This window comes from Mustelus asterias, chromosome 8 (genome assembly GCF_964213995.1).
Source record: "Mustelus asterias chromosome 8, sMusAst1.hap1.1, whole genome shotgun sequence".
NCBI classification, from domain to species: Eukaryota; Metazoa; Chordata; class Chondrichthyes; order Carcharhiniformes; family Triakidae; genus Mustelus; species Mustelus asterias.
Window position 1 is genome coordinate 18938066 of NC_135808.1, and position 288358 is coordinate 19226423.

Consider the following 288358-nt stretch of genomic DNA (forward strand, 5'->3'; position numbering starts at 1 on the left):
TCCTGAAGGGGGAGGGAGAGGAGCCGAAGGTCGTGATGCATATAGGTACTGCTGACATAGGTAGGAAGAGGGAAGGGGTCATGAAAAGAGAATATAGGGAGTTAGGTAGACAGCTGAGAAAGAGGAATGCAAAGGTAGTAATCTCGGGATTGCTGCCTGTGCCGCGGGAGAGTGAGAACAGGAATCGGTGGAGAATGAATGCGTGGCTGAGGGACTGGAGCAAGGGACAAGGATTTGGGTACTTGGATCATTGGGACGTCTTTTGGGGCAGGTGTGACCTGTTTAAAAAAGACGGGTGGCACTTGAATCCCAGGGGGACCAATATCCTGGCGGGAAGGTTGGCTAAGGCTACTGGAGAGACTTTAAACTAGAAAGGTTGGGGGGAGGGAATCGAAATGAGGGGACTGAGAGCGAGGAGGTTAGCTCGCAAATAGATAAGGAATGTAAACAGGGTAAGAGGGAGGTTAGACGAGTGATGGAGAAGGGAAGTGCTCAGGCTGAAGGTCTGAGATGTGTCTATTTTAATGCCAGGAGTGTAGTGAATAAAGTGGATGAGCTTAGAGCGTGGATTGCTGCTTCGAATTGTGATGTGGTGGCCATTACGGAGACTTGGATGTCTCAGGGACAGGACTGGGTGCTTCAGGTGCCGGGTTTTAGATGTTTCAGGAAGGACAGGGAGGGAGGCAAGAGAGGGGGGGTGTGGCACTGTTGATCAGGGATAGTGTCACGGCTGTAGAGAAGGTGGACGCCGTGGAGGGATTGACAACGGAGTCTCTGTGGGTGGAGGTTAGGAACAGGAAGGGGTCGGTAACGTTGCTGGGTGTTTTCTATAGGCCGCCCAATAGTAACAGAGATGTTGAGGAGCAGATGGGGAAACAGATCCTGGAGAGATGGAGGAATAACAGAGTTGTCGTGATGGGAGATTTTAATTTCCCAAACATAGATTGGAATATCCCAAGGGCTAGGGGTTTGGATGGAGAGGAGTTTGTTAGGTGTGTCCAGGAGAGTTTCCTGACACAGTATGTGGATAAGCCTACTAGAGGAGAGGCTGTACTTGATCTGGTGCTGGCTAATGAACCTGGACAGGTGGAGGATCTCTCGGTGGGTGAGCATCTTGGGGATAGCGATCATAATTCTATCTCCTTCATGATAGCATTGGAAAGAGATAGGATCAGGCAGGCTAGGAAAGTGTTTCTCTGGAGTAAAGGGAAATACAGTGTCATCAGGGAGGAAATTAGACGGGTAAATTGGAAGGAGGCATTCTTGGGGAAAAGTACCAAAGGAAAGTGGAGGATTTTCAAGGAATGTTTGTCTGGAGCTCTGCATGACAACGTTCCGATGAGACAGGGGGGTGTTGGTAGGGTACGGGAACCGTGGTGCACGAAGGTTGTGATGAACCTGGTGAATAAGAAAAGAGAGGCGTACAGAAGGTTCAGAGAGCTAGGAGGTGTTAAGGATTTAGAGGAGTATACGGGATGTAGGAAGGAGCTTAAGAAGGAAATTAGGAGAGCGAGAAGGGGTCATGAGAAGGCCTTGGCGGGTAAGATTAAGGAGAACCCCAAGGCTTTCTACAAATATGTCAAGAGTAAAAGGATGAGATGTGAAGGCATAGGACCCTTAAAAGGTGAAGGGGGAAAAGTTTGTGCGGAACCGTTAGAAATGGCGGAGCTGCTTAATGAATACTTTACCTCGGTATTCACGGTGGAAAGGGATCTGGGTGGTTGTACTGCTGGTTTGCGGTGGACAGAAAGGATCGAGCATGTGGACATAAAGAAAGAGGATGTGTTGGAACTATTGAATGGCATCAAGGTTGGTAAGTCGCCGGGACCGGATGGGATGTACCCCAGGTTACTGTGGGAGGCGAGGGAGGAGATTGCGGAGCCTTTGGCGATGATCTTTGCATCGTCGATGGAGACGGGAGAGGTTCCGGAGGATTGGAGGATTGCAGATGTGGTCCCTATATTCAAGAAAGGGAACAGGGACAGCCCGGGAAATTACCGACCGGTGAGTCTAACCTCAGTGGTTGGTAAGTTGATGGAGAGGATCCTGAGAGACAGGATTTATGATCATCTAGAGAAGTTTAGTATGATCAAAAGTAGTCAGCACGGCTTTGTCAAGGGCAGGTCGTGCCTTACGAGCCTGGTTGAGTTCTTTGAAAATGTGACCAAACACATTGACGAAGGAAGAGCGGTGGATGTGGTCTATATGGACTTCAGCAAGGCGTTCGATAAGGTCCCCCATGCAAGACTTCTTGAGAAAGTGAGAGGGCATGGGATCCAAGGGGCTGTTGCCTTGTGGATCCAGAACTGGCTTGCCTGCAGAAGGCAGAGAGTGGCTGTGGAGGGGTCTTTCTCTGCATGGCGGTCAGTGACCAGTGGAGTGCCCCAGGGATCTGTTCTGGGACCCTTGCTGTTTGTCATTTTCATAAATGACCTGGATGAGGAAGTGGAGGGATGGGTTGGTAAGTTTGCTGACGACACCAAGGTAGGTGGTGTTGTGGATAGTTTGGAGGGATGTCAGAAGTTGCAGCGAGACATAGATAGAATGCAAGACTGGGCGGAGAAGTGGCAGATGGACTTCAACCCGGATAAGTGTGTGGTGATCCATTTTGGCAGATCCAATGGGATGAAGCAGCAATATAATATGAAGGGTACCATTCTTAGCAGTGTAGAGGATCAGAAGGACCTTGGGGTCCGGGTCCATAGGACTCTTAAATCGGCCTCGCAGGTGGAGGATGCGGTCAAGAAGGCGTACGGCGTACTGGCCTTCATTAATCGAGGGATTGAGTTGAGGAGTCGGGAGATAATGCTGCAGCTTTATAGGACCCTGGTTAGACCCCACTTGGAGTACTGCGCGCAGTTCTGGTCACCTCATTACAGGAAAGATGTTGAAGCCATTGAAAGGGTGCAGAGGAGATTTACAAGGATGTTGCCTGGATTGGGGGGCATGCCTTATGAGGATAGGTTGAGGGAGCTTGGTCTCTTCTCCCTGGAGAGACGAAGGATGAGAGGTGACCTGATAGAGGTTTACAAGATGTTGAGAGGTCTGGATAGGGTAGACTCTCAGAGGCTATTTCCAAGGGCTGAAATGGTTGCTACGAGAGGACACAGGTTTAAGGTGCTGGGGGGTAGGTACAGAGGAGATGTCAGGGGTACGTTTTTCACTCAGAGGGTGGTGGGTGAGTGGAATCGGCTGACGTCGGTGGTGGTGGAGGCAAACTCGTTGGGGTCTTTTAAGAGACTTCTGGATGAGTACATGGGATTTAATGGGATTGAGGGCTATAGATAGGCCTAGAGGTGGGGATGTGATCGGCGCAACCTGTGGGCCGAAGGGCCTGTTTGTGCTGTGGCTTTCTATGTTCTATGTTCTATGTTCACCTTGAGTGTGACCATGCCTCTGTAACTCCTGTCTATGCAGGCGGCTTTCCACCACCTGCATGCTCCCGACTGCATCCAACTGTTGCTCCAACCGAACCACGCGGTCTGTGAGGAGCTGCCATTGGATGCACTTCCTACAGATGTAGCCATCCGCAATGCTGGGAGCGTCAGGGACCTCCCACATCTCACAGTTAAAGCACTGCACCCCACTGACTGACAGTTCTAGTGTTAATTCATGAATCACTTCAAAATAAAGTTATTACATTTAGCACTAATTAAGCCCTTCTTTCCTTCTCCTCGTCCAACCAATTCCAGCCCTTACTGATTTAAACTACAAGATGTCGTTTCAGACTATATACAGTGGTAAAAATTGGAAAGACTTACCGACCTGACCCTCTACTTACCAGTCAGCACTCTCCCTTGCAGCCTCTGCTGCCTGTTTCACCTCACTCCCTGTATGCACCCAACTGCAAAAGCACTCTCACTGAGCCACGCAGCACTCACAGTGCTCAATAATAATATTGACAATAATAAATCAAATCAAACTAAAGACCTCCTGATGAATCTCTGCCTTTCATCAACACCCCCGAGTTTGTGAAAATTGAAATCTTTCCTCCCTGAACAAAGTCAGATAGAAAAAGGCTTTTCTTTCCAGAATGTGGTCCCTGTGTTTGAAGGACAAGCTTCGGAAGGTGGTTCATTTCCTTTTAAGGACAATATGCTAATAGATCTGGTGGCACTATTTCAACGTTTCTGTGACGAGTGGGGAGCATTGAAGCATTCGTGAGAATGATATGGAAGGATTGAAGGACCTTGATGCAGGACATTGGAAGCAAAGGGACAATCTGGTGTTTGAAACTCAGTAAGTATGAGTGTGAGATGTAATGTTTGATGGCGGGTGGAAGCGTTTGGGACTTTTCAGGCATACTTACCTGGCAGGAGTGAAACCATGATCATGAAGGTGGTTCGCCCAGGACGAGGCTAGCCCATTGCACTGCGGGTGTGCTGACGCCTGCGATATACCCAAATGCGGGATACTCGACTGCAAAATTTGTGGTAGTGGGGGACTGCGTTCGCGCTCTCCCCTCATTTCATCATCAAAGATAGAAGCTGGCTTTTCTCTTGTTGCTCAACGGGGCGCTGCTTCGTTCAGTCGCTGCAGCGTCTCTTTCCTTCCTTCGCAAGATCCTTCAAACCTGCAGTCGTTTGCTTTCATGTTAATATTCAACGACTTCAAAAATCTGCCTTCTGCACTCTGGCATTTTTCATTCAATTTCATTTATTCTTGTCACCTTCACATGTGGCTCAGTGGCACAGTGGTTTGCACTGCTGTGACCCACAGCACCAGAGTCCCGGGTTTGAAACCCGACTTGGGTCACTATCTGTGTGGAGTTTGCACATTCTCCCCGTGTCTGTCTGTGTGGGTTTCCTCCAGGGGCTCCAGTTTCCTCCCACATACCAAAGATGTGCAGGTTCGGTGGATCGGCCATGCTAAATTGCCCCTTTGTGACAGGGGGACTAGCGAGGGTAAATGCACGGGGATAGGGGCTGGGTGGGATTGTGGTCCGTGCAGACTCGATGGGCCAAATGACCTCCTTCTGCATTGCAGGATTCTATGATTCTGTGATTAGTATACAATCAAAAGTATTGTTTCTTTCACAAACAGACAAACAAATACCACACATAGGGAAGGAAAGAAGAGAGTGCAGTGTTACAGTCATAGCTAGGGTGTAGGGAAAGATCAACTTGATGAATATTTCACATCTATCTTCACCCATGAGAATGAGGAGGAAGTTATGGAACTTGGGGAGAGAGACTGTGAGGTCAAGAGCAAATTCTCATCGGGAGTGACAAGGTATTGGAGGTATTGGCGGGCTTAAAAGCGGACAAATCTCAAGGTCCGGATGAATTGTGCCCCAGATTGTTGTGGGAGGTGAGGGAGGAAACTGCAGAGGCTCTGACCCACATTTTTAATTCCTCCCTGGCCACTGGGGAGGTGCCAGAGGACTGGAGAACAGCTACTGTGGTCCCACTATTTAAGAAAGATTGGAGAGGCGTGCTAGGAAACTACAGACCACTGAGTCTCACGTCTGTGGTAGCCAAACTATTGGAAAAGATTCTGAACGAGCGAATCTATCTCCATTTGGAGAGGCAATTAACTGTGTCCCTATTCTGCTAACAGTTGAACTAGTTTAAACTCTTCCCAACAGCACTCGCACATCAATAGCAAGGATGTTAGTTCCACTCTGGTTCAGATGTAGACCGTCCTGTTTGTACAGGTCCCACTTTTCCCAAAAGCGGTCCCAGTGATCCAGGGGGGAATCTAAAACCCTCCCTCCAGCACCAAGTCTTAAGCAGCGCATTTCTCTGTGCTATTCTCCTATTTCTGTACTCAGTGCTTGTGGCATTGGGAGTAATCCAGAGCTTACAATCCGAGAGGTCCTGCTCCTTAGTCATAGAAATCATAGAAACCCTACAGTGCAGAAGGAGGCCATTCGGCCCATCGAGTCTGCACCGACCACAATCCCACCCAGGCCCTACCCCCACAAATTTACCCGCTAATCCCTCTAACCTACGCATCTCAGGACTCTAAGGGGCAATTTTTAACCTGGCCAATCAACCTAACCTGCACATCTTTGGACTGTGGGAGGAAACCGGAGCACCCGGAGGAAACCCACGCAGACACGAGGAGAACGTGCAAACTCCACACAGACAGTGACCCAAGCCGGGAATCAAACCCGGGTCCCTGGAGCTGTGAAGCAGCAGTGCTATCCACTGTGCTACCGTGCCGCCCAATAGTCGATTGCCTAACTCCCTGAATCCTTGGTGCAAGACCTCATCCCTCTTTCTACCTGTGTCATTGGGACCAATATGTACCATGACCTCTGCCTTATCACCCTGCCCCTTCAGGATGCCCTGCAGCCATTCAGAGGCATCGCAGGTCCTGGCACCAGGGAGGCAACACACCATCCTGGAGTCTCTTTCACGACCACAGAAGCGCCTATCTGTGTCTCTGACTATGGAGTCACCTGCGACTAATGCTCTTCTGTGCTTTGACCCTCCCTGCTGAACAACAGGGCCAGCCGTGGTGACACTGCACTGGCCACTGCTGTTTACCCCCGATACCCCAACAGTATCCAAAGCGGTATACCTGTTAGAGTGGGGGACAGCCACGGGGGATTCCTGCAATGACTTCCTGCTCTTTCTGGCGGTCATCCATCTATCCGCCTGCACCTTGAGTGTGACCATGCCTCTGTAACTCCTGTCTATGCAGGCGGCTTTCCACCACCTGCATGCTCCCGACTGCATCCAACTGTTGCTCCAACCGAACCACGCGGTCTGTGAGGAGCTGCCATTGGATGCACTTCCTACAGATGTAGCCATCCGCAATGCTGGGAGCGTCAGGGACCTCCCACATCTCACAGTTAAAGCACTGCACCCCACTGACTGACAGTTCTAGTGTTAATTCATGAATCACTTCAAAATAAAGTTATTACATTTAGCACTAATTAAGCCCTTCTTTCCTTCTCCTCGTCCAACCAATTCCAGCCCTTACTGATTTAAACTACAAGATGTCGTTTCAGACTATATACAGTGGTAAAAATTGGAAAGACTTACCGACCTGACCCTCTACTTACCAGTCAGCACTCTCCCTTGCAGCCTCTGCTGCCTGTTTCACCTCACTCCCTGTATGCACCCAACTGCAAAAGCACTCTCACTGAGCCACGCAGCACTCACAGTGCTCAATAATAATATTGACAATAATAAATCAAATCAAACTAAAGACCTCCTGATGAATCTCTGCCTTTCATCAACACCCCCGAGTTTGTGAAAATTGAAATCTTTCCTCCCTGAACAAAGTCAGATAGAAAAAGGCTTTTCTTTCCGGAATGTGGTCCCTGTGTTTGAAGGACAAGCTTCGGAAGGTGGTTCATTTCCTTTTAAGGACAATATGCTAATAGATCTGGTGGCACTATTTCAACGTTTCTGTGACTAGTGGGGAGCATTGAAGCATTCGTGAGAATGATATGGAAGGATTGAAGGACCTTGATGCAGGACATTGGAAGCAAAGGGACAATCTGGTGTTTGAAACTCAGTAAGTATGAGTGTGAGATGTAATGTTTGATGGCGGGTGGAAGCGTTTGGGACTTTTCTGGCATACTTACCTGGCAGGAGTGAAACCATGATCATGAAGGTGGTTCGCCCAGGACGAGGCTAGCCCATTGCACTGCGGGTGTGCTGACGCCTGCGATGTCCCCAAATGCGGGATACTCGACTGCAAAATTTGTGGTAGTGGGGGACTGCGTTCGCGCTCTCCCCTCATTTCATCATCAAAGATAGAAGCTGGCTTTTCTCTTGTTGCTCAACGGGGCGCTGCTTCGTTCAGTAGCTGCAGCGTCTCTTTCCTTCCTTCGCAACATCCTTCAAACCTGCAGTCGTTTGCTTTCATGTTAATATACAACGACTTCAAAAATCTGCCTTCTGCACTCTGGCATTTTTCATTCAATTTGATTTATTCTTGTCACCTTCACATGTGGCTCAGTGGCACAGTGGTTTGCACTGCTGTGACCCACAGCACCAGAGTCCCGGGTTTGAAACCCGACTTGGGTCACTATCTGTGTGGAGTTTGCACATTCTCCCCGTGTCTGTCTGTGTGGGTTTCCTCCAGGGGCTCCAGTTTCCTCCCACATACCAAAGATGTGCAGGTTCGGTGGATCGGCCATGCTAAATTGCCCCTTTGTGACAGGGGGACTAGCGAGGGTAAATGCACGGGGATAGGGGCTGGGTGGGATTGTGGTCCGTGCAGACTCGATGGGCCAAATGACCTCCTTCTGCATTGCAGGATTCCATGATTCTGTGATTAGTATACAATCAAAAGTATTGTTTCTTTCACAAACAGACAAACAAATACCACACATAGGGAAGGAAAGAAGAGAGTGCAGTGTTACAGTCATAGCTAGGGTGTAGGGAAAGATCAACTTGATGAATATTTCACATCTATCTTCACCCATGAGAATGAGGAGGGAGTTATGGAACTTGGGGAGAGAGACTGTGAGGTCAAGAGCAAATTCTCATCGGGAGTGACAAGGTATTGGAGGTATTGGCGGGCTTAAAAGCGGACAAATCTCAAGGTCCGGATGAATTGTGCCCCAGATTGTTGTGGGAGGTGAGGGAGGAAACTGCAGAGGCTCTGACCCACATTTTTAATTCCTCCCTGGCCACTGGGGAGGTGCCAGAGGACTGGAGAACAGCTACTGTGGTCCCACTATTTAAGAAAGATTGGAGAGGCGTGCTAGGAAACTACAGACCACTGAGTCTCACGTCTGTGGTAGCCAAACTATTGGAAAACATTCTGAACGAGCGAATCTATCTCCATTTGGAGAGGCAATTAACTGTGTCCCTATTCTGCTAACAGCTGAACTAGTTTAAACTCTTCCCAACAGCACTCGCACATCAATAGCAAGGATGTTAGTTCCACTCTGGTTCAGATGTAGACCGTCCTGTTTGTACAGGTCCCACTTTTCCCAAAAGCGGTCCCAGTGATCCAGGGGGGAATCTAAAACCCTCCCTCCAGCACCAAGTCTTAAGCAGCGCATTTCTCTGTGCTATTCTCCTATTTCTGTACTCAGTGCTTGTGGCATTGGGAGTAATCCAGAGCTTACAATCCGAGAGGTCCTGCTCCTTAGTCATAGAAATCATAGAAACCCTACAGTGCAGAAGGAGGCCATTCGGCCCATCGAGTCTGCACCGACCACAATCCCACCCAGGCCCTACCCCCACAAATTTACCCGCTAATCCCTCTAACCTACGCATCTCAGGACTCTAAGGGGCAATTTTTAACCTGGCCAATCAACCTAACCTGCACATCTTTGGACTGTGGGAGGAAACCGGAGCACCCGGAGGAAACCCACGCAGACACGAGGAGAACGTGCAAACTCCACACAGACAGTGACCCAAGCCGGGAATCAAACCCGGGTCCCTGGAGCTGTGAAGCAGCAGTGCTATCCACTGTGCTACCGTGCCGCCCAATAGTCGATTGCCTAACTCCCTGAATCCTTGGTGCAAGACCTCATCCCTCTTTCTACCTGTGTCATTGGGACCAATATGTACCATGACCTCTGCCTTATCACCCTGCCCCTTCAGGATGCCCTGCAGCCATTCAGAGGCATCGCAGGTCCTGGCACCAGGGAGGCAACACACCATCCTGGAGTCTCTTTCACGACCACAGAAGCGCCTATCTGTGTCTCTGACTATGGAGTCACCTGCGACTAATGCTCTTCTGTGCTTTGACCCTCCCTGCTGAACAACAGGGCCAGCCGTGGTGACACTGCACTGGCCACTGCTGTTTACCCCCGATACCCCAACAGTATCCAAAGCGGTATACCTGTTAGAGTGGGGGACAGCCACGGGGGATTCCTGCAATGACTTCCTGCTCTTTCTGGCGGTCATCCATCTATCCGCCTGCACCTTGAGTGTGACCATGCCTCTGTAACTCCTGTCTATGCAGGCGGCTTTCCACCACCTGCATGCTCCCGACTGCATCCAACTGTTGCTCCAACCGAACCACGCGGTCTGTGAGGAGCTGCCATTGGATGCACTTCCTACAGATGTAGCCATCCGCAATGCTGGGAGCGTCAGGGACCTCCCACATCTCACAGTTAAAGCACTGCACCCCACTGACTGACAGTTCTAGTGTTAATTCATGAATCACTTCAAAATAAAGTTATTACATTTAGCACTAATTAAGCCCTTCTTTCCTTCTCCTCGTCCAACCAATTCCAGCCCTTACTGATTTAAACTACAAGATGTCGTTTCAGACTATATACAGTGGTAAAAATTGGAAAGACTTACCGACCTGACCCTCTCCTTACCAGTCAGCACTCTCCCTTGCAGCCTCTGCTGCCTGTTTCACCTCACTCCCTGTATGCACCCAACTGCAAAAGCACTCTCACTGAGCCAGGCAGCACTCACAGTGCTCAATAATAATATTGACAATAATAAATCAAATCAAACTAAAGACCTCCTGATGAATCTCTGCCTTTCATCAACACCCCCGAGTTTGTGAAAATTGAAATCTTTCCTCCCTGAACAAAGTCAGATAGAAAAAGGCTTTTCTTTCCGGAATGTGGTCCCTGTGTTTGAAGGACAAGCTTCGGAAGGTGGTTCATTTCCTTTTAAGGACAATATGCTAATAGATCTGGTGGCACTATTTCAACGTTTCTGTGACTAGTGGGGAGCATTGAAGCATTCGTGAGAATGATATGGAAGGATTGAAGGACCTTGATGCAGGACATTGGAAGCAAAGGGACAATCTGGTGTTTGAAACTCAGTAAGTATGAGTGTGAGATGTAATGTTTGATGGCGGGTGGAAGCGTTTGGGACTTTTCAGGCATACTTACCTGGCAGGAGTGAAACCATGATCATGAAGGTGGTTCGCCCCGGACGAGGCTAGCCCATTGCACTGCGGGTGTGCTGACGCCTGCGATGTCCCCAAATGCGGGATACTCGACTGCAAAATTTGTGGTAGTGGGGGACTGCGTTCGCCCTCTCCCCTCATTTCATCATCAAAGAGAGAAGCTGGCTTTTCTCTTGTTGCTCAACGGGGCGCTGCTTCGTTCAGTAGCCATGATGTGGAGATGCCGGCGTTGGACTGGGGTAAACACAGTAAGAAGTTTAACAACACCAGGTTAAAGTCCAACAGGTTTATTTGGTAGCAAAAGCCACACAAGCTTTCGAGGCTCTGAGCCCCTTCTTCAGGTGAGTGGGAATTCTGTTCACAAACAGAACTTATAAGACACAGACTCAATTTACATGAATAATGGTTGGAATGCGAATACTTACAACTAATCCAGTCTTTAAGAAACAAAACAATGGGAGTGGAGAGAGCATCAAGACAGGCTAAAAAGATGTGTATTGTCTCCAGACAAGACAGCCAGTGAAACTCTGCAGGTCCACGCAACTGTGGGAGTTACAAATAGTGTGACATAAATTCTGATTCTAGGATCGCATGATAAAGACTCAGGAGGAAAAAAGCAGAAATATTTATGTGAAATAGGATGAATGAACACCGCTCGACAATCACCAGGCAAGACTGTTCTCTTCCTGTTGGGGAGCACTTCAGCGGTCACGGGCATTCGGCCTCTGATATTCGGGTAAGCGTTCTCCAAGGCGGCCTTCGCGACACACGACAGCGCAGAGTCGCGGAGCAGAAACTGATAGCCAGGTTCCGCACACACAAGGACGGCCTCAACCGGGATATTGGGTTTATGTCACACTATTTCACATAAATATTTCTGCTTTTTTCCTCCTGAGTCTTTATCATGCGATCCTAGAATCAGAATTTATGTCACACTATTTGTAACTCCCACAGTTGCGTGGACCTGCAGAGTTTCACTGGCTGTCTTGTCTGGAGACAATACACATCTTTTTAGCCTGTCTTGATGCTCTCTCCACTCCCATTGTTTTGTTTCTTAAAGACTGGATTAGTTGTAAGTATTCGCATTCCAACCATTATTCATGTAAATTGAGTCTGTGTCTTATAAGTTCTGTTTGTGAACAGAATTCCCACTCACCTGAAGAAGGGGCTCAGAGCCTCGAAAGCTTGTGTGGCTTTTGCTACCAAATAAACCTGTTGGACTTTAACCTGGTGTTGTTAAACTTCGTTCAGTAGCTGCAGCGTCTCTTTCCTTCCTTCGCAAGATCCTTCAAACCTGCAGTCGTTTCCTTTCATGTTAATGTTCAACGACTTCAAAAATCTGCCTTCTGAACTCTGGCATTTTTCAGTCAATTTGATTTATTCTTGTCACCTTCACATGTGGCTCAGTGGCACAGTGGTTTGCACTGCTGTGACCCACAGCACCAGAGTCCCGGGTTTGAAACCCGACTTGGGTCACTATCTGTGTGGAGTTTGCACATTCTCCCCGTGTCTGTCTGTGTGGGTTTCCTCCAGGGGCTCCAGTTTCCTCCCACATACCAAAGATGTGCAGGTTCGGTGGATCGGCCATGCTAAATTGCCCCTTTGTGACAGGGGGACTAGCGAGGGTAAATGCACGGGGATAGGGGCTGGGTGGGATTGTGGTCCGTGCAGACTCGATGGGCCAAATGACCTCCTTCTGCATTGCAGGATTCTATGATTCTGTGATTAGTATACAATCAAAAGTATTGTTTCTTTCACAAACAGACAAACAAATACCACACATAGGGAAGGAAAGAAGAGAGTGCAGTGTTACAGTCATAGCTAGGGTGTAGGGAAAGATCAACTTGATGAATATTTCACATCTATCTTCACCCATGAGAATGAGGGGGGAGTTATGGAACTTGGGGAGAGAGACTGTGAGGTCAAGAGCAAATTCTCATCGGGAGTGACAAGGTATTGGAGGTATTGGCGGGCTTAAAAGCGGACAAATCTCAAGGTCCGGATGAATTGTGCCCCAGATTGTTGTGGGAGGTGAGGGAGGAAACTGCAGAGGCTCTGACCCACATTTTTAATTCCTCCCTGGCCACTGGGGAGGTGCCAGAGGACTGGAGAACAGCTACTGTGGTCCCACTATTTAAGAAAGATTGGAGAGACGTGCTAGGAAACTACAGACCACTGAGTCTCACGTCTGTGGTAGCCAAACTATTGGAAAAGATTCTGAACGAGCGAATCTATCTCCATTTGGAGAGACATTTAACTGTGTCCCTATTCTGCTAACAGTTGAACTAGTTTAAACTCTTCCCAACAGCACTCGCACATCAATAGCAAGGATGTTAGTTCCACTCTGGTTCAGATGTAGACCGTCCTGTTTGTACAGGTCCCACTTTTCCCAAAAGCGGTCCCAGTGATCCAGGGGGGAATCTAAAACCCTCCCTCCAGCACCAAGTCTTAAGCAGCGCATTTCTCTGTGCTATTCTCCTATTTCTGTACTCAGTGCTTGTGGCATTGGGAGTAATCCAGAGATTACAATCCGAGAGGTCCTGCTCCTTAGTCATAGAAATCATAGAAACCCTACAGTGCAGAAGGAGGCCATTCGGCCCATCGAGTCTGCACCGACCACAATCCCACCCAGGCCCTACCCCCACAAATTTACCCGCTAATCCCTCTAACCTACGCATCTCAGGACTCTAAGGGGCAATTTTTAACCTGGCCAATCAACCTAACCTGCACATCTTTGGACTGTGGGAGGAAACCGGAGCACCCGGAGGAAACCCACGCAGACACGAGGAGAACGTGCAAACTCCACACAGACAGTGACCCAAGCCGGGAATCAAACCCGGGTCCCTGGAGCTGTGAAGCAGCAGTGCTATCCACTGTGCTACCGTGCCGCCCAATAGTCGATTGCCTAACTCCCTGAATCCTTGGTGCAAGACCTCATCCCTCTTTCTACCTGTGTCATTGGGACCAATATGTACCATGACCTCTGCCTTTTCACCCTGCCCCTTCAGGATGCCCTGCAGCCATTCAGAGGCATCGCAGGTCCTGGCACCAGGGAGGCAACACACCATCCTGGAGTCTCTTTCACGACCACAGAAGCGCCTATCTGTGTCTCTGACTATGGAGTCACCTGCGACTAATGCTCTTCTTGTGCTTTGACCCTCCCTGCTGAACAACAGGGCCAGCCGTGGTGACACTGCACTGGCCACTGCTGTTTACCCCCGATACCCCAACAGTATCCAAAGCGGTATACCTGTTAGAGTGGGGGACAGCCACGGGGGATTCCTGCAATGACTTCCTGCTCTTTCTGGCGGTCATCCATCTATCCGCCTGCACCTTGAGTGTGACCATGCCTCTGTAACTCCTGTCTATGCAGGCGGCTTTCCACCACCTGCATGCTCCCGACTGCATCCAACTGTTGCTCCAACCGAACCACGCGGTCTGTGAGGAGCTGCCATTGGATGCACTTCCTACAGATGTAGCCATCCGCAATGCTGGGAGCGTCAGGGACCTCCCACATCTCACAGTTAAAGCACTGCACCCCACTGACTGACAGTTCTAGTGTTAATTCATGAATCACTTCAAAATAAATAGTTATGACATTTAGCTCTAGTTACGCCCTTCTTGCACCCAACTGCAAAAGCACTCTCACTGAGCCAGGCAGCACTCACAGTGCTCAATAATAATATTGACAATAATAAATCAAATCAAACTAAAGACCTCCTGATGAATCTCTGCCTTTCATCAACACCCCGAGTTTGTGAAAATTGAAATCTTTCCTCCCTGAGCAAAGTCAGATAGAAAAAGGCTTTTCTTTCCGGAATGTGGTCCCTGTGTTTGAAGGACAAGCTTCGGAAGGTGGTTCATTTCCTTTTAAGGACAATATGCTCATAGATCTGGTGGCACTATTTCAACGTTTCTGTGACTAGAGGGGAGCATTGAAGCATTCGTGAGAATGATCTGGAAGGATTGAAGGACCTTGATGCAGGACATTGGAAGCAAAGTGACAATCTGGTGTTTGAAACTCAGTAAGTATGAGTGTGAGATGTAATGTTTGATGGCGGGTGGAAGTGTTTGGGACTTTTGAGGCATACTTACCTGGCAGCGGTGAAGCTATGATCCAGCAGGTGGTTCGCCCAGGACGAGGCTAGCCCATTGCACTTCGGGTGTGCTGACGCCTGCGATGTCCTCAAATGCTGGATACTCGACTGCAAAATTTGTGGTAGTGGGGGACTGCGTTCGCGCTCTCCCCTCATTTCATCATCAAAAATAGAAGTTGTCTTTTTTATTTTTGCAGTCGCGGGCGCTGCTTTGTTGAGTTGCCCCATGTCCTTTTAGTTGTTTCGCAAGATCCTTCAAACCTGCAGTAGTTTCCTTTTATCTTAATATTCAATTACTTTAAAAATATGTATTTTGCACTCGGTCATTTTTCGTTCAATTTCATCTATTCTTGTCACCTTCATATTGTCACATGCAGCACAGTGATACAGTGCTTAGCACTGCTGACTCACAGCACCAGAGTCCCAGGTTTGAATCCCGGCTCGGTCACTGTCTGTTTCGAGTTTGCACCTTTTCCCCGTGTCTGTGTGAATCATAGAATCATAGAATCATAGAAACCCTACAGTGCAGAAGGAGGCCATTCGGCCCATCGAGTCTGCACCGACCACAATCCCACCCAGGCCCTACCCCCACATATTTACCTGCTAATCCCTCTAACCTACGCATCCCAGGACTCTAAGGGGCAATTTTTAACCTGGCCAATCAACCTAACCCGCACATCTTTGGACTGTGGGAGGAAACCGGAGCACCCGGAGGAAACCCACGCAGACACGAGGAGAATGTGCAAACTCCACACAGACAGTGACCCGAGCCGGGAATCGAACCCGGGACCCTGGAGCTGTGAAGCAGCAGTGCTAACCACTGTGCTACCGTGCTCCGGGTGCTCGTCTTTCCTCCCACAGTCCAAAGATGTGCAGGTTAAGTGGATTGGCCATGCTAAATTGCCCCTTAGTGTCAGGGGGACTGGCTCGGTAAATACATGGGGTTATGGGGATAGGGCCTGGGTGGGATTGTGGTTGGTGCAGCCTCCAAGGGCCGAATGATCTCCTTCTGCACTGTTGGATTCTATGATTCTATGAATAGTATACAATGAAAAGTATTGTTTCTTGCGCAAACTGACAGAAAATACTGTACGTAGGGAAGGAAAGAAGAGAGGGCAGAATGCAGTGTTAGTCAGAGCTAGGGTAGAGAGAAAGATCAATTTAACGCGAGGTTGGTCCATTCAAAAGTCTGATGGCAGCAGGGAAGAAGCTGCTTTTGAGCCCGTTGGTACGTGACCTCAGACTTTTGTATCTTTTCCCGATGGAAAGAGAGAATGTCCGGGATGCATGGGGTCCTTGATTATTCTGGCTGCTTTTCCGAGGCAGCAGGAAGTGTAGACAGAGTCAATGGATGGGAGGCTAGTTTGAGTGATGGTCTGGCTTCGTTCACGACCCTTTGTAGTTTATTGAGTTGTTGGTCAGAGCAGGAGCCATACCAAGCTGTGATACAACAAGAAAGAATGCTTCCTATGGCACATCTGTAAAGGTTGGTGTGACTTGTAGAGGACATACCAAATTTCCATAGCCTTCTGAGAAAGTAGAGGCATTGGTGGGATTTTTTAACTATAGCATCTGCATGGAGGGACCAGAACAGGTTATTGGTGATCTGGACACCTAAGAACCTGAAGCTCTCGGCCATTTCTACATCATCCCCATTGATGTAGACAGGGGCATGTTCTCCACTATGCTTCCTGAAGTCGATGACTAACTCCTTCATTTTGTTGACACTGAGGGAGAGATTATTGTCGCTGCACCAGTTCACCAGATTCACAGAATTACTGAATCACAGAATGCTACAATGCAGAAGAGGCCCTTCAGCCCATTGAGTCGACACCAATGCATGAAATGCCCTGACCCACCCACCTAATCCCACTTGCCAGCATTTGGCCCACAGCCTTGAATAATAAGGTGTGCCAAGTACTCATCCAGGTACTTTTTAAAGGATGTGAAGCATCCCGCCTCCATCACCCTCCCAGAGAGTGCATTCCAGACCTTCACAGCCCTCTGAGTAAAAAAAGCTTTTCCTCAAATCCCCCCTAAACTTCCCACCCCTCACTTTTAACTTATGTCCCCTCGTAACTGACCCTTCAACTAAGGGGAACAGCTGCTCCCTATCCATCCTGTCCATGCCCCTCATAATTTTGAACACCTCGATCAGTTCACCCCCTCAGTCTTCTCTGCTCCAATGAAAACAACCCAAGCATCTCCAACCTCTCTTTATAACTTAAATGTACCATCCTTGGCAGCATCCTGGTGAAACTCCTCTGCATCCCTTCCAGTGCAATCACATCCTTCCTATAATGTGGTGACCAGAACTGCACACAGTATTCCAGTTTTGGCCTCGCCAAAGTTCTCTACAACTCCATCATGACCTCTCTGCTTTTGTAATGTGACAATGTCAGCCAAGACCAGGAGAAGGCGTTTGACATGATGGATGTGCTCTCCAAAATGGGCTTTGGGGAGGGAATCCGCAATTGGATCCAACTGCTCTACACAGACATCAGTAGCGCAGTTTCAATCAATGGGTGGCAATCAGATAGGTTTCAGATCAGGTCTGGAGTCGGGCAGAGCTGCCCTCTCTCCTCCGTCTTTTTGTGTGTTGCATTGAACCCTTTGCCGAGTGTGGTGAACCACTGTTACTACATGTATATGCCTGGACACATCCATGCTGCACCTGGCCCGAGACTTCTCCCTTTCCACCTGAGACTCTTCCCTTTCCACCCAGAGTGGGGTATAAAGATGGGTCCTCCTCCTCGCCTCAGTCTAGCCCAGGTCAGCTACAAGTGTGTGCTCCTGTTCTCTGTGAATAAAATTGATGCACTATCAATTACGACACAAAGACTCCAGTGAGTGAGGGAAACTAATAGGCTTTTATTCACAGAGAACAGGAGCACACCCTTGTAGCTGACCTGGTGTAGACTGAGGTGAGGAGGAGGACCTGCATCACCGAGGCCCTCAGAAGCGACCCAGGCATCAAAGGGGTCACAATCCCAGGCAGCGGAGGCACGAAGGTCAAAGCCTCCCTGTACATGGATGATGTGGCTGTCTTCTGCTCAGACCCCTCGTCTGTTCGCAGACTCCTCCAAGTCTGTGAGCAGTTTGAGCTGGCTTCGGGAGCCAAAGTCAACCAGGGTAAGAGCGAGGCTATGTTCCTTGGGAACTGGGCTGACAGATCCTTTGTCCCCTTTACCATCAGGGCAGACTACCTTCAGGTGCTGGGGATATGGTTTGGAGCGGCGGGGGCATACGCCAAAAACTGGGAAGAGTGCATCGCCAAAGCCAGACAAAAATTGGGCTTGTGGGAGCAACGCTCCCTCTCTATCACCGGAAAAAACCTGGTGATCCGGTGCGAGGTACTGTCTGTGTTGTTGTACGTGGCGCAGGTCTGGCCCATCCCCAAATCCTGCGCAGCGGCAGTGACCCAGGCCATCTTCAAATTTATCTGGAGATCAAAGATGGATCGTGTCCAGAGGGAAGCGATGCACAAATCTCCAGAGAACGGAGGGAAAAATGTTCCCAACGCCGCCCTCATCCTGATGGCCACCTTTGTGTGCGGCTGCATCAAGCTGTGTGTAGATCCTCGGTACGCTAACACCAAGTGCCACTACTTTTTGAGGTTCTACCTGTCCCAAGTGTTGCGGAGGATGGGTCTGGCCACACTGCCGCGGAACGCTCCAAGTAGTTGGACCGTACTGCAGCACCTGTCCTTCGTGGAGAAATGTTTCCGTAAACAGACCTTTGACCACATGGCGATCAAGCAGTGGTCAGCACGTAATGTCCTTGAAGCCCTGAGAGAAAAGGAGATGGCGGATCCTGTCGGATGGTTCCCTGAGGAGACTGTCAGTATTATCAGGCAGAATGCCTCATCACCAGAACTCACAAACAAGCACCAAGACCTGGCTTGGCTGGTGGTGAGAAGGGCACTCCCCGTCACATCCTTCCTGCACGCTCGAGGTCTCAACAGCACTGTGCGCTGCCCTCGAAGCGGCTGCGGGGCTGATGAGACGGTCGCACACCTCCTTGTGGAATGTGCCTTTGCAAAGAAGGTCTGGAGTGAGATGCAGTGGTATTTGTCACGGTTCGTCCCGGGCAGCTCGGTGATGCAGGACTCTGTGCTCTACCGGCTGTTTCCGGGGACGCACACCGAGACAAATATCAACTGCTGCTGGAGGGTCATCAACTCGGTGAAGGATGCACTAAGGGCCCCCCGAAACATGCTGATCTTCCAGTTGAAAAATTTGTCCTCGACCGAGTGTTGCAGACTGGCACATTCCAAGGTCGAGGACTACGTACTGAGGGACACGCTCAAGCTTGGGGCAGCCGCCGCAAAGGCACAATGGGGAAAGGCCAATGGGGAAAGGCCTTTCAACCGAGGCAGACCGAGGGCCGGGTAACTGCAGAATACCCACCGGCCTGCGTAGCTGTGTGCCAATCTGAAAAACAAAAAGCACACTGAAAAATCTGATATATGTATATAGTTTAAGTACTGAAATGTAATGAATGTAATGTCGTGTAAATGAGCAAAGTATTGTACTGTAAAAATGATTCTTTTTTTGCACTGTTTGTAATTTTTGGAGTTTTTCTCCATTATTCATTTGGGCATGCCACAGTGGCACAGAGACTCGGTTTCAATTCTGGTCACTGTCTGTGCCGAGTCTGCAGTAACTTAATTGCAGTGTTAATGTAAGCCTTCCTTGTGACTAATAAATTAACTTAATTTAACCATCAACCACTCTATGGCCAGGCTGCCATTCGTGCCTTTCCTGTGGCTAAGTCTCCCCTCTCTCTATTTCACACAGGCACGCTATTGCAACGCCAGTGAAGGGACACAGAGAGAATCACCCCACAGACCCTCCCACTGAAAACACAAAGTACGATGCAACATACTCAGCACTTCTCACAGTTAATTAAGCAACACGGCACAAACAATGGACATTCAAATAAAAGCAAATTACTGCGGATGCTCGAATCTGAAACCAAAAGAGAAAATGCTGGAGAAACTCAGCAGGTCTGACAGCTGAGCTGGCCTTTGGAGAGAGAATATTTAGTTTCGAGTCTGGATAACCCTTGGTCAGAGGGACCCCTCTGTCTAGACTCGAAACGTTGGCTCCATTATCTCTCCACACGTGCTGTCAGACCCGGGGTTTCTCCAGCATTTTCTGTTTTTGTTTCAGATTCCAGCGTCCACAGCATTTTGCCTTTATCTTAATTACAATTGCACTAATAAGCATTTCAAATTGTTTCTAATGTTCTTTCAGATGTTTAATGAATGATTTGATTTATTGTCACATGTATTAGTACACAGTGAGTTATACAGACAAAACATACTGTTCATAGAGTACATAGGGGCGAAGGAAAGGAGAGGGTGCAGAAAATAGTGTTACTGCCAGAGCTAGGATGTAGATAAAGATCAACTTAATATATTTGAACAACTGACATAGAAAGATAGAAACATAGAAACCCTACAGTGCAGAAGGAGGCCATTCGGCCCATCGAGTCTGCACCGACCACAATCCCACCCAGGCCCTATCCCCACATATTTACCCGCTAATCCCTCTAACCTACGCATCCCAGGACTCTAAGGGGCAATTTTTAACCTGGCCAATCAACCTAACCCGCACATCTTTGGACCCATGGACTGTGGCAGCAGATTCTGATCAGAACTACATTGTGATTATTAAAACTGGGTTTTTTAAATGTGTTTTTTAATTGATTCTATTTGTTGATCTTTTATCCTCCCTCCCTCCCCCCCTCCCCCCGCCCCACGCCACCCACCCACCCACCGATACATTTCCATTCTCTTGTGCAATAGAGGCCATGTACCAGCAGAGGGTGGCCTTGTATCACTTTGATAATAAGCTAGAGTAACTGGATTTGTGCTGTCCCCTGATTCACACATAAAGAACACAATCATACCACTGTGCCAGCTCAGTGCTACACATATTTTACACCCATCCTGCATTCCGTAATGGGCGAATCTGTGGGATTCACTTCCCCAGAGTGCGGTGGATGCCAGGACATTGAGTAAATTTAAGAAGGATAAAAGCAAAATACCACAGATGCTGGAATCTGAAACAGAAAGTGTTGGAAAATCTCAGCAGGTCTGACAGTAGCCTGTGGAGAGAGAATAGAGCTACTTCAATCCCAGGGCTTAAACCTGCTTGAAACTCCAGGGCACCGGTCCAAGATGAACGAATTAACCAGAGCCAACAAAAAACAGGATCCCAGAGAGGGAATTAAATCTCGGGGTATGAAACAGACACAAACTTGCCTGGGCCCATGGAGGCGCAGCCTTGGAAAAGGTCTCAATCTGCCCCCTCTGGTCAGGAGTCCTGATCCCAAACTCTCCCTTACCCCGCCCCCCCATCATTGAAACTTCACCTTGCAGGTGTCAACATTCCTTGCCGTTGAGAGAATAAGTCTGATCAAATGAGAAAACAAGAACATTTTTAAACAACACAATAGCCAATGATTCACTCTCAGTTACGCTGTCTCTCAGCAGCGTCCAAATACCAACAAGTCAGATTTATGAACCAGATTGAGACAGAGGGAACACACATTGAACCAGAGTGGGGACTGTGGCCACTCTCTGGAGGCACTTTTGGGATTGGGTTCCTAGCGAGATCTATCCTGTATAAACAGTTTGCAGACTCCACCCAAGTCTCTGACATGTTAGGATGCCTTTCAATCTGATCGCCTGTCGTCCATTGATATGTTAATCTGGGGACTGGAGGACACCTTTCTCATTCTTCCTGTCCAGTTTAAAGTTTATTTATTAGTGTCACAAGTTGGCTTACATTAACACTGCAATGAAGTCACTGTGAAAATCCCCCAGTCGCCACACTCCGCCGCCTGTTCGGGTACACTGAGGGAGAATTTAGCATGGCCAATGCACCTAACCAGCACGTCTTTCGGACTGTGGGAGGAAACCGGAGCGCCCGGAGGAAACCCACGCAGACACGGGGAGAACGTACAGACTCCACACAGACAGTGACCAAGCCGGGAATCGAACCCGGGCCCCTGGTGCTGTGAGGCAGCAGTGCTAACCACTATGCCACCGTGCTGCCCACCATGTCCATTGTGATGACACTGTGCCTCGAAGAAAGGTATTTGTCATGTTCGTGCATGATCTGTAGTCGCAGTTTGTTTTCATTATCGGAACCATTTTGTCTGGTTCCAGAAGGATTGTATCATTACTGCAGCAGCATAATTGATCCTAATTAATGAATGGTGGTTTTGATCTGATTTATTTTGCAATTTCCCCTGGGATATTGCAGAGTGGGGCTTGATTAGGTTGATTGACAGGTAAGGTCATATGACTGGGCACAGCTAGGCTTTCACAGAGAACTCAAAACAGTCTGCTTTTTGGGATCTTTAAAGAGAGAGATTGCTTTCTCTGTACCTCTTACTCTGTATGAAGTGGAGACTGGAATCTGCCAAGAAATAAGTCTTTCTCCTCTGAGATGTTACTATTTGAGAATGGAGCTTTCTCTGGAAGATTCTGTATGAGAATTAAAAGACAGGTTTCTGTCTGGATCACTTTCCGGAAGTGCCAAGGGCTGGGAATCTAGTACCTATGAAAGCATCTTTGGTTTCTGTCCAAACTGATTCTAAAAAAGGAAGTGATGCATTTTGGTAGAGCTAATGTAGGGGGGAGCTATACGATAAATGGCAGAACCATAAAGGGTGTAGATACGCAGAGGGACCTGGGTGTGCAAGTCCACAGATCCTTGAAGGTGACATCACAGGTGGAGAAGGTAGTGAATAAGGCATATGGCATGCTTGCCTTTATAGGACGGGGCATAGAGTATAAAAGTTGGGGTCTGATGTTGCAGTTGTATAGAACGTTGGTTCGGCCGCATTTGGAATACTGCGCCCAGTTCTGGTCGCCACACTACCAGAAGGACGTGGAGACTTTAGAGAGAGTGCAGAGGAGGTTTACCAGGATGTTGCCTGGTATGGAAGGGCTTAGTTATGAGGAGAGATTGGGTAAACTGGGGTTGTTCTCACTGGAAAGACGGAGGATGAGGGGGTGACCTAATAGAGGTGCATAAAATTATGAAAGGCATAGATAGGTGAACGGTGGGAAGCTTTTTCCCAGGTCGGTGGTGACGTTCATGAGGGATCATAGGTTCAAAGTGAGGGGGGGGGGGGAGGTTTAACACGGATATCAGAAGGATGTATTTTACACAGAGGGTGGTGGGGGCCTGGAATGCGCTGCCGGGCAAGGTGGTGGAGGCGGACACACTGGGAACGTTTAAGACTTATCTAGATAGCCACATGAACGGAGTGGGAATGGAGGGATACAAAAGAATGGTCTAGTTTGGACCAGGGAGCGGCGCGGGCTTGGAGGGCCGAAGAGCCTGTTCCTGTGCTGTATTGTTCTTTGTTCTTTGAATTAATGTCTATGGAGAATACTGCTAAATTGGAACAATAGAGATAGGTGGCTGTTAACAATTGTATTTTGAGTATAGGAATTGGAAAATCATGTTGCAGCTCTATAAGACTTTGGTTCGGTCACATTTGGAGTATTGCGTACAATTCTGGTCACCACACTACCGGAAGGATGTTGCTACATTGTAAAGGGTGCAGAAGAGATTTACCAGGATGTTGCCTGGTTTGGAGGATATGAATTATGAGGAAAGATTGAACAAACTTGGATTTTAAGTATTTTAATTGGAAAAAATTATGTTTCTTTTAAGTCTACAAGGAGTTCTCCCCGACTGAGTGTTGCAGACTGGCACATTCCAAAGCCCAGGTGCTGAGGGACGCACTAAAGCTTGGGGAGCAGCTGCTGCAGAGGCTCAGTGGGGAAGGTCGCTGTCTAAGACAAAGAACAAAGAACAGTACAGCCCAGGAACAGGCCCTTTGGCCCACCAAGTCTGTGCCGACACAGATGCCCCTCTAATCTAATATTTTCTTGCCTCTGGGTGGTTCATATCGCTCTATTCCCTGCCTATTCATGTATCTATCCAGATGCTTCTTGAACGTTGTTATAGAATCTGCTTCCACCACCTCCTCCAGCCGCACGTTCCAGGCATTCACCACTCGCTGTGTGAAAAACTTGCCCCTGACATCTCTTTTGAACTCTCACTTTCAACCTATGCCCCCGAGTAATTGACCCTTTGACCCCCGGGAAAAAGACTCTGACTGTCCACTCTATCCAAGCCTGTCATAATCTTGTAAACCTCTATCAGGTCTCTCCCTCATCCTCCATCGCTCCAATGAAAACAATCCAAGTTTGTTCAATCTTTCCTCATAGTTCATATCCTCCAAACCAGGCAACATCCTGGTAAATATCTTCTGCACCCTTTACAATGTAGCAACATCCTTCCGGTAGTGTGGCAACCAGAATTGTACGCAATACTCCAAATGCGACCAAACCAAAGTCTTATAGAGCTGCAACATGATTTTCCAATTCCTATACTCAACGCCCTGACCGATGAAGGCCAGTATGCCATACGCCTTCTTGACCACCTTGTCCACCTGAATTGGCACCTTCGGGGAACTGTGGATCTGCACGCCTATCTTTCACCCACAGTGAGCTGAAGGGAGCAGAACCTCCTCGGGCCAAATGGTTCACTGAATGCATACAGCAAATATTGCATGTATCTCAGTTGTACTGAAGCACTTTGGAGTGCAACCTTTTCTATGTAGACAACCTTTAAAATAACTTTGCAATATTTGTAAAAAAGCTTTGTGTGGCTCCTCCTCTATCCAAGACCGCAAGAAACTACAAAGGATCGTGACTGAAGCCCAGTCCATCGCGCAAACCAGCCTCCCATCCATTGACACTGTGCACACTTCCTGCTGCCTCGGAAAAGCAGCAAGCATAACTAAGGTCCCCATGCACCCCAGACAGCCTCTCTTCCGCCTTCTTCCATCAAGAGAAAGATACAAAAGTCTGAGGACAGGAACCAACCGACTCAAGAACAGCTTCTTCCCTGCTGCCATTAGAATTTTGAATGGACCTACCTCGAATTAAGTTGTTCGTTCTCTACACCCTAGCTATGACTGTAACAGTACATTCTGCACTCTCTCATTCTCTTCTCTGTGAACGGTATGTTTTGTCTGTATAGCGCACAAGAAATAATACTTTTCACTGTATAGTAATACATGTGACAATAATAAATCAATAGACCTTTGCTGAATGTCTGAAACGTTTCATAGAATCCCTAGAGAACAGAAAGAGGCCATTCGGCCCATTGAGCCAGCACCCACCCAGGCCCTATCCCTGTAACCCCAGGTATTTACCCTGCTAATCTCCCTGACACTAATGATCAATTTAGCATGGCCAATCAACCTAACCTGCACATCTTTGGACTGTGGGAGGAAACCCGAGCACCCGGAGGAAACCCACGCAGACACGTGGAGAACGTGCAGACTCCACACAGACAGTGACCCAAGGCTGGGAATTGAACCCGGGTCCCTAACGCTGTGAGGCAGCTGTGCTAACAATTATGCCACTGCGTTGTGTTCCATTGTTTTTTTGAAGCATCTCAGAATGTTACTTGATGTATGTAAAGAACCTGAATATTATTGCTTTTTATTTGATGGTCATCACATGATTGTAATGTTCTTGCAGATATATATGGGCAGCATGGTGGCTCAGTGGTTAGCACTGCTGCCTCACAGCGCCAGGGACTTGGGTTCAATTCTGGCTTTGGGTGACTGTTAGTGTGGAGTTTGCACATTCTCCCTGTGTCTGTGTGGGTTTCCTCCCACACTCCAAAGGTGGTTAGGTTTGATTTGATTTATTATTGTCACATGGATTAGTATACAGTGAAAAGTATTGTATCTTGCATACTATACAGACAAAGCATGATTGGCCATGCTAAATTGACCCCAGTGTCAGGGAGATTAGCAGGGTAAATGTTTGGGGTGACAGGAAAAGGGCCTGGGTGGGATTGTGGTCGGTGCAGGTTTGATGGGCCGAATGGCCTCCTTCTGCATTGTAGGGATTCTACGAAAGAAGTATATTTTTGGGGAAAAAGAGGTGTATCTGTAACGATATTTGTGTCTTTTTTCTGTACCTGCCCCTATGAATTAAGCAAATTGATATGAGTTGTGTGTGTCTCTGTTTTATGTGTGACTGTGTGTGTGTCTCAGTACTGGCCCCATAATGTACCGCAGCATCCCCTAGCAAACCTTGTTCCCTCGTACCCCGCACCTCCCGGCTTTTCCGCTCCAAATACTTACACTAAATTAATCAACTGTGGGATGAGATGCAGATCAATGGCGGTCGGATGATGCAATAAATATTTGATCAAATCCGGGATAATTTTTCACAGTTGCTGACAGATTCAGAACATCTGCAAAACATTTGAAATGAATGCAATTATTCCAACGTCTGCAAGAGAGCGTTTCCTGCCTCCGCACATTAAACTGGTTCATAGAGTAAATAAAGCCAGTATGTTTCATACCCTTTTGTCCCACGACATTCATTCAAACACTTAGCGTGCATGCTTGAGAAATATCCAGCAGCAGCGACTCCTGATGGCAGAGTTTAAAGTAGGAAGTGGAATCCGTGAAATATTTATTGCATTTGCTCTGGAGCTCAAAGGAAAACAGCGAAACTGAAAGTGGGGTTAAAATCAGGAAGTGGCTGGGGTGTGAACATGTCCTCCACACAGGTGCCTGAGAGCTGGACCGAAGATGTAAATTGCTCCGTTTGTCTGGACTTCTTCACCGACCCAGTCTCCCTGGAGTGTGGGCATAACTTCTGCCGCTCCTGTATCACAGGGTGTGGGGGAAACTCCTGCCCGGAATGCAGGCAGGAATTTCCCAAAGGAAAGCTGACGATCAACAGGAATTTGGCCAGATTGGCGGAGAAAGCTAGGAAATGGACCCTGAATCCGGGAGAGGAGGGAAGTAAACCTCACTGCCAGGAACATGAGGAAGAAATGAAACTCTTCTGTCAAACTGACAAGAAATTGATCTGTTTGATTTGTAGAGATTCCCGGGAACACAAATCCCACAACTTCATCCCCATTAAAGAAGCTGTTGAAATCTACAAGGTGAGATGGGACTGGGTTTCATCACCAGATTATTTTGATCACATTGTTTCGGAGTCTGACACTTTCATTCTGTGATCTCCTCTCCCTATCCCAGGATCAACTGAAATCAACTTTCAAATCTCTCTCAGAGAAGAAATCGATGTTTCTGGAAAGTGAACTGAAACAGATCAGAAAGATTTCTGAAGTCAGGGTAAGTTTCTCCCTGTGCTGATTTCCTGGGATCCGGGTGAGTTTTGTTCCCCTGTATCGCGTGAAAGTCCAACAGGTTTATTTGGAATCACGAGCTTTCGGAGCACTGCTCCTTCATCAGCTGAGTGGATGTAGATATTTGCCGTGTTTGTGAACCTACCTCCACTCACCTGAGGAAGGAGCAGCACTCCGAAAGCTCGTGATTCCAAATAAACTTGTTGGACTTTAACCTGGTGTTGTGAGACTTCTTACTGTGCCCACCCCAGTCCAACGCCGGCATCTCCACATCACTTCTATCGCGGGACATGATTCTTATATATTGAATCATAGAATCCCTACAGTGCGGAAGAAAGCCATTCGGCCTATCGAGTCTGCACTGACTACAATCCCACCCAGGTCCTATCCCCATAACCCCATGCATTTACCCTAGCTAGTCCCCCTGACACAAAGGGTCAATTTAACATGGGCAATCCATCTGCACATCTCTGGAGTGTGGGAGGAAACCGGAGCACCCGGAGGAAACCCACGCAGACGCGAGGAGAACATGTAAACTCCACACAGACAGTGACCCAAGCCAGGAATTGAACCCGGGTCCCTGGCGCTGCGAGGCAGCAGTTCTAACCACTGAGCCACCATGCCACCCTATATAAATAAATAAATATTTATTTTCCACATTTCATTCGTTAAGGAGCAGTCCAGCAGTCTGCAGACACACATCACATCCGAGTTCACTAAAATGCACCAGATTCTCACCGAGAAAGAACAGCGTTTACTCCGAGAGCTCAGGAGAGACAAGGAGAGGATTCTGGACACAATGGAGAAAAACCTGCAGAAAATCCAGGAGAATTTATATTCCATTGCTGAGGAACTCTCAAAGTTGCAGCAACAGATGGAGCAGCAAGACAGAGTGAAATTTATGAAGGTGAGGACTATGTTGCTCATTAATTCCACGGAATGTGGCAATTGAAAAATAATCAATGGTAACTTTGAAATAATTTCTGTGGTGCAACTGTAAAAATTGGTGAGAGTCTTGGCAGACATACCAAATTTCCTTCGCCTTCTGAAAAAGTAGAGGCGTTGGTGGCCTTTTTTAACCATCGCATTTGCTTGGAGGGTCCAGGACAGGTTGTCGGTGATCTGGACACCTAGAAACTTGAAGCTCTCGACCATTTCCACTTCATCTCTGTTGATGTAGACAGGGGCATGTTCTCCACCACGCTTCCTGAAGTCGATGACAATCTCCTTCATTTTGTTGACATCGAGGGAGAGATTATTGTTGCCGCACCAGTTCACCAGATTCTTTATCTCTTTCCCATACTCCGTATCATTGTTTGAGATCCGACCCACTACAGTAGTGTCATCAGCAAACTTGAAAAAGGAGTTTGATGGAGACAAAATTCCGCCCCCCCCCCCCCCCCCCCCCTCTCCCCTGACTGCCACCAAATCATTTATGCCCAGGCCTCCTAGTGCCACACTCCCGAATGTCTGAATTCCTGTCTCAATCCACCAGGTTTGCAATCCCCACAAGGCCTTTCATTATGCCTCTTGCTCCTACTTCCTCAAACTATCATGTTCCCCCTGAATTATAGGATCCCTGCAGTACAGAAGGAGGCCATTCAGCCCATTGAGTCTGCACCGACTCCCGACAGGGCATCCTACCCAAGCCCTATCTCCGTAACTCCATGTATTTCCCCACTACTTCCCCCAACACATTTTGGAAAACTAAACAGCAATTTATCATGGCCAATCTATCTAACCTTCACATCTTTGGATTGTGGGAGGAAACCGGAGCATTCGGGGAAGTCCACACAGACACAGGGAGAACATGCAAACTCCACACAGATAGTGACCCAAGCCGGGAATTGAACTCAGGCTCCTGGCACTGTGAGGTAGCAGTGCTAACCACTGTGCCATCGGGCTGCCCCAACCACCAAAGGCTCCCCAAAGTGTCCACTGATTGGAAGTCATATCTGGCGCAAAGGAAGATGGTTGTGGTTGTTAGAAGCCAATCATCACAGGCCCAGGGCATCACTGCAGAAGTTCTTTAGGGTCTTGGCTCAAACATCTTCAACTGCCTCAATGTTGTGTTTATTTGTCCATGGCATGTGGGTGGGTATCACTAGCTAGGGGTGGCACGGTGACACAGTGGTTAGCACTGCTGCCTCACAGCCCCAGGGACCCGAGTTCGATTCCCGGCTTGGGTCACTGTCTATGTGAATTCTACACGTTCTCCCCGTGTCTGCATGGGTTTCCTCTGGTTTCCTCCCACAGTCCAAAGCTGTGCAGGTTAGATGGATTGGCCATACTAAATTGACTCTTTGTGTCGGGGGATTAGCTCGGGTAAATGGGGTTATGGGGATAGGGCCTGGGTGGGATTGTGGTCAGTGCAGATTTGATGGGCTGAATAGCCTCCTTCTGCACATTCTATGATTCTAGAGGCCAGTATTCGTTGCCCATCCCTAATTTCCCTTGGGAAGGTGATGCTGATCTGCCACCTTGAAGCGCTGCAGTCCATGCGGTGTAGGTACACCCACTGTGCTGTTAGGAAGGGAGTTCCATCAATGACCTTCCCTCCATGATAAGGGTGAGCAGACTATTAGATTCTATCCATCTAACTGACACCACTCTCTTCCTCCACTCCTATCTGCTGCTCAGGGTAAATTAAAATACTCCCTCTAGGTCTCTGATTGAGACTTGTACCGACCTCTGATAGCAGCATCCTGGTAAATCTCCTCTGCACTCTTTCCAGCGCTTCCACATCCTTCTTATAGTGAGGTGACCAGAACTGCACACAATATTCCAAATGTGGTCTCACCAAGGTCCTGTACAGTTGCAGCATAACCCCACGGCTCTTAAACTCCAACCCCCTGTTAATAAAAGCTAACACACTATAGGCCTTCTTCACAGCTCTATCCACTTGAGTGGCAACCTTTAGAGATCTGTGGATATGAACCCGTAAATTAAAATACTCCCTCTAGGTCTCTGATTGAGACTTGTACCGACCTCTGATAGCGAGCATCAAAATCAATCATTTCAGCTGCAATGAAATTCTAGCTTGCAACAACACAGGCAGCAGCTATCTGCCTCATAACATGAACAGACGAATGAGAAGCAGGAGGCCACTCGGCCCCTCGAACCTGCTCCACCATTAGATTAGATCATGGCTCATCTGATTGTAACCTCGTCCACATTCCCATCTAACCCTGATAACCTTTCACTCATGGTCTTTTCCCCAGGGAAGGGGAATTGAAAACTAAGGTGAGAGATTGAAGGTGAGAGGGGAAAGATTTAAAAGGAAACCTGAGGGCCAACGTTTTCACGCAGAGGGTGGTGCGTGTATGGAATGAGCTGCCAGAGAAAGTGGTTGCGGCAGGTTCAATAGCAACATTTGGATCAGTACATGGAGGGGAAAGGATTAAAGGGATATGGGCCAAAGGCGGGCAACTGGGACTAGCTGGGAGGGCACCATGGTCAGTATAGAGCAATTGGGCCGAAGGGCCTGTTTCCGTGTTGTATTCCTCTGTGACTCTACGGTCGGAATTTTACCACCTCGCCCGCCCTGGAATCGTGGCGGGCAAGGCTCGCAGAACGGCATTTTCCGTTGGCCTTGGGCAGGATCTTACGAGCCTCGGGCGGGCGAGGCGGTAGAATTCTGGCATGTGTGGTTTATTCTGCCTTGTGTCTGCCCATTTCAACAGTCTATATCCTCCTGAACTCTGTCTATATCCTCCTCATTGCCTACAACATGTCCAATTTCAAGTCATTTTTAAATGACGCTGCCACCAGCTCCCCCACCCAAACCCAAGGGCAAGTTATTGATTCAGTTTGGAAGTAGCACTTATATCCTCTGTTGGACCCAGCAGTGAGAATGCTAATTCCTAGTAAATTGTAACCTTGAGTTTGATGTCTGCTGCCTGATTGTGGATGGTCAATTTTTCATGAACACGTTTCTGTATTTTGTTTATTTTAGGAAGAAGTCTGTCAGAAGAGGAGGTAGGACATTCTCTTCACTGACATTCTGTTTAACCTAGAAGCGAGCCAGCAATGTGTGCGGTCAATTTATTGCATTGCTTGTTTAATTTTTACAGAACCGGTGAGAACTATAAAGTACCGTCCGTAGCAGATACCGCCTTGTCTATTGGAAAGTTCAAAGGCCCTTTACAGTACATAGCGTGGAGGGAAATGATGGACACCATTAACCCTGGTATAACTCTTAGATTCTTTTTGGTGATAAATGCACTCAGATGTAAAGAGCATAACCAGATTCCCTGACCACAGGTTAAATGTGCACAATGTCAGTGGTTACTCCAGAGGTCCCCCTTGAATCTCATAGAATCAAAGCATGGAATCACAGAATGGTTCCTATGCAGAAGGAGGCCATTTGACCCATTGCATCTGTGCTAGCCCTCTGAAGGAGTGATTCATCTAGTGCCACTCCTCTGTCTTCTCCTCGGAGCCCGGCGCACTCAATCCTTTTCAGATAATTCAATTCCCTCTCCGAATGCCTCGATTGAACCTGTTTCCACCACACACACCACACAGGGTGGCACGGTGGCACAATGGTTAGCACTGCTTCCTCACAGCGCCAGGGACCTGGGTTCGATTTCCGGCTTGGGTCACTGTCTGTGCGGAGTCTGCACGTTCTCCCCGTGTCTGCGTGGGTTTCCTTCGGGTGCTCCGGTTTCCTCCCACAGTCCGAAAGACGAGCTGGTTAGGTGCATTGGACCGTGCTAAATTCTCCCTCAGTGTACCCGAACAGGCACCTAAGTGTGGCAAACTGGGGATTTTCACAGTAACTTCATTGCAGTGGTAACGTAAGCCTACTTGTGACACTAATAAATAAATTTAAACCTAAACTTTCAGGCAGTGCATTCCAGAATCTAACTACTCACTGTGTGAAAAAGATTTTCCCCGTGTCCCCATCGTTTCTTGTGCTAGTTACCTTAAACCTACACTCTCTGGTTCTCAATCTTACCACCAATGGGAACTCCTGATCTACTCTGCCCCCTACTTTGCTTTCTTCTGCATTCCTCTGGCTAACTGTGTGAAGCAACCCGCAATGTCTGCTGAATCTACAAAAAATCCGCGCCGTAACCACTCAACATGGATTCCGTAAGGGAATGTCATGCCTGACGAACTTGGATTGAATCTGTGAGGAGATATCAAGGACACATGATGAGCGTAGTGCACTTCATGTAGTCTGTATGGATTTTATCCAGGCTTCTGACAAGTCCCACCAAACAAACTGGTCACTAAAGGTAAAAGGCCCAAGGGATTCAGGAGCAAGGTGGATCCAAAAGTTGGTTCAGACCCGGGAAGCAAAGGGCAATGGTCAATGGCTATTTTTGCAACTGGCAGAGTGGGGATATGATGTGGAGATGCCGGCGTTGGACTGGGGTAAACACAGTAAGGAGTCTAACAACACCAGGTTAAAGTCCAACAGGTTTATTTGGTAGCAAATGCCATTAGCTTTCAGAGCGCTGCTCCTTCGGACGAAGGAGCAGCGCTCCGAAAGCTAGTGGCATTTGCTACCAAATAAACCTGTTGGACTTTAACCTGGTGTTAGACTCCTTAGAGTGGGGATACACAGGGCATTTTCAAGTTGCCAGTCAGTAACTAGTGGGAGTGCCACAAGAACAGGTACTGGGGCCTCTGCCATTCACAACCTGTATGAATGAACTTAGATGAAGAGACGGAGAGTAATGTATCTGAGTTTTTTTTTATTTGTTCATGGGATGTGGGTGTCGTTGGCTGGGCCAGCATTTGTTGCCCATTCCTAAGGGCAGTTAAGAGTCAACCTCATTGCTGTGGGTCTGGAATCGCATGTAGGCCAGACCAGGTAAGGATGGCAGATTTCCTTCCCTGAAGGGCATTAGTGAACCAGATGGGTTTTTACAACAATCAACAATGGTTTTGTGGTCATCATTAGACTTTTAATTCCAGATTTTTAAATAAATTCAAATTTCACCATCTGCAATGGTGGGATTTGAACCCAGGTCCCCAGAGCATTACTGTGGATCACTGGATTGCTAGTCCAGCAACGATACTGCTACACCACTGCTGACGAAACAAAGCTAAATGGGAATGTAGGCTGTGAGGAGCCAGGAGGCTGAAAAGAGATTTAGACAGGTCCGCAACAAGATGACAGATGGAGTACAATGGGTAAGTTATTCCCTTTGGTTCTAAGAATGGAAAAGCAGAACATTTTTAGAAGGTGTGATACTTGTGAATGTTAATGTTCGGAGGGGCTAAGTGCACACATGCAAGGAATGCAGAAAGTTAGCATGCAGGTGCAGCAAGCAATTAGAAAGGCAACTGGCATGTTGGCCTATACTGCAGGGGGACTGGAGTATAGAATTGTAGAGTCCCTACAGTGCAGAAGGAGGCCATTCAGCCCATCGAGTCTGCACCAACATTCCAACAGAGCAACTTACCCAGGCTCTATCCCTGTAACCCCGTGCATTTACCCCACTAATCCCCCTAACCTACACATCTTGGGACACTAAGGGGCAATTTAGCATAGCCAATCCACCTAACCTGCACATCTTTGGAGTGTGGGAGGAAATCAGAGCACCCGGAGGAAACCCACGAAGACACAGAGAGAAAGTGCAAACTCCACACAGTCACCCAAGGCCAGGAATCAAACCCGGGTTCCTGGCACTGTGAGCCAGCAGTGCTAACCACTGTGCCACTGTGGCAGTCAGCATTGGAACCAGCCAGTGGGGAGCTCATTCTGTACATTCATATCAATGCCATCGGTAGAAAGAGAGGTATGGTTTTTGCACAGGCAAATCTTAGAAGTCTAGGGAAAAAAGGCAGCAAGTGATAGTAATCAAAGATTACCCATTGTACCACATATTGGTCATAGAGAAAATGGAGGATATAGGAGATAAATGTGTGTCTGGGGAGATGGAGGGGGCTATAGATTCATGGGATATTGGGATTGCTTATGGGAGAGGTGGGTCCTGTACAAGCTGGACGGATTGCACCTCAGCAGAGCTGGGACCAATGTCCTCATAAGGCGATTTGCTAATGAAGTTTGAACCAATCTGGCTCGGAGATGGGAAGCAGCCCGTAGCATTAGAAAGTAGGGAAAAGGTGCATCAAGAATTGGGAGAGACAGAGCACCAGAGTAGGGGACAGTAAGGTATTAGATGGGGTCAGAGTAAGATGGAATGGAATGGATTAGAATCTAAATTAGGCTGCTGTGCCCACTTGGTGAGCCGTAGGTGCAGATAACCAAGTGGGAAGATGATATTGTGACGATAATGGAGACCTTGTTCCAAAAAAGGGCAGGATTTGATGCTAAATGTTGCTGGACACAAAGTGTTCAGGAAAGACAAGAAAAGAAAGCAAGGGAGGGACTTGATTTAATTTGATTTATTATTGTCACATAGAATCATAGAATCCCTACAGTGCAGAAGGAGGCCATTCAGCCCATCGAGTCTGCAGTGACCACAACCCTACCCAGCAGCCCCACATATTTACCCTGCTAATCTCCCTGACACGAAGGGGCAATTTAGCATGGCCAATCAACCTAACCCGCACATCTTTAGAGTGTGGGAGGAAATCGGAGCACCCGGAGGTAACCCACGCAGATATGGGGAAAACATGCAAACTCCACACGGACAGTGACCCAAGACAGGAATCGAACCTGGGTCTCTGCTGCTGTAAGACAGCAGTGCTAACCACTGTGCCACTGTGCCGCCCCATGTATTGGGATACAGTGAAAAGTATTGTTTCTTGCGCGCTATACAGACAAGACATACCATTCATAGAGTTCATAGAGGAGAAGGAAAGGAGAGGGTGCAGAATGTAGCATTTGAATAAAATACAGCCAGAAATTAAATTTTTCATTGTGTTAACTGTAAATTGCCCACAGGTCCAACCTCTGTGACTTTGGATCCGGATACAGCCCATCCCCGGCTCATCGTGTCTGAGGACCGGAGCAGTGTGAGTCTCGGAGACAAAAAGCAACTGCCCTCTGACACCCCGGAGAGGTTTGATCACTGTGCCTTCGTGCTGGGATCGGAGGGATTCACATCGGAGAGACATTACTGGGAGGTGGAGCTGGGCGAGAAGACTGAGTGGTTCATGGGGTTGGCCCAAGAATCTGCCAACAGGAAAGGTGACATCAGCCTCAGGCCTGAGACCGGATACTGGGCTGTGTGGCTGCTGCCTGATTGCGACTATGTTGCCGGTACATCCCCCTCACGGATCCGACTCTTCCCGAGAGCAAACGCCACAAAGGTGGGGCTGTACCTGGACTATGAGGGGGGGCAGGTGTCATTTTACAATGCGGACGACATGTCCCATCTCCACACGTTCACCCACACTTTCACGGAGAAACTCTTTCCCCTCTTCTCTCCGGGACTGAAGCATGGTGGGATAAACTCAGCACCACTGACAATCTGTGGGGTTAAACTTCACTGACAGCACAATCCCATCATTCTACATCACCTACAACCCCTCTTGTCAGTTTCTGTCTGTCACCGGTGGTACAGATAGTCCAAATGCCATCCGAGAGGGCATAGCGGGCACAAGCAAAGTGACAATGTTAGTGATCGTTGCCATGGAACAAACTCTGAAACAACATACAAATCTTAGAGTCCCTACAAAAGGAGGCCATTCAGCCCATCAAATCTGCAATGACTCTTCAAGAGCATCTTACCAGGCCCCACCCATCCGTCCTATGCCCGTAACCCTGCACGTTTACCATGGCTAATCCAGCTAACCTGCACACGTTTGGAAACAAAGGGACAATTTAGCATGGTCAATCCACCTAATGTGCACATCTTTGGAGTAGCCAATTCCACCCCTCGAGCCTGCTCCGCCATTCAATTCGATCATGGCTGATTTCATCTCGGCCTCACCTCCACCTTCCTGCCCGCTCCCCATAACCCTTCATCCCGTTACTAATTAAAAACCTATCTATCTCCTCCTTACATCTGTTTAGTGTTCCGGTGTTCACTGCACTCTGGGGTAGAGAATTCACAATGTACAAACCTCTAGATAAAGGGGGAAAAAGCATGTCCAACATTGCCCTACTCCCGATGGCCATTTCTGTGTGTGGCTGCCTCAAGCTGTGCGTAGATCCTCGGCACGCAAACACCACAAGACACTCTGTGGTCTGCCCGAAACCTGTTGGTCCTCCAGTACAAGGAGTTGTCCCCGTCTGAGTGTTGTAGTCGGGCACATTCCAAAGCCCAGGACTACGTGCTGAGGGACGCACCAAAGCTTGGGGCAGTTGCTGCGGAGGCGCAGTGGGGAATGTCGCTGTCTAAGACCTTTCAACCACCATGAACTGAGGGGAGCAGAACCTACTGGGGCCAAATGAATAACTGAATGCATACAGTAAATATTGCATATACTGAAGCACCTCGGAGTGCAACTTTTTCCATGTGGACAACCTTTAAAATAGCTGCAACATTTCAAAGACCATTGTGAAATGTCTGAAGCGTTTCCTTTAATGTATTGAAACATCTCAGAATATTACTTGATGTATGTAAAGAACCTGAATATTATTGCTTTTTGTGTGATGATCATTTTGGAATTATTGTAATGTTCTTGCGGATATTTTATGGATAAAGTGTATTTTTTGAGGAAAAAAAAGGTGTCCCCCAAATGCAGGATACTTGACTACAAAATTTGTGGTAGTGGGGGACTGCATTCGCGCTCTCCCCTGGCACGGTGACACAGTGGGTAATACTGCTGCTTCACAGCGCCAGGGATCTGGGTTTGATTCCGGCCTCGGGTCACTGTCTGTGCGGAGTTTGACGTTCTCCCCGTGTCTGCGTTTCCTCCGGGAACTCCGGTTTCCTCCCACAGATAGACGTGCGGGTTAGGTGCATTGGCCGTGCTAAATTCTCCCTCAGTGTACCTGAACAGGCACCGGAGTGTGGTGACTAGGGGATTTTCACAGTAACTTCATTGCAGTGTTAATGTAAACTTACTTGTGACACTAATAAATAAACTTAAAAAACTTAAACTTAAAAATAGGAGATAATTGCTTATTAGTCACTTTACCAGCGGAAAGTGCTGGATCATTTTTATACCCATTGCATTTGTATACAATAGCACTTCCTCAATGTACATGGTACATTGGCGAGACCATGTAGACGCTATGACAAATGATTAACTGACATCACGCGACAATCACCAGGCAGGAGTGTTCCCTTCCAGTCGGGGAACACTTCAGCAGTCAAGGGCATTCAGTCTCCGATCTTTGGGTAAGCGTTCTCCAAGGCGGCCTTCAAGACACACGACAACACAGAATCGCCGAGCAGAAACTGATAGCCACGTTCTACACACATGAGGACGGCCTAAACCGGGATCTTGGGTTCATGTCACACTATCTGTGACCCCCAACATTTGGCCTGGGTTTTCACACCTCTTTGACCTGAGATTATCCCTCTCTCCACTCACACGGTCTGTACCTGTAAAGACTTGATTACCTGTAAAGACTCGCATTCCAACCATTCTTAACATTCCAATCTGCAATTATCTTGCATTTGAGTCTGTGCCTATGTATGCCGTGTTTGTGAACCTACCTCTCCACTCACCTGATGAAGGGGCAGCGCTCCAAAAGCTCGTGATTCCAAATAAACCTGTTGTACTTTAACCTGGTGTTGTGAGACTTCTTACTGTGCCCACCCCAGTCTAACGCTGGCATCTCCACAGCATGAAGATTCACCAGCGGGAATGCCTTGTCCACTGAGAGTCCCATATCGAGGAGCAGTGTGCTTGAACCTCAGGAGGCACACAGCTTTTTAAAACTTCTTTTTAATTTAAAAATGTTATTCCTTTCTTAAAGTTACAAAGACAAGGTGCGGAGTGGACAGGGCAAGCCTTTAATCCATCTCCCCGCTTGCTCCAAAAAACAATTCATATTGAATCCACTTCATGGTCCCCAGAAGAGAGATAAAAGATCCTTGCAATCCATATCTTGGGCTTGATCTTAGGCAAAAGACTGAGAAATGCCCAGCCTTCCTGTACACAATAGAAGCGGTGACAATGCCAACATTCTAGTCATGGCCTTCACACACACACACACACACACACACACATACCTCTATTATTATGGTGAGCATCTTGTCCTTTTGCAATCAGTCAAACTTTTTGATATTGGAATCGTGTAGGTTAGATGGGTTTTAGATTGGTTTCACAGGTCGGCGCAACATCGAGGGCCGAAGGGCCTGTACTGCGCTGTAATGTTCTATCTATAACTCTGGGTTTTTCAAGGTGGGTGTTGCAGGGATGTTGAATATGGGTCATTGGGTATCCTGTTTAAAACATTGCGATATGTTCTGTGATCCTGTTTAAAATATCATGAGGTGAACAAGCCTCCCTCTTCACAACGGAGGCTTCCAAGGTGTATTTTCAACATCGTAGAGTCCCTACAATACAGAAGGCGGCCATTCAGCCCATCGAGTCGCTACCAACCACAATCCCACCCAGGCCCTATCCCCATAACCCCACACATTTACCCTGCTAATCCCTCTGACACTCGGGTCAATTTAGCACGGCCAATCAACCTAACCCGCACATCTTTGGACTGTGGGAAGAAACCGGAGCACCCGGAGGAAACCCACGCAGATACGGGGAGAATGTGCAAACTCCATACAGACAGTGAATCCCCAAGCTGGGACTCGAACCCAGGTCCCTGGCACTGTGAGGCAGCAATGCTAACCACTGTGCCACCGTGTAGACTGTCCCAAACAGATCTCAGCATCTTACATGAGCTTTAAATGATGCAGATTGTTAGTTTTGGAATGGCCATTGTGATTTTTTTAGATTTTTAAAAATTCACTCATGGGACATGGGCGTCACTGGCTGGCCAGCATTTATTGCCCATCCCTAGTTGTCCAAGGGCAATTGAGAGTCAACCACATTGCTATGGCTCTGGAGTCACATGTAGGCCAGACCGGATAAGGACGGCAGATTTCCTTTCCTAAAGGACCTTGTGAACCAGATGGGTTTTTCCGACAATCGACAATGGTTTCATGGTCATCAGTAGATTCTTAATTCCAGATATCTTTTTATTGAATTCAAATTCCACCATCTGCCGTGGCGGGATTCGAACCCAGGTCCCAGAACATGAGCTGAGTTTCTGGATTAATCGTCTAGTGATAATACCACTAGGCCGTCACCTCCCCATCGGAAGAATTTCCAGCACTTTGAATACCATAAAAGCAACTGGATCGGATTACATCACATCAAATCAAATCAATTGCCCCTTAGTGTCCAAAGATGTGTCGGTTAGATGAATTAGCCATGGTAATTGTATGGGGCTACTCTGTCAGACAGCTGGCTGAATGGCCTCCTTCTGCGCTGTAGGGATTCTATGAATTTTGTTTTTAAAAAGTTAACAGCACAACTTGCATTATTAACACAGTTCATGGTAATAAAGGCTTCACGAGCGACTTTGCAGGGGAATTGTCAAACGAGGTTTGACACTGGGTTACAGAAGGAGATTTTAGGGTGAGATGTTCAAAATCTGGGTGAAGAGGGTAAATTTTAATAAGCGTCTGAAAGGAGGAGAGAGAGGTAGAGGGTCAGAGGGATGTAGGGAGGGAATTCCAGAGCTTGCGGCCGAGGTAGTAAAAGGGAAAACAGAAACTCTGAGTATAAATGTCAAAGTGACTCAAACAACTTGCTGAGAAATAATTTCCCATCCAGTTTTGCTGCGTCCAGCGAGTTGTGCTGGCCTCGGATGTAACACTGTCTAACCGACCTCAAATATAACCATTTCCAAGTGGGTACAGGAAGAAACCAGCCATGCTTCACCTCAAGGTTGGTGAATGACTTTTCAAAAGAAACAATCCTGATAACATATTCCAATGGTATTAGGTCATTCCTGGTTTAACCTTGAGTCACACACTTGTTGCAAAGTCGGAGAATTCCTACAGTGCAGAAGGAGGCCATTCGGCCCATCAAGTCTGCACCAACTACAATCCCACCCAGGCCCTATCCCCGTAACCCCACGTATTTACCCTGCTAGTCCCCCTGACACTAAGGGTCAATTTAGCATGGTCAATCATCCTAACCCGCACATCTTTTGGACAGTGGAAAGAAACCAGATCACCTGGAGGAAACCCGCGCAGATACGAGGAGAATGTGCAAACTCCACACAGACAGTGACCCAAGCCGGGAATTGAACCCGGGTCCCTGGCGCTGTGAGGCAGCTGTGCTAACCACTGTGCCACTGTGCCGCCCAGGGTGCCTAGCATGATAATGAACCGGTAAGATTTCCCCCCCGCCCCCCGCCCTCCCCCACCACCCTTCCCCCTCCACCCCCTCAGTTTTGGGAAGCGATGAGTGAGTGGAGAGGATTGTGCAAACTTTGTCCATAGCTCCGAGGGGGTGGAGTGGGGAGGTCATTGTTGGCAGGAATCAGATATGGCCTTAATTTAAATGATGGAGATATTATCATATTGATCTCTTTAGAAATAGTTAAGGTGGTGGTGGGGGAGGGGGGGGAATGGTGATGGTGGGGGTGAAGAGGGATAGGATTCCCCATCATAATTCAGTGGCCTGGGCTGATCATATTCTGAGTAAATGAGTTCAAATCCCACCTAATGGACTTAATGCAATTAATAATGTCCAGAATTGAAAAGCTCAGAATTAGTGACCATGAAACTACCATCGATTGTCATTAAAAAAAACCCCATCTTGTTCACTAATGACCCCTTTAGGGAAAGAAATCTGCCGTCCTGACCCGGTCTGGCCTACATGTGACTCTAGACCCTCAGCAAGGTGGCTGACTCTCAACTGCCCCTCTGTTCAAAGGTCATAAGGGATGGGTAACAAATGCTCCAGAGACTCCCACATCCTGTAAATGAATGAAGGAATTCAGCTGCGGGGCAGGGGAGGGGGGCGGGCAGAGCCCTGGGCCGGGATTTTATGACCTTGCTCGGGTGAGGCTCATAAAATCCCGCCCGAGGCCAACAGAGAATTCCATTCTGCGAGCCTCGCTCACCCCGATTCCGGGGCGAGGCTCGCAGAATGGAATTCTCCGTTGGCCGGTAAAATTCCGGTGCTGATGTCTATTTAAGGCTGAGATAGATAGGTGTTTGATCAGTAAGGGAATCAAGGGCTATGGGGAAAGGGCAGGAAAGTGGAAGGAATGTCAAATCAGCCATGATCCTATTGCATGGTGGAGCAGGCTCGAGGGGCCGAATGGCCTACTCCTGTTCTTATTTCCTCATTGTCTTATGGCCTTATCGAGCTACCTGTTAGAGAAAATCATTTGGCACTCACTGGGTGGGATTTTCTGGCCGTGCTCCCCCCAAATCCGGAAAACCCAGCCTTTGCATGGTCCCCTCTCCCAGGAATGTAGATTGGAGGCAGATGTTTGAGGGAAAATCAACATCTGGCATGTGGGAGGCTTTCAAGTGTAAGTTGATAGGGATTCAGGACCGACACATTCCTGTAAGGATGAAGGATAAGTATGGCACGTTTTGGGAACCTTGGATAACGAGAGATATTGTGAGCCTAGTCAAAGAGAAAAAGGAAGCATTTGTCAAAGCTAGGAGGCTGGGAACACACGAAGCAAGTGTGGAATACAAGGAAAGTAGAAAAAAACTTAAGCAAGGAGTAAGGCGGGCTAAAATGGGCCATGAAAAATCATTGGCCAGCAGGATTAAGGCTTTTTATACATATATAAAGAGCAAGAGGGTAGCCAGGGAGAGGGTTGGCCCACTCGAGGACAAGGGAGGGAATATATGCGTGGAGCCAGAGGAAATGGGTGAGGTATTAAATGAGTACTTTGTGTCAGTATTCACCAAAGAGAAGGGCTTGGTGGATGATGAGTCTGGGAAAGGATGTGTAGATAGTTTGAGTCATGTTGAGATCAAAAAGGAGAAGGTATTGGGGTTCTTGAGAAACACTAAGGTAGACAAGTCCCCAGGGCCTGATGGGATATACCCCAGAATACTGAGAGAGGCAAGGAAGGAAATTTCTGGGGCCTTGAGAGAAATCTTTGTATCCTCACTCACTACAGGGGAGGTCCCAGAGGATTGGAGAATAGCCAATGTTGTTCCTTTGTTTAAGAAGGACAGCAAGAATAATCCAGGTAATTACAGGCCGGTGAGCCTTACATCAGTGGTAGGGAAATTATTGGAGAGGATTCTTCGAGACAGGATTTATTCCCACTTGGAAATAAGTGGACGTATTAGTGAGAGACAACATGGTTTTGTGAAGGGGAGGTCGTGTCTCACGAACTTGATTGAGTTTTTCGAGAAAGTGACGAAGATGAATGATGAGGGTAGGGCAGTGGATGTTTTGTTTACATGGACCTCAGTAAGGCCTTTGACAAGGTCCCTCATGGCAGACTGGTGCAGAAGGTGAAGTCGCATGGCAAGGTGGATACAAAACTGGCTCGGTCAAAGAAGACAGAGGGTAGCAGTAGAGGGGTGCGTTTCTGAATTGAGGGCTGTGACAAGTTGCATTCCTCAGGGATCAGTGCTGGGACCTTTGCTGTTTGTAATATATATAAATGATTTGGAGGAAAATGTAACTGGTTTGATTGGTAAGTTTGGGGCAACACAAAGGTTGGTGGATTTGCGGATAGCGATGAGGACCATCAGAGAATACAGCAGGATATAGATCAGTTGGAGACTAGGGCGGAGAGAAGGCAGATGGAGTTTAATCCGGACAAATGTGAGGTAATGCATTTTGGAAGGTCTAATACAGATAGGAAATATACAATAAATGGCAGAACTCTTAGCAGTATTGATAGGCAAAGGGAAATGGGTGTACAGGTACACAGATTACTGAAAGTGGCAATACAGGTGGAGAAGGTAGTCAAGGAGGTATACGGAATGCTTGCCTTCATCAGCCAGGATATTGAGTTTAAAAATTGGCAAGTCATGTTGCAGCTTTATAGAACCTTAGTTAGGCTGCACTTGGAATATAGTGTTCAATTCTGGTCGCCACACTACCAGAAGGATGTGGAGGCTTTGGAGAGGGTACAGAAGGGTACAGAGGGTACAGAAAAGATTTACCAGGATGTTGCCTGGGATGGAGGGCATTAGCTATGAGGAGAGGTTGGTGAAATTTGATTTGTTCTCACTGGAACAACGGAGGTTGAGGGGCGACCTGATAGAAGTCTACAAGATTATGAAAGGCATGGACAGAGTGGATAGTCAGAAGCTTTTTCCCAGGGTGGGTGCCTGGAACTCGTTGCCGGGGGAGGTAGTGGAAGCGGATATGGTAGTGACTTTTAAGGGGCGTCTTGACAAATACATGAGTAGGATGGGAATAGAGGAATACGGTCCCCGAAAGTGTGGGGGGTTTTAGTTCAGTCGGGCAGCATAGTCGGTGCAGGCTTAGAGGGCCGAAGGGCCTGTTCCTGTGCTGTAATTTTCTTCATTCTTTGTTCCCCGGCCCACTATGATTCCTGTAAAATTCCCCCCATTATCTTCATGGTGATTAACGATTATTACACATGACAGGTGCCTTATTGATATAGCTGGAAGATTTACTGGTTGAGAAATGATGACAGAGCCATGAAAATGACCTCCAAGAGAGGACATTCTTGTTGGATTCACATTGTGGCAACAATCCTTTCTCTTCCGATCGAGAGAGAGAGAGAGGGAGCAGCAACAAAGAGCAACTTTGCACTTTCGTCAGCAGATTGTGTAACAATGTGGGAATTGACATTTTCTTTCTATTCCTTTCAGGCTAAAAGCACAGCAACGGGCTCCTGCCGAGGGTGTTCCATCCAGCTGGCCGAACTGATATCGCCATGGCAGACGATCCAACAAAATTTTCCGTCCTGACTACCAAGGGCCCTTTGATAAAAGGTAAGACCAGGACATTGTCCTTCCGCCAGTTAATAGATACCCTGCTTTGATCTATCGGGAAAACAAAAGCAAAAAAGGCTTTGGAGGAGGCTTGGGTTGTTGCTAAAGGTAACAACAACATCATTGGTGACCTGGCCTTCAGCTGCTCAGCTCCAGGTTTTCTTGTCTCACACCTCTCCACCTCTCCCTCCTATAAGGACATCCTTTAAGGCAAGCTCTCTGACCAGTTTTTTGTGGCCATCTGATCCAGTCTCTCCCCAGGTTGCTGGTTGGCTCATATGTCACATGTATAACGCGAAGCCGTCTTTTATTGCCGATGGCACAATGGTTAGCACTGCTGCCTCACAGCGCCAAGGACTCTGGTTCGGATCCCGGTCTCGGATGACTATCTGAGCAGAGTCTGCACATTCTCCCTGTATCTGCGTGGGTTTCCTCCGGGTGCTCCGGTTTCCTCCCACAGTCCAAAGATGTGCGGGTTAGGTGGATCGGCCTTGCTAAATTGATCCTGAATGTCCTAAGATGTGTGGGTTAAGGGATTAGGCATGGTAAATGCGCAAGGTTATGGGGGAGGAGGGGTGGTAAGGCGGATGGGGAGGGATGGGTGGGATGCTCTTTCGGACAGTCTTTGCAAGTTCAATTAGCCGAATGGCCTCTTTCTGCACTGGAGGGATCCTACGGTTCTAAAGGTGCTATTTACATAGAAATTAAGGCAGTTAAATAGACCTTGCTCCTCTATATACTCCATGTGACAACAAGTTCTCCAGTCCGGGTTAAAAAAATTAATTAACCTGATTAATCCTATTGGATGTAAGCAGCGATGGATTTGACTGAAGATGCAGATCCATCCTTGATTGATTTGAATGACACGGTGGCCCAGTGGTTAGCACTGCTGTCCCACAGTGCGAGGAACCCGGGTTCGATTCCCGGCTTGGGTCACTGTCTGTGTGGAGTCTGCACGTTCTCCCTAGATCACTATCTGTGCGGATTTCCTCCGGGTGCTCCAGTTTCCTCCCATAGTCCGAAAGACGTGCAGGTTAGGTGCATTGGCCATGCTAAATTCTCCCTCAGTGTACCCGAACAGGGACGGAGTGTGGCGACTAGGGGGTTTGCACAGTAACTTCATTGCGGTGTTAATGTAAACCTACTTGTGACAATGATAAATCAAATTTAGAACAAGTGCAGGGAAAAGGAATGTCCTTATTTATTCTCATTTCCCGGGCCAGCGTGATGCGCTATCAATAAGGCGAAAGACTACCGATATGCCAATATAAGTGTAGGCTTTTATTCACAACAGAATCAGGAGCAGATCCCAACAATTAACAGACCTGGACTGAACAAGGGGGAGGAGACAGCCACCTTTATACTAGGTGCTGAGGGGAGGAACCAAACTGGAAGGGGATGTGTCCAGGTATGACAAACACACACAACGGTGGTCCATATAGGACAAAGGCACAACTGAGGTCCACCACATTCACCCCTTCCTTTTAAAAAACAACACGGGGGTGAAGCGGAAACAATATCACAAGTCCAGACGAACCGGTGGCTTGATCCGTCGTCGCGATCGTCGTAGTGCAGGTCGCAGAGTCGACCGAGCCGGGAGCGATGTCGGCCCAGGCTCCGTACAGTGAGCGTCGAGAGAAGGCGCTGGGTGGTGTGAAGCGGACCGATCCGTCGTCCCGTCCAGTCGTCGGGTACTGCGTGGCGACGGCTCCGGCGACTCAAGCGAGCTGTACACAGGGGCGAGAGGAATGAGCAGTGGCCCTGGTGGCGTATGGGGAACAGTGGGAACTGGAGCTGGGGGGTGGGGGGCTGCAACAGGCTCTGGGCGCAGTACATTGGGGACAAGGACTGAGGGAGGAAGAGGCGCAGCAGTCTCCGAGTGGACGACACCAGGGACCGTGGGGCGGAAGGACGTGGTGACCTCCGGGGCACCCGCGGGTGCCAAGTCACGGACAGAAACCGTGTCCTCCCGCCCATCAGGGTACGCTACATAAGCATATTGGGGATTAGCATGGAGCAATTGGACCTCCTCGACCAAGGGATCTGCCTTATGGGTCCGGACATGCTTCCGAAGCAGGACGGGTCCCGGGGACATCAGCCAATCCGGGAGCGAAGTACCCGAGGAGGACTTCCTGGGAAATGAAAACATCCGCTCGTGAGGGGTCGTATTGGTCGCTGTGCACAAGAGTGACCTAATGGAATGTAATGCGTCCGGAAGGACGTCTTGCCAACGGCTGACTGGAAGGCCCCTAGACCGTAACGCTAATAGAACGGCCTTCCAGACGGTTGCGTTCTCCCGCTCTACTTGACCATTGCCCCTGGGGTTATAGCTAGTGGTGCGGCTGGAGGCAACGCCTTTGGCGAGCAGGTACTGCCTCAGCTCGTCACTCATGAAAGAGGACCCACGGTCGCTATGAATATAGGCTGGGAAGCCGAACAGGGTGAAGAGCTTGTTCAGGGTCCGAATCACTGTAGCCGTGGTCATGTCCGAGCAGGGGAAGGCAAAAGGGAAACGTGAGTATTCGTCAATGATATTCAGGAAATAAACATTGCGGTTAGAGGAGGGGAGGGGGCCTTTAAAATCTACGCTAAGGCGCTCGAACGCGCGAGTGGCCTTTACAAGGTGCGCCCTACCTGGCCGGTAGAACTGCGGTTTGCACTCAGCGCAGACCCTGCATTGCCTGGTAATCGTCCGGACTTCCTCAAGGGAGAAGGGCAGGTTACGGGACTTGACAAAATGGAAAAATCTGGTGACACCCGGGTGACAGAGGTCCTTATGGAGGGACTGTAGCTGGTCTAGTTGGGCACTGGCACATGATCCACGGGACAGGGCGTCTGGGGGCTCATTGAGCTTCCCAGGCCGGTACATGATGTCATATCTGTAGGTGGAGAGCTCAATCCTCCACCGCAAGATCTTGTCATTCTTAATCTTGCCCTTTTGCCTGGTGTTAAACAGGAAGGCAACTGACCGCTGGTCCGTAATTAAGGTGAATCGTTGGCCCGCGAGATAATGGCGCCAGTGCCGGACGGCTTCCACGATGGCCTGGGCCTCCTTCTCGACCGAGGAGTGTCGAATCTCAGGGCCTTGTAAGGTCCGGGAAAAGAAGGCCACCGGACGGCCCCTCTGGTTAAGGGTGGCAGCGAGGGCAAAGTCAGACGCATCACTTTCCACTTGGAATGGGATGGATTCGTCCACAGCGTGCATCGCGGCCTTCGCGATGTCCGCTTTGATGTCATCGAAGGCCCGACAGGCCTCCTCCGCCAGGGGAAAAGAGGTCGATTTTAGGAGCGGACGGGCTTTATCTGCGTAACGGGGAACCCACTGGGCATAATAGGAGAAGAAGCCCAGGCATCTCCTCAGTGCTTTGAGGGTAGTAGGGAGGGGAAGCTGCATAAGGGGACGCATACGGGCTGGGTCGGGGCCAAGGACACCATTTTCTATCACGTACCCAAGGATGGCGAGGCGGCGTGTCCGGAAAACACACTTCGCCTCATTGTATGTGAGGTTCAGGAGAGTGGCCGTACGAAGGAATTTTTGTAGGTTGGCATCATGGTCCTGCAGGTCATGGCCGCAGATGGTGACGTTATCCAGATACGGGAAAGTGGCCCGTAGTCCGTGCTGGTCCACCATTTGATCCATGGCCCGTTGGAAGACTGAGACCCCATTGGTGACACCAAAGGGGACTCGGAGGAACTGGTAGAGGCGGCCATCCGCCTCAAAGGCAGTGTATGGGCGATCCTCCGAGCGGATAGGGAGCTGGTGGTAAGCCGATTTCAAATCGATCGTTGAGAAAACCCTATAGTGCGCGATGTGGTTGACTATGTCCGCGATACGGGGAAGAGGATATGCATCTAGTTGGGTATACCTGTTTATGGTCTGGCTGTAGTCAATCACCATGCGGTGTTTCTCCCCCGATTTAACTACGACCACTTGCGCCCTCCAGGGGCTGGTGCTGGCCTGGATAATCCCTTCCTGGAGCAAACGTTGTACCTCGGACCGAATGAAGGCCCGGTCATCCGCACTATAGCGCCTACTCTTGGTGGCTATAGGCCTACAATCCGGGGTGAGGTTATCAAATAACGGGGGGGGGGTGATCTTGAGGGTCGAGAGACTGCAGGTGGTGCGCGAGGGGCGCTGCCGTGACGACGCCTTGCAGACGGAGAGCGGGGGATAAGGGCCATCGTACTGCAGGATGACGCTTCTATGATGGCTGAGGAAATCTAACCCCAGCAGTACAGCTGCGCAGAGTCGCGGCAGCACGAGGAGCCGAAAACGCTCGTAGACTGTGCCCTGTACCGTCAGCGTCACCAAGCAGCACCCGAGGACCTCCACTGAGTGAGAATTCGAGGCCATGGAGATGGTCTGGCTCCAGGGTCGCACGGGAAGGGCATATTGACGCACTGTGCGAGGGTGTATAAAACTTTCCGTGCTCCCACAGTCAAACAGGCAGTTTTCTGCATAACCATTTACCTTGATCTCCATTATGGACTTGGAGAGTTGATGTGGCTGCGACTGGTCCAGGCAAATCGATGCCACTGTTGAATTAAAGAAGAATCCATCTTCGTCGCCGTCTGATGACGTCACGGTTGAAGCTTCCTGCTCAGCTTGCCTTGATGCCAGTTCCAAAGATGGCGACTCCCGCACTTCCGGTGACCGCATCAAAGATGGCGATTCCCGCACTTCCGGTGACCGCATCCAAGATGGCGATTCGCGCGCAGCCGCCGCCTGCATCAAAGATGGCCGCGCCCTCGGAGCACACATGGCTCCACGAGTCTTCAGAAGCGGCTTTGCTCTGCAGACTTTAACAAAGTGGCCTAGCTTACCGCATCCGGAGCAAATCGCGTCCTTTGCCGGGCAGTGACGCCGAGGGTGCTTAGGGAGGCCACAAAAGTAACATTTGGGCCCTGCTGGAGCAGCCGTCGCAGTGGAGCCGTCGGTGGAACGGGATCCAAGGTAAGACCCGAGATTATGGGAGGCTGCTTCTAACGTTTCAGCCATCGTGGCCGTTTTCCGGAGGTCTAGGTCATCTTGTTCCAGCAGACGCTGCTGGATGTATGTAGACTCAATGCCCGCAACGTAGGCGTCGCGGATCAGATCCTCCGTGTTCTGAGCTGCTGAAACAGCCTTACAGTCGCATGCTCGGGCGAGGACTCGCAGGGCACGCAGAAATTGGGCGCACGATTCTCCTGGCTGCTGTTTGCGGGTAGTTAGGAGGTGTCTGGCGTAAACCACGTTAGGGCTCTTTCGGAACTGCCCTTTTAGGAGTTCGATAGCGTCCGCGTAAGTAGCAGCGTCCCGGAAGATTCCATAGACAGTTTCGCTTACCCGGGCGCGGAGCACGTGGAGTTTAGCAGCGTCGGTGTCGATGGCCGTAGCGGTGTCGACGAATGCTTCGAAGCAGTCCAACCAATGATCAAATTTATCAGAGGCTCCAACCTCTTGAGGGTCTAATGCTAACTTGTCGGGTTTTAGAAACTGCTCCATACTAGTAACTGTTGCGAATAAAATTGATGCGCTATCAATAAGGCGAAAGACTACCGATATGCCAATATAAGTGTAGGCTTTTATTCACAACAGAATCAGGAGCAGATCCCAACAATTAACAGACCTGGACTGAACAAGGGGGAGGAGACAGCCACCTTTATACTAGGTGCTGAGGGGAGGAACCAAACTGGAAGGGGATGTGTCCAGGTATGACAAACACACACAACGGTGGTCCATATAGGACAAAGGCACAACTGAGGTCCACCACACAGCGTGGCAATAACAACCATCTGAAATATTCTCTGACTGTCACAATGCCGTGTGATTAACATTCCTCTCCTTCTTCTCCCCCCCTCACCTCCCACAGGGCCTTTGGTGGATCTCAGCAATATCGGAAGCATGTTGGCTGATCACTCGAAAGGTAATTTAATACCATCCCCCCCATCATCCCAGAAGGAACACATCTACTGGGGAAAGCTTTGGGTGGTGTCCTCGTAACATCATTTGTGTGTCATTCCTGTGTGCTGTGTAGGTAAGTCTCAGTTGCTGGGATACGGTGAAAGAGTGGGAATGGAAGGGGGGGGGGTGGAACTGAGATTAATTGAGTAGCCCTGTGATGGAACGAATGGCCTCCTCCCCCTTCCCAATGCTGGATTTCAACCCCCCCCCACAACCCTCCCGGGATAGAAATTGGACTTGGGATGCATGGTATAAAAGGACGGCGCGGTGGCACAGTGGTTAGCACTGCTGCCTCACAGCGCCAGGGACCCAGGTTCGATTCCCGCCCTTGGGTCACTGTCTGTGTGGAGTCTGCACGTTCTCCCCGTGTCTGCGTGGGTTTCCTCCGGGTGCTCCGGTTTCCTCCCACAGTCCAAAATACATGCTGGTTAAGTGCATTGGCCATGCTAAATTCTCCCTCAGTGTTACCCGAACAGGCGCCAGAGTGCGGCGACTAGGGGATTTTCACAGTAACTTCATTGCAGTGTTAATGTAAGCCTACTCATGACACTAATCAATAAACTTAAAAAAATTTACATAGAGGTTGCACGTAGTGACTTAGCCTGAATAGTATTGCACTTTGTGTGATGGCCAATTTGAAATGTGTGATGGGGGTGGCAGGGGAGTATAAATTTAACCTAACCCACAGTGAGTGGACAGCAGATTCAGGCCCCCATGTTGCTATTAATCCCCATCCCCTCTGCTGAAATGTGCGGGTTAGCTGAATTGGCCATCCTAAATTGCCCCTTAGTGTCAGGGGGATTAGCTAGTAAATGTTTGAGGTTATGGGGATAGGGCCTGGGTGGGATTGTGGTCTGTGCAGACCCGATGGGCGGAATAGCTTCCTTCTGTTCTGTAGGATTCTATGATTCAAATGACAAAATAAGTCTTTTATTTTGCAAAAATACATTTTATTGGTAAAACATCTGAAAGAACATCACACATTTCAAATTGGCCATCACACAAAGTGCAATAATATTCAGGCTCTCTCCCCACACACATCATGTTACACTCTGAGATACTTCAGTACAGTCAAAGGAGAATCACAGACATTTCAAAATGGCCGTTACAAATGGTGCAAAGGTATTTAAGTTGTCCACATAGACCTCATTGTGCTCTGAGGTGTTTCCACACCATTGTGATAAATGCAATATTCACTGTACACATTCACTGTGAGTCATGTAGCCTGAGAGGGTTCTGTACAATTCCCCAATTGGTGACTGTTGCTGGGTGGCACGGTGGTTAGCATTGCTGCCTCACAATACCAGGGACACGGGTTCGAGTCCCGTCTTGGGTCACTGTCTGTGTGGAGGTTGTATATTCTTCCCGTGTCTGCGTGGGTTTCCTCCGGGTGCTCCGGCTTCCTCCCACAGTCCGAAAGACGTGCTGGTTCGGTGCATCGGCCATGCTAAATTCTCCCTCAGTGTACCTGAACAGGTGACGGAGTGTGGCGATTGGGGGATTTTCATAGTAACTTCATTGCAGTGTTAATGTTAGGCTACTTACTAATATAAATAAACTTTTAATAAGCTGAGTGAGTCCATTTCCAATTATGAGGATTGGCCAGTTGTTTTTACTGAGAATTTGGAAAGTGGCTGGCGGAGTCTTGGGGCACAACCCGTCCCCCTGCTCTTCCGGATTTACCCTGGTGTCATTTTTCTCCCGAATCCCTTCTCCTGTGAGGGGGGCTCCCGGTGCTAAAATGTGGGGGAGCACCGCTCCAAGTGTCTAAACGTGTAACTTTCTAATATGGGGCTGGGGAGGGTAACAGGGATGGAGAGAGGGTTGAAAAAAATCACATCATTTGACAGGACAGCTCTCAGTTATATTCTCAGTGTCTGTGGCAATGTCACAATTGTGCTATTCCATCTGTTGTTTTTTCCTCCTCTCCAATTCAGAGCCCAAGTCACTCCATGATATGCGTGAGTTTTTAAAAATTAATTCATGGGGACATGGGTGGGCCAGCATTTATTGCCCATCCCTAATTGCCCCTTAAGTTAGATCAATCCATTTCAGAGGGCAGTGAACTGGATGGGTTTTATGACAATTATCACCATTTTGAATGGACTTCTTAATTCCAGTTTTTTAACTGAACTCCAATTTCACCATCTGCCTTGGGTGGGATTCGAGACCCAGAGTCTGGGTCTCTGGATTACTAAGTCCTGTGACAACACCACTATACCACTGCCTCCCCCGATGAGTTACCCATCGATGGAGAAGGTGGAGGGGGCGGGGGGGGGGTGACTCGAGTACAGGCTCTTAAAGCCACGACAGGGTTTGATTAAGTTTTCAGGAGAGATGATTGAGATTACGGTTGCGGGTGAGATTGGGATGAGGGGACCCTAACTGGAGAGAGTAGACAGGGAACAACTGTTTCCCTTCGTCAAAGGCCCAGGTACTGGAGGGCAGGGGTTTAAAAGTGATTGTTGTTGTTTAAAAAAAGGGAAAGCAAAATTAATCTGAGCAAAAATTTTTCTTTTAGCGCAGTGAGAGGCTGGAGCTAGGAAGGCTATTGATGAAGCGTCATCCATACTTGAAACATTGTTTCTATTCTCTCTCCACAGATGCTGTCAGACCTGCTGAGATTTTCCAGCATTTTGCTGCTTTTGATAGGAAGGCTATGCCTGAGAGTGTGGAGAAGCAAACGTCAACTGAAGCATTCAAAGGGGAATTAGACTGTTGTCTGGTTTTGATTTGATTTGATTTATTATTGTCACATGTATTGGGATACAGTAAAAACTATTGCTTCTTGCGCGCTATACAGACAACGCATACTCTTCATGGAGAAGGAAAAGTGAGAGAGCAGAATGTAGTGTTACAGTCATAGCTAGCATGTAGAGAAAGATCAACTTAATGCGAGGTAAGTTCATTCAAAAGTCTGATGGCAGCAGAGAAGGACATGTTCTTGAGTCGGTTGGTATGTGATCTCAGACTTTTGTATCTTTTTCCCAACAGAGGAAGGTGGAAGAGAGAATGTCCGGCATGCGTGGGGTCCTTAATTATGCTGGCTGCTTTTCCGAGGCAGTGGGAAGTGTAGACAGAGTCAATGAATGGGAGGCTGGTTTGAGTGATGAACTGGGCTTTATTCATGACCCTTTGTAGTTTCTTGCAGTCTTGGGCAGTGCCGGAGCCATACCAAGCTGTGATACACCCAGAAAGAATGCTTTCTATGGTGCATCTGGCAAAGTTAGTAAGAGTCAAAATGGCCACCTTTCCTTCGACTTCTGAGAAAGTAGAGGCATTGGTGGGCTTTCTTAATTATAGTGTCCGCATGGAGGGACTAGGACATGTTGCTGATGATCTGGACACCTAAAAACTTGAAGCTCTTGACCCTTTCTACTTTGTCCCCATTGATGTAGACAGGGGCATGTACTCCTCGATGCTTCCTGAAGTCGATGTCTACCTATTCATTTTGTTGACATTGAGGGAGAGATTATTATTGTCACACCAGTTCCACAGATTCTCTTTTCTGTACTCTGTCTCATCATTGTTTGAGATCCGACCCACTACGGTGGTGTCGTCAGCAAACTTGAAAATCGAATTGGAGTTACCTGAGCTGGGAGAATGTGTTGGATTGCAGGGAAAGGAATGTGTGTGTGTGTGTGTGTGAGGGGGGGGGGGGGCGGTCAGTTGCTCATTTGGAAAGCCATGAGCCAAATGGCTTTCTCCTGCGCTGTCACATGTCTGTAATCCTATAAGACATGTATTAGTATACAGTGAAAAGTATTGTTTCTTGTGCATTATACAGACAAAGCATACCGTACATAGAGAAGGAAAGGAGAGGATGCAGAATGTAGTGTTACAGTCATAGCTAGGGTGTAGAGAAAGATCAACTTAATGTGAGGTAGGTCCATTCAAAAGTCTGACAGCAGCAGGGAAGAAGCTGTTCTTGAGTCGGTTGGTAGGTGATCTCAGGTTTTTGTATCTTTTTCCCGACTAAAGAAGGAGGAAGGGAGAATGTCTGGGGTGCGTGGGGTCCTTAATTATGCTGGCTGTTTTACCAAGGCAGTGGAAAGTGTAGACAGAATCAATGGAGGGAGGCTGTGTTACTGGGTTAGAAATCCAGAGGCCAGACTAATGCTCTTGGGACAGGGGTTCAGCAGCAGCTGATGGAATTTAAATTCAATCCAGTCGTTAAAGCCAGTCTCAGCGATGGTGACCGTGGAACTGTTATCAATTGCTCTGAAAATCCATCTGGTTCACTAATGCCCTTTCAGGGAAAGGTGATCTGCCATCCTTATCTGACCTGGTCTGGCTTACATGTGACTCCAGACTCACCACAAGGGCGGCACGATGGCACAGTGGTTAGCACTGCTGCCTCACAGTGCCAGGTACCTGGGTTCAATTCCAGCCTCGGGTCACTGTCTGTGTGGAATTTGCACATTCTCCCCATGTCTGCGTGGCTTTCCTCCAGGTTTTCCGGTTTCCTCCCATAGTCCAAAGATGTGCAAGTTAGGTTGATTGGCCAAGTTAATTGCCCCTTAGTGTCAGTGGTTTTGCAGGGTAAATATGTGGGGTTCTGGGAATAGAACCGGGGAGGGATTGTTGTCAGTGCAGACTCAATGGGCTAAATGCCCTCCCCCTGCACTGGAGGGATTCTATGATATGGGTTGACTCCTATCTGGCAGATTCAGTTCAAGGGCAATTCGGGGTGGGAAAAAAATGCTGGTCCTTGCCAGTGACATTCACAGCCCATAAAAGATAAAAGGGGGGAAGTCACTAATAAATCCAATCAGGAATATTTGGATAGCTCTTTCATGAAGCCAGTACAGACAAAATGGACCAGATAACCTCCATCTGTGCATTATGATCCTGTGCCTTTAGGTTAAGGAGACTGCTTCATTGTACTCTTAGGTTCTGTGATTAACACAAGCTTTTACTTAACCTGAAAATCTTACCTTAACGTTGTTGGCAGGTTTTTTTAATGCCCTCTCACCCTTTTCAGAATCGAGAAGAGCAATAGATTTCAGAACCTATTTCAGAGGACTCCCAAGAATACAATTGTACAAGAAATGCACTGTTCCATCCTACTTGGATTTACAATTATTAGAAGTGAACTGCACAGAGATTTTGCAGTCTGGGGGAATATATCATCATTATTTTTAATAAACAGCAAGTTGCAATTTTGTATTCATAAAACAAATTATCAATTGATGAAATATTAGCTTAAGCGAATTTACTGAACGGACTGTCACGTTTGGAAAGTTACTAAAATCCACATTTGATTGCCATTAATGTATCATTCTTGCTCATTGAATTCATTTTAGATTTGAAGACACTCAGTGATATATTTGGTAAGTAATGGACACGAGAGATATTGGATTTCAAAAGATTATCGAAACTGTTGATTGTTGCGAGGGAGTTGGTGAGGGCCCAGTTTAGGTCTCCTGACCTAAGAAAGGGTATAAATGTGTTGGAAGCAGATCAGAGAGGGTTCACTCAACTGATCCCAAGGGGTTGAAAGTTAGGGAGGGGTTGGGGAGGTTGGGAGGAGTGCGGTTAGTGTCGCTCATCTGATGAAGATTGCATTAGACAGGCTATCCAGCAGAGATTTAGAGGAATGAGAGGTGATCTTATCATAGAGTCATAGAATTCCTACAGTGCAGAAGGAGGCCTTTCAGCCCATTGAGTCTGCACCAACCACAATCCCACCCAGGCCCTTTCCCCATAACCCCATGCATTTACCCTGACACTAAGGGGAATTTAGCAGGGCCAATCAACTTAACCCACACATCTTTGGACTGTGGGAGGAAACCGGAGCACCAAGAGTAAACCCACGCAGACACGGGGAGAACATACAAACTGCACACAGTGACCCGAGGCTGGAAATGAACCCGGGTCCCTGGCACTGTGAGGCAGCAGTGCTAACCACTGTGCAACCGTGCCGCCCCAAACATTATTGAAACATATGAGATCCTGAGGGAACTTGACAGGGTCAATGTTGCATGGACATTTTCCTTTGTGGAGGGACTAGATCAAGAGGACACAGTTTAGAAATAAATAGTCGCCCATTTAAGACGGAGATGAGGAAGAAATTTCTTTCTCCGAGGGTCCTCTCTGCCCCAGAAAACGGGGCAGGCAGAGCCAATGAATATTTTCAAGGCGGAGATGGATTCGCTGCCTTGTTGGTCAGGAATCTGAGGTGACTGGGGATAGGCAGAATGTGCAGTCGAGGTTCATAACTTAATTCTACGGACAAGCAGGGTCGAGGGACCGAATAGCCTACTCTGGCTTCGAATTAGTGATATGGGCGGCACAGTGATACAGTGGTTAGTGCTGCTGCCTCACAGCTCCAGAGACCCCGGGTTCAATTCCCAGCTTGGGTGATTGCCTGCGTGGAGTTTGCATGTTCTCCCCGTGTCTGCGTGGGTTTCCTGCGGGTGCTCCGGTTTCCTCCCATATTCCAAAGATGTTAGGTGCATTGGCTATGCTAAATTGACTCTAGCGTCCCAGGATGTGTAGGTTAGTGGGATTAGCGGGGTAAATATGTGGGGTTATGGGGACCGGGCCTGGGAGGGATTGCGGTCGGTGCAGACTCGATGGGCCGAATGGTCTCCTTCTGCACTGTAGGGATTCTATGGATTCTATCTGGACTTCATGAGTCCATTGAGCAGGTGATAACTCCATAGACAGGGCGACCAAAATAATATGACTGCCTTCGAAAATTGATAAGAAAGAAAGATCTGAGGCGGGATTCTCTGGCTGCCCTTGTCTGAAAACCGGAGATTCCCTCCTGGCTTCAGTGGACCTTATCATGTCACCCACCCGCCCGCTAGAATTCCAGTGGCGGGCAGGATGGGAGAATTCCGGCTCTGGCATGTGGTTGCACATGTTGTTGCCTGGGCTGGAGTGTTTCAGCTATGAAGAGAGGCTGGTTAGGCTGGGTTGTTCCTAGAGCAGAGAAGGCTGAGGGGGGACCTGATCGAGGTGCACAAAATTATGAGGGACTTAGATATGATAGAGGGACCAATAACCAGGGCCCCAACGCTGGGGTAAGGGGCAGGAGATTTAGAGGGGATTTGAGGAAAAACATTTCCACCCAGAGGGTGGTGGAAATCTGGATCTCGCTGCCTGAAAGGGTGGTAGAGGCCGGAACCCTCACAACAGTTCAGAAGAATTTAGATGAGTACTTGATACACAGGAGCATACAAGGCTCTGGAGGGAAAATGGGATTAGAACAGAATAGGTGCTTGATGGCCGGCACAGACATGATGGGCCAAAGGGCCTCTTTCTGTGCTCTAAAACAAAATTTTACCGCCCCGCCCACCACAGGAATCAGAGTGGGCGAGGGGCGGAGCATGGAAAGATCTGTTGACCTTGGGTGGGATTTTAGTTTTGGGATGAACGAGGCCATAAAACCCTATCCTACGACTCTATGACACTTAAATTGCCCACCAGGGTGGGAAGGTGAGCTGTGAGGAGGTTGCAGAGATCCTTTGGTGTGATTTGGACAAGTTGAGTGAGTGGGAAAATGTATGGCAGCTGCAGTAGAATTTGGATAAATGTGAGGTCATCCATTTGGGTCGCAAAAACGGGAAGGCAGGTTGCTACCTGAATGGCCATAAATTCAGTGAGGGGAATGTGCAAAGAGACCTGGGTGTCCTCTAAAGGTCACTGAAGGTAAGTGTGCAGGTGCAGCAAGCGGTAAAGAAGGCAAATGGCCTTCATAGCGAGAGGATTTGAGTACAGGAGCAGGGATGCCTTGCTGCAATTATACAGAGCCTTGGTGAGGCCACAGCTGGAATATTGTATGCAGTTTTGGTCTCCTTAACTGAGGGAGGATGTTCTTGTTCTAGAGCAGGCGCAGAGAGGTTTACCAGACTGAATCCTGGGATGGCAGGACCGATATATGAGGAGACATACGAGTCGGTTAGGATTGTATTCGCTGGAGTTCAGAAGAATGAGGGCATCTCATAGAAACCTATAAAATTCGACAGGACTAGACAGGGTAGATGCAGGAAGGATGTCCCCGGTGGTGGGGGTGTCCAGAAGCAAGGATCACTCTGAGAATATGAGGGTAAACCTTTTAGGATTGAGATTCAGAGAAATTTCTTCACCCAGAGAGTGGTCAGCCTGTGGAGGGCTGAAGGGTTTCCTCCTCTTCCTATTTCTTATGGTCGAATATAACTTTTATTCCCACTTTTTTGTCTTGCAGAATCTATAAAGCCTGACCTTGAGCAAGGTACAATACCCATAAACATGTCACTTTGATGGGAGTCGTGGGTGGGGAGACTTATGTAAATGGCACTGTTGTGGGAAATGTACCACTGAGTCAGGCTTGAAGGTTTCAAGAATACAGTTTTATTTTAACGAAGCTTCATGGAGAAAAGGCACTAACAAGCAGCAAACCTTCTCTCAGTGAGACAATAGGAGCGGTCCATCGTTATACCCTTTACACAATAGATGGACCGGACATCTAGCCATTATCACATCGTTGTAATCATGTAGGTGATCGATTGTTAACACATCGTTATAGACAAATACAGACAGATACAGCCATAAGCACGTTAACATCGCATTGTTCTATGAATGGATACATTTCCTTCGTCAGTGACCATCAATGGTTTTAGTTTTAGTCTATTCAGATAGTAATTTACAGTAATTGGTTTTCCTGCAGTTATGTATTCCCGATCCCACCTGTAGCTAATCTCATTATCCAACCCTACTGTCCTTATCCTAAAGAGTGCCTCAAGCCCTGGCTGGCTTCCTGTAGGATTTGATTCCTGCATGTTTAAATTTGAATAGCTGCCTGTCCTTTATGTTTTAATCTCAGGTGGCTGTCTGTACTGCAAGTCCGTGCCTGTTTAATGTCTCTTTCCCAGGTGACTGTTTATGTGCCAGGCAAGCATTTTATGTGTACCCATCTGTATATTTTTCCCACTTCAGTACCCATTAAAGCAAAGAGTTGTGCGGAACCAGTTTGGAAGTAGCTTTGCAGTTACTGTGTGAAACCATCCAGGTCCTTCAGATGCTCCAACACACTGCACGGCCAAGGGGATCCTCCTTGATAGTACGGGCCAACATGGCAGCCATGTTGCACACAGCAATTGAGATCATGGTCTGACTGTGGACTCAACTCCACATTCCTCCTACCTCTCGTTAGTCAAGGATCCATTTACCTTTGCTTTAAAATATCCAGTGAGCCTGTCTCCACCGTTCTGGGGGGTGGTGGTGGTGGGGGGAGGGGGGGAGGGCTCCAAACGCTCACCACACTCCGAGATTGGGAAGAAAAGAAACCTTTTAATCTCCTTCTTAAATGGGAGATCCCTTATTTTTAAACCATGTCCCAAAAAGATGAGGAGAATTCTCTGTCTTTCTCTCACCCACTCAGCTCCTGTTGAAAGAGCATTGAGAAACTGAATTGAAGTCAGTTTGGCACAGATCTTAGGTGGCGATGGTTTTTAGCCTTGGGTGGCCAGTTTATAACATTCCCCTCCCATTGGGTTAAGCACCAACTGGACAGCAGCTGAGTGTTACTCTTTATCAATCCTGAGTTTGGGGTCATAGGGTCATAGAGCAATACAGAGGGAAACAGGCCCTTCAGCCCATCTGGTCCATGCCGAACATGGTGCCCTCCCAGCTAGTCCCAAAATTGCCCACAATTTGGCCTAAATCCCTCTAATCCTTTCCCATCCATGTACTTATCCAAATGCTTTTTAAAATATTGCTATTGAACCTGCCTCAACCATTTTCTCTGGCAGCTCATTCCATACACGCACCACCCTCTGCATGAAGAAGTTGCCCCTCAGGTCCCTTAAATCTACGCCCGCTAATTTTCAATTCCCCTTCCCTGGGGAAAAGATTCTGGGCAGGATTCTCCGCCACGCTGGCCTAAAAACCGGAGATTTCGGCCCGAATTTAATGGACCTTTACATGGTTCCCCCGCCCCCCTGCCTGCTAGAATTCCAGTGTGCTAGCGGGATGGGAGAATTTCGGCCTATGTGCGTTCATCCTATCTCTGCCCCTCACGATTTTATACACCTCAATAAGGTCACCCTCTCATTCTCCTACATTCCAAGGAATAAAGCATGATCTTGATCAATGTACAATGCCCATAAACATGTCACTTTGCTGGGGGTTGTAGGTGGGGTGATTTATTTGGTTCACACTGCCTACCGAGCCTTATAAATGGATGGAAATGATGGTGCTATTTGTAACAACTTTAATCAGGCAATTGAAGTTGGCCTGTTAGTATGTGAATTCCCTGATTAAGGGCCAAATTGATGGGCCAGTCAGGGAGCCTCTTGCTTTGTATTTAACCAGGCGTGTCAGTTCCTCTGGGACTCCTCGTGTAGACTGTTAACTGAAAGCACTCTGTATGCTGCTGTCAGACTTGTAGATAAGGGGATTTTGGGGTGCAATCTGGGGTTCATGAAAAGGGCACTAGAAAGTTCTTTCTGTTAAAAGATTATTTTTTTTTTAGGATTTTAACAGGATGTTTTCCTCACCCATGACTATTTTAACCAATATTATGTTGCATTGAGTTAATTTGGTATGTTTGTTGGTTAACAGTTTATAAAAGCAATACCACCACGTGAAATGTGTTTGGAAAATTTCATAGAATCTCTACAGTACAGAGGAAGGCCATTCGGCCCATCGAGCCCACACCGACAACAATCCTACCCAAGCCCTATTCCCGTAACCCTAGGTATTTACCCTACTGATCCCCCTTGACATGAAGGGGCGATTTGGCATGGCCAATCAACCTGTGGGAGTATGGGAGGAAACCGGAGCACCCGGAGGAAACGCACGCAGACATGGAGAGAACATGCAGACTCCGCACAGACAGTCACCCAAGTCCAGAATCGAACCCGGGTCCCGGGTCAGTGCTAACCATTGTACCGCCTCATAAAACATTCTGGTGAAAATTACATGATTAAATAACGTGGGGAGACGGTACGTGGCAAAATGGTGATGTTGCTGGACGAGTAATCCAGTGGTTAATGCTCTGGGAGGGACGTGGGTTCAAATCCCACCACATCAACTGGTCAAATTTAAATTAAATCAGTAAAAATCAGAAATTAATCAATCAATCTCAGTAACAGTGACCGTGAAACTATCATCGATTGTTGTTAAAACAAAACTACAAAGAGTCATGAATGTAGCCCAGGCCATCACACAAACCAGCCTCCCATCCATTGACTCTGTCTACACTTCCTGCTGCCTCGGAAAAGTAGCCAGCATAATTAAGGACCCCACGCACCCCAGACATTCTCTCTTCCACCTTCTTCCGTCGGGAAAAAGATACAAAAGTCTGAGGACATGTACCAACCAACTCAAGAACAGCTTCTTCCCTGCTGCTGTCAGACTTTTGAATGGACCTACCTTGATCTTTCTCTACACCCTAGCTCTGACTGTAACACTACATTCTGCATTCTCTTCTTTCCTTCTCTATGAACGGTATGCTTTGTCTGCATAGCTCACAAGAAACAATACTTTTCACTGTATAGTAATACATGTGACAATAATAAATCAAATCAAACCAATGCTGTCATCCCTCCTAATTCTGACCTGGAAAGTGACCCTAGGGTCCCCAGCCAAGTCGTAAAGGGCTGAGCAAGCCTCTCAGTTCAAGGGGTAATTAGGGATGGTCTACCAATGCTGGTCCTGCCAACGACGCGCACATCCCCATAAGAGAAAAATAACCGTATAGTATCTTCTTAATAGGTAAAATAAATAAAATTTTCCCAAATTTCCCATGGGTTAACAAATGGAAGTCCTTGTTGTAAGATGCATTGTGAATGTGTAGATACTAAATCTAATTGTTTCTCCACAGCGGGAAAGCCGGGACTTACAGAACAAGGTAGATTTAATCTCTAATTTCCAATCTCCTTCTCAGCCATTACTGAGAGTCACGAGGCAGCCAGACCCTCACAGCTCCCAGTTAGGCACCACTCAATACATGCACCAGTCCAGATATTGTGTGATTTGGTTTACAGCTGCGATGTAACCATAGAATCAGAGAATCCCTACAATGCAGAAGGGGGCCACTCAGCCCATCGAGTCTGCACCAACTCCCCAAAGAACCCAGGTTCACCCCTCCCACTCTATACCTGTAACACTGCGCATTCACTATGGCTAATTCTGCCCAACCTATACATCTTGGGAAAGTAAGGGGCAATTTAGCATGGCCAATCCACCTAACCTACCTATCTTTGGAGCACCTGGAGGAAACCCACGCAGACATGGGGAGGCACGGTAGCACAGTGGTTAGCACTGCTGCTTCACAGCTCCAGGGACCTGGGTTCGATTCCCGGCTTGGGTCACTGTCTGTGTGGAGTTTGCACATTCTCCTCATGTCTGCGTGGGTTTCCTCCGGGTGCTCCGGTTTTCTCCCACAGTCCAAAGATATGCAGGTTAGGTTGATTGGCCATGTTAAAATTGCCCCTTAGTGTCCTGGGATGCGTAGATTAGAGGGATGTGGGGGTAGGGCCTGGGTGGGATTGTGGTCGGTGCAGACTCGATGGGCCGAGTGGCCTCTTTCTGTACTGTAGGGTTTCTATGATCTCTATGATTTCTATGAACGTGCAAACCCGGCACAGACAGTGACCCAAGCTGGGAATTGAACCATGGCACTGTGAGGCAGCAGTGCTAACCACTGTGCCACCATGCCTCCCAATAGTGATACGACTATTCCTGGGCAGAGTAGAGATACCTGGAGCTGCCCACGTTTGGATCAATGCACATTGTTTGTATGTAATTATCATCTGCATTTCAAAGGAGAGATCACCCTTGCTCTTAATGGGGAGATAGAATCAGAGAATCCCTACAGCGCAGAAGGAGGCCATCCGGCCCATCGAGTCTGCACCGACAACAATCCCACCCAGGCCCTATCCCCATAACACCATGTATTAACCCTAGCTAGTCCCCCGACATGAAGGATCAATTTAGCATGGCCAATCCACCTCACCCGTACATCTTTGGAGTGTAGGAGGAAATCAGAGCACCCGGAGGAAACTCACGTAAACACAGGGAGATCGTGCAAACTCCACAGTTAGCTGAGGCCGGAATTGAACCCAGGTCCCCGGCGTTGTGAGGCAGCAGTGCTAACCACTGTGCCACCGTGCCGCCCCATGTCTGCCGATGTCGCAGCAGTTTCAGTCATGAGTTCAGCTTGTTGTCGGCTCCTTCCAAAGAGGGTGCGTTGGCCCAAGTGCCATCTTTAAGTCAACTCTTCTCAGTCAATACACTTTTACTGTTAAATAGACTGTGCGAGTTCCACTGTCCCACCTCCCTCCATCTCCTTCACCAACAACATGGTGTCAATGGACCCCATCTCTTTTCAACATGGGAGGATAATGTGGAGCCTGGGCTCACTCCATCCATGAACGCAGAGTCAATGGTGGCTTTATTCCCCACCCACCCTGAGAATAGACTGGTCTTCCCTTTACCAGTCCAGCCACTCCAATGTCCAGGCTCGCATGGAGTCCCATCGATGGGCATTGGTTCAGTTTGACCAACCCGGCACAGGTTAGATAAACATTGAGGGTTTGTCCGTCCGAGTTGTGCCAGAACCAATGGAAAGCCTCACCTTTGTTTTTTGTAAAATCCTTTTCAGAGCTTCAGGATCTGTTGACAAAAGGAGGTGGGTGACCAAGAGAATCCGGATGGGGAATGTTTGATGGGATAGATGTTTCCGCTTATGGGGGCAGTCCCAGACCCAGGGGCCTTTAAGACAGAAGAATCCCCAATTAATCAAGTCGGGAATTCTGTTGGGGATTCTTTCCCCAGCGTGCAGGTGTGGTGAGAATGTGGAGCTTGCAACTCCACAAGGGTATTTGAGGAAAATGGCACGGATATGTTTGAGTAGGGAGTGGGGGGGGGGGGGGGGGGAGGGGTTGGAGAGCTGAAAAAGTAGGTGAGGAAGAAAAGAACTGAAGAATAGGCTGAGAGGAGGAGATTGTGCAGAATGCACACACACTCCGGCACAGAGCAGTTGGGCCGAATGGCCTGTGTCTGTGCTATCTGTAGTATTAGCGGAAGAATGCCATATCCTTGAATATTCCTTTTATGAGCCCGTTCCCCACAGGAAACTTGGTGTATCAGAGAGAGAGAACTGAGGGTGTGCTGCACTATCAGAGGGTCAGTGCTGAGGGAGTGCTGCACTGTCAGAGGGTCAGTGCTGAGGGAGTGCTGCACTGTCAGAGGGTCAGTACTGAGGGAGTGCTGCACTGTCGGAGGGTCAGTGCTGAGGGAGTGCTGCACTGTCAGAGGGTCAGTACTGAGGGAGTGCTGCACTGTCAGAGGGTCAGTACTGAGGGAGTGCTGCACTGTCAGAAGGTCAGTACTGAGGGAGTGCCGCACTGTCAGAGGGTCAGTGCTGAGGGAGTGCCGCACTGTCAGAGGGTCAGTGCTGAGGGAGTGCTGCACTGTCAGAGGGTCAGTACTGAGGGAGTGCCGCACTGTCAGAAGGTCAGTGCTGAGGGAGTGCTGCACTGTCAGAGGGTCAGTGCTGAGGGAGTGCTGCACTGTCGGACGGTCAGTGCTGAGGGAGTCCTGCACTGTCAGAGGGTCAGTACTAAGTGAGTGCCGCACTGTCAGAGGGTCACTACTGAGGGAGTGCTGCACTGTCAGAGGGTCAGTACTGAGGGAGTGCTGCACTGTCAGAGGGTCAGTGCTGAGGGAGTGCCGCACTGTCAGAGGGTCAGTACTGAGGGAGTGCTGCACTGTCAGAGCATCAGTACTGAGGGAGTGCTGCACTGTCAGAGCGTCAGTGCTGAGGGAGTGCTGCACTGTCAGAGGGTCAGTGCTGAGGGAGTGCCGCACTGTCAGAGGGTCAGTGCTGAGGGAGTGCCGCACTGTCAGAGGGTCAGTACTGAGGGAGTGCTGCACTGTCAGAGCATCAGTACTGAGGGAGTGCTGCACTGTCAGAGCGTCAGTGCTGAGGGAGTGCTGCACTGTCAGAGGGTCAGTGCTGAGGGAGTGCCGCACTGTCAGAGGGTCAGTGCTGAGGGAGTGCTGCACTGTCAGAGGGTCAGTGCTGAGGGAGTGCTGTACGATGTCTCTATTTTCTCTTCTTTGTCTTTTGCCTTGCAGAACAGAAATGGAAGAACATGGACCTTGGTAAAAAGCTTCACTGAGTTGAAGGCATTCTGGTTGGGGATCCGCTTCGGGAGTGGTATAAACCACAACCCACTCTCTCTCCATCATCATTTTGCGTGCTACTTGTATCATACATGGACATGGACACATCTCTCTCCTCCACACACATGGCGAACGGCTGGTTGGAGATACACCTTGAGCAGCAGAGCGGAACAGGCAGGTTTGCCCGAACCGTCTGTTATATTCACGGCCCAATATTCCGATCCAGTGCCGTAGAACGGGCTGTCCTTGACATCCCATATCCCATCCCATCCTGAGCCAGCCCTCTCCCAGAATTCCAATCAGAATAAAATAAAGAGGGTTTTCTAAATCCGTACACATAAAGGCTGGAACTTTACCTTCCCGCCCGTTACGGGAATCGGAGTGGGCGAGGGACGGACCATGGAAAAGTCCGTTGACCTCAGGCGGGATTTTTCGGTTTCAGGATGAGCCCATAAAGTTTATTTATTATTGTCACAAGCAGGCTTATATTAACACTGCAATGAAGTTACTGTGAAAATCCCCTAGTTGCCACAGTCCAGCGCTGAACGTGCAAACTCCACACAGACAGTGACCCCAGCCGGGAATCAAACACGGGTCCCTGGCGCTGTGAGATAGCAGTGCTAACCACTGTGCCACCGTGCCACACTATTATTGTCACAAGTATTGTTTCTTGTGCACTATACAGACAAAGCATACTGTGGTAAACCAAAGTTAAGCTTATTGCCTGTGTGTGTGTGTGTGACATGCCTGTGCATGCCCCTGCCGGCCCTGCCTGAGACTCCTCCCCCACTGGTCCAGGTATAAAGGTGACTGCTCCCAACCCCCCCTACCTCAGTCGCCGGACCAGTTCATCAGCATGGGTGTGCTCCAAGTCTTTTGTGAATAAAAGCCTATTTGTTCTTGCATACAAACTAGTCTTTGCTTGATTGATAGTGCATCACATACCGTACATGGAGTACGTAGGGGAGAAGGTGCAGAATATAGTGTTACAGTCATAGCTTGGATGTAGAAAAGTAGAGCATTGTTAGAGAGTTTAAAAGAGTAAGAGTAGAGTTTTAAGAGCAGAGAATGAGAGTAAAAGATAGAATTAGAGGGCATGCTGGGGTACCGCTCGCAAGAGGTCGCCACACTCCGCCGCCATCTTGCTTTTTAAGCCTGTAACTTTATCCAGTGCAGCGTTGTAGGCCCTGAGGTGAAGACTACCTGTCGGCCACACGGGAGAGGCTTATTACTTTGGTTCACAGTAAAAGATATTGGTAGTGGGAAAATGGCATTTAGCTAAGTTACTATGGCCACCTTCTGTGTCATCTTGCCTCAGTGACTCAATGTGCTTCCCTTAACAGTGACAAGGTTGTACCAAGCAGAGGCAGGTGAGAGCATCGTAACATTCAAACCTCCTGAGGTGTAAGCTCACATTATCACCAAGTAAGATCATTCTTGAGGTGTTTTTTTCCCTTTGGTTGTTTCCGTCACATGGGCCAACACATCTCGGATGATAGAGTTTTCTTACCCGCTTTTCGACGAGTCAGTGGCATGGGGGCGGGCGGGGGGAATGTTTCCCCGCCCGTACTGCCACTCCAGGGCTGGAGGACGGACATTCAGCCCCTCGCTCAGGAGGAAGTCCCGCTTTCGTGAGCCTGATTGGCCAGAGGCTCTCTAATTCCCCGCAGTGCCCAAAGCAGCAGTGGACAGGACTGGGACTGCAAGCAGGCCCCTGAGTAAAAGGACCGGAGGTCGAGAGCCAGGGTTGAGGGGGCTTTAGCTACAAGGTCGGATTGGAAGAGGCTGGGGTTATTCTCCTTAGGAGATGGAGGGGAGGGTACACAATTTGGGAGTTTAAGGGCCCAGAGGCGAGGTGAGGCCTGTGGAGGCAGACAAAAGTGGTAGGGCAGAGGCGGGGGGGGAGTGGGGGATGGGGGGGGTGTCGGTGGAGAAGCACGGAGAGGAGGGGAGGTGGGGATCCCTGCAGGGCTCAGACCTTTTGGGGTAGTGGGCTGACATTAAAAGGAGGCTGCTGATGGAGGCACTCCCCACGCCCACTCCCCCCTTCCCACCCAAGGCCGAACAGGGTTGATTTTCAGACTCGCGACTCTTCCTGTCTACCTGAAAATCAAGGCTAGGTGGCAAATGGCCCTCGAGCAGTTGGCCCCTTAAGAACCTCCACTGAGACAAGGCTGAGCTGGCTGCCTAGGCCTCATCCCACCCAGAGTAAAATTGCAGGGAATGGTCAGGGCGGCCGGGACCCTGGTGGGGAGGGTCTCCAAGAAAACTAACAGTCACACCACCCCCCCCCGCAACCACCCGTCCCCCCCCACCCCTGCCTCCCCCTCACCCTCCCCTCCCATCTACAGACCCGCTGGCAGGGGAATGTAAAAGCAATGCCACCAAGGTGACCTTTAGAATGAGGAGCGATTTTACAGTTTAAATTACTGGATGTTGGTTCGTGTTTGCAAAACTCATTTCCCTGTTGCCTAAGAGCCTCTTGTTTGACGGACAGATTATCTCACAATTCTAATCTATTTAACTGTTCCCCCGCACCGACTGCTTTGCTTCAAGGCAGAGAAAGTTCCAGATTTCTACCCTTTTGTGTGAGGAAGTGTTTCCTGATTTTAACCCTCCAAGGTCTTGTTCTAATTTTAAGGGTTATGCCCCCTTACTCTGGGCACCACCTCCCACCTCTCTCCCCCTCCCCCCCCCCCCCCCCCAACCGCCCCCCCACCTCGCCACCATTCCCCGATCCCACTATTGGAATAGATCCCCTCCACTTACTCCTTTTATTAGAAGTTGGGACCAATGAAGCCATTGTTTGTGGTTCACGCTCCAAACCCCATTCCCTAACTACTTGGCTCCATTCTGGTGGAATTCAATAATAAAAATAACTGGAATTGAGAATCTACTGATGACTGTGAAACCATTGTCGATTCTCGGAAAAACCCATCTGATTCACTAATGTCCCTTTAGGGAAGGAAATCTGCCGTCCTTACCCGGTCTGGCCTACATGTGACTCCAGATCCACAGCGATGTGGTTGACTCTTGACTGCCCTCAGGCAACCAGGGATGGACAATAAATGCTGGCCAGCCAGCGCCGCCCATGTCCCACGAATGAATCTCCCCTTTTGCTGTTCTTTCTCTTTCCGCACCTAATGATGCACAGGGACAGACTTTCATCTGTTTCCCTTAGCCGGTCACTAGAGGTCACTCCACATCAAGTATGCCTGATCAGGAGTCTCTCCCACTCTTACCACTTGTGTGTCAGAAGGCTTTTACAGACTGACACTCAACCTGTTTGACCGCATCATGATCACACCTTCCTTGGCCACCAAGTCCTGGGGTGGAACTTGAACCCGGAGCTTCTGGCTCAGAGCCAGGGACGCTAATCCACAGCGAAACAAGACCTCTTATGGCTCCTTTTGTTGTTACCACCTCAATTAGATCACCCCTTTTCTATTCAAAGGAGTTTAAGCTCTTCGATGAGATCTGTCCCTGCAGTTTAACCCCAGTAGCATTCTGAAGTGATGAGCAGAAAGGCAGAAGGCCTCCTGTGTTTGAAACCCAATAATTTGGGGGTAAACTTCCACCCATGTTGTTGAGTTTTCTCTGGTAAACAGTTGCAAGAATAAACTAATCATTCCTTGGTTCTGCAGCACTGAAAGCACTCCTGGAATATCACCTAGAGAGGGGTGAGAATTCAAAGCATTTACATTCTTCCCCCTTGAGACAGTTGTGTGTGTTTCTAAAATACATCTGGAAGGCCGTGTCAATGTTCCTGGCATGTTCTCTCAGAGTCTTTGTGTGCCGTTCAAGGGCTCTAAACATGTTCAAAGATGTACAGGTTAGGTGGATTGGCCATGCTAAATTGACCCTTGATGTCAGGGGGATTAGCTAGGGTAAATACATGGGGTTACAGAGAAAGGGCCTGAGCGGGATTGTGGTCAGTGCAGGTTCGATGGGCCGAATGGCCCTCCTTTCGGCACTGTAGGGATTCTATGATTCGATGTTCAAATTATTCGGAGTGGTGGGAGGTGGCGTGGTGAGGTTCCACAAGGATCCGTGCCTTTTGGGTGGAGGGGGTGGAGTGAGTTGGTGGGGGACCTCCACTGTTCACAGCTTAATGATTTGGAATCAGAAACAGCACTTTCTAAATGTGTGGACGGCACTGATGTGGGGGTTCGGTGGGGGGGCCGGGGGGGGAGGAGGGGAGGCAGGGGGGGAGGTGCACGATGGGAGATAGTCAATACTGAGGAGAACCGCAACAAATTGCAGGAGGACGTGAATAAACTTGCACAACGGGCAGATAATTGGCAAATGGTGTTCTTCATGGAGAGATGAGAGGTGTTGGTGGGAAGGATAGAGAGGTCGCTTATTACTCGGGGTGGGATAGAGAGACAGTGGGATCTCGGAGTACAAATACACCAATGGCCTCCTTCTGCACTGTAGAGATTCTATGATTCTAATTACTAAACAGAGCACCGCCGATTAACAAGGCCAACCGAGCGCCAGGCTTCTTTTCCAGAGGGATAGAATTGAACAGTAGGGAAGTTAGGTTAAACCTGTATCCAACCTCGGTTAGACCACATTTGTAGTATACGTGCCGATCTGGACACCATGTTCTAAAAAGGGTAGAGGCACTGGAGAGAGCGCAGAGAAGATTTACAAGGCTTTACAACATTGCCTGGGTGTCTCAGGCATCGGGCAGCATGGTGGTTATAAGATCAAGCGTCAGATCAAGTCCAAGATGAGGTGCAATGCCTTATCTTGTCAGCTTGGATCTTGCTTGTCTCCCTTGCGGGGGCCTTGAGTTGGATTCAATTGGAATTTGGTTTTTGGAGCAAGCGAGGAATAGATTTGAGTTTGCCGGGTCCATTCTGAGCATTGGCTTTGTAACATTAAGGATGGAGTAAAAAATTTTTTTTTAGAAGTGGCGCAGAGGCACAGTGGTTAGCATTACGGCCTCACAGCTCCAGGGACCCGGGTTCAATTCCGGCTTTGGGTCACTGGCTGTGTGGAGTCAGCATGTTCTCCCCGTGTCTGCGCGGGTTTCCTCCGGGTGCTCCGGTTTCCTCCCACAGTCCGAAAGATGTGCTGATTAGGTGCATTGACCATGCTAAGTTCTCACTCAGTGTCCCGAACAGGCGCCGGAGTGTGGCGACTGGGGGATTTTCACAGTAACTCCATTGCAGTGTCGAAAGATCTGTAGGCTAAATGGATTGGCCATGGTAAATGCATGGGATTACGCAGTTATGGCAGTGGAGGGAGGAGGGAGGGGGCAACGGTCCTGGGTAAGATGCTCTTTCGGAGAGTCGGTGCAGACTCGATGGGCCGAATGCACTGCAGTTGGAGTTGACAGCTGGTGTTTACAGTTGGAGTTCACAGTTGGAAATGACAGCTGGGGTTGACAGCTGGAGTTAACAGCTGGAGTTGACAAGATTTCTTATTGCTGACCTATGAATATAGTTAATCTTCCCAAATAAACATCCTGTTTGTTAATCTGATTTGTGGTTTGTCGATTCCTCGTGGTTAATACAGTTTGTGAAGCCACTAAATCCAGTAAAAGCAGTGGGGAAGGCAACCCTTCTCCACCTTGTTTATGACAAGGAAGTATTTCTGACATGGTAACACATACCCCACAGAGGAATTTCCCACTCTGTACTCTTGAGTTCTTGCCTTTCATTCTTAGAATCGTAGAATGATGCAAAGGCAAGGCCTGAAGGTGGCAGAGCAGGTGAGTCGGATAATTAGGAAGACATATGGGCCACTTACTTTTATCAGTCATGGTATAGAGTTTAAGAGCAAGGAGGTTATGTTGGAGTTGTACAGAGCATTGGTTAGGCCACAGCTAGAGTACTATCTGCAGTTCTGGTCACTCACTATAGGAAGGATGTGATTGCACAAGATAGAGTGCAGAGGAGATTCACCAGGATGTTGCCTGGATGAAGCATTTAAGCCACAGAGACTGGATAATCTTGGATTACTTTCTCTTGGACTGGGGTAAACACAGTAAAAAGTCTCACAAAACCAGGTTAAAGTCCAACAGGTTTATTTGGTAGCACAAGCCACTAGCTTTCGGAGCGCTGCCCCTTCATCAGGTGAGTGGGAGTTCTGTTCACAAACAGGGCACAGAGACACAAACTCAATTTACAAAATAATGGTTGGAATGCGAGTCTTTACAGGTAATCAAGTCTTAAAGGTACAGACAATGTGAGTGGAGAGAGGGTTAAGCACAGGTTAAAGAGATGTGTATTGTCTCCAGACAGGACAGTTAGTGAGCTTTTGCAAGCCCAGGCAAGTCGTGGGGATTATAGGTAGTGTGACATGAACCCAAGATCCGGTTGAGGCCGTCCTCATGTGTGCGGAACTTGGCTATCAGTCTCTGCTCAGTGACTCTGCATTGTCGTGTGTCGTGAAGCGTATCAGGTAGACAACGTTGGCCGAGTTGCAAGTGTATGTATCGTGTACCTAGTGGATGGTGTTCTCACGTGAGATGATGCATCCGTGTCGATGATCCGGCACGTCTTGCAGAGGTTGCTGTGGCAGGGTTGTGTGGTGTCATGGTCACTGTTCTCCTGAAGACTGGGTAGTTTGCTGCGGACAATGGTCTGTTTGAGGTTGTGCGGTTGTTTGAAGGCAAGAAGTGGGGGTGTGGGGATGGGCTTGGCGAGATGTTCGTCTTCATCAATGACATGTTGAAGGTATGTTCACGACACACGACAACACAGAGTCGCTGACTATTACATCATTCTGTAATTGGTTCCATGGTTTACTGGGTCAGCTGACTCTTACAGCTTGTTACCATTGGTCACATTACATCCGATACAAAGTTGTCACCGGTTACATTCTAACACTGTACACCATTAAAATACTGGTGTACCCCACCAGTTCCACACAGAAGGTTATTTAGAATCAGAAATTCCTGGATAGAGGCTTGGTGCAAGGGCAGCTGGCCTCCATAGGCCTCGCCTGCCACATAGAACCATTGAGTTCCGACAGTGCCGAAGGAAACCATTCAGCCCATCAAGTCTGCACTGACTCTCCAAAACAACATCTTAAGCAAGCCATTCCCCCCCGCCCTATCTCCGCAACCCTGCATATTTACAATGGCTAATCCACCTAACCTACACATCTTTGGACACTAAGGGGCAATTTATCATGGCCAATCTACCTAACCTACACATCTTTGGACACTAAGGGGCAATTTATCATGGCCAATCTACTTAACCTGCACATCTTTGGCCACTAAGGGGCAATTTAGCATGGCCAATTCACCTAAACTGTACATCTTTGGACACTAAGGGGCAATTTAGCATGGCCAATTCACCTAACCTGCACATCTTTGGACACTAAGGGGCAATTTAGCATGGCCAATCCACCTAACCTGAACATCTGTGGACTGCTGGAGGAAACCCATGCAGACATGGGGAGAATGTGCAAATTCCACACAGTCACCCGAGGCCGGAATTGAACCCAGGACCCTGGTGCTGACAGGCGGCAGTGCTAACCACAGATTGGGGCCAGGAAACAGGACAGCCCATGGTTCACTTTGCTCAGCTGGGCCGTGTATGCAATAAGACTTTGTTTCCATTTTCCAGAGTTAGAAGGTTGCATGGGGAAATCAGGTGAGTATTGGACCGCGCCGAGATGTCCATCGAAAGAAACTCAAAGCGTTTTTGATGGAAAGGCCAGGGGAGTGGGAAGAGAGGACCTGGGAGAAGGGGAAGGATTGTGGCAGGGGTGCCCAACATGCTAAGGGGGCCAGCGAGGTAGGACCTCACTCCATTTCCTGCCTCAGGTGCAAGAGGGTGACCTGTTGGTCTCCTCTAGATTGTTGACACAAAATTTGAGGCCAGGCAAGAAATGGCCCTCAAATGGCCATTAATTGGTCATTTAAGGACCTCAATTGGCACAAGAGTTGGCCATCCTGGGCCTAGTGTGCTCACAGATTGGGACCAGGCAGGAGGTTAACAGGAAGGTCACTGGAGAATTTTACAGGCTTCCCTTTCTTCTGAAAACCTACTGACGGACCCCGTGAAATTCTACTCATGGTCACCATTAATGATACCAACCCTTTAATCCAGATTTATGGAACTCATTAAATTTGAAGTTTCCAGTTACTGTGGTGAAATGTGAACTCCAGTCTCCGAATCACTAATCTAGGCCTTTGGATGACTAGTCTAATGACACAATCCCTGGTGTTACCGTTCCAATTTTGCTTCACAATCATGGCCTTTAACTTTGATTCTTCTTGATGGAGTTTTGATTGACTATTTCATTTCTTCTTTAAACAGGAAGTGCCCTCCCCACCGGTCAGTAAATATTTACACACTCACTGTACCGTTAATCTGACTTCTCAAATCCACACATTGTAGCTGAACTAAAAGGAACAAAATAATGCTGGAAACGCTCGACAGGTCGAGCAGCATCTGTTATTATGAAACTATTTAAGGGAGATTATCTGATGCTGGATTTTGTGCGTGAGCTTTTATATTTGTGTTTCCATGTGTGTGTATCTGTGTCCGTGTGCGTGTGTGTGTTTGTGTGCATGTCTGCATATGTCTGTGTTCATGTGTGCGTGTGAGAGAGAGACTGCACACGGGTGTCTGTGTGTGTGCGTGCGCCTGTGTGTACATGCACCTGTTGTGTGTGTGCCTTTGATTGTGTGTGCGCGCCTGTGTGTTTTCAGGTGTATGTGTGTTCTTATGTGTGTGTTCATGTGTTTGTGTGTCTGTGCCTGTGTATGTGTCTCCGATTCTGTATGTATGTGAAATTGCATATGTGTGATTGTGTGTGTGTGTCTACGCGTGTGTGTGTATATGTGCAAAACTGTATGTGTGCGTGCGTATGTGTGTGCGTGTGTGCGTGCATATGTGTGTGCATGTGTGTGTGTGTGTGTGTGTGTGTGTGTGTGTGTGGGCCTCGTAAAAGGTCCCATGCCTACTATTTTGAAGAGAGGTAGGGGCTGGTTGTCCCTGGTTTCTTGGGAATTAGATATCCCTCAACCAACATCACTATTTAAAAGCGATGATCCAGTCATTATCCCATTGCTGACTGTGGGGTAAAGTCTTGGAATTATAGAATATTAACAGCACAGAGAGGGACATCTTTGCAAGAACAACTCAACTAATTCCATTCTTTTGTCCTTTCCCTGCTGCCCTGCAAGTGTTCCAACTTTGTAGGCTTATCCGATTCCCTTTAGAAAAAGCCATGATTGAAGCTGAAACATGACCTCTTGCTGCCTGATCTGCCCACAGATTTTCTCTCCTCCCACAATCACATCACCTAAGACTGTGATCATGATTTTAGAAACATAGAAACATAGAAAAAAATACAGCACAAACAGGCTCTTCAGCCCACAAGTTGCGCCGGTCATGTCCCTACCTACCTAGGCTTATATATAGGCTTACCTATAACCCTCAATCCTATTAAGTCCCATGTACTCATCCAGAAGTATCTTAAAAGACCCTATCAAGTTTGCCTCCATCATCACTGACGGCAGCCGATTCCACTCACCCACCACCTTCTGAGTGAAAAACTTACCCCTTACATCTCCTCTGTACCTACTCCCCAGCACCTTAAACCTGCGTCCTCTCGTAGCAGCCATTTCAGCCCTGGGAAAAAGCCTCCGAGAATCCACCCGATCTATACCTCTCAACATCTTGTACACCTCTATCAGGTCACCTCTCATCCTTCGTCTCTCCAAGGAGAAAAGACCGAGCTCCCTCAGCCTATCCTCATAAGGCATGCCACCCAATCCGGGCAACATCCTTGTAAATCTTCTCTGCACCCTTTCAATCATTTCCACATCCCTCCTGTAATGAGGCGACCAGAACTGAGCACAGTACTCCAAGTGGGGTCTGACGAGGGTCTTATAAAGCTGCATCATTATCTCCCGACTCCTAAACTCAATCCCTCGATTGATGAAGGCCAGCACACCATACGCCTTCTTAACCACCTCCTCCACCTGCGAGGCCGATTTAAGAGTCCTATGGACCCGGACCCCAAGGTCCTTCTGATCCTCTACACTGCTAAGAGTCTTACCCTTGATATTACACTCCTTCATCCCATTTGACCTGCCAAAATGGACCACTACACATTTATCCGGGTTGAAGCCCATCTGCCACATTTTTTGAAATAATCTTTATTAAAGGGACACCAACGTCACACTTGCGTTACTCCAGCTTCCCCTTTGAATATATCGACACTAGTGCCCATAATATCAACACGGTGGCACAGTGGTTAGCACTGCTGCCTCACAGCGCCAGGGACCAGGGTTCCACTCCAGCCAAGGGTGACTGCTTGTGTGGAGTTTGCACGTTCTCCCCATGTCCGTGTGGGTTTCCTCTAGGTGCTCTGGTTTCCTCCCATAGTCCAAGGATGTGCGGGTTAGGTTGATTGGCCATGCTAAATTGTCCCTTATTGTCAGGGGGATTAGCAGGGTAAGTATGTGGGGTTGCAGGAATAGGGCCTGGGTGGGATGGTTGTTGGTGCAGACTCAATGGGCCAAATGGCCTGCTTCTGCGCTGTAGGGATTCTACTCCATGTGAGAGCAAGATCGACAACCTCACCGCCCTCTGGGTAATGAAGCTTCACCCAGAAACCCATGCAGACACAGGGAGAGTGTGCAAACTCCGTACAGTCACCCAAAGCCAGAATCAAACCCTGACACTGTGAGGCAGCAATGCTGACCACTGTGCCACCTTGGCAACCATGATCTACTTAAATGGTTGGACAGGCTCGAGAGATTGAATGGCCTCCTCCTGTTCCTATGCATCCTTCCCTTCCCCCTCCACCGCCACCCCACCCCCGGCGGGAGAGTAGCTGAAGTGAACAGCTCAGAATCATTTAAAGGAAAGCTGTGTGATTGATACTGGAGGGAGTGATAGGATAGAAAATCATGCTGATGGGATGAGAGGAAACAGGGCGGGAGGAGGCCCTTGGGGAAGTTAAGGGATATGGGGAGTGGGGGGAAGAGGAGTCAAAGCCACAGATCAGCTATGTTGGTATTGAATGACAGGGCAAGCTGGATGGGCTGAATGGTCTGTTCCTGCACCTACTTGTGGTGTTAATGTGGAGTAAAGAGAGACAGAGCGGTTGGGGTGATTGGAGTGTTCCTCTGCTGTTGATTTCATGCACTGTCGCGGGCTGATGAATTACGTTGGCTGTCGTTTCTGTATTATTGTGATCCTTGCTGGCTTTTTTGGCTGTAGCTATTCCCTGCTGCATCTGTGCATTCTGGAGGGAGGTTTCAACAACTTTCGATAGAAGTAGCCCACTGGGAAAACCAGGACAATTCCTTCAATCTCAGTGAGATTCCCCGACTTGTGGTGCTCATTCAGTTGGATCTATCTTCATTTCAGATGTTAAACAATTGCAGAATGCTCTCAAGGAGGCAGGTGAGATGAGAAAGAGACCAGGATGGATTGCGCTGGGCTTGGTTTCCAATGACACAATGAACGCCCTCACCTCCATCTGGAAGGTGTGGCCCTTTTCTCTTTACTTACCTCCTCTTGGCCAACTCGCGCCGCATCCACTGTTACGTTGGCTTGGGGGTGGCAGGAGTTCCACCTGGATGGGCTGAGGAGGGAGGAAGGAATGGGATAGGCTGATGGGGTGAGATGAAGTGGGCTTGGGAGGAGGTTCCTGTGGGGCATGAACACTCTTCATGGAACTGTTGGGTGCACCAAACTGTTTCTGTATTGACTCAATGGACCAAATGGCCTACTTCTGTACTGTAGGGATTCTATGATTTTATGATTTATTAGAATGATTCCAAGAAGGAGAGAAACTGCTAATTGGATAGACCGGAGAAGCTGGGATCATTCTTTTTCCAGCAGGAAAGGTTAAGGGAAGATTCGCTAAAGTGTTTAAAATCAGATAGAGGGAATGAAGAAAACTTATCTCCATTAGGGGCGGCACGGTAGCACAGTGGATAGCACTGCTGCTTCACAGCTCCAGGGTCCTGGGTTCGATTCCCGGCTCGGGTCACTGTCTGTGTGGAGTTTGCACATTCTCCTCGTGTCTGCGTGGGTTTCCTCCGGGTGCTCCGGTTTCCTCCCACAGTCCAAAGATGTGCGGGTTAGGTTGATTGGCCAGGTTAAAAATTACCCCTTAGAGTCCTGAGATGCGTAGGTTAGTGGGATTAGCGGGTAAATATGTGGGGGTAGGGCCTGGGTGGGATTGTGGTCGGTGCAGACTCGATGGGCCGAATGGCCTCCTTCTGTACTGGAGATTTCTATGATTTCTATGGTTGATGACTCAATAACCAGAGTCATCGATTTAATGTGATTGGGCAAAGAACCAGAGGCGGCATGAGGTTAAAGCTTTGGATGCAGCAAGGGCTTCGAAAAAGCCAGTGCAGACTCGCTGGGCTGAATGGCCTACTTCTGGACAGTATGAGTCTAAGAATCAATAAGCCTCCTCTGCTGATATAAAACCCTTTGAAAAATGAGCAAGTTCACCTCCTCTGTGAATTCTGGGGGGTTTTTGTAAAGCCGGGCTTATCGCGATTGCAAATCAGAGGCCTGTTTCTAAATATTCTTACCCACTCCACACACATAAAGTTAAAGGAAATTGTAAAGGATAGATGGAATTATCTAAAACATGCATCATTGTTTAGTTTGTAACTTGAGGCAAGTCGGCAGCAATGTGAATAAAGATATTTTGCGATGTCAACTTAAAAGATCTGAAGGAGTCGATTTATTCTGCTGCCTGTTAATTGTGCCCTCTCTGCTGGGTTCTTTGACAGAAGAGAAATTGAAAGCAAAAGAAAAAGGTGAAACCTCTTACTCTGTCACATCCTGGTTTGCGGCTGGTGACCGACCGCCGGTGGCATTGCTCACGGATAGAGCGGGACTTGCAGTCTGCTTTCAGACCCTTCTCATGAATATTCCCCTAACGTACCAGGTGGGAATTTCCTGGGATTGGAGACAGTTACACTCAGCCCAATGTCGCTCTCCATTGACTTCAATGGAAATTGAGATCAGGCTGGGTGTAATCCGGCACTGCATCCCATTCCATCAATTTCCTGATGGCCCGGATACGCTAAAATTACCCCCTATTTGTGCTGTTTCACTGAGGTCCAAAAAGTTTAAGTGTGAATCAAATGACTGTAATGTGTGGAAAATTTCACTTGGAAAACTTGCTTGAAGTAAGCAAATTGAGAATTTCAATGCTGAAATTGATAGATTTTTCTTGTTAATCCAGGGTAATAATGGCGTTAAGGCGGGTAAAGATTCAGACCAACTTTCTAAAAATACTCTTTCTTGGGATGTGGGCATCACGAGCTGGGCAAGCATTTGTTGCCCATCCCTAATTGCCCTTCAACTGAGTGACTTGCCAAGCGATTTCAGAGTCAACCACATAGCTGGAGTCACGTAGAAACCAGACCAGGTAAGGCTGGCAGATTCCCTTCCCGAAAGGTCATCAGCAAACCAGATGTGTTTTTACAACAGTTGTTTTCTGGTACACTTTTAATTCCACATCCTTTTTTAATGGAATTTAAATGTCACCATCGGCCGTGGTGGGATTTGGACCAGGAACCCCTGGGGATTGCCCCAGGTCTCTGTATCACATGTCCCACGACAATGCCACCATGCCACCGTCTCCCTGCTGCAATGTGTTATGATGTTGGCACAATGGTTAGCACTGCTGCCTCACAGTGCCAGGGACCCAATTCAATTCCAGCCTTCGATGACTCTCTGTGGAGTTTGCACATTCTCCCCTGGCGCTGAGGCAGCAATGCTAACCACTGTGCCACCGTGCTGCCCTAATAATGGATTGGCCATGTGAGATGTCCCTTAGTGTTCCAAGATGTGTAGGTTAGGTGGATTAGCCATGGTAAATGGGTTACGGGAATAGGGCGGGATAGTCAGAAGCTTTTTCCGAGGGTGAAAGAACCAATTACTGGGGGCATAGGTTTAAGATGCAAGGGGCAATGTTTGAAGGAGATGTACAAGGCAAATGTTTTACACAGAGGGTGGTGGGTGCCTGGAATTCGCTGCCGGGGAAGGTCGTGGAAGCAGATATGATAGTGACTTTTAAGGGGCGTCTTGAGAAATACATGAATGGTGCGGCAATGGAGGGATATGGTCCCCAGAAGGGTAGGGGGTTTTAGTTAAGTCGGGCAGCATGGTCGTGCAGGCTTGGAGGGCCGAAGGGCCTGTTCCTGTGCTGTAATTCTCTTTGTTTTTGGTGGTGGGCCTGGGTAAGATGCTCTGCCAGACAGTTGCTGCAGTCTCGATGGTCTGAATGGCCTCCTTCTGCACTGTAGGGATTTCTATGATTTACAATGAGTCGAGGTGCTCTGTCATGTGGCCTTTGCCTGTTGCTCCACCTTAACTTCTACGACTGGAACCGTAAGAAAACAAAACGAGCCATAAACTTTGTTTATGACATCTCCTCTTTCTATTGGCGAGTGATCTATGGGTCTCCACACCATTCCATTCAGGTTTCCCTGTGGGCAGTGTAGTGGATGTTGAGGTCGGGGTGGGGGGGGTGCTGTTTAGGGGGACGGAACTAGCGACTTGCAGCAAATTGTATAGCACCGCCCTGAGGTCAGAGCCTTGTCCTTTGAGGATACATATTCACTGGGGCTTAGAAAAAGAATGAGAGGGGTGATTAAATTGAAACGTATAAAATGACTTGTGGATTTGACAGGGTAGCTGCTGAGACATTGTTGGAAAGTCTAGAAGTCTTAGACTCAGGATGAGGGACGGATCATTTTAAAGTTAAAGTTTATTTATTAGTCATAAATAGGCTTACATTAACACTGCAATGGAGTTACCATAGTCGCCACACTCCGATGCCTGTTCGGGTACACTGAGGGAGAATTTAGCTTGGCCAACGCACTTATCCAGCACGTCTTTCGGACTGTGGGAGGAAACCGGAGAACCCAGAGGAAACCCACACAGACATGGGGAGAATGTGCAAACTCCGTACAGACAGTGACCTGAGATCAGAATCGAACCCAGGTCCCTGGCACTGTGAGGAAGCAGTGCTAACCACTGTGCCACCATGCCGCCCCTTCGGACTGAGGTGAGGAGGCTTTTATTCAGTCAATGAGTTGTGAATCTTGGAAAGTCTCCAACCCAGAGGGCTGTGGATGACCAGTCACTGAGCAGATTGAAAACTGAGCTCGATGGTTATTGGAATTCCGGGATTAGGTGGGAATGCTAAATTGATGCAATTGTGAATAATGCTGAGGCAGGTTTGAGGGGTTACGTGGCCTCTCCTGTTCCTGTTGCTTATGATCTCAGGTTCGAGGCAAATAGGCTGTTTTGAAAGTCATACCCTTCTTTGGGAATACTGATTGGGATCTCAGACCAGGTTGTACAAGTGTCCTCTCTGTCAAGCCAGTGGGAGGACAAGCAGGGTAGAGAGAGTGGAATCCATCAATCACAAAAACCTAGCAGGCAGGTCCAACAGGTAATTAAGAAGGCAAACGACATTTTGGCCTTTGTTGCAAAGGTGTTAGAGTTTAAAAATGGGGAGGTTTTCTTGCATTTGTACAGGGTGTTGGTGATGCCTCACCTGGAATATTACGTACAGTTTTGGTCCCCTTATGTAAAAAGGGATACAGTAACATTGGAGGCTATCCAAAGGAGATTCACCAGGCTAATTCCTGGGATGAGAGGATTGTCCTATCAAGAGAGACTGAATAGTCTGGGTCTGTATTTCTTGGAGTTTAGAAGAGCGAGGGGTGACTTTATTCAAACATACGAGATTCTGAGGGGGCTTGACAGGGTGGATGGTGAGATGTTCTCACTAGTGAAGAGTCTTAAACAAGGGCCCAGAGCTATGAGATAAAGGGCTGGACATTTAAAACTGAGGTGCGGAGAAATGTCTTCTCACAGAGGGTGGAAATTCTTTGCCCCACAGGGTGGTGGAGGATGGATTATTAGAAGTATTTAAAGTGGAGGTGGATAAATACTTGATGCATTGAGGAATAGAGGGTTATGGGGAAATGGCACTGAAAAGGAGTTGAGGCCGGTATAGATCAGCCATGATCGTATTAAATGGCAGGGCAGGCTGGAAGGGCCTGCTCCTGCTTCTATTTCTTATGTTATAGAAATCATAGAAACCCTACAGTACAGAAAGAGGCCATTTGGCCCATCGAGGCTGCACCGACCACAATTGTAAGTAGTTGGAATGGCACTGGACTGGTAGTCCAGATAGAATCATAGAATCATAGAATCCTACAGTGCAGAAGGAGGCCATTCGGCCCATCGCGTCTGCACCGACCACAATCCCACTCAGACCCTATTTCCGTAACCCCATGCATTTACCCTAGCTAGCCCCCCCGAAACTAAAGATGTTCAGGCTAACGCTCTGGGGACATTAGTTCAAATCCCCCAACAGCAACTGGTGGAATTTAAATTCAGTTAATAAAACCTGAAACAGAAAAGTTAGTCTCAGCTATTGTGACCCTGGCAGCCATTATCCATTGCTGTAAAAACCCACCTGGTTCGGAGAATCATAGAATCCTACAGTGCAGGAGACCATTCGGCCCATTGAGTCTGCACCGGCCACAATCCCTCTCAGGCTCTATCCCCATAACCCCATGCGCTTACCCTGCTAGTCCCCCTGGCATGGCCAATCCACCTAACCCGCATATCTTTGGACCATGGGAGGAAACCGGAGCACCCGGAGGAAACCCACGCAGACACGGGGAGAATGTGCAAACTCCACACAGTCAGTGATCCAAGCTGGGAATCTAACCCGGGTCCCTGGCTCTGTGAGGCAACAGTGTTAACTACCATGCCACCGTCACTAACATCCTTTCGGGAAAATCTGCTGTCCTAACCTGGTCTGGCCTACATGTGACTCCAGGGACATGTAGTTGATTCTTAATTGCCCCTCTGAAATGACCCCAGCAAGCCACTCAGCTCAAGGACAAATGTAGATGGGTAGCAAATGTTGAGCTTGCCAGTGACACCCACATCCCATGATGGAATAAATAAAATGAAGCAGGTTTAAAATGTGCAAAAAGGGCTGGGGGTGGATGGTGTAGAGGGATGGATGTTAGCGGGAATTTTAACCTAACTCGCCAGGCAAGAATCAAGGATAGTTTTACACTACCTGGTATTCATCTCCACTGACTTCAATGCAGGGGAGATGGGGGTAACGTTCTTGGGGCGGTTTGGGGGTAAAGTCAGCAAGGTACACGATAAGATAAAAATTGCCCCTGAAGGTTGATAATTAACCATTATTCAATCACATCTATACATTTACTATTTCCTTCATTTCAGAATGCTCTATGTCAAGTCACGATATCACAGCTCTAAGTAAGGCAGAATGGAATGATAAAAAACGTCTCCTTTTTCCATGACAGATTTTGTTAGTGTGTATTTATAAATTGTATTTATTGTATTTATAATTGTATTTATAAATGGCTGCCATTAGCTTCAGCATCCATTTTCTGCCAGCGTTTCAAGACCTTGCTGTGTGCTGCTCGCCTAAGTCGAATTTCAACCCCTGTAGCCTTGTCAGTGAAGGAGGCAGCTGGTGAGAGAGGCGGAGGCCACTGCTGGCTGAACTACCCATGCAGTTCTGGCCGCCACATTGTAGGGAAGATGTGATGGCACTGGAGGGAGTGCAGAGGAGATTCACCACGACGCTGCCATTCTTCCTCGGCAAATCAAATAAACTAAATCAAATAAACTGAGGGGCAAATTAAAAGGGCAGCCCCCAAAAAGAAGGGAACCGCCCGAAACAAAAGACAAAACAGAAAGGAAACTTGAAATGTTAAATCAAAACATGGTTGAAGAGGTCAATAATACACACCAGCCCCCTGCGGTGCCCAACGGGCATGGAAGGCCTCGACGGTTCTCTCAGACACCGCATGCTGCCTTTTCAGAGACTCCCAGCCACGAATGAAGCGTAGAGGGGCAGACAGTCGGGTTGGACGGCCCCCTCAGTCGCCCGCTGCCTGGACCTGTTAATAGTTCATTTGGCTAGGCCCAGGAGTAGGTTCACAAGGTGGTCCCTGCACCCCTCCGCACCGGGTGCCCGTAGATCAGGAACGTGGGACTAAAGTGCCAACAAAACATCAATAAAAGATAACTAAAAAGGGATTGCAGTCTATAACATTGAACGTGGATGTGGTCCACGGACTCCACAAGATCGCAGGATTCTTGGGATCCCGTGACCAGGATGCTGCCTGGGTTGGAGGGTTTTTGATTTGATTTGATTTATTATCACATGTACTGGGATACAGTGAAAAGCATTGTTTCTTGCACGCTATACAGTCAAAAACATACCGTTCATAGAGGACACAGGGGAGAAGGAAAGGAGAGGGTGCAGAGTGTAATGCTGCAGTCATAGGTAGGGTGTAGAGAAAGATCAGCTTAATGTAAGGTAGGTAGGTCCATTCAAACATCTGATGGCAGCAGGGAAGAAGTTGTTCTTGAGTCGACCCTCGAAGCTGCACCCTGGAGTATTGTGCATAGTTCTGGCCCCCATACGATAGAAAGGACATTGAAGCATGCGACAATGCAAAACAGAAATGATTTACAAGAATCATATCAGAACTGAAAGATTGCAACTGTCAGGAAACGTGGAATAGTGCCAAACATTCTTTCTTTAGGAAAATGAAGAAACGACCTAAAAAAGGTCTTTAAAAATGACGAATGGGATGGGCAGGGTCGATGTGGAGAGAAGGTTGACTCTTAAATCATAGAATCCCTACAGTGCAGAAGGAGGCCATTCAGCCCATTGAGTCTGCACCAACCACAATCCCACCCAACTCCTATCCCCATAACCCTACATTTTTACCCTGCTAATTCCTGTTGACACCATGGGGCAATTTAGCACGGCCAATCCACCTAACCCGCACATCTTTGGACTGTGGGAGGAAACCGGAGCACCCGGAGGAAACCCATGCAGGCACGGGGCGAACGTGCAGGCTCCGCACAATCACCCGAGGCTAGAATTGAACCCCGGTCCCAGGCGCTGTGAGGCAGCAATGCTAACCACTGTGCCACCGTGCCGCCCCGATTCTTGTGTATGAGAATCCAAAACTAAGAACCGTAAGTGCAAGGTAGTTATTGATAAATCTCAATCGGGGAATAAGAAGAAATGTCAGAGCATCTAGAATGTGAAACACGCGGATACAGGAAGCGGCAGCTCTCGAAAGACAACTAGATGAGTAACAGGAGAAAAGGGGAGTAGGGTGAAAGGGTTATGTCCAATTTTTCTGCATTTGATTATGTGGGTCTGTTTACTATTGATGCTCCCAGTGCTTGATTGGTCAAGCCTGGGTACGGACTCAGAGTAAAGGAAACGGACTGTAGGAGGGACTGGAAGAAAGAGCTGAAACATGGAGTAGACATTTCAAAGCACCGTGAATAAAGCCTGTTACACACCTGGAAACCATCACTGGATAGATCTGAGAATTAAAATATGCTGCAATGTAGATGGGATAGGGGGACAAACACCAGTACTATCTAAATGGGTTGAAGGGCCTGTTTCTGTGCTGTATATACAATGTTATATCATATTTAATGGCTTCAATACATTTGAATATCGGGAAATGCTTACAACAAGTGGTCCCTGTGGTACCTGCCTAAGTCAATTTCCACCCCATCCATTGCCTATAAACCAGATAAAAATGTGTAAAGTATGTTCTCCACTGCCCTTGTTTCCCCCACCGTGAACCAACTAGATGGATGCTGCCAATGTAGGTCTGAGAGAGTGCCACAATTGGAACGTGCCAACCTTGGAAAGACATGAGGTGGAGGTGCCGGCGTTGGACTGGGGTGGGCACAACCTGTTTTTGTGAGACTTCCTACTGAACCTTGGGAAGAGGCATTAAAGAGAGGCCCAGTTAAACCAAAGCACTTGTTTTCCCTTTCATTTATGGGTAAGACAGAGCCCATTTTAAAAAAGAGCAGAGGGAACCCTCCCTAACGTCATAGCTAGGCGGCACGGCGGCACAGCGGTTAGCACTGCTGCCTCACAGCGCCAGGGACCCGGGTTCAATTCCAGCCTTGGGTCACTGTCTGTGTGCACGTTCTCCCCGTGTCTGCGTGGGCTTCCTCCGGGTACTCCAGTTTCCTCCCAAAAATGTGCAGGTTAGATGGATTGGCCATGATTAAATTGTTCTTTAGTATGTCCCAAGATGTGTGGGTTAGGGGGATTAACGGATAAATATGTGGGGTTACGAGTATGGGGCTAGGGTAAGATAAAAAGGTATGTCAGTGTAGACTTGATGGGCTGAATGGCATCCTTCTGCACTGTAGGGATTCTATAGACGTATTTATATCTCAAAAAAAGCCCAAAAGACAGATCATCTTGGTCATTATCACATTGCTGTTTGTGTGAGCTGGCTGTAGCCTACGGTACCACCGTGGCATCCTCAGGTCTAGAAAAGTGCGATATTGGCACACTTTTTAAATATATTTTGCCGTTTGGTTTTGTTTCACTCAATAATCCATTTCTCTCCCTTCTTCCTGAAAAAAAAACCAGAGCTTCAACTACAGCAAGGTAAAGGGAAGGCAATGGCCTAGTGTTATTATTGCTAGACTATTAATCCAGAAACTCAGTTAATGTTCTGGGGAACCAGGTTCAAATCCCTTCCAAATGGTGGAAGTTGAATTCAATCAAAATAACAGTATCTAGAATTAAGAATCTACTGATGGCCATGAAATCATTGTCAATGTTCAGAAAAACCCATCTGGTTCAGTAATGTCCTTTAGGGAAGGAAATCTGCCATCCTTACCCGGTCTGGCCTACATGTGACTCCAGAGCCACAGCAATGTGGCTAACCTTCGGGCAACTAGGGATGGGCAATAAATATTGGGCATCCAGCGATGCCCATGTCTCATGAATGATCAAAAAAAATGGCAAGAGCATTTCTTTCCATCTTCCTTTGCTGCGTCTCTCTAAATGTAAAATCCAACAAGGAAATGCTTTTGAGGGAAGTGCTGGCAACAGAAGCACAGTCTGACACACCCAAGAGCATGCCTGGCCACCCATGTAATGAATGATGAATAACTTGTGGTAATTTATGCAAAATAAGACATAATCAACAACCCCACCTCACTCCCTCTCTTTTTCAGAACTCGATGAACTTCGCAAAAATTTCAGTAAGGATTTAGCCTGAAATTGGCTTCACTTCGGTTATATAAAACTGTGACTGGAATTAAAATGCAATCTGTACCTGCCCATGAGTAAAACAGTCCCAACTTGAGGATGACACTGATCGATGCTCCTTCCCAATGCTTCTCTCTTTCTTACTTCAACAGTTAAGACCTGCCAACAGTTGCAAGGTAAGAGAGACGCTGAGCCAGAAAGAAGGACTTGGGTTGCAATAACTGTGGACTAGCAACAATAGAGGTTCATCGATAATACTCAAAAGCTTTTGATTTGATTTATTATTGTCACATGTACTGGGACACAGCGAAAAGTATTGTTTCTTGCGCGCTATACAGACAAAGCATACCGTTCATAGAGTACACAGGGGAGAAGAAAAGGAGAGAGTGCAGAATGTAGTGTTACAGTCATAGCTGGGGTGTAGAGAAAGATCAACTTAATATAAGGTAGGTCCGTTCAAAAGTCTGACAGCAGCAGGGACGATGCTGTTCTGGAGTTGGTTGATCTCAAATCTTTTTCCCAATGGAAGAAGGTGGAAGAGAGTATGTCCGGGTACGTGGGGTCCTTGATAATGCTGGCTGCTTTTCCAAGGTAGCGGGAAATGTAGACGGAGTCGATGGATGGGAGGCTGCTCCTACATGCTGTGTGTCTGCATCACCTCCCTCCCCCCCCCCACCCCACCCTCTCCCCACCCCCCCACCCCACCCCAACAAGCCCAGGGGAGAGCTCTCATGCTCCCAACACGTGACCCCCTTTGGTACCTGCGTCATCACAGCATCCATGTGACCCCCCCCCCCCCATATACTCAACTGGTGAAAAAGAGTGTCATTTTAACCTATCTTTCTGGGCAGGAATCCCACATGATGGGGGCAGAGGGAGTGCTGCTTTGCCCAGATATTACTCTGCTGTTTTCACTCAGCGTGCAACCTCTCCACTTTTGCCCAATGAGCAGGTTTAGTTAAATTGTCCTTGAAATATTTGACCGGTGCCTTTATTGCACAAAACTCACCAAACCTCCTTCAACACACCCGTGATCTCCACCATCCAGAAGGACAAGAGTGGCAGATACCTGGGAACACCACCACCATCCAAGGCGCTCACTACCCTGATTTGGAAAAATATCAGTCATTCCTTCACTGTTGCTGGGTCAAAATCCTAGGATTCCCTCCCTAACAGCACTGTGGGTGTACCTACACCCCAGGCACTGCAGCAGTTCAAGATCATAGAAACTCTACAGTGCAGAAGGAGGCCATTTGGCCCATCGAGTCTGCACCGACAACAATCCCACTCAGGCCCACCCCGCAACTCCACATATTTACCCCGCTAATCCCTCTAACCAACGCATCCTGAGACACTAAGTGGCAATTGAGCATGACCAATCCACCTAACCTGCACATCACTGGACTGTGGGAGGAAACCGGAGCACCCGGAGGAAACCCACACAGACATGGGAAGAACGCGAACTCCACACAGACAGTGACCCGAGGCTGGAATTGAACCCAGGTCCCTGGGGCTGTGATGCAGCAATGCTAAGCACTGTGCCACCGTGCCGCCAACTCACCACCTCCTTCTCAAGGGGCAATTAGGGGATGGGCAATAAATGTCAGGGCGAGCTAGCGACACCCACATCCTGTCAAAGAATTAAAAGAGATCACCCTATGTCAAAGTATTGAAGACATGATGTGCATAGAGACCTGAGAAACTGCGACACCTTGCATGTAAATTAATGTGCCTCATTATTGTGCTCTTCACAGATCTCCAGGCCGGTTTCAGTGCGTTTGGTAGGACTGAATGTATAATACAAATCTCTCTGAAGCATGTGATGTGGGCTGTGTGAGGACGGAAAGCCAGATAGTAAGAGATCTGCTGTCCTATTTGTTTCACTTCATTGGGGGAACAATCATAGAAATATTGAATCCCTGCAGTGCATGAGGCCATTCGGCCCATCGAGCTTGCACCCACAACACACCCACCCAGGCCCTATCCCCCTAACCCCTCGTATGTAGATTGCTAATCTCCCTGACACTAAGGGGCAATTAAGCATGGCCAATCCACCTAACCCGCACATCATTGTGGCAAAGGTGCGATGGATGGGTTATGGTCAGCCTGATGGCTTGACCAATATTGAATTTTCCCTTCATGGCACCATTTTACCTGATGCCATGATGGGTTGCCTTGGTGACTGCCAAGTGAAAGCGGGCGAGACGGAGCCCCAGTGAATTGAGATTTCATTCAATGGGAAATATCAAGCAAGGTACGGATCGGAAAGCCACTTCCTTCAACCGCTGAGTGTCCAGCGAGATCCATTTCAGCATCCGCCGTTTCTACAGTGGAGGTTTTGTGGCACAGTGGGCAGCGTCCCTGCCTCCCCAAGTCAGAAGGCCCAGGTTCAAATCCCACCCCAAGATCTTGTGGCCAAGAAGGGTGGGTTCGCAATGCCATTGAACGACAAGGAGAGATGGATAGATGGGATTGATGGACAGCAACCTGCAAAAAGCATCCACCAGATGCCAATAACAGGCCCAAGAGGGCTGGGGAGTGGAGGGGGTGAGATTCCTGGCCAGCCATGTGACGGTAGGGAATTGGAGCCTCCAGCATCACTAACCATGGCTCCAGGCTACCATATGCATGTAAACGTTACACAGCAAAGCAGGCTTCCTGAGTGATCTCTAATACCGTCACCAATTGAAGTAACAACTCTTTATAACTGTGTGAAAAACATAGCAAGATTAGATGGATAACTCCCTGTGAGAATCCCACAGGATCAGGTGGGACCCTGGTATCACACCACCCTGTTCAAGAGTAAAAACTATGTCGGTTGGCATTATATTCACTGGAGTTTAGAAGAGTGAGAGGGGATCTCATAGAAATTTATAAAATTCTAACAGGGTTAGACAGGGTAGATTCAGAAAGAATGTTCCCAATGGTGGGGGAATCCAGAACTAGGGGTCAGAGTTTGAGGATAAGGGGCAAACCTTTTAGAACTGAAGTGAGGAGAAATTTCTTCACCCAGAGGGTGGTGAATATGTGGAACTCACTCCCACAGAAAGTCGCTGAGGCCAAAATATTGCGTGATTTCAAGAAAAAATTAGATATAGGCCGGAATTTTACCGGCACACTCGCCCCGATTCCGGGGACAGGCTCGGCTCGGAGAACAGCGTTCTCTGTTGGCCTTGGGCGGGATCTCAGACAGACGTACTGGTAAAATTCCACCCATAGCTCTTGGGGCTAAAGGGATCAAGGGATATGTGGGGAAGGCAGGATCAGGATATTGAATTTGATGGTCAGCCATGAAGGGGCAGGCTCGATGGGCCAAATGGCCTACTCTTGCTCCTAGTTTCTATGTTTCTATGTAAATGGGTGGTTTTGCTAAAACCAATGTCACCCCCCACCCTCCCATTGCATTCCCACAATAGTCTAAAACCGTCCCAGGAAAGAATTCCACAACACCAAACTGTAGCCTGACTGTGACGCCACTGCAGAACCTCCTTCTCTTGGAGGTGATGATGGTTGATAAGGTATCAATGGGGTGTGCTTGTAAAGGGCTGAGTGTTAATGGCAGAAAAGGGGCGGCATGAAACAAAGTGTTTCACAAGAACACCGTAGGGGCCGTGTTTTACCAAGTGTTCACTCGTTAACTATTCACCGGGGTTCAGTCTGGCGCACGGCTCTTTCCTTCGATGTGCTTAACTCTCTCCAAACAAATGTCCTCATTGTCTACAAACAGGGCAGTCGGCAGGTCAGTATTCATAAGTTCAGAACAGATCGGTCTTTCTGAACGATTTATTCTCACCCATTTTGTCATTTCATGCAGCAAAGAAATTGAATTCATAAACCTTAAGGTAAGTGGAAACTTTGTCTTATTTACATTCATCCGAACTTTGTGGTAAAACCCAAACCCCGAAACCTTCCCGACCACCTCCCCACCTTCCCAGGACAAAAAGGGGAATGTTCACTAAGGATTACAGAGAGTTCAAGTTCCGACCCCTCAGATACTGAAGGAGTTACATGGACAACAGTGAGACTTGGGATCATAGAATCCCTACACTGTCGAAGGAGGCCATTCAGCCCATTGAGCCTGCACCAGCCACAGTCCCAACCAGGCCCTATCCCCGTAACCCCACATATTTATCCTGCTAATCCCCCTGACACTAGGGTCAATTTAGCGTGGCCAATCGACCTAACCCGCACATCTTTGGAATGTGGGACGAAACCGGAGCATCCGGAGGAAACCCATGCAGACACGAGGAGAACATGCAAACTCCAGTGACCTGAGGCCCGAATTGAACCCGGGTCCCTGGTGCTATGAGGCAGCAGTGCTAACCACTGTGCCACCGTGTCAGCATGATCAGTGACAAGTGATTTGTGCCAAACAAGTGCCAGGTAATGACCATCTCAACAAGGAAGAATCTACCCATCTCCTCTTGCCATTCAAAGGCATTACCATCGTCAATTTCCCTCACCATTAACATCCATCCAGATAAGATCGGAAAAATAATAATAAGAGCAAGGCCATTCAGCCCATCGAGCCCGCTCCGCCATATGATTAGATCATTGCTGTGTCCTTAATCCCACTTCGCTGTCTGCCCCCATAATCCTCACCCCGCTTGTTAATCAGATGTCAGTCAAACTCGGCCTTGAACATATTTAAAGACCTAGCCTGCAACTCTGTAGAAGAAAATTTTAAGTTTTTTCAAAGTTTTTAAGTTTATTTATTAGTGTCACAAGTAGGCTTACATTAACACTGCAATGGAGTTACTGTGAAAATCCCCTAGTCGCCACACACCGGCGCCTGTTCAGGTACATGGAGGGAGAACGTAGCATGGACAATGCACTTAACCAGCACATCTTTCGGACTGTGGGAGGAAACCGGAGCACCCGGAGGAAACTCACGCAGACACAGGAAGAACGTGCAGACTCCGCACAGTGACCCAAGGCAATCAGGGCCCCCCAGGGGATCAGGTGGCAGGGGGGTGGTGCCACCTGGGCATGGGCAGCCTGGCAATGCCCAAGGGGCAAAGTGCACATGCCCAGGGTGCAGAGCATATAGGTGACAGGACCCTAGGGGGCAGGGAATATGGGGGCGGGACCTAAATGGGGTGGGTGGGTCCTGCTGCCACACTGCCATTGGAATTGATGGGGGCAGGAGGGAGACCAGTGATCGGGGCAGGCTGGGGGTGGGGGAGGGGTCTGCTTGGGGATGGTGTTTGCAGTGCGAGGGCATGGGGGGGTATGGCACTGCGAGGGGTGGGGGCCGGAGATCGGGGGGGTCTGGGACGAGGGGATCGAGGTTGGCCCGGGAATGCTTGGGGGGGGCCGCGATCTGGCTGTGGGAGGGAGGTTGGTGGGGCAGCGATGCGGCAGTGCCGGGCTGGCCAGCGATCAGGAGGCTGACAGTTCGGGGCTACTGCACATTTGCAAAGACAGTAAGAGTTTTAACAACACCAGGTTAAAGTCCAACAGGTTCATTTGGTAGCAAATGCCATTAGCTTTCGGAGCGCTGCTCCTTCGTCAGATGGACCTCCACCACTGAGAAGGGCAAGGATAGCAGGTGCGTGGGAACAACACTATCTGCAAGTCAGAACGTTTTGTGTCAGGGGTGGAAGTCAGGATGTGACATTACTGCTTTTCACCTGTTTGATTGACAGAGAATCCCTACAGTGCAGGAGCAGGCCATTCAGCCCATCAATTCTGCACCGACTCTCTGATAGAGTTATCATACCCTGGCCCTTTTCCCCAACCCCATCCCTGTAATTCCACACATATTTAGCATGGTCAATCAACCTGTCGTGCACATCTTTGGAGTGTGGGAGGAAACTATAGCACCCGGAGGAAACCCACGCAGACACAGGAAGAATCTGCAAACTCCACGCAGTCTCAGAGGCTGGAATCGAACCCAGGGCCCTGGCGCTGTGAGGCAGCAGTGCTAAACACCAGGTCGCTGTTTAAATAACCTTAAAAAGAAGAAAGGCTTGTATTTTTATAGGGTCTTTCTGGAACTCCCTCCCTAATAGCTCTGTGGATGTGCCTACAGCACTGGGACTGCAGCGGTTCAGGAAGGCAGCTCACCCACCACCTTCTCAAGAGGAAATAGGGATTGGCAATGAATGTTGGCCGAGCATCCTGTGAATGGATAAAAAATCAACAGAACAAACTGCACTCCATCTTATTAAATCCGTGTTCAATTGACATATCAATCCTGTTGTTTTTCAGATATTGGAATCGGAATAATGGAATAAGGAGAGGACTGGGAATGCCTTAACGAACAACACTTCTTGTGATCTTCGATGCTTAAAAAAGAGAAAAACTTGTTGGAGTCTTTCATTCCAATTCCTTTGTCTTTGGAAATGCCAGCGTAGAACAGCTGACGATGGGGGCGGTAATTTCCTCTGCTGGTACTGAAGACACAGGGGTGTGATTACTCCAACTTGCACAGCTTGGACAGAAAACAGACAGAAATCATCACCGAGCCACGACTGAACCTCACCAATTTACATCACACACAAAGAATGAACAATCTGCAGCGCTAGTTTAAAGTTTCCAAGAAGGTGAAATGGTAAATTAATCCTCCACGGGGCAGATTGTCAACTTGACCCCCTCCACTTCCCCCCAAACCCCGAAAGACAGCCCTGACCAGATCCCATATCCATTAACAGGAATTATACAATTTTCATTCACTCCCTCCACCATCGGTGCACAGTGCCAACCGTGTTAACCATCTATACCCAGGTTCCACCGCCTTCCCAAGGGCAATCAGACATGGGCAACAAATGCTGGTGATGCCCACACCCTCGGAGAGAATAACAAAAGAACATCGGTTTTTAAAAAATACATCTCAACTGACTGATAGAACAATGGAAAGTACTGAAGGTCAGAGGGACCTGGGTCCTTTATTAGCCAAGGCATAGAATATGAGAGCAGTGAGGTTATGATGAAGATGTATAAAACACTGGTTAGGCCACAGCTAGAGCACTGTGTGCCGTTCTGGTCACCGCACTATAGGAAGGATGGGATAGAAAGGGTGCAGAGGTGATTCGTCAGGGTGTTGCCTGTGCTGGAGCGTTTCAGCTATGAAGAGATTAGACTGGGGTCGTTTTCCTTAGAGCAGAGAAGATTGAGAGGGGGGCCTGATGGATGTATATAAAATTCTGCGGGACATAGATAGGAAGGCACTTTTTCCATTAGTAGAGGGGGAATTGATTTAAGTTAAGAGGTAGAAGGCTAAGAGGGTAGTTTTCACACAGGGTGGTGGGAGTCTGGAATTCATTGCCTGAAAGGCGGGAACCCTCATAACATTTAATAAGTATTTAGATATTCACTTGCGCTGCTATGGGGCTATGGGCCAAGCACTGAAAAATAGGATTAGTGCAGTCAGAACTTTGTTGACTGCTGTCAACAAATGGGCCGAATGACCTCCTTCTGTGCTCTAAATGTCTGAATCAGGTTTAGAATTGACAATTGACCTGGTATCAACCACTGTTTGCTTAGAAGAAATTCTGTGACTCTGTGCTTCATAAACCCTTAAAGTTTAGCTCTATTTTTTCACCTATACTATAGACATCAGGGGAGGTGATGGCCTAGTGGGTATTAGAAACATAGAAACATAGAAACCCTACAGTGCAGAAGGAGGCCATTCGGCCCATCGAGTCTGCACCGACCACAATCCCAACCAGGCCCTACCCCCACATATTTACCCGCTAATCCCTCTAACCTACGCATCTCAGGATTCTAAGGGGCAATTTTTAACCTGGCCAATCAACCTAACCCGCACATTCCCCCTCTACTAATGATGTATTATCGCTAGACTATTAATCCAGAAACTTCAGCTAACGTTCTGCGGACCCAGGTTTGAATCCCGTCACGGCAGATGACGGAATTTGAATTCAATAAAAAATATCTGGAATTAAGAATCTACTGAAGACCATGGAACCATTGTCGGAAAAACACATCTAGGTCACTAATGTCCTTTAGGGAAGGAAATCTGTTGTCCTTACCTGGTCTGGCCTACATGTGACTCCAGAGCCACAGCAATGTGGTTAACTCTAGGGATGGGCAATAAATGCTGGCCCAGCCAGCGACACCCATGTCCCACAAATGAATAAAAAAAATTCCCAGCCAGTGGATCCGAAAGGAACAGTTCCCTATAACATTTTGATAACTTCAATCACATTAGCCAATTGCTTTCAATGTTTCGTGGAATTCAACCTGAGTTTGTGTAATTACTCCTCATAATTTCATAGAATCCGACAGTGCAGGAGGAGGCCATTTGGCCCATCGAGTCTGCACCGACCACAATCCCACCCAGGCCCTATCCCCACAACCCCATGCATTTACCATAGCTGGTCCCCCTGACACTAAGGGGCAATTTATCATGGCCAATGCACCTAACCCATACATCTTTGGACTGTGGGAGGAAACCGGAGCACCTGGAGGAAACCCACGCTGACACGGGGAGAATGTGCAAACTCCACACAGACAGTGACCCAAGCCGGGAGTCAAACCTGGGTCCCTGGCGCTGTGAGGCTAACCACTGTGCCACCATGCTGCCCTGGAGTTTAAGTAATGTTCTGGTAGATTGATGCTGCTGCCAATCTTCCCTTCCTAAGACGTAGTGCCCAGGCCTACTCTGGTTGTGGTCTAACCTGCGGAGAATCCCAGGAACTGCCACCTTGAGAGGACTCAAGGTACAGCGGCCAATTGTGGGAAAAAGGAAACAATTCTCACCCCCACCCCAGCTTTCCGGCAGCATCCCACTCTTCCCTGTGTTCCCATGAATTCAGCTGAATTGCTGCAACGTCAAGACATCAAGTAAAGGCAGTAGCTGGTGCCCCAGTGAGTTGGTGTTCACTGTCCACGAGAGAACTAATACAGCAGGACTCGTGATTATACCTTTTAACGCTCTTGTGAAAAGAGGCAGTGGTGAACTGTCTGCCAGTTTTACACCCTATCCGATTTCTTGTTTGGTCCAGACTTACCCCCAATGGCGTATATGGACAATGGTGTAAAACTGGCACGCTCAAATCCACTGCCCATTGTGACTGGAATGCGCTGCCTGGAAGGTGGTGGAGGCGGGATGCCTCACATCCTTTAAAAAATACCTGGATGAGTACTTGGCACACTATAACATTCAAGGCTATGGGCCAAGTGCTGGCAGATGGGATTAGATGGGCAGGTCAGGGCCTTTCATGCGTCGGTGCAGACTCGATGGGCCGAAGGGCCTCTTCTGTAGTATTCTTTGATTCTGTGACTAAATGTGACTCCTCACCCACATCAATGCGTTTGGCTCTTAACTCCCTGTGAAATGACCGAGCGAGACATTTGGTCATTTACAAGCAGGCAGCTCACCACCAGTTCCTCAAAGGCAATGGGGAGATGTGCGGGTTAGATGGATCGGCCGTGCTAAATTGACCCTAGTGTCAGGGGGATTAGCAGGATAAATGTGTGGGGTTACAGGAATAGGGCCTGGGTGGGATTGTGGTCAGTACAAACTCGATGGGCCGTATGGCCTCCTTCTGTATTGTAGGGGTTCTATGATTCTATGAGGGATGCTGGCCTTTCTGTAAATGATATTAACAATTATTTCACCCTCCAGATTTTTCTTTCCATCAACATCGCTGGAAATGGAAATCAGGTGATGTCTGCAACATCGGACATCATCACCAGTTATACTCAATTACCAAGAGTTACAATGACCCAACGTTCCCCTCCTGTTCAGGGAATCAAGTATTTTTGCTCGTCATGATGACCATGAAACCACTGCCGATGATCATAAAAACCCATCTAGGGTTCACTAATGCCCCGTTAGGGAAGGAAATCTGCCACCCTTACCCAGTCTGGTCTATGCAACTCCAGACTCCACAGCAATTTAAGTCACCTTGCATCATGGAATGAAAAATGGTAAAATAATTGACCCTCAAGTAGGCCAGTGCATTTAAGCTGCATGGAAACAGAGAAACATTGACAAATAGGCGCAGGAGTAGGCCATTCGGCCCTTCGAGCCTGCTCCGCTATTCAATATGATGATGGCTGATCCTGTATCTCAATGCCACATTCCTGCTCTCTCCCCATACCCCTCAACATATTTAGTGTCTAGAAATCCATTTCCTTCTTAAATATATTGAGTGACTTGTGCTCCACAGCCTCCCTGTGGGAGAGAATTCCACAGGTTCACCACCCTCTGAGTGAAAAAAGTTCTCCACATCTCAGTTCCACCCCGTATCCTGAGACTGTGACCCCTTATTCTATATTCCCCCTCCCCCTCCTATCCCTGCAACCAGCCCTGTCAGAATTTTACACATTTCATTAAGATCCCAACGGGATCTTAAGAACTCAAACGGGGAGTTAGAAGGGCAAAAAGAGGTCATGAAATGTTCTTGGCAGGCAGGATTAAGGAGAATCCTAAGGCATTCTATTCATACGTTAGGAACAAAAGAGTTGTCAGGGAGAAAATCGGACCTCTCAGGGACAAAGGAGGGGAATTATGCTTAGAACCCAAGGGAATAGGGGAGATCCTAAATGAATACTTTGCATTGGTATTCACGAAGGAGAGGGGCGTGTTAACCGGGAGTGTCTCGGAGGGAGGTGTTGACCCGTTAGAGAAAATCTCCATTACAAGAGAGGAAGTGTTAGGTTTTTTAGGGAACATTAAAACGGACAAAGCCCCAGGGCCTGATGGCATCTATCCTCGACTGCTCAGGGAGACGAGAGATGAAATTGCTGGGCCTCTGACGGAAATCTTTGTCGCTTCTTTGGACACGGGTGAGGTCCCTGAGGATTGGAGGATAGCGAATGTGGTCCCGTTGTTTAAGAAGGGTAGCAGGGATAACCCAGGAAATTATAGGCTGGTGAGCTTGACGTCCGTGGTAGGGAAGTTGTTGGAGAGGATTCTTAGAGACAGGATGTATGTGCATTTAGAACGGAACAATCTCATTAGTGACAGACAGCATGGTTTTGTAAGAGGGAGGTCGTGCCTTACAAATTTGGTGGAGTTTTTTGAGGAAGTGACAAAAACGGTTGATGAAGGAAGGGCCGTGGATGTCGTCTATATGGATTTCAGTAAGGCATTTGACAAAGTCCCACATGGCAGGTTGGTTAAGAAGGTTAAGCTCATGGGATACAAGGAGAAGTGGCTAGATGGGTGGAGAACTGGCTTGGCCATAGGAGACAGAGGGTAGTGGTTGAAGGGTCTTTTTCTGGCTGGAGGTCTGTGACCAGTGGTGTTCCGCAGGGCTCTGTACTGGGGCCTCTGCTATTTGTGATATATATAAATGATTTGGAAGAAGGTGTAACTGGTGTAATCAGCAAGTTTGCGGATGACACGAAGATGGCTGGACTTGCGGATAGCGAAGAGCATTGTCGGGCAATACAGCAGGATATAGATAGGCTGGAAAATTGGGCGGAGAGGTGGCAGATGGAGTTTAATCCGGATAAATGCGAAGTGATGCATTTTGGAAGAAATAAATGTAGGGAGGAGTTATACAATAATGGCAGAGTCATCAGGAGTATAGAAACACAGAGGGACCTAGGTGTGCAAGTCCACAAATCCTTGAAGGTGGCAACACAGGTGGAGAAGGTGGTGATGAAGGCATATGGTATGCTTGCCTTTATAGGACGGGGTATAGAGTATAAAAGCTGGAGTCTGATGATGCAGCTGTATAGAACGCTGGTTAGGCCACATTTGGAGTACTGCGTCCAGTTCTGGTCGCCGCACTACCAGAAGGATGTGGAGGCGTTAGAGAGAGTGCAGAGAAGGTTTACCAGGATGTTGCCTGGTATGGAGGGTCTTAGCTATGAGGAGAGATTGGATAAACTGGGGTTGTTCTCCCTGGAAAGACGGAGAATGAGGGGAGATCTAATAGAGGTGTACAAGATTATGAAGGGTATAGATAGGGTGAACAGTGGGAAGCTTTTTCCCAGGTCGGAGGTGACGATCACGAGGGGTCATGGGCTCAAGGTGAGAGGGGCGAAGTATAACTCAGATATCAGAGGGACGTTTTTTACACAGAGGGTGGTGGGGGCCTGGAATGTGCTGCCAAGTAGGGTGGTGGAGGCAGACATGCTGACATCGTTTAAGACTTAGCTGGATAGTCACATGAGCAGCCTGGGAATGGAGGGATACAAACGATTGGTCTAGTTGGACCAAGGAGCGGCACAGGCTTGGAGGGCCGAAGGGCCTGTTTCCTGTGCTGTATTGTTCTTTGTTCTTTGTTTATCCCTCTCAATGAATATAGGTCCTGTCAACCCAATCTCCCCTCACACAGCAATCCTGCCACCCCAATTCAATCTGGTGAACCTTCACTGCTCTCCCTCTCTGATAAGGATATCCTTTCATGGATAAGGTGAACAGAAGTGCACACAATACCCCAGATGTGGTCCCACCAAGGCCTTGTACAGCTGCAGTAAGAAAGGATTTGAACAGCTGTTCACCTGTTAAGCACAAGAAGGCGCATTCTCAGCATGTGAATGCGAGCCTGTCTTCATTTTCTGCTCTTTGTCACAGCTCAGTACGAGACCTTCCTCCCTCGAGAGTAGCTGGAATAAGAACGCAGATTCAGCATTTTATTCTCTTGTCATTTCTCAGCGATGATCATCCCAGCTCAATAGGCAGTGGCACAGTGAAATTATCACTAGACCAGAAACCCAGTGTAACATTCAGCCCAGGTTCGAATCCCACCACGGCAGATGGTGAAATTTGAATTCAATATTTAAAATCTGGAATTAAAAGTCTAATAATGACCATGAAACCATTGGCGTAAAAACCCATCTGGTTCACTAATGTCCTTTAGGAAAGGAAATCTGCCGTCCTTACCTGGTCTGGCCTACATGTGACTTCAGAGCCACAGAAATGTGGTTGACTCACTGAAATGGAAGACTGTTCAGGCCCAGTCAGTGACACACACATCCCGTAAATGAATTAAGAGAAGTATTACTACAGTGAGTGCCACTCAGTCAGAAATCTATAGCTGACAGGAAGCTTTTTCCAAAATATGTTTCTAATTGCATTGCTTACTTCTGTTGCTGGTTGCTGTTTTCTTTTTTTTTTAAGTTTTAAGTTTATTTATTAGTGCCGCAAGTAGGCTTACATTAACACTGCAATGAAGTTACTGTGAAAATCCCCGAGTTGCCACACTCCACCGCCTGCTCGGATACACTGAGGGAGAATTTAGCACGGCCAATGCACCTAACCGCACGTCTTTCAGACTGTGGGAGGAAACTAGAGCGCCCGGAGGAAACCCACGCAGACACGGGGAGAATGTGCAAACTCCACACGGACAGTCCCCCAAAGCCAGAATCAAACCCAGGTCCCTGGCGCTGTGAGGCAGCAGTGCTAACCACTGTGGTATCCTTCCTCATGGTGGGAGGAGGGTGGGAAGTACAGATAGTATTCTGATTTACGCTCCTACCATGCGTGTAACCAACAGGCAGTTGATGCTTTAAGGTGCAAGGGTTTTTTTTTTAATATAGGTTCTGTCCCGCTAATCGGACGAGGAGGAATTGAGGTCACCCATCCCCCGCCAGGGGTCATATCCTGCTAATCGACAACCAAAGAGAATCCAGGGTCGGTGCAGCAGTGACAAGAGCGGGGGCTCGAACCCAACATCTGCTGATTCCTGGGCCAGGACACTGACCACTAGGCCAAAGGCTCAGGCCACATTTAAACTCCCACAAAGGACCCTGTCATATTTAGCATCGATGTGGAGATGCCGGCGTTGGACTGGGGTGAACACAGTAAGAAGTCTCACAACACCAGGTTAAAGTCCAACAGGTTTATTTGGTAGCAAATACCATAAGCTTTCGGAGCACTGCTCCTTCATCAGATGGAGTGGAAATGTGCTCTCAAACAGTGCACAGACACAAAATCAAGTTGCAGAATACTGATTAAAATGCGAATCCCGACAGCCAGCCAGGTCTTAAATGTACAGACAATGTGGGTGGAGGCAGCATTCAACACAGGTTAAAGAGATGTGTATTGTCTCCAGACAGAACAGCTCGTGAGATCCTGCAAGTCCAGGAGGCAAGCTGTGGGGGTTACTGATAATGTGACATAAATCCAACATCCTGGTTTAGGCCGTCCTCATGTGTGCGGAACTTGGCTATCAGTTTCTGCTCAGCGACTCTGCGCTGTCGTGTGTCGTGAAGGTCGCCTTGGAGCAAGCCCACGGATAACCTCATGATGCTCCACTTCTCCAGCTTTCACCCTAAACACGTTAAAGAAGCCATCCCCTACGGACAAGACCTCCAAATACACAGGATCTGCTCGGATGAGGAGGATCGCAACAGACACCTCCAGACGCTGAAAGATGCCCTCATAAGAACAGGATATGGCGCTCGACTCATCGATCAACAGTTCTGATGCGCCACAGCGAAAAACCGCACCGACCTCCTCAGAAGACAAACACGGGACACGGTGGACAGAGTACCCTTCGTCGTCCAGTACTTCCTCAGAGAGGAGAAGCTACGGCATCTCCTCCGGAGCCTTCAACATGTCATTGATGAAGACGAACATCTCGCCAAGGCCATCCCCACACCCCCACGTCTTGCCTTCAAACAACCGCACAACCTCAAACAGACCATTGTCCGCAGCAAACTACCCAGCCTTCAGGGGAACAGTGACCACGACACCACACAACCCTGCCACAGCAACCTCTGCAAGACGTGCCGGATCATCGACACGGATGCCATCATCTCACGTGAGAACACCACCTCATCCGAGCAGATCCTGTGTATTTGGAGGTCTTGTCCGTAGGGGATGGCTTCTTTAACGTGTTTAGGGTGAGGTACACGGTACCTACTCTTGCAACTCGGCAAACATTGTCTACCTGATACGCTGCAGGAAAGGATGTCCCGAGGCATGGTACATTGGGGAAACCATGCAGACGCTACGACAACGGATGAACGAACACCGCTCGACAATCACCAGGCAAGACTGTTCTCTTCCTGTGGGGGAGCACTTCAGCAGTTACGGGCATTCAGCCTTGGATCTTCAGGTAAGCGTTCTCCAAGGCGGCCTTCACGACACACGACAGCGCAGAGTCGCTGAGCAGAAACTGATAGCCAAGTTCAGCACACATGAGGACGGCCTAAACCGGGATGTTGGATTTATGTCACATTATCAGTAACCCCCACAGCTTGTCCCCTGGGCTTGCAGAATTTCACTAGCTGTTCTGTCTGGAGACAATACACATCTCTTTAACCTGTGTTTAATGCTCCCTCCACCCACATTGTCTGTACCTTTAAGACCTGGCTGGTTGTAGGGATTCGCATTCTAATCAGTATTCTGCAACTTGATTTTGTGTCTGTTTGCACTGTTTGAGAGCAGATTTCCACTCCATCTGACGAAGGAGCAGTGCTCCGAAAGCTTATGGTATTTGCTACCAAATAAACCTGTTGGACTTTAACCTGGTGTTGTGAGACTTCTTACTATATTTAGCATCAAGCAGGAAGCATATAACTGTTTAAATATTTGCAAACGTATCAAACCTGTCACTTCTGTTCAACAACTTACACATTTTCAATGTAGCTACGATGAAACAATGCTGGCAACTATTAATGTCACAATAAATTATCTGCATAAACTAATAAAGCTATTGTTTAATTTCTACCTTGCATTTTTATAGCATCTTTTATAACCTCGGGGCACCCCGAAAGCGCTATACAGTAAATGAAGTACTTATGCAGTGTTTTGGAAGTTTATTTATTAGTGTCACAAGTAGGCTTACATTAACACTGCAATGAAGTTACTATGAAAATCCCCTAGTTGCCACACTCCGGTGCCTGTTCGGGTACACTGAGGGAGAATTTAGCATGGCCACTGCACCTAACTAGCACGTCTTTTGGACTGTGAGAGGAAACCAGAGCACCCGGAGGAAACCCACGCAGAATGTGCAAACTCCGCATAACAGTCACCCAAGGTTGGAATTGAACCCGGGTCCTTGGCGCTGTGAGGCAGCAGTGCTAACCATTCTGCTGCCCTAAAGATAAACTGGCCCGTATGGGGATCGAATCCACGGCCATGGTGTTATCAGCATCACACTCTAACAAACTGAGCTGACCGGCCAGAGACAGCGCAGTCACTAAGATAAACACAAAATACTGCGGATGCTGGAATCTGAAACAAAAACAGAAAAATGCTGGAAAATCTCAGAAGGTCTGACAGGAGAGAGAACAGAGACAACATTTCGAGTCTAGATGACCCTTCATCAGAATAGTCACTGTGGGGCGATGGTGACACAGACAGCATTGCTGCCAGGGACTCGGGTTCAATTCCGGCTTTGGGAAAATTGGGCGGGGGGAATGTTCTTTCAGAGAGTCATTGCAGACTTGATGGGCCGAATGGCTTCCTTCTGCATTGTGGGAAGTCTATGGTAATCGAGAAATGGGTATTGGGTCAACTGCACACCGCAAGGTCCCACAAACAGCCAAGTTTTCCTGTCGGGGTCGAAGAAGAAATATTGACTTGGATCCTATGGAGAGCTTCCCTGTTCCTTTTCAAAAGAGTGCCGCGGGGACGTTGGCTTACACCATAGAGAGAGACAATGTGGGGGGGATGGGGGCGGCGGGGGGGGGAGGGGGGAGTAGCTTCACTAAGATGGGGCATCCAAAAGACAGCACCTCCAACAGTGCAGCAGTCCCTTGGTACTACACTCGGGTACGCCAGCCTGGATTTTGTATTCAATTGTCCAGGGTGTGAGACACAGTGTTCTGAACACAAGAGGTCGCTGGACTTCAGCAGCTAACAATGGGACCACAGCTGGAGCTGGGCTGATTAGAGTAACCTAGCCATGATTGCTGGGATGTGGGCAAATTGACCCGTTACTCTTTTCCTGCATTACCACAGACTCCATACGGTGCTAATTACAATAATGTGCAAACTAATTTCACCACAAAGTATCACACTTGGTTCCTGCCCATTAAAAGAACCATCGTGGGGGGAGGAAGGGGGGGTGGCGATGATGGAAAATGGGCGCTATTGAGTTCACCAAAAGGAAGACCAAGTTACAAAAGCAGAGAGGTCATGATGGAGTTGTATAGACCTTTGGTTAGGCCACAGCTAGAGCACTGTGTGCAGTTCTGGTCGCCGCATTATAGGAAGGATGTGATTGCACTGGAAGGGGTGCGGAGGAGATTCACCAGGATGCTGCCTGGGATGGAACTTTAAGTTATGAAGAGAGGTTGGGTCAGCTTGGATTGTTTTCATTGGAGCAGGAAAGACTGAGGGGCGACCTGATCGAGGTGTACAAGATTATGAGGGACATGGACAGAGTGGATAAGGAGCAGCTGTTCCCCTTAGTGGAAGGGTCAGTCACGAGGGGACATAGGTTCAAGGTGAGAGGCAAGAGGCTTAGGGGGGGGAATGTGAGGAAAAACCTTTTTACCCAGAGGGTGGTGATGGTCTGGAATGTGCTGCCTGGGAGGGTGGCGGAGGCGGGATGCCTCACATCCTTTAAAAAGTATCTGGGTGAGCACTTGGCATGTTGTAACATTCAGGGCCATGGGCCGAGTGCTGGCAGATGGGATTAGGTGGGAGTTCAGGTGTTTTTAATGTGTCGATGAGGATTAGATGGACTGAGGGGCCTTTTCTGCGTTGTATGATTCTATGATTCTAAGTTTTGTTGTTCTAACGGGCAGTTAATTCAGTATTGCCCAGAGTTAAAATTACAACCCCTGTATCATTGGACTACACTTTGCAGTTTTCTGGTGGCTACACAATTTACAAGCAAAACACCCGGTCAAATGTAAAAAGAATAAGTCAGAGCATTTGGGCAAATGTTACTGATTGATACTGACTGCTACAAAAACTAAAATCACTTGGGATTCGGGGTGGGCTGGTTAGATGGATACATAATTGGCTTGGTTATAGAAGACAGAGAGTAGCGGTGGAAGGGAGTTTTTCAGAATGGAGATCTGTAGCTAGTGGTGTTCCGCAGGGATCAGTGCTGGGACCTCTGTTGTTTGTAGTATATATAAATGACCTGGAGGAAAATGTGGGTGGTCTGATTAGCAAGTTAGCGGATGACACAAAGATTGGTGGAGTTGCTGATAGTGCTGGGGATTGTCAGAGGATACAACAGGATAGATTGGAGACTTGGGCACAGAAATGGCATTAATTAATCCAGACAAATGTGAGGTGATGCATTTTGGAGGATCAAATTTAGGTGTGAATTATACTGTAAATGGCAGAACCCTTAGGAACATTAACATACAGAGGGATCTGGGTGTACAGGTCCACAGTTCCCTAAAAGTCACAACACAGGTGGCCATGGCACACTTGCCTTCATCAGCTGGGACATTGAGTACAAGAGTTGGCAAATTATGTTGCAGCTATATAAAACCTTGGTTCGGCTGCATTTGGAATATTGCGTGCAGTTCTGGTCACCACAGTACCAGAAGGAGCTGGAAGCTTTGGAGACAGTGCAAAGAAGGTTCACCAGGATGTTGCCTGGTTTCGAGGGCACTGACTATGAAGAGAGGTTGAATAAACTAGGATATTTTTTCACTGGAAAGAAGGAGGCTGAGGGGAGACCTGAGAGATGTCTACAAAATTATGAGAGTCATAAAGTGGATAATCAGAGGCTTTTTCCAAGGGTGGAAGTGTCAATTACAAGGGGGCACAGGTTCAAGGTGAGAGGAGGAAGGTTTAAAGGAGATGTGTGGGGAAAGTTTTTCATGCAGAGAGTGGTGGGTGCCTGGAACACGCTGCCAGAGGAGGTGGTCGAAGCAGGCACTTTAGCAACATTTAAGAAGCATCTGGATGGGTACTGAATAGTGAGGGAATAGAGGGATACGGACTGAGTAAGGACAGAAGATTTTTTTGTTTAGTTATCATGATCGGCACGGGTTTGGAGGGCCGAAGGGCCTGTTCCTGTGCTGTACTTTTCTTTGCTGTTTTTTCTTGATCCAGCTATTGTAGAACAAGGAAAACAGCAGAAGGCCATTCAGCCCCTCTGGCCCTGTTCTGCTATTCAATTACCACTTGTCTTATCATCTTCCTGGGCTGGCAAGACACAAATCCAAAGTGTAGCTGTAATATGTTGGCACGGGCTGCTTTTGCCATTCAGACTGTGGGCAAATTCCCCCCAGAAGATTGAATTTAGGGAGAAGATGCTGGGCAGCAAATGGGCACTTCTGTTACTGGAAGACCAATTTGTCAATCATTGACAGCCACTAACCGGGGAAGAACCAAGGCAAACAAAGAACAAAAACCAACTTAATCGCCTTAATCAACTCAAGGTCCAGACCATGTACTCTAAATCTCAACACCCACAGAGGTAAAAATGTTCCAAGGGTCTGTAACCTGGGCAGCACAGTGGTTAGCACTGCTGCCTCAAAGCTCCAGGGACCTGGGTTCAATTCCCAGCTTGGGTCACTGTCTGTGCAGAGTCTGCACGTTCTCCCCGTGTCTGTGTGGGATTCCTCCGGGTGCTCCGGTTTCCTCCCACAGTCTGAAAGATGTGCTGGTTAGGTGCATCGGCCCTGCTAAATTCTCCCTCAGTGTACCTGAACAGGCGCCGGAGTGTGGCAACTAGGGGATTTTCACAGTAACTTCATTGCAGTGTTAAAGTAAGCCTACTTGTGACACTAATAAATAAACTTTTTAAAAAATCTGACATAGGCAACTGATTGAATCACAGAATCCCTACAGTGCAGAAGGAGACCATTCGGCCCATCGAGTCTGCACCGACCACAATCCCACCCATACCCTGCCCCCATAACCTCATGGATTTCCCCTGCTAATTCCCTATCACGAAGGGGCAATTTAGCATGACCAATCCACCTAACCCATATATCTTTGGACTGTGGCAGGAAACCGGAGCACCCGGAGAAAACGCACGCAGACACGGGGAGAACGTGCAGACTCCACAGACAGTAATCTGAGACCAGAATTGAACCTGGGTCCCTGGCGCTTTGAGGCAGCAGTGCTAACCACTGTGCCACTTTAATGAGTTGGTTAATATCTTTATAGTATATTACACCATAAGTGCCATTTATGTTAGGAAAGTTTCACCTGGGAGAAGACATTCAAGATTAACAAGTTTGTAAGAAGGATACTTGTTATCAAATCTTCTTGTTTTGCACTGATTAGGACAATTCACAAGAATACCCAAACTGTAAAGGGAACCACAATTTATATTGCATGGAATTGAGAGTGCTGGTTAGCAAGATGATGCTGATTAGATTAGATTTGATTTGTTCGTGTCACATGTATTGGGATACAGTGAAAAGTATTGTTTCTTGCATGCTATACAGACCAACACATACCGTTCATTGAGAAGGAAAGGAGACGGTACAGAATGTAGTGTTACAGTCATAGATAGAGTGTAGAGAAAGATCAACTTAATGCGAGGTAGGTCCATTCAAAAGTCAGACAGCAGGGAAGATGCTGTTCTTGAGTCGGTTGGTATGTGATCTCAGATTTTTGCATCTTATGCCCGATGGAAGAACGTCCGGGGTGCGTGGGGTCCTTGATCTTGATAACGCTGGCTGCTTTTCCGAGGCAGCGGGAAGCATAGGCAGAGTCAATGGATGGGAGACTGGTTTGCGTGATGGACTGGGCTACTTTCAGGACCCTTTGTAGCTTCTTGCGGTCTTGCAGGAGCCATACCAAGCTGTGATACATCCAGAAAGAATGCTTTCTATGGTGCATCTGTGTAAAAATTAGTGAGTCATCGCAGACATGCTGAATTTCCTTAGCCTCCAAGTTTTTGTTTAAATTGAAACCAGGCAGGTGGACTTTGATGGTTCAGGCATTGCCCTGAAACGTGGTGACCTGTGGGTCTGCCCAAGCATGAAATCTTTTGGGGGAATGTTGGGCAAGACTATTTTACTCTAAGCTTTAATATTGTGTGGTTAAGTTTTCTTTCCCTCTTAATAAACCTTTTACTTCCCATTTTTAAAATCCCAGAAGTGTTACTGGACTTCTTACTGCTGAGATCAGTACATTTTCAGAATTTAAAAAAAAGGTACGGCCCTTAAACCAAGTTTCCCTCTGGGATTTGGTCTGCAAACAATTAACATCTGCGGTAGTAACAGCTTGGAACACTTTAGCTTCTTCACGTTGCTATGACTTTGTTGCTTTTTTGGGCCAGAGCCCTCGCTCTGGTCATTATTTTATTCAGAGACGTCCCTACTTCTATTCCGCAACGGAACAAATTAAGTTCCAAGTAATAGCTTTCAACAATAACTTTTTGTTTGTTCAAGTCAGAAATTTGGGATTAGTTTTATTTATTTTTAATTATATACACACATAGGTCAAGTGGAACTATATACAGTTTAAAATTAAGAGCTGCCAAGACCACAATAAGTTCACAGGAATAATGAAACATGCAGCTGTGGGGAACACACACCAATTTGTATTTTTATTTAATAAAGATGCACAACTGGATACCAGACCCTCCAGAGTCTCTCAGTACCTGCGTTACCATCACCCCAAGCAAGCTGGATCAGGTCAGATTAGAATTGAGATTTGCGGTGGAGACATCAGACTGGTTGATTTTCAGCCTCGACTCTTGTTTAAAAATGAACAGAGAAATGTCAAAACAGGGGGCACCAAGCGGCATCGAATGGGACCCATTCCACATCCGTCTGGGTACACCTGGAATTGTTGGTTGTGCTGGTCTAAAGATGTGTCGGTTAGATGGCTGGGCCATGGTAAATTGCTCCTGTGTCCCAAGATGTGGAGGTTAGAGAATCATAGAATCCCTACAGTGCAGGAGGCCGCCATTTGGCCCGAGTCTGCACTGACCACAATCCCACCCAGGCCCTATTCCCATAACCCCATATATTTACTCTGTTAATCCCAACACTAAGGGAGAATTTAGCATGGCCAATTAACCTAACCCAAACATCTTTGAGCTGTGGGAGGAAACTGGAGCACCCGGAGGAAACCCACGCAGACACAGGGAGAATGTGCAAACTCCACACAGTGACCTGCAGCTGGAATTGAATCTGGTCCCTGGCAATGTGAGGCAGCAGTGCTAACCACTATGCCCCCATGCCGGCTAGGTTAGATGGGTTAGCCATGGTAAATGTGTGGGGTTACAGGGATAGGGTGAGGTCGGTGGGTGGGAGGGCCTGGATAAGATGCTCGGTCAGAGAGTCGGTGGAGACTCGATAGGCCGAATGGCCTCCTTATGATTATAAAGGTGTATCTATAGAGTGACTGGTTAACGTGACAACAGAACGTGCTGGATAAACTCAGCAGCTCTGGAGCAGCACCTGGGGAGAGAAACAGGGAGGTAAAGTTTTGGATCTAAATGATCCTTTGACAGAAGGTTCCAGCTTCCGCAGTGCTTTGTTTTCATTTAACAAAAAATAAGGCAAGTTCATTATCAAAGCAAAGTTGGTTTAATGTTCGAGGACAGTCTGAGGTTTCGGGTAGACTATTTAGGATGGAGATGGGAGTGACATTTCTTCATTACCGCAGGAAGTAGTTGATGCCAAAACATTGAATACATTCAAGAGGCGGCTGGATATAGCACTTGGGGTGAATTGGATCAAAGGTTATGGGGAGAAAGCAGGATTAGGCTGTTGAGTTGGACATTCAGCCATGATCGTGATGAATGGCGGAGCAGGCTCGAAGGGCCAAATGGCCTCCTCCTGTTCCTATCTTCTATGTTTCTATGAATCAACACCTCCTCAGAACAGAGTCGCTGAAAGGTACGTTCAATGCAAGCAATCAGATATTTCCCTTGACGACCACTGAACTGGTCTCAAGATTTCGTGCATTTGTGGGTTTTGTCCCCCGCAAACATTAAATTTTTAGGCTCGGATCAATGCAAGTCTCGGTGCCAAAACTCCACGAAGCAAACTTACCACAACCGGACATGTCAACAAGTAACCTCACCAGCTGAACTCTTCCCTCCACATTCTGTTTACAAGTGGGATTAAATGTAACAATTTTATTCACTTGACAATCTGCAGTCATGACAGGCCTGAAATGTTAGCTGTTTCTCTCTCTCACTCCACAGAAGCTGCCTGCCCTGCTGAGTATTTCCAACAGTTCACTTTTTACTTTAGACTGGAACTGAAATCATCATTTGTTTAGATTGTTTAAAACAGGAGGCAGCCAGTACCTCTTCTGCATGTGCCTGGCCACTTTAGGTTGGTTAATTTTTCTGCCACTTTTGATTTCACTCATTTCTACCCTGACAGCTGAACAGCGTTGGCTATCTCTGAAGGGCGAGTTTACACACCTGGGCCGGGCCTCTCCCCCGTTCATCGCCACCGCTGCTGCCAGCGAAAATGGAGAAGTTGGCGCTCAGTCCAATCTCCACTCACAGCAGCGGGACTGGAGAACCCCAGCTGCGATCAAGTTCAGAGAATTCCGGCCCGTGGTCTATTTGATCCTGATGTGGAGATGCCGGCATTCGACTGGGGTGGGCACAGTAAGAAGTCTCACAACACCAGGTTAACGTCCAATTATTTGGTATCACGAGCTTTCGAGTATAGTCACTCACCTGATGAAAGAGCAGCGCTCTGAAAACTTGTGATACCAAATAAACCTGTTGGACTTTAACCTGATGTTGTGTGACTTCTTACTATTTAATCCTCGCAACTGGCGGCTCCTCCGTCTCAACGTTTAACAGAGCTATTAAAAATTAGGAATGACACCCCTTTCTTTCTCTCCCACCTCCAAAATGGAACTGCAGCCCATCAGCACCTTCACCAGCCTCGCCTGCCACAGCCTCGCCTGCCTCTCCTGCGCCCTTTGAGGCCAGAGCGAGTTGGACAAATAAATGCTAGCCGTTCCGACAAAGCACACCCTGAACAGGAGAAAGATTGCGCTGGTCCCTCGGGTGCAACAGCATTGTAAAGTTACCAATTGTCAAGGTTTCCCTCCATTGGATGCTTCCCCCTGTGGACGTGCTGCTCTGAGGACACACACACACGGGAGAATTCTAGAGGTATGCACTAGGCAGTGGTCAGCCTGGGCTGGAGAGAAACAGTGTAACAAATATGGCGACTACCCACGGGAGAAAACTAGCACAGGACATTCTGCTGTACAAGATCACGGAAACACCAGCACCTCTCTCTCTCAATCCTCTGAAGTCATGCTATACCCAGACAGTCATCATAGCTCCTGCAAAGTAAAAAGTGCCAGGCAATGACCGTCTTCAATGATAAAATCTAACCATTGCCCCATAACTTTCAATAGCATTATCATTGCTGGATCCCCCACTAACACCACCCTGGGGGGTACCATTGACTAGAAATGGAACTGACTCACCATATAAATACTGTGGCTACTAGAGATCAGAGGCTGGGAATCTTGCAGCGAGTAACTCGCCTCCTGACTCCCCAAAGCCTGTCCACCATCTACAAGGTGCAGATCAGGAGTGTGATGGAATATTCTCTACTTGACTGGATGGGTGCAGCTCCAACAACACAAGAAGTTTGACACCATTTGGAACAAAGCAGCCCCATTTGATTGCTACCCTTTCTACAAACATTCACCCCCTCCACCACCAATGATCTGTGGCAGCAGTGTGTACCATCTACAAGGTGCACTGTAGCAAGGTTCCTCAGGCAGCACCTTCCAAACCCATGAACGCTACTATCTAGAAGGACCAGGGCAGTAGATACTTGGGAACACCACCACCTGAAAGTTCCCCTCCAAGTCATTCACCTTCTTGACTTGGAAATATATCGGCCTTCCTTCACTGTTACTGGGTCAAAGTCCTGGATTTCCCACCCTAACAGCACTGAGGGAGCGCCTCCGGGATTGCAACAGTTCAAGGCGGCAGTTCACCACACCCCTCTTCTCAAAGGCAACTAGGGATGGGCAACAAATGCTGGTCTAGCCAGTGACGCCCATATCTCGTAAAGTAATTTTAAAAAACCACTGGAGTATCTTACCCACCATCCTTAGCACATCTCAGCCCATGCATCAACATGCTGTTAGGGAGAAAGACACAGAGATCGGCCTCATGGCGAGTCAAATGAAAGCTAATAAAAATTGCTGAAGAGATGAAGAGGCCAATAACGCAGCCGAGGAAATACAGAAGGAGCTGATGAGGTATGCAAGTGGGCACATTCCAGTAAAGATATCCAACTAATGCAGACAAGTGAAACATCTTAGCTATTAGAAGAGAACTTAACGAATAGCACCAGCAAATTCTTAAATTCAAAACATGGCTGTTTTCCGGACAACTCGGATCAAATTTGTTCAATTGAATTAGTTAGTTGTTTTATCAAACACCCGGCTACACATGCACAAGCCTTCTGCTGGAGTTTGAATGGCTGGATTTCCACGGACTGCGCTGGCTGCCGACCTTGAAGACTGCTGCCCACAATGGTCTCGTGATTGCCCGAGCTTGAATTCCCTGCGCTGAATCTGGAACCAAGCCCCAAGTAACCAGCCAATCAAACTGAAGTATTCGCACAGACTGCAAACCTGCCAGTAAAATGCGCCGATGTTTTCACTTTTAAACTTTTATTTTCTAGAAAGAGGTACCGAAAGTGGAATTGACGGAATATTGTCTAAACTGAAAGGTCACAATGGAGAAGTTTGACATTCAACAAATATAACATTTGTTTTTTGGGTAGTGAAGCTGATCAGTAGTGAAGTAATTGTGGAAAGAGACCAGTTACACCTTATTTCATTTTGGAATTTTTTTAATAGCAAGTATAAAAACAAAGTTTCCTTCTCCTGGATTCTTAATTTGGGTGGGACATCAACAATGCACCTGATTTTGTTGGGGGGGGGGGGGGCGGGGGGAGTGGTTGTAGAATCAATGCAACTTTTGGATTTCTGTATGCAGAAAGTGTAGAAATTGCTGTTTGATTCACAGGAGTACTGATGATAAAGACCGACAGTTGCACCATAATTACTAATGCTAAATCTGGGCTAGTCGCTCAATGTTAGCAGGATTCCTTTGCCATTAGGCTTCATTGATCTACACAGTGAAAACAGTCCTAATGACTACCGGGACTTGTTCAGGCACCCCATTTAAATCCTGGAGGTCAAGGAGATGGTGGGTAGGGGAAGCAAGATTTCCACCATGATTCTCTGGAATACACGGGGACTGTGGATCTGAGGAATGTGTACACTGCAAAATGCTCTACAGTTGGAACTCTTACCGTGCAGGAGGCCATTCGGCCCATCATGTCTGCAGCAGCTCTCCAAATGAGCATTACATCTTAATGCCATTTCCCTGTCTTTTCCCCGTGACCCCTGCACATTGTTTCTATTCAAGTAATTATCTAATGCCCTCTTGAATGCCTTGATTGAAGCTGTTTCTGCCACACTTCCAGGCAGTGCGTTCCAGACCTCAACCGCTTGCTGTAGAAAAGTATTTTCCTCGCATTACATTTGTCGTGTACTGACCCCCAGCCCATGGACACAATCAGAAGGGTACTCACTCAGCAAGAAAGGAGCAGTGACACTGCCTGCTGGATTAATGCTTTTATTTGTGTCCAGGTAACATCCAAAGCTACTTCACATTTATAATTTCCCTCGAACACGGGCGAGGGATCGGAGCGTAGGGGGTCGACCAAGTCTGGTTGCAACCTTTGGTCGAGTGCCAGGCCATGCAAGTAGAATTCTCTTTTTAAAAAGAACAACCATAGAAATTTACAACTGAAAATATTCAGTTAATAGCAGCAAAATAACAGGTGCAAACTGAAATATTTCATGGCCTTATAGTTCCAATTCAGATAATATCGACTGAGACAAACTGACTGCACTTGATAATCAAGTACCTATTCGGACAGTTAGGGCACAGATCAATTTGGCATCATGCTTCCCTTTAGTATCACACGCGACCACAGGTACAGAATTGCAACAAGTCCGACACGTTCAAGAAAGGGGGCCATTTCATCCTAGAGAAACTCATCCGCATTCCACCCAAACGTACTTTCCTGACAACCAATTATGATTAATAAAAAACAATTCTTGCTTAGGGATGCGGTACCGAATTGTACTTCTTCTGTGTCAACCTAAGTCACAGCTCCCTCCCCCTGCCCACCTCCCTGACATAATAGCTGTTGGGGATGAAAGGGATCAAAGGATATGGGGGAGGAAAGGCAGGATCAGGTTGTTGAATTGGATGATCGGCTGTGATTATAATGAATGGGTGGAGCAGGTTCAAAGGGCCACATGTCCCAACTTCCAGCGCAGGAATGGACATTCACACAAAGACCAGGCACCTTTCCCTCAAAAAGATAACCATTCTAGCCTTAACACCAAATGGACTTGCCAAGTATAGTTTGGAGTACAGCAGAGTATGATTGAGGTCAATATATAAATAGGTTCTCTCAAGTAATTTAGACAATGCTCTCCCTCCAATCCGTTCTTTCACTTATTCAGGTCTGAACAAAGGAGAAAAAACACACAAAAAGGAATAAACTGTTAACAATTTATCCATCACTGTCCAGTAGGCAAGCATTCCTGCTCTGTGCTGTTGGGTGATCTTATCCGGGTTAGTAATATGAAGTACACTTGGCCTCGCTGTTTCTGCGTAGTAATCAACCAAAACACCCACTCCCATTCGCAAACCGGTCTCCAGCAGAGATGGCCATCAGATAAAGGCAGTGTCAAATGAGTAATGTGTTAGGTAGGCTTAGATATGATGTTCTCCCTTCACTGCAGCCCTGCCTCTCCCCACCCTGCACTGCCATCACCACCACCACAGCCTGCTTCCCCCTGGGCGAGAGGCTGAAAGCCACACAGCCAGCAAAGGCAATACAATACCTTCAGGAGGCAAAACCGTGCACTCTCCTCTCCGATAAGGCCATCTGTTAGCATCAGATAATGCACTAGGACCTCAAGAACATTATTCTGAATAGTTGGCAAGCTCCTTTGGAGAGATGAAAGTTTCCTTCCTTTGTCAAATTGATAGGAGAAGTTTTAAAAAGTAGAAGGGGGTAAATATCTTGCTCGTTCCTTTCAATTGGGGGGGGGGGGGGGGTGGAATTTTCAGCTCAAATCTTTTCTGCACCAAGACATTAATGACATTGGACCCAGCATTTTTCTTATGGATCCGACAGCAGTGGGCTTTTTAATCTCTCCTTGGCAAGGAACCGGGGTCTGGGGTGCAGGACGGTCGAATGGTTCTAACTCAATGAGCAAGGCTGCGATATTATTGTGTACAATGGAAGCCTCTTCCTGCTGGCTTCCATTGTACACAGCAGCCTGAAGCACCATACAAGACAATAACCATCGCATTTTCTCCATCTTTTCTCTCCATTCCCTGCTTGAATTTCCTCTGTCAGTAATATTAAACAGGGAAGGTTGAAAAGCACAAAGTGTACACGTGCGCACACGCACACACATGCACACATCACCTCCTTTAGAAAACTGTTCAATAAATCTCCGACAACAATCGCCAAGCAAGAAGGATCAAATGGAACTAAAGTAGTGTGTCTGGAAAACAGAAGACAAATCTGCTTCTACTGCCTCAGTACGACTGGAGGTACTTCACTATTGACTAAGCCATTGGAAGTGCAATCACTCCGATAAAGGGGAAAACGTGGCAGCCAATTTGCACACAGCAAGATCCCACCAACAACCACCATAGCATTTCCAGGTAATCCATTTTAGTAACTTTGGACGAGGGCAGGATTTTGCGGCCTCGCTTGTCCCAAAACCGTAAAGTCCCGCCCGTGGTTAATGGACCTTTCCATGGTCCGCCCCTCGCCTGCTCCGATTCCCATGGTGTGCGGGACGGTAAAATTCCAGCCATTGTCTCAGGACATCAGGAACAACGCCCCCCTCTTCCTCACCATATGTTGGGTGTGGAGGAGCGTTTTGCACACTAGGGGATTCCACAAAAGGAACAGCCATGATATAAATGACCAATATCCTTCTTTCAGCTAGCGGGGGTAATGTTGACTAACAGATTTGGATGCCTTTCTTGTTCTTATGTTAAGACATCACAAAGTTGCCTTGTGCTTTGGGCCATGTGAAGAGAAAATGCTAGAAATACTCAGCAGGTCCAGCAGCATCTATGGGGGAAATAAAAAGACAAAATTTAATGTTTCAGACCTGCGACATTCTTTTCCCCCATTGAAAGGAACGAGCGAGATACTCCGGCCCTCCACCCACATTTTTTAAATGCCCCTTGTCACTTTAACAACAGAGGGAAACTTCCAGCCCTCAAAGCTTCCAACAGAAAGCAGACGGGAAAATCACAGGTACGGCCAACTCTACCGACCAACCTCAGCCCAGCTGATCAGACGGCCACAGGAACAGGCAAGTGCTGCCCCTTCCTGCTGAAAGGTCACCAACCTGAATCATCTCTTGCTCTCTCTCTCTCTCCACGGACACTGCCTGACCTGCTGAGCACTCCCAACAGGTTTCCACTATCCACGAGGAGGGTGGGGAGTGTATGTGTGTGTGTGTGTGTCTACGTGTGTGTGAGAGAGATACCAGCCGAACTTGGGGACATGTTAGGGCACGTTTTTCTGCTCCCCATCTTAGGGACACAGGCACTGCAAAGCGAGGGAGGAGCAATCTGCCCCTTCAACATGATCACTTGGACAACAAGGAGGACACCCCAACAACAGAAAAAAACAAAAACTGCTTGAAGCCTTGCCCTACCAGACTTTGCAATTATTTGGACGGGAATTAAAATAAAAGACACAAAGTAACGTGGTAGCACTGGGTACTATTTTACACGGTCCTCACGCGACAGTACGCACTCTCCTCGTAGCCTGACGCTGCATGGATTTACATTCTCTCCGCCATGTTATGTACAGTACAAAAGCGGTTCAGGAGGTGTGGGTAGGGTTTTCGACTGCGTTAAAACATGCAACAACAGAAGCAGCCTGGGTGTGTGGATGGTGCAGCTTTTGCCAGTGGGGCGAGCTCTGCCATGTGTGTGTGTGCTTCTGACAGCGTAACTTCTCCCTCTAACCTCCCCCCCAACTTCGTACTCTCAGCAGTGCTTCTCCCCCACTTTGCCAGCAGACTGAGCAAACAGCAGGTTCAATGCCGGGCGATGTTCCTCCATGCCGAGGGCGACCAGAGCTCCGGCCAACAGCGTCTTCACCTTGGTGAACGGGGGCTGGGTTGGCATCATCTGTGGGCAAGAGAAGGGGGTGGGAAGGGAAATCGAAAAAAGGTCACCACTGGGATCACAGCTTGTTGGAAGTACTCACCAATTAATTCATTTGTCAAAAATTTCAAACACCTCCCTCAGAAAGTTAGTGGCATGGAGAAGGCCAGCATTTATTGCCCATTCCCAATTGCCCTCGGACTGAGTGGCTTGCTTGGTCATTTCAGAGGGTGGAGGAGTCTGGAGTCACATGTAGGCCAGACCAGGTAAGGACGGCAGATTTCCTTCCCTAAAGAAAGGGCATGAGTGAACCAGATGGGTTTTTAATGGCAATCGACAATGGTTTCATGGCCACCACTAGACTAATGACTGAGGTGAATAACCGGTCAATTGTTATGGGAATCTTACCCACAAGACCGGGAAGGTCCTCTTGCTGAACTCGGTCTTTTCATTTCCACCCAAGACGGGATTTAACATCTCCACTGGCACTGTTGCAATCGGGCATCAGCCTGCGACAGGCTCAAGGCCTCAAGTGCCAGTGTTTATTCTCACACAACTCTGCTCCCATCCCTCTTCATCTGACACACTCTACCTGTACCTTTCATCCTTTCACCCTCATGCGCCACATTCCCCCGAAATGCATCTGTGTGATTCGCTTCAACTACCCGTGCTAACCGGTTCCACATGCTTCTTAGGTAAATAATGTTCCTCCTGAATTCCTGGACGTATCAGTGGACTAAAGCCCCGCACACCCACGCAACTGATCAGAAATGAAGTTGCATAGCTCGATGTGAATACAGATCTCCATAACCACCCTTTGCTCAAGTTATCTAGATTCTCGAAAGCTGAGATGCACAGAAATTCCAGGTCTCGGATTCCTTTGCAAGGAACTCCGACAACCCTCAAGACAAAGAAAACTCTCAGACTCACCTTATCGACCTTGTGCCGGTGAATAAGGCCATCGGGTCCCAGATAAAACGTGGAATATGCATCATAAGTTCTGCAGGATTGGGAGCAAAGAAAAATCATTATGCATCATAATCTAGAATTTTGATAACAATACTAATTGCTCAGATTTAATATTGGTTTGAACTAACATTTCATATCCATAGAGCCTTAGCACAGAAAGAGGCCCTTTGGCCCATTGTGCCTGCACCAGCCACCAAGCACCTATCTATTCTAGTCCCATTTTTCAGCGCATGCTCCATAGTTTTGTGTGCTACGGTGTTTCAAGTGCTCAACTAAATGCTTAAATGTTGTGAGGGTTCCCGCCCTTCCAGGCAGCGAGTTCCAGATTCCCACCACCCTCTGGGTGAAAACATTTTTCCTCAAATCCCCTCGAAATCTCTTGCCCCCTTACCTTAAATCTATGGCCCCTGGTCATTGACCCTTCAACTATGGGGAAAAGTTTCTTCCTATTTACCCTTTGTCCCTCATCATTCTGTACACCTCAATCAGGTCCCCTCTCAGCCTTCTCTGTTCTAAGAACACTCCAGCCTTACCAGCCTCTCTTCAGAGCTGAAACGCTCCAGCCCAGGCAATATCCTAGTGAATCTCCTCTGCACCCTTTCCAGTGCAATCACATCCTTCCTATAGTTGGTGACCAGAACGGCACACAATGCTCTAGCTGTGGCCTAACCAGCGTTTTATACAGCTCCTCACTGCTCTCATATTCTATGCCTTGGCTAATAAAGGTAAGTATCCCGTATGCCTTTTTAACCATCTTATCTACCTGTCCTGCTGCCTTCAGGGATCTGTGGACATGCACCCCAAGGTCCCTCTGATCCTGTGTCCTACCTTTCCTTGTTAGTCCTCTCAAAATGCATCACTTCAGACCTTTCAGGGTTAAATTCCATTTGCCATTGTTCTGCCCATCTGACCAGCCTGTCTATATCGCCCTGTAATACAAGGCTGCTCGCTATGTTACACACCACCAATTTTTGTATCATCTGTGAACTCACTGATCTTATCCACCCCGATCCTGTCTACAAAGAACAAACAAAGAACAATACAGCACAGGAACAGGCCCTTCGGCCCTCCAAGCCTGCGCCGCTCATGTGCCCACTAGACCATTCTTTTGTATCCCTCTATTCCCAGTCTGTTCATGTGGCTATCTAGATAAGTCTTAAACGATCCCAGTGTGTCCGCCTCAATCACCTTGCTTGGCAGTGCATTCCAGGCCCCCACCGCCCTCTGTGTAAAATATGTTCCCCTGACATCTGTGTTGAACCTTGCCCCCCTCTTGAACCCGTGACCCCTTGTGTTCCTCACCTCCAACCTGGGAAAAAGCTTCCCACTGTTCACCCTATCTAAGCCCTTCATAATTTTATACACCTCCATTAGGTCGCCCCCTCATCCTCCGTCTTTCCAGGGAGAACAACCCCAGTTTACCCAATCTCCCCTCATAGCCAAGACCCTCCATACCAGGCAACATCCTGGTAAACCTTCTCTGTACTCTCTCTAAAGCCTCCACGTCCTTCTGGTAATGTGACGACCAGAACTGGACACTATTCCAAATGTGGCCTAACCATCGTTCTATACAGCTGCAACATCATATGCCAACTTTTATATTCTATGCCCCGTCCAATAAAGCATGCCATATGCCTTCTTCACCACCCTCTCCACCTATGCTGCCACCTTTAAGGATCTGTGGACTTGTACACCCAGGTCCCTAGATAATTTATGTACATTACAAATTAAAGGGATCCAGCACCAATCCCTCCAGTACAGGTATGCAGTCACAAAAACAACCTTCGGCCTACACCCTCTGTCTCCTGCCACCAAGCCAATTTTGGATCCAATTTGCCAAATTGCCCCATAACCCATGGGCCCTTGCCTCCCAAAAGTCTTACTGAAATCCATTTCAGGATTTTACTGTGCCCACCTTTTAAATAGTTAAGTTTGAATTCCAATCTGCTGAGTGAGGCAATTAAACAGTTAAAACAACCCAAGAATAACTCGCAGCCCAGTGCTCTTCCTGATAAGCTGATGACCTTAAAAGGATGCTGAAGTTTAAACAACTATGTGTTCCATGAAGGCATCTTGCCTTGCTTTTCATTCTGTAATCCTGGGGATGTGGGGGTCGCTGGCTGGGCCAGCATTTATTGACCACCCCTAATTGACCCTTGAACAGTCTCTCGCTCAAACATTTCAGAGGAGCAGTGAAGAGTCAACCACATTGCTGTGGAACTGGAGTCACATGTAGGCCAGACCAGGTAAGGACGGCAGATTTCCTTCCCTGAAGGACATTAGCGAACCAGATGGGTTTTTCTGACAATCAGTTTCATGGTCATCAGCAGACTTTAACAAAATTCAAATTTCACCACCTACGATGGTGGGATTCGAACCCAAGTCCCCAGCGCATTACCTTGGGTCTCTGGGTTACTAGCCCAATGACAAATACGCATCTGCCACTGGGTGACCTTTAACAGTTCAAAAAAAGAATTCTGGATGCCGAACCAAAACTCAAATCACAAAAAAAGATCCAGCTCAGAAACAGGTCACTGGATCCAATGTGTCAATGCTCGACATGAGCTTCCTCTCACCCCACGCCATCTAAATCTATCAACAAGCCCTTCTCCCTCTTTGCTCCCTTGTCGAGCTTCCTCATATGCATCTATGTTGATCATCTCAACTACTTGTGATAGCGAATCCCACAAGCACACCACGATCTGGATTAAAAAAGGAGTTTATCCTGGATACCCTATTGGGTTCATCAGTGACCTCTCATATTTACAGACCCTAGTTTTGGACTCCCTCACAAAGCAACAGATTTGATACTTAGAATCATAGAATCCCTACAGTGCAGAAAGAAGCCATTCGGCCCATCGAGCCTGCACCGACAACAATCCCACCCAGGCCCTGTCCCCATAACCCCACGTATTTACCCCGCTAATCCCCCTGACACTCAGGGGCAATTTAGCATGGCCAATCCACCTAACCCGCGCATCTTTGGAATGTGGGAGGAAACTGGAGCACCCGGAGGAAACCCACGCAGACATAGGGAGAACTTGCAAACTCCACACAGACAGTGACCCAAGGCCGGAATTGAACCCGGGTCCCTGACAGGTAGCAGTGCTCACCATCATGCCGCCCCAACTTCTACCCAACCAGTAAAGACTACTGACAGGCCACCACTGCTCAGTCTCTGCTTGCCAGCTGGTCTGCACTTTAGTCCCAATCCAGCATATAGATCCCTGGCGTCAGTTCTTAAACCAGCACCAAATGTTTGGGTGACAAGTTTAAACATTCTTTGCGCCACTGCTCCCGCCCCCGCGCCACCCACCCTTCTCCTCCTCCCGAATGCTGGAGCCAAGGGACGTGCTTTGGGAAACTGGGTCTCTTTCCCCTGCCCCTCCCACCCTGTGACCTCCGAGACAAAAGCACTCAGTATTCTCACCTATAGAGTTCCGTCTTATCCTTCTTGTAAAATTTCAGCATTAGCACATGGAGTGGGAGGCCTGTAACCCGCCAGCGCACCTGGATCGTCCAGTCTTCGGGATGCTGCGTCATTTTCATAACCTCCATGTGAACGTCGGCACAGTAATTCCACGCAATAAAGCGCAGCAACGTCACGACTGCCTGGTAGGTGGTACGGCCCCTGGGGAGGCAAAAGACAAAGCACAGTCAACATAAGCACTGAAAAGAGCAGGGAGCAAATCATACGGCCCCTCGAGCCCGTTCAATAAGATCATGGTTAATCTTTACCCTCAACTCTACTTTCGCACCTATGTCCATAACCCTTCATTCCCTCGGTGCCCAGTATACACTGTCTTAAATATACTCAACTGACCATCAACTGGCCTCTGGGCTACAGGATGCCCAAGACACTCAAACTGAAGAAACTTCTCATCTCCATCATAAATGGCCCTCTTCTTACCCTGCAACTCTCTGATCCTTAATCCTCGACTCTCCCACACCAGGAAAGGTAGAGTAAAAAGTGGGGGGCAATCCAGACATCCTCCTTACGCGAAAAGGAATCAATGCCAAACTCGGTTCCGATCAGCCAATGGACACAGTTAAATTTCATGGATCACTGGCAATTACGAAGGAGAGCTTTTTGACATCAAGAATACAGTCAGTAATCCACAAGTGCCCTGCGGTTCCAGATAAAGCAGTGGCCGATGATGGGGAAATTACAGATTTCTCTAAAACTGAAGGACTGAGGTAGCGTGGGTTCAATGTGCGTGCGTGTGTGCGTGTTCAGTGTGCGCGTTAGGATGAAGAGATGACCTGGAATGGCCTTCCTCATCAAGATTTTTTGAAACATTCTTTTCACAGGGCTTGGCCGTCACTGGTGAGGTCAATATTTTTATTGCCCATTCCTGTTGCCCCTTGAGAAGGTGGTGGGGAGCTCCCTCTTGAATCGCCGCAGTCCATGCAGTGTAGGTACACCCACAGTGCTTTTAGGGAGTTCCAGGATTTTGACTCGGTGACAGTGAAAGAACGGCCGATACATTTCCAAGTCGGGATGTCAGGTGGGTTAGAGGGGAACCCGTTGGTGGTGTTTGCATGTATCTGCTACCCTTGTCCTCCTGGCCAGCCGTCCACCCTTCAGAAACCGGAGTCTGTTCAAAAACTCTGCCTGCGTTCCTAAGTTGTTTCAAAAACTGGTAGCACCTCACCCACTGCACTTGTGGATTTACACTGACTCCTGGTCCAGTTTAAAAACCTCGATGTTAAAACTTGTATGCTTTTCCGCAAATCTCATCCTTCTTAGCTCTGTAATTTGCTCCGGTCCTACAACCTTCCCACGTTCAAAGTGCCGTGATGTCTAAAACACTCGAGTGAGGAAACTGGAAAGATTACAAAAATCAGTAAATAAACCCTATCTCCCAGCTGCTCTCATCAACTGGTTTTGGTAGCCAATGTTAACTGCCAGTGGGTGGTACACTCCCCTCCTGATGTAGGGGGGTTAATTCGGCTACTCAAAACACATAACCGTAGGTTTAGGAATACTAACACAATACTGACTCAAGGGTGAATGATCTTGGACGATGGGAATGTTGGCAAAGGCTGCAGCTATAGAAGACAGCTTTATATGAATAACGAGCATTTTTCATTTAAAACATATATCTTGAATTTATGAAATGAATGAAGTCTGTTTTAGGATTTCTGTGAAACTTTAGTCAATGACAGAATACAGCAGGCCCTGGTGGGAGAGGTATTGAGAAACAATAGTTCCACTGATAGCAGTGATGTTATCAGCAGTGTTCGGGACAAGATGGCTGCCAATGGCAACTTGATGAATAGAGTTATGCAGCTCTGAGCTGTACCGCAGGTCGTAGGCAGAGATAAGGGATTTCTCAGGGTCGGACGAGAGTCACGTGGGCTCATTTCAGTGGGAATCATCCACCCGTTTCATGTCCAGTGTCTCATGTTATGAGGCAACAAGAGGGGGACATATCCATAATTAATAACAAATGAAATCCCATTAGGATATGAAAGGTGGGCAATATGATTTAGTAAATGTATAATTGCCTTCAAGAGAACATTGTTCTTCAGAGTGACATTGGGCTGCCCGCATTCTATACCTTGAGTGTTAGGCTTCCTTACATCATTCTCCCATTCAATCATTTGGTTAAATAAAGTCATAAAGTTATGTCTTAAATCAATACACTGCATTCCATGAGTCTCTGTATTAGCTTAAGTTTAGCAATACATAGCCTCGAGAGGAAAACCTCCGTCTACACCTCCCAAATCAGGGGTTTGTGGAGTTAAGTTCCAGTGGAGCACAAAACTCTAGACTGCAGTACTGTGGGAGCGCCACACTGCCAAGGTTACTGTCTTTCGGATGAGTTGTTGAACCGGGGGCCCTTCTGCCCTCCTGAGTGGAGGTGAAAATATCCCATGGCACTATTTCGAAATACCTCATTGGCTGCAAAGCACATTGGGATGCTTAGAGGTTGTGGAAGACAAGATCTAAATGCAAGGCATTAAACACAACAGCTGCACATTCCTACCGACAGTGACAGGCATCGCTCTCAGTTCCACAGGAACCCTAATGATTACAGCAATGCTGAGGTATGTCAACAGCCAGATCAGCTTCAATAGCAACTAGAGGTCGTCGCTCATGTCAATGTCACTTCCAAAGTCACAGAATTATCAACGCAATGGGAAATGCAAACTCTTCCATGGACCAGTGTAATTGGTCAGCGTAATCATTTAAATTTTCACTCAATGAGTGGTAACCAGAGACAGTTCCATCAATACTGCTGAAAACGGAATACTGCTGAAACCTGTGCTTAATGTTCCCTTCACTCACATTGTCTGTATCTTTAAGACCTGGCTGGCTGTAGAGATTCGCATTCTAATCAGTATTCTGTAACTTGATTTTGTGTCTCTGTGCCCTGTTTGAGAGCAGATTTCCACTCCATCTGACGAAGGAGCAGCGCTCCGAAAGCTAATGGCATTTGCTACCAAATAAACCTGTTGGACTTTAACCTGGGGTTGTTAAAACTCTTACTGTGAAAACGGATTAATCAGAAAGGATAAATATTTATACTAAGGCTACCCTGTCGTCCCAGTGAGAAACTGGATTGTAAAAAGTCACCGAAAGACTATACTGAACCATTTACCCATTCATTTGTGTACAATTAGTCAATTTTGTTTGTAAATCAGATTTTTTAAAAACACACATGCCCAACAGTGCCCTTCCACAAGCTCAATGTGGGGAACTTTCTTGTTCTCCCCTTGTTCTGGAAAGGCAACCAGAACCGACCCTCTTGCGACCCTATTCCCACTAAACTGCTGGTTACCGAGCCCCTTTTCCTGGCTTCCCTGTTAGCTGACTTTGTTAACATTTATCTCTCCTCTGTTTCTGCCCCCTTTAAAAATTCATGTCCCCTGTATTCTTTCAGCCTACCGCCCCACATCCTTTATTCCTGGCTCTCTCCAAAGCCCTTGAATTCCTCTCAAATCTGTGCCCAACTTTCCCGGATCTCCATGTTGTAATCGGTGTTCTGTCTCTGCCACAGTACTGAAACGGTTGTAATCAAAATCACAGATAACATCATGTGTGGCTGTGGCAAAGGTAAACGTCCCTCCTTTCTCCCCCTGGCCCACCACCATCCTTCTCAACCTGTCTGCTGCTTCTGGCAAAGCCACTTGTCGTTCAGCTTGGTGGGACTGCTCTCGTCGGGTTCCGATCTTGTCTATCTAATCAAACCTGTGACCTCTTAGCAACATCCAAAAGCACAGCATTAGTTCGCACATGTACGCTGATAGCACCCAGCACCGAGTCCCACCCCCCTCACCTCCCTCCCACCCACCCAAAGTAGGATTCATGAGCAAATATAACTCGAGGAAGTAGCCACCTCAAAAAGTAGAACAGAAGCTGCAACCTCAAGGCAATCTACATACACGCAGAACACAGACTTAAAAGATACAGGAGGCCTGGGAGTCAAAGAACAAAGAAAAGTACGGCACAGGAACAGGCCCTTCAGCCCTCCAAGCCTGCGCCGATCATGATGTCTGCCTAAACTAAAACCGCATGTACTTAAGGAGTCCGTATCCTTCCATTCCCATCCTATTCATGTATTCGACTAGTTACTCCTTAAATGCCCCCACCACCTCCCCAGGCAGCACCACCCTCTGTGTAAAAAACTTGCCTCGCACATCTCCTCTAAACTTTTCCCCACGTGCCTTAAACCTATGTCCCCTAGTACTTGACTTTTCTATCTTAGGAAAGAGCATCTGACTATCCACTCTGTCCATGCCACTCAATCTTGTAAACCTCTATCAGGTCACCTCTCCGTGAACCATCTTAATCTATGGCTTTATGGGACAGCTGCATGCAACACTCTCCACGTCAAACACCCGATGGTAAAGGGGGTGGGGGGAGGACTTGCACGCAAAGAACCTCACTGTACATTTTCTCTTAAATATGGAACTGTTTTATTTATATCACGACATTGCAATCATCGTTGCTCCTTTGAGCTTTTTTTTCGCTGCACACAGAGGGATCTCCCAGCCATTTTCATGCTCTATATATTTAAATTAAACAATATCCTTCACCCCTGTATTTTAACAATATAATTAACGTGGAACTAACACTTGGAGGGAGGAGGGAGGGGGGGGGAAAAGAGGCTGGTAAAGCTGGGGTGGTGTCATTAAAAACAAAACCCTCGGCTGACCATGGTTCCTCCCTTCGATAGCTGTTGGCAAATACAAAACCCATTCAAGCGTTGACGACAGCGCTGTGGGTGTACCTACACCACAGCGGTTCGAGAAGACGGCTCAGCACCACCTTCTCAAGGGGCAATTAGGGACGGACAACAAAATTGCCGGTCTGGCCAACGACGCCCACACCCCGTGAAAGAATAGAAATAAAAACGCTTGCACACAAGCAGCTAAAACGGAATGGGATTTGCAGGTTCATTGGCCTTTACCCATTCTTGATAACGCCCTCATTATATATCTTGTAACATTTGGACACAAAAAGGAAGCAAGTACACACCGTGTCCTTATCCGTGGAAACTGGCTGATGAATTCTACGTTCTGAGAGTACATTCCGTAATCGTGCGACTTCAAGAAGAAATTCGGCAACTGGAAACATTCAAGAATATTGGTTATGAGTTGGGCAAGATGGCGCGGCAACAATAAGATGGAGTTTTATTTTCACACGCATGTCAGCAGCAATCGGGTGGATATAGAAAGCTACTGAACAGTCTCCTCCTCATGGCTGCAGCCTGTAACTGCACCGTGACAGTCTACATGGCAAAACAGAAAGAAAATGTTCACGTCACAATTTACTACCATATGTAACCAAACAGAACAGGAAACACTAGAATAAAAGCAAGATGCTGGAAATCTGAAATAGGAACTGAAATTGCTGGAAAAACTCAGCAGGTCTGGCAGCATCTGCAGAGACTGAAACAAAGTTACGCCGGGACAAAATTGGGTTTTTGGCTTCCTTTTTGTGTCCAAGATGGAGGAAAAAGGCCTGTCCTCACTTTCCACCCCACCAGCATTCAAAGGATCATCCACCGCCATTTCCGGCACGATGCCACCATGAAACACATCTTCCCCTCATCCTCTTCCCATGGTACCCTCCCTTGCAAGTGTAATGAAAACAAAAAACAGTATAGAATATCCCTACAGTGCAGAAGGAGGCCATTCAGCCCATCAAGGCCACACTAACAACAATCCCACCTACTTACCCTGCTAGTCCCCCATGGCCAATCCACCTAACCAGCACATCTTTGGAGTGTGGGAGGAAACCGGAGAAAACCCACGCAGACACGGGGAGAACATGCAAACTCCACACACAGAGTCACCCAAGGCCAGAATTGTACCCGAGACAGCAGTATTACTCACTTTGCCTGATCTTTTACTTCCTCCTCCCTCACTGTTCAAGTTCCCAAATATTCCTTTCAGGCTAAGCAGCGTTTCACTAGCACCTCCTCCAAGCTGGTCTACTGCATTCGCTGCTTCCAATGTGATCTCCCCTACCTTGGGGAGACTAAATGCAGACTGGGTGACTGCTTTGTGGAACATCTTCACTCAGTCTGCAAGTATGGTCCCAACCTTCTGGTTTCAACTCACCATCTTGCTCTCAGACCCATGCGTCTGTCCTTGGCCTGCTGCAACAGCGAAGCCCAACGCAAACTGGAGGAACAACACCTCATCTTCAGATTAGGTACTTTGCTTTTGGGCTCAACATTGAGTTTAACAACTTTAGACTGTGACATTTCTCCTCCATCCTCCTTGTACGGGAGATCACATTGGGAGCAGCCAATGCAGTAGACCAGCTTGGAGGAGGTGCTAGTGAAACGCTGCTTAGCCTGAAAGGAATATTTGGGGCCTTGAACGGTGAGGGAGGAGGAAGTAAAAGATCAGGCAAAGTGGGTAATACTGCTGTCTAGGGTTCAATTCTTGGGTGACTGTGTGTGTGGAGTTTGCACGTTCTCCCAGTGTCTGCGTGGGTTTTCTCCGGTTTCCTCCCACACTCCAAAGATGTGCTGGTTAGGTGGATTGGCCATGGGGGACTAGCAGGGTAAGTAGGTGGGGATAGATGGGATTGTTGTTAGTGCAGCCTTGATGGGCTGAATGGCTTCCTTCTGCACTGCAGAGATATTCTATACCAGCGGTCTCCAAACTCCGATCCGGAAGCGGCCCGCATGTGGCCCGTGGGCCGTAGTTTGGGGACCTCTGTTCTATACTGTTTTTTGTTTTCATTACACTTGCAAGGGAGGGTACCATGGGAAGAGGATGAGGGGAAGATGTGTTTCATGGTGGCATCGTGCCGGAATGGCGGTGGATGATCCTTTGAATGCTGGTGGAGTGGAAAGCGAGGGCAGGCCTTTTTCCTCCATTTTGGACACAAAAAGGAAGCCAAAAACCCAATTTTGTCCCAGTGTAACTGTCTTAAAATCCAAAAATCTCCTGTCCCAACACAACCAATGCGCCCCCAGAAAAAAAACTTAGCCTTAAACTTTGCTTTCACTGAGCACTGACCTTTGCCCTCCTATTAACACTTCTTTCCCATTTACCTTTATGCCACTATCACTACCACTTACTCTGTCCTTCACACAGCCATTAACATTTTCTCCGTCGTGTGCCCTACACACCTTCGCTGCAATCTAACCTTCTGCTTTGTTCCTCCTGCTCTCTGCAATATATGATACATCACATTTTTCCCCTCGCTTTAGCTTTGAAGAGTCACACAAACCCAGATGCCACCAGACTTGCTGAGTTGTTCCCACATTTTCGGTTATTGTAACAGGAAACAAATTGATACGGACAGCAAGTGGGCGCCCATCGATTGTGAAAATTAATTAGATTGGGAAAGGACACCTCAAAGACATAGTTTTGGTCTCGGCACCCAGGGGAAGAGAATGAAGAGGTCACATCGATTCCCAGTTGGTCAAGTTAATGCTGGCTCTGGTTTTGAAACCTGGAGAAAAGACAGCCCAGAAGAACGTGACAGCAATTTACAATTACATAGCGGCTCCTAACAAAATAAAACATCCCAGGCATTAAACAAAATTTCACACTGAGTCACGCAAGGAGATATTAGAACAGTTGACCAAAGCTCAGTGAAAGAAGAAGCATTTTAAGAGAGACACATGATCGTCAGGTAAGTGTCTTTAGGACAAAACGAAGGCCGTCTCACCTGAATCCTGCCTAGCTTGGTTATTGTGCTGTATAGCAAGCATATTATCATGGGGTGGCATGGTGGCACAGTGGTTAGCACTGCTACCTCACAACGCCAGGGACCCGGGTTCAATTCTGGCCTTGGGTCACTGTGTGGAGTTTGCACATTCTCCCCGTGTCTGCGTGGGTATCCTCCCGGTGCTCCGGTTTCCTCCCACAGTCCAAAGATGTGCGGGTTAGGTTGATTGGCCATGCTAAGTTACCCCTTAGTGTCAGGGGGATTAGAAGGGTAAATCTGTGGGGTTATGGGAATAGGGCCTGGGTGGGATTGTGGTCGGTACAGGCTCAATAGGCTGAATTACCTCCTTCTGTACTGTAGGGATTCTATAGAAGATTAGCTGGGTAAAAGGAAGTAAAGAGTAGGAATAAATGGGTCATTTTTCAGTTGGCAAGCTGTAACCATTGGAGTGCCACAAAGGATCAGTGCTGGGCCTCAAATATTTAAAATCTATGTTAATAACTTGGATGAAGGGACTTGAATGTGGTAGCTAAATTTGCTGAGGGCACATACTTAGGATAGTAAACTATCCTTCCTCGGGTGGATGGAGCAAGGGGGCATAACTATAGGGTTCGTGGTGGGAGATATAGGAAGGATATCAGAGGTAGGTTCTTTACGCAGAGAGTGGTTGGGGTGTGGAATGGACTGCCTGCAGTGATAGTGGAGTCAGACACTTTAGGAACATTTAAGCGGTTATTGGATAGGCACATGGAGCACACCAGGATGATAGGGAGTGGGATAGCTTGATCTTGGTTTCAGATAAAGCTCGGCACAACATCGTGGGCCGAAGGGCCTGTTCTGTGCTGTACTGTTCTATGTTCTAAACTGAGAGGGAAATAAAGAGGCTACAAAGGGATATAGTTAGGTTAAATGAGTGGGCACAAATTGGCAGCTGTAGATATGATGTGAGAAAATGGGAACTTGTCCACTTTGGCAGGAAGGGTAGAAAGGCTGCATATTGTTTAAATGAGAAAGTATTGCAAAACTCTCGAGGTACAGATGGATCAGGGTGTCCTCATACATGAACCTGGAAAAGTTGCAGGTTTAGCAAGTGATTAGGAAGGCAAATGGAAAATTGTATATTCCTTGCATATTTTTGTTTTTATTCATGGGATGTGGGTGTCGCTGACTTGGTGAACATTTATTGCTCATCCCTGAGGGCATAGAGTCCTACAGTCCAGAAGGAGGCCATTCGACCCATCAAGTCTGCACCGACCACAATCCTACCCTGGCCCTATCCCCATAACCCCATGTATTTACCCTAGCTAGTCCCCTGACACCAAGGGGCAATTTATCATAGCCAATCCACCTAAACTGCACACTTTTGACTGTGGGAGGAAATTGGAGCACCTGGAGGAAACCCACACAGACATGAGGAGAATGTACAAACTCCATGCAGACAGTGACCCAAGCTGGGAATCGAACCCGGTCCCCGGCGCTGTGAAGCAGCAGTGCTAACCACTGTGCCGCCAAGGGCTGTTGAGAATCAACCACATTGCTGTGGGTCTGGAGTCACATGTAGACCAGACTGGGTAAGGACAGCAGATTTCCTTCCCTAAAGGACATTGGTGAACCATATGGGTTTTTACGATAATCAACAATGGTTTTCATGGTCATCAGTAGCTTCTTCATTCCAGATTTTTATTGAATTCAAATTTCGTCATCTGCCAAGGTGGGATTTGAACCCAGGTCCCCAGAGCATTACTCTGGGTCTCTGGATTACTAGTCCAGCGACAATATCACTAAACCACTGCGTCCCCAGGGATAAATAGGGAAGTTTTGCACAACTCTATAGGGTGCTGTTGAGACCACATCTGGAGTCCTGGGTAGTTTTAATTTCCTTACTTGAAAAAATATATCATAGTATCATAAGAAGGTTTACTCAATTTATGAAGAAAAGTGGGACGTGTTGGGTCTGTGTACATGAGAGTTTAGAAGAATGAGAATTGTACTTACTGAAAGATACAATATGCTGAGGACAATGATGGGTTAGATGCTGAAAGGATGCTTCTCCTTGTGGGACAGACTAGAACTCACACTTTAAAAACAGATCTCCCATTTAAGACAGATGAGAGGAAATCCTCTCTCTCTCTTGAGGGTCATTGGTCTGTGGAATTCTCTTCCCCAGAGAGCACTGGTAACAGGGTCATTTTTAAGGCCAAGTTAGATTGACTCTCTTGTCAATCTAGAAGGGTTTAATGGGAGACAGGAACATGTAGTCAGGCCACAATCAGATCAGCAATGATCTTACTGAATAGTGGAGCAAACTCAAGGGGTCTACACTTTTAAAAAATTATTCATTCGTGGGATATGGGCGTCGCTGGTTGGCTAGTATTTATTGCCCATCCCTAGTTGCCCTGTGAAGGTGATGGTGTGCTGCCTTCTTGAGCGATTGATACAACTGAATGGCTTGCGAGGCCTTTCAGAGGGCAGTTGAGAGTCAACCACATTGCTGTGGCTCTGGAGTCACATGTAGGCCAGACCGGGTAAGGACGGCAGATTTCCTTCCCTAAAGGACATTAGTGAACAAGATGGTCGACAATGGTTTCACGGTCATCGGTGGATTCTTAATTCCAGATTTTTTAAAATTGGGTTCAAATTCCACCATCTGCCGTGGCGGGATTTGATCCCGGGTCCCCAGAACATTAGCTGAGTTTCTGGATTAATAATCTAGCGATAATACCACTAGACCATCGGGATGCACCTGCTTCTAACTTGTACCAGTTGAGGGAAATTGCTTAGATGTACAGTTTCTTACTGAAACATTCAAGTGCATGAAGGAGAATAGAAATGCTTAATGCTAGATCAGGAAAAGGGCCTCACGTTAAATATAAACACACCAGACTAGTTGGGCCATGTATAATTACAAAACGCAGAGTAAGGCTATGTGGTATAATAAAATACAATAATAATACAGGAAATACTGGAAAAACTCCGATTTAGCAGCATGTGTGGAGAGACAAAGTTAACTCACGCATCTGTACATCGTACAGACTCAAAACATTTATTGTTTCTTTCCCCACAGAGGCTGCCAGGCCCACTGAGTTTTTCCAGCATTTTCTGCTTGTGTTTCAGACTTTCAGCATCTGCAGTATTTAACTTTTATAATAGAAACCACATGGGCAGGGAGGGAGTTAAACGTTTATTTATTAGTCACAAGTAGGCTTACATTAACATTGCAATGAAGTTACTGTGAAAAGCCCTGAGAATCAACAACTTTCACTCAACTGGCCATGACCAGACCTCTCGTTGTGAAAACAAAGTCTGGGTTCAAACCACCATACTTAAAATGGAGAGTTGAATTTAAATTTGCCACTTAGTTCGAATGCACCTCAAAATTCCCACATCCTGCCTTGTGAAAATAAAAGAGGGCGTGGAATTACTGTTACAAATGTGCAGAGCTCTGCTTAGACTGCAGCAACTGCATTCAGTTCTGGACACCAGGCCTCAGGAAGGACATAATGGCCTGGAGGGGACAAAGCTAAATTCACCAGGGTGATACTGAGGCTAAATAAGGGTTAAATTCGTAGGACTGGCTGCAGAGACAAGTCGAGAGGATTAATGGCTAATTCAGACATTTAAGACAATTAACGATTTTATGGGGTAGATAGAGAAGCTATTTCATAACAGAACAAAGAAAAAAAACACAGTGGGACTTTCCTCGTCTGTCCTTTCTTGTCTGGACCTTCACTGTGTTTATCTTATCTCGCTCGGTGTTCACTGACCTACAGTGACCTCCAGCAATGCTGAAATCCTTATCCAGGTTTTCAAGTCTCTCCCTGGCCTTAGCCTTCCCTATCTCTGTAATATCCTCCAGCCCCACAACCCCCCCAACGCATCCTCATTCTTCTAATTCTACCTCCAAATAACCCCAATTTTAATAGCTCCACAGTGCCTTCAGCTATGGGATTCGCTCCCTATAAACCACTTGTGTCTCCCTCCCCGGGAGACTCTTCAAAACCTACCTCTGACCAACCCTTTGGTCCTACTGTCTCTCCCTTGTGGCTCAGTACTGAATTTTAATGAATGCACCTTGGGACATGTATGCTGCACTAAAGGCACTATATAAATGCAAATTGTTGTCAGCCAAACACCACAATAGGCTTCATTCTTGTCTGGAGATCCACACACACACTGATACACACGCCCCCCCTCAGTTAAAGCTTAAAGTGAGTACCCCCCCATCCCCCGCAACCTCAGTTAAAGCTTAATTAAAGTAAGGAGCTCTCATACCTCTACTCTCAGCTTTTCATAAAGCGTCGCCAGATGTTCCTCCATGCTGGGCTCCCTCTTCTGCCAGCCTGCGCTCGCAAGGTTACCAGTTCCACTAAATGCAGCCAATGCCCTGAGCTGGGACGCAGGCATTGTCAGGTGCTCAAAACCCGCGTGGTATGGCATCCGGCAGCACTCGTTGTCAAAGAGCGACCTGAAAGAGTCCAGGTGCCCCTCGTGCATGTCCCAGAGGCTCACCGTTATCTCTGGGGATTCATCCGGCTGGGGACTCAGCCCGTTTGCAGGGGGCACTCCGATTTCCTCGGGTTTACCCGCCAGTGACTCCAGGATGCCCTCGTCTGCCAGTTCACTCACCATCGGCCACTCAGAGCTGCCGCGATGCTCCACCACAATGTCGTCCGCATTGCGACCGTCAACGGTGGTAATCGAATCCAAAATGCCTTCAAGCTGCGACAGCAGAAGTGCACTGGCATGTTCGCCACCAAGCCGCCCCTCCAGCTCACTGGGCACACTTTCTATCCTGGAGGCTACCAACTGCTGCAAATGCACCAGACTGGAGTACGGCACCTCCTGCAGGGCAGCCTGTTCCTTCTCCTGGCCACTCATCATCAACTGCATGCTGACCTTCTCATCCTGGACACAGATGAGGGACTGCAGGCCTGTGCCATTCAGTACTGACACCCGGCCGTGGGCACCTTGCAAGAGACCATACTGTAGGGCCTGGGCCCGCTCGACATCCGGTAAGTGGCCCAGCCCAAGGTTAAGGCTGTGGGCAGCCACTGTGTCTCTCTCTACGCCTAGCCGTCTCTTGGTCTGGTGGCGCACGTGAACAGGAGACTGTGTGGCCCACGTGGCGCTGCTAATCGGCCGAGAGAACCTGTTGGGGCACACCTCGAACCTCTGAGGAAGAAAAAGGAAAAGACAAGTGGCTTAGTCCAGTCCAAATCCAGATGTGCGCGCGTGTGCACAGACAGACACACACACAATGTTGCAAAAACAGAGGCACTGGAGACAATGCAAGCAAGATTCAAAAGGATGAAACAGCTGACACTATGATCTTTGCCTCAACTTCATCTTGTGGCAGCAGGTTCTGCCTGCCAACCTGACAATAAAAGTGTGTTTCATTTTCTAGATAAGCCAGAAAGGATAGAAATTGATAACTGCATCAGACACCGATGATTAAGCATCTTAAGAAAATGGGCTAAGATCAGAGAGTGGTGGGATGAGTGAAGATCAGTCCCATCTCTCTGATCAGTTGCGGAGATTATACACTCCGAGGCTTTTCACATGCGTGCGAGTGATTTGAGGCAGTAATTTATTCGGAACAGAGACTTCCATTTAGTTGCATATTCTTTACTCACAGCTCCAATTGGGCATTTTGAATTAACTAATGCAAGGCCCGGATGGAATAGTTGTGACAGGTTAGATACGCTCTTACTGCAGCAGCAACAAGTGGCAAAACTGAATTCAATAAAGAGGACTATTTGCTGACTGGCAGTAGAAGAAATGACCGTGAATGCTGCTGGATTGTCAGAAAGTTCTAACCGGTGAGGGAAGCTCTCTCATCATCACCCGCCTGGTCTAACCTTCACACGACCCTACGTTCTCCCCGTGTCTGCGTGGGTTTCCTCCGGGTGCTCCGGTTTCCTCCCACAGTCCAGAAGACACGTGGGTTAGGTGCATTGGTCATGCTAAATCCTCCCTCAGTGTACCCGAACAGGTGCCGGAGTGTGACGATTGGGGGATTTTCACAGTAACTTCATTGCAGTGTTAACGTTTGTGACACTAATAAATAAACTTAAAGCTAGTCCTGTGTAGATTTACAAACAAGGAGCAGCAGTAGGACTGGGCCATGTGGCTCCTTGAGCCTGCTCTCCGATTTAATACGATCATGACAGATCTGATAACCTCAAATCCTCATCCTACCTACCCCTGATAATCTATCACACTGCCTTGCTTACCAAGGATCCGCTCACCTCTGCCTTAAAAATATTCACAGACTCTGCTTCCACCCACTTTTCAGCAAGAGAGTTCCAGAGACTCACGAACCTCGGAAAATAAATTTCTCCTCATCTCCATTTAAATGGGTGACTCTTTAATTTATTTTGTAACCGTGACCCCCTAGTTCTAGATTCTCCCATAAGATGAAACATCCTCTCTATGTCCACCTTGTCAAGACCCCTCACATTTCAATCAATCAGTGTTTGACTCTTAATTTCTTCCCAGTAATCAAGCATCATCTTGTCAGCGTCACCCGAGCAATTTATTAACTAAACAACTCCCCGCTCGATACACTGCTAATAAATCCATTCAGGAATACATGGGAGACTTCGCTATAGGCTTATACTCTCCGGAGGTTAGAAGACTCTCAAGGGGCTTGGCATGGTAGATGTCGCGAGGCTGTTTCCCCTGGCCGAGAAGGCTACACTTGTGAGATAGTCTCAGGATAAGAATCATAGAATCCCTACACTGCAGAAAGAGGCCAATCGGCCCATCGAGCCTGCACCGACAACAATCCCACCCTAACCCCACATACTTACCCTGCTAATCCCCCTAAGCTACACATCTTGGGACACTAAGGGGCAATTTAGCATGGCCAATCAACCTAACCCGCACATCTTTGGACTGAGGGACAAGGGGACTGAGATTTTTTTCACCCAAGAGGACTGCGACCCTTGGAAATTCACTAACCCGGAGGGTCATGTGCATTCTATTGGTGATTAAATAGATTGTTTTCAGCACTAGGATAATTGGTTGGTTGGAGAGGCAGTGGTGTAGTGGTATTGTCAGTGGGCTAGTATTCCAGAGACCAAGGGTAATGATCTCGAATCCCACACCACAGATGGATTGCATTTTTGAAATTTGAATTGAATTTTTAAAAAATCTAATGTTGAGCATGAAATCATTGTCAATTGTTGGAAAAACCCATCTGGTTCACTAATATTCTTCTTTTAGTAAAGGAAATCTGCCGTCCTGGTCTGGCCCATACGTTTTAAGTTTATTTATTAGTGTCACAAGTAGGCTTACATTAGCACTGCAATGAGGTTATTGTGAAAATCCCCTAGTCACCTCACTCCAGCGCCTGAGAATTTAGCATGGCCAATGCACCTAAGCAGCACGTCTTTCGGACTGTGGGGGGGAAACCGGAGCAACCGGGGGAAACCGGAGCAACCGGAGGAAACCCACATAGACACAGGGAGAATGTGCAGACTCCGCAAAGACAGTGACCCAAGCCGGGAATCAAACCCGGGTCCCTGGCGCTGAGAGGCAACAATGCTAACCACTGTGCCAGCCCTATGTGACTCCAGACTCCACAACAACGTGGTTGACTCTGAAGTACCCTCTGAAATATTCTAAGCAAGCCATTCAGTTCAAGGGCAATTAGGGATGGGCAAACCCAGCCAGCAACACCCACATCCCACGAAAGAATAAAGATGGGGATTGGGCAGAAAAGCAGAGGTAGATTGATGATCAGCCATGATTGCACGGAATGGTGGAGCAAGCTCGAGTGGCCCACTCCTGCTTCTTACGTTCGTTACCCACACAGCGGTTAGAACGTGGAACTCACTACCGCATGGAGTGGCTGCACAGAGGGGGAAAAGAATAGAAGGATAAGCTCATAAACGGTGAGGCAAATAGGTGTGGGAGGAGGCACAAAGCACAAACACCAACATGGGCCAGGCCAAACGGCCTGTTTCTGTGCTGTAAGCTTAACCTAGCACACAAACGCCACACGATATGCTCCGTCCCAATACAGAAACCAAACATGGAGTGATTAATGGGTTTGAGTTAAAACATTTGGGATGGCGTCTAACAGACAATATTGCAGCTCTACAGCTTTTGAGGAGGCCGGTTTTATCACAAACTAGTATCGCTCAAGGAGCGCAACCCGACCCAATGTACTGACAAAGCAATGAGCTACATTACAAGCAGCAACTTCTCCTCATGATGATCTGCTGATTTGAATCATCCCATTGAAGGATCCTCTTCAGAGAAACAGAGAGAGAGAGAGAGAGAGAATACACTGGAGCAAAAAGTCCATTTTAAATAGCTTTCTTTCATTATGTAGCAGCTGGGAAGGCCATATTCTGCGGAAATGAAAAGATCATGGGTCACTCAATCGAAATTTCCAAGATATTAAGCGGAACTGGTGGGGGGAGGTCACGGGACAATTTTTGCTGGTTGGGCTTATAAGCCCCAACAATTTAGAGTCAGATATTTCGGGAGGGGAATTAGGAAACTTTGCTGCACACTTCTGTGAACAGCACTTGATGCCAAATTTATTGTTAACTTGAAATCTGAGATTGGAGAAATTAAAGGGATTGGGAGCCAGGATCTGGAATGGCAGAGCAAGCTCTGGGCGGCATGGTGACTCGTGGTTAGCACTGCTGCCTCACAGCGCCAGAGACCCGGGTTCGATTCCCGGCTTGGGTCACTGTCTGTGCGGAATCTGCACCTTCTCCCCGTGTGTTTCCTCCGGGTGCTCCGATTTGGTGCATTGGCCATGCTAAATTCTCTCTGTATACCCGAACAGTGTGGTGACGAGGGGATTTTCACAGTAACTTCATTGCAGTGTTAATGCAAGCCTACTTGTGACACTAATAAGTAAATAAACTTTAAAACTTAAGCTCGATTGGGCTGTTCCAAATGCTCCCTAACCTCCTTCAAACTGGGGTGTCAGAAATAACTGCAAAACACTCTATACTCGCTCAACTAGGGTAAAAATGGTCTGGGATAAGGAGGCATATGGGATACCTGCCTTTTATTATCTGAAGTATAGAATACAAGAGCAGGGAGGTCATGCTGGAGCTGCAGAAAACGTTGGTTAGGCCACAAGTGGTGCCCTGTGTGCAGTTCTGTCACCACATTACAGAAAGGCTGTGATTGCAGTGGAGAGAATGCAGAGGAGATTCACCAGGACACTGCCTGGGCTGGAGGGTCTGAGGCATCAGGAAAGATTGGATAGGCTGGGGCTGTTTTCCTGAGTGCAGCGGAGGTTGAAAGGGAAGTAGATAGAGGTGAATAAAATAATGAGGGCACCTTTTCCATGTGTAGATGGGACCAATAACCGGGGGCATGGATTGAAGGTAAGAGGTAGAAGGCTGAGGGGAGTTGAGGAGAAACGTTTTCACCCAGAGGGTGATGGGAATCTGGAACTCAGTGCCTAAAAAGGGTGGTTGAGTCAGAAACTCTCGTAACATTTAAGAAGTATTTAGATATTCACTTGCGCTGCCGTAACCTCCAGGGTTCTGGGCCAAGCGCTGGAAAATGGGATTAGTGCAGCCAGATTTTTATTGACCAGCATGGACACGATGGGCCGAGTGTCCTCCTTCTGTGCTGTAAACATCTATGAATCTAGTGGGGAAGCTGCTCTCATCAGGAACTGTTGAGGCAAAAGCCGGTGATGTATTTATTACAGGGGAGCCTAGAGGAATACCCGAGGGAAGAAATCAATTCATGAACATCCTGAGAGCACGAGGTACAGAGGTGGGTGGAGACTAGAGTGGTGTGTGAATACATAGCATGGCAGGTCAGTGGTGCCGAATGGCCTTTAAAGTTAATTTATTAATCACAAGTAAGGCTTACAAAATCACAGCAATGAAGTCAGTGTGAAATTCCCCTAGTCGCCACACTCCGGCGCCTGTTCGGGTCAATGTATCTACCAGCACGTCTTTCAGACAGAGGGGAAACCGGAGCACCCGGAGGAAACCCACACAGACATGGGGAGAACGTGCAGACTCCACACAGACAGTGACCCAAGCTGGGAATCGAACCCAAGTCCCTGGCACTGTGAGGCAGCAGCGCTAACCACTGTGCCACCCTTACTAATGCAAAATCTACGTGCATCAACTTGGGAAGCACTGAGAGCAACAACTCTCCACAGATGTGTGGTGGAACTTCTCTCTTGGCTAGGTTCAGAACGGTGTGCGACACTTTCCCCTTCCAGGCGCTGCCGGAGCCACCGAGTATTTATTGTTCCTGATTTCCAGCAGCTGCAGCACGTCGCTTTCAGGTTTTCATTACTGCCAACCAGGTACTGCAAACTTTGCTGCTTCTTTTCTGGAGTGCCGGACCACACAGACCTCAAGCTCCAAGCACATTAACCCCCGATCTTCATTACCCTTCACTGGTTCACATAGGGCAGCACAGTGGTTAGTGCTGCTGCCTCACTGCGCCAGGGACCCGGGCTCGATTCCCAGCTTGGGTCACTGTCTGTACAGAGTCTGCACGTTCTCCCCGTGTCTGCGTGGGTTTCCTCCGGGTGCTCCGGTTTCCTCCCACAGTCTGAAGGTGCTAAATTCTCCCTCAGTGTACCCGAACAGGCGCTGAAGTGTGGCGACTGGGGGATTTTCACAGTAACTTCATTGAAATGTTAATGCAAGCCTTCTTGTGACACTTATAAATAAACTTAAACTTTTAAAAATTTAATAAACGATGGGCCTGTGTGTTTTTTTAAAAAAGATAATCAGCCATTATCGAACAAAATACATAAAACAATTAGCACAGAGGGTGTCTCAGAAGAAATTTGATGTGTACTTGAAGGAGAAAGGAACAAAGAACAATAGAGCACAGGAACAGGCCCTTCGGCCCTCCAAGCCTGCGCCGCTCATGTGCCCACTAGACCATTCTTTTGTATCCCTCTATTCCCAGTCTGTTCATGTGGTTATCTAGATAAGTCTTAAACGACCCTAGTGTGTCCGCCTCAATCACCGTGCTTGGCAATGCATTCCAGGCCCCCACCACCCTGTGTGTAAAATACATCCCCCTGACATCTGTGTTGAACCTTGCCCCTCTCACCTTGAACCCATGACCCCTTGTGTTCCTCACCTCCGACCTGGGAAAAAGCTTCCCACTGTTCACTCTATCTATGCCCTTCATAATTTTACACACCTCTATTAGGTCGCCCCTCATCCTCCGTCTTTCCAGGGAGAACAACGCCAGTTTACCCAATCTCTCCTCATAGCCAAGACCCTCCATACCAGGCAACATCCTGGTAAACCTTCTCTGTACTCTCTCCAAAGCCTCCAGGTCCTTCTGGTAGTGTGGCGACCAGAACTGGACGCAGTATTCCAAATGTGGCCTAACCATCGTTCTGTACAGCTGCAACATCATATGCCAACTTTTATATGCTATGCCCCGTCCAATAAAGGCAAGCATGCCATATGCCTTCTCCACCTGTGCTGCCACCTTTAAGGATCTGTGAACTTGTACACCCAGGTCCCTGTGTGTGTCTATACTCCTAATGGTTCTGCCATTTATTGTATAGCTCCCCCTTACATTAGATCTACCGAAATGCATCACTTCGCATTTATCTGGATTAAATTCCATCTGCCATTTCTCCGCCCAATGTTCCAGCCTATCTATATCCTGCTGTATTCTCTGACAATGTTCATCACTATCCGCAACTCCAGCAATCTTTGTGTCGTCCGCAAACTTACTGATCACACCAGTTTCATCTTCCTCCAAATCATTTGTATATATCACAAACAGCAGAGGTCCCAGTACAGAGCCCTGCGGAACTAGTCACAGACTTCCAACCGGAAAAAGACCCCTCCACTGCCACCCTCTGAATTCTATGGCTCAGCCAGTTCTCCACCCATCTAGCTAGCTCACCTTTTATCCTGTGAGATTTAACCTTTTGCACCAGCCTGCCATGAAGGATCTTGTCAAATGCTTTACTAAAATCCATATAGACGACATCCACGGCCCTTCCCTCGTCAATCGTTTTTGTCACCTCCTCAAAAAACTCAACCAAATTTGTGAGGCATGACCTCCCTCGTACAAAACCATGCTGTCTATCGCTAATGAGATTATTCAGTTCTAAATGCGCATATATTCTATCTCTAAGAATCTTCTCCAACAACTTCCCTACCACGGATGTCAAACTCACCGGCCTATCATTACCCGGGTTATCCTTGCTACCCTTCTTAAATAACGGGACCACATTTGCTATCCTCCAATCCTCTGGGACCTCACCTGTGTCCAGTGAAGAGACAAAGATTTCTGTTAGAGGCCCAGCAATTGCATCTCTCGCCTCCCTGAGGAGTCTAGGATAGATGCCATCCAGCCCTGGGGATTTGTCTGTCTTAATGTTTCCTAAAAAACCTAACACTTCCTCCCTTGTAATTGAGATTTTTTTCTAACGGGCCAACACATCTCTCTAAGACACTACCAGTCAACATGTCCCTCTCCTTTGTGAATACTGATGCAAAGTATTCGTTTAGGACCTCACCTACTTCCTTTGGTTCTAAGCATAATTCCCCTCCTTTGTCCCCGAGAGGTCCGATTCTTTCCCTAACAACCCTTAGGATTCTCCTTAATCCTGTCTGCCAAGGACATTTCGTGACCCCTTTTTGCCCTTCTAAGTTCCTGTTGAGTTCTTTTCTACTTTCCCTGAATTCCTCCAGTGCTCCATCTGTTTTTAGCTGCCTGGACCTCATGTATGCCTCTTTTTTCTTTTTGATTAGACCCACAATTTCACTGGTTATCCACGGCTCTCGAATCCTACCTTTCCTATCCTTCCTCTTTACAGGCACAAGCCTGTCCTGCAGTCCTATCAACTACTCCTTAAAAGACTCCCACATGCCAGATGTGGATTTACCCTCGAACAGCCTCTCCCAATCAACAGCCACCAAATCCTGCTTAATCCGGCTGTAGTTAGCCTTCCCCCAATTCAGCACCTTAACCATAGGACAACACTCATCTTTTTCCATTACTATCCTAAAGTTTACAGAATTGTGGTCACTATTTGCCACAAGTTCCCCGACTGCAACTTTGATGACCTGACCGGGCTCATTCCCCAGTACTAGGTCCAGTATAGCCCCCTCTCTAGTTGGACCGTCAACATATTCTTCCAAAGAACCTTCCTGTATGCATTTTATAAATTCTTCCCCGTCCAGGCCCCCAGCCCTAAGCGATTTCCTAAGGAATTCCTAAGGAATTGATTATTCCAATAGAATGAGTTAAAAACAGCTGGAAGGCGAGAAAACAGAGAGGGAGCAGGCTACAGTTGAGTGTAAAACACTGGGTAAAGACCCACTTGGACTGAACGTAAAGCTCAAAGCCTCCCCTGAACCCATTGGATCCTCGCATCATCCTCAGTGTCTCCCTCTATTCATTAAAGCTTGTAGGACATGTCAATACTTTATGTTTTGCCTCAGTTTAATATCTCACCCAAACAACGGCATCACTGGCAACACAGCACCGCCCTGGGAAAGGTCAGTTTAGAATCTGTACTCCAGGGACTGGAGCAGGATTTGAAATCACAACCTTGTGGCTCAAGATGGGATAGCACAGTGGCACAATGGTTAGCACTGCTGCCTCTCAGCGCCGGGGGCCCAGGTCTAATTCCAGCCTCGGATCACTTTCTGTGTGGAGTCGGAACATTCGCCCCGTGTCTGTGTGGGTTTCCTCCGGGTGCCTCGGTTTCCTCCCACAGTGCAAAGATGTGTAGGTTAGGTGGATTGGTCATGCTAAATTGTCCCTTAGTGCGAGGGGCATTAGCAGAGTAAATACGTGGCATTATGGGGATAGGGCCAAGGTGGGATTGTCGTTGGTGCAGGCTCGAATGGCCTCCGAAAAAAAATGGGATCAGGATATTGAATATGATCAGCCACGATCAAAATGAATGGTGGAGCCGGCTTGAAGGGCCTAATGGCCTACTCCTGCTTCTATTTCCTATGTCAAATTCATATCCCACACATTTATTCTATTCCAGCGTGACACGCAGTTACAAGCTTCACATTTTGACTTACTTACCCGTCTGCGGCAGCATGGCGAGGCGCTCCGCCTCCTGGTTGGATAGTGATAGCAGTCATTCCGACAGATCCTGGGCAGATTCCCACAGCAGAGTCTCCGGTGCCCGAGTCCAAATGCTGCCAGGCCCCTGGCTGCACTCTGCCTGCAGCTCACTGCACCTGCCATGCACGTACACAGGCCACCACCACTGTGATGCACAAAATCCGATTACTATAACTCACCCAGTAAACAAAAAAATAAAAACCCTACCTCACTCCCTCGGCCAGCAGACCTCATAATAGAAAAATAAATTATTAAAAAAAACACTCTGGAAACCTCTTCACTTCTTACGCTGCTAGCCACAACCTTGCCAATGCATCAGCTTCCCTGATAACACCCTCTGAGCCGGAGTATCCCCCAATTATCACAAACCCACCCACCCTCAGTCATAGGTCCTCCCAAGCAGTCTCACTGAACCCCCTAACCCAGTTATACCACAACCCTACACAATAGCCCCAACTCCCAGCCACAGTAGCCCCAGCTCCATGTCACCCCACTCTTACAATACGTTAGCTTCTTTGTCTCATCAAAACCCCATTCGCACAGTAACCATGCCTCATTCCACCAGAACCCCATCCCTGGTCCCACCACAGTCCCAGCAGACACGACCCCAGCCCCAATAACCTTGTGGCCCCACCCCCAATTCTCACCGGGCCCCGCCCCCAATTCTCCCCCCGGCCCCGGCCCCGCCCCCAATTCTCCCCCCGGCCCCGCCCCCGATTCTCCCCCGGCCACGCCCCCAATTCTCCCCCGGCCCCGCCCCCAATTCTCCCCCGGCCCCGCCCCCAATTCTCCCCCCGGCCCCGCCCCCAATTCTCCCCCCGGCCCCGCCCCCAATTCTCCCCCCGGCCCCGCCCCCAATTCTCCCCCCGGCCCCGCCCCCAATTCTCCCCCCCGGCCCCGCCCCCAATTCTCCCCCCGGCCCCGCCCCCAATTCTCCCCCCGGCCCCGCCCCCAATTCTCCCCCCGGCCCCGCCCCCAATTCTCCCCCGGCCCCGCCCCCAATTCTCCCCCGGGCCCCACCCCTTCTCTCTCGCTACACCCCGGCCTCAGGTCCCAGGGACCGCCCCTCGAACGCAAAGTTCCGGCATTTCACCGGCAGCAAAGTCACCCTCTTGTCTCTCGATCCTAGACCTCAGAACCGGCGCTTAACCCCGCCATCGCCGTGCCCTTCTTCCCTCCCGCGCTTCCCCTCCGTCCGGCGCCGGCTTCAAGCCGGAACGCTGCCGCCGCCAGGGTGCCCACCTCACTCCAATGCCCTTGGATACCGGGAGCCGAGAGTCCCCCGCGCATGCGCCACTGTAGACGCTTGGCCGAAGACGCTTCCAGAAGGGAAGTCGCAACCGGGACATGAAACGAGCCATCCGATTGGCTGCAGCTCCAGCCGTGACATGAAATGAGCCATCCGATTGGCCGCAGCTCAGCCAGGACATGGATAGAGCCCTCTGATTGGCCGTAGCGGCAGGTGGGGCTGGAAATGTGGCTTCCGATTGGCCGCCAGCGCAGAGGAAAAGAAAGCAACATATCCATTGGTGCAGTTGCCGAGCCTATTGTGACGCAATGTTATGGCATGCTTCTCTGCGCATGCGTTCCGGCTCCGGGTTGGCATTCTGGGAGTTGTAGTCTTCTCACCCAAAGCTGTAGGCTTTTGGACTTGCTGGGTTTGAACTTTGGATCTGATTTTTATCTTTCCCTGCTCCTTCTGTCAATATTTGACTCGCATGCTTATCTCTATAGCATACTTCATACCCTCAGGATCGCCCTGAGTGCTTTACAGCCACTTAAGTAATTTTGAAGTGCAGCCACTGTTGTCATCTAGGTGGTGTTTGCTACCAAATAAACCTATTGGACTTTAACCTGGTGTTGTGAGACTTCTTACTGTGTTCACCCCAGTCCAACGCCGGCATCTCCACATTGTAATCTAGGAAATACAGCAAGCTCCTGCAAAGAGCAATGTGACGATGGCAAGATAATCTGCCTCTAATTATGTTGACTGAGGGATAACAAGAGGGCCACAGGAATTTGTATGACCATCTGAAAGAGTTGTCACATCAAAATTGTTGTCAGTGCAGACTCGATAGGCTGAATGGGCTCCTTCTGCACTGTAGTGATTCTACGAAAAGCCAGCATCTCTGACTTTCAGCACTCTCTCAAGTACTGGGCTGAAGTTTCAGCATAGTCTTTTGTAAATAAAATTCTGGACTGGGACTTGAGCCAATAAGTGGCACAGTGGTTAGCACTGCCGCCTCACAGCGCCAGGGACCCGGGTTCGATTCCTGGCTTGGGTCACTGTCTGTGTGGAGTTTGCATGCCCTCCCCTTATCTGCGTGGGTTTGCTCAGGGTGCTCCAGTTTCCTCCCTCACTCCAAAGATGTGCAGGTTAGGTGGATTGGCCCCACGCTAAATTGCCCCTTAGTGTCAGGGGGACGAGCTAGGGTAAATGCATGGAGTTATGGGGATAGGGCCTGGGTGGGACTGTGGTCGGTGCAGACTCGATGGGCCAAATGTCCTCCTGCACCATATGATTCTATGATAACCTTCTAACTAACAGTAAGAAGTCTCACAACACTCGTGATTCCAAATAAACCTGTTGGACTTTAACCTGGTGTTGTGAGACTTCTTACTGTTAGTTAGAAGGTTATCCCACGCTGTCAGAGAATATTTGTAATTGGCCAAGGTATATGACACTTACTAATGATGACTGACTTGTAATAATGATGATTGGCTCATGATGAGCCAGAAGATGGGCAAAATGTCTTTTGGAAGTTGTACAATTGTATTGCCACTGTGATGTAACTTCAGAGAAGGGTTGGACTGCCCAGCCCTTCTCTCTCAGCGTGCGTTGGTCAATAAAGAAACGTCTTTTACCAGGATACTGTGTCGCGAGTCTTTAAATTAGCTAAAATTAAGCTCAATACTTAGTCTCAGAATAAAACCCCTACACTGGCATTGCTGTGGGTCTAGGCCAGACCTGGTAAGGACCCCAATGGGCTTTGAACTTAGACTTTTAATTCCAGATTGTGTGGCCTACGTGTGACTCCAGACCCACAGATTGTCTCTTAAATGCCCCAGCAAGTCACTCAGTTTAAGGGCAATTAGGGATGGACAATGAATGCCGGCCATCCCATGAAGGAGTTAAAAAGAAATTTAGTTTCTGCACCTGCAAGTTGCCGCACTGTCACTGTCACTTTTGGATGGTGCATCAAACCAGGCCCCTGTCAACCTCCTCATGTGAATGTAAAAACATCTATATTTTTAAACAAACAAAATGGATTTCCCTATTGTCCTCAACAAACATTTGCTCTGTGACTCTGGCACGTCCCCAGTTTCCTAGTGTTTAAAGAAAAATTCTGCTTCCTATATTTTTTCCTCCCATAGTGGATAACGTCATACATCCCCACATTGCTCGGGGCCAAACTAATGGAGAATGCTCAGCGGATCGGGAAGCTTTGTACATCACATGGACTGCAGCAGTTCAAGAAGGCAGCTCGCCAGCATCATCTTTGAAAGAGGCAAATAGGGATGGGCAATAAATGCTGGCCCAGCCAGCGAAGCCCACATCCCTTGAATAAAATTTTAAAAAGCATCCGTAGAGAGAGAAAGAGGGTTAACAATTCAGGTCTGTGATCTTTCATTAGTAAGAGTTTTAACAACACCAGGTTAAAGTCCAACAGGTTTATTTGGTAGCAAACACCATTAGCTTTCGGAGCACTGCTCCTTCGTCAGATGGAGTGGAAATCTGCTCTCAAACAGGGCATAGAGACACAAAATCAAGTTACAGAATACTGATTAGAATGCGAATCCCTACAACCAGCCAGATCTTAAAGATACAAACAATGTGGGTGGAGGGAGCATTAAGCACAGGTTAATTCAGATCTTTCATTCGAACATGGATCGGAAACATTAACTCATTCTTCTTCTCGGCCTTTTGGCTAAGATCAAGTGTAGTATCTGTTCTTATCGCTTCTCGGCCTTTTGGCTAAGATCAAGTGTAGTATCGGATCTGCACTTGGTTGAGGTCATGAGGCTTCATATGTTTCATATGAAGCAATTTTTAAAAGCGGCATCTCGGCCTTTTGGCTAAGATGCAAATGAGCTCAAGTCTTGGAGGAGGATCCTCCCCCTTCTCCAATCAGCTTGATTCATGTAGATCAGGCCCAGGACAGGGTGGTTTAGTCACCCGCCCTGTCTTGTCAGCCTGGATCGGAAATGTCTCAACTTGTTGAGACTCTGAATTGGATTTGATTTGATTGAATTGGAAAAGTATTTTTAAAATTTTTTTTAAAAACTCATTCTTTTTTCTTGCCGCAAAATAGAGGAGATGGTGGTGATGCAGTGGTATTCATAGAATCCCTACAGTGCAGAAGAGGTCATTTGGCCAATTGCGTCTGCACTCACTCTCTGACAGAGTATCTTACCCTGGCCCTCTTCCCTCTGCCTAATCCATGTAAACCCACACATTTCCCATCTAACCTACACATCTTGGGACATTAAGGGGCAATTTAGCATGGCCAATCCCCTTAACCTATACATTTTGGACACTAAGGGGCAATTTAACATGGCCAATCCATCTAACCTGCACATCTTTGAACTGTGGGAGGAAATCAGAGCACCCGGAGGAAACCCACACAGACAGGGGGAGAATGCAGACTTCACACAGACAGTGACCCGAGGCCAGAATTGAACCCGGGTCCCTGGAGCTGTGAAGCACCAATGCTAACCACTGTGCTACCTACCATGCCACCTTCAGTGGTATTGTCACTGGACGAGTAATCCAGAGACCAGGGGTAATGCTCTGGGACTTGGCTTCAGATCCCACCATGGCAGATGGTGAAATTTGAATTAAGAGTCTGATGGTCATGAAATATTGTTAAAAAACCCAACCTGTTGACTAATGCCCTTTAGGGAAGGAAACATGTAACTGCAGACCCCACAGCATAGTGGTTGACTCTGAACTGCCCTCTGAAATGGCCATCGAGCCACTCAGTTCAAGGGCAATTAGTGATGGGAAATAAATGCTGACCCAGCCAGCAACGCCCACTGAGTTAAAAAAAAAGACAAATGCTGTCTGATCTCCACAACATTGCCAGCAGTTCCTGATTTATTTCAGCTTCTGTGATACTTTGCTTTTGTTTTATATTCCAAGGGACGTGAAAAGATTTTAAAATTGAGGCATTGCCAGACAAATGTTGGTCGGTAAGATTACAGATGAATATTTTATTAATTTCTATTTACCTTAATTCTCTTATTAAAATAGCTATGGCAGTGCAGTAGCTGCACTGTGCTTCCTTCCATTGTGTAATCAGGATATTTGTGTATAAAGAGTGCGTATTTCCTCAACCTCAGTGTGATTTTTCCCAGTTTAAAATAAATTCCAACAGCAGGCTTTTTGGTGAATTTTTAAAAGATAAAGAGGGTTATTTATTATCACAAACTTGCCCCAGATGTTTGAACACAATTCCACAATCCCTCATCGCATTCGTACTTTCACATGGACAAAAATTGGATAAAAGGAAGTTATACATATATCTGACTTAGGGGCTAGAGTAGGCTACTTGACTCCAGGTGCCTGTTTTATCACTCAATAAGGCTGAGGCTGATCCGACAGTAACCTCAACTCCATTGAAAACCCATTACCCCCTTGTTAGAATCTATCTAGCTCTGCACATTTTGCTCAAAAATTCTGCTTTCACTGATTACCTTAATTACCTGCTGCACCTGCAAACCAACTCCTTGTGATTCTTGCACAAGGACACCCAGGTCCCTCTGCACAGCAGCATGCTGCAATTTTTTACCATTTAAATAATAGTCCATTTTGCTGTTATTCCAACCAAAATGGATGACTTCACATTTCCCAACATTGTACTCTATCTGCCAGACCCTCGCCCACTCACTTAGATTATCTATATCCCTTTGCAGACTTTCAACAACCTCTACACATTTTGCTCTGCCACTCATCTCAGTGTTATCTGCAAATTTTGACACACTGCACTTGGTCCCCAACTCAAATCATCTCTGTAAATCGTAAACAATTGCGGTCCCAACACTGATCCCTGAGGCACACCACTAGTCACTGATCGCCAACCAGAAAAACACCCATTTACCCCCATGCTTTGCTTTTTGTTCGTTAACCAATCCTCTATCCATTCTAATACATTACCCATAACACCGTGCACCTTTATCTTATGTAGCCATCCTTGTTAAATGGCTTCTGGAAATCCAGATACACCACATCCACAGGTTCCCCATTGTCCACTGCACATGTAATGTTCTCAAAGAATTCCACCAAATTAATCAAACATGGCCTTCCCTTCATGAACCCATGCTGTGTCTTACCAATGGGACAATTCATATCCAGGTGTCTCGCTATTTCTTCCTTGATGATAGATTCAAGCATTTTCCCTACTACAGAAGTTAAGCTAACCAGCCTATAGTTACCCGCCTTTTGTCTACCTCCTTTTTTAAACAGTGGCGTCACATTTGCTGTTTTCCAATCTGCGGGAACCACCCTAGAGTCCAGTGAATTTTGGTAAATTACCATTAGTGCATTTGCTATTTCGCCCGCCATCTCTTTTAGTACCCTGGGATGCATTCCATCAGGACCAGGAGACTTGTCTACCTTTAGCCCCATTAACTTGCCCAACACTACCTCTTTCATGATAATGTTAGTTTCTAGGTCTTCACTTGCCATAGCCTTCCTGTCATCAATTTTTGGCATGTTATTTGTGTCTTCCACTGTGAAGACCGACAAAATACCTGTTCAATGCCTCAGCCATTTTTTCATTTCCAGTTATTACATCCCCCTTCTCATCCTCGAGAGGACCAATGTTTACTTTCGCCACTCTTTTTCATTTTATATATTTGTAGAAACTTTTGCTATCTGTTTTTATACTCTGAACTAGTTTACTCTCATAATCCATCTTACTTTAATATCTCCTTTGCCCTGACCCAAGGGCAGCCTGGAGGCACAGGGGGTAGCACTGCTGCCTCACAGCACCAAGGACCCGGGTTCGATTCCCGGCTTGAATGACTGCCTGTGTGGAATTTGCATGTTCTCACTGTGTCTGAATGGGTTTCCTCCAGGTGCTCCGATTTCCTCCCACAGTCTGAAAGACGTGCTGGTTAGGTGGATTGGTCATGAAATGTGTGGGGGTTACAGGGATAGGGTGAAGGAGTGTGGGCTTGGGTGGGATGCTCTTTCGGAGAGTTGGTGCAGACGTGATGGGCCAAATGGCTTCCTTCCACACTGTCGGCATTCTAAGGTTCTATCCAAAAGAGAAAATGCTGGGAAATCTCAGCCGGATTGGCAGCATCTGTAAGGAGAGAAAAGAGTTGACGTTTCAAGTCCAGATGAACCTTTCTTAGCTTCTTTCCCTGGTCTTCTCTTCAGCCCCACTTCCTCCTCTGTCCCCTTTCCCAATGATATACATTTTTACATTCCCACCTTTCTTCAGTTCTGCAGAAGGATCATTTACACCCGAAACGTAACCTCTGTCTCTCTGTCTTTTGTCTTCACAGATGCAGCCAGACTTGCTAAGTGTAAGATCTTGCGGTTCATATCCACAGATCTCTGAAGGTTGCCACTCAAGTGGATAGAGCCGTGAAGGCCTATTTTTTTTTAATATACTTCTCCAATTCAATCAAATCAAATCCAATTCAGAGTCTCAACAAGTTGAGACATTTCAGATCCAGGCTGACAAGACAGGGCGAGCAACCAAACCACCCTGTCCTTGGGCCTGATCTACATGAGCCAAGCTGATTGGAGAAGGGGGAGGTTCCTCCTCCAAGACTTGAGCTCATTTGCATCTTAGCCAAAAGGCCGAGATGCCGCTTTAAAAAATTGCTTCATATGAAACATATGAAGCTTCAGTGTAACCTAATGACCTCGACCAAGTGCGGCCAACCATGGGCTGCCGACCATACTACACTTGATCTTAGCCAAAAGGCCGAGAAGCGTGAAGGCCTATATTTTTTTTATTTCAAAAATATACTTTATTCACAAAACAAAACTCTCCAATAAAACATTGCAAAATGACAGATCCAAAATTCATAAACAGTGCAAAAAAAGAATCATTTTTACAGTACAATACAGTGCTTATTTACAAAAACATTACATTTCGTTACATTTCATTACTTAAAACTATATACATGTGTCAGAGTTTACTGTGTGCCGTTATTTTCCAGGTTGGCACACAGTTACGCAGGCCGAGGGTATTCTGCAGTTACCGGGCCCTCGGTCTGCCTCGGTTGAGACGCTTTACACGGTGGCCTTTCCCCATTGTGCCTTGGCAGCGGCTGCTCCAAGCTTGAGCGCGTCCCTGAGCACGTAGTCCTGAACCTTGGAATATTTTTGTGTTAGCATTTATTAACAGGGGGTTTGAGTTTAAGAGCCGTGGGGTTATGCTGCAACTGTACAGGACCTTGGTGAGATCACATTTGGAATATTGTGTGCAGTTCTGGTCACCTCACTATAAGAAGAATGTGGAAGCACTGGAAAGAGTGCAAAGGAGATTTACCAGGATGCTGCCTGGTCTTATGAGGAAAGGTTGAGGGAGCTAGGGCTTTTCTCTTTCGAGCAGAGGAGGTTGAGAGGTGACTTAATAGAGGTTTATAAGATGATGAGGGGGATAGATAGAGTGGATGTCCAGAGACTATTTCCTCGGGTGGATATAGCTGTTACTAGAATCATAGAATCATAGAAACCCTACAGTACAGAAAGAGGCCATTTGGCCCATCGAGTCTGCACCGACCACAATCCCACCCAGGTCCTACCCCCATATCCCTACAGATTTACCCACTAATCCCTCTAACCTACGCATCTCAGGCCACTAAGGGCAATTTTTTTTAGCATGGCCAATCAACCTAACCCGCACATCTTTGGACTGTGGGAGGAAACCGGAGCACCCGGAGGAAACCCACGCTGACACGAGGAGAATGTGCAAACTCCACACAGACAGTGACCCAAGCTGGGAATCGAACCCAGGTCCCTGGAGCTGTGAAGCAGCAGTGCAAACCACCGTGCTGCCCAGGGGGCATAACTATAAGGTTCATGGTGGGAGATATAGGAGGGATGTCCGAGGTAGGTACTTTACTCAGAGAGTGGTTGGCGTGTGGAATGGACTGCCTGCTGTGATAGTGGAGTCGGACACTTTAGGAACTTTCAAGCGGTTATTGGATAGGCACATGGAGCACACCAGGATGATAGGGAGTGGGATAGCTTGATCTTGGTTTTGGATAAAGCTCGGCACAACATCGTGAGCCGAAGGGCCTGTACTGTGTATATATATATAACCTGGTTCTATATATAACCCAGCATTTTCTGTTTTTAGCTCAGATTTTCAGCATCCACAGTATTTTGCTTTTATTGGTCCAGTGCGCAGCTGCCTCGGATCGTTGATGCGCTTGCGCGATGCTGCTTGCTGGGCCGCCCACCTTTCTTCAGTGCGCAGCCGTTTAGGGGGCCAACGTCACTACACCAAGCGCACTCGCCCAATCCATGCGCGCGCATCCTCTCCCCCGCACTGCCCCCGACCCCCAAGCAACACCCGAGGCCACGCCCTTCAGTCCCGCTCCGCATCCTGGCCCCGCCTTTGGCCCCGCCCTCCCCCATCTTGCCGGGACGCGCTCCGAGCTCTGACCCCGCCCCAGTCCCCGCCCGTCCCTCACCCCGCCCTCCCCAAGGCCCCGCCTCCCTCTAGCTCCGCCCGCCCATGTCCCCACCCTCTCCCTATCCCCGCCCTCGTCAAGGCCTGCTCCTATCTGGCCCCGCCCTCTCTTGCCACGGCACTGCTTCTTGGCTGAGCGCTCCCCTTGAGGCGATGGCCGTGGCGAGGAGCAGGCTCTCCTCTAACCCCGCCCTCCGTATTGGCCCCGCCCTCTACTTAGCCCCGCCCCTCTCCCACGTGAAGCCCGGTCGGCCGGGGAAGAACATCCGGGTCCCTGGGTGATCGCAGTTGCCAGCGCGAGCGCTTGGCCGGAACTTTCCAGACTCGGCGCGGCGATGCCCCGAGGCAGAGGCAAGGCCGCAGAGGCCGGCAACGGAGAGGAGTGGGTGGACGGAGAGGAACAGGCACCCCCACCCAGCCAGGAGGGTGAGACACAGCCCGGAGCCGGGAATTTGCAGGCCTGGAGCGGGGGGAGGGAGGTTAATATCTCTACACAGCTGCTGATCCTCACAGGCAGATATTACCCCCAATAATATAAACCCCAGAGCCTGATCCTCACAGGCAGATATTACCCCCAATAATATAAACCCCAGAGTCTGATCCTCACAGGCAGATATTACCCCCAATAATATAAACCCCAGAGCCTGATCCTCACAGGCAGATATTACCCCCAATAATATAAACCCCAGAGCCTGATCCTCACAGGCAGATATTACCCCCAATAATATAAACCCCAGAGCCTGATCCTCACAGGCAGATATTACCCCCAATAATATAAACCCCAGAGTCTGATCCTCACAGGCAGATATTATCCCCAATAATATAAACCCCAGAGCCTGATCCTCACAGGCAGATATTACCCCCAATAATATAAACCCCAGAGCCTGATCCTCACAGGCAGATATTACCCCCAAGAATATAAACCCCAGAGTCTGATCCTCACAAGCAGATATTACCCCCAATAATATAAACCCCAGAGCCTGATCCTCACAGGCAGATATTACCCCCAATAATATAAACCCCAGAGTCTGATCCTCACAGGCAGATATTACCCCCAATAATATAAACCCCAGAGCCTGATCCTCACAGGCAGATATTACCCCCAATAATATAAACCCCAGAGCCTGATCCTCACAGGCAGATATTACCCCCAATAATACTGAGGATATAAACCCCAGAGTTGATCCTCACAGCCAGATGTTTGTTACCCCCAATACTGAGGATATAAACCCCAGTCTGATCCTTACAGCCAGATGTCGTCCCCAATAACATAAACCCAGAGTCTGATCCTCGCAGCCAGCTGTTTGTTATCCCCAATAATGCTGAGGATATAAGCCCCACTCTGATCCTCTCAGCCAGCTGCTATCCCCAACAATACCGAGGATGTGATAGTCAGGGATTGATTTGCACTGTGACTTATTGCTCTCCTCACAACTGCAAGATTAGTGGCATTTAGCATTGGAAAATATTTCTCTGTACTTGGAACATAAGAAATAGGAGCAGGAGTAGGCCATCTAGCCCCTCAAGCCTGCTCCGCCATTCAATAAGATCATGGCTGATCTGATAGTGGGTTCAGTTCCACTTACCCGCCTGCTGCCCATAACCCTTAGTTCCCTTAATGGTTAAAAATCTATCTGTGACTTAAACACATTTCACGAGGTAGCCTCTACTGCTTCATTGGGCAGAGAATTCCAAAGATTCACTACCCTCCGGGAGAAGAAGTTCCTCCTCAACTCTGTTCTAAATTGACTCCCCTGTATTTTGAGGCTATGCCCCCTTGTTCTTGTTTCCATTGTAAGTGGAAATAACCTCGCCCCTTCATTATCTTATATGTCTCTATAAGATCTCCCCTCAACCTTCTAAATGCCAATGAGTACAGGCCCAGTCTACTCAATCTCTCCTCATAAGCTAACCCCCTCATCTCCGGAATCAACCTGGTGAACCTTCACTGTACCCACTCCAAAGCTAATATATCCTTAAATAAGGGGACCAAAATTGTACACAGTACTCTAGGTGCGGCCTCACCAGTACCCTGTACAGTTGCATCATGACATCCCTGCTTTTATACTCCATCCCTCTCGCGATAAAGGCCAACATTCCATTTGCCTTCTTGATTACCTGCTGCACCTGCAAACTGAGTTTTTGCGATTCATGCACAAGGACCCCCAGGTCCCTCTGCACAGTAGCATGTTGTAATTTTTCACCGTTTAAATAATAGTCCATTTTACTATTATTCCTTCCAAAGTGGATAACCTCACACTTACCAACGTTATACTCCATCTGCCAGATCCTTGCCCACTCACTTAGCCTATCCAAATCTCTCTGCAGACTCTGTGTCCCCCACGCAATTTGCTTTCCCACTCATCTTGTGTCATCCGCAAACTTTCTTACCGTATACTTGGTCCCCTCCTCCAGATTGTCTATGTATATAGTAAATAGTTGAGGCCCCAGCACCGATCCCTGCGGCACGCCACTAGTCACTGATTGCCAACCGAAAAAGCACCCATTTATTCCGACTCTCTACTTTCTGTTAGATAGCCAATGCTCAATCCATGCTAACACTTTACCCCCAACTCCGTGTACCTTTATCTTATGCAGCAACCTTTTGTGAGGCACCTTATCAAATGCCTTCTGGAAATCTAAATACACCACATCCACTGGTTCCCCTCTGTCAACCGCACTCGTTATATCCTCAAAAAATTCCAGTAAATTAGTCAAACATGACTTTCCCTTCATGAATCCATACTGCGTCTGCTTGATTGAACCATTCTTTTCCAGGTGTCCTGCTATTTCTTCCTTAATGATAGATTCCAGCATTTTCGCAACTACGGATGTTAAGTTAACCGGCCTGTAGTTACCTGCCTTTTGTCTACCTCCTTTTTTAAACAGTGGCGTTACATTAGCTGTTTTCCAATCAGCCAGCACCTCCCCAGAGTCCAGTGAATTTTGATAAATTACAACTGATGCATTTGCTATTACTTCTCCTGTTTCTTTTAGTACCCTGGGATGCATTCCATCCGGAACTTGTCTACCTTTAGTCCCATTAGCCTACCCAGCACTACCTCTTTAGTAATAGTGATTGTTTAAGGTCCTCACCCCCTAGAGTCCCATGACCATCAATTATTGGTATGCTATTTGTGTCCTCCACTGTGAAGACCGACACAAAAAACTTGTTTAAGGCCTTGGCCATTTCCTCGTTTCCTATTATTAAATCCCCCTTCTCATCTTCTAAGGGACCAACATTTACTTTAGCCACTCTTTTCCGTTTTATATATTTGTAAAAACTTTTACTATCAGTTTTTATATTTTGTGCTTCGCAGGAGTTAGAATGGGCCACACAAATGTACAAAATAGGAGCAGAAATAGGCTCTTGGCCCCTTGAACCTGCTGCGCCATTCAGTAAAATCACAGCTGAATTATTGGTGTTGAACTTCCCATTCCTATCTGTGACCCAGCCCCCATACCCTTTGTTTCACTTTCCTAACAAAGAATCTACCTCTGCCTTAAAAATATTCAGTGTCCCTGCCTTCTGAGGCAGAGAGTTCCAAAGTTGCACAACCCCCTGAGGGAGGAGGGGAGGGGGAGGAAATCACCTCACCTCTTGTCCCATAAGGATGACCCCTAATTTTAAAACTGCCCTGACAATGAGCTGGAGATGGAGACAATAAAACACTTTTCATTATATAACAATGTATGGTGACCAACTCTTTCTCATTGGAATGTGCTGCTGCCTTAGTATTATTTTTCTAACCTCTATCATTATCTGCTAATTCATGCTTAGATTTGTCTTCCTATCCCTTTCTGTCATGGTTTGTTTATCATTTTCTATATTAATACCTTTCTTTGATTTAACATGTGAAGAAGGATATCGTTGCTATAGAGGGAGTACAGTGAAGGTTTACCAGGCTGATTCCTGGGATGGCAGGTCTGTCATACGAGGAGAGACTAAGTCGATTAGGATTATATTCATTTGGAGTTTAGAAGAGTGAGAGGGGATCTCATAGAAACGTATAAAATTCTAACAGGGTTAAACAGGGTAGATTCAGAAAGAATATTCTCAATGGTGGGGGAGTCCAGAACCAGGCGTCACAGTTTAAGGATAAGGGGTAAACTGAGGTGAGGAGAAATTTCTTCACCCAGAGGATGGTGAATGTGTGGCATTCACCACCACGGAATGTAGTTGAAGCCAAAACGTTGTCTGATTTCAAGAAGAAATTAGATATAGCTCTTGGGGCCAAAGGGATCAAAGGATATGGGAGGAAGGTGGGGGGATCAGGTAATTGAATTCAATGATCAGCCATGATCAAAATGAATGGTGGAGCAGGCTTGAAGAGCTGAATGACCTACTCCTGCTTCTAGTTTCTGTCTTCTCAAATTATTGGTGGCAGTATTCCATCTTGAAAGATTATGGCTTGCGCCGTGATGGTCAGTTCTGTGTTGAGCATTGCCCTGTTTGACTCGAGCTCCACTCTGGCATGGCAGCCTCTGCTGCATTTGCTGCAGAGGAAGACACTGCGCTGCCAGGGTGCACAATTCACTGGCTGTGCTTTTCTCTGAGCTTTTATTTTCTGCTCACTTCTTACAATGCTCTTCCAGACAGCTCAAGAGGTCATGGCTGTCTCTCAGTTGTCAGTGTCTGCCACCTTCACATCTCACTTGCTGGTATCCTTGTAGCAGAGTTATGGCCGTCCATGAGGTTATGGCCCTGTGGCCAGTTCATTGTACAGAAGAGTATGATATGGCTATCATCTATACGATGAACGTGGCTAAGCAAGTGTATCTGTTATTAGCTTAGTTGAGCATGCTCCAAGACCTCTGAGTTGGTGAACTTGACCCGCCAAGAAACGCTGAGGAGATGTTTAGCCTTCCGACGTTTAACTGGAGGAAATTGTGGCTCATCGGGACTGGATTTTGGTCAAGCAAAGGCAATTGAGTGGTGTTGTAGAGGTACAACTGGATTTCATTGGCACATATGTGTAAGCCTGATGTCTGTGGATATTGTCAAGGCAGAGTTAATGGACAAGGAAGAGGAGAGGCCAGAGATAGATCTTTGGGGCCTCTGGAGGTAATGGTGCAACAGTGGAGGGGGAGCAAAGCCATCGCTAAAGATATCGTGTTTAAGATTGCATAGGTAAGGAAGGGTCAATTTTAGATGATAAAGAACAACTTTACATTTATCTAGCCCATTGCATGACTTCCAAGGTATCTCAATGTGTTTGTTACAGCCAATTAAGTACTTTTGAAATGCAGTCACTGGTGATGCAGAAAATGATGTGGAGATGCCGGCGTTGGACTGGGGTAAACACAGCAAGCTCCCTCAATGAGATTGTGACCAGATAATCTGTGCTGCTGGTATTGTTTGAGGGATGAAACATGACTGGGACAACACAAAACAACAATAACAGCTGGTTTAACGTTGTGTGACTTTAGTTTCATGTAGTGATGAGTGAAATTTGGATTGTTCTCTTCAGACCGAAGAAGGATAAGGGGAGGTTTGATACAAATTCAGAATCATGAGTGATTTTGATCGAGTAAGTCAGTGGAAACTGTTTCCAGTGGCATGGGGTTCGGTAACCAGGGGGCACGAGTTATAGCAATTGGCGGGAGAGTCAGAGGTGGCATGACTTACACAGCACGTGATCGGGTAAACACTGTCTGAAAGGACAGTGGTAGCAGATGCGATTGCCACTTTCATAGAGTCAGAGTTTTACAGCAGAGAATCAGGCCTTTCAGCCCATCTTGTCTGCAGCAACCACCGATCTATTCTAATCCCATTTTCCAGCACTTGGTCTGTGGCCTTGTATATTATGGCATTCCAAGCTAGCATAACTCAGGGATGTGACAAGCATACTCCTCCTTCACTGGATATTTGGATGTTTTGCATATGTACCGAGATTGCCACTTTCAAAAAGGAATTGGATAAATACTTAAAGGGAAAAGATATGTGGAGCTACAAGGGAAGGGCAGGACAGATGGATTAAGTGGATCCGAAAAAGAGCTGGCTCAAGGCTGAGAAGGCCCATTCTGTTTAGTAGCACTGTGATTCTGGAGATTGTCCATATTGTGCTGTTGAAAAAAACTGTTTTGGAGTCAGCAGGATCATTTGTGGAGTTAGATTGTAGTGGTGGATTGAAGAGGCTAATCTGTTTCGAAGCTTACAGTGCAGTTCGCCTCGTCTTATAAACAAAACGTGAAAATGCGTAGAGCTTGTGTCCCAGGTTGGTGCCTTCATGATGGATTTCAGTTTTATTTGTAAACCAGTAACTATTTGAAGTAAAATAATTTTGAAAATAAAAATGAGGCAGTCCACCCATGTAGAATAACACGGCAAATGCATTGTCATTTTTATGAGAAGCCAAGTATAATGGGTAAGATTCAATTTCAACCAAAACTACTGTTAAATGTACAAATTAAGGTTGTGTTATAGGTGACAGGAGGCATTGGCACTGGGTTGTAAAGTTAGGAGCTGTATATTTGTACGGTCTCACTTTGTTAATAAATCTAAAACCGAATACCGAATGTTAATAAATCTAAAACCGAATAAAGATTGACTTCTGGTGGTCTCCTTCTCTGAATGGCTGTAAGTATGGCCAGGTGCTGTGAAGTCACCTCAGACTTTGACCTCTCTGACTAAGTGGCCACTTGGTTTGCCTTCAGAGAGATTGCAGTACAAGTGCAAAATACCCAAATATCCAGTCAAGGAGGAGTATGCTTGTCACATCCCGGAGTTATGCCAGCTTGAAGCACCATAGTATGCAAGGCCACGGACCCAGTGCTGGAAAATGAGATTAGAATAGAGAGGTGGCTGATGGCTGGTGCAGACACGATGGGCTGAAGGGCCTGTTTCTGTGCTGTAAAACTCTGACTCTACGAAATTGGATATAGGCAGGCAGTGAGAGTCAGTTGACATAACAGGCTGAACTCTGACTACTGAGTTATTAACTGTTAATTGTTAGTGCTTCCTCGTCATTGTACAGTCGCATCAGCTTACATTCTGTCCTGTGATGTTGCTGAAGTTCAAGGTGGGGCTTGGACCCTTGACATGGGCAGGGATACTTGCAACTGAATCATGTTGAAATCAACATGTAGCTTCTGGCATACCATTAGTATTTTTTAAGAAAGTTTGTTTTCTGATGCTGAGATTTTAATTTTTTTCACACAGTTCTGAAGAAAGGAAAAAAAGATAAGAAGGCCAAGAAATCGGTATGTGGACATCTCAATAGATCATCTGTTCTGAAGTTATTTGTTCTATATTAACTTTCAAACACTGCACCTGAATTCTCGGAATCATTTTTATCCATGGAATAATTAGTCTACCTGTGAATGTGTCAGTGTGGGATGTGCCCCTCTCTCCCATCACTCCCCCATTTTGAGTGACTAAGACCGCATGCTAAGGTTGGAGTTTATTTGTAACCTTGTGATTTCTGCCTGTAAGATTTTTCTTTTATGTAGATGTCTGCAATGACCCCAGTCTGTGCATGTGTCCACAGATGTGTTGGCATTGTTGTGTTCCATACAAAAATTTCTGTACAGTATCAGCATGGGTGTGAGATTGTCCCCGCATTTTACATTCCATTTCCTTCTTTCTGGTATTCTTCCCTTTCCTCCTGCTGTGGTCACTATTCAGGTGTGAAACCTCAGCAGTGAGTGTTGCCAGTCTGTCTTGTCTGGCTGTGAAAAATCACTGCAGCCAAGGCATTAGTATGCCTTACAGCAGTGGTCACCACAAAATAACGGTCACCAACAGCAATTTTCCTGACTGGCACTGAGATCACTTGTACCATCCTGCTGCCAGATTCTTACTGCTAACTCAGCTTGTGGGAATGTAACTGAGACCTTTTTAAATCTTTGTCATTTCCCTCCTAATCTGGGTAAGATATGTTGTAATTCCTGATCATATTAACTTGTCCCTGCAGTACTACGGTTCTTGGCTCAAAGTAAAGTTGTTGTTTCACTGACTGATGACACTCTCTCATGTTTGGCTTCTGATCCTCTTTCAGCCTATTCTGATGCCTGAGGCCGCTGGTAACTTTTATATTTAATATTGTTGTATTCTCTATTGCATTAGGAGGGGATGACTTATACACCCGATTTTTACTTTTGGGCCTGTCAACCAGGAGGACCTCAATCTTTACTGAAACGATGACTTTCCAGGATGAAATGAGCTTCACTGTCCAATGATGTTTTTATTTTCTCTCTCTAGTTCTTTGAGGAGCTGGCAGCTGATGATAAGCAAGTGAAAGCAGAAGAGGCAATCAATGCAGAACAGCAGGTAAAAGAAACATTGGTTTTGTAATGCACTTGGCTTGGAGAATGGGTTGAAGGACAATGGAGTGCACAGTCTAGGTCAGTATCTGGATATCTAGGTATAAACTGACTTTTAGAATCCATGGAATCCCTACAGTACAGAATGAGGCCACATTTGAACTGTGGGAGGAAGCTCGAGCGCTCGGAGGAAACCCAAGCAGATACGGGGAGAACGTGTACACAGTCACCCAAGGCCAGAATTGAACCTGGTTCCCTGGCGCTATGAGGCAGCAGTGCTAACGACTGTGCTATTGTACCGTCTATTCATTCATAGGATGTGGTCATCGCTGGCAAGGCCAGCATTTATTCTCCATCCCTTATTGATCTTTCTCTACACCCTAGCTATGACTGTAACACTACATTCTGCACCCGCTCCTTCTCCCCTATGTACTACAGTATGCTTTGTATAGCGTGCAAGAAACAACACTTTTCCAATACATGTGACAATAAATCAAATCAAAACAATTGACACTGAGAAAGTGGTGGTGAGCCATCTTCTTGAACTGCTGAAGTCTCTGTGTTAAAGGTACACCGTAAGCGTTTTAACAACACCAGGTTAAAGTCCAACAGGTTTATTTGGTAGCAAATGCCATTAGCTTTCGGAGCGCTGCTCCTTCGTCAGATGGAGTGGAAATCTGCCTGTGGGTACACCCACAGTGCTATTAAAGAGGGGGTTTCAGTGACACAGAAGGAACAATGATATTTCCAATGGTGGTGTAAAAGTTAAAGGGGAATTTGAAGTAGTGTTCCCATGTGCTTGCTGTGTTATGTGTCAGAGGCTGTGGGTTTGGGTGGTGATGTAGTGTACTGATGGTGGAGGGAGTGATTGTTTAAAGTGATGCATTGAATCTCAGTCAAGCAGATTTCCTTGTTCTCCATGATGTCAAACTTCTGAGTGTTGTTGGAGCTGTACTCACCCAGGTATGTGGATAGTATTCTGTCAGACTCCTGACTTGCACCCCAGATAGTCAGGGTTTAGGGAGTCAAGAGTTGAGTCACTCACCATAATATGCAGTCTCTGACCTTGTCTTGTAGCTAAGGTACTCATTGGCCGGTGCATTCTGGTTGATAGCGACCCTACAATATTGGTGGAGGACTTAGTACTGTCACTCCTGACTCCCTGTTGCCACACCCAATTTGTTACTTTGATGAATGGACAGTCATTCTTGCCTCACCTCAGCTCCCCGTGTCAGCTCTTTGGTCCGTATTTGGACTGAGGTTATAATGAGGTTAAGCAGCTGAGTGGGTCTGATGGAATCTGACTGTTCATATTGTTACGATGCGGAGGTTGTCCCCCTTTTGAGACGTAACGCTGAATTCCCCCAAAGAGGAATACCTCACCTCTTAATCTGTTAAAAGTGTTTGGGAATGTGTGAACTGTTCAGTTTCGTGGATAACTAACCGAAATTCCTGGCACTCACTTTAAAATGAACACTTAACAATTTATTTATTTAACTAAACAAGTAACATACCGAACAAAATAAGATTCTACTGGAATGCTGTTCAAATAAATACAATACTCATTTATTAACCAAAAACATACAATAGAATTCAGTCACTCAAAAAATGCAACCAGGTTTTGTGGTTTTCGGAAACTTTTGGAGTTCTTCTGTTGATTTCTCTGCCTGTACGTTCTTCCTGATTTGGTATCTTTTGCTGGTTAGATGGTGCGCTCTCTGAAGACATAGCTGAAGCTGACAGAGTTGAGAGCTGTCCTCCCCCCCTCGTGGCTTGAGAGGTGGCAGTTCTTCTGTTGCTCTTTTTTTTCCCCCTGCACTCTCTTTTATACTTGTGATGACCTATCAATTTTCCTACAGTAGGATTGGCCTGATGTTGTCAACACCATCAAATTAAAACCTTATAGGTTCCTGGTTGCTGAGTGCCTGCTTTAAATCGATTGGACTAAAGTTTTAAAAATGGTTGTCTTGTAAAGACTACTGCTTGACGTTTTGATAGAAATGTTTCAGCTTGGACTCTGTATGTACTTTGCATTTTAAACCTCCAAGCACTGAAACAGAACACCAGCTTTTAAAGGGACACCACAATGTTTTTTCTCCCCCTCGCATTTTTACAATTTTTTACATCTCTCCCAACATCAAATTCCAACTTCACAAACTCAACTCCGCAACAATATGTACCAGTTACTGACCATTACCAACCAAGTCTGTCAACAGATGTAGGAATCAGCACTTCAGAAGTAAATCAATGTGTAAAGTGCTTTAGGCATTTCAACAATGTGATGCAGTGCTTATATAAGTCAGTGTCTGTTGGGACTGCTGCGTCAGCCATTGAATGGGAGGTGGGGTGGGACTAAATGCAGAACAATGTCACAGCAAAATGGTCTATTTAAAAAGAATATCTGTCACCTGCAGCAGCCCAAACAGCTGAAAACAGCAAAATACAGTGAATGAGTGAAGGATAGCTAAATAATAGAAATTGTGTGTAAAGTCACTTACAGTGGTGAAGCCTTGAGATATGATTTACAGGGGAATTCGTCAATCATTTCCATTCTGGCTGCAAACAGTGGGGTCACCATATATGCTGCCCTTATAAAGGCAAATACTACTCCCAGTGTAGAGCCGTTCTGCTCATGATTTCTGCCCCTTTTGTTTTGTCTCTTGTTGCATAGCAACAGAAGAAAAAGCGTGATAAGAAAAAAGAACGGAACAAGAAGAAGAAGGATGAGGATTTTGATACAGTGATTGAGAACCTGAGTAAGCTCTCGGTGCCGGCCAGTGATGAGGAGGAGGAGGAGGAGGAGGAAGGTGAGCTGTGCCGGGAACAGGAGTTCGGGCGATTTGACATGGATTGCTGCAGCTTCAGAAGGTTTTAGCTGAGTTTGCCAAACCCAGAGTGACGAAAGGCGGATTAAAATGCTAAATGGCTTTTAAAAAACTTCAGCAAAAATGGCATTGAAGGTGACATTTGAGTGTTGCCACGTTAAAGAATGAGTGTTGAGTAATGTGAATTGTTTAAATAAGTTCACTTGTGAGTAGCACACTCAATATAATTTTTGACATTAACCTTTTAAAATTGAGTTAGAATTGGAAGGAACATTCAGAAGTGCCGGTGAGGTCAATTCCAGGTGATAAATAAAGAATTTAGTAAAGTTTACTTGTGTAAAATTACTGAGGCTGAAATATAAACTTTCCTACAAGGTGCTTCACATTTTTCCGAAGGAGAGCAAGCAGTTCCTTTCTGATATCGTACCCAACAATACCAAAAGAAAAGTTAAATGTTGTTTCATTTCATTTGGCTCTTTGTGGGATATTGATGAGTACAGAATGTGGTGTTTGCCTTTTTTAAGAACAATGCCTACACTTTAGGAAACTTGGGCAGTTCCTTGAAGAGGGTGCAGGGGAGATTTACCAGAATGGTTCCAGGGATGAACAGTTTGGGCACAAGGTTGGCTTGGTGAAGCTGGAGACGTTCTCAAAGATTGAGGAGAGATTTGATTGATAGATGGGTACAGATTATGGCAGGCTTTGATAATGTAGGCAATGAAAAACTGCCCATTAGCTCATCGAACAAGGATTGCAGGACACAGATTTAAAGTTTTGGGCAAGAGATGGTGGGGGGAGTGGGGGATGGTGTGAGAGGAAGAAATTTTAAGCAGTATTGATCTGGAACTTGCTATCTATGTCGGTGATGGAAGTGGAGACTCTGTGATTTCAAAAGAAAAATAAATGGCCAATGAAGGAAATAGACTTGCAAGGCGACAGGGACAGGCTGGGTGACCACCTCCTGTGGCGCAATATCTCTGATCCTATGACTTGGAGAACAGCCTAGTCTTGTTAATGATGTAGGTGATCAATTTCCCTTAGCAATGTGCCAAAAATATCCCATCACAACAGGGATCAGACATAATAGGGAGAGAGTTAGAGCAGCATTCTAGGAATTGAGAGGGGGCTCGGAGACAAAGTTACAGGACTGGAATGTGATCTGCAACTGGAGTTGTGGCACAGATGCATTTTGAAGAAATTAAATTCCTGTTTATTGCTCGACTAGGCTCTGAAGCAGCTTTAATTTCTGCATTTAATTAACGGCTGCATTGCTTAATCAGTTCATCAGATTCACATTGCCAATCTGCAAGGCCCACCGTCCCGTAGTCGCCCGTTGGAGATTGCACACAACTCCTGCAGGGATATAAAGCGCCAAGCTGGGAATGAAGTTCCCTTATTTATGTGCAAGAAAATCTTGCCCGATTCTAATGTATATTTTCCCTCCTTCTACAGTAATCAAACCAGGAAGAGGATGCAAAAAGATGGTAAGCAATGCATAAATTGGCAAAGCTGTTGTTTTCTCTTTAAAGGCCCACTTCTGTTGCAAATTAAAGTGAGAGAGAATGAGATGGGAGAGGAACCTTGATTCAAAGTGATCTCCCAACTTTTCTTTCCAAGCTTAGTATAAATGTTTAGAGTTTTGGGTGCAATGGGCTGTTTTTGTGTTATAGTGTTCTCTGATTCTAAGTTGATGAATTGGAAGGCATGTCTTTTTCACATGGTGGGAGCGTGTGAAACAGTGCTGGCTACAAAATATTAATGTTGTAAATGCTGCTAATTTCTTTCATTGGTGACCATCAACAGATTTGGTAAAAGCTTGTAAACGTTTGGCTCCCGAGGCTGAAGATATCAGGACAAATGACATTTTTCTTTATTTCTAACTTTAAATGTGGCATGTTTTTTATTTGGTCGTGGGATGTGAACATTGCTGACAAGGTCAGCATTTGTTGCCCATCCTTAATTGCCCTTTGAGAAGATAGTGTGAAATGTCTTCTTAATTTGCTGCAGTCTGCGGGTTTGACCCAGCAACAGAGAAGTGAAGATATGGTTCCAATGCGGTGTGTGTTTTGGAAAGGAAACGTGGAGTTGATGGCGTTCCCATGGTTTTTTAAAAGTTTATTCATTAGTGGCACAAGTAGGCTTACATTAACACTGCAATGAAGTTACTGTGAAAATCCCCTAGTCGCCACACTCCGGCACCCGTTCAGGTACACTGAGGGAGAATTTAGCACAGTCAATGCACCTAACCAGCACGGCTTTCAGACTGTGGGAGGAAACTGAAGCACCCGGAGAAACCCACGCAAACATGGGGAGAACGTGTAAACTGATGACCCAAGCCCAAGGGAATCAACCCGGGTCTGTGGCACTGAGGCAGAGGTGCTCGCCACTGTGCCTCCCTTAATGAGTCTGCTGTCCCATTACCTTCAAGGTGCTACCTGTCTTGGGTATAGATGGTACTGTCAAAGGAGTGTTGGTAAATTGCTGCACCTATCTTGTATATGGTACATGGTGCTGCCACTGGATGCCTGTGGTGCAGGGAGTGAATATGGGGTGTTGATGAAAGGGCCTGTTAATTATTCTGCTTTGTTTCATCACCCGTTGTTAATGAACTTCACATCTGATAATATTCACAACAAATGGACTCCTCGTTTATTGGAAATGTGAATTTTAATTGACTCATACTGGACACCCAATATATGTTCTGTTTAAAATATTTGGGCTTTTTATCCTTTTGTATATGAATTTTTCCTTTTCTTTGAAGGGAGGGAACGTCTTTGCCGCTCTCAGCCTTGAGCAGAGTGAAGATGACGATAACAATGAAGACCATGAACCGGAGAGGCAGACGTCGAAAACAAACAAAAATCAGAAAAATAAGGTTAGTGTTCAAATTCAAGAGTCTGAATATGAAGAACTGTGTACTAGTTCTGGTTTGACTGAAAGATCACCTTGAGCTCTGCACAATCTTGTATAGATCAGCCTAATGTAATCCACACAGTTCCTGTTTGCAGCTTCCAGTTTTGTCATGTATTCTTTTTGCAGAGGTAGAGTTTTCCTTCGGGGCCTTTGCTCTGGGACATTGCCAGCATTATAAGCCAGCAACTTCACTTGGCACTTGATTGCTGAGATCTGTGATCTCTACCACCAGATGGTGCTAAGAACACACCGTTTTACTATCAGAAACCAGTGATGGAATAGCAATAAACAATTGTATCAGCCTTTTGCTATTTTCTGCATCTTATGGGCGACAGTGCTTGCTCAGTGGAACTTTCTTCAGTTGTGTCAAAATCAGTCAGTCATTCAGATGTTCTTGAAAGACAAATGTATTAATGGCCGTTAAATAGAATATACAGCACGAAAACGCATCATTCATCTAGTCCATACCGATATTCGTACTTTCCCACCAATCTCTTCACATTCCATCTGCCTTATCTTGACCTTTCAGCATATCTCCCATGTCCTTGTCGAGTTCCCTTCTGAAAGCATCCAAGCTGCGGCCACTTGCTTTGCTAGCGAGTTCCACATTCCAACCACTCTTCAGGTAAAGCCATTTCTCCTCATAAAGAACAAAGAATAGTACAGCACAGGAAACCGGCCCTTCGGCCCTCCAAACCTGTGCCGCTCATTGGTCCAACTAGACCATTCGTTTGTATCCCTCCATTCCCAGAATGCTCATGTGACCATCCAGGTAAGTCTTAAACGATGCCAGCATGTCTGCCTCCACCACCCTACTTGGCAGCACATTCCAGGCCCCCACCACACTCTGTGTAAAAAATGTCCCTCTGATATCTGAGTTATACTTCGCCCCTCTCACCTTGAGCCCGTGACCCTTTGTGATCGTCACCTCCGACCTGGAAAAAAGCTTCCCACTGTTCACCCTATCTATACCCTTCATCATTTTGTACACCTCTATTAGGTCTCCCCTCATTCTCCGTCTTTCCAGGGAGATCAAGCCCAGTTTACCCAATCTCTCCTCATAGCTAAGACCTCTCTCGAATTCATCTCTTGAATTTATTCATAACCAGTAACTAATAGTTATTGCCCACCAGTTACTGTGAAGATCCCGTAGTCGCCATACTCCGGCGCCTGTTCAGGGACACTGAGGGAGAATTTAGCATGGCCAATGCACCAAACCAGCACTTCTTTTGGACTGTGGGAGGAAACCAGAGCACCCGGGGAAATGCATGCAGACACAGGGAGAATGTGCAGACTCCACACAGACAGTGACCCAAGCTGGGAATCAAACCCGGGTCCCTGGCGCCGTGAAGCAGCAGTGCTAACCACTGTGCCACCGTGCCACCCAATGGAAATGGAGAGTTGATTGGATTTTTCTTTTGGAAACACCTTTATACAAACTTTTCCGTTTTTAAAAAAATGAAAACTTTGTTGATCTCTTTCTTGCCTTTACTCTTTTCTTGGCTTCTTTCTGCATTTACAGACTGCGTTGAACGAGAATGTGGATAGCCAGAAACAAATCAAAAAGAAAAAGGTTGAGAATTCTGAGGGTAAACCACAGGTAACATGTCGCTTTGCACAAGAAGCATGCATTTGGCACATTGCTCACTCGAGTGCATCGGGGGAATCCATGGGTTTTAACTTCTCCTCACCTTCACCCCACCATCACCACCACGTGGGGAGGCAATGGCGCAGTGGTATTGTCACTGGACTAGTAATCCAGACAAGATCTGGGGATCTAGGTTCAAATCCCGCCATGGCAGATGGTGAAATTTGCATTCAATATAAATCTGGAATTAAAAGTCTAATGACCATGAAACCACTGTCGATTGTAGTAAAAATCCATTTGGTCCTCTAATGTCCTTTAGGGAAAGAAATCTGCCATCCTTACCTGGTCTGGCCTACATGTGACTCCAGATCCACAGCAATGTGATTAACTCCATGATGCCCTCTGAAATGGAGGGCAGTTAGAGATGGGTAATAAATACTGGCCCAGTCAGCGAAGCTAACATCCTGTGAAATTAATTTTAAAAACTCCACCTCCCAGTGAGGGAAATGATTTGGGAACAGGTTTGACGAACGTATGTCAGGTCTGTAATCTGAGGGAGGTGGAGTACTTCGAACTGTGCCTTTTTACCAAGATGATAATTTGGCTAAATATTGGTTCATTTTAAATAGGTCAGTCTTGTAGCATGGAAGTCTTTGCATGGCATCACCCTCCCTATTGGGCTTTTTTGGTGACACTGTATTGTCGGGGGTAGGGGTGCCACTTAGAATTTGCCTAAAATGGGTATATACATTTCCATACATTGAAGAGTTAGTTGCCTGGGAGGCAATCAGCATTCTGGCTGATCTCCAGCCCCTGTCCAACTTTGATAACTGCTTTCACCAGAGCACCCTAGCAGGGGGGGGGGGAGAAGCACCTTGAGGGTATCTGTATGTTTGTTCTTAAAAACAAACTCAGATAGTCTGTGCTTTCCTTTCCCTTTAGCCAAGGGGCAGTGGTGTTCCTACTGATTGTTTGCATGTGTCCAAGCACTTGAAACTTGCGATTTTGCATGTCTAACTGCTGAAGCAAATGTCACTTGGTGAAATTGTAAGGGCCATTTTGTAGCTCCTTTTGGAGATTGTGTGTGTTTTTAATTGTTTTATATACCTTTTTAAAATACCTTTTTAAAATAATGCAAAACCAGCTTAACACACCTGATTCTACTGTTTGATTTCTTTAACAAGTAAATGGTTTGAAGTCTCTAATACTTTAGAAAACTAAAAATCATTTGCTGATAATAAACCAAAATATATTGCTAAATCTATTGTTCCACTGGATACTAATTATTTTTCAGTATAAAATAATCAGGGGCTAGAATTTAGCTGCACTTGCTCCCAGAATAATTGTCAGTTTTTGTGTTTACCTGTTCACCAAGATGCCATTTAAATTTTGGCATGAAGTAATCAATCTTCAAAAGTGAATCGAATGGTGGTATCAAGTCAGTCAGTTAGTGGAAGAGGTTTTTTTTTAAAGTTTTATTTATTAGTGTCACAAGTAGGCTTGCATTACACTGCAGTGAAATTACTGTGAAAATCCCCTAGTCGCCACTCTCCGGTGCCTGTTCAGGTACACTGAGGGTGAATTTAGCACCTAACCAGCATATCTTTTGGACTGTGGGAGGAAACCCACAACAGACACTGGGAGAACGTGCAGACTCCGCACAGACAGTGACCCAAGCCAAGATTTGAACCCAAGTCCCTGGCGCTGTGAGGCAGCAGTGCTAACCACTGTGCCACCATAAGGGATTGGACAGTAAGGTATTTTTGTGTCATAAGTTTCTTTTATTCGCTGGTGCTAAACAGGGTCATTGGCTCAAGGTACGGAAAATAAAAACAAATGTTTAATCTGAAGCAGCAACTATTGGTTGTACGCAGCAGGTCAGTCAGCATCTGTAAAGAGGAAAGACAGGCAAATGTTTCAGGTGTAATTTATTTTCAGAATTGAAAGTGATTTATTGGAGTTGGGTAGAATTGGGGGAGGGGAGAAAAACTAGATGCCGGTCAGAGGTAATCAACCCCTCAGAGTACAATGATTTGGTGGGCAATTGCAACACTCAACATGACCCACTCTTAACCAAATTTGTACTCTACCTGTGATAGATTTTTAGCCAAGGTGTGCTCCAACTAACGTCAGCCCCCTAAATTAAGGAGGGTAAAAATCAACTAGAATTGTTCCCCTGATCTGATCCATTGACTATTCTCTGCTGTCAGGTTCGCACAAGTTAATGTTGACCGGGGTAGGATTGAGCTTGGCTCTCGCTGTAAAACTGTGCACCTGCGTCTTCAGTAGAGAAGTGGAGAACCTATAGAGTGGGGTATTGATTCTGAATTTAAGTAGGGGTGGGTGCCAGTGTAGTTCCAAATGTTGAGTTTCATCAGTGCCATTTGGATTAATGTTAATTGTGTTGTATTTCTGCTCCTTAGCCTATACCCAATGAAGACGATAAAAGGCAAAGTAAAAAAGGAAATAAAAACGAAAGAGGAAAAGTGAAAGAGCAAAAGGTACTGTTCTCTTAATCATCTGTTCGCACGCCTGAATTTAAACTGTGGCTATAAAGTTATTTAGTACTGACAAACAAGCAGTTACCATTACCTCTCCTGTGCTAATGGCGAAGTTTAAATAGAAAGATTGTAATGATGTTTATGAACAGAGCATGAATGCGTTGCTGATTTTCATTGTGTAATTGAATGCTGGGTGAAATATTCAATGGCCTCACTTCTCCAGCTCCTTGGGGTTGGGGAGCATGGGAACTGTCCTATTTTAATTGTCAAATAGCTGAAGAATCTTATGGTTCATTATAAATTGATGCTCTTTTCAAGGTCTTAAGTCTTTTCTGCTCAGTCTGACACGTATAAACCCTTCCATCACATTGTGATTTTTGATCATCGAAAAAGATTTTTGTGGCATGTTTAAAACCATGATGGGTTTAAAGAAATGAAGGCTGATGTAACTTATACAAAAGATTTAGTTTTGAATGGACTAGGCATTGAAAGGCCAGCTTGTGAAATGCTACAATTTGTGGCCCATTTCAGTCTGAGGGTGCATTGCCTTATCTCAGGCTTCTAATCCATTGCGACTAGCAGGAAGTATTTTCCTATTTTGTGTTTCATAGGTAATTGACACTAACCCCTTGCAAGCACGATGGGACGAATCCCCGGGAGGGGAGATCGCCAGTTTTACTGACGGGATTATGAGGAAATTGCCGGGATAACCAATATAAAAACAGAAATGCTGGAAATACTCCTCGGGTCTGCAGAGGACGATGCAATGTTAATGTTTCACGTTGATCATCTTTCTTCAGAACTGGAAAAATGTAGTGATGAAACAGACCTCCAGTATTTTCCAGGAAAGTTTATCGACCTGAAATGTTAACTCTGCTTCCCTCTCCACAGATGCTGTCAGACTTGCTGACAGCATCTGTGGAGAGAATGGGTAATTCTCTCTGGCCCGTCCCATTAAAGGATTTTACAGTAATTGCAAACCATGCTTGTTTGCTAAGAATTAAACTTAGCACCCTACTTGGAAACTGCAAGCGAATCGGGCTAAGTGGCCCTTTTACCAGCACCTGGTGTTTTCCTCCCTGTTTAATGCACTATCAGTGGCGCTCCATTATAAGTGTATGATCTCATCCCAGTTTGCTTTTGAAAAAAAACGTTGTGTAGAAAATGCAATATCTAGTTCAGACCACAGGGATCCCATTGTTAATCTCATAATGGATTATGCCATTGTAAGATTAGAAATTTGGCCTGTACCGATATAGATGACGGAAGTGATCAGCGTCACTACCCAAGAGAATATCACAGATACAGCTGACATTTATATTTTTGTGCCTCATTCACCATGTTTCCATTCAGCAGTTTAATAGTTAGTTGCTGTTTTGTAGCTGATCATTTTCTTTAGGCTCTGCAATGATAATCTGCAAGCCACATGCTAATATTGGAATGCTCCAAGGGACCTCATTTCCTAACTCCCAAAGGCTCGTGCCAATTACTGTGAAGAAATAATACTACAATTATGGTGAACAGTTTGTTACTGTAATTTGAACAATAACTTTCAGTTGGCAAATGGTATGCCATTGCTAGGCTCTCTAATCTAGGGTACTACTATTATCATATGCACTGATGAACAGCTAGATGTCAAATTAGAAATTCTTCAGCCTTCTGATCAGTCTGGTGTAGGGTAGTGGGATCGCCACTGGAGCACAGGTCAGGGCACTAGTTAATTATATACACCATGGTTTACACTTCGCCACAGTTGCACAAAAGTGAGCCACGGTGACCCCAACGGCAGAGGTTGTTGCAGCAGTGTCCTACTAAGTGTGAAGCCCATTCAGTTTGACCGTGCAGGTGAAGCCTGGGATTTACAACGTGGGATCATCAACCAGGTGCTGATTCTGGGAGGTGTTGTTGGTGTTGTGCCACGGGTTCTTCCACAGGTCCGCAGCAGAACTGCTCAGCTTGGAAGATTGGCCCAGATTGGCTGCCTAGAGATGAGGGGTTTGCTGACTGGGTGGGTGATGTCTTCTACCAGTGCAGGTCCGAATTTTTGTGCACTCTTTCTAGCAATCATGACGCACTAGCTTCACGACGGGTTGGTGGTAGCACAGTGTTGTAGAGCACAGGTAGCCAGCTTGTGTTTGTTGACTGGATTGCTCCTGAGATGTTCCTCGTTGTCTCATTCAGCCGACACCTGCCAGTTTGCAGTGCGCAGAGTTCTTCCAGATAGAATAGGGTAATCAGCAAACATTCAAACTATTTTCCCAGAACATCAGGGAAATTCCAGAATTGGTCAGTTTCTCTGATTTCTCATTTGTTAACTGCTCTTTTGACTTGGAGGAAATAACCTAACTTACCTTGTAACCTAATCAACTGGACTCAGGCCAAATAAATTAAGGCATGCAAATTGATGAGAAATTTAGTTGGATCTCAATGCTTTCTGCCACAGGTGGAATGTGAAGATGATGATGAAGATAAGTCCAGTAAGAAGAACAAAAAGATGGAAAAAGCAAAGCAAAAGGTAGACAGAGTACGGCTGATATTTTGAAAACTTGTATGTTTACCTGAAAGCTGAAACATTAATTAACAAGGTACTAACAAATCTGAGGTTATGTAGGAACAGGAGTAAACAGTTCAGTCCTTTAAACCTGTTCCACCAATCAGTCATGATCTTAACACTCTTTAAGAGGCGGTCCTCTATATATCCTTTGAGATACATGCCGAAGCGCACATTAATCTGTCTTCAAAAAACTCAATTGGCTCAGCATCCACAGTGTAAATCATGCTTGTTTTGCTAAGAATTGAGTTTGGTACCCTGTTCAGAAATTGCAAGCTAGCTGGACTAAGTGACCTTATTGCCACCTTCTGTTGTTTTCCTTCCTGTTTAATGCACTGTCAGTGGCACTCTAGCTGTATGGTCTCATCCCAACTAACAGCAGCAAAGAATAGCAGTTTTATCGGAGCAGAAGTCCCTGTTCTGGTAACGGCAGTGTTGTGTCTGGCAAACAAAGCGACACAAGGCACTGTTATGACAAGTATGTTGACCAACTAGAAGTCAGATTTTTGCCCCAGTCAGTGCATAGATTTATTGTCATGAAGTCGTCTCCTGAAGCCCACACCCTTGAACACTTCTTGAGCCAATTATGGAGACTGAGCAAGGCACCAACTTAAATGGGTGGGGGCGTGGGGGGTGGAGAGGTGGTCAGAGAGCACCATGCAGAGGTTGCTCTCTTAAAGGCGTAATAAATAAAAAATAGTTTCACATTTAGCAGGAACTAATTAGACTTTCTGGCTTGATTTTATCACAGGCAGTCTCTGACGATGAAGAGGAGGAAGACAAGCGACTGGCCAAAGGAAAACACACAAAGGCAAAAGGAAAGCAGAAGGTAGAAAATTTGAAGGACTGCAGCTGGAGTAAATCAGAGTGATTTAGAACTGCATTCGCCATTTTAAATGATGGCCAGTGTTAGGGACTGAAGAAGGGGATAAGTTGGCCACCTGTCTCCCACTCTCCATTCCCAGGCCCTGCCCTTGTTTTGTGAACATTGAGACCAAAAGAAAAATTCCTGAAATTATGTAAATTTTTTTTCTTCCTTTGCTGGTTTCTTAGCTTTCTATTTATTCATTCTTGAGATACCTGTATCTCTGGCATTTGATCTGATGGACAGTATTCCTTCGACTGACTAAGTACACACCTTGCCCCTCCCACTCCTGCAGAAAGCATTTCAAAACTTTGTCAGCTAAACTTGGTGTAAAAGTAGCACTTCCACTTAAATTCTATCCAGATCCTTTTTTGGCAAAATGGTCAAAAATCCTTAAGTGCAGTGGCATTGGTGGATAGATCTAAAATCTGAGCACTTGACGTTGATGGTGCTGAAGATTGGGATTCTGGTTTCTCTGCCCCAATTGCTCACCTAGGCAAACGTACAAAACCATGACTAAAGCTCTCCCACCTAGTTGAGAAAGTCATAATCAGCCATTCTTAATGTTGACAAATTACATATACAATAAATCGAGTCGGTGCAGACTCGATGGGCCAAATGGCCTCTCTCTGCACTGTAGGGTTTCTATGATAAAATCTCAACAAGTCAAACTCAGATCACACAAAATTCCACTTGTATCAAAGTTATCAACTACTCCTGCCAACAAAATAGCAGAAGCCTCAGAACGATGTCTGTGATTAACCAAAATTCCAAAGTGGTCAACCCGGTTTAGCCGAACTTTTGTTCAGCGCTGGCAGGAAAAATAATGCAGAAATCCTTCACCAAAAGAGGTACTTCCGCAGCACCAGCTGGCCAGCTTCCTCTGTCAGGGCCCATGTGACTGCACCAACCAATCAGAGTGGAGCAGTTAGACCTGATCTCTCTCAAATATGAAACACTGGACAAGCCATCCTTTCACATTGAGATTTCTCTGTGAAGCAGCGTGTGAGAGTGTAGTGAAACCTGCGGGAAAGTTCAGTGTTGTCAATTGGAGAGAAGGTCAAGTTGATGCAGCAAGTGAAGAACCGGGACTTAAAAGTGGACATCGCGGCAGAGTGGGAGATTCCACCATTGAGTTTGTCCACCATTTTGAAACCCAGGAGAACATCTTGGGACAGTTCAACAAATTAGTGTCCTCACCAGCATGGAGAGGGTGGGAACGGCTGCCTATGCAGACATTGACAAATCTCCCCTAACATGGCTAAAGACAACCTGAGCAGAAAACATGCCCATCTCACGTTTGTAGGCATATTGGATTAGATAGTTGCATTCATGTGGCAAATTGGGCCTCCGTGGCTATCACAAAACACTGCTTAACCCGAATTTCAGTGGGGTCCCTCTGGGGTTTGGCTTTTCAAGAGTTTGCTGCAATTTGCCAATATTCGGTGTTTGGCATGTGGTTCTTGGCAAATTCTTGTATTTCCAAATAGAGCATGATCAATATTTTTGTACCGTTACAATTGAGGGACTATAACTGTAAGTCTGCCATATATATGTGATTTTATATTGAAGAACATCATCGAACATGGAACTACAAACCATGAAAGCCCAGGTTCATTTTCTGGTATGTTCATCTTCACCTGGACACAGCAAGTGTGCATGATGCAAAGGGAAGTGCAATGTGACCTGGGTGTCATGGAGGAACAATTACTGAAGGTTGGCATGCAGGTACAGCAGACGCAAGGAAAGCTAATGGTATGCTGAACTTCATAGCATAAGGATTTGAGTATAGGAGCAAAGATGTCTTGCTGCAGTTATACAGGGCCTTGTTGAGGCCACATCTTGAATGTTGTGTGCAGTTTTGGTTTCCTAGTCTGAGGAAGGACATTCTTGCTATCAAGGGAGTCCAGCGGAGGTTCACCAGACTGATTTCTGGAATGGCAGGACTGACATATGAAGAGACACTGGATCGATTGGGGTTGTACTCACTGGAATTTAGAAGAATGAGAGGGGATCTCATAGAAACATATAAAATCCTGATGGGACTGGAAAGGCTAGATGCGGGAAGAATGTTCCCGATGTTGGGAAAGTGCAGAACTAGGGCACACAGTCTAAGAATAAGGGGTAAGCCATTCAGGACTGAGATGAGGAAGGACTTCTTCACTCAGAACCCATTCTCTACCACAAAGCTGTTGGGGTCAGTTCGTTAGATATGTTCAAGAGGGAGCTGGATATGGCTTTTGTGGCTAAAGGAATCAGAGTATGGAGAGAAAGTGGGAGTGGGTTACTGAAAGTGCATGATCATATTGAATGGTGGTTCAGGCTCGAAGGGCCGAATGGCCTATTCCTGCATCCATTTTCTGTATTTCCATGATGTCTTGGACAAGGAAAAGGGAAAAGTTGATCAGGCTCCCCCTTTCGGCTGGAAAGTGTATGTGTGTACATCTCCTGGTGAACCCAGGATTTAGTTTTGACCATGTGTTCTCAAATAGTGTGCTGACTGACTGTCCAGTTGTACACGTGAGGAAAGTCTGCTAGGATATTTTGCGTTGAAAATAGCTGGTGCTCAAGGAAAATTATCCCAGAATTAGCATTTTGATGAGAGGAATTTTTTTTTTCCTTCATAAGTGACCGGAATGACTTTTCAGCGATGTGTTACCACTATTGGAACCTTAAAGAAAAGATCAGTGGCTTGTGCTTACTCCTATGTTATCTACTTGAATAAAAGAAAGATTGCCTAGTGGGACTCATGAGAACATAAGTCAAGCTGCTTTGTTGTTTTGAATGCAGGACGATATGGGGCAATTTAAAGGCAAAATTGAGATAACTTGAGGTTTTTCCAAACAGCCTGCAAATGCCTTTGTTGCCCGAGAAATGGAGGATGAGCTGGAGGAAGAGGAGGAGCTGGAGGACGAGGAGAACAAAGACAAGGTGAGCGCAAACAAATTTATTTTTGACAACCGTCTAAAGACTGTCTTAAAAATGTTCATGGGCCTGGCTGGGGAGAGTTGTTTATACCAACAGAGAGTTAGCAAATTAATGGGATTTGGTAACTAAGTGCTGGTGTTATTTTGACTGTGAATGAAAGTATGGTCCCTCTTCGAATCGTAGAATCCTACAGTGCAGAAGGAGGCCATTTGGTCCATCGAGTGCACCGACCACAATCCCACCCAGGCCCTAGCCCCATAACCCCATGCATGCACCCTAGCTAGTTCTGCTTGATATTAAGGGGCAATTTAGCACGGGCAATTTAGCACGGCCAATCCACCTAACTTGCACATCTTTGGAGTGGGGGAGGAAACCGGAGCACCCGGAGGACACCCATGCAGAAACAGGGAGAACGTGCAAACTCCACACAGACAGTGACCCAAGCCGGGAATGGAACCTTGGTCCCTGGCGCTGTGAGGCAGCAGTGCTAACCACTGTGCCACCATGCCATCCTAATGACCATTGTATTCTGATTTCTTGCTGCTTGTATGTAGTTTGCATTTGGTTAACATCTGTCTTGATTCCATAGAATTGGATCATTTCTGGCAGCAGCAACGAGCTTGTGCTTCAATGTAGTGGATCGTTCCACTGAGATCCACAAGTTTGGGTAAACAGGTAGTGGATTGGTGCAGCCAGCTGGTTGGAAAAGCTGATGGAGCTTGTGGAATAGCCACTTTCAAGAAGGCTTTTGAAAGTGAGTGAGTTTTAGCAAGGTAGGGGAGTATAAGCTGCTGCATCTGCACCAGTAGGAAGGAGGAATGGGAATAAGTGGAGGGTTCAAGTCTCTCCACTTGAGACTTAATGGCTAGAAGGGGGTGAGGAGAAGAGGTTGTGCATTTAAATCTCTGATGCATGTTTTGGAGTGTAAAGTTCCATGCCAGATATTTTACATTTTAAAGTTGCTATTTCTACTTTCACCAGCTAGTTATTGCCCTTTGGAAGGAGTTAAATGGAGTCTTTGTGGGTCAAATGATATTCATGGTGATGAAAGGTTGTATTTAGTTGCCCTTTATTGGTAGCTACCTTAATCCTGATTGACCAGATAGCGTGGCTCAGTAATGTGGCCTAAAAGGGCAACAGATGGTGTAGTGGTAATGTTACTGGATCAGGAGGCCCAGACTAATGCTCTGGGGATGTGTTCAAATCCCACCACGGCAGGTAGTGGAATTTAGATTCAATTAACTACTAAATCTGGAATTAAACTGGTTCAGTAATGAAGCTACCAGATTGTTACCTCACGTCCATTAGGAATAGGCTCTTAACTGCCCTCTGGGGCCAATCAAGCTGCTGCTTTGAACAAACTGCTGCAAAGAAGTCAAAGGAATCAAACCAGACCCACCACCTGTCATTGGTCCAGGTGCCAGAGATGACAACTGCACACTCTACGCAGTTATCCCATATTAACATTACTCATGTCTCAAGAGTTGTGCCAAAATTAGGAGAGCTGTCCTGCAGATCATTCAAGTAACAATCTGACGTAGTCACACTCAAAGAATCATACCTCATGCCCAATGTTTCAAACGCCTCCATCGCTACTGACAAAGGCAGCAGCATGGCAGTATACATTCAGTCGGAGTTCCCCTGGGAGCCCTCAACATTTCACTCCAGGGTCCCAAGAAGTCTCGTGGCATCAGGTCAAACATGGGCAAGGAAGATCCACTGCTGATTGGCCACCTTCTGCCTCCTTTCAGGTGATGATTCAGTATTTCCCTATGTTGGACACCATTTGGAAGAAGCACTGAGGGCAATAAAGGCACGTGAAGTACTCTAGGTGGGGACTTCATTGTCCACCTCTAAGAGTGTCTTGGTAGCACTATGACTGACTAAGTTCTGAAAGACATATCTGCCATACAGGTCTGCAAAACAGGCGAGTGATCCAACAAGAGGGGAAATCTCATTTGATCTCTGGATAAAAGCAAATTACTGCAGATGCTGGAATCTGAAATCTGAGATTTTCCAGCATTTTCTCTTTTCGTTTCTAATTTGAGCTTGCCCTGCATCTCCTTCCCATGGTCATTCTATCTGTTGCAGATGCATCTCTCCATGACAGTATTAGTAGCATAACCACAATTCTTGTGGAGAAGAAAATTTCATGTTGTGTGCTAAATAAAATAATTCGGAACAGATCTAATAGCTCATAGGTATGAGTGGCTCTGGGGCATCATAAGCAGCAGGATTTTATTCAATCAAAACCTATAACCTAACAGCCCACCATTCTCCTCACTCTGCCATTATTGTCAAGCTAAAGGGTTAAGCCTGGTTAAATCCATGAAGGAGAGCATGCCAGGAGCAACACCAGGCATACCTAAAAATGAGTTGCCAACCTGGTGAAGTTATAACACAGGAATTATGTGCATGCTAAACAACAGAAACTGGAATGGACACCGTGCTAAATGATTCCCACAACCAACAGATCAAAACTCTGAGCACTGTCACATCTAGTCCAGTCGTTAATGGTGGAGGGACCACAGACATCCCCATCCTCTATGATTGGGAAGTCCAGCACATTAGTGCCAAGGACGAGGTTGAAGCACTTGGAACCATTTTTAGTTAGAAGTGTAAAGTGAATGAAGGCCCAAGCATCACGGGTGCAAATCTTCAGTCTGTTACTTTTTAAAAATTCATTTGTGGGATGCTGGCATTGCTGGCTGGCCAGCATTTATTGCCCATTGCTAGTTGCCTGAGGGCAGTTGAGAGTCAGCCACATTGCTGTGGCTCTGGAGTCACATGTAGGCCAGACCAGGTAAGGACAGCAGATTTCCTTCCCTAAAGGACATTAGTGAACCAGATGTTTTTTTCTGACAATTGACAATGGTTTCATGGTCATCAGTAGATTCTTAATTCCAGATATTTTTTCTTGGAATCAAATTCCATCATCTACCATGACTGGATTCTAACCGGATCCCCAGAACATTAGCTGAGTTCCTGGATTAATAGTAATACCACTGGCCATCACCACCCTACATTATTAAGTAGTATTAAGAAATGGCTGAAGGCACTGAATACAGCAAAGGCTATGGGCCCAGCTGTGGTCCTAAAGACTGCCCCGAGCCATGCTGTTCCAGACATCTATCTGACTATGGAAAGTTGCTCAGGTTTGTCTATCCACACAAAAAAAGAACATATCCAATCCAGCCAATTATCACCCCATCTGTCCTCGATCATCAGCAAAATCATGGAAAGTGAAGTCAGCAGTGCCACTTAGTCGCACTTGTACAACATTAACATGGCTGCCAAACACACTCAATTTGGGTTCCACCAGAGACTCTCTAATCCTGACCTCATTAGAACCTTTGGTCAAACATGGAGAAAAGAGTTGAATTTAAGAGGTGATGCAAGAGTGACTGCCGTTAACATCAAGGCAGGAATTAACCAAGTGTGACATCAAGGAGCCCTAACAAATACAAGTCACTGGGAATCGGGAGAAAAACTCCCCACTAGCCGGAGTCATATTTAACACAAAGAAACATAGTTGTGATTGTTAGAAGCCAATCATCTCCAGCCCCAAACACCGCTAAGAGTTCCTCAGGCTCGTGTCCTCGGCCCAACCATCTTCAGCTACTCGATCAAATGACCATGCCTCCAGAACCGTGAATTCTTGCTGATGATGTACCATCCACAACTCCTTGGTTACTGAAGCAGTCATGTCTATATGCAGCAAGGCCTATACGATGTTCAGGATTGGACTAATATGTGGTGCAAATATTACTTGCCACTTGTGTGCCAAGCAAAGACCATCTCCAATAAGAGAAAGTCTAACCATCTCTCCTTGACACTCAATGGCATTACCATTGCTGGATCGCCCACCAACATTGTGGGAGTTACTATTGACCCCTGCCCCCTCCCCAAGCCACACACCGTCTGACTTGGAACTATATTGCTGTTCCTTTTCTGTTGCTGGATCAAAATTCTGGAACTCCTTAACGGCACTGTGGGTGTATCATGTGAAGTTCAAAAAGGCAGCTCATGTTCACCTTCCCAAGGATTCTTGGGAATGGGCACTTAGCAGCGATGCGCTCATCCCATGAGATAAGTTTTTAAAAAAAGACCCATTCTGCACAGATAACTGTAAGCCAAGGTGGCCCTAGCTCGACAAGCAATGGGAAGCTTATCTTGCTCATGCAGGTATGCTTTGTGGTTGTAGTAGTTGAACTCCAGCAAGTATCCTAAACATTTGGGAGTTTCTAAGGCCTTAACCCTGCTAAATGGGCCTAAGCAAACTGGACTTTGGTTCATATTTAAAGAGGAATTGTGTACTACAGAAACTGGAGGATTGCCCAGCAGCTAGAGGTTTTCTGCTCGTGTCAGTCAGTTGACCAAAAAAATGTTGCCTGCGGGCTTGGGCCAGGTGTGCTTTCACCTCTGTTTGAACTGAGCTAAGACAGAAGGGTGATTCGTGAACTTGGTACAAAATGTGAAATTGTTTTAACCTCATAAATTGAATCTGTTTGTCTGCTGAAACAAGAGGAATGATGTTTTTGTACTCCCTAATAATGCAGAGTGAAGAGGGGGATGATGAAATGGAAGTGGATGAAAAGACAGAAAAGGAGAAGGCAGCAGATGACAAGTTTGCTAATATGAGCAAAAAGGAGAAAAAGAAACTCAAGAAACAGGTAAGAACTAACAACGCTTTTTTAAGGTTTCTCAGCAGTATCTGAAATGAAGCAGCACTGTTGGAGTGAAGAAGAGGGATCATTTTGGTCTAGTGGTGCCATTTTGTTGTCCACAGGGAGGTTCTTTTTGTACTTTGCTGTCCTCGTGTCATCTGTAAGATTGAATTATTCGGTGCGAGATGCTTATGATCTAAAAGCAAAACTAAGCTCTTATCTAAAGCAAGCATTCAGGTTTGCCTTTACTTTGGGAGCTGATGTGCTTCTTCACACCTTTTTGTGTGCTCCAAAGATATCTGGCTCTCCATCCATCATGTTTACCTGTCCATCTCATTCTATGATTAATAGAGGCAGCAACAGATTACCATCTCTTGGCGGTGATGACCTATAATGATAGCTATAGGCCTCAGGCTCGCCAGGGATTGTGTTGCATTATTGTTGACACTTAGCACCTTCTGTTATCAAACTACTGTGTTCTCCAGTAGCTTTCCCCTGGAATATTTTGCTAAGGTTTGATAGGCTTTTGGTTAAACCATTAACATTTTTCTTTAAATACAAGGATGGTGGTAACTTCCATGGATAAATATTCCATACCTGTGGAATCTTGCTGAGTGTGTTCTGTTAAATGTTACGGTTGTCATCATGAACACTGTTCCCTGTAAGTTGCAAGCTACAAGTCCATGCGGCCATCTGGAAGAGACCAGTTAGGCCACCCAAATTGTTTGTTCCCTTTATGATTCGGAGTTGGCACTATGCAAAGAAATTAAAGATCTTGAGGTTAACAATCGGATGACCCGGTGTGAATGGTTTGATGCCCCCAGAAATGGATCTGTCAGAAGTTCAGTGTGTTGACACTGATTTTACTTTGGCCACAGTCATAATTTGAGCTGTTCCTCATGCGGCACAAGTGGCCACATTTTTCCTGGCCCGTCTTCAAGTGATTGAGGATTGTCTAGATTTTCCACGGAAGGTTGAAACCTGGCACTTCACACTGTGGCGTCAGTTGGCAGGTTGCAGTTGGTGATGCATGCAGTCAACCTGGAGGTGGGGTTCACTGCAGTTTAAGGTGTAGGGTGTGTTCCAGCCAGGGCTGTGGGATTTCAGTTGAGTGTGTGGGTCTTTTTGTTTTTGCAGAATCTCTGTTAATGGGAGTATTTTGTTGACTGTCAGCCAATGGTGCTCTTTCACCCAATCACTCACTCATTCATTAAAAGACTAGGCTTTCAAATAGAACAGTAAGAAGTCTCTCAACACCAGGTTAAAGTCCAACAGGTTTATTTGGTAGCACAAGTAAGTGGGAGTCTCCCACTTACCTGATGAAGGAGCAGCGCTCCGAAAGCTTGTGGCTTGTGCTACCAAATAAACCTGTTGGACTTTAACCTGGTGTTGTGAGACTTCTTACTGTGCTTACCCCAGTCCAACGCCGGCATCTCCACATCATGGCTTCCAAATAGAACACAGTATTTGATTCCGTAAGAAGGGGTGTGCCTTGTACACGGATCCTTTTCTCGGCTCTCTATGACTTTCTGTGCTGAGAGAGTTGGTCTGGATGCTGCGCTGGGAAGTTTGGTCTTTTTAAAATGTAACTGGGTAAATGCACCATTTTCTGTCCCACCAGTGACTGACAGAGCAGTTTCAGCACTGATTGGAAGATTTGTGCCTGTGGTATCGTTCTGGTAAGATCGAGCAGTCACATTAAATGAACAGTCTCCAGCTTTTTGAACTGGAACCTAACAGCTTAGGTTGAGAGTCAGAAATTTCTACTTTTGCTATTTCATGTTTATATTTGCTTTACAACTTGTGCTTCACGTTGTCATGATTTTTAGTTGCACTTCATCAACATTTAGTGTTATAATTTCTAAGTCGTTATTTCCCATTCAATCCTGCTAAGACAAGGGTGAGTGGCCAAATACATGGCAGATGTGGATAAATGTGAGGTTATCCACTTTGGTAGCAAAAGCCGAAGGCAGATTATTATCTGAATGGCTATACATTGACAGAGGGGAATGTGCAACAAGACCTTGGTGTCCTCGTGCACCAGTTGCTGAAGCTAAGCATGCAGATGCAGCAGGCGGTGAAGAAGGCAAATGGTATGTTGGCCTTCATAGCGAGAGGATTCGAGTGCAGGAGCAGGGATGGCTTGCTGTAATTATACCGGGCCTTGGTGAGACCACACCTGGAATATTGTGTGCAGTTTTGGTCTCCTGATCTGAGGAAGGATGTTCTTACTGTGGAGAGAGTGCAGCAAAGGTTTACCAGGCTGATTCCTGGAATAGTGTGATTGACATATGAGGAGAGATTGTCAGTTAGGATTATATTCGCTGGACTTTAGAAAGATGAGGTGGTATCATAGAAACCTATAAAATTCTAACAGGACGAGGCAGGGTAAGTGCAGGAAGGATGTTTCTGCTGGTGGGGGAATCCAAAACAAGGGGTCACAGTCTAAAGAAATGGGGTAAACCTTTTAGGTCTGAGTTGAGGAGAAATTTCTCCATCCAGAGAGTGGTAAGCCTGTGGAATTCTCTACCACAGAAAGCAATTGAGGCCGTACAATTTTATGTTTTCAAGGAGTTGTTTGAAATAGCGCCTGGGGCTAAAGGGATCAAAAGATGGGGGGGTGGGGGGGGAGGTTCGGGAAATAGGAACAGGTTACTGAGTTGGATGATCAGCCAGAATCATAATGAATGGAAGGGCTGGGCTGAATTGCCTGCTCCAGCTCCTCTATTCTCTGTTTTTCTATGTTTCAAACCTCAGCTTTGACTGCAGTCAAACTCTAGGCGCTACATGTTTCTGTGGAATGAGTCTCTCTCCCAATTCCCTTGTCGCCTTACATGTGGAAAAATAAACATTCAACTGACCATGGGCTTTTCTGGCAATAATTTATCTAGTAAGAAGTTTAACAACACCAGGTTGAAGTCCAACAGGTTTATTTGGTAGCAAACGCCACTAGCTTTCGGAGCGCTGCTCTTTCGTCAGGTGAGTGGGAGAAAGGAGCAGCGCTCCGAAAGCTAGTGGCGTTTGCTACCAAATAAACCTGTTGGACTTCAACCTGGTGTTGTCAGACTCCTTACTGTGTTTACCCCAGTCCAACGCCGGCATCTCCACATGATTTATCTGTACAGATTGAGTATTTTTTATCCTTAAATCCAGAAACAGCCACTTTTTGTTGAACCTCATCGCCCTTGGAACACGGGAAGTCAGGATATTTGCACAGTTTACCTTGAGTTTTGTAGTGAAATTGTAAAAAAAAACCCTTACAGGTACTCTCTTTGTTATTCAGTGACACACCTTGTTTTTCTAGCCATCATTTACTTTCAATCATAACTGGCTTGGGCTATAGTCATAAGGTTTATACAGGGTATCTGAAAACCAAAATTATCTGAAATGCAATCGGCTCCAAGGATTTCTGATAAAGGATACTCGATCTGCAGTACTTTCTTTTCAATGTAAATTAAAAATGTTTGAAATATAATTTTGTTTCTGTTGGGTTAGCAATGGTTGTGAATGTTTAATATTGTATGGTGCATCTGCAGAGACCTATTAACACCCTCCTGTGTTTTCCGTAAGATCACTGTTGCTGATCTCTGGCTTTTCAACAGCTCAGCTTCTTCACTTGATGAACAGCGGGCATCATATTTCAATTTAAATTGGCAATTTCCCAGACTGGGTGGAACCAGTGAAAACCATCCAAGTGGGATTGTTTTAAGAGACCGAAAGAGTTCCAGGCAGTATTGGCATGTTGACAATTGAGGTGTTTAACTTGTGCTCATTTTTTTTTTCTCTTCAATTTCTTTCCAGATAGAATTTCAGCGCCAAGTAGACTCACTGAAAGCTTCGAATGATGCTGAGGGCGACTTCTCTGTGTCACAAGCCGAACAATCATCAAGACAGGCCATGTTAGAGAATGCATCAGATATCAAGGTGCTTATTGTGGAGTCCTGACTTGGGCATGTTAGTTCTGGTTTTGACCACATGGAAACATCAATATTAGTTTAAGATTTTGAGTTGGCACCAGGCGGTACTGGGTTGTGTCCCAGTTTCCTGCCTCAATGATGGTGTGGTGGCCAGAATAAATTGGCCCTGAAAGTCTTAAATTTCCACATCCTGTGCTTAATCATTTGACAACACTTGTGCACTACAGTGCAGTGACTTTGGTTGGTCGGTTGGTTAACGTCACATGATGAGTACAACACCTTTGCAATGTTGCAATCTCTGAGTACAAGTGTTATGTTAAATTGTGCACTCAAATTTCCTTGTGTGAACTTCAGACTCACATGCCTTCTACAGAGAGACAGGAGCATCACAAACTGAGCCAAGCTGGTGAAAACTCTGCAGGAGTAGACAGTATGACCAAGAAAGGAATAGGAAAATTGAGCAATTCCTTTTTGAGTTTTTTTTGTACGTTCATTCTAGTACAGTCGTGTTGCTCTGAAGAAGCCAAGACCAGCACAAAGCTCCTTTTACAATTAGTGGCCTGCTGAGTGCACAAACGTATAACTTTGTTTCAACTGCCAATTATTAAGTGCACTTATGATTGCGTGTGATTCCATTCCTCTTCAGAAGTCTCATGTTATGTTGTTGCCCGGATGTAAATCCGAGCTTTTGGATTCAGGGGTCCACAGGAATACTCCATTGTTTGGACTTGTCTTTCATTTTTTCTCCTAAATTGCTACCCCTCTCCCAGTTTTCCTCCCGCTTCTCAAGCCTGCCTAATATGGTACATGATGTGGAGATGCCGGCGTTGGACTGGGGTAAACACAGTAAGAAGTTTAACAACACCAGGTTAAAGTCCAACAGGTTTATTTGGTAGCAAAAGCCACACAAGCTTTCGAGGCTCTGAGCCCCTTCTTCAGGTGAGTGGGAATTCTGTTCACAAACAGAACTTATAAGACACAGACTCAATTTACATGAATAATGGTTGGAATGCGAATACTTACAACTAATCCAGTCTTTAAGAAACAAAACAATGGGAGTGGAGAGAGCATCAAGACAGGCTAAAAAGATGTGTATTGTCTCCAGACAAGACAGCCAGTGAAACTCTGCAGGTCCACGCAACTGTGGGAGTTACAAATAGTGTGACATAAATTCTGATTCTAGGATCGCATGATAAAGACTCAGGAGGAAAAAAGCAGAAATATTTATGTGAAATAGTGTGACATAAACCCAATATCCCGGTTGAGGCCGTCCTTGTGTGTGCGGAACCTGGCTATCAGTTTCTGCTCCAAGTTTATTTAAAGAGTCGCGGAGCAGAAACTGATAGCCAGGTTCCGCACACACAAGGACGGCCTCAACCGGGATATTGGGTTTATGTCACACTATTTCACATAAATATTTCTGCTTTTTTCCTCCTGAGTCTTTATCATGCGATCCTAGAATCAGAATTTATGTCACACTATTTGTAACTCCCACAGTTGCGTGGACCTGCAGAGTTTCACTGGCTGTCTTGTCTGGAGACAATACACATCTTTTTAGCCTGTCTTGATGCTCTCTCCACTCCCATTGTTTTGTTTCTTAAAGACTGGATTAGTTGTAAGTATTCGCATTCCAACCATTATTCATGTAAATTGAGTCTGTGTCTTATAAGTTCTGTTTGTGAACAGAATTCCCACTCACCTGAAGAAGGGGCTCAGAGCCTCGAAAGCTTGTGTGGCTTTTGCTACCAAATAAACCTGTTGGACTTTAACCTGGTGTTGTTAAACTTCTTAATATGGTACAATCAGACCAGGAAGGAATGTCTCCAATCAGTAGGTGAAAACTGACCATTGAAACACAAGTACCCTAATCCTTACAGTTTATCATCTAACTGCGTTACTTCTGACTGGTGAGGGGTAGTTCCGGATGGTTTAGTTTAGCAGCTATCTCACGAATTTAGGATTATACGTCATTTCAGTCAGTGCGGCAGTGACCACAGCAGTTGGATATAGTCACATTCAATTTGGCAGTTGTGGACAGGGGTATAACTGACGACCTGTTGGTGAACCTAGGGACAGTAGGGTAGCACTGGTGCCTCACAGCATCAGAGACCCGGGTTCGATTCTCGGCTCAGGTCACTGTTTGTGTGGAGTCTGCACGTTCCCCTTGTGTCTGCGTGGGTTTCCTCCGGGTGCTCTGGTTTCCTCCCACAGTCCAAAAGAAATGCTGGTTAGGTGCTTTGGCCATGCTAAATTCTCCCTCTGTGTATCTGAGTGTGGCGACTGGGGGATTTTCACAGTAACTTCAGTGTTAATATAAGCCTACTTAATAAGTAAATTTCAAAAAACTAGTCTGGTGACTGCTGCTAGAAAGTGTTTTGCCAGATGCCAACAAGCTTATAATTGAGTTCGGCTGTGATTTTCCCCCTTTAGATGAATAGCTTGTTGATGCCTGCACAAAAGGAGATGATTTCAACAAGATCTTGCAGAGCTCTGGGCATCTGTTTAGTGTCTTTCAGGAGCTGAAAGTTAAAGTTTTAAAGTTTATTTATTAGTGTCACAAGTAGGCTTGCATTAACACTGCAATGAAGTTACTGTGAAAATCCCCTAGTTGCCACACTCCAGCACCTGTTCGGGTACACTGAGGGAGAATTTATCATGGCCAGTGCACCTAACCAGCATGTCTTTTGGACTGTGGGAGGAAATTGGAGCACCCGGAGGAAACCCACGCAGATACGGGGAGAAACGTGTAAACTCCACACAGACAGTGACCCAAGCTGGGAATCAAACCCGGGTCCCTGGCGCTGTGAAGCAGCAATGCTAACCACTGTGCCATCCTTAAAGGAGGAAGTTTGAAAAAGAACACAATTATCAGCCAATTAAAAAATGTCAGTAGTGTCTGTTTTCACCCAGATGATACTTGAGGAAGGGTGTTGGATTGATGTAATGTTTAGTGTGAAGTGTGAATGCGTTTTGCCATTATTGCAATTGTTGCTGTTTTACTCAAAGGTTTTCTGCTGGGATCTCTTGTCTTTTTTTTAAGTGGAACTGCATCTCACTTTTTTTCAGCTGGAGAGGTTCAGCATCTCAGCTCATGGGAAAGAGCTCTTCATCAACGCTGACCTGTACATTGTGGCTGGGAGGAGATATGGTCTGGTCGGACCAAATGGGTAAGTTGATAAATAAGTCTCTCTTCATTCTTGTCCTACTTTAAGGATCTTAACCCTTCATCAGCCTTTTTTCAGTTTAATATTAGTTCACTTCTTTCAGTTTAATAACAATGCTTCACTTTTGTTATTGGGTTTCAGTGAAATTGTACTGTGTTTTCACTTGATGTTATACAGCAAGTCCTCGCTTTAAGTTTCACTGTTTTAAGTCATTTCGATTGAACATTTGTGTTTTTAATGGGGCGTTGTTTGAATTTAGCGTTGTGGGTTTACATGAACATAGTTTCATGCTTGATCTGATGTAGAGTTGTGTGACCTGATCAGTAACATTTTGGTGCGGCCTCTCCCGCTCGCCACCTCTCCAGCTTTGCGGTTTACTTCAGTGACCACCCCAACCCCACCCCTTCAACTCAAAGCTGCTTTCACTCCCTAGGTAGCTTTAACTGAAGCATTGGCTCTAATGCAAAAATCTCATTCGCTTAATACCCTTTTGTTTAAAATTTCGCTTTTCAGGAATCCAAATGCAATGTTAAGCGAGGAATTAATGTATCGTGCTCACGTATCTGCATTTTCTGTATTTCATTGCAATGTTTACCATTATAGAGTTGGGTAGAATATGGAGACATACTCATAATATTTGTCTTTAGGGGAAACCTATTTTGATGCACTGTCAATGAGTAGAAGTAATTTTCCAAATGGCATTTGAAGCCCTCATCTTCCTGATAACACAAAGTTACTTGTTATCATTGCAGAACTCATTTCACTTTTTGTTCCCATCCCCAAACACCTCCCCCATTATCTCTTCCTCACTCCTGGCTAAAATTCACTTCTGCAGATATTGATGCCTCCCAGATCCCTTGTCAAAGTGGCCACTCCTTGTATAAGCTGAGTGGAATATTGTGTTTTGTGAATTTCTGTTGAACTGATGCCCGTGAGGTGACCAGCTGCATTAATCCGAGTGGCCTCTGTGAAATTGAGCCTTTTGTGCAGCCACAAATTTACCTTGTTGCAGTGTATTCAGGATTAAATACCCATGCTCTGAACATTGCTCACAATTATTCAGAGGCTCCTCTTGCAGTGGAGTTTTAGCTAAAATGTTCACTGCATGTTGTGCGCAGAATGACATAGGTTTACATTGCATTGAGCCGAGCAGTTTCTTCTTTGGGATGCAGTTAGTAAATGCGAGCCTTTGTGCTATATAATCCCTGGGAGTGGAAGACTGTTTGATGTACTGATTTCAGACTTAAACACATTATCCAGAACTTGCGTGCAATTCTAAGGCAATCCTTCATCAGAAGTGGTGTCTTTTAGATGAAACCTGGAAACCAGACCCTACCTATCGTCTCGGGTGAATGTGAGAGGCTCTGTGTCGTTATTGGAAGAGCAGACTCCGTCGTAGATCAGAATTCTGTCTAATTCGACCTTGAATATGTTTAATAACCCAGCACCCTGCACTGACCTCCATGGAAGAGAATACTAATGACCTTCTGAGAAAATAAATTCCTGCTCATTTCCATCTTAAATGGGAGACCCATTATATTTAAACTTTGCAGCCTAGTTCTAGGTGGTTCCCCCCCTCCCCCAACCCATGCGCGTAAACATCCTCCCAGCATCTAGCCCTCAGAATCTTTTATCTTAAACTAAAATCACCCCTCATTTTTCGACATTCCAGTGAGTCTCGGCTAACCAGCTCAGGAAACAACCTAGTGAGCTTTCTCTGAATTGCTTCAATGTGATAAGGAGACCAAAACCGTACACAGCACCCCAGATTCAATCTCACTAAGGCCCCGTACGGCTGTAGCAACACTTTCGCACTTTTATACTCTATTTCCCCTTACAATTTTGTCAATATTCCATTTGCTTTTGTAATCATTTGCTGTACCTGCATGTGATTGATGTACCAGGACACTCGGGCCCCACTGTACTGCAGTTCTGAAGTCTCCCTCCATTTAAACCTTTTTTTTAGTTCTTCCTGCCAAAGTGGACAAGTTCACATTACACTTCCTTTGCCAAATTTTTGCCTACAGAATCATAGAATGTTTACAACACAGAATGAAGCCATTCAGCCCATTGTGTCTGTGCTGGCTCTCTGCAGGAGCAACTCAGCTGGTCCCATTCCCATGCCCTTAGTAGCCTTGCAAATCTTTCCACAGATGTTTAACTAACTCCTTTTTAAAAGTCATGATTAAATCTGCCTTCACCATGCTCTCGGGCATTCCATTCCAGATTCTAACCACGAACAAAAGAACGCCCCCTCCCTTCTTCCCTACACAAGAATGAGGTGGTCTGTGTGGAGCGGATTCTGGTGTGCAAGTATTTCTGATGGGACAAGCACATCTGAAAAATAAGTATATAAACTAGAAGAAAAAAGGAAAAGACCTGCTGAGTGCATGCTATGAACGCCAAAAGTCTCGCTGTAAACCAATCTTCCCTCAGCTGTGCTGCAGCACTACACTGTCCTTCCAAAGTTTTACGGAAGCCACTTGGAACATACTAAAGTACAAACAGACAAGTAACGACCCTCATGTCCGTCTGCCCCGTTTTACATCGTTGCAATACTTTTGTGCGTCACAGTATACACGTCCTACATCTGGTGATCCCTCTTAAGGTGCATGGCCTCATCAGTAATGTTCTGTGCATTGGGCAAACAGACCGTGTATAAGCAGTGGCCTCTTTAAGTTAGAGATATTAACATCATACCTTCTGTTTACAGCAAGGGTAAGACAACACTGCTGAAGCACATCCAGAACCGAGTGCTGAACATTCCTCCCAACATAGATGTGCTGCTCTGTGAACAAGGTAAGCCAAATTTGATGGATCGATTCAATTTCAGTGGTCGTGTAGCAAAGGAGGGCCCTGCTCTTGACTGCTATCAGATACTACTACTGGAAAGTGCACTTGGGTGGTGTGGATGATACAGTCTGGTTATCATTACATCCCTTTCTCTTTCCAAAAAACTTGGGGCGGCACGGTAGCACAGTGGTTAGCGCTGCTGCTTCACAGCTCCAGGGTCCTGGGTTCAATTCCCGGCTCGGGTCACTGTCTGTGTGGAGTTTGCACATTCTCCTCGTGTTTGCGTGGGTTTCCTCCGGGTGATCCGGTTTCCTCCCACAGTCCAAAGATGTGCGGGTTAGGTTGATTGGCCAGGTTAAAATTGCCCCTGAGATGCGTAGGTTAGAGGGATTAGCGGGTAAATATGTGGGGGTAGGGCCTGGGTGGGATTGTGGTCGGTGCGGACTCGATGGGCCGAATGGCCTCCTTCTGCACTGTAGGGTTTCTATGATTTCTATGGGTCGCACTGTAGCTTATCTTCGTCTGTATTAACCAGTCTTGACATTGTGTGGATCCCGCAAACCTTTGCTACCAAAGTCTCTTGTCTAGATCATTTAAAATGTAGTGCTTTCCCGACCAAGAGTCCTGACTCATCACACCACTCTATCCAGCATTCTCATCATTTAAACAAGCTTGGCAAAAGCGTGTGTTATAGAGGGTGGAATAGATATGGCATGCAGTGAGGAAGGAGAGGTATGAGATACTGTCGTGTTGAAAAGTGATCCATTGAGCTAATGACCTTCTGGGGCCCTCTCTCTCTTTCAGAGGTAAGAGCTGATGACACAGCAGCAGTCGATGCTGTTCTGAAAGCTGACATGAAGCGGCTAAAGCTGTTGGAAGAAGAGCGACAACTCCAGGCTCTTTTGGAGAAGGGAGATGATCGAGCTGGTGAAAGACTGCAAAAGGTGAGCATTGACGTTTCAGTTAACTTTTTAACCCCTTCGTCGTCATCTAACTAATGTAACAAATTATCACTGAACTGCCGCAACGTGCATCGAAACTACAGCCCAGTCCATGTTTGTCTTTCACACAATCTACCGTGCTGCAAATGTCTTGTCAATCTTGCTGCGGTACAAGCAATTAAATATAACGTGCAGCAGTGCATTCAATCCAGCTGGTTCTTGTCACTGTTTATGCTTCACACAAACTACCCACACATACTTCATCTAACTCTATCAGCGTCATCCCCTGTTTCTTCCTCTTGTGCTCATCTAGACTCCCTTTTAACACAGCCTGACAATTTTGAGACGATGAAGGTAGAGCTAGGGATTGTCAGCACACCCATGGAAACTAATGCTGTGTTTTTTGGATGATGTTGCTGAGGGATGGTATGTGCTATAGAAATGGGGAGGTGGTGGGTTGATCCTTGGGGGCCACCAGAGGTAATAGTTGATTTGATTTGATTGATTATTGTCACACGTATTGGTGTACAGTGACAAGTATAGTTTCTTACACGCTGTACAGACAAAACATACCGTACATAGAGAAGGAAAGGAGAGAGTGCAGAATGTAGTGTTACAGTCATAGCTAGGGTGTAGAGAAAGATCAACTTAATGCACGGTAGGTCCATTCAAAAGTCTGACAGTAGCAGGGGAGAAGCTGTTCTTGAGTCAGTTGGTACGCGTCCTCAGACTTTTGTATCTTTTTCCTGACAGAATAAGGTGAAAGAGAGTATTCCCGGTGTGCGTGGGGTCCTTAATTATGCTGGCAGCTTTTCCGAGGCACTGGGTGTAGACAGTGTCAAAGAATGGGAAACTGGTTTGAGTGATGGACTGAGCTTCATTCACGACCCTTTGTAGTTTCTTGCGGTCTTGGACAGAGCAGGAGCTGTGATACAACCAGAAAGAATACTTTCTATGGTGCATCTGTACACATTGGTGAGAGTCGTAGCTGACATGCCGAATTTCTTCAGTCTCCTGAGAAAGTAGAGACATTGGTGGACTTTCTTAACTATAGCATCGGCACGGATGGTCCAGGGCAGGTTGTTGGTGATCTGGACAGCTAAAAACTTGAAGCTCTCAACCATTTCTACTTCATCCCCATGGATGTAGCCAGGGGCATGTCCTCCACTGCGCTTCCTGAAGTCGATGACTATCTCCTTTTTGTTGACATTGAGGGAGAGATTATTGTCGTCACACCAGTTCACCAGATTCTTTCTCTTTCCTGTACTCCGTCTCATCATTGTTTGAGATTCGACCCACTACGGTGGTGTCATCAGCAAACTTGAAAATCGAGTTGGAGGGGAATTTGGTCTCGCAGTCGTAGGTGTATAAGGAGTATAGTAGGGGGCTGAGAACACAGCATGGTGGGGCACCAGTGTTGAGGATGATCGTGGAGGATGTGTTGTTGCCTATCCTTACTGATTGCAGTTTGTGGATTATGAAGTCTAGGTTCCAGTCGCAAAGGGAGGAGCCGAGCCGAGCCCCAGGTCACTGAGTTTGGAGATGAGTCTCGTAGGAATAATGGTGTTGAAGGCTGAGCTGTAGTTGATAAATAGGAGTCTGACATCGGTGTCTTCGTTATCTAGGTGTTTCAGCGTTGAGTGTAGAGCCAGGGAGGTGGCGTCTGCTGTGGACCTGTTGGGGCAACAGGTGAACTGTAGTGGATCCAGATAGTCTGGGAGGCTGGAATTGCTTTGTGCCGTGACTAACCTTTCAAAGCACTTCATAATGATGGATGTCAGAGCCACTGGACAATGGCCGTGAAGGCATGCTGTCTGGCTTTTCTTCAGTACCAGGATGATGGTCGTCATCTTGAAGCAGATAGGGACCTCAGATTGGTGTGAAGAGAGGTTGAAGATGTCTGCTAATATCCTTGACAGTTGGTCCACGCAGGATCTGAGTGGTCATCCGGGTCAGTTGCTTTCCGTGGATTGACTTTTGAGAGGACTGTTCTGACATCTGCAGTAGTAACCTTGGATACAGGTTCATCCAAGGCATCCGGGGTGGAGGGGCATGCTGTCGCTGACCTCTTGCTCAAAACGGGCATAGAATGCATTGAGCTCATCGGGGAGGGGTGAATTGGTGCCGACGATTCTACATGCCTTCATCTTGAAGCCTGTTATCTCTTGCAGACCTTGCCATAATCGGTGGGAGTCCATGTGGCTAGCCTGGGACTCTAGCTTGGTCCGGTACAGTCTTTTGGCATCTTTGACGGATCTCCATAGATCTTATCTGCTTTCTTATATTGATCAGGGTCAGCTTTCTTGAACGCCTCAGACCTGGACTTCAGCAAGCAGTTCATCCATGGTTTCTGGTTGGGAAACCCACGGGTTTGCTTCTTTGATGTGATGGTGGGAGAGTGGGAAGAGAAGCCATTGAAATCCTCTGACTGATTAGGCAGATAAGAATGGAACCAGGTGTTACGTTTTGGCTGTTATGGCGTCGTCAAGAGATTTCACATTTTGTTAGAAACAAAAGGAATTTATTGATGAGTGAAATTTAAGTACAGGAGGTTTATGCAGCACCAAGGCTGCCTTGGGGCAGAGCCCAGTTCTACATGCTTACAACATGGTTCCAGCAATGAAATCTTTGAGAAATCTCTCTCTCTTTTTCTGGTGTGATCACTCGCTCTTGGTTCTCATTGGTGCCTCAAGTCAGGTGGCTCACTTCTGTACTATCTTAAAGTGACAGACACCACATACACAACATCAGGAGGATGTTGGACCCATCCATCTGGATGTTGGAAGAAGGTGGTACGATCAACTATGTCAAAACCTCCAGTCAGGTTGAAGAGGGGGAGGAGAAATTTATTTGCCTTTGTCACAATCATGTAGGATATCATTTGGGACTTTGATAAGTACTGTGGCAGGGTCTACCCTACCATACCGCTTTGTAATCTTATTGAGTTGTCCATCGGTCTTCTCTTTAAAAGAGAAATGAGCCTCAGTGAGTTCAGTGTTTCCTGAGAGGTATCTGACTGGGTCGGCTTGTTTGGGATAATACCTCCATGTATGTACTGGGGTGTGAGTCGATGGTTTGTCAGGAGCCACAGTTTCAGCCAAACTCTATCAAAGGCAATTTCACACTGCTGCAGTGTCCTGTCGATGTTCAGCCAAAATACATTTGAGAGTCAGTTATTGGCCTGTGGTTCAAAAGTCCCTCTGTGACTTAAGCACATAATGAAATGGCGGAAGGACTGCCACATTGTCATAGATGCCACACTTGGGAAGAGATTTTTAAATTTGTTAAATTTGTAATGATGAGAGTTCAGATTAGCTAAAGGGCCACCTTCATTCTATGGGATTATAACCAGTCATTCAGGGGGAAAAAGTATTGATTTACCAAATATTTTTCTGAGATACTGGTTTTCTTTGACCGGTGTCGTCTTGTCTGCAGTTACTTAGTTTGCAAATGGTTTTATTGAATTGTTTTGAATGGAGAGGAATATTGGTGGACTAAATACCATTTTATTGCAATAGGAGTAGAAGATTCTGTTAGTGGCTTTCTCTAGTTAGTGACTCGAGAAAGCCTTTCAGGGGGCAGCATGTAACTTTGAAGATTGAGGTTCAATAGGATCTTTTGCATCCAAATTGCCTTTTCAACTTTCCCCTGCCTACAAGCTTCCTATTATATAATGTTATGACTGGGTTGGGAGGAGTTTGTGGATTATCTAGCTCCATTACTCAGGTTGTACCACGAGTTTAAAAGTTTAATTTATTCATAAAATGTCCAATTGTATACCTTCACTCCGGGCATCCAGAATGAGAGAGACTTTAATCAGGGTCCTTTCAAGAAACTCAGACTGATCTATTATCATACAGTAAGAAGTCTCACAACACCAGGTTAAAGTCCAACAGGTTTATTTGGATTCATGAGCTTTCGGAACGCTACTCCTTCCTCAGGTGAGTGGAGAGGTAGGTTCACAAACACGGCATATATCTACCTCCACTCATCTGATGAAGGAGCAGTGCTCCGAAAGCTCATGATTCCAAATAAACCTGTTGGACTTTAACCTAGTGTTGTGAGACTCCTTACTGTGCCCACCCCAGTCCAACGCCAGCATCTTCACATCATATTATCAAACAAGTTTTTATAACAAGTTGCAAGAACTGCTTAACACAAGATTGTAATCTCAAAGTATAACATAAGAACTAGGAGCAGGAATAGGCAATTCAGCCCCTCGAGCCTGCTCCTCCATTTAACATGATCATGGCTGGTCTCATCTCGGCCTCGAGTCCACTCTCCTGCCTGTGCTCCATAACCCTTCAACCCATTCCTAATTCAAAATCTGTTATCTCCTCAAATTTACTCAATGACCCAGCATCCACCGCACTATGATGTGGTGATTTCCACAGATTCAGAGAAATAGTTTGAGAGAAGTAGTTTCTCCTCATCTGTTTTAAATTTGCGATCCCTTATCCTAAAACTATGACCTCTTGTTCTAGATCGCCCCACAAGAGGAAGCATCTGCTCTTTATCTACTTTGTCAATACCTCTCATCATCATATACACCTCAATTATATCTCCTCTGTCTTCTAAACTCCAGAGAGTATAGGCCTAAACTGCTCCATCTCTCCTCATAAAACAAACCCCATATCTCTGGAATCAAGCTAGTGACTACTTACCTCTGAAAACTTTCCCAGCACGCACAGGCACTCGAACAAAGGACACCAGTAGTGAAGGTAGTATCTGCAGAGATGGGTGTTTAAAAAAACTTAAAAGTTTGCAGGGTTTGGCACCTTCGACCTGAGAAGACAGGCCACTGGTCCCAGCAGATGCCTGGAGGTTCTCGGCGTGGAGGACTACATAAGCTGGATCAATTATTTTTGTCTCAGCTTTGCAGGTTTCCAAATGCAGACTGGTTTCACTTGGATGAGGACTCTCTGGCCACAGGTTGATAATCCTACATGGGATTTCAGGCAAGACAGGGAGAGTCTCGTCCTCCTCGGCTTATTCCCAATAAAGACTGAGTTCAAAAACACCAGGTTCAAAAGCTTAAAACCTGCCATGTGATTGCTATAGGTCACTATCCTTTGCGTTCTTTCAGTTTTTCTTCCTCCATCAATTAAAATGATTGCAGTTCAAAGCTAAAGAGCAGCTTTGCTTCCTCATGTACCGTACTGGTCAGATGATTTCTTGAAAGGGGCATCATTCCTCCCAGTCCAAAGGTGAACTTATGATATTTTTGTGGAAAAAAAAAATCTAGATCAGCATCTTCAGGTCCAAATAATACAATGTCCTTCCAAATTTTAAAAGAAAAATCTAGTTTGTTGAGATATGATTTTTCAACAGTAGGTCACATGCTGTGTCTTTTGTGAAGCCGACCTTGCTGTAAGTGACTACCCTCTTTGCCTCTCTGTAGGTATATGAGGAACTGCGTGCTACCGGTGCTGCCGCCGCGGAAGCTAAAGCCCGTCGTATCCTTGCTGGTCTGAGCTTCACTCCTGAGATGCAGAATCGAGCTACCAAGAAATTCTCTGGAGGCTGGAGAATGAGAGTGTCACTGGCACGGTGAGCACAAGACGACTAGAGGAGGAGTGGTGGTAAATGATCATGGAATGAATGGTACATGCTGCGAAAGATAAGGAGCTGCTGCCTTCTTGATAGAGGGGAAGGACCCTCAATTCAGGGGTGGGTGAAGCTTATAGGAGAAGATGAGAGAATAGTGATTGCCTTTGTAGGGCCTGATGAGGGCAGAGAGAGGATAAGGGACTGCCTTTGGTTTATGATTTTTTTTTAAAAATTCATTCATGGGATGTAGGCCAGCAATTATTGCCCATCCCTAATTGAACTGAGTGTCTTGCTAGAGGTCCTTTAAGAGTCCACCACGTTGCTGTGGATCTCGAGTCACATGTAGGCCAGACCAGATAAGGATAGCAGATTTCCTTCCCTAGAGGACATTAGTGAACCATTCGACAATACCTTCATGGTCATCATTAGACTTCTAATTTCAGATGATTTCAAATTTGACCATCTAGGTGGGGTTTGAATCCGGGTCTCCAGAGCATTACCCTGGGTCTCTGGATTGCCAGTCCAGTGCCAATACCACTACGCCACCGCCTCCCTTGTGGATGGGAGCTGTATGAGGATAAGTGCTACCTCTGGGATGGGGAGAATGGATGCAGCAGGTAGAGAAGGACTGTCTCGGTATAGTGGAGGATAGAGGCTGAAGACTTCACTGAACAGCTGAACCAAATACTGTGCAATTTTGCAGCTTAATGGTTTGAATGAAAGGACAGCGAGAAGTCCAAGAACAAGGTTTGCCTCACCTGTTGTCTTTGTGCCCACTTCCTTACTATGTTCCTTTGTACATTACAGAGCCCTGTTCATGGAGCCCACATTACTGATGTTGGACGAGCCCACAAACCACCTGGATCTTAACGCAGTCATTTGGCTCAACAAGTATGTGTGATTTTGATAATACGGGTTCACAATCTGGCATGTTTTGAATTTTAAACTCGAAATTCACAAATCCCTCCAAACTCTGATCAGCTTTCCATGAACTTTGTGTGGGAAGCAATGAATCTTTTTTTTAAATTTTAAAGTTTAAATGTTTATTTATTAGTGTTCACAAGTAGGCAATCCAATAGCTCTAGGCACAAGAGCAGGCAAACCTACCCATTAACATCTTCAGACTGTGACCAGAATTCCATAAAGCTGATCCCTAATCTCTCCAGGTGACACTTCACTGTCACGATGTTTGGTTTATGTTTAAAAGTTTAAAGTTTATTTAATAGTGTCGCAAGTAGGCTTACATTAACACTGCAACGAAGTTACTGTGAAAATCCCCTAGTCGCCACACTTCGGCACCTGTTCGGGTACACTGAGGGAGAATTTAGCACAGCCAGTGCACCTAACCTGCATGTCTTTTGGACTGTGAAAGGAAACCAGAGCACCCAGAGGAAACCCTCGCAGACACTGGGAATATGCAGACTTCACAAAGACAGTGACCCAGGCCGGGAATCGAACCCGGGTCCCTGATGCTGTGAGGCAGCAGTGCTAACCACTGCCACTCATTGTAGACTGAGGACAGAGGTTGCTCCAGAGTTATTGGTCATTTTTATGGAAGTCAGTATGTGAATTGACTTCACACCAGTGCAAAGCAGCAGTAATGCTCCATCCTTTCTATCTCAGTTGAGCACCTGCAGTCAAAATGATTACAGGTGATATTGAAGATGGCGCCGGAGAGTGGCGACTTCTTGCAAGCTGTGCCCAGCATATCCTCTAATTCTATTTTTTTACACTCGTTCTGTACTTTTAAAACTTTATTCTAACTCTTTTTAAAATAACAACGCAGACTTTTGAATGAACCTACCTCGTATTAAGTTGATCTTTCCCTACACCCTAGCTATGATAACACTACATTCTGTGCACTCTCCTTCTCTATGTACAGTATGTTTTGTCTGTATAGCATGCAAGAAACAATACTTTTCATTGTATGCTAATACATGTGACAATAAATCAAATGAAGTCAACCTCGCTACTGGAGCTGTTTCTACATGACAGAAATAGAGAATTTGAACCTTGTACCTATATAGCTATTCAAAACTCTTAATTTTAAATTGCCAGCACATAGAAAGAATGTTCCCAATGGTGGGGTGTCGAGAACTCGGGTCATAGTTTGAGGATAACGGGTAAACTTTTTAAAACTGACGTGAGGAGAAATGCCTTCATCCAGAGGGTGTTGAATGTGTGGAATTAATTCCCACAAAGTAGTTGAGGCCAAAACATTGTCTGATTTCAAGAAGAAATTAGATTTAGCTTTCGGGGCTAAAGAGATATGGGGGGATCAGAATATTAAATTCGACGATGAGCCATGATCAAAATGAATGGCGGAGCAGGCTCGAAGGGCCGAATTGCCTACTCTTGCTTCTACTTTCTATGTTTTGTTGAATTAGTTCGATTTACAACTCCTGTAAAGAATGTCTTCTGATGGTTGTAATCACTGGCCTTTTGCTTCAGATATCGAAGTAAACTGGTGATTTGCAGAGCAAAGCAAAATTGGGCAAGGACAGCTAATCTCTGTCAAACTGATTCTAACAGTGATTCTAAGGGCGGTACGGTGGTTAGCATTGCTGCCTCACAGCTCCAGACCTGGGTTCAATTCCTGGCTTGAGTGGAGTTTGTGTGGAGTTTGCACATTCTCCCAGTGTCTGCATGGATTTCCTCCAGGTGGTCCGGTTTCCTCCCAGTCCAAAGATGTGTAGGTTAAGTGGATTTACCAAGGTAAATTGCCCCTTAGTGTCCCAAGGTGTGTAGGTAAAATGGATTAGCCATTGGAAATGTGTGGGATTACAGGGTTAGGGCAGCAGTGATATTCTATCAGAGTTGGTGCAGTTTCGATAGGCTGAATGGCCTCATCGGCACTGTAGGGATTCTATGACTTCATCGGTATTCCCACACAATCACCTTTGCATCTAACAAGTCGGATATTTTGGTGCAATTTAAATTATTAAAAAATCAGCCAGTTTCATAGTGTCAGTGTGTAGGTTTGGTAAATTTTCCTGTTCCATTGCCCTTCCCCATACTAAGGGCACAGAGAACAATAATAATACTTTTGAGATCCGGCATGGGAGTCGGCTGAGGGGCTGGTTTGTATGACTCGGTAATTGACTGAATAATGAATTTACCCACACAGCCCATCTGAACTGCCTCTGATTATTTCCTTCGAGTTGTACTAACCGGCTGCCTCTCATTATCAGCTACCTGCAAACCTGGAAGAAGACTCTGTTAATTGTATCCCACGACCAGGGCTTCCTGGATGATGTCTGCACAGATGTCATTCATCTGGATGCGCAGAAGCTCTTTTACTACAGGGGGAACTACAGTAAGTGGAACTAGAACAAGGATGTTGGGAATTGCAAGTTACGAGAAATGGTTAAGATTGGAAATGGAAGAGGCTCAGAGGTGATCTAATTGGAATTTTCAGAAGGAATTTGATTAAAGTAAACTAAAACAATTTGTTCATGTGGTGAAAGATTCAAATTCCAGTCACCGCAAGTTAGGAGTAAAGAGCTTACAAGTGAGAGGAAACGGTAAAGGAATTTGTTCATCCAAAAGAGAAATGTTGTTTCAAAATTGCAGATGAGTGTTAGAAGCCTGGAAACAAATACTGACGATGCTGAAAGAAAGGTGGATAATGCTGGAAGCACTTTTCAGATCAGAAAGCATTTCAACTCTTTCTCTCCCCAACAGATGCTGTGTTTTTAGTATTTTTCCTGTTTAGCTGTTCGATGTTCAACAACAAGCTAGATAATTCTCCCTTTGGAATTGGTTACTAAGGAAGGGCATTGTCGCAGGCAGCATAAATACTTTATATGGAGTGGGGACAAGGCACAATTCATTAGCCATTTGGCAAAGTATGTGTGATTCAGCAATGGATGAGATCAAGATCAGGCTGGATACAGCTAAACAGTCTGCTTACAGTCTCTATCACGTACAAAAGAGATTTCTAAAGGCCCAGCGAGCCTGTTCCCCATACAGTATCGGAAACATTGGTTAGGCCACATTTGGAATGCTGTGTCCAATTCTGGTCACCACACTACCAGAAGGATGTGGAGACTTTGGAGGGAGTACAGAAAAGATTTACCAGGATGTTGCCTAGTATGGAGACTATTAACTATGCGGAGTGATCGAATAAACTGGGATCGTTCCGCCTGGAAAGACGGAGGTTGAGGGGCAATCTGATAGAAGTTTATGAGGGGTATAGATAAACAGTTGGAAGCTTTTTCCCAGGGCAGAAATGACCATCACAAGGGGGTTCAAGGTAAGGGGGGGGGGGGGGGGAAAGGTTTCAGTAGAGGTGTGCGGGGGATGTTTTTTACACAGATGGTGGAGGCCTGGAATGCACTGCCAAGGGAGATGGTTGAGGCAGAAACGTTAGCGACATTTAAGATTTATCTCAACAGGCGGGGTATAGAGGGATACAGGTGGTTGGTCGAGGTAGGACAACGTGATCGGCACAGGCTTGGTGGGCCGAAGGGCCCTTTTCCTGTGCTGTACTGTTTGTTCTTAATTGCCTTGTGCAATACATACCCTCTCCTTTCAACGACAGATAAACCCAAGTTAATTTGTTGAGTGGGGAGGGAGACCCCCTTAGGCATTTGAAATAGAGGCAATCTCATTGATCCTGATTTATAATACAGGTTACCTATGACCTGTGCTAGGTCCGGCCAGCAACGTAGCATGTAAATGTGACTCCTGGTCCTCCCTGGACTAGCCAGGTGAAATTCAGTCTGCATGAATACAGTCCAGACTCTTCATTATTTAACAAACCTCAACTATATCATCCTCAAGTCTCTGCTTCTCCAAGGGATAAACACAGCTCTTTTTTTAAATTCTTACATGGGATGTGGGCATCACCGGCTGCATTTGTTGCCCATCCCTAATTGCCTTGCACTGAGAGGGCATTTAATTTTATTCATTCGTGGGACACTGGCATCGCTGGCTGTCCAGCATTTATTGCCAATCCCTAGTTGCCCGAGGGCAGTTGAGTCAACCACATTTCTGTGGCTCTGGAGTCGCATGTAAGCCAGACCGGGTAAGGATGGTAGATTTCCTTCCCAAAGAACATTAGTGAACCAGATGGGTTTTTACGACAATCGGCAATGGTTGTCATCGGTAGATTCTTAATTCCAGATTATTTTTAATTGAAATCAAATTCTGTCACCGACCATGGTGAGATTCAAACCCGGGTCCCCAGGACATCAGCCGAGTTTCTGGATTAATAATCTAGCGATAGTACCAATAGGCCGTGGTATTCAGGTGTTATAAACCGAAGTTAAACTTCAAGGCCGTCTCATTCTAAAGTTTTAATATATCCTGCTTTGCAAGAAGGCCTGAATTGGCCACACTATTATAATTCAGATCTGACCAGGATCTTGTGCAAGCACAAAATCGCACTTTTTTGTTACGTATTGTCTTGTGTATACATCTAGAACCCTGTTTGTTTTAACAATATTTTTCGATGTCTTAACTTTTTGAGGAGGTGATCGGGTGATAGGGTCGTAAAGAGTGCCTTTGGTACATTGGCCTTTATAAATCGGAGTATTGAGTATAAAAGTTGGAGTGTTATGGTAAGGTTATATAAGGCATTGGTGAGGCTGAATTTAGAGTATTGTATACAGTTTTGGTCACCTAGTTACAGGAGGATGTAAATAAGGTTGAAAGAGTGCAGAGAAGGTTCACAAGGATGTTGCCGGGACTTGAGAAGCTGAGTTACAGAGAGAGATTGAATAGGTTGGGACTTTATTCCCTGGAGCGTAGAAGAATGAGGGGAGATTTGATAGAGGTGTATAAGATTTTGATGGGTATAGATAGAGTGAATGCAAGTAGGCTTTTTCCACTGAGGCTAGGGGAGAAAAAAAACCAGAGGGCGTAGGTTAAAGGTGAAAGGAGAAAAGTTTAAAGGGAATATTAGGGGGGGCTTCTTCACGCAGAGAGTGGTGGGAGTGTGGAATGAGCTGCCGGATAAAGTGGTAAATGTGGGGTCACTTGTAACATTTAAGAAAAACTTGGACGGGTTCATGGATGAGAGGGGTGTGGAGGGATATGGTCCAAGTGCAGGGCAGTGGGACTAGGCAAAAAATGGTTTGGCACAGACAAAAAGGGCCAAAAGGCCTGTTTGAGCTGTAATTTTCTATGGTTCTATGGGTGTGTAGATGAGGTAGTGCAGTTGATGTAGTTTGTGGATTTCAGCAAAGCCTTTGACAAGGTTCTATGTGGGAGTGATAAAGAAGGTGAAAGCACATGTGATCCAGGATAACATTGTTGAAAGCTCAGTGCATAAGATTTTTATGATGTTAGGAGGTGCCTATTGTGCATTACAGAACGCAGATAAAAGCAAATTACTGCAGATGCTGGAATCTGAAGCAAAAGCAGAAAATGCTGGAAAATCTCAGCAGGTCTGACAGATGACAAAGTGTCATCCAGACTTGAAACGTTGGCTTTATTCTCCAACTACATATGCTGTCAGACCTGCTGAAATTTTCCAGCATTTTCTGTTTTTGTTTTGTACACATGTACTGATGCAAATCATCTGCCGTGTGCACCTCTGGATAAAATTGTTGGAATAACAAATGGGACAGAAGAGATTGCAGTGCATTGAACACCGTATATGAAGCTACAGAGTTCTATTCTCTGTGGACCATCACCACGCTTGAAAAGTTCCAGTCCTCCAGCTCTCTGTGCTACTCCAATTCTGGCCTCTGGCACATTCCAGTTTTTTTTCTGTGCTTTGGGAGGTTGTGCCTTCAACTGCCAGGGCCTTAAGCTCTAACTTCCTTCATTAAACCTCTAAGGCTCTCCTACCTCTATATCCTTCTTTGAAACCCTTCTTAAAACCTAGCTCTTTGACCAAGCCTTTGGTAACGTGTCCTAATGTCTTTATATTTGGCTCGGTGCCAGAATTTGACTGACTATGCTTGCGAACAGCCTTGAAATGTTTTATTACATTAAAGGTGCTGTATATTTACAGATCATTGTACAGAATCATGTTATTTAACATGACAAGTGACATTTGTACAAAAGAAATTGCCTCTTCCTCTTCAACATGCACAGGAGAATAATTCAGTTATTCTTTACATCATATTGCTTAACTTTCCTTTCCATCACATATTTTAAGCTTGGGGCTCACGGCATCACTATTGTGCAGCTGAAATCAAATCAAAAATTTTCAATAATGTGGGTGATTATATTAACTACTACAGGAAGGTAGTCCTACCTTCTTGTGCAGTATGTAAGTGCTCATGTAGATTATTTTCTTGTGGAGTGCTATGACTCTTTTTGATTCTCCTTTGTTTGTGCTTGGCCCAGATACCTTTAAGAAGATGTACCAGCAGAAACAGAAGGAACTGCTGAAACTCTACGATAAACAGGAGAAGAGACTTAAAGATCTAAAGGCAGGGGGCAAGTCAACCAAACAAGCGGTACGTGAGTCGGACAATACGCTGCATGCAGATTAGATGATCTCAGTCTGGTTTGAAACTTCCTCTGTGATGGACACATTAACAATTTAATTTTGTTAATGTATCATCTGATGCATAATGATGATGATGCTTGAGAGAGTTGCGTGTAAGATTGTCTCCATAGGTTCTTGAATGTTTACCCTACAAACAAAATCAAAATGGATATTTCACCTAGGTTAGTGCTTTGTCACCCCGTGCTCTCTCGTTGGCTTCCAGTCCACCAATACTTTATTTAAAATTTATACCCCTGTGTTCAATCCTTCCGTGTCTCTGTAACCACCTCCAGGAACTCTGCATTCCTCCAATTCTGACATCTTGTGCATCTCTGATTTCTTCTGTCGCGGCGTAGGTGCCTGTGCTTCCAGCCGCCTGGCCCCTAAGCTCTCTCATTCTCCTCTTAGAATCCTATAGATAGAATCCCTACTGTGCAGAAGGAGGCCATTCAGCCCATCGAGTCTGCACCGACCTCAATCCCACCCAGGCTCTATCCCCATAACTGCATGCATTTACCCTAGCTAGACCCCCTGACTCTAAGAGACAATTTAGCATGGCCAATCCACCTAACCCGCATATCTTTGGACTGAGAGGCAACACACGGAGGAAACCCATGCAGACACAGGGAGAACGTGCAAACTCCACACAGACAGTGACCCAAGCTGGGAATCGAACCCGGATCCCTGGCGCTGTGAGGCAGCAGTGCTAACCACTGTGCCACCATGCAATCAGCCATATTAGGACAGCTTAATAAGGTTAAGATGCTCATGCCTTTGTTGAGTTGAAGCATCATTTACATGAGCCTGAGAAAGATCCCGTACCTGTTGGAAATGACCCTAACCCTTTCCCATATTCTATTCCCCTCTCATTTTGTTGTACCAGATGAGCAACTTCAGCTGCAAAGCTAATACTGCAGCAGCTTGCAGTGTTCTGTGGGGAAGGCGCTTTCTAAATAGGAACAGTACAAAAGGATATTGCACCACCACTATCTCGGGTAGTGAGGGATGGACAATAAATGCTGACCTAGCTGTCTGTGCCCACATCCCATGAACAGATAGTTTTATAAAAATTGTCATGTGATCGATAAGTGAACAAAAATCATTCTACAAAATGGCTCAGGAGTGGCTCAGGCACAGTACCGGAGGTTAATTCACCGTGTAAAAATATTCAGTCACTACAGTCTGGGTGGGGACTGCACAATGTCATTTGAGAAGCACTGATCTCAGCGATCCTTGTGTTACTTCAGAAAGCATGAGTAGCTTTCAAATGATGGTCTTTCTTTGTGTGAAAAGTGTCATTTCACATGATCATTTCATTGACTGTATGCTACTAACTCAAAGTCCAAGCAGATGGGATATAAGACAGAACATTAGGGAGAACATTGGTGTGTATGCACTTGGATATTTAGTGCAAATGGAGCCAAATCTTGTCCTTCTGATGCACCTGGGTTCTAGTAGGAACCACTGGGCGATAGAGTTGAAACTTTGCCATGGCTGAACAGTTATAATGGTTGATTGGACTGTCCAGGCCCCTTGCTCTGCTGATCAGGTAATTGATCGAAACTGATACTGTCACAATCTATAACATGGCTGCTCCCTGGAAAATAGGGATTGGGGGAGTAGGGCTGGATTTAAATGTAGTCTTTGAAGGATTATAGATATAACAGTAGACCATTCTACCTCTTCATGTCTGCTCTGCGATTCCATTGGAGTGTGGCTGATTGCACAATTCTAATGCACTGTGGTACTCTCTGTCCATGGTCTATTGGGCAATTCGACCATTGAAGGGACGAAAGCTAAAACTGGCAAACCATTCCCTCCCTTTTCTCCTCAGTAAGTAGATAGAATGTTTATTTCTTATTTCAACTGACGTGGCCAATTTTTCTGCTCTTCTTCCTCCAACCAAACTCTCCTCCCTTGTAGGAGAAACAGACAAAGGAGGCGTTGACACGCAAGCAGCAGAAATGTCGGAGAAAGAACCAGGATGAGGAGTCGAACGAAGCTCCTGAACTTCTGAAAAGACCCCGGGAATACACGGTGAAGTTTACATTCCCAAACCCGCCTCCGCTGAGCCCTCCCATCCTCGGGCTGCATGGTAAGAATGGAGTGGATGCAAAATGTCCCACTTGTGTTTTGCTTTTATTTTGAGGAAGTGCTAAACAGCTGGCTGGGATATCCCTTCCTCTTGTATTCTCCCTTCATCCACCTTGACAGGTTCCCTTCTCTCAATCTCGACCCTGTAAGGCACCAGCGGAGTTTAAGATATGGTCTGAAATTTAAATCCAATTATTTGCCTCTTCCAGGGGATTATGTGGTTTTCTGGTGGAATGGGGAGTATGTGCGTGGTGAGCATTCCTTTCTGCTCCCAGCCCCTCATTGTCTCAAAGCACTCCACTCTCCGTTAATCTGAGTCACTGCTGTTTAGGTATATGCTGCACATTTCCAAAGATATGAATTGCATAAGTGAAGAGGTATTTTGATTTTGACAGTGGTGGGTGGAGAGGGAATGTGGGTGGGACACCGGTTGTCCTCTTCAAATGATGCCATAGAATCTGTCATGTTCCTCTGGGCAGACCTTTCATTGGAAAGATGGCACTTCCAAAAATAAAGAACTCCACAGCTGTGCACTGAAATTGTGGCACTAGTTTTGCAGTCAGCGATGGTGCTCTCCACTGACCTTGAAGAAAGCTGCACGCAAAGATCAAGTGATGTCTGTGGTCTAGTTTTTGCTCTTTTAGGCATTAATTTGTATCCAGCACCATCAATGATGCTGCAATGTTGTCAAGTATCCAATCACAATGTAGAATTTGTACAAACAGTGCAAGCCATCTTTCACTTTACATAAATTTTACAGCAAAGTAAAAATAGGTCGTACACTTTTAGAAACTGAAATGTCATAACTATTTTATCAATTATTGTATTAGATATATAATTTAATCAAAATGGAAGAATTTGACATCAGACAGGTGAAACATTTGGAGCCTTTTACCAGTGACATTACAGCCTAAAAGGGGTAATTCAGGTGCGTGCAGTAATTTCTGCTGTCTGCAGGGGCACTAACACATCAGTAGAAGGGCAGGGAATCGTTGGCATCAGCCTCTGGATTTCCACATAAAAATGTGCCTGTGCAGATGCCAGAGGTGGCTGCTGCTTCCCAGTTATAACAATGGGTGAACACTTGATCATTTCACCAATGTGACAGCTGCAGAATCTGGGCCATCGTGATCACGTCCTGAAATGTGGCTTGCGCTTGTGATCTTCCACCTCCGAGGAGAGTACGATCAACTGAGTCAAGCTGCGATAAAATACGAAATGTTGCATTCTCTGGTTTAGAGTAATTATCTTCCAAGGAAATGTAAAGAAAGGCACAGTGTAGCGCTGCTGCCTCACAGCACGAGGGACCCGGGTTGAATTCTGGCCTCGGGCGACTGTGTGGAGTTTGCACATTCTCCCCGTGTCTGCGTGGGTTTCCTCCGGGTGCTCCTGTTTCCTCCCACACTCCAAAGATGTGGGGTTATGGGGTAGGGCCTGGGTAAGATTGTAGTTGGTGCAGGCTCGATGGGCCGAATGGCAGCCTCCTGCACTGGAGGGATTCTATAAAATGAGTATCAACAGTAGCTGTAATTTGGCATTTAGTGGCTGTGCAAACATTAACACACTGGGGGGCCATTTATCCCAGTTAGCTCGTTCATCGTACTCCAGCTCACCCAGCTTAACATCCAATGGTCTTCAATTTCCCAAAGTCTTAACTCCAGTGTTTTTGTACTAAATGTTCAATTTCTCTTCTCCACTCCGCCACACCCCAGAACTATTCTAAATTTTAATTTATGCATTCTTGTCTTATTGGCCTTGAAGTAGTTATCTTTGATTATCTTATCTGCCACCTACCTCCACCATCTTTTGCAAGTCAAGCTTGAACACAGAAAAAGATTAGAGAAGTTTATTTCTTTTAACTTTTGCAGTCTCTCTTCTTGTCTTCCTCTCCATCCATTCCAGTGTATGTATGTGTCTGGCCCTATAGAATGCTGTCCCATATATACAGGTTCCTTTGCCAGCTGTGTAACGTGGTTAGCTTTGAGTGTGCTGATGCATTATTTTTATCTGAAATTCCAGCTGTTGATTTTGCTTATGAAATCCAAAAGCCGCTTTTCAAGAACCTGGACTTCGGTATTGACATGGATTCCAGAAGTGAGCATCCATTCAATTTTCTATTTACTAAATTCCTGATGGTGAGGGTCGATAAGGGTGTTTAAAAGTATGTATTTGTGTATCAAAGCTGTTCATTGTGGGGCACGATGGAGTTTCAAGCCTTAAATTGCTTAGTCAGTTTGGAAGGTTTTGTCCATTGTTACGTTGTCCCTGAGATGTTTAGGACCCCTCTGAGTTCCTTGGTTACTTAATTGCATCACATCTCTTCAATTCAGTACATGCAAAATGTCTCAGGTGATTGTAAAGCAATGTTGTAACCAAGGAACTTTTTCTGTAGAAAATTGGATACACTGGATTTGGTTATAGACTGGAATCTAATCGAGGGGTTCAGATGGTTTATATATAGAATAATGGATACCTGGGAGTGAGTTACAGACTGGAATCTAATCGAGGGGTTCAGATGGTTTATATATAGAATAATAGATACCCGGGAGTGAGTTACAGACTGGAATCTAATCGAAGTGTTCAGATGGTTTATATATAGAATAATGGATACCTGGGAGTGAGTTACAGACTGGAATCTAATCGAGGGGTTCAGATGGTTTATATATAGAATAATGGATACCTGGGAGTGAGTTACAGACTGGAATCTAATCGAGGGGTTCAGATGGTTTATATATAGAATAATGGATACCTGGGAGTGAGTTACAGACTGGAATCTAATCGAGGGGTTCAGATGGTTTATATATAGAATAATGGATATCTGGGAGTGAGTTACAGACTGGAATCTAATCGAGGGGTTCAGATGGTTTATATATAGAATAATGGGTATCTGGGAGTGAGATACAGACTGGAATCTAATCGAGGGGTTCAGATGGTTTATATATAGAATAATGGATACCTGGGAGTGAGCTACAGACTGGAATCTAATCGAGGGGTTCAGATGGTTTATATATAGAATAATGGATACCTGGGAGTGAGTTACTGATTGGAATCTAATCAGGTTCGAATGATGCTTGTTTTTTTGAGTAACTGTTGAAATTGCTACCAATCATTTAAATATAGAGTAATAATTGATATCTGAAATGTTAGATGAATTTAGCAGTGCCATTTGTTACCATTTCAGTTTTGGATGTTTCCAAATATCAAATATGTTGAATGGAAAGGGAAAAAAGAGCTCTTCCCTGTGCTGTACAGAATGTTCTGAGCAGCTTCTGACTTGTGGTAACTGTTGCTTCTGTTCTGCCTCCTCTCAGTCTGCATTGTCGGACCCAATGGGGTTGGGAAGAGTACACTGCTGCTGCTGCTCACTGGAAAGCTGACCCCTGTAAGTTACATTACACAATCTGCTCCGTCCGCATTCACTCAACTCCACAATTCTCAGGCGTGGGCATCGCTGGTAAAAGAAGCAGTTATTGCTCATCCCTAGTTGCCCTGATTGGGTGGATGCGGGCTGCTGCCTTGAACGCCTGATAGCAGTTTGACGCAAGTGAATGGCTCGCTGGATTAGTCAAGCATTTAGATGCATGACTGGAGTCCCATATGACTGGACTTGGTAAAGACTGCAGGCTTCATTCCCAGAAGAGCATTAGTAAACCAGTTCTGCTTTCACGCCAATCCAGCAGCCTCTTCATTTTTACTGATATCGGCTTGTTATCACGACCCGATTTTGTTTTTTAAAACTGAATCAAGATTCTCCGAATGATGGAGTTTGAACATCTGTTCACTGGTCCTGGATTATTAGAGCTCTACCAATTACAGAAGGACGAACCGGGCTGTGAGTCTCCCAATGAGACCATTGGTCCTTGCCCATGGCTGAGAATTCAGCTAGCATACAACACTCCTGACAACCCAGTTGACTGTCTCTTTTGGAAAGGTAGATTTATAATGTACCTCATTGAAAACATCCGGAAGTGCTGCACACAGTTGAAATATAGGCAAATGTGGCAACCATTCTGCAGCAGCACTGAGCGCAGTGACCTATCAAACTTTATCTTTGTTCAGGAAAGAAATATTGGCCAGGGCGCCAGAAGTATTCCCTTCCTTTCCAGTAGAAGTCTTCACTGTTACTGGAACTAATTGAGTGGCACAGTGGTTAGCACTGCTGTCTCAAAGCGCCAGGGACCCAGGTTCGATTCCTGGTTTAGATCACTGTCTGTGTGGAGTCTGCATGTTCTCTCCATGTCTGCGTGGGTTTCCTCCGGGGGCTCTGGTTTCTTTCCACAGTCCGAAAGACTTGCTGATTGGGTGCATTGGTCATGCTAAATTCTCCCTCAGTGTACCTGAACAGGCGCCCGAGTGTGGCGACTCGGGGATTTTCACAGTAACTTCATTGCAGTGTTAATGTAAGCCTACTTGTGCCACTCATAAATAAACTTCAATAGAGTAAGCAGGTGACTTTATCAGTATGAAGTACAGAGCTAGTTGACTATGTATTGACCTTCTAAAATGCAGCCTGGGACTCATTTATGGGAGGAGGAGTGAAGAACAGGCAGGATTTCCATTAGTTACTATGTTTTTTTCTTTTTCTTCCCCGGGAAACACATTGTCTATTTAATGTTTAAAATGAGTCTGTTTACCCCAGAAATCTCTTGCAACTACATTTTTTTCATTCTCATCTCTTCTGTTTCCACTTCCGCCCCCTCCCACAAGCACTCGACCACAACCTTAAAAATAAATCCACTGCTTTTAAGAGATCCTGCCAACTGTTCAGATCAGCTGTTAAGAACCTGTGTGGCCTGCATTTTCACCACAATATGCCCATCATAGTATTCTTTTTTACTGTCAGATATGCAGATAGCATGTATTAGGAAAGGAGGGGTCTTATGTGAACGTGAGCACCAAGGCCAAGTAGCCTGTTTCTATGTTGGAAGTTCCCTATAATGTTGTGTTAATGTTGCTCGTGTCACCTCAGTGGAATCTGATTCCCTCCTTTCTTTGATTTCAGACAATTGGTGAACAGAGGAAGAACCACAGACTGGTAAGTGTTTCTGGGAGCGCCCTCAGTCTGTACTGGAGAGGCAATGATAGCCACCCTTGCACTGAAATGCCGCACCAAATTGTTCATTGCACTGGCTGCAAAACGGGGTTTGGGTACTTTTCTTTCTCCCCTTGGCAGCCAAAAGCGTGAGTTGGAGATTTGTTCCTGTAATAAATCGAGGGCGACTCGATGTGGCTCCAAGTAAAATGGAATTTATTGCCAACGATCATTAATTATTAACGACAAAAGGTCTGACTGAATCAACAATGCAATATACAGCTCTCCGCCAGCCTCCAACTGCGAGACCTCCTTGACCCAGGAAACTCGCCCTTATTCCCAATTGGCGTAGCTTCCTGCCTCTACAATCCATAGGGCCTGGCATGATCGCATTGCCCTCGGGTAATCTCCCTTAAAGGCCACGCCACCACACTCCTTTCCCCCTCTCCCCTAACTCCAGAATTCACTGATGGGAGGAAAGCAAGAACAGGATTGGAATGGCAAACAATTTTTGTTTTGAAGAACAACAAGAATTCCCCAGGGAAAAACTTATCATTGAGTTTAGCAGTCCGGGGACTTCCTGGTAGGATGCCTCAGTTCCGTGGCTCAGTTGTGATTAAAAGCCACAGTGTAATACAAGTTGAATCATGAAAAGTTAGCCCAGTGCTGGGATTGCTCTACAGATAGAGCGTCCACCCTAAACACGTTAAAGAAGCCTCCCCTACCGACAAGCCCTCCAGCCATCCCCTACGGACAAGCCCTCCGTACACACAGGATCTGCTCTGATGAGGAGGATCACAACAGACACCTCCAGACGCTGAAAGGTGCCCTCGTAAGAACAGGATATGGTGCTCGACTCATTGATCGACAGTTCCGGCGCGCCACAGCCAAATACCGCACCGACCTCCTCAGAAGACAAACACGGGACATGGTGGACAGAGTACCCTTCGTCGTCCAGTACTTCCCCGGAGCGGAGAAGCTATGGCATCTCCTCCGGAGCCTTCAACATGTCATTGATGAAGACGAACATCTCGCCAAGGCCATCCCCACACCCCCACTTCTTGCCTTCAAACAACCGCACAACCTCAAACAGACCATTGCAGCAAACTACCCAGCCTTCAGGAGAACAGTGACCACAACACCACACAACCCTGCCACAGCAACCTCTGCAAGACGTGCCGGATCATCGACACGGATGCCATCATCTCACGTGAGAACACCATCTACCAGGTACACGGTACCTACTCTTGCAACTCGGCCAACGTTGTCTACCTGATACGCCGCAGGAAAGGATGTCCTGAGGCATGGTACATTGGGGAAACCATGCAGACGCTACGACAACGGATGAATAAACACCGCTCAACAATCACCAGGCAAGACTGTTCTCTTCCTGTGGGGGAGCACTTCAGCGGTCACGGGCATTCAGCCTCTGATCTCCGGGTAAGCGTTCTCCAAGGCGGCCTTCGCGACACGACAGCGCTGAGTCACTGAGCAGAAACTGATAGCCAAGTTCCGCACACATGAGGACGGCCTAAACCGGGATCTTGGGTTTATGTCACACTATCAGTAACCCCCACAGCTTGCCTCCTGGACTTGCAATATCTCACTGGCTGTCCTGTCTGCAGACAATACACATCTCTTTAACCTGTGCCTAATGCTCCCTCCACTCACATTGTCTGTATCTTTAAGACCTGATCAGCTATAAAGATTCGCATTCTAATCAGTATCCAGTAACTTGATTTTGTGTCTCTGTATGCCCTGTTTGAGAGCAGATATCCACTCCATCTGACGAAGGAGCAGCTAATGGCATTTGCTACCAAATAAACCTGTTGGACTTTAACCTAGTGTTGTTAAACTCTACAGCACAGAGAAGATAATTGGAAGTCCAAGAGGTGTTGAATATGATCGGGAGTGGGTGGAATGTGCCATGTAGTTGTGCTGGCAAACTCTGCCTTTTCCCGTTAATATTCTAGTGAATGATATGATTCTACCTGGGGAAACTTCTGTATATCGTTGCAAAATAATTTCATGGTAAAATATTTTTTACAATACAGAAAATAGGTTACTTCAACCAGCAGTATGCAGACCAGCTCAACATGGAGGAGACAGCGACAGAGTACCTCATGAGAAACTTCAACCTGCCATACCAGGATGGGAGGAAATGTCTTGGGCGCTTTGGCTTGGAGAGCCATGCCCACACCATCCAGATCAGCAAACTCTCAGGTACTGAGTGGGCAGGGTCAGCCTGGGAGGGAGAAGAGGAGATTGAGGCTTGGAAGAGGAAATACAGGGTCAATTATTCCTTCTCTGTCCACTGATTGATAGTGGCAACAAAAACACTGGTTACTCCAGGTCGTAGTGACAAAATTATTTCCGTCAAACATTTTGTGCAAGCATAAATGGTTGGAGTTAGTATTTGTGATGTTTTAAACAGTACGGCCTGGTTTATAACAGACCCATTTACGACTCATTCTCCCCCCCACCTTTCTTAAAAAGGCTGCTGATTTCTGGGCTAAACTCCAGGTCTGCAGTCATTTAACCCCCCAAGTAACCATTGATCATGTCTGAGCCGAGGCCATCATTTTTGGGTGGGAGTTGGAAGGGAGCATCACAGCTGAGGGAAACCTGTTTTCATCCAATATTCTTCCACGTGTGCCCTTTACACTGAGGGTGCATGATAATTGGGAATGAGAATGGTGCTTGTTGCCTTAGGCTGTGGAGATCAATTGTAGCTCCGAGGTTAATGACCTGAACAAAAACTGAGATTGAAGCCGGGGGGGGGTTTCTGACCTACAGGAGTCCGCATTGCATGAGGTAGCGCACTTCCCAACAGGAATTGGCTGACAAATTCTGAAAGTCGATAATTCCGATCTCTCTGTTTACAAATTCTGGGGGACAAAAAGAAACCCCAAAACTTGAAGTGCTGCGATGAGACTTCCTTGTTTCCTGGCTTTGTGCACACAGAAGGTTTTCTGGGACGTTTGTAATTGAGGCCAGTGAGCAAGTTTAAATCTCGTAGCTGATCTGCTGGCTGAACAATTCAGTCCGTGTTTAACAAGGCTCATGCTGTAAATTTTCACCTGTACCTGGCTCCCTGTTCATGAGTGGCCAAGGTGTGTGGGCACATTGAGTTTTAAGCGGTTGTGACTGAACATTTAAAAGAATATAACTGCGCAGAAGCAACCACAACAGCGGTCATTGAATCATAGAATCACTACAGTGCAGAAGGAGGCCATTCGGCCCATCGAGCCTGCCCCAAAAACAATCCCACCCAGCCCCTTTCCCTGTAACCCCACGTATTTACCCTGCTAATCCCCATAACCTACACATCTTGGGACAGTAAGGAACAATTTACCATGGCTAATCCACCTAACCTGCACATCTTTGGAGTGAGAGAAGAAACCGGAGCACCCGGAGGAAACCCACGCAGACACGAGGAGAAGGTGCAAATTCCGCACACAGTTACCCAAGCCAGGAATCGAACCCAGATCCCTGGAGCTGTGAGGCAGCAGTGCTTGCCGCTGTGCCGGTCATCTGTCATCAGCTAGTGGGTGGGACTGTGCTGCTGATATATAGCACTTTCTGAGCTCCAGTGCAGTCAAGTACTTGCCCGCTTCCTTGTGCTCTGCTTAGTCATGTTGCTCACGTCACTATTTTTGTCCCCTGCAGGTGGTCAGAAAGCCAGAGTAGTGTTTGCAGAGTTAGCCTGCCGACAGCCAGACGTCCTCATTCTGGTGAGTAACCCAGCCACCCAAATCGGTATGATGCATCCTCGCATGTATTTTCTAACCTCTCCTGAAAGTGCTGTTGGGTTATCATTCCCCACACAACAGCTGCCCCTCAGGCACCTCACTCAAGTGCTCATATTTCATGTGTGAGCCTATGGTGAAGATGGGAAGGTGTCAGTCATGGGGAGCTTTGTGGACATGTCTGATTTTGTCCTTGCCTTTGACTCTGTACCATTTCTAGTTAGCTGGATAACTGAGCAGAGGACAGTACCTGTGGGTCCTTAATGGCTCAATGGATACAATTACTTGAAGCCTGTACTTTTGGCCTGGGTGTGATCGGAGGAAGGAATTGTAACTGAACTGTTGTGGTTTGACTCTAGGAATGGACAAAAGTGGAAAAATTTGATATTGTAGTCAAAACATGTAGTAGAGTTAGCAGCTATCAGCATCAGTAAGAAGTCTCACAACATCAGGTTAAAGTCCAACAGGTTTATTTGGAATCACGAGCTTTCGGAGCGCTGCTCCTTCATCAGGTGAGTGATGAAGGAACAGTGCTCCAAAAGCTCGTGATTCCAAATAAACCTGATGTTGTGAGACTTCTCACTGTGCCCACCCCAGTCCAACACCGGCATCTCCACATCATAGGTAACAGTGATAGCCATCAGAGATGGAGAATTAAGGTGAAGATACGATACGAACCTTTGCCAGCTGTCTTACAAAAGCTTCCCTATGAATCTGCTCATCGTACAGGCAGTGGAGAAACCCAGCAGCACAACCTTAAGCTGCTCTAAAGTAGAGTCTTCCGAAATGCGGCCCTCTCCTTAAACCGCCGCTCTGTGAATTGGACTTCCCTCAGGACTGGGTTCAGGATGTTACTGCCGTGTTTCTGGCCCCACACACACACTGGGGGAGGGGCTGCCTCGCTCAAACTCCAGGTGGAAAGGTCTTCAGCTGTGAAACAAGTTAAAATAACTGCAGCTTGATGGTTGGATTTTGTCACATCCAGGGATTGGGATTTGATTTTCCGGGGACTATCCCTTCAGTTCTGGCTGGTGTTTGGAAAGTTCAATGACATTTTGTAATATCTGGGTAAACTGGAATCAAGCGGTTCCTACTGCTTTCTACCCTTATTTTCCCCCCACACACAAACACACACACCACCCCCACCAAAACACTTGGAGATCTGTGTTGAATTAGCTGTATCGAAGGAGAGCTATGGCAAGCTTCTTGCTTGCAGAACTGTATTCCGGTTACATTTTAAGAAAATGTTACAGATCCTTTTTCAATTTCAGGATGAACCCACCAACAACCTGGATATCGAGTCCATTGATGCTTTGGCTGATGCAATTAATGATTATAAAGGAGGTGAGTGCTGTGTGGGGGGGGATGTAATCTAATGTGTTTGTTCATGTTTCCTACCTCCCTGCTCTTGAAACTACCTGCTGTTGACTCCCAGGCTGAAGAAAGTCCTCCTTGAGATATAGAAGAATGATGTAGCACAGGAGAGGCCATTTGACCCATTATGCCCGTGCTGGATCCTTGGTAGAGCTATGCAGTTAGTCCCACTCACCCACTCTTCCCTTTAGCCTTCTACATTTTATCCTTCAAATACTTACCAGTTTGTTTGCAAGTTGTTACTGAATCTGCTCCGTTACGCTTTTTGACGCAGTGCATTTGATTAGAATTTGCTGTGTTTTAAAACAAAAGGTTTCCCTGTTACTTCAAGTTCTTTTGCCAGTCACCTTACATCTGTGCGCTCTGGCTATCAATCCTTCCGCCTTTTCTTTCTTTACTCTGATCATTTTAAACACCTCTATCAAATCACCTTTATATACTGTCTCTGTTCTAAATACAACAATCCCAGCTTCTCCACAAGTCCCTCATCCCTGATACCATTCTAGTAAATTGTTTCTGCATCCCATAAGGGTTTGACAACTTCCTGAAGTCGTGCCTCACCTGCTGCTTTCTTCCCTCTTCCTGTGCTGTCGTTCCAAAAAGCCACTTGGCGATTTCTCCAACTTGTCATTTTACGAGCAAGACTGAATGTTGGCAGTCTATTCAACTATGGGAACTGTCACTTCTGAACCAATCTTTTCTTCTTCCCCGAACATTAACATGCATTTTCCAGCTGAGATCAGTGTGCAGCAACCAGCAGCAGGAACTTTTCCCTCTTTTCTTTCTGTACCCCCTGCCTTCAAAAGCTAAATGGTTATTTTCCATCACTGAACTTAAGTTTTGAATATCAGACAAGCCAGATTCTCTCCTCATCACTCTTGAGAATTAGTAGATCATGGTCAGACGGGGAACCCTAGCTCTTTTCACGCCCTCCCTCTACACTTCTATACCTGCGCCAAAGTGAAGGACACTACTCGTGTTAACTCAGCACAGGCCAATGCTGATACATGGCCAGTACTATATATAATACACAATGTGTTAATGTGCGGTGCTGTGTGTGGGTTCAAATAGGGACTCTCAACTTCCCTCGCACAATTCGGGATGGGCAATAAATGCTGGCTAGCCAGCGACACCCATGTCCACGAATGAATAGAAAAATAGACTGATACATGGCCTCATGATAGTATAGTGTGTTTCTTAGTGCAGGACTAATTAGCGCTATCTCAGCACAGACTGTTACTCTGATGTTATAACGTTCCTTCACCTCTCCTTGCACAGCTGTAATCATCGTGAGCCATGATGCCCGGCTGATTACCGAGACGAACTGCCAGCTCTGGGTAGTGGAGGAGCAGTCCATAAACCAGATTGACGGCAACTTTGACGATTACAAACGTGAGGTCCTGGAGGCGCTGGGAGAAACCATCAACCGCAAGCAGAAGGACTGAGACCCCAGGACTGCAGGTTGACATCCTTCTGGGCACCGCAGCGATACTGCAACTGAACAGTGGCACTCGAAATAAATAAAACTGCAACCACATGTGGAGCAGCCCCATAAAAGAAGCCTCACACTGAGAGATGCAGAAATTATTGATGACAATCTGCAGCCTTCTACCTGATGTTGTCTTTAATACTTTAAAAAAAATGCCAAACAAGGAACAATTGTCAATTTATGATCCACAAGTGTTCACTTCTCTTTGGAGTGGCAGCCTGCCCTCTGAGTAATAAAAGGTGGTAAAAATGCTGAAAATATTAAATTAAAATAATGCTGGCATGGACAGGCTGGTCAGCACCTGGAAGAGATGAGACAGATTTAACATTCTGGATGGCCATTCAGAACTGAATTCTGAGTTTGATGCACTTGCCCCTGCTTTCCAAACACCAATTGGCCTGCCGCGCTTTACCTGTTGTTGTTTTAATGTATCAGTGGGGGAGATGAGCCTTTCATATTTCAGTTTGGAGATGGGTCCCTTGGCTTGGGTCTTTTTCATTCAAGAGTGGCGGCATCCAGCTCAGCTGGAGAGCTGTTCCTTGACCATCCAGCCTTTCACATGAGGGCAATTTGAAGGGAGGTGAATGGGACCCAAAGCTGGATGGACGCAGAGTCTGTGTCAAACTGACTGCCTACTTTGTGGCAGGGTTGACCTCTCTCCCAGGCCACAGGATGTATTCGAAATTAACTGACCAGAAACTGAACCTGTCTCAAAAACCTCTGCAGAGATGGCAGTAGCAACAACTGTCGGTTCGCCAAGTCTTTCAAGTTGTAACATTAAATCAGTAAAAATTAGATTCTGGATATAACTTGATCCCTGATCTATCAAACTGCTTTCATGATGGAATTGTATTAGAATGGAAAGAAATCCAGCCTGAAATGTGATATTGCTCCTCAATCCAGACGTATATTTAACCCACGTTTACCCAAGAAGAAAATCCAGTCCTGGGAATTAAGTTTAGTTGCTGTTGATCACTTCTGGGAGTGGGAGTGATGGAATTGCAGGCTGCTATCCAGCCAGAGCTACAAGTGAGTCCAGCCCAGTTACTTGAAGAGCTGTGAAGCTAAATGCAAAGACTGGAGCTGGATTTTTAAAACTTGTTTTGTAAGCATTTGGGATTTTAATACACAAGATGTGCACGTCCTGCCTTTTTGATTTGTTTAATTGCATTGCAGCTTGCTCGTGTAGCTGTACCTGGAATTTAGCAAGCTTACAGGAGAAAGTGTTTCATGTTAAATGAGATGCAGATATTGTTTCACTACCACAGCAACAACGTGGCTTCAGAGTTTGTGCTGTTCCTGTTTGCTCAATGGCTTGAAGATTTGAACTGCCCTAAAGGTGCATTTAAAGTTGAGGCACATTGGACCAAGCTTCATCTGCATCAAACTTATACTCAAAATAGCCCTGGAAACCTGAAAGGGTGGTGTATAAGCAGCTTTGGTCTGCTTTTAATCCACTTTGTCCCTTCCCTAGTGGGGAGGTAGGAGAGATGAGTGAAGCAGAGAAAGCAGTTCCAGTCTCTCCCAGCACTGATCACCCATCCCTTCACAAACCCTCATTTATCAGTGGTGGAATATGACTTGCAGTTGCAATTCCCATGACAAGTTGTGTCTACCTGTGCCACACTAGTATATGGGATGAGCCCGTGGTTAGGCTCAAATCTATTGGCTGGGCTGACTAAATGTTGGGCATTTGGTCCAAGACCTTGGGTCAAGTTTGGGATTGCATGGTGGACTTGTGATTCTTTTTAACCAAGGAATGTTCTACTTTGCATTTGCACTCATTCTGTGCCAAGTAGAAATAACCATTTGGTGCATTTCCTTCACTGGACTGTTTTTAAATTGAACTGAGAACACATACCACAAATAAAAGTATTTTACACTTAAAGACATACTTGGAAAGATGCTGCCATCTGTTTCAGTACAGTATTTAATAATTGGAATAGGAGATTCAACACAAAGAACAAGTAATGGATTTTATTGCTTGCAGTGGTTATTATTAGGGTACACACTGGTTAAATGCATAATGCTTAGACGGAGTGTTACACGGTGGTGACTGACAGCTGTGGAGCCCCTCTACTTAACCTCTAGCTGCTTGTTGTCAGAGGTATTTCTGCTGAGGAAAACCATGGGTTAACAAGCCCAAAGCAGTACTTTCAACAGGATGCTGAATTTACAGCAGTAGTTCAGATAGGAGGGAGAGATAGTTTGTAACTCACATGCACATCTTTGAAGAAAAGCTCAAGGCAGGAATAGTACAGGGAGTTCAGCTTGTTTCCTCTACCCAGCCACAGCACAGTACCTCATTGAGACATGGAGTGTAGTCGGTCTCATTCTTAAAGCTTCTAACTGTCCATTGTTAATATTTTACTGAATGTGCTGTAGCTTCAGCCAACCTGAATGTAATGTCATGGATCAGAAAAGACCCACAGTAGTTACTGGCTGTACGTGTCTGCAATTTTCAATTATCACAATTTACATATTAGTAGGAGCAATATTTATTTTGTCATAGAAATAGCAACACATTTGTGGAAATCTTTTCTTTTGCTTTGGTTTATCTGGCCCAATTTCTGTCACCCAGTGTTAGTCTCCAAAAGCAAACAGTGAAGCAGCAAGCAAAGAATTTACTTGTGTCTGTCTGATTGGTGCTTTGCTAGTGGGGTACATTCCATTGACTCCACCCCAATGAGTTTAGCTATGGTCTGGTAGAGAAGGGACTGTGGGACCACACGTCCCTGACCCCATCTGCACAAGAATTTTAAAAATCACACCAGGAGACAATAGTAAGCTTCTGGCTACCTGAATAGGTTCATTCATAAGGATAATGCAACACTTGTCAGCTGGACTTAATACGAGAGGCTCATTCTTCCCCTTTTATCTGATTAATTATTGACATTGGCCTGGGCCACTGAGTTTGCTTGGTTTCCATATCTAAGACGTACAAGAGCATTACCATCCTCTAAATGCTGACAGATCACAGTAACACCAAATCCATGGATAATTTGTATTCTCAGACTGGCCTCCAAGTATTGCCTTACCATTTAGCATGATTATGGTACAGAAGGCAACCATTCAGCCCATTATTCCTGGGCTAGCATCCAATTAGTTTCAATTCCCCCAGCTACTCATTCACAGCCCAATAAATGTTTTCCCCTTGGAGTATATATCACAATCTCTTCCGAAAGTTACTGTTGACCCGGTTACCGCCATCCTTTCACACGGTGCATTCTGGATCACAACTCGCTGAAAGAATTGTATTCCTCCTATCCCACTTTCAATTACTTTGCACATTCTCAAATTTATGCCCTTTTGATTATCTTGGATCAACATTAATGTTGCATGTTTAATGTAGTAAAACATGCCCAGGGACTCCACAGGAATGTTTCTACTCTTGTGAAAACTTAGAATTTTGAAGACCTTTTAAACCTCTCCAGAGCTCCGAATTCCCCCCATATCCTTGGTACCATCCAAATAAATCTCTCAACCCCTTTCCAACGGTCATCTGCTCCTTAACTATACATGTTTAGATGTTAAATAGCTCAGATTGAGGCAGGATATTCCGTACCAATTCCCAATCCATCACAAACTGTAGCGAGTAAGCTTGGTCGTTGAGTTGTGCATTTTATTCAAATTTAATTGAACGTGCTCCAGAATCTCATTCCCATATCTTTTTGAAATGGTCCCATCAGCTGCTGATCAAGCTTAGGGTGTTTTCGTCAAAGTCTGAGTGACGTTCTCCTTCAGAAAGGGTTTGTACATCTTACGAATCCGAGCAACCTCCTTCTCAGGTGGCTCCTGCCACTGATACCAGCTGTACCAGGGTCCCTCCTGCTGGGGTGGGGGTGGGGTTTTGCCCACTGCCCCATGGGAAATAAAGTAATCGTCTGGATTGATCTCAATGCGGGCTACTTGGAACGAGAGCAAACCTGCAATAGATGGAATTAGGAGACGGAATTAACAGTGAGGCGCGTGCGACCAGTCTAAATGGAAAAGGTGAATTTATAACAACTCAGGAACTGAACCTTGAATAATAGGTTTATTGCTTTACTCTTCATTTTGTCAATCTCTAATCCTAATCAAAACCCAATTTTAAAAAAACACTCACTGGGGTTCAGCTCAGCCGGGGGGTCCTAAGTGGCTGTTAACAGTACACTAAGTTGAACAAAATTGTCAATAGGTTAGTTAGGAACAGTGGCTATCACACCTCTGCCTTTTTAAAAAAACTAATTGATGGGATGTGGCACCTCTAGCTAGATCAGCATTTATTGTCCATCCCTAATCTCCCTTGAAAAGGCAGTGGTGAGCTGCCTTCTTGAGCCACTGCAGTCCCAGAGGTGTAGATACACCCGCAGTACTGTTAGGGAGGAAATTTTAGGATTTTGATCCAGCGATCAGTGAAGGAACAGAAGCCATATTCTCAAGTCAGGATGGAGTGATTTGGAGGGAACCTCCAGGTGGTGGTGTTTTCACCTGGTATCTGCTGCTCTTGTCCTTCTAGAATATTCATGGTCAGGGATTTGGGAGGTGCTGCCGAAGGAACCTTGTTGAGTTCCTGCTGTGCATCTTGTAGATGGTATACACGGCCCCCATCACCCAGGTCCGAGGGGTTAAATGGAGAGTTGAACTCATTACACTGCCTTATGTGCTCCAAGCAGAGGTTTAAATCCAGACAATTCACAATGTAATTGGATCAGGGTTCCTCCACAACCCTCTTCTTCTTCCCTTAATTACACATCATTGAGTTCCCCCATTCCCCAGGCTTCTTACCATGATCCTTAGCATCTTGTATTGCTTTGGTCAACTTCTTGTACTGTTTCATACAGACACCTAGGATCCAATGAAATGAAGCAGAGTTGCCATTCAGTAACAGAATAAATACGTACCCCAACCACCGAGTCCCAGAAGGAGAAAGGGCAGCGTCTGACCCACTGTCCCAGAGGGGGAGAAAGGGCAGCGTCTGACCCACTGTCCCAGAGGGGGAGAAAGGGCAGCGTCTGACCCACTGAACCAGAGGGGGAGAAAGGGCAGCGTCTGACCCACTGAACCAGAGGGGGAGAAAGGGCAGCGTCTGACCCACTGTCCCAGAGGGGGAGAAAGGGCAGCGTCTGACCCACTGTCCCAGAGGGGGAGAAAGGGCAGCGTCTGACCCACTGTCCCAGAGGGGGAGAAAGGGCAGCGTCTGACCCACTGTCCCAGAGGGGGAGAAAGGGCAGCGTCTGACCCACTGTCCCAGAGGGGGAGAAAGGGCAGCGTCTGACCCACTGTCCCAGAGGGGGAGAAAGGGCAGCGTCTGACCCACTGTCCCAGAGGGGGAGAAGGGGCAGCGTCTGACCCACTGTCCCAGAGGGGGAGAAAGGGCAGCGTCTGACCCACTGTCCCACCCAGTCCCAGAAGTGGGGGCAGGAGGAGGAGGAAAGAAAGAAACCTCCCCCCACACCTCTCGCTGCAATCAACTTGTGAATTAACTTGGAGACCTTCTGGTCTGTTGCGTTCAGCCACGAGCTGGATAGTTGCATTGATGTGGAGATGCCGGCGTTGGACTGGGGTGAACACAGTAAGAGTTTTAACAACCCCAGGTTAAAGTCCAACAGGTTTATTTGGTAGCAAATACCATTAGCTTTCGGAGCGCTGCTCCTTCGTCAGATGGAGTGGAAATCACTGTTTTCCACTCAGTGAAATCTCTTATTTCCACTCCATCTGACGAAGGAGCAGCGCGCCGAAAGCTAATGGTATTTGCTACCAAATAAACCTGTTGGACTTTAACCTGGTGTTGTTAAAACTCCTACTGTAGTTGCATTGAGCCAGGAGGGGAGCCGATTTGCCGAGTGATTCACCGGTTTTGTCAATTCAGTGACGAATCGGGTGCTTACCGGTTCTGATTGGATGATAGACGATACCGGAATGAGAACAAATGAATTGTTCCAGGAGCTTCACGTTCTGCGGGAAATGGAAGCCAGAGTCACAATGATGCAGCGCACAGTTAGTACAAAATAAACTCAGCCCTAGTTTGCCATGACAAAAATTCTGAATCACACAGAACACAAACAGGCCTTCTCAGCCTGATGGATTTGTGCTGGTTTTTATACGTCACACGTGTCTCCTCTCATCTACCTGCCTTCTAAAGTAACTTTTTTAAAAGTCTACTTATTAGTTACAAGTGGACTTACATCAACACTGCAATGAAGTTACTGTGAAAATCCCCTTGCCGCCACAGTCTGGCGCCTGTTCGGGTACACTGAGGGAGAATTTAGCATGGCCAGTACACCAACAAGCACGTCTTTCGGACTGCGGGAGGAAATCGGAGCAGCTGGAGGAAACCCACGCAGATACGGAGAGAACATACAGAGTGACTCGAGCCGGGAATCGAAGCCAGGTCCCTGGCGCTGTGAGGCAGCAGTGCTAACCACTGTGCTATCATGCCATCCATCTTTTGGCCTGTTACCATTTCTTCTCATTCCCTGGTTGTAATGTCCTGACTTGTGGGTTTTAAACAAAAAGAAAAGATGTAGTCCGCACACGTAGACTCAAAGTATCAACAGATTCATTCTGGGAGCTTTTTTCCTGTCCCAAGTACAAACTGAAAGTGAAACAGCGATTTCTGCAACACCCTAATGATATCGCCATCAAACCACGTGATTAAAGGAACCTGCAACCACAAATGCATAACACTGGTTTCACCATGTACTCTCATGGAGATTCCTCTCAGAAGCCTCTCCATACTGTTCATCTCAGCCACTTTGTGGTAGTGGGTTAAACATTCTAACCACCTTCTAGGTAAAGAAGCATTTCTTTATTTCCTGAATGGATTTATGACTCCTAACTTCCTCCCACAAGTGGAAACATTCTTTCCATGTTAACTTTGTGCAATACATCCTCAGACCTCCATCCTCTTAAGTTTTCTCTGAGCTTAAAATAAGCTGCAACCTGCTGTTCCTTTCTCAATAGTGGTAATCACCCAACAGCATTAATGAAAGTTTGACAACAAGCTACTTAAGGAGATTGGTACAGGTGATTAAAATCTTGGTCAAAGGGGTAGGGTTTAGGGAGAGAATTCCAGAGACTGGGGGCGAGGCAGGTGGAAGGTATGGTCACCAAGGGCAGGGCAAAGGGAGTTGGGGCTCGCAAGGAACCAGAATTGCACCAGATATCACCGAGGGTTGGAGGCAGTTGCAGAAATAGGAAAGGATGGGGCAAGAAGGAATTTGAACACTAGGATGAGAATTTTAAAGTTGAGGTGAGCAAGATAAAAACATCTTTTTAAAATTATTCAGTCTCGAAAAGTGGGCTTCGCTGGCAAGGTCAGCATTTATTGCCTATCCCCAGTTGCTCTTGAGCAGGTAGGTAGTGGTGAGCTGCCAGTTTCATGTGGCAGTTAAGAGTCAATCCCATTGCTGCAGGACAGCAGATTTCATAGAATCCCCACAGTGCAGAAGAGGCCATTCGGCCCATCAATTCTGCCCTGACTCTCTAACGGTGTATCTTATTTAGGCCCTCTCTCCCACCCTATTCCCATGACCCCACACATTCCCCATGGCTAATCCCCTAACCTACACATCTTGGGATACTAAGGGGCAATTTAGCATAGCCATTCCACCTAACCCGCATATCACTGGAGTGTGGGAGGAAACCGGAGGAAACCCACGCAGACACTGGGAGAATGTGCAGACTCTGCACAGACAGTGACCCAAACCGGGAATCGAACCTGGGTCCCTGGTGCTGCGAGGCAGCAGTGCTAACCACTGTGCCACCATGCAGCCCTTTCCTTTCCTAAAGGAATGGATGGATTTTTTTAGATCAATTATCAATGGGATGAGCGTTTTATTCCCCCAACTGCATGATGGGATTTGAACACATGACACTGGAGCATTAGTCTGGACTTCCACTGACGTTACCAATGTGTTACCAACACCACCCCCCACTCATTGCTATCAACATTGAAAATGACCATTATGAAACCCAGCCAGCCCCAGCTACTCAGCAAATGTTCTTCAGGTATTTGCCATCTATACTCGGTCTGGTCCGCACTATGTGGCTGACTCCTAGAGCCCTTCAAACAGGTGTGACAAGTCCTTACTGTGCCCTGTCTCTCTGAAGCCCCACAGCCACTCTCTCAGAGAAGTGCAGAAAGGGTTATAAAAGCAGGCTTGCAGGATACACCCGCATCCCCCGGGGACTCAAAACCTGCAGGCCTTTGGAGACACTCACCCGGTGGTCAACCTGGATCTTCGGATCTCGGCATATCGGGCAGGGATTGCCGCTTAGTTTGTCCCCTCTCTGCGGAAGAAAAACAGCACGTTACGATAGGACCAGTCGAAAGGGGGTGCAGGAAGAGCGAGAGGCTCGGGGATTTACTAAAGGCAGCAAGACGAGTGGCACACAGTTACACAGAGTCCACAGCACAGAAACCACATGCACCAATGGAATAAGTACTGCAGATTCTGAAAATCTGAAATAGAAACAGAAAATGCTGGAGATGCTCAGAGTTCAGACAGCATCTAGAACAAGAACAAAGAACAGTACAGCACAGGAAACAGGCCCTTCGGCCCTCCAAGCCTGTGCCGCTCATTGGTCCAACTAGACCATTCGAGGACGAGTTATCCTTTCCTTTTTCTCCCTACAGATGCTGCCCGACCTGCTGAGTATTTCTAGCATTTGGTTTTTTTCGGCCACCAGGCAACCCGTCGAGTCTTCAGCCAAATTTAATTCGAACGTGGGTTGATCTGCACCACAATTCCATTTATCTTGCCTTTTCTCCAGACCCCTCGAGTTAATAAAAATCTACCCATCTCAGTCCTGAGTATTTGAATCGGCCTCATTGCCTTTGAGTTCTCCCCTTTAGGAGAACTTGTGGTGCGGTGGACCGCAGCCCTACCTAAGTTTTGGGTTAAAGTCCAACGCCAGGGACTTGTTGGCCACAGAAGGAGCGTTCGTAACGCGGTTCAATGGGCTGAGAAGTCAGCTCGGGAATCCTTCCATCGCTTCCCCCATTATTCCCCAAAAGCGGAAAAAGTATGTGTGAAGATGCACTAATAAAGAATGGGCGGCACGGTGGCACAGTGGTTAGCACTGCTGCCTCACATCGCATGGACCCGGTTCAATTCCGGCCTAGGGTCACTGTCTGTGTGGAGTTTGCACGTTCTCCCCGTGTCTGCATGGGTTTCCTCCCACAGTCCAAAGATGTGCGGGTTAGGTTGGTTGGCCATGCTAAATTCACCCTAATGTCAGGGGGTTAACAGATTGGGGTTGTGGGGATAGGGCCTGGATGGGCCGAATGGCCTCCTTCTGCACTGTAGGATATGATTCTATAATCCCCTTCAATGCAAAAAGGGAGATTCGTCATTTCACTCCAGAACGACACAATTTCACACCCCCTCAATTCCCCCCAGCGCAAAAATCAGCTTCTCTGGACCGACTTTATCCAATCCCTTAAATCAATCAAGCCCTACCTCAACTTTCCAAACCCAAGGGAATGCGATGAGTTGAAGTGGTATAGGACACTGGTTGGACCTCAGCTGGAATACTGTGTACAGTTCTGGGCGCCACTCTACAGGAAGGACGTGAAAGCATTGGAGAGAGTGTGGAAGAGGTTGATGAGAATGGTCCCAGGGATCAGAAACTGGAGAAGATGGAACACTTGCCCTTGGAGGAAAAAAATACCGAGAGGAGATTTGGTGGAATGGGGGGAGAAAGAGGACTGCTCCCACTTGTGAAAGGATCAAGAACGGGGATCAGATTTAAAGTAATTGACAAAAGGCAGCAAAAAATTACGCGGGAAATATCCTTTCAGACAGTGAGTGGTCAGGGTCTGGAATACGGGGGGGGGGGGGGTGGGGGGGAGAGAGAGACAGGGAGGGAGGGGGAGAGAGAAAGATATGGGGAGGGGTAGAGAGAGAGAGAGAGACAGGGAGGGACGAGGGGGAGCGAGAGGAAGAGACGAGGGGGGAGGGGAGAGAGCGACTCTGGAGTGGGCCGAGAATGTGGTGGGTACAGGTTCAATCGAGGGATTCCAGGTTGGGGGAGAAGGCAGGGAAATGGCATGAGTTAAAATGCTAATTCGGAGAGTTGGTGCAGACACTGGGCCGAATGGCTTCCTTCTGCCCCGTAACAATCTGTGAAGATATATGCACCGTAACGATTGTGCAATTCTGTGAATTTGGATCTGTGCAGAGCTTTTAGGTAATAAAGCCTCTGAAAGATGCTTCACTGGTGTGTTTTATGAAGCAAAAATGTGACACCAAACCACATCAGGAGATATTAGGGCAGGTGGAGAAAGAGTTGGCCAAAGAAATAGGTTTTAAAGAGCATCTTAAAAAGGAGAAAGAAAATAAGGAGGTGAAGAGGTTGAGGGAGGCAGCCCAGAGCATGGTGGAGTGATAAATATCAGAGATGCTCAAAAGGCCATAATCAGGTCTCAGAGGGCTTGTGGGGGTCACAGAGACAGGAAAAGGCAAGATCTGGGAGAGATCAGAAAACAACGATGAGAAATTTGAAAGTAAAATGTTTTAAGGGAGCCAATATAGGCTACTGAGCACAGGGGTGATGGGGGAATGGGACTTGGTGCCAGTGACTAAGGACATGGCAACTGAGCCTTTGGATGACAGCCAAAGCCAGGTTTATCCTTTTGAAACCCCGCCCCGAATTTAACTCAGGAAGCTGTTGGATACCGAATCCATAGAATCCCGACAGTGCAGAAGGAGGCCACTTGGCTCATCGAATCTGCATTGACTCTCCGAAAGAGCATCTTACCCAGGACCAGCCCTCTCCGGACAATCCCCGTAACCCTGCGCATTTAGCATGGCCAGCCCACCTAACTTACATATCCTGGGCCACTAAGGGGCAATTTAACATGGCCAATCCACCTAACGTGCGCATATTTGGATTGTGGGAGGAGCACCCGGAGAAAACCCATGCAGACACGGGGAGAACATGCAAACTCCACACAGTCACCCAAGCCGGGAATCGAACCCGGGTATCTGGTGCCGAGGGACAGCAATGCTATCCACTGTGCCGCCACACTGGTGTTGCAATCCTTTCCAAAACAAAAAAAAACAACGGTAAAAACCCAAGATCCGGTGCACTAAAACCGAAGGCAGCGCGCCAGATGGGTAGAGCCGTGAGAACCAGTGCAGTTACAAAATCTGGAAAAAGAAAATGAACAGCCACGAGGAGAGCGATGATCTTACAATGCAGGTTTTCCTGGTCTTCTGAGGTGGGATCGCACCCTTGTGGTTCCTCCGATAGTCAGCCCAAATTGGCTGTTTGCCATATCGCTCAATGTACTCTGCAACACAAAGCATCACTGTGTGATTTCAAGAAGAAATTTGATATAGCTCTTGGGGCTAAAGGGATCAAGGGATATGGGGGGGGGATCAGGATATTGAATTTGATGATCAGTCATGATCAAAATGAATGGCGGAGCAGGCTCGAAGGGCCTACTCCTACTTCTAGTTTCTATGTTTTAATGTAAAAAGAAAAAGACTGAGGAAAAATTTTTGCCGAGGGACTCCAACAGTTAAACCAAAACAAAAAGTGTTGAAAAGGAAAATGGGAATACAAGATGTCGGGGAGTCCAGCATGGCCCTTGAAGGTTGCCAACATGTCATCAACTCCTGGGTCTTGAGAAAGCGGAATGATGATATGATGAAGACTGATTAGCATGTACAAAGTTGATGTGGGAGTAACCAATTTGTGAAACATCTCTACCATCCCTCTTTAGGAGATTCTGATGGCAGATGAGCAGTAATATCTTAAACTCATCTGCTTTCAGAATGCAGTGGGTTGTGGATACACCAGGAATCAGGTCGAAGGTGGTCTGGTCTGACGCAGTACTGAAAGAAGGTCATCCTTCATCATCTGACCCAGAGGGGGGAAAAAGGACAGTGTCTGACCCACTGTCCCACCCAGTCCCAGAGGGGGAAAGGACAGTGTCTGACCCACTGTCCCACCCAGTCCCAGAGGGGGAAAGGACAGTGTCTGACCCACTGTCCCACCCAGTCCCAGAGGGGGAAAGGACAGTGTCTGACCCACTGTCCCACCCAGTCCCAGAGGGGGAAAGGACAGTGTCTGACCCACTGTCCCACCCAGTCCAAGAGGGGAAAGGACAGTGTCTGACCCACTGTCCCACCCAGTCCCAGAGGGGGAAAGGACAGTGTCTGACCCACTGTCCCACCCAGTCCCAGAGGGGGGAAAAGGACAGTGTCTGACCCACTGTCCCACCCAGTCCCAGAGGGGGAAAGGACAGTGTCTGACCCACTGTCCCACCCAGTCCCAGAGGGGGGAAAAAGGACAGTGTCTGACCCACTGTCCCACCCGGTTTCTCACAGTCCATCAAGATCTTCTGACACCATCATGTCTGGCTTGACACCCATTAGACCCTAAAACCAGCAGGAAGTAAAAGTGCTAAAGTTCTAAGTAGCCATAACATCAAGTCTCCCAAATGCTCAATTGCCAAGTCAATGGTAGGTTAGTGCAGCTAATAAATACTGTTGTATTCTGGTACATTAACCACGACCCTTAAAACGAAACAAAGCTATTGATTCATGCACAGAGTAACCTCCCAGATAGAGGAGCCCACAGGCAACTACAAAGGTGCCTAATCTGCAAGTTAATGTGGCAGCCTAGTTTCCCCATACTGCTTAAGAGTGACAATCCTCTATTGCAGGTTGGGTTGGTAGTTAGGAGGGCAAATGCAATGCTAGCATTCATTTCAAGAGGACTAGAGTACAAAGGGAGAGGATGTACTGCTGAGGCTTTACAAGGCTCTATTCAGACCACATTTGGTATATAGCAAGTAATTTTAAGCCCTGTATCTAAGGAAGGATGTGCTGGCCTTGGAGAGGGTCCAGAGGAGGTTCATGAGAATGATCCTGGGAATGAAAGCCTTGACGTTTGAGGAGTGCCTGACGTCTGGATTCAATGGAGTTTAGAAGGGTGAGGGGGGAGGGGGGGAATCCCATTGAAACTTACAGAACACTGAAAGTCCTGGATGGAGTGGACGTGGGGAAGATGTTTCCATTAGTCGGAGAGACCAGGATCCGAGGGCACAGCCTCAGAGGAAAGGGACGACCCTTTAGAACCAAGATGAGGATAAATTTCTTCAGCCAGAGGGTGGTGAATCTGTGGAATTCATTGCCACAGAAGGCTGAGGAGGCCGTGTCATTGAGTATTTTTAAGACAGAGATAGATAGGTTCTTGATTGGTAAGGGGATCAAAGGTTGTGGGGAAAAAGTGGGAGAATGAGGTTGAGAAACTTATCAGCCGTGATTGAATGTAGAGCAGACTTGATGGGCTGAATGGCGTAAAACTGCCCTTTATATTATGGTCTTATTTGCAATATCGTGCAGCTAGCTTTCTCAATAAGTGAGTAACTGAAAGCAATTCTATGTCGCATACTATCGGCTTATACGCAGAGGCCTCAGCTCACATTCATAGACTTTTGACATTTAAGCAAAATTCGAAGGCTCTCAAATTTTTCTGATTCGAGGGGTGAATTCCACAGCGATCAACACAGAGTTAGGGACGGCTTCCAAGAGAAACCCACAGTCTGAACAAGCTTCCAGTAATCACTGTGCGCCACTCAGGAGTCATTTCCACTGGTGGAGGCAGCATAGAACACAACTTGTAGTTTAATAAATATGCAGCAAGAACCTTCGCTCTGCAGGTATTCCCACGGGCGTTCCTTGTAGCGAGAGATCAGGTCGAAGGTAGTCTGGTCTGACGCGGTACTGAAAGAATGGCCAGCTGGTTGCAGCATCCTCCATTGCGAAGTCGCGCTCTGCAGGCAGAGAAGGAGAAACCAGAGAAATTAAATCACTGCTAAATCTCCGTTCCCCAGTCCAACACCCTGTCAGCATATCCTTCCTACCCCCAACCTTCTCTGCCACCCCACCTCCCCTCCCCCGCCCAGTACAGTTTTGTACCTGCCCAGTTTGATGGGGACAGCTTTACTCTGTAAATCTCCTTTTTCACTGTCCCATCAGTAATCTGTAACGCAGATTGGGCAGCACCTGGGACAGTTTCAGGCGTCTTATCCTTCACCAGAACTGGAAGGTAATACAGATGTGAGCAGTTTGTGAAAAGGAACTGAGGAAGGGGAAGGTGGAGGAGGAAGACCGCATGCAGAAGGGGTATAAACAAACTTTAAATAGATCAGGAGGACAACAGGAGACAACATTCAGGACAAAACAGCCCATCCACAAACAGTCACTCCGTCCATCACCAGTGTACAGTGGCAGCTGTGTGCATCAACTACAAGATGCACGACAGGAACTCACCAAGGTTCCTTAGGCAGCATCTTTACCATTGAGAAGGACAAGAGCAGCAAATACCTAGGACCACCAACACTACCTGCAAGTTCTCCTCCAAGTTACTCACCATCCTGACTTGAAAATATATTGTATTCCTTCACTGTCCGTGGGTTAAAATCCTGAATTCCCTCCCTGACACCACTGTGGATGTACCTACACCTTGGAAACATAGAAGAGCAGGAGGAGGCCATTTGGCCGTTCAAGCCTGCTCTGCCATTCATTATGATCATGGCTGATCGTCCCACTCAATAGCCTAATCCTGCTTTCTCCCCATAACCTTTGATTCCATTCACCCCAAGTGCTATTTCCAGCCGCCTTTTGTATACATTCAATGTTTTGGCATCAACTACTGTGGTAATGAATTCCATAGACTCACCATTCTTTGGCTGAAGAAATGTCTCCTCATCTCCATCCTAAATGGCCTACCCTGAATCATCAGACTGTGACCCCTGGTTCTGGACTCCCTCATGATGTGGAGATGCCGGCGTTGGACTGGGATAAACACAGTAAGAAGTCTAACAACACCAGGTTAAAGTCCAACAGGTTTATTTGGTAGCAAATGCCACTAACTTTCCCACTCCACCTGACGAAGGGGCAGCGCTCCGAAAGCTAGTGGCATTTGCTACCAAATAAACCTGTTGGACTTAAAGCTGGTGTTGTTAGACTTCTTACTCTGGACTCCCTCACCATCGGGAACATCCTCCCTGCATCTACCCTGTCTGCTCCTGTTAGAATTTTATAAGTCTCTATGAGACACCGCACCCTCCCCATTCTTCTGAACTCCAGCAAAAACGATCCTAACCTAGTCAACGTCTCCTCATACATCAGTCCCGCCATCCCCAGAATTAGCCTGGTAAACCTTCGCTGCACTCCCTCGAGAGTAAGAGCATCCTTCCTCAGAAAAGGAGACCAAAACTGCACACAATACTCTAGGTGTGGCCTCACCAAGATCCTGTATAATTGCAACACATCTCTCCTCCTGTACTCGAAACCTCTCGCAAAGAAAGGCCAACGTATCATTTGCCTCCTTTCCTGCATGCTTACCTTCAGTGCACCAGGGCACCTAGGTCCCGCTGCACACTCTCCTCTCAATTTAAAGCCATTCAGGTAGTAATCTGCCTTCTTGTTTTTGCTTCCAAAGTGAATAACCTCACATTTATCCAAATTATACTGCATCTGCCATTGATTTGCCCACTCATCCAACCTGTCCAGATCATTCTGAAGGATCTCTGCATCCTCGTCACAGTTCACTTGGTATCATCTGCAAACTTTGAGATGTTACATGTTGTTCCCTCATCCAAATTAGGGACTGCAGTGGTTCAAGGAGGCTGCTCCAGCATCCTCTCAAGGGGCAATTAGGGATGGGCAAGAAATGCTGGCTTGGCCAGCGACACCCACATCCTGTAAGCGATATATAAAATTTCCTGTTCCAACATTAATCGGGTTTTGGTGAAGTAGAGTGGGAGGAGGCTCCCGTGGAGTATAAACACAGATTTGATCTGTGCTGCAACCTCTATGCAATAGGGCTCACTTTCAGAACACAGTTCCTCAGTGTCTTTGCATTTCTGTCTACTCGCCTGTTGGGTTGTTGACAGTGGTTGCCAGCCAGTTCACCCACAACCGCACACAATATTTGCAACAAAACACTGTACGGGGCTGCACCTGACTGCTTCGGGTGCGATAAAAGTGGCTCACAGAGCTCGTTTGAAAACTCCACGGCTCAGGTGACAGCAGAGAAGAGTCGCAAAGACAGGAAAGGGCCCCTGTTCTGTCAACACTGAGTGGCTGAGCCAGTTGCTTCAGAAAAGAGAGTACTCCTGGGTCCCCGCTGCTGATTACACTGATGTGGAGATGCCGGCGTTGGACTGGGGTAAACACGGTAAGAGTTTTAACAACACCAGGTTAAGGTCCAACAGGTTTATTTGGTAGCAAATGCCATTAGTTTTCGGAGCGCTGCTCCTTCGTCAGATGGAGTGGTCACACCTCTTTTGGGTTCCACCTCCTTTTATGATGCAGGTAGCACTGCGACCTCACAGAGGTGCAGCAGGCAGGAGAGGCAAATGATACGTTGTGCCCTGTTTGAGAGCAGATTTCCACTCCATCTGACGAAGGAGCAGCGCTCCGAAAGCTAATGGCATTTGCTACCAAATAAGCCTGTTGGACTTTAACCTGGTGTTGTTAAAACTCTTACACTGGCCAGCAGTCCCTGTGGAGAGTGTTCACATGTACAATGTCAGCAGGACTGTGCACAGCTGAAAACATCATTGGTCAAATATCCCTGGGGTCAGTTGAAACCAATTTGCCAGGCCGGATGTTGGTTTTACACCCTGTCCAATATCACTCAACACCCAACTTCAATCGGGCAGCATAAAAATCCCACGTCGCACCTCTCAATTTTCCTACGAGCAGGGCAGATTTAAATTGGCCCCCTTGAAGGAAGAGGTTACTGTCTGCAAAAGAAAAAAAATCTCAGCCTGGGGACTTGTCGCAAGCAACTTGTTGCTCTTCACCAGTGCCCTGGAGAGGAGTCTTCCATCACTTTGATGGTGATAAAGAGAGTAGACCGACAGATTTATTTTATTTATTTATTTATTAGTGTCACAACATTGCAATGATGCTACTGTGAAAATCCGCTAGTCGCCACACGCCGGCACCTGTTTGAGTACAGAGGGAGAATTTAGCATGGCCGATGCACCTAACCAGTACGTCTTTCGGACTGTGGGAGGAAACTGGAGCGCCCGGAGGAAACCCACACAGCATGGGGAGCATGTGCAGACTCCGCACCGACAGTGACCCAAGCTGGGAATCAAACCAGAGTCCCTGGCACTGTGAGGCAGCAGTGCTACCTACATCATAAAAGGAGGTGGAACCCAAAAGGGGTGTGACCAGTACAATGTAGAAATAGATAGCCTGCGTGACAACCCTATCTCCAAGCACGTATATGCCATGCCTGGTACAGAACTTAAGTCTGTTCAGCAAGAGAGGGATCTAGGAGTCCATCACAAAGGATCCTTAAGGCAATGGGCAGTGCCTTGAGGGTATTGCAAAAGTAGCTCAAGTACTAGGGCACCAAGGACTATCAAGACTGAAGGTATGAGGAGTTAGTTAGGATTATATTCACTGCAGTTGAGAAGAATGAGGGGGGGAAATCTTATAGAAAGCTATAAAATTCTAACAGGACCAGACAGGGTAGATGCAGGAAGGATGTTCACAATGGTGGGGGTGTCCAGAACCAGGGATTACAGTCCTAAGGATATGGGTAAACCATTTAGGAATGAGATTAGGATAAACCTCTTCACCCAGAGAGTGGCGAGCCTGTGGAATTCACCATCATGGAAAGCAATTGAGGCCAAAACATTGAATGTTTTCAAGGAGTGAGATAAAGCACTTGGGGCGAAAGGGTCAAAGGATATGGAGGAGTGGGGGTGTGGAGGAGGCGGGAAAAGGTTACTGAGAGTTGGATGATCAGACATGATCATAATAAATAGTGGAGCAGACTTGAAGGGTTGAATGGCCTCCTCTATGTTTGTGTGTGTGGCCGGACTATCTGAACTAGAAAGAGTGGCTGGGTTATGCCTATGAGGGATATCAGCAGATTTTTCCTTGGATTCAGAGGATGAGTTGCCAGTTGACATGGACTGGATGAAGGAGGAGCTGGGTGTATTTTTTGCTTCCAGTTATCAGTGCCAATAATAGAGAATTTTGGAAACTCCCTCTTCATCCCTACGATTTGCTGAACTCGTTTTGATTCCTTTAGGAATTTCCCATGTTTTTCCCCACCCCAGAAATGGCTGAAAAACTCTCACAGGAGATTACACAACTGATAGGAGGGAACTCCAGGGGTCACTTCGCTCACTTGCATCCTGACTGCTTGGGTCAAGCTTGATGGAGCAAGTTTGCCTTTGTCATCACCCTCACTCCTCCCACCCCGCCCCCAACACCACATTTCCAAGTACCTAGATATGGGAGCGTGGCCCCTTTAAGGGGGCATTCCCGGAGGGCCACGAGTTTGGGTCGGACACTGTTGAGTGTCAAGGGAGGAGGTCGAGCGAATCGTGTGCTACGGCGCGTATCCCGGGTCTTGAATTGGAGCCTGCGAGGAGTAAGTGTACAGTTGTATCGTTATCCTGTCGGATCCTATTTGTATATATAGTTAATCTTTGTGTTTGCAATAAAGCCCAATTGTTCCTAAGCCTGAGTCGCCCTTGATTTATTACACTGGCGATGAGGAAAAATTTTCCAAGTTCTTTGGGGATTGCAGTGCACAGCTGGTGGGGAGAGGGGGGGGGGTGACATTAGTGTCCCTTTAAGAAAGTCTTTTTTTAAAAAACGTGATTTCTGCAGCTCACAGCTTCAGTGGTTTCATGCCTTCGGTGATGTCAGTGGAGGAGGAGAAGGCAGGTCAGGCGACAGGGATTGTTTTCAGTTTCAGTTTTGAACTGCAGGTTTGAGTTGGGTTTAGGGGACAGTGGACATCACACTGAAAGCACCGTCTCTTCTCTCTCCCTGGTTTTGGGAAATTCTGCTGCTTAGCTGAAAGCCTTCCTGGGATAGAACATCTGTTGTCGGGGGCTGGACCAGAGTCTCTTTGGTGCTTTGAAAAGTTGTCTTGTCTTCAGACTGTTCTGAGTCTCAAGCGCATTGGACTGCAGAATTCAACTAATGGTCTCGATCCCAGTATCAAGTGAGCATTAGTCTGTGCTGTGTTAAATCTGTGAAAAGGGTTTTTTGTGGTCTATGGGTTTTGGTTTTAATTGGAACTCATTAAGGGTTATACATTATAGTGGTTTTGTTTCTTGTTTGTAATTGATAAAAGTTCTTGATAATTTTCTTACTATACATGTTGACTATATTCTTAAATAAACTTTGTTTGATAAAAGCTCCCTAGTGGGTCACTTGAATCATACCTGAAGTGACACATCATGCTTATCCTAGTCAAATTCAAGATGCAAAACTTATGATTCAGGTGGGCTTCATAAAACACTTTGGAGTTTCTGACCTGAACCGTAACAGGGGAAAGAGGCTGGGGTGTCAAATAGAAGAAAAAGCAAAATACAGGTGCATGTTAAAATGCCTTTGATTGGGAAATTAGAACATTTCAATCCTTAAATATATTGAGAGGCTATGTTACTTTTTTGTAGTGAATGCGATAACACCTGAAGAAAAGCGGAAGGTTATTCTGCTCACAGTTTGTGGCCCACAGACTTAGAGTTTACTCAGAAGTTTAACATCGCCTGGTGCTCCAGACACCCATTCTTTTGACCAGATAGCTGGGCTGGTTAAGAATTATTCCAATCATTATGTTGAGGGACAAATTTCACTCAGCAATCTGAGAGCAGGGAGACAATCTCGGGCTTTGTGGTCAGATTGAGAGGATTAGCAGAGCAATGCGAATTCGGCCCAGCTTTAGGAGAAATGTTGAGGGACTGTTTGGTCTGTGGTATAAACAGCCTGGTTATACAAAAGAAGTTATTGGCAGAGACCAAATTGGCCCATGTGATTGAATATGCAGAATAGAATGTAAACATGTAAGCTAGTAGTAAGGCGTGCCAAACTAAGTAAACTGCTTGAGGAGGAAGCGGCTGTTGTGAAGTCCAACCTGAATGCGAAGAGTGAAGAGTCCAATAAAAGGGAACGTTCAACCATTTTGCGCACGGAACATTCTGAAAAACTAACTGCTCTCTTTTCAAACGTACCATGGGATTTATGACAACTTTCATTCACAGTCCTTCCCAAAGGAACACCCCCACGCCACCCCGGATAATGTAGCACTTTCTCACTGCCGTACCAGTGTGACCGTCTGTATTGTGTTCAAGACCTGGGAGTTGGGTGAGGTAGGAAGAAATGGAGGCCAAATACTCCTTTAGAAAGTAAGTGCCTCAATGGGGTAGAGGAACAGAGGGATTTTGGTGGTGGGATAAAGTGACAACACAACATATACTAATAAAGGAGATTTTTAAAAAAAGCAGACCGGGGTTCATTCCTAGAGGGACAGAATCGAAAAGCACAAAGTCATGTACAACTTGTATAGATCTTTGGAGCACCGAGAGCAGTTCTAGTCTCTGTATTATATTGAAAAAGATAAAGAGGCACTGGAGGAAGTCCAAGAGGGTAATTAAAATGGCTCAACCAGAATCAAGTGTCGAAACCTATCAGTAGATGAGGTGGTGGCCTAGTGGTAATGTCACGTTTGCTCTGGAATATAAACCTAATATTGGTGACCATAACAACCATCATCAATTGTTCACTGATGCCTGGTTGGGAAGGAAATCTGCCATCCTTAACTGGTAGAGGCCTATGTCTGCCCTCTGCAAATGGCCTAGCAAATGAAGGACAATTTAGGCCTGGTCAGGACCACCACACTGCCCCCATTCCATGAAGGTATAAAGGGGCAGCACAGTGGTTAGCACTGCTGCCTCACAGCGCTAGGGACCCAGGTTCGATTCCAACCTTGGATGACTGCATGGGTTTCCTCCCACAGTCCAAAGGTGTGCAGGTTAGGTGGGTTAGCTATGATAGATGTGCTGGAGTGTGGGTTGAGGCAGGGAGGGTTATGGGGATGGGGTAGGGAGGGTGGTGGGGATGGGGCAGGGAGGGTGGTGGGGATGGATGGGATGCTCTTCAGAGGATTGGTGCAGACTCAATGGGCCAAATGGCCTCCTTCTGTAAAAGTCCTCTCCTCTGATATGCATCCCCCCACCAACAAAAATTGATACGTCTGAATTCCAACGTCACAAAGATACAACAGCTTGCATTTACATAGCACCTTCAATGTAGAACACCACCACCAAATGGCATAATCAGAAAATAAACAGGCATAAGAACTAGGCCATCTGGCCCCTCAAGCCTGCTCCGTCATTCAATAAGATCATGGCTGATCTTTTTGTGAACTTAGGTCCACTTACTCACCCGCTCACCATAAATCTTAATTCCTTTACTGTTCAAAAATTTATCTATCCTTGCCTTAAAAACATTCAATGAGGTAGCCTCAACTGCTTCAATGGGCAGTGAATTCCACAGATTCGCAACGGGTTCCTCAAGAGGCCAGAATTAGGTGCACAGACAGCTTACAGGGTTGCAAGGCTGGAGAACCAAGACAAGGTGGGACATTTGTTAGCGACTCTGCCTTAAAGCACCAGGAAACCAGGTTTGATTCCCAGCTTGGATCACTGTCTGTGCGGTGTCTGCACATTCTCCCCGAGGTTCCCTCCCACAGTCCAAAAGATGCGCAGGTTAGGTGCATTGGCTATGCTAAATTCTCCCTCAGCGTACCCGAACAGGCGCTGGAGTGTGGCAACTAGGGATTTTCACAGTAACTTCATTGCAGTGTTAATGTAAGCCTACTTATCACACTAATAAATAAATTTAAAACTCCTCCCTGCTCAGCATCCCAGGGTACAGTCCCTGCTACTTAGGGGGAGTGAGGGACAGATGTGTTGATATTCCCTTCATCCTTAAAATGGGTTAAATTCATTCTTTACTAAGTGGAAGGTTGCCTAGGCATATTAGCTGACTTTATAAAAAAAAGGCCAATTTAATTTTACTTTTAAATTTCAATTTAGAACACCCTTATTCATAAGAAACAGCAGCAGAATCTTACCAGCAAACCCCTGTGCAGTGCTGCCATTACCCTGAGTTGCCCACACAACTGGCTGACCAGCGCCGCCATCTTGTTGTTGTGCCAGGCGGGGTGAAAGGTCATCCTGACCCCAGCCACTTTCCAAACAAAATTAACATTAACTGACAGCAAAGTTTTGTTTGAAAATAAAAATGTCATTTCGATCGTTTGAAAAAAAATCACCTTTTTTGAAGCAACAAAAAAACTAATGCATTGGCTTGAAATCCGCGTGGTTTGTCATGACGTCACCACGTTCTAAAACCGTCCTTGAATTTGAAAAAAGTAAAACTGTTTTAATCAAGAATAACCATCCAATGTCAAATTTCTTGTTGCACTGACAGGAATTAATTGTGTTTTTTGTGGAGGGGGAGAAGCTCCGTCGCATCACGTGACCCGACAATTGTCCTCCGAGGAAATGTTTTATGTGTCTGTCTTTTTTTTCCTTCCCTCCCCCTCTTCGATTGGCAAATTAATAACAGACTCGATCTGAGGCCGAAGCTGAGGGGATTGAGATTTTTTTTTAAAAAGATAAATAAATTGGTTTCTTTGGGGGGGGGGGGGGGGAAAGTAAACCGGAGTGCGCCTGCGCAGCCAACTGAAAATATCTGCAACTCATTCTGACGTTGGCGGCCATTACGTAATGGAATGGGGGGAAGGGAGGGAGCAATTGACAATTAGCAGACCCCCCCTCCTGCAGCTAATGGCTCCTCGCTGACGGTTGTGCCGGAGACGTCGGCGCCTGCGTCGGCCGAGTTGCCGGGCAGCCAATCAGATTCAAACACCCAACGGCTTGAACCACGTGACCTTCCCGCCCAACTGTGACGTCCGCATCCTGAGTATAAAAAGTGAGACGCAGGCAACTGCGCCATTCCAGGCTTTGGTTTGAGGTATGTGAGGAGGGGGATGGGTGGGTAAACTTTTTTAAAAAATTAAATTAATTTTTCCGCCTAGAACAATTTTTAAAAAATTTAAACGCACGGTTTGATTCATGATTCTGTTTTTTAACCCTGTTCCTTTTTTTTAAATCTTTCTCCAGGTTTTTTTTTCCTCGCTCTGGTGAAGACGACGGGAGGAAAGAAGAAGTCTCCTGTGTTTCCCCCTCTCTTGTGTTCTGTGTGTGTGTGAGGATAACAAAAACAAAACAGCCGCACCTTCAAAAAAAACTCCTTTTCCTGTGGTTCTGATCAACCTTGGGACACCTCCAACTTTTTTTTTATATAGATTTTTTTTCCCAAGAGAGGAGAATCCTTTTGAAAGGCGACAGACAGCTCAGCAAACAAAAAAAGCCGAAAAAATATAACCCATATTATATATGCTCCTTTAATTGCAAAAAATAAGTCATGAGAGTCTCTTTGACAAAAAAATTGTCAACATTGTGTTGTGTTTGCACATAAAAAAAGCTCGAGGCGCTGTCAAGGAGAGTTTTGATAGTAAGTTTCGCTTTTTGGCACCGGAAAGATGGAAATTTTAACGGCGGGGTGGGGTTTGGGGATGAAATTAACTACTTTGTGTGCATATATGAATATAAAATATTAAAAAGGCTTTTTATACGGAGGGGGGAATGAACAGATGTCTACGGGCAGGGGAAAATTGGGGACAAGATAGTGTTTATATATCTATAAACCCATGAGCTCACACGTACGGAACTAATCTTTATCGAGCCTTTTAATAGGTAATGATAATAAAAGGCTTTTAGCTCTGGTGTGCGTGTGAGACCCAGAAAAGCGGGTTTTGAGGGGGGGGGGGGGCGGAATTTAAGAGTTCTTTTGAAAGGATTAGTGGTGATAAACAGGCGCGCAATCTGTAAATAAAGATTGCTAGAGATGCATTTTCCCCGGGGGAAAAGGAAGGGTGGGGAAGGAAATATGATTAACCGAAAAGGGCTAATTTTTTTTTAAATTCCAAAGGTTCCGCAGCAGGCTTTTTTTAAAATCCAATCTTGCCGATGAAATGTCTTTGTCCTCGGCTCCTCCATTTGGGGAGCCTCCCTAAAATGGCGGCGGCTGGTCTCTGGTTGTAAAATGGCGGCCGCCCTCTGCCTTCCTCTTGGTGCTTGTTCTCTTTGTTCCTCCTCCCTTCTCTCAGACTCAGTCCAAGAGCAGAGAGAGCCAGGGCGAGGCTGGGCTGACATCAGCGCCCCGAGGTGACGAACAAGAACCTTCAGCCCTCTTCCCACCCATTTCCCCTCCACAGCCCCACCCTCTTATTGGAAAAGGGAATGTTTAGTTTCTTTAAACGTCCACCCCACCCAAAGTCCCAAGAAGAATGGAAACCGATTGGACGATGCATCTTTCTCTTTACCCCCTCCCCTCTTTTTTAAAATCATTATTGAATGGGAATAGTTTGCATTGTGTGGAAATGCAATGCCACCTTCCCCCACCTGGGCAAAACAATTGGGAGTTTACCCCTTTTCCTCTTACCCCCAGGTTTGGAGTTTCCCCCTCTTATCCCCACCGTCCAAGACTTGGATGGCAACTACTTGCACCGTGTGGAGGAGCAATCCTTTTTATAACCACGTCTTTTTTTCTATTCCCGCCCCCCCCCCCCCCCAAGTTGAAGTTTTTTGACCCCCCCCCCCGACTTGAATGGAGACTTGTTAGCCAAACTCCCCACCATCGCCAGCTATGCGGAGCTCCAGCGTGTCGGAAAATTAATTGCTTTTCTTTCTCCCCTACCCGATCTTCAAGCAATCCTCGATCTGTTTTTTGTAAATGTCCAATTCATTGTGTGCTTTTTTTGAAGAACTTGATTGATGCCTGGCTGGGTGCGTCGCCGCTGTCGCTATTGTACTTTTGAAAGCAAAACTGAATTTAAGCGGTTTAAAGAATTATTCGATCGGTTTATTACCGGGGAATGTAGGTTTGTTTTAAAGGCATCAATCAACTTCTCAATCACATCGATTTATAATTTTGTGATGGAGAAAGTACCTGTACCCATGTTACCACTGAGCCGGGCCGTATGTAAATGGATGCAGGCCATACTTAATGATCACTGTCTTCCATAATAGGTACATAATTCTTTGCAGCGAGCATCTTCATATGGAAAGCGTTAACTTTTCATATAGGAGTTAAGTGCCCATGCCTGCACGCTATTGTACTGTTTAGTTTCCCAGCACAGTAGGGCTGATGAATAGGGGTTGGTGAAGCTAAAACATCCTGCACTTTAAAAAAAACATCACAGGGACAGCCACATGCAAACTGGTAAGCAAACCTTTCTGACCTTAATTGCATTTCACGACTTCATTGCTTTCTTGAACGAGTGTAATGTTTGCCATTTTGCAAAAATCCATGGTGAAAATATTCGATGCATGCAAAAGAGGCTTTGTCGACATTGTTCCAGTGAACCACACAAGAACTTGTTTCACGGTCAATTTTCATGCCTGAATTATCCATTGGTCGCCACGTCTTCCATATGTCGGTAGAATTAATTTGGGAAGTATAATTAAAATTTCAAATTCGTAGTTCTATTTTTAAATTGCTTTTGAGTAACATTTTTCTCCACCTTGAGTAGCGCCTGAGGTTTCTGGTAGCAATTGTAAATTACTTTGGAGTGGCGGGGTTATGTTTGAAATTTAATCTCAATGAGTTAACAGCCCTGTGGGTCAACGTGCCGCGCTGCACTTGCCCGAATTTTGCAGTGTAAACTCAACACGTTGATCGGCATTCGATTCAGTTTTTAACTCGGACTTTTTTCTCTTTTCCCTTAGTGTATTAAGAAATGACGTCAGTGCCCCCGACCGTGGGGCAAATTTCCTTCGCTCCCTTCCCCCGCCCCCATGTCACACTTTATTCTAAAAGTGGTCAGGGGTACTGCAGATTCAGTTGGAAGGGCAGTATAAAGAGTTTTGATTTCTAATGCGAAGATGATATTCGCAGCCGGTGTTAGCTCTGGGTAAAGTAGCGATCAAGCCCTGCTATTACTATATACATAAAGGGAGGTAGGTCAAGCGTGCAACACTTAGTGCGTTTTTGGAGGTAAGAACTTTAGACCAAAGCCCACGCAGCCAAGATAACTTTGGTATCTTGCTGACATCTTAAGATCTACACACCAATCAAATAAATTGATCTTTGCATTGTTCCCCACGAGCCTGGCCCAGTGGTAACATGTTCAGTGATACTTAATGCATTTGTGAAAATGTCCCTGGTTATCTAAATGATAAATTAGACCTTTGTATACATGTAGAATTCCGTTGTACTGATGTACTATAATGCACTTTTACTGGGTGGGTATGGAATGAAAAATGTATGTAATATATAAACTGGTTTCTTGCTGCACTGTCTGCTATACCTGATCTATGTGCAGTATGTCACAGGAAACCAGTGTTTGATCTTTGCAATGAAAAACTCAAACTGATCCCTGAGCAGTTTTCCAGCAATTGGGTGACATGCTGATTTTGGGGTTGCCCTCTTTAGGAGTCGAGTTTAGTACTTTTGGGGGAATTGAATCCTGTATAATTTAAGCACTACTGCACCATATGATAAAGGTAGGTGGCATGTAACCCAAATAGCCATTTGAGCACAAGCATTTGTCCACAAACGGTAACTCTTGTGAATTAGCCACTTAGAACACACCATCCTGCCTGAAGAACTCCAATGAATTCAATTTTTACCTACACCAGCTCACTGCAATAGCTAATGTAATTACTGTTTATTCCAAATAATACTTAAGTACCAAATCGCCATTAATGTTGGTGTGCTGTTTGGCATCAATTATATTGGGAGCACTATACAAATCTGCACTGAATGCCTAAGCAGGTTGCTGAGGTTCTTGACAGCTTTTGGGAGTAACAAATTTCAACCGTAATCAATAAATGATTAACTATGGGGTTATATATACCTTGGGTTCTTTGAGTTAGGCTTTTTTGAAACACCATCTGTTCAGCCTAAAATAAGGTGCAAACATCATTTGCCCTACTGTAGCAGGTTGTAAGGCTTTTCCCTTTGCCTTGTTCAATGCCATGTATTTTCTGAAGCTTCCTGTTTCAGGTTACAGATAGTTAACCGGAAGCTGAGTTTTTCTAGTTTTAGAATAAAACTTAGGAATGGGCTTCGTCGATGAAGACTTCTAACATTCTTGATGGCTCAAATAATTTATAATTTGGGTAGCCATTATGGTTTTTAATTTGGTTAATTAACCCCATCTTCTCCATTGACTATTCTGTCTAAAGATTTACTTAGTTTAGACATTTGCTGCAGGTTTCAGCATATTTTGACTCTCCCACTATTGGTGAAGCTTAATTAACCCTTTTGGTACTGATGCTTCTAGTTTTGGAAAGATGCTGCTGGTCTTAACACCCACAAAGCAATTATTCCTTGCCCTCTAATTTGGGTTTATGGTTGTGGGAGAAGCAGATTGAATTTAGGATAGTAATGGGAATCATTCTGCAAGCTGTGGTCTTGACATTAAGTAGGCTTGTTCCTAAACTAGCTTTATGGGATTATATAACAAATCTGTAAAGGTTTGTTGGATATTTTTGCCTAAAATGATGGGTTTCTGCCAGAGCTCTTCAGTGTGACAACGATGCCCAAAATAAATCTGCACTCTGCGTGTTATTTCTGATCCTTCTGTCCCTGTAATAGTTTTCACACTAGCCAACTCTGTTTGAATTTTATGAATCTGAAGTTCTGGAAAGATTCATATTCTTGGCTCTTGTCCAAACCACCAATCTTTACGTATACGTACAATGGCATTCAACCCACAAGGGAAGTTATTTTTAGTTCAGTACTGTCAATTTTGTAGCTTAAACTAACCAAGCACTTTGGAACTGTTCAGAGTACAAACAGGCACTAAAGTGCTGGACACTGCCACAAACAACTTCATTGCAAATAAATCTGCACAGCTAACACCATTACCACTTACAATTAATGCAGGCATGTCATAAGCTTTGCATACCCATGCTTCTTTCTCATTGGTAACAATTTCAAATAATCCAATTCCCACTTTAATCTTGAATAATTGTAGACATAGAGCTACTAGAAATTACAAGATAAAATTGAACAGCTTACTGTAGAGTAAGAGCTGCTACAGCAGCTTTCAAAGAAAAAATGCTGTACAAGGCTGATTATTTCTGAGAAGCACATTAAATAGGAAATATTGGTAATAATTACCAGTGAAGCCAATTAACATGGGTCTATAGGTAGTGTAACTAATTTTATCTGGGATGAGGGCAGTGGGATATCTAGAGTCCCCCTAGGGAGTGTTTAATATCATCCCCCAATGGTACTGGTTTAACTGCCAGAGGGTATTCCATTCAGAGCACTGAAGCATGTGCTTAACTTTTGTGCAGCTAATTTCAATTGGCTTCCCATTGCTTTTGTAAGCAAGTTTTGATCTGGTCCTCTGCCCACTTGCACGATGGTTGGAAGGTGTAGTTGTGCTTTGAGCTCTGCATGACTGGGCCTCCCAAGGAATCCAGAACACTGGCCCTGAACTATCTGCGTCCTTTGGAGAGAGTGGTTTGGGCACCACACTTGACAAACATTTTATAGAATGATCAGACAAACTGTCTTGAGTACCTGAGTACCACCTCAGGACATGCAGTGTGTCTATAAAACAAGTTATGCTAATTTAGCCAAAATATTTAAATAACTGGCTGTCTTTGTAAACAGTATTGCAGAGCTTTTTTGGGGGCACAATACAATTTGTAACATAGTAAGGACATTGAATTGAACACTCGGTTACTGCTCCGATCAGTACTGCAATTTTTTTTAACTGATTAACTTTTCCATGATCCTGGTAGCAATACCACAGAAACTGCTTTATGAACTGATCATGACTTAGCATTTACTTCAGGCCATGAACATTTTTAACTTGCAGGTGCATGTTAATAAATCATTATAGACCAAGATGCAGAAGCTGTACACAGGTATCCCCTTAATGAGAATGATGCAGCCAGATTTTCAACCTTTCAAACGTGTTTAATCATCTTTTCCTCCCCCTTTGTCTCCCAGACTGTGGACCTTTGCTGAGCAGGCAGCTGGAGATCCGCACAACTGACTCTCTACCCAGCTGGTGCTGAAATGCAGGCCGTCACTCATGACTCTTCCCATTCCCTTGTTATCTGTTCTCACTTTTCCTGGCCTGAGTGAGGTGGGAGAGGATTCAGCAAGATCTGCAACACTGCACAGAGGCCAGGTTAAATAGAGTCTGGAACCAGACGGCTGAAGCTCTGGCACAATGTGACAGGCTATTCCACCCCACTACATTCCGTCAGTGGCTTTTCACACTGCTTTTTAGGGGGCATGATGACTAAATATATTGAAGCACTTGTTTAAAGCATGCTCCGCCCACCTGGCTGCTGCACAACATAACTTTGCCCATGAATGATTACAGATGCACTGACCATGTTCCCCAGTGACTGCTACTGTATCTGTGTTTTGCCCCCTCCCTGGCACTGATTTGTTTGCTGCTTCACATGGCTAGAAGCAAAAGCTAAATTTCAGTATAATTTATACCTTGCCTGAATACTGCCTGTAGATTAATTGGCTTCCTTTGGGCATTTCATATGTTTGGTGTAGACTCCAGTAGCTGCCTGATTCAGCAGGTTGGGGTTTCCTTAGGAATGGATAGGGCTCTTTCTAAGGCATGCTTCTTCCCTTGTGCACTCCCTCCCCAAAAAAAGAGATTTGTTCCTTTTGAGTCAGAGTCAGCAAAGCAGAAGGTTTTGGTCACAATGCTCCAGCTGTGGCACATTCTTATTCACACAATATAACTGATCTAATTTTGAATTTTTGAAGATGCGAAATATCACTGGGCCTTTGAGGTAACATTCTGTTGCAGTGACCTAGACCATTGGCTAATGCTGTATTTATATGAAAACAGCTATTAAAAATAACGTTTGAACTTTCTAATCCAGCACCAACTATTGTAAGCACTTGGAGTCCTGCTCGAAGCCATTAACAATGTTACAAAGTGGCAACATATGAGTGCCTTCTGATGCAAAACCATACACAATTCTTTGCTACTGGTGACTTTTTTAAACTTCAACTGCTACCTCCCACAAGCCGGGCCAAGTAAATACTTCTGCAACTTTTTTAAAGCAGGAACGTTTTGTACTGACTCAACTACCTACTTTTTTATTTTATGGAAAATTGTACCTTGTTGAACAGCAGGCAGTCTTAGTTTGAAGGCCAGCAGCTTCCTAATGGAATATTGGCCTAAATAGGAAATTTATAGCATAGTTGAGCCAGGATGAATTGTGACACACAGTCCACACCTATTTTCTGGAATTCACTTTGAGATGCAGAATTCAAGAATTTGTCTTGAGGTGGGGGGGAAGATAGTATTAAATAATGCTAACTTGGATGCTGTGCCTCCAACTTGCACTAAATGGTTTTACCGTAGATGTTTAACTGAAATAGTGTAGTGTTTAGGGTACAAGTCTAGAAAAAAGCCACTTTATCCAAGTAATGTACACTCATCGTCATAGATACATGGCAGTAAGCTAGTAATCAGCACATCACGCCACTAGAATACTCACAGGGCTGTGTTCCACTTGTTTTTTTAATGTTTTCTGACATAAGTGAGCTGAAGGCTCCAATTTATTGTATCCTCTTAATTTAGGCCAAGTAAATTGATTTCTCAACTACTGGGTTATGCCTGAATGTGGGAGTTTGAAATGCATAAGCCAGTCTGTTGAAAGCAGGGAACATCTTTATACTGCTAAGTGTAATGGCCTATGCTGTCTTGGACAAATGCAAGGAAGCTTGCGTTTTACATTGTACATGGAGGAAGAGCAAGTGCAGGAAGTTTGTGTGTTAGTGACCTGCCATTTTGTACATTTTATAAATGGTGCCAGTCATATCAGCAAAGTATAATTTCACTTGCAGAACTAGTTCAGTGATTTTTATTTTAACATTTGGGAGGGAAGGGATGAACAAGACCGTTTAGGAAAGTGCATTCTTTGCCTTGCCAATTCAGATGTACAAGTAAGCAGTGCAGAAAGGTTGCAGACTGGGACTGTGCAATATTGATCCAATAAATAAAAGGTTCTAATCAAATATTTTTCCATGACTGCAATTTTAGCCAAAGGGGGAAAGAATAAAAACAACTGACATCTTCTATATCTCTTCTTTTGAAGGTAATTGATACAATGGGTTCGGGGCCTGTAGATCCAAAAGAACTCCTGATAGGGTTGGAGTGCCTCCTTGGTAAAGATGGGGAAATTAAAAGTGGTGATGGTGTCATTAGAATTTACAGGTAATCCTTCACTCTTCCATGCAATTATATGCACAAAACACACCCACAAACACCATGTATCCTCCCCATTGTCCTCAGTTCATTACTTTTTTAAAAGAATTGAATCATATGCGACAGGGTTTGCTGTGGATATATTGATTAAGTAAATCTTGGCACTTTATCATGCAAAATGCTGAAAAGGTGTGTTCAGATGTTCTATCTGCTCTGTACCCTTTCCATGGAAGGCCATTACCTTGTCAGCTTTTTATCGCTACATTAATGGTATTTGAGCACCTCTGAATGTGGGGCACCCTTGTTGAAGCACGTGCCTACACTGTTCAGAGGCAGAGGAACGTGGTACATGTTTTTGAGACTACAACCTCTTTTTTGGTTTCTGATGTGCACTTTGGTGCCTTTCTCACATAGCTACCCTGATGACTGTCCCATGAGCTATTCAACTGTGCCCAATGCTGTGCGCACCATACATGTACAGTGGATACTATCCAGTGATTCTGGTCGGGTAGCAGTCACGCACAGGAACCCAACTGATATTTTAACAAACTACAATTGATTATGGGGAACTACACTTCCAGCTTTAAACTGGAATGTAACTAACTTTCCTTCATATTAAAGTTTAATTTATATAGTGTACATGAGTTTACTTATTCTATAAACCCCCTTTCCCCCCACACACTCCACCCGATTTGATATGTTTCATCCTAAATGTCAATGAAATGACGAGTTCTTGCCCTTTAATGGGCATTCGAGAGCAATTCAAATGTAACTCACTGGATGGGAATCCCTTGGGATCAGGTGGAGCTCTTTGTTTTTGCTCTTGCCCAATATTATCTTCAGTAGAGAGGAAAATTGAACCGATGTAAAATTAGCATTCCCTGCCAGTTTCTCACGGTTGGATTCAGGTTAGTTTATTTGATCAGTGTATTTCTCTCATAATCTTCCCATGTTTAATTAAATCTTGAGGCTCCATTTGACGATCAAAGTTATGCTTTATGTTTAATTCATTTCTCTTCTAGTCCCAGCCCCCTTCCAATCTGTCTGTCTCTTAAAACATATTTTCTCATACTGAGTATATATCTGCAACATATGCCCTTCACTTCCAGTCCAAAGATTATCGCTAATTCTCTTCACTATTTTTGATTTTTAGGTTAATGAAGGATGCAAAAAAGCTTGTAAGCAGATGCATGTACTTGAACATCCTGCTGCAGACTAGATCGGAGGATATTTTGAATCAGTAAGGCTGCTAGTTTCTAACTTCCATAAATGTCCTTGGCTTTTTGACTATTCTCCCTTTCAATAATTCTTTAACATGGTGCTGTGTGACTCGAGACCCATAGTGTAAGCTATCACCCAACGTTTAGGACCCTGCTCACTCACCATTTTGTTCAAAATTATAATAAGTCTGGTAAATTGTGATAAATGGGGAAAGTCACAGGATTTGTTCTTGGTTTCAACTAGATCCATTCTGCTTACTGTAGATATGACCCTCCAGTTTGGATCCAGAGTTCTGTTTTCTGTCTATTTCCTATCATGGACTCATCTTTGTGCTTCTCAAATCCTTGTGACTGCACTGAGTTTTGAATAGATGGAGCCCCTGAAATAGAGTCACTCTGAAAATTCCTACTAGGGCAAATGGACAGTGGCTCGTGTACATGCGGGTGATTGCAAAAAGAGTAATTGTGCTGGCCAGTTTGAAACAACCAGGTCAGGGTATTTCGGTTTGTTTTATTTCTGATGCACTCACTCCACTGGGTCAGCAGATTGTGGGTTCAGGAACTAAAGTGCTCGAGTGTGAAGTTTAGGTTAGCACCCCCAATGCAATACTGAGTGACCATGCTATGTGATTGAGAGCACTGTTTTGGGTGAGAATGGTAGTCCATTGTCAATTTCAAATTGCTTTTAAATCAGAAAATGGCAGGTTCTGAAAAGGAGTAACCAAATAGTGAAGGACCTTGATTATCATGACCTCCCAATCTTCAAATATGCCGTCTGAAATGCTAACCTATTTATATTTTCCTTGGCTGTTCACTGACTTGCTATGTATTGCAGCTACTTTGTCTTAATGGGCAGTCTCTAAATATCTGAAATGTATTGTTTGTGGATGTGTGAACGTTAGAGTTTGGTGTCTTATCTGTCTATTTCTTTGTTTGAAGGTTCATCGGTGTTGGCGGCTACAAGCTGCTGAATAACTGGCTGGCCTATTCCAAATCTACTAGCAATGTGCCATTGTTACAGCAGATTCTGCTGGCTCTGCAGCTGCTGCCACTTACTGTGGACCATCTGAAACAAGTAAGTAAAATGCTGAGAAAATGATACAATCTTGTGGGCGGGACTTGCCTTCAGTGACAAAGTCCTTAGTCTGGAGGACACTAAGGTTAGTGTTTTGCAACTCAACTGGGAAACGGGCATGAAAAAATGTTCCAGCCTTGCATGGAAATAATGAGGGACTTAACTTGATAGCGAGAATAGGAGACATTGTTTCCATTGGAAATTGCAGGAAGGACCTTCATAACCAATGGACGCAAATTTCAAATGATTGGTAAAAACCAGGGAGCAGATGAGAATTTTCTCGACATTGAAAGGATGGTGGAAGCTGGATCACTCGCAACTTTCAAAAAGGGAGATTTTGTGTATACATCTACAACTTGAAAATGAAAAAAAATGTACAGTCATGGGGGAAGAGCAGTGAGATTAATTAAATAGCCCTTTCAAATAGTATAATGGACTGAATTGCCTCCCTCTTTGCATAATTCTAAACATGGGATCTGGAGCATTTTTTCTTACACCTATTCCACACTGGTGTCATGAGGGCTATAATTTCATGCTTTTTCTCTGAATTCCTAGTGCTTCTTACATTTATGTCTTTTTTTGCTTTTCTCCACAAGCCTCTTTGGACATTTTTTCATTCAATGTGTATCTTGGTTCCCTACATCCTGTTCATAGAATCCCCACAAGGCAGAAAGAGACCCTTCAGCCCATCAAGTGCACTGACTCTCCAACAGAGCATCTTACCCAGGACCACCACCACCGTATCCTGTAACCCCACACATTTACCCCACTAATCTCCTAAACTACTAAGGGGCAATTTAGCATGGCCAATCCACCTAACCTGCACATCTTTGGAGTGTGGGAGGAAACCGGAGGAAACCCACGCAGACACTGGGAGAACGTGCAGACTCTATGCAGACAGTGACCCAAGGCCAGAATTGAACCCGGGTCCCTGGTGCTGTGAGGCAGCAGTGCTAACCACTGTGCCACCCTGTTGTAAAATGTTTTATTGAAAGTGCATCATCATTTTTTTCCCCATTTTCTTTGCCCCCCAACAATATTTTCCCTTCTCTGCTGAAGGCTCTTACTTGAGTTCCACCCATCTTCCTTGAATGGTCACCTTGCATAAATCTAACAGACCTTTGGTCTTGATAAAATATCACAGTTGCACCAAATTTTGTTCACACTTGATAACTATCTGGGGTGGGCAAATGTTGCTGACTTGGTTTTAGGAATGGGATGGGCATGGTGTTACAAATGGTACATTTTTAACATTTGTGGGAGAAGGGGTTTCCAGAAAGCAAGAGTTAATTGTTAAATCTGATTAGCAAGTGTATCTGTTTTACCTGAGCCTGTTTCTATTACAGAATAACACAGCCAAGATAGTGAAACAGTTAAGCAAGAGCTTTGATGATGAAGGTTAGTTGTAATGTGTACTATCTGCATCCAGTTTAAGGAACTAAAGTTGTGCTTCTTTAGCCAACAAGGACACTTAAATATATTGAGTGTGTGTATTTATACCTCTGGTTGAGAGGAAGTAACAAATAATTTGGTTTTTATGAAGTGTTGCTGGAAGTTAATTTCAATCTGCCTTGCTGCTGAGTGATTAATTTTCCGTTCTTCAGCCCAATTCCAATTCTTTGTAATTCAGCTGTTTGCTTTTGTGAAGAGGCTGTTGTTTAAATAGTGACAGTCAATGTTGCTTGACCTGAAAGTGGTCATTATGATTTTTCATAGTTCCTTTATGGATTTATGTTTCAGAACTCAGGAAGCTGGCTCAAGTTCTTGTCAACCATTGGATGACTGTAATTCGATCTCAGAGCACAGGTCCTGGCGCACAAGGTACAGTTTGATTATTTGTGTTGAATTGATTTGTATTGGTTCCTGGAAATCCAATATCTGACATAACTTGTCTTCCTTCATAACATTATAGTGAATGCTGTTTTGTTTTAATCAGTAGTCAACTATCTTTAATGTTCAAAATCCCCAAATTAGTTTTACTGCCCAACCCCTAAGACATTTCTGCAACAGTGGTCTGCTCTGGGCACAACTCTGCTGAAACATTACTTTCTAAAAGAACATGAGTATACCTTCTTACTGTGCACATGGGCCATTCTGTCTCTAAAGCACAAATTCTTTTAAGTGACCACTGGTTGAATCACTATTCAAGTTGCACATCAAACTTTGGCTTTAAATCAAGTAGGGTCAAGCAAGAGGCAGCATACATTCCGTCTTTTGCATCTTCTACTAGTTGAGCTTTTTGGTGCAGTGGCAATGCTGCCATTTTAAGCACAGTAAATTTGAGCTGGCACTTATAATAGATGTGCTGTTTTTAAGAGATTTAAGTATCTATTTTTGTACCAATAAATGTAATTGAGAATGTGTAACCTGAGATTTGCCTGTAAAGTAACTTGTCACAATCACCAATCAGTAAAGTTTTTAGATATTTGGCAGCTGTCTGCTGTCCATGATCTGTGGGAGATGTTTGTTTCTCCTGTTGTTGGATCTATACCAATAAACAGAAGTGAGGTGAAGCTGATATTCTGGTGCAGTGCAGTCCCTTGTGTACATTTCTTCTGTCTAAAATGAAGCTTGATTTGGGTAGTGAAAAAATGTTGTCTAATGTTAAACCCCCTGATTTTTGGAAGTAAAGAGCTTGATGGGTGACTTTTTGGTGTTTTCTTTTTAAAGTAGATAAACAGCCAGAGAGGAAAAAGCGGAAAGATGACAAGAAGGATGAAGGCAAAGTTCGAGCACCAGTTTCTGAGCGAGTCCCAGATCCAAAATCGGATCTCCGAGTGGAGACAAAGGAAGAGGAAACGCTGGAGAAGAAAAAAGAGAAGCCCAAATCATTACGGACAACAGCGCCCAGTCACGCCAAGTTCAGGTCAACAGGTGGGTATCCCAGTGATGGTGGTTACACTTGTCGTGCACACACTTCCCATAAGCACTCATTGTCCCATCCTGAATACTACTTGGAGAATCCTTTTTTTTTACCTTTTCTAATGTTACAATAGAATCCCCACAATGCAGAAAGAGGCTATCTGGCCCATCGAGTCTGCACCGACTCTTCAAAAGAGTATACCCTCAGCCCTATCTCGCATTTAGCATGGCCAATCCACCTAACCTGCACATTTTTGGACTGTGGGAGGAAACTGGAGCACCCAGAGAAAATCCATGGGGACAACGTGCAAACTGCATACAGACAATCCGCCGAGTCTGGAATTGAACCCAGGTCCCTGCACTGTGAAGCAGCAGTGGTAACCACTCTGCCACCGTGCTGCCATTCTTTTTCTTATTTTATTCTTCACACTCTGCTTAGTCCCATGCTAGATGGCGTACTTTTTCCTGACCATTGGAGCAAATAAGTGTTGAGGCTGTTTTGTGCATTTTTATTTTACCGCAAGATCATGTTGGAACAGTTACGTTAGGCTTAATCTAGTAAGAGATGCTTGATCTTTTTGGTTGTGACCTTGAAGAAATAAGAAGACATCACCCATCTCTGCAAATGGGAAGAATTGCACATCTGGCTTTTTGTGGTTTGACTTACTTTAAAGATGGTTACTGTTGCCAAGTAGTAACTCCCTCACTTCTGTTCATTGTAATGTGACATTGACCTTCTTCCTAACTCTCTTTGAAGGCCTGGAGATGGAGGTTCCTGTTCTGCCAAAAAAGAATTACACTGGTCCAGTAATTTCCGACAAGTATAACATCAAGCAAGCGCCTCTGAAAAGACCAAGGTAAGATCACTTTGTAATGAGCAGCATCTTCCCGTGTATCACTAGAGGCTGCAGAGTGGTGGGGTAGCACCTGTAGCCACAGTATGCAATCGGACACTTCAGGGAGTTGTATATGCATACAAGAGAAAAATGCAGCAACGAGTGATGTTCAGAGTATGACTATTAGTGCTCGTGTGAATATTGGCTTAATGCTGCATAATTCAAAACCTAGATTGTATACCTCCAATTGGATTTCAGTCTGTAACCCTTGGACTGCTGTGTCAAGACTAAACTATGTCTTGTGGTTGAGCTCAGGTAGCTGTGGTTCTCATTCCTTGCTTTGCTAGGCTACTGTCCTCCATTTAGAAACATAGAATAGTAGAGAGAGACCATTTAACCCCTTGCCAGCTGTTTTCAGCTTAGACCCACTCCCTGCCCTTTACATTTAGCTCTGCAAATGTCCTTCATCAGGTGCTCCTGTAGTTCCTATTTAACAGCCATGATTAAGTCATGCTTCACCATACACCTGAGCAGTGAATTTCAGATCCTAACCGTGTTGCACATTTCCTTGTGTTACCAGTAGTTCTTTTGCTTTCACCTTGTATCAGTGTCCTCTGATTCTCAATCTTCTTGCCAAGCGGAGCAGTTTCTCCATCTACACTGCCTACTCCCCTCGTGGTTTTGAACTGCTCTATAAAATTTACCCTCTACCTTCCTTTTCCAACCTACGCACACAACTGAAGTCTGCCATCTATGGAACCATTCTCCTACACCTCTTCTGCATGCACTGTGTCTAAAATTCACCTTTCCAAAGTGTGGTGCCCAGAATTGGACACACTACTCCAGTGTGCACTATCTTTATCATGGTTTCCTTGCTTTTATACTCCATGCCTCTATTTATAAAGCCCAGGATCTTGTATGCTTAATTAACCACTTTCTTAACCTGTGCAAGTATATATTATACATATATACACCAGCAGGTCGGTCTGGTCCCACTCTCCTTTTAGAATTGTATCTGTTTTTTATTGCCTCTATCACTTCACACCTCTGTATTGAATGTCATCTGTCATGTATCCATTCATTCCACCAGCCTGTCTATGCTTCTTTCAAGTCACACTGTTTTCCTCAGTCCACGGTACTTGCAAGTTTTGTTGTCTGCAGATTTTGAAAATGTGCCATGTGCACATTAGATATGAAGATGCTGGTGGTGGACTGGGGTGGGCACAGTAAGAAGTCTCACGACACCAGGTTAAAGTCCAACAAGTTTATTTGGAATCACGAGCTCGCGGAGTGCTGCTGATGAAGGAGCAGCACTCTGAAAGCTCGTGATTCCAAGTAAACCTGTTGGACTTTAACCTGGTGTTGTGAGACTTCTGTCTGTGCCACCCTAGACTAGAACATCAATGTATATGAAGGAAAGCAGTGATCCTAGTACTGAACCTTGGAGCACCCAATTGTATACTGACCACCAGTCTGAAAAACTGGCATTCCCTCTTACCATTTCCTGTCACTGAGCTAACTTTGTATCCCTTACTGCCATGTTTAGTTTTACGAGTAAACTATAAACCTCTCCATGTAACTGATGATTAATACCTTTTTGTTGATCCTTAGCCCATCTCTAATGAGTAGCGCTGCACCACACGTGGAGAAGAAGTACAAACCACTGAACGTGACGCCCAACACTACCAAGGAAATCAAAGTCAAAATCATTCCTCCCCAGCGTAAGTAAAACTATACTGGAACTTGGCCCCCTCACGTTTTTTTTGTTTGCTTCTCATCTGAAAAATGAATGCAGTTCAATTTGCACTAAGTGTGCACAACTTGCTGAATCAGATTTGAGCTCAAGCAAAAGCTCAGCGGCCTCCTTGCAATCGGGTCCTCCCTGTGATCATGTCCTCTGGTTATAATGTGCACAAGAATGGGTGCTTCGGTTAACTTCTCTCGTTCCTATCTTCTCCCCACCTCTGCTCATGGAGGCTGATGCCTGAAGTCCCAGTAAGACATGAAAGCACAATTGGTTGCATTTGCTCATAGATCATAGAATCCCTACAGTACAGAAGACCATTCAGCTCATCGAGTCTGCACTGACAACAATCCCACCCAGGCCCTATCCATGTAACCCCATGTATTTACCCTGCTAATTCCCCTGACACTAAGGGGCAATTTAGCATGAGCACATATAGTCTTTGGACTGTGGGAGGAAACCGGAGTATCCGGAGGAAACCCTCCAGACGTGGGGAATGTGCAAACTCCAAACAGACTGTCACCCGTGGCCGGAATTGAACCTGGGTCCCTGGCACTGTGAGATAGCAGTGGTAACCACTATGCCACCCTATGTCACTTTTGCCCCTAGTTGCTGAGGAGTGTTTGGTGAGAGTTGGTCCCTAGATCGTGTTGAGGACAGAATGTTTGCTTTTGGTGGTTTAACTGTATCCTGTCATTTTACTCTGTTTTCTTCAGCTATTGAAAGCACTGGTTTTCTGGAGGCACTCAACTCTGCACCAGTACACGGACTAAAAATCAAGAAGAAGAAGAAGATCACGTCCCCAACCAGCGTCAAGGTACTAAGAGACAAGACTGTGCATGCAGCTGCTTGTCTTGTATTTGAATTGAGGACATATCATTCAGGCTGCATAGGTCGTTTTTTTAAGAAAAGGCTCTTGGTAATGCTAGTGGGGTGGGGGGGTTGTGATGATGGTTAGAAACAAAATTCTATGTTTTTGAATTTCACTTGTTTTTATTTTGGAAGTTGGTGTGCTATGAAATAGCCTGTAAAATGGAAGAAAGGCCAAAGGTTCTAAAATTGGCTTGTTGAAATCTGATACTTAAAAAGACGTTGTCTAAAAGTTCTCCGTCTGTGGGAGTGGGTGCGGCATGGTTGTAGGTCACTTAAATTTTCTTTGCAAACCAACATTGTCAAGGAAGTGGGACACCTCTCTTTGGAGAGGGGTATTTAAAGTGATCAAACTGAAGTTTAAGATTGTGAAATTAAATGTGCATAGTTGTATATTTACAGTTGTACAAGGCAGCTTATTCACAGGTAAAGGTTTAGAGTAACAGAGCACACAGATAAAGTTGGGAAAGAAAATTCAGTTGCAACATTATTACTCAAGTATAGGAATTCCTGTGGAAAAATTAAAGTGTAAAAGTGGTGTTGAGGAATTTGGGTGAGATTTCTTGAGAGAGTGCTTGTGTAATCAATTTATGCGAATGTTATTCCTTCATATTCTAAAATCTAGTTTCTGACTCTCTGGTTTTTCTTTTTAACACTTCCCCGTTCCCTCAGTCCAATCCTTTTGATCAAAAGGCCAGTCCTGAACAGGTCAGCACCAAGCCTGCTTCTCCAGAAGTTGCTGTCTCCGAGCCCATGGAAGTGGAGAGACCTGGTACGCCTGTGCCACTGGAGGAGGTGCCTGAGCCCATGGAGATGAGTAAGTCCAGTAGTGATTTGCACAGTGCTTTTGAAATGTTTTCAATATATGGTGATTGATGATCCCTGATGGTAGACTGTGTTGCACTTCAGATCCCAACTGTGAGCTCTGCCTCCTGTATCTTTGCGCTGTTGGCAGCGCTGAGCCCCTCTGGCAATTGAATCTATGCCCTTGCTGGCATCCAGTGACTGCAGGAGGAGCAGATTTCATTTTTTTGTTAGCCAAAAGGAAATCTTCATCACCAAGATACTATATAGGATTTACAGCACAGAAACAGGCTGGTCCACGCTAGTGTTTAAAACTCCACCTGAGCTTTCTCCTACCCTACTTTATATTGTTCTCAAACAAACAACAAAGAAAATTATAGCACAGGAACAGGCCCTTCAGCCCTCCAAGCCTGCACCGACTATGCTGCCCATCTAAACTAAAACCCCCTACCCTTCCGGGGACCATATTCCTCTATTTCCATCCTAGTTATGTATTTGTCAAGACACCCCTTAAAAGTCACTATCGTATCTGCTTCCACTACCTCCACTGGCAGCGAATTCCAGGCACACCCACTATCCTCTGTGTTGAAAAAAAAACATGCCTTGTACATCTTTAAACCTTGCCCCTCGCACCTTAAACTTATGCCCCCCAATAATTGACTCAAATTGAGTGGAGGATTGACCTTTCTCCCCCTCGTACTTGTTTAGCTTCCCCTTAAAGCCATCTATGCAATCTGCCTCAGCCACATCCTGCGGCAGTGAATTCCACTCTGGATGAGAAATTTCTACTGAATCACTGACTGGATTTATGTGACCATCTTGTATTGAGCCTGGTTTTTAGATGTGAGTTTTGACTTGGCGTTGTTCTGAATGTTTTAACATTAGGGTTAGGAGCTGTGGAACCTTGGTATACCTGTTCGCTTTCTTCCCTCCGAGGCTCAGGGTTTCTCCTGAGCACGGGTATAGGGAAAGTCAAGTAGAAAGTGGTATTTTTTTGCTCTGTTCCCAAGATCCGTTGCTCAGGTGCCTCCCACTCTTCCAACTGAGGAGTTCAAATTGCTGTTTAATAATTGCAGTGAGTGAACAGGTGTCTGTTGCCAATCTGGGTAACATAGATGTGTTTCTCTTCAAACTTGCAGCTGTTGAAGAGGATACTACTACAGTGGCTGCAACTGCGACAGTGGCTGAGCCCTCTCCCCCAGAGGCAGTGCCTGAAACACCCAAGCTGACGAGAAAAGGGAAGAAAAGAAAGACTGTGTCATGGCGCGAAGAATCTAAGCTGCGAGAATACTTCTACTTTGAATTGGATGAAACGGAGCGAGGTGAGATTTCTGCTTGCAAGCACGCGTGGCTGGTGGGGGCTGCTTTCCCTTAAAATGGTCTCTCTTATTTGACAGTCAATCAGTCCCAGCTTAGGCAATGTAAAGTCCCCCCACTGTTACCTTAATGATCAGAGGTAAATTCTATAATGGGTGCTGTTTTGAAGCTAGTTTTCTACCTATGGACTGAAGATCTGGATTGGCACTTGAGCCTTGTTAATTTAAACTCCTTTGTTATTTGATTTGCTGCTGTTTTTATTTTCCTCGCTCCATTCTGGTTCGTAAAGATTTTCCCGCCTCGATCAACGTTCCTCAGGCTCCACCTCAGCCACTAACATATTACTTTGCTTTTCATTCCCCCAATACATGATCCCTGCTTGTGTTGAATCACTCTTGAGGAAGTGCTTCCTTGCATGGGATCAGTCTTGCGCTTCCCTTGCTCTTTGATTTTCCCCATTTGAGTTAAACTTGTGTTTGATAGAGTTGAATAAGCACTTTCCTGCCATACTTTTGTTTTTGTCGGGTTGTCTTGTTTGTTTTTTTTTCATGACCCAAACTGTTTTCTTTTCAGTCAACGTGAACAAGATCAAAGACTTTGGTGAAGCCGCCAAGCGGGAAATGATGATGGATCGGCAGGCATTTGAGAATGCTCGCAGGTTGAGCCATGACACCATGGAGGAAAAGATCCCTTGGACTTGCCCAGTTTTAATCGATTTGGGTCCACAGCTAGCAGAAAGGGGGAGTAACAGTCAGGAGAAATATATTCAGGAGGAGCGAGAGAAGGGGATCTTACAGGAAATCTTCCTCTCCAAAGATTGGTATGTCCTTGCTATATAATCCCTTTCCTCCCACCCCACTCCTGTTCTTAACCAAAAAACCTCTCAGCTGGTAGGAAGTGAAGTTTACAGTGTAGCTGTAGTGGGGTAGTCACTTGATCGCAGTGGTTAGCAGCAAAAACAGAGTCCCAAGTGTAATGTAAAAGCACAGATCACATGGGAAGATTGCCTTGGCTTGAACAGGTTGAGCTCATCTGAGCTGTTCCTCTATCAGTGGACAATTTCCTTCCAGGCCTATGGCAATGTGTGCCGACACGATTGGGGTGGGGCAGTATAAAGAACAAAGAACAATACAGCACAGGAACAGGCCCTTCGGCCCTCCAAGCCCGCACCGCTCCCTGGTCCAAACTAGATCATTCTTTTGTATCCCTCCATTCCCACTCCATTCATGTGGCTATCTAGATAAGTCTTAAACGTTCCCAGTGTGTCCGCCTCCACCACCTTGCCTGGCAGCGCATTCCAGGCCCCCACCACCCTCTGTGTAAAATACGTCCTTCTGATATCCGTGTTAAACCCCCCCGCCCCCCCCACCTTGAACCTATGACCCCTCGTGAACGTCACCACCGATCTGGGAAAAAGCTTCCCACCGTCCACCCTATCTATGCCTTTCATAATTTTATACACCTCTATTTGGTCACCCCTCATCCTCCGTCTTTCCAGGGAGAACAACCCCAGTTTACCCAATCTCTCCTCATAACTAAGCCCTTCCATACCAGGCAACATCCTGGTAAACCTCCTCTGCACTCTCTCTAAAGCCTCCACGTCCTTCCGGTAGTGTGGCGACCAGAACTGGATGCAGTATTCCAAATGCGGCCGAACCAACGTTCTATACAACTGCAACATCAGACCCCAACTTTTATACTCTATGCCCCGTCCTATAAAGGCAAGCATGCCATATGCCTTATTCACTACCTTCTCCACCTGTGACGTCACCTTCAAGGATCTGTGGACTTGCACACCCAGGTCCCTCTGCGTATCTACACTCTTTATGGTTCTGCCATTTATCGTATAGCTCCCCCTATGTTAGTTCTACCAAAATGCATCACTTCGCATTCATCTGGATTGAACTCCATCTGCCATTTCTTTGCCCAAATTTCCACCCTATCTATATCCTGCTGTAGCCTCTGACAATGTTCCCCACTATCTGCAAGTCCAGCCATTTTCGTGTCGTCCGCAAACTTACTGACCACCCCAGTTACACGTTCTTCCAGATCGTTCATATAAATCACGAACAGCAGAGGTCCCAATACAGAGCCCTGAGGAACACCACTAGTCACAGGCATCCAGCCGGAAAAAGACCCTTCCACTACCACCCTCCGTCTTCTGTGACCAAGCCAGTTCTCCACCCATCTAGCCACCTCCCCCTTTATCCCATGAGATCCAACCTTTTGTACCAACCTACCATGAGGGACTTTGTCAAATGCTTTACTAAAGTCCATATAGATGACATCCACGGCCCTTCCCTCGTCAACCATTCTGGTCACTTCTTCAAAAAACTCCACCAGGTTAGTGAGGCATGACCTCCCTCTCACAAAACCATGTTGACTATCGTTAATGAGTTTATTCCTTTCTAAATGCGCATACATCCTATCTCTAAGAATCTTCTCCAACAACTTCCCGACCACGGACGTCAAGCTCACCGGCCTATAATTACCCGGGTTATCCTTCCTACCCTTCTTAAATAACGGGACCACATTAGCTATCCTCCAGTCCTCTGGGACCTCACCTGTGTCCAGTGACGAGACAAAGATTTGCGACAGAGGCCCAGCGATTTCATCTCTCGTCTCTCTGAGCAGCCTGGGATAGATTCCATCAGGCCCTGGGGCTTTGTCAGTCTTTATATTCCCTAATAAACCTAACACTATAAATAGGTGGATGTGTGAGGAAAACCAAGGAGATAGATTTTGCAAGTTGGAAAGAGGAACAAATGTACATGACCAATAAGTAGGCTATAGTACAGTTAATGCTGTGCTTAAGACCCTGTGTTGTGGGGCTCTTGGTATTTGGTCGATTTGAACACCTTTGCTTCATACAGAAAGGGATTTTCACAGTAACTTCATTGCAGTGTTAATGTAAGCCTACTTGTGACACTAAGAAATACATTTTAAGAAGGGTGGCAATTGGCTGATTGTGCCTATGCCAGCTCTTTAGAAGAACTATTCAGTTAGTCTCAGTGCACTCCCCACCCCCAGGTTTTTTCCTTCCATAGCCCTGCAAAGTTTTCCTATACAAGTGTCCAATTCCTTTTGGAAAGTTTTGTTACTGAACCTGCTTTTTCAAACAGTGCACACCAAGGTCACGATAACTCGCTACGTTAAATTTCTCCCATCTACCTCTGCTGTTGCTTTCTTGTCAATTACCTTTAATCTGTGATCTTCCTCTGGCCAGTGGATGATATCTCCTTGTTTACTCTGTCAAAGCCCTTCATGCTTTTGAATATCGCTATTGAATTTCCCATTCTCTTTATCTCTAAGTGATGATGCCTTATCCCTTGTACCATGCTAATAAATTTCCTCTGTGCACGATCAGCAAAAGAAATTGATATCTAGTATGCATATGGCATAAAACAGACACCCATTGTGCTTTTAAAGTACTACGTGCTGGTGTAGATGTCACCTTGTTTCTCAAATAGGTAGCTGGATTCCAAAGAGCCCTGCCAATATTTAACCTTGTTGACTAATTAGCATGTCCACTTCTTCAGAAGTAAAATGCGAGTTCATACTTGAGATTGGGTCATTCAGATATATTTAACCAAGATGCGGATTTAAAAATAAATAAATGTAGTTTTTAAAAATGTATTATCTGTATTCATTTACCTAATGCGCTTATGTTTTTTTCCTTGCTGACATTCTACTTGTATTTGAATTCTCAGTGTTCCAGAGAGCCCGCACGAACCTGACGCAGAGTCTTATGAAACAATTCCACCCAAGATCATTCCTTTGGATGATGTAAGTTTCCTCTGGACCCTGGTTCAGTTAAAGCAGTGGAAAGTTGCTTCCTTTGTGTTGTCTACTGTGCTGGGGGAGTTTCAATCCATACAAAAGACATTAATCTTGCGGGTTTTTTTCTAATCTTGTGTTTATTGTCTTAAATCGGTAGCACAGAGGGAAGCTATTCAGTCCATGTTTCTGTGCCATCACTATGATTAAGCTGTCCAATTAGTGCCACGCTCCTTTTTGCTCTTTCCTCATTGCTCAGCAATTTTCCCATTTTTAAGTGTTTATCCAATTCCCATTTGAACGTTCCTGTTGGATCTGCTCCCATTGCCCTGGTTAATCAGCTTTAATATTGCTTATTTCAGCCATATACATATTTTTATTTATAAATCCTGAAAAATTGAGTTTTTTGAGCCATGTTCCATTGTAGTCTGCTGAGTTAGGCTGGAATTGGCCTGATATAAGACAAAGCTAGGAATGGGTATAAATGGAATTTGGTTCACGTATGTACGCTCTCCTCCGCCCAGTGAATCAGTCATTACGGCACAGAAGGAGGCCACTTAGCCCATCAAGTCCATACCAGCTATCTACCGAGTAATATTCCCTTGCTCTATCCTCGTATCAAATTTCCTTTTGAGATTTCCATCACCCTGTTGGGTAGTAAGTTCATTCCCCCTTGCTGCATTTAAAACAAAATCATTCTCCAATCCTACATCTCTTGATTAAAATAAGTTTGCATCCCCTGATCCTGTATGATTGGCTAATGGGAACAGATTTATTGTGGTCAAATAGAAAACTGATGTATAAAAACTGTTTGCTTGGGTAAGCCCTACAGTAAAGATACCATGGAACTGTGTGCACACACAGACAGTGACGGAGAACGGCCTGTAAGGAAGAATAAATGCTCATTGGTGGTAGAATCAATGCAATTTAACACCTATTGAAACCTTGCCTTCACAATGCTATTTTATTTTTGTCCCCAGGAGAATGGCACAGAGGACTCCTCGTATGAGGAGCCATTGCCAACAGTTGCTGCTTCTCAGTCGCCAGATGGTTCAGGAAGCTCCAAACTGCCGCCAGTGCTGGCCAACCTGATAGGCAGTATGGGCATGGTGAAAGCCCAGCAGCCTGGGTCAAATGCCAATCCCAGCATCAATGTCCAGGAGTTGCTGACCTCCCTCATGGTAAGTAAGGACAGTGGTCAAACTTTTTACACTTAAAGTACATATCTTAAACCCCAGCTTTGATCTGGTAACGATGTGCAGTTTCAACCCATCTTGGTACATTTTTGAAATATTTAACTTGATTATCTGAAAGTTGATGCTTTAGTTAGCACTCACCATACTGTACTGATCGAGTGGTTGTGCTGGATTGGTAACATTTTCATCTCTGGGTTACAAGATATAGGTTCAACCTCTACTCCCAACTCTTGCCTCCCAGTTGACATTCCAGTACACCACTAGGAATGTGCTGCTGCATTGCTAATGATCCAGATATTTTGGATTATTGTTAGATTCCATGGTGCGCTTTGAGAAATAGTTGGTGTCCTAATCATCCCTCCATCTAAGTTTGGCCATCCAAATGGTTGTGTGGCAAGTAACTTATTTTGTGAAATCGATGTTGTCACCCAAGGTGCTGGCTGAAATGTGTAAATAAAGGTGATTATTCGCTGATTGGACCTGTGAGTTAACCTATTTTCTCTCTTTCAGAGTAATCAAAAGCCCATTGAGGAGCTAGTCAAACAGCCAGAGTTTTCCGATAAAATCAAACAGCTGCTTGGACCACTGCAGAACCAAGTCCCCCCAGGTACCCAAGTTTATAAAGTAAATTTGTCCTATCTGTGCGGGTGAGCTAAGTGTGTTTCCCACCTCAAGATTGCTGCATAGACTGTTAGGTATTGAAAATCTTGCTCAGCTTAGTAATGCCTCAGTTACCTGCTGACCAGGTAGGTAATGTACAGGGGACCATCTGTGTCACGGAGTCCCAGGATTTAATCCCTGATCTCTGCTTGCGTTAACTGACCTCAATGGGTATTCTCAAATTGTCACCTAGGTTAGACCAGAAGAAATTTCCCTCTGTTTCTGGAAATTATCTGGTGATTTCTGCTAGAAAGTGGATCAATGGGGTCACAAATGGGCTTGTCTGTGCTGCTTTCTGTGGTTCAATAGCTAGCTGTCATTCATTGTTTCTGCTCACAAAGGATAAATGGGCCTTTAGGCAAGAGATAGTAGAGTGGCTGCTGTTTGAGAATCAAAGTGCAAAAGCATTGTCTTCACAAGGGCCGGAAAGAGGGGGAATATTCCATACTGGAACGCTGGGTGGATTTCCATTGTCCAAGATGGATGGATGCTCTGAATTCCCTATGGTTAAATTCAAAGGTTTCTGTGGAACTTTACCTTTTGACCTGTCAGGTTTCCCTGAGCAACCAGCACTGGCACAAGAGGGGTTTTATCCTCTTGCCAACTGCAACCACTGCAAAACTGCATACTGGATCAACAACCAGGAAGTTGAATTAACAACAGTACTGTAACTTCAGTAACTCTGGGTACTAACTGAGAGAGTTCAACTCTGATAATGTGGAAGGAGGCCATTTAGCCCCCCAAGTCTGTTCTGCTATTTATTAGTCATAAGTAAGCTTACATTAACACTGCAATGAAGTCACTGTGAAATTCCCCTAGTCACCACACACCAGCGCCTGTTTGGGTCAATGCAACTAATCTAGTAGAACGTGGCTAATCGATGCCTTAACCTTGCTTATTTATTATAGGCTGAGTAACTCTTCCCAGTCACTCAGTACTGAGAAATTATTAAAGCAAGTTTATCTTCTCCCTTTCCTTGCATAGCATTTACAACAAGTTGACGCAAAGGGTTACCAGATTAGTTTTAATCCATCCCCACAGTAGATGTAGCTATGGTGTACCTGAATCCTTCGAGCAGTTCCCCTGGAGAAGTGAGCTGCTTTGGCCCTTATCCCTCAAGGGATAGGCATTGGTGTTTGTTCACCATAAAGCACCTCCCACCCTTCCATCTCACCCTGTCTTTTTTTCCACTGGTCTATCTATATCTGCAATTCACCTGAACCACTCTGTATGGTAGAGTTCCATACTGGGTAAGAGGATTCTCCTGAGTGCCTTATTGGATTTTGTTGGTGACTGTTTTAATTTTAAAAATAAAGTTTATTTATTAGTCACAAGTAGACTTACATTAACACTGCAATGAAGTCACTGTGAAAATTCCCTAATTTTGATTAAATTAATACATATTCTGTACCTTACTATTGAACCCTCACCCCTCAGTTGTCTTTTTGAGAAGAATTTATGCTGCATTTGCTGGCAGTGGAACTTGCATTACTAGTAAGGTGTATTCGACCAAGACACCAGTTTGCTCATCAGCTGGCAACACTGGATCATGTTTTATGGTCTGATTGTCCCCCAGCACATTTCCCCAAGTGGCCTGTATACTTGTATCAGAAGGCTATTTAACTGAGGGAGAAATGTTTGGAGCGGATCCTAAACGTCCCCTGACAGCCATTCGTTTCCCACATAGGAATCTAGCTAATCCCTCCATAAAGACTTGCGGGGTTTCTTCCAACTCCATGAACAACTACAGAGTTTTTACTTGTGTTCCTACCTAAATGACCACTGCTGATTGTGGTCTGACGCTCTTCCAGGTTACCAGTACAAATCCTCTTAGCCTGTTAATGCAGATGTTAACCTATTACGCGTGTGCCTCCCACTTTTGTGTGTACTAATGCTCTGTCTCCCTCTCTGTTTCTCCACAGGTCAGCGAATGGCAGGCCCCCCACCAGCAGTGAATGGCTTCCCTCCTAACCAAAATAATGTGCCTCACTTCCATCCGAGTGGCCCTACACCACCAGGAGGACCTTTCCCAGGTACAGAAATGGTTCTCTTTCTGTGAGCTGCCATCTTGTTTAACCTAAATGTGCACTTGGTTGAAGTGGTCTAACTGCGAGACCTTTTTTTGTTTCCGCTCAGCTCCACACGGTCCAGGTGGTCCGAGGATGATGGGCCCCCCTCATCAAAGGGATGGCTATTGGGACCAGCCAAACGACAACATGAGGGGCAACCCGCATGGCATGCGTGGAGGCCCCTACCAGCGTGGCCGAGGGCGCAGCGGCGACCAAAACTTTCGAGGCCGCAGTGGCAGAGGTCACCCCCACGGGGGAGGAAGGGGAGGACATGGCAACGGAATGGGTGGCAACCACGGCGGAGGTAGGTGGGCAGGTGGAATTGATGTCTGGTGACTAAGAGTTGCTTTTGTAGAGATTCAAGAAGATGATGTGCCACAGGTCGACATGACAATTTGTAGCTCCCCTTGTGCCACGATGATTGTCGTGTTCATCCATCTTTCTGGAAGTGCAGAATCAAAGCCAGGACAGCCCCAGCTTTGATCTCAGCTAAGAGGACATTTCTACCTCCACACTTACAGTTCAACACACATTTTCCCCTGTCTGCGATCAATTTAGTAAGGAGTCTCACAACACCAGGTTAAAGTCCAACAGGTTTATTTGGTAGCACAAACCTGGTGTTGTGAGACTTCTTACTGTGTTTACCCTAGCCCAACGCCGGCATCTCCACATCATGTGATCAATTTGCCAGGTTTCTCCTGCCAATCACTAACCAGTATTTCCTGCTGTATGTGGATATTTGGGTGACAATGTGACCAGGCTGGAGATTTCCATGTTTGAATATCCTGCTTGCATTCATCTGTGCTGACGGGGAAATGGCTATTCCTATAAGAGTCCACACCATTGGGTGGAGGTGAGAGCTGAACGTTGCTCTCCTGCCCATAGTCTGCTCAACCACACACACACACACACCCCACCCCCCCCCCCCCCCAAACGGCAAATAACCTTTCACAATATTGCTCCTACTGAGACTGACTACAGAGAATTGTCATGACTGAAAGTCCCCAGAGTAGATGCTAGGAGCATGTTGTCTTAGCACCTTCTCTAAAGCAATTGGGATGGGCAGCAACGCTGTCGTTGCCCACAACACCCATGTAGCAAAGTTTGTAATTGGGAGGTGATGTGAGAATTTGTATTCAACCCTTTTTTTAAAAAGGGTGATGGGGGAGGATTGGACTGAACTGGCATCGAATACGCTGTCTAACCATCTTGTCTTCTCTCTCTCCCCCTTCAAACAGACATGTCGAACAGACCCATGTGCCGGCATTTCATGATGAAGGGCAGTTGCCGCTACGAGAGCAACTGTGCCTTCTATCACCCTGGGGTGAACGGCCCCCCACTGCCCTGAAATCCAAAATGATCCGGTTTAAGAAGTAACGGAGGAAGAATTAACGTTGGCTGAGGAGAATGGAAGTATGGTCTGGCTGGGCCAGACACGCTAATTCCTGCGGAGATTCCTGACATCCCAGAGTGAGCAGGCCTCCCTCTATCCTGTGGAAAGTTTGAACAGTTCACTGCTGTATTACAGACGAGCAGGACCCTGCCTGGGTCTCCCATCACGGTCTACATAGGCTTCTAAATAATGGAACTGAAATGACATTAGGCTTGGGATTTAGACCACTACAATGTTGTGCTGTTGCTCAGATACTGAGCCCAGCTGCCAGTTTATTCCTGCTCCTTCGTGTACCCCTACCCCTATTTTTGTTTGCCTCTGTGAGGCTTATTAAGGCAGCTTGAGATGCAGATGAACTTCGAAGAGGAAAAAGGAACTGCTTTTCTCAATAAGGCTGCACTCTCTATACTTTTGCCAGGATGAAAAATAAACAAGACTGTCCTCTTCCCATTTAGTCATTGCAACATGTGATGAAGGGGGGTGGGGAGGAGGGGGGGGGGGGAGGTGGTGGGATGAACAGCTCTTGCGTGTGGTCTGCTGAAGATTTAGGACATACCTGCCCTCCCTCCCTTAGTCCACTGATCTGCTTGTATTGGAAACAGCGCAGAGGGACATCCACACCTTAGACTAGGCAACTACTGAACAATTCTACCTCTGCATTAAAAAAAGATATCGGTCAACTATTTCAATACTGTATTCAACACCCAACTGAACCCGCTGCCCCTGTATCATGTCAAGACTTTATTTTCCAATGAAGGAGAAAATGTGCTGAAATTGGAACTTGCTTCAATGTTTTCCAGAGATCTTTTATGGAAGTTCCCTTGAAATCTTTTCCTATTAATTCCCAACCTCCTGTTCCTTTATTCTCATCTTCCCCCCCCCCCCCCCGCCTTTCCCATTATCCTTTCCATAACAAAAGTGCTGATACCTTTTCAGTTGCCCTTTTTGGTGTACAGTAGCTGAAATATTTTCCAACTATTTTTGTAAATATCTATTTTGTAATAAATGCTCAGCATTTAGCTGATGGGTGTAGGGGAGGGGGTGCAGTGTCTAAGGGTGATGTTTCTGACTCTTCGTCTGGCCAAGTGCGTAGTTTAGGTCAATCCTAAGTTAAGTGCTTGCCGCATTCTTTCCCTCTTGCCCCTGCCTTGCTTAAACTTGTCAAACCCATGGCAAATTTCCCATCAAACCTGTATCAAGGTCCAGCATTCTAGTCTGGTTGTATTTGCGCTGTGACATAATTGTTCACTAGAGCAGACATTGTCCAAACTGAAGTTTCTGTGTAAATGTGGCCGGCCAGGGTGTCACTGCTTCATTGAGCAATTCTGAAACTGGCACAATGTTAGAATGTTGTGCTAAATTGGAGCTGCCTGTTCAGAAATGAAATGTTTCGCACCCATTGGCAAAATTTCTCCTGCATATATCTGAAGTATTAACCAGGCCAAACTTAATAACTCTTCAAAGCTGAATTTGAAGTGTGAATTTTCAGAGTCGAGGCTGAATTCTTGAGAGGGAGAGAAGGGTGATGAAGTAGGTAAGAGCTTATACAAGCCACCAGCTTAACCCTGAAATTGAGACATTGTGATGCCTATCATTTAGACTTCCTCAACTAGTCATTCCTATTTCTCTGAATTTGCACTTTTTAAAAGAAAATGTTGAAGGGTGCACATCTGTTTTCTACTGTTTTGTACACTTAGCCACACAGTAATCATCCATATCAGTATCCAATCACTTGCTGGTGGGTGCAAAAATTGTTCAAATCTAGCTTGGTGCTCAGTTTCATTCCAGGCCTGAACCTCTGATAGTTTTGTCGTGGTTGGGAGGGAGGAACTATTTTCCTGGCTTGCTGAACATGCTTGTGTTAATGTGAAACTTTTTTTTTAATCGTTTGAGCTAGGAACTGTACAGCCATCTTTCTGTTGAAATAGAACTCTCAGCACTTTGAGTCTGGTTTAATTTTTTTTCTGGCAGATTTTTGAAAATCGAAACCCTGGCCTGAAATGAAAAATTGTATTACCTGTGTATTTTTTTTAAATCTAGAGTATCCACTGGGCAGTTAAATAATTCACAACTGTCAACTTGTGGCAGTGACATTTTAATAAAGGTTCTGTCACAGGATCTAAATTGACACCAAGAAAGAAATGTGTTGCATCCTTTAGGAGGGAACAAGTGGGGGGGAGAAGGGGAAGAGAAATGTGAAACGTTATTTTGAAATCAGTATTGTTGAGGTTTAACCACTCTGATCTTTCCTAGAAGGGGAAATGATTACATTATAAGAATGGATCAGTGAGCTTCTCCCACATCCCCACCCCCTTGTCCTCCCCTCTGTTCTCCCTCCCCCAGTTCCAAGTTGCACTAACAATACTGTTGTACAGAAACAAAACTGACAATTTAATGATCTCTAAAACAGGGCAGTTACTTTATATTTTCCTTCAGGATATTTTGTTTAATTTTACAGATGTATATGTTCAATGTTTGTCGAGTTTGTTTTTTATATGGAAAAAAAGCCCATCGGAACTGATGTGGAGATAATGGCTGCTACTGATCATTTTACAGCTCAACATTTTTTTTGAACAATGGATATTGTACAGTTGTGTCCTTGCGCTTATTAAAAGTAATTGGGACATATTTTTTAAATAAACCAATAAAGTATTTTGAAAATGGCCTTGTGCCTATGTGCACCTTTGCAGGTGTGTGACTACTCGGGGAACTTTGCTGCCTCAAAGCATGCAAAACCAATGTGATTTGCTTTCTGTGAAAACCTTTAATCGTCTCTTACTTTTGGAGACCTGTTATTGTCGGGATAGTTTATCTGTCCTATCTTTTGTATGATATTTCATTTTTTCTATTTTTGATAATAAAACATTGTGAAATCAAAGAGCTGTTCCTTGATGTTAATTTGTGAAACTGCACCACACTGAATGATTGAATGAATGAATGAACTGATGGCAGGATGTGGAGTGAGGTTGCTAATGCAAAATAGCACAGCACAATTTAAATATATATAAAATATACTACAGATTTCAGTATGAGAGCCTCCAGTCCATTTACATCTCTAAGGCCAGTGTGCATAAGCTGAAAGCAGCTACTGAACTTAAAAGTAATTGCATAACTCACTTAAATGAGCAGTAAGGGGTTAAAATGGGTTTGGCTTGAATCCATATACAATGATAAAACGTGCGTTAGTTTAGGGAGAAGAACAAAATGCTATGTTCTTTCCAGGGAATCTTGCAGTGCTTTGCATATAACAGTCCTGCATCAACTAGTTTAACCATCCTGTAGGCATAAATTAAGAAACAAGCTCCTTGATTTAAAGTTTTAAACATCTGCCCGTGTCCATGTCCCATGCATATCCAAATGTTAATTTGAGGTGGAATAAGAAATGACCGTAAATTCATTTTGTAGCAATAATGTTCTCTGTAATAAAGAATCCTAATTATTTAGTATTGTCTAAATGTAGCCCAGGAAATGAGATGTATGTTTCACCCAACATACGTACCCCTAGGTCTGCTTGACCTGTCCTATTATTGCGACAGTTTCTGCCCTGCAACACCTCACCTGCCCACCGCTGTCGATGTAAAATTCATTCAAGAGTTGAAAAAAGTGTATACACTAAAAGCAAGCCTTTGTATTCCTGTAATCAGAGATTGCCTTTCAATCCTATTCCCCCATATCCTGTCCACCAGTGGCTGTGTGAAGCTGTAAAAATAAAATTGAGTGTGTGTTTTGTTTGGTGCAGTTTACAAATTAACCTCTGGATTTTCTCCAAAATGAGAGACAGCTCCTGGTGTCTGCCATTTTGAAGATGTTTGAGCCATTTTGGAGAATGGACTGGGGGAAGGGGGGAGGGTTGTACCTATTTATAATGCTTCAATCAATCACCTGGGAGTTAATTTAAATGGTTAATGAGTTTCTTGCATTGTGAAGGGGATTTTCTTTGGGATGATTAACTGCATAGACGATGTTCAATGTCCTTCAGTATTCGAGCTTTAATTTGTAGAAAAGTTTGATTAATCTGTATTTGTATTGCAAACTTGATGCAGATGTAATGGGCCAAATTGCCCCCTCCCTGCATTTTAACAACCTGATGTATTAAGTGTGAAAAGTACAGCAGATAAAATTGATGGACAGGGTGTATAGCAACTAGATATATTGGGGTTGAGAAGGTGTGCTTGCAGAGATATGTATAGGGGGGGATGTTGAGGATTATTATATGGGGAGATGAGCTATGCAGATATATCAAAGTGGATATGTAGTGGAAACAATATTAGCATAATCAGTTAAAGGAACAGAGCTTGGGGAGTTTCTAGGAATCTTTGCCGATGCACTGAAAACTACAATTCTGCATGCTAGGAATGGAACAGTGTGCCACGGGAATAATGTTACTCCACTGGACAGCGACCAGATTGTCTTATCTGCCTGCAATAATAGTGAACACCACAGTCAGACTCCTGTGCTCAGGCTAAAAATTAGTTTTGTTATTCTTTCATGGGACTTAGGTGTTATTGGCTAGGCCAGTGTTTGTTACCCATCACTAATTACCCTTGTGAAGGCAGAGTGAGCCACCACCTTGACCTGCTGTAGTCCACGTGGTGTAGGTACACCCATTACTGTTAGGGAGAAGAGTACGACTCTGTAACAACACCAGGTTAAAGTCCAACAGGTTTATTTGGTAGCAAAAGCCACTAGCTTTCGGAACAGGCTGTCCCTTCGTCAGGTGGGTGGGAGTTCTGATGACAAACAGGGCACAAAGACACAAACTCAATTTACATGAATAATTATTGGAATGTGAGCCTTTACAGCTAATCAAGTCTTAAAGATACTTTTAAGATACTTAAAGGTACCTTTAAGACTTGATTAGCAGTAAAGGCTCACATTCCAATCATTATTCATGTAAATTGAGTTTGTGTCTTTGTGCCCTGTTTGTAATCAGAACTCCCACCCACCTGACGAAGGGACAGCCTGTTCCGAAAGCTAGTGGCTTTTGCTACCAAATAAACCTGTTGGACTTTAACCTGGTGTTGTTAGACTTCTTACTGTGTTTACCCCAGTCCAACGCCGGCATCTCCACATCAGGGAGAAGCGTACCAGGATTTTGACTCCTGAGATCATGAAGGAACTGTTCCAAGTTAGGAGGGTGTGTAGCTTGGGAGGGTCATTACAAAGTGTTGGTGTTCCCATGTATTTGCTGCCCTTGCCCTTCTAGGTGGTTGAGCTCATGGGTTTGCAAGGTGCTGTCGAAGAAGCCTGTGAGAAGATGCTGCTGGAGTGTGGCGATTTTTTGAAAGCTGTGCCCTTCCTAACCTCTAATTCTTTTATTCGTTCTATGCTTCGAAAACTTTAACTCTTTTAAACTCTCTAACAATGTACTATTAATCTTTCTCTACACCCTAGCTATGACTGTAACACTACATTCTGCACTCTCTATGAATGGTATGCTTTGCGCAAGAAACAATACTTTTCACGATATACTAATACATGTGACCATAATAAATCAAATCTTGTAGATGGTATGCACTTCTACTACTGTGTGTCGGTGGTGGGGGGTGTGGATGTTGAAGTGGATGCCACTTAACAGGAAGTGATGGATGGGACACCAATTAAATGGTCTGTTTTGTTCTGGATGGTGTCAAGCTGCTTGTGTTGATGGAGCTGCATTCATCCAGGGAAGTGGAGAGAGTTCCATCACACTCCTGACTTGTGCCTTGTAGACAGTCTTTGGGGAGTCAGGAGGTGAGTTATTCACAACCAGAATTCATATGGCCATTCCAGTTTATTTTCTAGTCAATGGTAACTACCCCCCACCCTACCCCAGGGTATTGGAGGGGAATTTAGCGATAATGCCATTGAATATCAAGGGAAGATATTTGTATTCTTTCTTTGGATCTTTTTGGAGATGGTCATTGCTTGGCGAATGTGTGGTACAAATTTTACTTGCCATTTGTCAGCCCAAGTCTGGATGTTGTCTATGTCTTGCTTCATATGAGTACGGACTGCTTTTAGTATCTGAGAAGTCCATAATGGTGCTGAACATTGTACAATATTCAGCAAACATCCCAACCTCTGACCTAATGATGAAAGAAAGGTCACTGACGAAACAACTGAAGGTGATTGGACCTGGAGCACTATCCTGAGGAACTCCTACACTGATGTCCTGGAGCTGAAATGATTGACTTCCAACCACCACAACCATATTCCTTTTTCTAAGGCTCACTGCTGCCCTACTCAGTCAAATGCTGCCTTGAAGCGCAGTCACCCACACCTCGACTTTGGAGTTCAGCTCTTTTTGTCCATATTTGGACTAAGGCTGTATTTGAGGCCAGGGTCAGGAGTTGGGTGGAGCTGGGGGAACCCAAACCGCATCAGTAAGCAGGTCTTTGCTGCTTGATAGCACCGTGAATGACCCCTTCCATCACTTCACTGATGATCAACAATAGACTGATGGGTTGGGTTTGTCTTTTTTTTACGTACCTGGGCAATTTTTCGCAACGCTGGGTAGATGCAGGTGTTGCAGCTGTCCTGCAACACTTAGCAAGGGTGGCAGCAAATTCTGGAGCACAAGTCTTCAGTACTATTGCTGGAATATTGTCAGGGCCCATACCCAGTACCTTCAGCCGTTTTTTGATATCACATGGAGTGATATGTAACGCTGGATCATCCAATCAGCACTTCAGGCTGAAGATGGTTGCAAGTGTTTTCAACCTTGTTTTTTTGCAATGATATGCTGGAATCCCCCATCGTTGAAGATGGACATATTTGTGGAGCCTCTTCCTCCAGTGAGTTGTTTAAATACCCACTGCCATTCATGGCTGGATGTTAGATTTATTTACAAGGTAATTGAACTGAGGCAGAAATATCACAGGTTAATAATACAAATGTAAATAAAAGGTTGAAGCTTCATAGAATCCCTACAGTGCAGAAGGAGGCCATTTGGCCCATTGAATATGCACCGTCCACAATCCCACCCAGGCCCTATTCCCTAACCCCACATATTTACCCTGCTAATCCCCCTGACACTAGGGTCAATTTAGTATGGCCAATCAACCTAACGTGCACATCTTTGGACAATATGGTTCAAATATCTTAATGCCTTCCTTTCATTGATCTATATATTGCATCAACTTGATGTGGAAAATGGACAGATTGATTTCCCCAGTAACTATCACCTGCTCCACTGTATGCTTTGTATGATCCTGTGTGTTAGTGAAACATCTGTGTTTGATAGGTTGAATTGCTTGTGTTTACCTCAGCAGAATCATCTTGCAATCCCAGCATCCAGTGGTCTTTGCAATGGTTTTGGGGGGGCGGGGGGGTACACATATGTGTGTGTGTATATATATATATATATCTGGGGTAGGTGTATGTGACATTAAGGTTACAATTAGACCGGTCATGGTCATATTGAATGGCAGAGCAGGCTCAAGGGGCCATATAGCCTGCTCCAGCTCATTTGTATATTGGCACATATGTTCATAACTAATAATAAAACCTCCTTATACCCTACCTCTGAAGCAGACATATGGTTCTAGCCTTTTGCCTTGGAAATGAAATTAATGGAAACTATGTTGCAAGTTCAACATTTTCCACTGATCTCACTGAATGGTGGAACAGACTTGATGGGGCGAATGGTCTATTTCTGTCCATGGTCCACTTGGGTAAACCATGTGTTTTCCTGCTGATTGATGACACCCACCAAGTTCTCACTAAACCAGAAAATGTTACTTTCTCAAAAGGTTGAACCAACGTGTGATTTTATAATACTGTTCAGCACAGAGTTACAGGCTGATTTCATCCACAAATCTCTTCAGCCTGAGATCAATTTTTGATTTCACATTTAGTGCCTGTCACAGAATTTTCCCCTTTTGGAGCTGTGATTTCCTCAAATCTTGCTGGTGAATCGAAGACACAAATGAAACAAAGACCGTGCATACAAAAGTACTTTTATTAGTATTGCTCACTGTATGAATATGCCGAAGCTTCTCTGTGTGATACATACCACGTATGTTAGTAATTTAGTCATTGTTACTGTTACATTTTGCCATCAGGACTGCCTGTACTGCAAAGAGATGGAGAGGGCTTTTTTGTGTGTGTGCGTGTGTGGGGGGGTGGTGGTGGTGGAGAGTGGTGTGGTGGTGGAGGAGAGTGGTGTGGTGGTGGAGAGTGGTGTGGTGGTGGAGAGTGGTGTGGTGGTGGAGGAGAGTGGTGTGGTGGTGGAGAGCGGTGTGGTGGTGGAGAGCGGTGTGGTGGTGGAGAGCGGTGTGGTGGTGGAGAGCGGTGTGGTGGTGGAGAGTGGTGTGGTGGTGGAGTGGTGTGGTGGTGGAGGAGAGTGGTGTGGTGGTGGAGAGTGGTGTGGTGGTGGAGAGTGGTGTGGTGGTGGAGAGTGGTGTGGTGGTGGAGAGTGGTGTGGTGGTGGAGGAGAGTGGTGTGGTGGAGGAGAGTGGTGTGGTGGTGGAGGAGAGTGGTGTGGTGGAGGAGAGTGGTGTGGTGGAGGAGAGTGGTGTGGTGGAGGAGAGTGGTGTGGTGGTGGTGGAGAGTGGTGTGGTGGTGGTGGAGAGTGGTGTGGTGGTGGAGAGTGGTGTGGTGGAGGAGAGTGGTGTGGTGGAGGAGAGTGATGTGGTGGTGGAGAGTGGTGTGGTGGAGGAGAGTGGTGTGGTGGTGGAGAGTGGTGTGGTGGAGGAGAGTGGTGTGGTGGTGGAGGAGAGTGGTGTGGTGGAGGAGAGTGGTGTGGTGGTGGAGAGTGGTGTGGTGGAGGAGAGTGGTGTGGTGGAGGAGAGTGGTGTGGTGGAGGAGAGTGGTGTGGTGGAGGAGAGTGGTGTGGTGGTGGTGGAGAGTGGTGTGGTGGTGGAGAGTGGTGTGGTGGAGGAGAGTGGTGTGGTGGAGGAGAGTGGTGTGGTGGTGGAGGAGAGTGGTGTGGTGGTGGAGAGTGGTGTGGTGGAGGAGAGTGGTGTGGTGGACAGTGGTGTGGTGGTGGAGAGTGGTGTGGTGGTGGAGAGTGGTGTGGTGGTGGACAGTGGTGTGGTGGTGGAGAGTGGTGTGGTGGTGGAGAGTGGTGTGGTGGTGGACAGTGGTGTGGTGGTGGAGAGTGGTGTGGTGGAGGAGAGTGGTGTGGTGGAGAGTGGTGTGGTGGTGGAGGAGAGTGGTGTGGTGGAGGAGAGTGGTGTGGTGGTGGTGGACAGTGGTGTGGTGGTGGAGGAGAGTGGTGTGGTGGTGGAGAGTGGTGTGGTGGTGGTGGACAGTGGTGTGGTGGTGGAGAGTGGTGTGGTGGTGGAGGAGAGTGGTGTGGTGGTGGAGGAGGAGAGTGGTGTGGTGGAGGAGAGTGGTGTGGTGGTTATCCCAGCTCCAAGGCACTCAAGGGAGAAATACATTGCCATGTCTCATTGATCTGCAGAGACTACTCTGCAAGGCGGAGCAGAGCTGTCCAGTTTGAATGGCAGATGTCCCAACTTCATACTGTTTTTATGGTGCCACCCAATGTAAAGCATTATAGGACCCAAGCCATTGCCGCAGGATGCATCAACCATTTTGGAGTGGGATCCCCTCCATGTAAAATAACATAAATAAAATGCTAGGCAAAAATAAGAACCTGTAAATAATTAGTACATGGTAGGAGTTTCCTCTGTGTGCAGTCTGCATTTACAACATAGATTCCACTACAAGCCTTTGCAAAAGCAAGGTTATGGGTGGTGGGGTGATTTATATAGAATCATAGAATTCCAACAGTGCAGAAAGGCCATTTGGTCCATCGATCCCACACCAACAATCCCACCCAGGCCCCACCCCCGTAACCCCATGTATTTACCCTGCCAATTCCTCTGACACTAAAGGGGCAATTTAGCGTGGCCCATTCACCTAACCCACACATCTCTGGACTGTGGGAGGAAACCGGTGCACCCAGAGGAAACCCACGCCGACATGGGGAGAACGTGCAAACGTGCCTCACAGCGTCAGGGACCTGGGTTCAATTCCGGCCTTGGGTCCCTGTCTACGTGGAGTTGGCACGTTCTCCCCGTGTCTGCGTGGGTTTCCTCCGGGTGCTCCAGTTTCCTCCTAGTCCAAAGGTGTGCGGGTTAGGTCGATTGGCCATGCTAAATTGCCCTAGTGTCAGGGGATTAGCAGGGTAATTATGTGGGGTTATGGGACCAGGACCTGGATGGGATTGTGGTTGGTGCAGACTCGATAGGCCGAATGGCCTCCTTCTGCACTGTAGGGATTCTATCTAGATTCTATGATGCACACAATGACTCGAGGCTGGAATCGAACCGGGGTCCCTGGCGCTGTGAGACAGCAGTGCTAACCACTGCACCATCCTTGCTTAATGAGATAGTCATTGGTTGGGAGGTGATAGTTGGTGTACTGATAAAGTCACTGGACTGAAGACCCAGGCAGATCCTCTGGAGACTTCAAATCCCACTACAGCAGAAATTAAAACATTTGGAATTATAAAGCTAGCCTCAGTAACAGCACCCATGATAAGGATCACAGAATTGTTACAGCACAGGCCATTCAGCCCATCACGTCTGCACTGGTTCGCCAAACAAGCACCCTGACCTAGTGCCATTCCCCTGCTTGTCCGTGCCCCCCACCCCCATCTCTCACCCCCACCATACTCCTGCATTGTTTCTATTCCAACAATCAACAGCCTTCTTGAATATCTCAACTGAACCTGCCTCCACCATATTTCCAGGCTCCAACCACTTGCTGTGTGAAAATGTTTTTTCTCATATCACATTTGCTTCTTTTACTAACCACTATAAATCTGTGCCCTCTTGTTCTCGATTCCTGTCCCAACCTCTCCAATCTGTCCTCACAACTGAAGTTTCTCATTCCTGGAACCATTCTTGTAAACCTCTTCTGCACTCTCTCCAAAACGTTCACATCCTTCTTATACGGTGGTGCCCAGAACACTAAACAATTTTCCAGCTGAGGTCTAACTAGTGTCTTGTATAAGTTCAGCATAACCTCCTTGCTCTTGCACTCTGCAATATCATAGATTGTTGTAAAAATGCATCTGGATCAGCAATGTCCTGTTATGAAGGAAACCAGCCATTCTTACTTGGTTTGGTCTACATGTGGACTCTATACTCTTAATTGCCCTCTACAATGGCTATCAAGCCACTTAGGTCATGGGCAATTAGGAGCAGATAACAAGTGCTGCTCTTGCCAGTGACACTACATCCCCACGAAACATAGTACCTACTAACAGATCTCCCTTGCCACTGCTCGGAGTGAGTGGGAGGTTCAAGTGTTTTATAATAGAAATATTGACAAAATGACATGGCTACATATTGCATATAAAGTGTGTCTCAATTGCAGCTTTGAACATGTTGAATATTGTATGAGAGATCAGCCGAGTGAGGGCACACATGACCATTCCAGTTATGGTGAAGGGTATGATGCAAAGTTAAATTGTATCACAGAGCCCTTCTGAACATCAGCTGCACTGACCATGGCTTAGAACAGGAATTGATTTACAGACGAAATGCTCCTTGCCAATTACACTCTTACTGCTCTACAAGCATTGCCGGCTTATTCTGCAGCCTGAAAATTATCAGCTCTGAAGATTCATTCATAGCATGTAGACTTCACAGGCGAGGACAGCATTTATTGCACATTTCCAATTACCCTCGAAGTGAGTGGCTTTTCAAAGGGTCTAAGAGTCAACCCCATTGTTATGGCTCTGGAGTCACATATAGGCCAGACCAGGTAAGGACAACAGATTTCCTTTCCTAAAGGACATTAGTGAACCAGATGGGTTTTGATGATAACGGTTGCATGGTCATCATTTGACTTTTATTTTGAGATTTTTGCTCATCATCTGCTGTGGTCCCCAGAGCACTGCCCTGGGTCTCTGGATAACTAGCCCAGTGACAATACCATTCATGCCACCGTCTCCTCTATATTATCTGTTACAAAGTAACTGAGCACGTAGAATTCAAATTGGGAATTCAGCACAAATTTCCTTACCTACAGAGTGGTGAGAAAGCAGAATTCTCTCCAACTTATAGAGTGGTTGAGGTAAACGGGATGGATGTATTGAAGAGGGAGCTAGATAAGTGGCTGAGGGAGAAAGGAAGAGAAGGAGATGGTGAAAGGTTGAGGTGAAGTGGAGTTGGGAGGAGGTTTGTGTAAGGCATCAACATGAAATAGGCTGAATAACTTGTCCCTGTGTTGTACATTCAATGTAGCAAATAGAACTCAAATGAAGAATTGAGAAGGCGATGGAATCCAAGGTGGAATTTCCAAAGGGAATACAGGATATAAAGAACTGGGTGTCTGCGGGAGAGATGCAGCAGGGAATATTACATCATTTATGTCACACCCTAATTAACATTTCAAAGCTTTCCCTGTGCAATACTTCAACAGTAATGGCAACAATGATGCTACAATATACATTCCATGACACAGATACGAACATACATACAAATTAGGAGCAGGAATGACGCATCACTCTGCAGAAATATGGCACATTGTCCCGCGAGGTCACGAGGCGTCAAGAAGCCCCTTGAATCTGCTCCGCCATTCAATATCTGATCTGATTGAAACCTCAACTCCACATTTACATTTGAATCCAGAAAACACAGCAAATACCTGGTATGACTGACAGATCTAAAGTTTAAAGTTTATTTATTAGTCGGCTTACATTAACACTGCAATGAAGTCACTGTGAAAATCCCCTAGTCGCCACACTCCGGCGCCTGTTCGGGTTACACTGAGGGAGAATTTAGCACGGCCAATGCACCTAACCAGCACGTCTTTCGGACTGTGGGAGGAAACCAGAGGAAACCCACGCAGACACGGGGGAGAGCGTGCAAACTCCACACAGGCAGTGACCCAAGCTGGGAATCGAACCCGGGTCTCTGGCGCTGTGAGGCAGCAGTGCTAACCACTGTGCCATTCTGCGGCGGGGGGGGAAGGAGCTAATGTTTCAGCTCTAGTTGACCTTTCATCAGGTCATGACCTGAAGTATTCTTCTCTCTCCACAGACGCTGCCAGGCATGCTGACTATTTAAAGCATTTGTCCTCCTTACGTACATTGGTACGGAGGCACAAGTATAGCGTGTGCATGCCACATAATTCACTGAATTCCCTCCACACTCCAACCCCCGCCCCTTACTCTATTAGTCTTAGAACAATTTTCAACGCATTCCAACTGCGGCGAGACACAAGGTGAGAATCCATCTTCAGTGAAGACCTCGCGAGGCTGATGGCCAAGCCGCGAATGGATGACTCCGCCGATCGATAAGGCTGCCTGTTCTTTGCTCCTATTGGTTTACCTCCCACTCCTGCCAGCCCCCGCTTTCGGTACTGGGGCACTGGCAGAGTTCCCCGGGCGTTGTTCCTTGTGCGTGACAGGTGTTGCTTTTGGTGTTGACGCGAGTGTCACTCCGCGGGATGTGCCCATGGCACTGCTCCGAAAGTGGAAAACATGGCATGGTGCCCCGTGAGGTCACAAGGTGTCAACTGCTTCCCGACAATAGGCACGAGCTGCCGTTAGTTACTGATCGTGCCCCCGCCTGCTCCCCCCCGCCCCTGGCATGTGCGCAGCTCCGGATCAGAAGAAAACAAACGCGGTACAACTGTTTCTCTTCCCTTTCCTTAAAAACTGGGACACACACAATTTGCATGGAGTTAGATGAGGTGCTGTCACTGGCAGGGACAAGGCAGTGCCGTGATATTACAGGTTCCTCCCCAAGCTTCACCAGGGTCTGGTGTTCCTGAACTCATGCTTGTGCCGTATCCATTGGGCGCTGAGGGGAACTCCCAGTCCGACCCAGGGAACGGTGCTGCCTCGCTCTTTCTCGCCGTACAGCCGGGCCGCCCCTTCCTCATGTGGGGCCCGGTGGACCGCTGCGACCTTCCCCTTGCTGTCCCTCGCTCCTCCTACACAGAGATGTTCCTCCGGTTTTGCTGGGCTGGGGTTTTCCTGGGCCTGGGCTTCCTTGGCCAGTGGGGACACCACTTTCTGGGCCTGCTGTGCAGTGAGGGGCCGTCTCGGCCCCCTAGGTGCCAGCGGGAGCTCGAAGTCTCCGGCACACGGCATCTGGTTCCGGTTTGAGTCTGAGTCGCAGGTCAGGCCCTTGAGATCCAATGGTGGAACGCTCTGGGCTGGCTGGTCGGGCTGGCTGGTTGGGATATCCGTGACTCTGAATTAAAACATAAAGCACAGGAACAATGTTAAATAACCCCACCATTCACACGGGATGATTCTGTGCAAGGTCTCTTAAAAGACAACAACGCACAATCGCTCTGCTTTCAAATTACATCAGATGCACAGCACGGAAACAGGTCACGTGGGCCGTCCTCCCTGACAACATTTCATACAATACTGCAACTCAGAAAGGGCCTTTCAGCCCATTGAATCTGCACTGGCTCTTTCAATGTGTTAGTCCCACTTCATCCAACACCCTCACCCCCGACATCCTGCTATTTCTTCCTCGAGCACTGATCCAATTCTCTCTTTCTGGAGAAAACAACGTGGAGTCTTAGAGGTTTACAGCATGGAAACAGGCCCTTCGGCCCAACTTGTCCATGCCGCCCAATTTTTACCATTTAGTCCCAATTTCCCGCATTTGGCCCATATCCCTCTATACCCATCTTACCCACGTAACTGTCCAAATGCTTCTTAAAAGACAAAATTGTACCCACCTCTACTAGTACCTCTGACAGCTTGTTCCAGACACTCACCACCCTCTGTGAAAAAATTACCCCTCTGGACCCTCTCACCTTAAACCTATGTCTTCTAGTTTTAGACTCCACCAACTTTGGGAAAAGATGTTGACTATAGATATAGTCAACAATCTATTGACAAATTCCGTTTTCCGCCGACAACTTGTTCAAGTCTTTTCCCCCCAAATCGCCGGGGAGCCTGAGGAGCCTATCGTGTCCCGGTGCTTTCCCCTTGGCAACACCTCGCCCAATCAGACAGAGTCAACTTGCAACCAATCTGCACCCTGCCTTCTCCTGCAGTACAAATTGTTGCAAGCCTTTGAAATTTGGCACTCTTGTGTTTGTCCTGATGAAAGGCTTTGGCAACTTGTTTAACTTTTCAGCAATATTCAAGAAATAGACATTCACCGAGAGATCTTGGGTGGAGTCTGCGGGGGACTGGGAAGCGGTTTAACAACACACGTGGGAACCTTTATTCTTTTAACAAGTGGCAGTATGCCCGTGTCCGAGACTGGACAATCGAGGCAGATGTTTGTCACTCACCCTGGTTCCAGCTGTTCGGTCTGCCCTGGTGAGTCCTGGTCACAGCCTGGAAAAAAGAAGCTACTATTACACGGGGCTTTAACAGTTCCTGCCTTGCCGTTCTCTGCAAGGCGCCCCCAGAAAGTCGAGAATTATATAGAATTCCTCGTCTCACTCGTGCACGGCTGTGCGTGCGATGAATTATTTCAAAGTGCACCTGTGCAACAAGGTGAATGCCCAGTTCTATTCTTTTTAAAGAAAGGTGACCATAATGTCTTGTATCACAGCCACAAAAAAATAGATATTTTTAAATGTTGGATTAAAATGTCCAAGTTAATCCAGCTGATGCCCAACAAGTCTGATGAATTTGATGAAAACAGCACAAGACCAGACACACAATAACGTGGCAAACAGATACAAAAACGGAAAGCACTGGACCTGAGCAGGTCTGGCAGCATCTGTGTTACAACACAGTCTAGATAAATGACCTAAACAGACTTGCATTGAATTTAAAGCAAAGGAACAGACCACCCAGCCCATGTCGGTGTTCATGCCCCACACTGTCCTCCTCCCACTCCTCTTTTTGTCTCACCCTCTATGTATTGTCCCTCATACAGCTCCCCCTTAAATGCTGCCGTGGTTACCTGTCTCCAGTGCTCTTTGTGGCAGTGATTTCCGCACTCCAACCATTCCCTGGGCAAAGAGCTTTCTCCAAAAGGAATTTTGGTCTGGATATTGAGAGAATTCTCTTGTTTTTCCGTAATGGGGGAGGGGGGGGGGGGGGGAGAGAGAGGAGGAGGATGCGGCGGGAGAAATGGAGGCACGGAATCCTGCACCCGAAACAGCAGAACAGGGTGGGGTGGGGGGGTCTAAGAATCGCTAAATAGTACAGGAGATGACCATTTGGTCCATCGATTCTGTGCCGGCTCTTGAAGAACAACACAGTTGTGTTTTTTTTTGAAAAGGGAGATAAAAGGTGCTGAAACTCTGCGTCACTTGGCGAGTACACTCTGCACTCTCTCCTTTCCTTCCCTATGAACGGTATGCTTTGTCTGTATAGCGCGTAAGAAACAATACTTTTCACTGTATACTAATACATGTGACAATAAATCAAATCAAATATGGGACAAGTGAGTCACACAGACATGCAAGCACATACAGCTGAATTAAACTTAAGAAAAACTCTCGTGCTCGAGAAATACACAAAATCACGAGGAGCTGCGTGGAAAGGCAGCTGCTTAATATGCAAACAATAATTACATTGCTCACCTGTTGGTCTTGACCTCTCTGCCGCGCCTTCTGGAGACTGGGCGCTACTCCTGTTGTAGCGACTGTACATGTTGCCCATGGCGACCATTCCCTGCTGCTCGGGCGTGCTGTTCCGAGGAAAGAAAAACGGGGGGGGGAGAGAAGGGGGGGAGCGGTGGGAAGAAGCGGTAAAGGAAGGAGAGCAGGGTGGGGAGGAGGAGGATTGGGGTGTGGGCAAGGAAGAGCGGGACGAAAGGGTGTGGAATTTGTTGAGGAGGAAGAAAAAGAATGGGTGGTGGAGGAAAGAAGTGGAACATCGAGAGGAGGCAAAGGAAACATGGAGCGTGCGGAAGCCAAGTGGAAAATAATAGGATGGGTGGGGAACAAAATAATGAGAATGTCAAGCCAATGAAGCAATGGATGAGAAAAGAGCCAAAAGCAATGATCCAAATAAACTCAAAAGCTGAACGAAATGGTTCTTTTGGCAGCAGATGGATAACAGCAGGATTCTATTTTATTAAAATCTAAGCAACACCCTCTCTCCAATGGAACTGCTCACCACAAGGTGGAGGTCACACTGTTTGGCCCAGGATGGGTATTTTGCACCATGTAATACTTACATGTGCTATTTGGCTGCGACAGGGCAGCTGGGTTCAACCTGTGCTGCCTAGTGAAGCCCACAAAGTGTTTGGTTTGCAGCAATTAAACAGATATCAAGGTCAGTTAGAGGCTAATTGCTGCAAAGCACACCAAAAGTCAATTAGAGTTTAATTGCAGTAAAGTGCACCAAGGTTCATCCCAGGCTAAAGTGCTGACGCTTTTTTTCTCTTCAGCTTTGTGAGCTTTCAATTGCATTTTAAAAGGAGCGTTTTGCCTCAAGTGTTGTATCGTACATACAATTAACTAACTAGTGGATCTGCAGAATGGTTGGTTACTGTAAGTCAGAGGATGTGTTGTGGTTGTTTTACAAAGGTGAAGGAAGCGACCAGGTCATGCACAGTATGTTACTCTGCCGCTATAGTTTAGGTGTGTGGATACTTCCAAGTTGATGGCTGTTGCAGATTGGGGTTGGTGTTCCTGGTCTTTTCAGAGTATCATAGAATCCCTACAGTGCAGAAGGAGGCCATTCGGCCCATCGAGTCTGCACTGACCACAATCCCCATAACCCTTCTTATTTACCCTACTAACCACCTGACACTAGGGTCAATTTAGCATGGCCAATCCACCTAACCCGCACATCTTTGGAGTGTGGGAGGAAACCGGAGCACCCAGAGGAAACCCACACAGATACGGGGAGAATGTGCAGACTCCGCACAGACAGTGACCCAAGCTGGAAATTGAACCTGGGTCCCTGGCACTGTGAGGCAGCAGTGTTAACCACTGTGCTACGATGTTGCCAAAAACAGCCGAACATTTTCTCTTTTTAAAATAAAACACCAATTAAACCAACATCAGTTTAGAAAAAACACACCATCTGTTCATTACCACGTCTCTGCTGTGGGATCTTGCTGACCGGTAAAATGGTTGCTATGCTGCCTACGTAACTCAATTGGGCTGTGAAGCATTTTGGGACATCCTCAGCTGGCGAAAGGCGCTACATAAATGCAAGCTTTTTCCTCTATAAAGCCACAAAGTTTAATTTTAAAAAGGGCCAAGATTGAGTCGGTATTTACTTGATGTTTGCTCAGGGAAGTCTTCAGATTCGAAAGCACGCCTCCAGTTCAACGGCCGGTGACGGCTGGTATTAAGTTTTATACTTTGCTCAGAGTTAACGTTTTGCACTCATCACAGTGCAACACCTGCAGTGAAAGAAGTACCGTTTCTCTTTTTAGCTCGCTATTGGCAAAGCTCCTGTGAGGGTTTTGTTTGTGACATGTTGTTGCACAAGGGGAGGGCTTGTTTATACTTTATTTTTCTGCTTAAATCTAAAGATGGATTCATGCACAGTTCAGCCAAGAGGCTGCAGATATTCTGGCTCTTTAAGTATTCTCCGAGTACATACGATTGGAAGTGATTGGCGGCTGTTTCTTTACACTTCCCAGCCCCTTCCCCTGAAAGCTGACACACAGATTTACATCAGACAGCACGCGAAGGGTGAAGGAATCCACATTTGCAAAACTGTTGCTCATATCTCCAAAGGCCGGTTGCCAAACTGAGAGCAAAATAACTGCCAAAAAAGCCCGAGAGAACATCCGGGGCACATGCAGGTAAATTAAACTCTACAGAAAACAAAACCCAACGGGGTCTTGGTGTAGAGAAGCAATGTGTATAATAACACAGTGGTGAGTATCCCATTATAAAGAGGTATTAAAACCATGTAAGTGTGCCAGTGCAGACTTAACCAGGACGATCCCAGAAATGGGATGCTGGAGTTATTAGGATATGGTCCTGGAGATGTTGGGACTATTTTCAGTGGAGCGGAGGAGATTTGAA

General features: G+C 46.2%; 6 protein-coding genes, 4 non-coding genes and 1 pseudogene across 16 annotated transcripts in view; 8 read left to right on the plus strand and 3 right to left on the minus strand.

The window, feature by feature from the left end:
* The first annotated feature begins 4301 nt into the window (after nucleotides 1–4301).
* On the plus strand, nucleotides 4302–4465 carry LOC144498154 (U1 spliceosomal RNA). The gene has a single exon (XR_013498687.1). It is a non-coding gene; the product is annotated as a U1 spliceosomal RNA (small nuclear RNA).
* Nucleotides 4466–7535: 3070 nt separating this feature from the next.
* Nucleotides 7536–7699, plus strand: LOC144498157 (U1 spliceosomal RNA). The gene has a single exon (XR_013498690.1). It is a non-coding gene; the product is annotated as a U1 spliceosomal RNA (small nuclear RNA).
* A 3070-nt stretch (nucleotides 7700–10769) lies between these two features.
* LOC144497995 (U1 spliceosomal RNA) lies at nucleotides 10770–10933 on the plus strand. Its single transcript, XR_013498591.1, has one exon. It is a non-coding gene; the product is annotated as a U1 spliceosomal RNA (small nuclear RNA).
* Nucleotides 10934–14881: 3948 nt separating this feature from the next.
* On the plus strand, nucleotides 14882–15045 carry LOC144497996 (U1 spliceosomal RNA). Its single transcript, XR_013498592.1, has one exon. It is a non-coding gene; the product is annotated as a U1 spliceosomal RNA (small nuclear RNA).
* An 11438-nt stretch (nucleotides 15046–26483) lies between these two features.
* Nucleotides 26484–37716, plus strand: LOC144497839 (zinc-binding protein A33-like). Its single transcript, XM_078219281.1, has 6 exons — nucleotides 26484–26908; nucleotides 27003–27098; nucleotides 27786–28019; nucleotides 31068–31090; nucleotides 31186–31301; nucleotides 34980–37716. The coding sequence occupies exons 1-6, from the start codon at nucleotides 26510–26512 to the stop codon at nucleotides 35528–35530; spliced, it is 1419 nt and encodes a 472-aa protein (XP_078075407.1). The 5' UTR covers nucleotides 26484–26509; the 3' UTR covers nucleotides 35531–37716.
* Nucleotides 37717–109603: 71887 nt separating this feature from the next.
* c8h6orf136 (chromosome 8 C6orf136 homolog) lies at nucleotides 109604–143546 on the minus strand. Of its 2 annotated transcripts, none has more exons than XM_078217484.1 (7): nucleotides 143480–143546; nucleotides 142196–142382; nucleotides 132437–133336; nucleotides 125507–125595; nucleotides 120449–120649; nucleotides 116980–117049; nucleotides 109604–116073 (listed from the first exon to the last, which is right to left on the minus strand). In XM_078217484.1, the coding sequence occupies exons 2-7, from the start codon at nucleotides 142358–142360 to the stop codon at nucleotides 115930–115932; spliced, it is 1569 nt and encodes a 522-aa protein (XP_078073610.1). In that variant the 5' UTR covers nucleotides 142361–142382; nucleotides 143480–143546; the 3' UTR covers nucleotides 109604–115929. The 2 variants fall into 2 exon arrangements, with proteins under 2 accessions (XP_078073610.1, XP_078073611.1); XM_078217485.1 differs by having other exon boundaries at nucleotides 143346–143481.
* A 2600-nt stretch (nucleotides 143547–146146) lies between these two features.
* On the plus strand, nucleotides 146147–146312 carry LOC144498008 (U2 spliceosomal RNA; annotated as a pseudogene).
* A 5826-nt stretch (nucleotides 146313–152138) lies between these two features.
* abcf1 (ATP-binding cassette, sub-family F (GCN20), member 1) lies at nucleotides 152139–220444 on the plus strand. 2 transcript variants are annotated; one of them, XM_078217472.1, is made up of 28 exons: nucleotides 152139–152325; nucleotides 159062–159102; nucleotides 160103–160171; nucleotides 162836–162971; nucleotides 164442–164473; nucleotides 165751–165864; nucleotides 167425–167502; nucleotides 169914–169991; nucleotides 172435–172515; nucleotides 173294–173371; nucleotides 176255–176338; nucleotides 180895–181008; nucleotides 184804–184926; nucleotides 187986–188086; nucleotides 190797–190882; nucleotides 191681–191820; nucleotides 197219–197367; nucleotides 198175–198258; nucleotides 200559–200683; nucleotides 204670–204782; nucleotides 206738–206909; nucleotides 208928–209002; nucleotides 210220–210290; nucleotides 211911–211943; nucleotides 213995–214163; nucleotides 215610–215674; nucleotides 216961–217033; nucleotides 218342–220444. In XM_078217472.1, the coding sequence occupies exons 1-28, from the start codon at nucleotides 152235–152237 to the stop codon at nucleotides 218506–218508; spliced, it is 2742 nt and encodes a 913-aa protein (XP_078073598.1). In that variant the 5' UTR covers nucleotides 152139–152234; the 3' UTR covers nucleotides 218509–220444. The 2 variants fall into 2 exon arrangements, with proteins under 2 accessions (XP_078073598.1, XP_078073600.1); XM_078217474.1 differs by having other exon boundaries at nucleotides 172435–172506.
* A 65-nt stretch (nucleotides 220445–220509) lies between these two features.
* mrps18b (mitochondrial ribosomal protein S18B) lies at nucleotides 220510–240812 on the minus strand. Its single transcript, XM_078217475.1, has 7 exons — nucleotides 240459–240812; nucleotides 232200–232326; nucleotides 229736–229833; nucleotides 226758–226826; nucleotides 224423–224489; nucleotides 223320–223379; nucleotides 220510–222478 (listed from the first exon to the last, which is right to left on the minus strand). Exons 1-7 carry the CDS (start codon nucleotides 240633–240635, stop codon nucleotides 222255–222257), a joined length of 822 nt encoding a protein of 273 aa, XP_078073601.1. The 5' UTR covers nucleotides 240636–240812; the 3' UTR covers nucleotides 220510–222254.
* A 2429-nt stretch (nucleotides 240813–243241) lies between these two features.
* On the plus strand, nucleotides 243242–270232 carry ppp1r10 (protein phosphatase 1, regulatory subunit 10). 5 transcript variants are annotated; one of them, XM_078217480.1, is made up of 19 exons: nucleotides 243242–243331; nucleotides 249556–249674; nucleotides 250819–250905; nucleotides 251825–251960; nucleotides 253307–253358; nucleotides 253701–253781; nucleotides 254631–254834; nucleotides 255580–255679; nucleotides 257270–257379; nucleotides 258119–258219; nucleotides 258945–259089; nucleotides 260216–260398; nucleotides 260967–261213; nucleotides 264104–264179; nucleotides 265151–265351; nucleotides 265877–265973; nucleotides 267949–268059; nucleotides 268163–268399; nucleotides 269334–270232. In XM_078217480.1, the coding sequence occupies exons 2-19, from the start codon at nucleotides 249568–249570 to the stop codon at nucleotides 269441–269443; spliced, it is 2385 nt and encodes a 794-aa protein (XP_078073606.1). In that variant the 5' UTR covers nucleotides 243242–243331; nucleotides 249556–249567; the 3' UTR covers nucleotides 269444–270232. The 5 variants fall into 5 exon arrangements, with proteins under 5 accessions (XP_078073606.1, XP_078073602.1, XP_078073603.1 ...); XM_078217476.1 differs by lacking the exon at nucleotides 243242–243331 and adding an exon at nucleotides 244889–244959; XM_078217477.1 differs by lacking the exon at nucleotides 243242–243331 and adding an exon at nucleotides 244889–244959 and having other exon boundaries at nucleotides 254634–254834.
* Nucleotides 270233–280096: 9864 nt separating this feature from the next.
* Nucleotides 280097–288358, minus strand: part of LOC144497668 (alpha-tubulin N-acetyltransferase 1-like) — a 28846-nt gene continuing 20584 nt past the window's right edge. Inside the window, exons 5-7 of the mRNA XM_078219110.1 lie at nucleotides 285947–286053; nucleotides 284699–284744; nucleotides 280097–283632 (exon numbers count right to left, since the gene is read on the minus strand). Coding sequence (XP_078075236.1) covers nucleotides 283185–283632; nucleotides 284699–284744; nucleotides 285947–286053 — 601 coding nt within the window. The 3' untranslated portion in view covers nucleotides 280097–283184. The remainder of the gene's footprint in view (nucleotides 283633–284698; nucleotides 284745–285946; nucleotides 286054–288358) is intronic.

Excerpts from the sequence above, each read along its gene's own strand:
- ppp1r10 (XM_078217476.1), top strand. Across the intron at positions 249,675-250,818 it reads GGTGTCATTAGAATTTACAG|GTTAATGAAGGATGCAAAAA; the intron begins GTAATCCTTCAC and ends TTTGATTTTTAG. Across the intron at positions 261,214-264,103 it reads ATCTTCCTCTCCAAAGATTG|TGTTCCAGAGAGCCCGCACG; the intron begins GTATGTCCTTGC and ends TTGAATTCTCAG.
- mrps18b (XM_078217475.1), bottom strand. The coding sequence starts at position 240,635 with ATGACATTTTTATTTTCAAACAAAACTTTGCTGTCAGTTAATGTTAAT. Across the intron at positions 232,327-240,458 it reads CACTGCACAGGGGTTTGCTG|AGCGCGACTTCGCAATGGAG; the intron begins GTAAGATTCTGC and ends CTCTGCCTGCAG. Across the intron at positions 229,834-232,199 it reads GGAATACCTGCAGAGCGAAG|AGTACATTGAGCGATATGGC; the intron begins GTTCTTGCTGCA and ends TTTGTGTTGCAG.
- c8h6orf136 (XM_078217484.1), bottom strand. The coding sequence starts at position 142,360 with ATGGCAGGTGCAGTGAGCTGCAGGCAGAGTGCAGCCAGGGGCCTGGCA. Across the intron at positions 133,337-142,195 it reads CGCCATGCTGCCGCAGACGG|AGGTTCGAGGTGTGCCCCAA; the intron begins GTAAGTAAGTCA and ends TTTCTTCCTCAG. Across the intron at positions 125,596-132,436 it reads ATGAAAAGCTGAGAGTAGAG|TTGCCGAATTTCTTCTTGAA; the intron begins GTATGAGAGCTC and ends GAATGTTTCCAG.
- abcf1 (XM_078217472.1), top strand. The coding sequence starts at position 152,235 with ATGCCCCGAGGCAGAGGCAAGGCCGCAGAGGCCGGCAACGGAGAGGAG. Across the intron at positions 159,103-160,102 it reads ATAAGAAGGCCAAGAAATCG|TTCTTTGAGGAGCTGGCAGC; the intron begins GTATGTGGACAT and ends TTCTCTCTCTAG. Across the intron at positions 191,821-197,218 it reads CTGGTGAAAGACTGCAAAAG|GTATATGAGGAACTGCGTGC; the intron begins GTGAGCATTGAC and ends GCCTCTCTGTAG.
- LOC144497839 (XM_078219281.1), top strand. The coding sequence starts at position 26,510 with ATGTCCTCCACACAGGTGCCTGAGAGCTGGACCGAAGATGTAAATTGC. Across the intron at positions 26,909-27,002 it reads AAGCTGTTGAAATCTACAAG|GATCAACTGAAATCAACTTT; the intron begins GTGAGATGGGAC and ends TCCCTATCCCAG. Across the intron at positions 28,020-31,067 it reads ACAGAGTGAAATTTATGAAG|GAAGAAGTCTGTCAGAAGAG; the intron begins GTGAGGACTATG and ends TGTTTATTTTAG.